The 270,753-nt window shown below is 45.0% G+C and overlaps 9 protein-coding genes and 2 long non-coding RNA genes across 23 annotated transcripts; 4 read left to right on the forward strand and 7 right to left on the reverse strand.

The window, feature by feature from the left end:
• The first annotated feature begins 335 nt into the window (after positions 1–335).
• On the forward strand, positions 336–7,650 carry TCF15 (transcription factor 15). Its single transcript, XM_006192526.3, has 2 exons — positions 336–946; positions 5,439–7,650. The coding sequence occupies exons 1-2, from the start codon at positions 428–430 to the stop codon at positions 5,511–5,513; spliced, it is 594 nt and encodes a 197-aa protein (XP_006192588.2). The 5' UTR covers positions 336–427; the 3' UTR covers positions 5,514–7,650.
• A 269-nt stretch (positions 7,651–7,919) lies between these two features.
• LOC116657991 lies at positions 7,920–54,594 on the reverse strand. The gene is made up of 6 exons (XR_004313196.1): positions 54,563–54,594; positions 54,361–54,428; positions 47,675–48,021; positions 12,413–12,519; positions 8,881–8,984; positions 7,920–8,671 (listed from the first exon to the last, which is right to left on the reverse strand). It is a non-coding gene; the product is annotated as an uncharacterized LOC116657991 (long non-coding RNA).
• Positions 54,595–54,635: 41 nt separating this feature from the next.
• Positions 54,636–105,592, forward strand: CSNK2A1 (casein kinase 2 alpha 1). The gene is given in 15 exon segments (XM_032462032.1): positions 54,636–54,768; positions 61,625–61,696; positions 83,327–83,536; positions 85,561–85,672; positions 89,722–89,823; positions 90,330–90,380; positions 91,625–91,684; positions 93,173–93,256; positions 96,572–96,682; positions 97,476–97,577; positions 98,674–98,774; positions 99,584–99,732; positions 100,768–100,854; positions 102,655–102,725; positions 102,727–105,592. Coding segments are annotated over 13 exon segments (1,287 nt in total). The 5' UTR covers positions 54,636–54,768; positions 61,625–61,696; positions 83,327–83,435; the 3' UTR covers positions 102,883–105,592.
• A 6,266-nt stretch (positions 105,593–111,858) lies between these two features.
• Positions 111,859–129,085, forward strand: TBC1D20 (TBC1 domain family member 20). The gene is made up of 8 exons (XM_032462037.1): positions 111,859–112,076; positions 119,355–119,540; positions 121,564–121,644; positions 124,001–124,187; positions 124,358–124,459; positions 125,371–125,512; positions 126,322–126,509; positions 126,770–129,085. Exons 1-8 carry the CDS (start codon positions 112,007–112,009, stop codon positions 127,023–127,025), a joined length of 1,212 nt encoding a protein of 403 aa, XP_032317928.1. The 5' UTR covers positions 111,859–112,006; the 3' UTR covers positions 127,026–129,085.
• A 2,200-nt stretch (positions 129,086–131,285) lies between these two features.
• RBCK1 (RANBP2-type and C3HC4-type zinc finger containing 1) lies at positions 131,286–149,499 on the reverse strand. 5 transcript variants are annotated; one of them, XM_032462033.1, is made up of 13 exons: positions 149,398–149,499; positions 148,707–148,931; positions 147,439–147,583; positions 141,750–141,843; positions 141,443–141,641; positions 140,286–140,407; positions 140,021–140,194; positions 138,707–138,867; positions 137,564–137,675; positions 134,856–135,035; positions 133,938–134,054; positions 133,444–133,587; positions 131,286–132,499 (listed from the first exon to the last, which is right to left on the reverse strand). In XM_032462033.1, exons 2-13 carry the CDS (start codon positions 148,726–148,728, stop codon positions 132,419–132,421), a joined length of 1,551 nt encoding a protein of 516 aa, XP_032317924.1. In that variant the 5' UTR covers positions 148,729–148,931; positions 149,398–149,499; the 3' UTR covers positions 131,286–132,418. The 5 variants fall into 5 exon arrangements, with proteins under 5 accessions (XP_032317924.1, XP_032317925.1, XP_032317926.1 ...); XM_032462034.1 differs by lacking the exon at positions 149,398–149,499 and having other exon boundaries at positions 134,889–135,035; positions 148,707–149,351; XM_032462035.1 differs by lacking the exon at positions 149,398–149,499 and having other exon boundaries at positions 133,938–134,036; positions 134,889–135,035; positions 148,707–149,350.
• Positions 149,500–157,553: 8,054 nt separating this feature from the next.
• TRIB3 (tribbles pseudokinase 3) lies at positions 157,554–167,643 on the reverse strand. Its single transcript, XM_032462038.1, has 5 exons — positions 167,404–167,643; positions 165,057–165,142; positions 163,849–164,139; positions 160,537–160,829; positions 157,554–158,887 (listed from the first exon to the last, which is right to left on the reverse strand). Exons 3-5 carry the CDS (start codon positions 164,137–164,139, stop codon positions 158,398–158,400), a joined length of 1,074 nt encoding a protein of 357 aa, XP_032317929.1. The 5' UTR covers positions 165,057–165,142; positions 167,404–167,643; the 3' UTR covers positions 157,554–158,397.
• Positions 167,644–183,166: 15,523 nt separating this feature from the next.
• Positions 183,167–189,322, reverse strand: NRSN2 (neurensin 2). The gene is made up of 3 exons (XM_032461175.1): positions 189,272–189,322; positions 186,457–186,651; positions 183,167–184,795 (listed from the first exon to the last, which is right to left on the reverse strand). Exons 2-3 carry the CDS (start codon positions 186,643–186,645, stop codon positions 184,400–184,402), a joined length of 585 nt encoding a protein of 194 aa, XP_032317066.1. The 5' UTR covers positions 186,646–186,651; positions 189,272–189,322; the 3' UTR covers positions 183,167–184,399.
• A 3,972-nt stretch (positions 189,323–193,294) lies between these two features.
• On the reverse strand, positions 193,295–198,140 carry SOX12 (SRY-box transcription factor 12). Its single transcript, XM_032462039.1, has one exon. The coding sequence runs from the start codon at positions 197,676–197,678 to the stop codon at positions 196,725–196,727; it is 954 nt and encodes a 317-aa protein (XP_032317930.1). The 5' UTR covers positions 197,679–198,140; the 3' UTR covers positions 193,295–196,724.
• A 17,857-nt stretch (positions 198,141–215,997) lies between these two features.
• ZCCHC3 (zinc finger CCHC-type containing 3) lies at positions 215,998–218,996 on the reverse strand. The gene has a single exon (XM_006192544.3). It carries the CDS (start codon positions 218,713–218,715, stop codon positions 217,489–217,491), a length of 1,227 nt encoding a protein of 408 aa, XP_006192606.2. The 5' UTR covers positions 218,716–218,996; the 3' UTR covers positions 215,998–217,488.
• A 2,779-nt stretch (positions 218,997–221,775) lies between these two features.
• Positions 221,776–238,334, forward strand: C19H20orf96 (chromosome 19 C20orf96 homolog). Of its 9 annotated transcripts, none has more exons than XM_032462040.1 (11): positions 221,784–222,594; positions 222,879–222,927; positions 223,505–223,622; positions 227,440–227,552; positions 231,484–231,642; positions 233,861–233,960; positions 234,842–234,999; positions 235,080–235,181; positions 235,322–235,408; positions 236,066–236,219; positions 238,066–238,334. In XM_032462040.1, exons 1-11 carry the CDS (start codon positions 222,575–222,577, stop codon positions 238,326–238,328), a joined length of 1,323 nt encoding a protein of 440 aa, XP_032317931.1. In that variant the 5' UTR covers positions 221,784–222,574; the 3' UTR covers positions 238,329–238,334. The 9 variants fall into 9 exon arrangements, with proteins under 9 accessions (XP_032317938.1, XP_032317931.1, XP_032317935.1 ...); XM_014565905.2 differs by having other exon boundaries at positions 221,788–222,594; positions 236,101–236,219; positions 238,066–238,276; XM_032462043.1 differs by lacking the exon at positions 221,784–222,594 and adding an exon at positions 225,231–225,360 and having other exon boundaries at positions 222,609–222,927.
• LOC116657994 lies at positions 228,425–251,564 on the reverse strand. Its single transcript, XR_004313197.1, has 2 exons — positions 251,461–251,564; positions 228,425–228,454 (listed from the first exon to the last, which is right to left on the reverse strand). It is a non-coding gene; the product is annotated as an uncharacterized LOC116657994 (long non-coding RNA).
• Between the last annotated feature and the right edge of the window lie 19,189 nt (positions 251,565–270,753).

The raw sequence follows: 270,753 nt of genomic DNA on the forward strand, positions 1-270,753 counted from the left end.
TTTGAGGGCCGAAAAACCCGAGCTAGTTTCTCCGTAACCCGAAGCCAAGAGAGGAGAAAGGACCTGTGGTACGGCTGAGGAAAAGGAGTCCGGATCTGGGCACAGCCCACCCCACCCACCGCGACTCCCGGTGTTTGCCCCGCTGACCCGCGGGAACCCGGAGCCTTCGGGGAGGGCCACCAGCTCGCGGGCCGCTTTCAACCTAAGGAACGGGGGCGGCGGGCGAGTCGCCATTGGCCGAGGCGCGGCGGGCGCCTCCCCATTGGCCAGGGCGGAGCCCCCCGCCCCGACCGGGGCGGCCTCGGGACTGGCCCCTCCCTCGGCTATAAGGCGGCTGGCCGGCGGGGCCGTGGGAGCGCGCGGGAGCGCACGGCGGGGCGCGGCCAACGCTGGGACGCAGCGCACGGAGGGACGCGGCCCGGCGCCCATGGCGTTCGCGCTGCTGCGCCCCGTCGGCGCGCACGTGCTGTACCCGGACGTGCGGCTGCTGAGCGAGGACGAAGAGAACCGCAGCGAGAGCGACGCCTCTGACCAGTCGTTCGGCTGCTGCGAGGGCCTGGAGGCGGCGCGGCGCGGTCCCGGCCCCGGGGGCGGGCGACGGGCTAGCGGCAGTGCGGGCCCGGTGGTGGTGGTGCGACAACGACAGGCGGCCAACGCGCGGGAGCGGGACCGCACACAGAGCGTGAACACGGCCTTCACGGCGCTGCGCACGCTCATCCCCACCGAGCCGGTGGACCGCAAGCTGTCCAAGATCGAGACGCTGCGCCTGGCGTCCAGCTACATCGCGCACCTGGCCAACGTGCTACTTCTGGGCGACGCGGCCGACGACGGGCAGCCGTGCTTCCGTGCAGCTGGCAGTGCCAAGAGCGCGGTCCCCGCCACCCCCGACGGCGGTCGTCAGCCGCGCTCCATCTGCACCTTCTGCCTCAGCAATCAGCGCAAGGGGGTGAGTGCGTAGCTCTCCAGTACCGAGTCCTCTAGGTCAAGGGACGGGGCCTATTAGAGAGCAAAAGAGGGTCCGAGACCCCAGTGAAGAGAGGAGGAAGCGACGTGGAGTCGTTGGAGGAGTGGCCTTCCAAGCCCAGGGTTCTGTGCGGAACAGAACTGCTACTTAACGTCCCCCAGACAAGGGAGGTAGGGAAGCCCAGAGCTCAGGCGTGATTTAAAGGATGGAGATTGCTCGGGGGGACTAAAGGTGTGAGAGGAACAGCGCGTGAGGAAATCATAACAAAGGTTTTTATAGAGCTCTTCCTATGTGCCGGCGCGTTCCTCGCCCTCTTTCTTTGCACGTTTACAAGAACCCTGTCAGGCAGGTAATTCTGCCTATTTGCTCACTGGTGAGGATCTGGGGCCAGAGGAGTGCCCACACTTACTCAGCTGGGAGGCCAGAGAATGCATGCTCTGGCTTCGTTGGGCGTGTGTTGCCCTGAGCTGCCCTTTCCATAGTATAATTGCCCCACATCCTGAGACTGACCTAAAGGCAGGAGACTGAGAAGAAAAGGGGATGCCCACCCCAACCAAGAGCCAGGGGTACCCAGCTGATGAGCAGTAGGAGTGAGGGAGGGGGTCCCCTGAGGACACCCAGAACACCCAGTCCCAAAAGGGATGCAGTGTCTGGAAAGGGCACCGTTGAGTCAGAGGGCAGAGCTGGAGGTAAGCTCCTGTGGTCTGTCCTGAGTAGGGAGGAGACCCAGGCTTGTAGAGGGTAGATGGGACTGGGTTGCTGGTGGGGGGAGGCGCCTCTGGCTGAAAACTGGTTTTCTCCTGCTTGGGCCCTAAGGAGCCTGCTTCACCTCCAGCCTTTCCCTCTTCTGGCCTGAGCTTTTCTTAGAGTAAGGAGGCTTGCCTGCATGAAAGCTTTGGATTACAGCAGCTACCATTTACAGTTGGTGAAACTGAGGCTGAGAGTCCCTGACTGGCCCATGGCCTTCTTGAAAATGAAGGGGCCTGGGGGATTGGAGTCAGGCCTCTGGGGCTCCAGGTCTTTGATTCTCACAGCTGCCCTAGCTCCCCCAGTTCACTCTGTTCTGGGAAGTCTCTGTGTCCTGGCCTCAGACCACCCGCTTCTGGCTCATCAGACTTATGTTCTGGTCTCTCACCCCCACGGCCACCTCAGTTTCTCTGAGTCTGTCTTTTTAATTCAGATTTGAACTCTCTTGAGGGTCCCTGATGCTCCCAGGTGTGGGCCCTGGTCTATGCTCCAGGTTGGGCTGGGAAACCAGGGTGGGCCTTCAGGCACCCAGCCTGGGGTATGAGGGCTGACTGGGCCTCAGTAACAGTCCTTGACTGCCTTTCACCCATTCATTCAGCTTAGCACACCTCAACTACCCAACAGCCCCTTTTTGTAGACTCTGAGAATGTCCCCAGAGAAGCAGGTCGTGGTTGCCCATCCACCACAGTCAGGAACTCCCAGTGCAGGGCCAGGGTCTGGACCAGGAGGTGAAGACCGGGATAGTGCCGTCTGATGGAGAGGGAGGGGGCACAAAGGGACTGTCAGGGTCAGAAGAAGCCCCTGACTCAGGGGCTAAATTCTGACAGATGCTCGGGGATGCAAGCAGACAGATGAGGGGGTAGGGCACAGAGAGCCCTGGGGTCAGAAAACATGACCTAGAAAAGGAAAAGGGAAGACGCTGAAGGTGGCAGCACACAGAGGGGAGGCAAAGACTGGCCAGTCACAGCAGCGTCTGCACTGTGCTAAGTGCTCTCCACATGTTACCATTAAAACCCACCTAACTGGGGAAGGAGGTGCTCTGGTTATCCCCACCTGCTCAGAGATGCTGTCACTGGTTCAGAGACACTGTCCATGATGGAGGCAGGATTCAAACTCAGGCCTGCCTGATTGGGAAGTGAGAAAAGTTAGTGAGGGAGGGCCCTGTAAGGGCAGGCCTGGGGGAAGGGATGTGTCGATCACGTGCCCGCCCCCACAGCAGATAGGCTGCGGGACTTAGCTGGTCTTGAGATCTTAGGGCCTTGCCTGGGTTTGGCTGCTTCCCTGGAATCTGTCTGTGAGACCTAGAACTCAGCCAAATTTGGCCACAGAAGCCACACTTTCACCCCACAGGCTCCTGTGGGACTAGGCAAAAGGGGCCATCCTGGCCGGCTCTGGCCCCTCAAAGACTCGACTGGAAGAAAACTGGCAGTCTTGGGGAGCCTGTGGGGGGCTTTCTTCTGAGCTTTGGGGGTCGGAGAGCTCCAAGGCCCCAGACCCTACCCTTTCACTCTAAGCCACCACCTCCTTCCCAGCCAGCTGGTCTGGGGTTAGGGTCACCATGGAAACAGCTGCCTGTGGCATCTTCCTATTCAAGGACGGGTTAGGTGTGGCCCTCTGTGGTAGACATAGCACGGGGGTTGGGAATGGGGTTCTTGTCTCTGCCCTGTTTTCCCTTTTGTCGCTTTTGAGTTGGGGTGGGCGTTGAATAGGCTCATCTTGTAAGGCCCTCCCCACTTGGTATACCCAGCTGTGGGGCAGAAGTGGCACAGAGTGCGGTAGGGTAAGGAGGCGCCATCAGCAGACGATGCTGATGCTAATACTTGTGAACATTTATTGAATGCTTACTGTGTTCCTGACACTGTGCTAAGGGCTTTACCTGTGTTAACATGTGTAATCCTGACAGTAACTCCAGTTTACACACAAGGAAACCGAGGCTCAGCGAGCTGAAGTCACTTGCCCTCGCCCAAGGTCCAACAGGTAGTCCAAGGCAGAACAGGGACTGAAACCCAGATCTCTCTCACTCTAGCCACCTAACCACAGTGCTTCCCAGAGCCCTTGGTGCGGAGTTTCGAAGGGACAAAGAAACCAAGGCCTAATCTGGGCCTCTTCTAAGCACTTTTGGCAGTTTACAGGCCTCTTTCACAGCTGCATTTGCATTCGACTGCACCCTGGGGTAGCGAGTAGAATCATTTCATCCCCATTTCACAGATGAAGAAAGTGAGGTTCAGGGAGGTGAACAGTCCCAGTGTTCTCAGGGGATCCAGGTCTTGCGATGACTGCCAGACTTGAGGTGGAGGTGGCTCTCCCTGACCCCTGACCCCGAAGACTTTGAATGAGAAGGTGGGAGGCCAGTTTTCTATCCTCTAACCTCGATGCTGCACCCCCCCACCCCCATCCGCCCTTCTCAGCCACTGTTGCCAGAGTTTGTCTGAGAAGCCCAGGCTCCAGGCTCTGCTGGGACTGTGGCCTCAGCCCTCAAAATAGCCCTGCCTGTGAATGAACACACTGTCCCTGGGCCCAGAGAGCCTCAAGGGAGGCTGGGCTCGCATCTGGATGGATCTGCCCCAACCTGGGCCCAGGAGTGGAGGGGGGCAGGGACCAGAGCTCCCAGATGGTCAGCTATTTCTCTAGATGGCTGAGAAAGATGCCTGTTCCGTCATCTCCTAGCCAGACTCGGGGGGTGAGCATTTACAGTGAGATTTCAGACACCATTGTGTCCTGGGGAAACAGGACAGACTGTTGGACACCTTGGATGTCTAGCCCAGCCTTTTCCCCACTCTGTGGGTACCTCTGAGCCAGCCGCGCAGTGCTGGAAGACCTCAAAAGAGAGGTTACTCTAATGTCTGTGACCTTGCTGGCTTCAGTGAGGATGAAACCCATGTGTCAGACCTCAGAACAGTGAGTAGAGATGGTCCCTGCAGCGTGAGGGACAGGTGGCTTCAGTGGCTTCCACCATTAGCTTGTCTTCCAGTGGACACCCCGGATCCAAGCAGCATTGGTTGGCACCTGCCCCATGCCAGTCCCGGGACTGGAACTGGGGCCACAGAGTGAGATACTTTCGCGACCACTCCCTGAGGTCCCAGCCTGATGCAGGAACATGAGAGAGACCCCCATCTGGGTTTTATCCTGGTGGAACGTCCCCAGAAAGGCAAGAAATGCTAGGCAATTGTAGGAATAGAGAAGTCATCCCAGGACACGGCCAGAGAGCAGATTAGATTTCTGGCTGAGTGGACACCCTGAATGAAGGCAGGGAGGCCAGAATTCCAGAATGTATGCACTCTACCACTGAGCTATACCCACCCCCCTAAAATAGTATGATTTAAACTGTATTGGATTTTTTTTAAAGCAGCCAATTACATGGGGAAGAAATGAAAAAGGTAAAAAAGTATACAGAGTAAAAAAAAGCCCCCCTCATATCCTGTCTCCTCATCACATTCCTCTCCCACAAGGAAACCCATTAGCAGTTTCCCATGTGCCCTTCTCTCTGGACTTCTCAGCACACAGGAAGGTGCACTCAGTCCTTGCTTTTGTCCTTAAATGATGTTATCTCAACATCATCCCCTATCAGTCCATAAAGTTTCTTCTGCCTTCTGTTGCAAGAACTTGATTGTGTGACTAAATGTGACTTGTTTATCAAGTTCCCTATTGCTGGACACAGAGGTTAGTAGTTCCGGTGTTCATAGTGACCTGATCGAACCCCCTAATACCTCTCTCTCCCTTCCTGCAGGGTAGCCGTCGTGACCTAGGGGGCAGCTGCTTGAAGGTGAGGGGGGTGGCCCCACTTCGAGTGCCACGGAGATGAGCCTGGAACCCTGTGTCATTTGCTCCAAGCAGGACCCTGAGAAGGAGGCCAGAGGCCAGCCACTGGGTGAACAGGCGAGAAGACCCCAGGAGCCGAACCCAGGTCCCTTCTTTGTGCAGGGATCAGAGGACAATGGCCTGGGCCCATGACCCTCTGAGCAGGCCCCCTGGGACATCTCCACCCCACCCTGGAGAGCTGTGAGGACACGTCCAGCCAGCCCCAGCCCTGGCTGGTCAGAGACAAGGCAGAACTTTTGGAAAAACAAAGACAGTTGATGACAGAGGATGTGTGCTTGTCTGTGCATGAGTGTTGGGGTGTGTGTGTGAGAGAGAATTGATGGGTTTAAAATAAAAGGTATTTTTAAGTAAAAGATGTTCCCAACTGAAGACGGGAGGGGCCTGGGAACATCAGAGGTCAGAGGTCGCCCCTCTCCTGGACCTTGGAAGAGACGGATGTCACAGGTGCTGCCCTGTGTTCTGGAGGGAGTGAGGCGGCAGGGAGGTCGGGGACCCCTGCTCCAGAAGTCAGGATAACCAAACTTTCCTCACCATCTTCTTGAACAACTGTTGGGTGTCTGGTGTAGTTGATTTTAAAAACAAAATCTTAATTTTATTTATTTTTGAATAAGGAATATATTCATCCACATGGTCCAGAATTCAAAAGGTACAAGCAGATATGTGGTAAAAAGTCACCGTCCCCCCTGTTCTCTTGGCACAGTTCTCCCACTACAGGCAGGCTTAGCATTAGTTTTTTTTGTTTTGTTTTGACATCCCCGTTCCCTGTGAATAATCAAGCAAATACAGAAATATATGTATCTGTTTTCTTACACTCTTTACACAAACAGTAGCACATCATACCCGTTTTCTGCTTCTTGTATTTTTTTTTTCCTTAATCTAGCTTGGCTGTCATCCAAGTCATAACGGGAAAGGGTACCTTCATTCCTTTAGTAGCTGTTTATTCCATTTGGGAATGTACCGTACTTTAACCCACCCATTATCCATGTCTTTACAAACAGGGCTGGGCAGGCACGTGGTTTTCCACATGTGCAAATGAGTGTGTGCTAATGGGATGCTCTTACCCCTGTTGTAGCTGAGATGATTTGAAGAAACAACGATACCCAAAGCCTCCTGGCTGGCACGTGGCAGGGTGACAACGTGAAGTCTGTCCAGATTTAAAGCCCAAAGTGAGCTCCTTCCTCTGCCCTGGAGATGCCCCAGATGGGGTGCCAGTTTTGTGACCCCAATCATTCTCCCAGTGGCCCTGGGAGTTGGGGGGAGGTGTCTCCCCATCTCACAGATCCAGCCTAGAGTGTAACAGGGACAGCTGGTCAGTGCAGCCAGGAGTTCTTGGCTCTCTGTGGGGCCAGGATCAGAGACGCTCAGGAGGCTGGAGGCAGGGAGAGGAGCCAGGAGAGGCAGCAGAGCCAGGCAGCCACCCTTTCCTCCAGGGACATTCATGTGCCTGTTTTTTAATTTATTTTTTTAACACTTTTATTTAGCGTTTGCCAACTGAAGCCTGGCTCCAGAGTCCGCGCTTCTATCCGCTCTGCTCTGTCACCCCCTGCGTTTGATACCCAGACTCAGCTATGTGGGGCTGCCCATTTTGCAGATCAACAGACAGTTGCCTTTCAGGAACTAATTAGGAAAGCACATTGCACTCCCTGCATCTACCCAGGGCCAGGTCTAGGCAGCCCCTGGCAAAGCCACAGGAAAAGGACTGTGACATTGTCAATGGCAGGAAACCTGGGAGTGGGGACAGAGCAGACACTTGGGTGCTCTGGGCTGGAGGCCCACTTCTGCCACCAGATTTCCTGGGTGACCCCCAAGAAGTTGTGTGACCCCTCTGGGCTTCCCTGACCCAATCCCTAACCAGCAGGAACAGCTGGAGTAGAATAATAATTAATTTGTTTTGCATTGGTATGTAGTCGTTCATAGATCATTTGCTCTTGGTAGATAATATAAGTTGTATCCAATAGTATGCAGGGAAAAGTCGTACCTCCCTCAGGCTCCGCCTCAAAGCCGACTGCTGTTAGCAGTTACCCGTGTGTCCTTCCAGAAATGCTCTATACTGATTACTGGTTCTAAAAAAGTATTTCTAGGTTTCTCTGCTTATGTTTTCATAGTAAAAAAAAAAAATTGAAACACTACAAGACCCTAGAAATATCACCCATCCCAAAGACAACCACAGTTAACACTGTTATCCTGCAGAGATTTTTAGAAAACATACACATGCACTTAATCTTTTACAGCATAGCAATTCACATAGGTCTTGTTTTTCTGCATAAGAGGTAGCATTTTACCCACTGTTATATACTTGGATTTTTTTTTTCCTTAACAATGCATCTTGGAGACCCTTCAGTGTTCAAAGAGCTGCTTCGTGCTTTTTCACAGCTGCATGGTGCTCCATTCTGCACATTTTGCTGCTTGCTGTCTTCCCTGAGCCTGGTTCCTGAGTAGGGGATAGTTAATGTCTCAGACCCCTTGTGAGCTACAAGGCCAGCCCAATACACATGACCTGGCACAGCTGTGGACCAGGACCTCTGGGGCCATTTGCCTAACATCCCTGCCCCCAACACACACACCTTCCACCTTCAGGATGGGCCAGCCCAGCCAGGCTTCTGCAGGCTGCCTGAGCAGGAGCCGACTTAGGGCCAGAGGAGTAAAATTGCTCAGGCAGAAGAAACCCAGGGCTGAGGAGGGTAGAATGAGCAGCTTCAGCCAAGCCACCTGGGACCCTGAAGGGGGGAGGCTTAAATACCAGGTCACACCTTCCACCCAAACCCTTAGACACAAGGAGCATCAGCACAAGAAGGATCTCAGGCTCAGTCATTTCACAGTGAGAAGCTGAGCCAATACAGATGAAGCAAACTGCCCAAGGTTCCCCAGCAAGGCTCTCCTGGGCCACTGGGAGCCCAGGTCTCCCTGATCGCCACTCAGGGCTCTCTTCCCTAATTCCACAATTGCAAGTGGGAAGGCCTTAGAGGTCGTCCATGGCAATGGGGAAACCAAAGCCCAGATAGGGACAGCAATGGGCCAGAATTGCACAGCATTTGGAGCTGAGCAGGGCTGAGAATGCAGGGCCCCTGCCTCCAGCCTCGGGCTCCTCTACCACATGAAGTTCCCCTCAGTGGCCCAGGCCTCTTCCATTTTATGAAGCTCCTATTAGATTAAAAACAATAAAAACATCAGAATAGAATTCCAAAAACTGACACATTTAGCAAGTTAACTCTTAAGCGTCCATATACAATCACTAGTATGATGCAGTATCATGAGAACATTAGAGGATTTACAAAAACATCAGCCCATACCTATAAAGTTAAACACCTTTGTTCAACCCCATCTGAATTTCCTGCTACTGTGTGTTTTACCTCCTGTAGACGTGATATCAAAAGTCTTGACCTGGACAGCAAAATGTAGCACACCTCTGGGCTGGATCCTGTCCGGCAGGGGCGTAATGGTATAGAGGACGTTACTGTGCAGTTGACAAAGTTGGAATAAGAACAACGAAGTATCAACGTTACACTTACTGAATTTGCTAACAGTATGGTTATGTTAGAGGATATCCTTGTGCTTCAGAATACCCCCTGAAGTATTAAGGGGCAGAGGAATGTGATGGAGGGGACATCCCTTCAAATGGTTCAGAAAAAAATAATTTGTGTGTGCGAGAGAAGGAGAAAGCAAATGTGGCAAATTGTTAAAACTTGTGAATCCAAGTCAAGGGTATATGGGAGTTCTCTGCACTACTTTCATCACTTCTCTGTATGTTTGTAAATGATTGCAGAGTGAAAGTTAAAACAAAGTTGAGCTCTTGGCCCGCTAGGATGTGAGGCCTGCCAAATGGTCTACTGGCCCCCTGTGACCTGCCCTACTTCAGCTGCCCTCACTGGGGATGGAAAACATCCCTGGTGGACCCAGGCATCCCTGCCCATGACTCTCAGGCCCCTGCGCCCTTTAGGAGGTTAAGGTGGTCCCAGCCCCGGAGCCTCCTGCCACCATGATTTATGTCCCTGTGAGCCTCAGCAGCTGTGAACACGGGTCCCGCCAGGCGACCTGCTTGGGGTTGGGGGGAGCAGCGTTTGCTTCTCAGCGTGTCTAATCCAGACCAGACTTGTAGACCCCACCGGCCTGGGATCAGCTCCCAGGGGGCCAGGGTCAGAGGGCAGGCCAGCAGGGCCTGGAAACTGAGGGTGAACTGGCTGGAAGGCAGAAGCCTGGCCTGGTCTAGCTTGGCCACTGCTCCTGTGTGACCTGGGGTGGGTGTCTGCCTTTCTCTGGGCCTCAGTTTTCCTCATCTCAGCACAACCTGCACATAGTAGACCAGAAGGCAATCTGGCCTTGTGGGAGGGAGGGCTGGTAAGATTTAGGAGTTGGTGTTTTCTGGATGCCCAGATTCTCTAAGCTTGGAAAAGTGCCTGACTTTTTTGAGGGCCCTCTATAGTCAGGCCTTGGCCTATCCACTTTACTTAAGTTACTTAATATAGCCTGCTCCATTTTATAGATAAGGACACTGAGGCACAGGGAGGTTAGAGAACTTGCCCGCATTCATATGGCTCCTGGTAAGTGAGTGGATTGAACTAAGTGTTTTGGCTACAAGACCCACTGGACTCTCAAGGTACGGCCTCACGAGGTATGTGCCCAGTCCTGTAAGGGCCCAACTGAACCTTGGCTTCCATCATAAGACAGAAAAGGTCATTCCCCGAGCCTGAGTCTTCACCCCTGCCCAGAGCCCAGCCTGCACCGAGGGAATTGGTATGGGTTTGGGTCCAGGAAGCTGCATCTCCCACAGGCTTCCCCAGCATTGCCAGAATTCCCAGAATTGGAGGGGCCCAAATACAGGCTGTTGGAGGGTTTTAAATGGACAATCCTGGAGTTCATCTCCTCAGAACCCCTCAGATCAACAGTGGGGACACTGAGGCCCAGAGCAGACAAGATACATCCTCAACATCACATAGCAAGTCAGAGATGAGCCAGAATCAGTTTTCATGTGTCCTAGTCCTTGTTTTCATTGCTTAGTGACCCTGCCCAGAGCAGCAACAAGCATGAGAGTTGGAGGCACCGTTCTAGGTCACTTACAAGAAAGGCCTCACTTGACATAACATTGTAAACTGACTATACGTCAATTTAAAAAATAAATAAATAAAATTACAGTAAGAAAAAAAATGGCCTCACTATCTTGCAACAACCTGCGTAGGTAGGTACTGTTGTCATCACCATTTCACAAACTAGAAAACCAAGCCTAAGGTCACTCAGCTTGGCAACAGCATAGCCTTGATTCCAACCCAGGGCAGGTCTGGCTCCAGGTCCCATGGCCTGTGCCACAGCAAGGAGGTAAAATTCATCAGGAGGCATAAGATAGAGTTTAATATCATAGACCAACTTAAGGCAGGCGGCTCAGTCAGTCAGTCAGTCAGTCAGTCAACAAACATGTATTGAACTGCTCCATGGACCATGCAAGGTTCTAGGGATGGACAGAGAATAAGACAGATGTGGTGCCTGCTCTCACAGAGGCTGCTATCTATCAGATCAGCAGGCTCTGAGCAAATTATAAATTGTGAGGAGGGGATGTGTGAGTGGGAGAGACTAGAACAAACGTAAGGATGATGATTCTGAGGCAAGAAAAGGCTTTGCCAAGTGTGAAAGGTTCTGCAAAGTTGTCTGGGCCACCCCTGCATGAGATAAATAATGGAGCACCTGCAGGTCCCTGGATCTCCCCTGAACCTAACCTGATAATCCCTGATACATCTCTTCTGAGAGCCCAGATCTGTGCTGCGAAGTAGTCAAAGTCAGGTGAACCTCTGCAGGCAGAAGAGAAAGTGATGGCGAAGGCTCACGGAGCACCGCCTCTGGGCAGGGCACGGGGTGAGCCCTGTAGCTCACCTACACCTCCCCAGCTCCGTGAGGCAGGAGCTCTTAGCATCCTCATGGCTCCCCAGGGTCATGCAGTCACTGAATGACAGGCCAGGATTTGGACCCAGGTGCACAGGGTCCAGAGCCCACCCCCTTAACCTCCCTCCTCTGCTGCCCACATGCTCAACGCCAAGGTTCTGAGGCAGGAGGCAACTCCCCCCAGGTCACAGAGCCAGGCCACAGTCCCTGCTCACAACACCTCCGGCTGCCACCACACGGCAGCATCCCAGGGCCTCCCACAGTGCCAGCACATAGTGGGTGCTTAGCAGACACCTGCTGAAGGACTGAGAGGCTGGGGTCATCCCCACAACCTGCCCAGAGACAAGTCTGCCCTGCAGGAATGTGAACCTGCATCACATCGTGCTGTCTCATAATCACCCTACAAGGTGGATTTTACCCATTTCACAGATGGAGCTCAAAAAAGAGCAGTGGCTGGCCTGAGATCACACAGCCAGGAGTGCAGTTAGACCTCAAACCCAGCTCTGCGGTTCAGCCCATCTGTAGAAACCCACGTCCGGAAGCTCAGAAGATACTGACAGACGGCCTTTAGCCATAGAGGAGAGAGGGATGGGTCCAGAACTTAGGGAAGAGAAAAGGCGCTGACCAGCTGGGAACTCCGTGGGAACATCTTTTGCCCCCAACCCTACCCCACCCCAGTGTGTCCCCCCCGGCAGCAGCCGGGGCAGGGCGAGGAAGGGGTCAAGGAAGCGGGCCTCGGATTCCCAAGGAGCACCGTCCTCCTGTCCCCTGTGGCATGGTTAAGAAGTCATCCCGGAGCTGAGCCTGTCTGCAGCTCCCCGACCCTCTTCTCCCTGACACAGCCGCCCCCTCCTGCCCACCCCTCACCCACCTTCCCCTGCCTCCTGTCTCCTCAGCCCAGGCCCACCACCTCCCCCGCCCCTGGCTCTCAGAAAGCCCTGGAAAGGCTGCTTTCTTTGAGACAGGAAGGTGTCCTCAAGTCTCAGGAAGGAAAAACAGTCAAGCTGAACCCACCAAGACCGTCTCCAAGGGGCCGGGGCTGGCACTGGGCCAGGACTGACATCACCTGGGAACTGCCACGGCCGCAGCTGCAACACGCCTCCTGGGGGGACGAGCTTTTGCTATTTAAAAAAATAATAATAATAATAAAAAAAACGTTTCCAGTCTGGTGTTTTCAAATGTGCTTTTTATAGTGGGCCCTGGGGCGTGGGTGTTTTGGTGTCCCCCCTCCCCTTTTTCCACACGTCCTGATTTTCACACCACACAATGTAGCCTTTGACCAATTCCAGCTAATTCCCGGGGATTCAGGGTGGGACCTCCTTCCAGTCTCTGATCCCCTCAGATTATGTTTTATCTATCTAGATATATTTAATTTTAACTTTAAAAATATCAAAGGGGGAGTATATAGCTCAGTGGTAAAGCATGTGTTTAGCATGCACAAGGTCCTGGGTTCAATCCCCAGTACCTCCTCTAAAAATAAATAAACCTAATTATCTCCCCACCCCACCAAAATAAAATAATATAATAATAAATTTAAAAATTTTAATAACAAGGGGGAAGTATATAGCTTAGTGGTAGAGCATGTGCTTAGCATGCACAAGGTTATGGGTTCAATCCCCAGTACCTCCATTAAAAGAAAAAAAACTAATAATAAAATAAATAGACCTAATTATCAACCCCCCAAAAAACAAAAAAGACTAAAAAAATTAAAATATCCAAGAAAAAATATCAGGTGAGAATAAGCCTTTCACCAATCCCCCGTCACTTCCTTCCTGTCTCCTGAGGCAACCCCTCTTTTATTTTATTCAACAAAATCTCCTCTAGTGCGTACTATGTTCCAGGCACTATTCTAAGCTATTATCTAATATTAACATGTTTCATCTTCATAAAAACTGTCTGAGGTAAAGTTTCCATTGGCCATTTTCTTGTGAATATTGTCAAAGATATTCTATGCATATAGAAGCAAATCTAGATTTATAATCTTAACCCCTCCCTTTTAAAAAAAATGAAAGCTTTTTTTTTTTTAATGGAGGTACTGGAGATTGAATCCAGGACTTCGTGCATGCTAAGTATGTGCTCTACCATTGAGCTATACCCCCACCCTCCCCTCAAAAGTGGAAGCTTCTTATACACCCTGGTCAGAACTTCACATCATTGACTTAAAAAAATATATCTTGGAATCATTCCATATTGGTGCCTAAAGAGATTCCTCATTCATCTTTACAGCTGCATGGTATTCCCTTCAATGGAAGGATGTACCACAATATAATTAATGTGTCCACTCTTGGTGGACATTAAGGATATTTCTAATTTTTTTCCTTTATGAATAATACTGCTGTGAATTGCCAAAATGATCTTTCCAAAGTATAGCTTGGACCTCATCTGTCCAATACTCAAAAGCTTTCCACCTTTCTCTTCTATGCAGAAGGGCATCTTAAATGTAGGGACTATCAAGAACCCATCTGACACTGATGAAAGCAATGAAGCTGCTCTTGAAAAACAGCTCATGGACAACTGAGCTTCATATGAAGTTCAGAGACTCCTGGAAACCCTACCAATGCACACAATAACACAAAGACACCTCCCCTGTCTGTATGATGTGCCTGTGGCTTTGAACTGGGCACTCTGCCCTGCCAGCTCTGCTGCTTTTGAGTTCCAGGGCCGTGGGGAAATTGATGAATCTCACCAAGCCTTGGTTTTCTCATCTCTAAAATGGAGCTAATTACAGTGGCTTCCTCCTAGGATTGTGAAAAATAGATCAGATCCAGACTCTGAAATGTTTAGCATGGTACATAGCAAATCCTTCACCCAGGTTAGCTGTTGCTATTTCTGCAAGATATACTCCAAATTCATGCATTTAGTCAACAAATAGTATTGAGAACATACTATGGGCAGGGAACTGGGGGTTTCATGGAGATGAGGAGAGGTTTTTAAAAAAAAAATCAAACTAAATCAAGCAGCCATGCATGACTGTGCTGTGGGCTCTGAAGGTGGAAGAGGCAGGGAGGGGAACACAGGAAAGGAGGCAGCTAAGGCAGCCTGGGGCAGGGAGAGGAGGGTTATCTGGGAAGTCTTTGCCAAGAGTGGTGCTGGGGTGACTCTTGAAGGGGAGATTCTCTAGGTAAAAAGGACCCTGTGTAGAAGAGAGTACATATAACAGCCTTGAGGAGAGAGAGGGCCTGAGGCAGCAGGGGGACTTCATGGGAGGCTCAGAGTGGCTGAAGTGTTGAGGGGTTAGGAGAGAGGAGACTGGAGAGCTGGACAGGGTGGGACTGGGAAGTGGGGAGCCATGGTTCTCACCAAGGGAAGGACTAGTCATTGGCACAGGTAGAAAAAGCCCCTGGTGACCACGGTGGAGACCCAGTCAGCAGGAGGCATGAAGGCCAACTGGAGGCCACTTGGGTCATCCATGTAAAAATGATAATCTCAACTAGGGGGTGGTCATGGAGGTAGGCAGAAGAGGGCAGCAGCCCAGAAAGCAGAGTCAGGAAGCAAAGAGATAACCGCCCAATTAAGAGACTGATGGAGTGTTGGAGAGAGGGAAAAGTTGAGTAGAAAGGGCCAACTCCTGACCCTCCCCTGCCCAAACCTGCAAGAGTTCCTATCACTCTTAAAACCAAATCCAAAATTCTCTTCCAGCACACTAGTTCCTGCTCCCCAACCCCCACCCCACCCACTCTGGCCTCATCTCCCTCCCTCCTGCCCCTTTGATCTCTGGGCCCCAGGCACATCAGCCTCCTGACAGTTCTTAGAACACACCAGGCACACCCCAGCCTCACGGCCTTGGCCTTTGCAGTTCCCTCTGCGTGGACTGCTCTTCCCTGTGTATCTTCAAGTCTCACTAATTCCCTTCGTTCAGATCTTTGCTTAAATGTCACCTCCTCAAGGACGCCTGCCCTGACAACACTCGCTAAAATAACACCCCTCCACTCATCTATTTTTCCTTATGGTAAAATGAACATAACGTAAAATTCACCATTTTAACCATTTTAAGCGTACAATTCAGGGGCATTAAGTCATTGACAATGTTGCAGACCATCACCACCATCAGTTGTCAGAACGCTGCATCATCCCAAACAGCTCTCCACCAATCTTTATCCACACTTGTCTTAGTTTTCCTTCACAAGTTCTTACTACCTGAGACTATGAGACTTAATTATTTATCATGTTTGGTACCCATCTCCTTTGACTCGAATGGAAGCTACAAGAGGGCATGCACTTGGCCTGTGGTGTCCACTGTGACCTCTCCAGCCCTTCGAGAGTGCCTGGCATATAGTAGGTGCTTACTAAATGATTGTGGCTAAATTAACTGAGGAAGGGCGTTCTTTCAGAGAAGGAGGACACGGGCAGAGGAAAAGATGAAATTTCTGCACAATCCCTCCTTGCCAGCCCCTCCCCCACCACTTCTCCAGCTCCCTCCTCTCTCCAGCCACTCTGACTGTGCTGTTTCCAGCACTCTTCCACTGCCCAAGCAGCTCGCCTCACTGGAAAGATCACTTCTTCTTTATGCATCAATATACGTATGTATACGTATGACTGAACTATTACGCTATACACCAGAAATTGATACAATGTTGTAAACTGACTATACTTCAATAAAAAAAACTCATCAAAAGGTACACTTAACAGCTATATATTCCACTTTATGTAAATTACACCTCAGTTTAAATAAGGAGCAAAACTTCTAAATGTATAACATGATCTCGACTTCATAATGAAAACAATGATTGTATATGTACCTGCAGAAAAGGATTTGGAGAGGATTTTTGGGTGATGGGATTTGGGTGGTTTTTTTTAACTTTCTTTTTTTTCAACTTGTCAACCAGCATTATAATAGTTAAAATAAACACAAATGTACAACTGTAAAACAAAAAACAAAAAAAAACCCCTGTGACTATTAAAAAAAATCATCTTCATTTTTCAAAACTCTGCTCAATCTCACCTCCACAAGAAAGGATTCCCAGAAGAAACGTCATCACCCCAACCACTCTCCCTTTCCTACCTTCCCATGACACTGTACTTCTGCCTGGAATTGGCCAGGTCTCTTTTAGTTGTAAGTGACAGAAATCCAATTCAAAGTAGCTAATGAAGGGTGAGAGGAGTGGGAAGGTAAGTTATGGTTTCCAGAACTGAGTTCAGGGCACTGATTTCATAGCTGAATCCAGGTGATGTTATGATATCATTAGAAATGTCTCTCCACCTCTCATCCCTGCTTTCCTGGATGTCAGCTTCATTCTCAGAGAGCCTCTCCTCTTTTGGTGGCAAAGATGACTGCCAGCAGCTCTGGATCATGACTCATCCTTTTAGAAACCCCTTTGGAGTGGGCCCTTTTACTAGTAATTGCAGCAAAAGTTCAAGGGAAGGCTCCTATGGGCCCGCCTTGGATGACATGACCAACCTTGTGCCAATCCCTATGGCGAGAGGGACAAAGTGTTCTGATTGGCCAGGCCTGGTCCTGTGCCCATCTCTGAAGTCGGTGTGGGTTTGCCTGAGCTACAAGCACCGAGAATGGGGAAGGGAGTAAATTTCCAAAAGAAAATGGGAAAATGGGGAAATGGCCTCTCAGCAGGCAAAAGCCTCAGATGTCACTAGCTGTAGATGTGAGAGCTATGCCTCTGTTGGAGCACTCGCCATGCTGCCATCAGAAACTTGAGTTATTTTTGTAGGCTGTGTCTTCCCCCTGAATCTCTGAGTTCCCTTGAGGCAAAGTCTCAGCACGGGGTCTAGCACATGGACTGCTTGATGAACACCAGCATGTCTTCTCTCCTCTTCTTCAGGACCCGGGCATTCTTTGCACTCAGCCTGTGACTTGGTCAGCTCTGGAAAGACCCTGACCCCCGCCAGGGCAGTGGCCAGGCCCATGGGAGTGCACACGATCCCTGACCTCTGCTCTACCCCACTGGCACAGAATGTCCCCACCACAGGGGGATCAGGAGGTCCAGTTCTCAGTCCATGTCATCCACGTGACCTTGAGAAAGTCCCTTCCCCTCACTAAGCCTCAGTGGTCCTTTCTGTTCAACAGGGGCTGGGAGAGGCCTTTGACCTGAGAGGCATTTCCTCCTTTTCAGCCCATCATGGCCTCCTTTACAATTTTTTCCATGTCTGGGTACCACCTGTGCTCCCAGTTACATAATATTTTTTTCTTTAAATGAACTGTCTTTTAAAAACATAAATATATTCATTTCAAAAGGGAACTTTAAATCCCTCCATAAATGGAAAACCAGTATCTCGTGCCATAAATAGAAGGTAACCATAAAAATAAGTACAATGAAAACAAAACAATGTCATTAAATTCCCGCCAGATCCGGCTGCCTGCTGAAGGCTCAGAGGCCGGCTCTCTGTTAAAAAGGGAAGTAAGTGTTAAGAGAGGTGTTAAAAACACACCAGCATTCAACAGAGACTTTCTCCTTTGTAACAAGTTGAAGGAAAATGGGAAAGGGAGGAAAATTCCACTCTGGGCTCTGTTGTTCTTAACATTAAGGTGGGCGTGGCTCCCCCTGGTAGCAGCTCAGGTGGGACCTGTCCCACTCAGCCCACGCTTAGGAAGCTGTGGACCTGGCTGTCCCGTCCATGGAGGGGCTGCGCCTCCCCTGCACACAGGCCAGGTTGGGGTGTGGGGGTCAGAGCCCCAGTCAGGATGGAGCCCGAGCTTGGGGCTCTGGTTCATATTTCAGGGTCAGTGAGGGATGGTCAGAAGAATCTCTGCCTGCTCAGTCCCAACTACCCTCACCAAACATGGCCCCGGGGGATAACAACACAGCTCTCATTTGCGTATGTTTGCATGAAGAAACTCTGGAAAGATCAGAAACTAACAAAAGTGGTAAGAACCAGACAGTTGAGAAACAAAGTGGAAATGAGCCTCTTCACAGTATCCCTTTTTATATTTTTGAACTGTATGAAAATATTACTGACTCAAATTTTAAACAATAAAGACAAATATTTATCAGCACCTGTTCTGTAAGCAGACTTCAAGTTAGGCACTGAGTTCATTCATTCACTCATTTACTCTCTTATAAATTAATCAATTCAAGGAACATTAGCACAAACCTTGGATGGAGCCCTCTGCTATAGGAGTCTGTTCATTTATTCAGTCAGCTAATGTTTACCAGGACTCCGTGGCTTTGTTCACTCCCATGGGGAGGGATCATCAGTAAGTCCTGCCCTCAAAGAGCTTGTGGTCTAGAGGGGAAAACAGTGGCCAGAGAGAAAAGTGAGATGCCAGGAGCCAGACAGTAAACACACCTTATGTAAGGGCAGGAGAGGTGGGGGCTCTGCGGTAGAACCTTGCATGTTCTCCTGGGGAGGAAGGGGAGTGAGGCAAAAGGCAGGAGTAGAAAGGATGAGGCCAGAAGGTCATGGGGGCCACATCATGAGGCCTGGTCCCCAGGGAGAGGAGTTCAGGCACATGCAGCAGGAAATGGGAGGAGGGGATGGTCTTGCTGAGATGAATCCCACATCGCCCCTGCCCACTCCACAAGTCCAAAAATTCCCTTCATTTCCAAAGCCATTCTGCCATGTCTCTTGTCACCTTTTGCCCAAGTGACTACTATTATCCTCCTGGCTGGTCTCACCCACCTATTTTGTCCCCCTCCAATTCACAGCAGCCACAGTTATCTTTTCAAACTTAAAATCTGATAAAGTCACTCCACAACTTACAGCCCTACAATAGCTTCCTGATGCTCTTAGAATAAAATCCAAATTCCTTACTGCGGCCCACAAGTCACATGAATGACACAGCCCTGGCCAACATGGCTGACCTCATCTCCTACCACACTCCCCTCAGTCACTGCACTTTCAACACTGGCCCCTCTACTGTTCCTCAAATACACTGAACTTTTTTCTACCACAGGGCCTTTGTACATCCTGTCCACGCTGCTTGGAATGCCAGCTTTTTCTCATTCTTCAGGCTTCATCTTACATAGCATCTTCTCAGGAGGGTCTTGCAAGACCTCATTATTTAAAGTAGGGATTAGCAATGGCCCATATTCCAAATCTTGCCCACTGCCTGTTTTTGCAAATAAAGATTTATTGGAACACAGCCATGCACATTGATTTACATATTACATATTGTCTATGGTTGCTGAGAGCTGTGACAGAGACCGCATGCCCTCAAAGCCTAAAATAGTTACTATCTGGTCCCTGAGAGAAAAAGTTTGCTGACCCTTGATCTAAAGCAATCCTTCTCTCTTCCCAAGTTCATCTTGATTGTATCACTACACTTCTTTATTTCATGGCACTTACAACAATCTATATCCTGGTTATTTGGTGTGTGTGTGTAACAGCTTGTCTCAAAGAAAATTTAGAGACAAAAGCAGTTAGAATCCAAAAAAAAAAAAAAAAGTACCTGAAAAGAAGTTTTACAAGAGGGTCCAGGTTTTAGAATGTTAAATCACCAAATAAAAAATACAACAGCTATTTCAAGGGAAAAAATTACCAAGGATTAGTCTGTCCATGGCAGAAAAAGCAACACTTTTCTCATTTGATTATTATATCTGCAAAGGTAATCACGTATTTTCAGATAGAGTTTTGCAGAAGTAAGAAATAAAGTTGTTTTTGTTAGAGAGTCAGTAATTCACAGGGAAGGCTCAAGGCTTTGCTTATTTGGGGATTTCAAACTAGACAGAGGAGCCCTGGTCCTTCTCAAGGTACAAAGTGCTTTTGTAATCTCTTAGACAAAAATGGGAAAGGCTTAGTTTGGCTTCCAGAAATTATCTTTCCCCAGCCCTCTGCCCCACTATTAGAACACAAGGGAACTTAAAACATTCTCCCTGAGGGAGATACTGTGTCTGTGTGGTTTACCTCTCTATTACCAGTACCTCGTACAGGTCTGACACATCAGGGAAAATTGTGAAAGGCTTTGAAATGGCAAAAAACAACAACAAAAAAACCTGACAAAGATTACTGACTGTCCAATGCCATGCACTGTCTTCACCTCTTTTCAGGTTAACTGATTCTACGGTGGTCGATGCCTTTCCTTACCTCTGAGTGATTGTACATCTCCGTAAGTCATAACGAGATGGAGAATGACACAAATAATTCTTGTTCATAGAGATGCAGATAAGTTTTATCTGCTCTGGGTACAACTGATCCTCCCGCCCCAGCTCTCTTAGAAGAAAATAGTTTTGCATCTTTAGCAAATTAATTTAATTAATTCAGCATTCATATAGATATAAATATAAATATCTTCTCTTTGGATTCTCTTTCCAACTAGTTTTTAACACCTTATTGGTTCCCTCACAAATTAATAACTTAAATACAAACTTTCACACATGTTCACTTTATATTTGAACAAAAGGCATGATTTTATTCTTTTGTAAAAATTATTTTAACATACATAATCTCTCTTGTTAAATCTTTGGATAATGAATGCTGGAATGAATAGTGAGTATGCTCTCAGAGCTATCTGTACTTCCTGTAGCACTGACTTAATAATGTAATAATGATAGTTATTTGTGCCTTTATTTGTCTATTGTCTGTCTCTCCTGACCATAAGCTCCGTGAGGGCAAGGATCTTGTCTGACTTGCTCATCACTGTGTTCCCCAGAGACTAGCAGGGTGGCTAGCACTGCCACATAGTAGGTGATTTTATATAGCTATATATGTATGCCTGTGTGCATATATATGTACATATACATGTATATATGTCTTGAATATGTATATATACATATATATAGAGAGAGAGAAAAAATGGGTTATGTGCTGCCCAGTTTAGAACAGAACTGAATACCTCTTTAAAGTTCCCAGTAAAAGATAGTATTCTTTTTGGAAGAAGGATTCAAATTTCTGGGACAAACTGAATAAACAGAGAGGGAAAGAAAGCAAGCAAGAAAGAAAGCAAGAGAAAGAAAGAAAGGAAGGCAGGAGGGAGGGAGGAAACTAGGGTTGATTTTCTCTGGCAGGAACAGGACGGGCTGGTGGCATTCAAGACGCACCCCACATCCCCTGCTCAACTTCAGGCGCCATCTGTCCTCACTGATGAGGTGACAGAGGCCAAGATGCTGCGTGGGCTGCTGAGCATTCTACTGAGTAAGAGCTGTGATTACTACACTGTCCCTTCCTCCCCCCAGGCTGCCTCCTCCTCCGCAGACTCTTCTCTGCCCCTTCACCCCATCCAGCCCTCTCACAGATCACCTTCCTGCGTCCCTCCACTGTTGCTGGCGCCTCCCGGACGCCCAGCCTGACCTTGAGTCCTCTCCATTGTGACCATCACCAGGCAAAAACCCTCTAACTCACTTGTTCTGATTCCACCAAAGCATCAGATCGCTATCCGAGGTCTGAGAGGTCCTCCTTCTTCAGTCTGAGCTAGAAGCCTCCAGGGATATCAGGGCGGTTATGTGTAGCCCCCTGCCCAGGGAGCTTGCAGTCTACTGGGAGAGAGGACATCTGTCCCTTTGGAGTCTTCATACCATGAAGACTACCGGTGCCCACACATCTGCTCCTCATCTGTGGCAGAGACCACCAATTGCCCCTCATACATGCTCTTCCCTTCTCGTATAGAAATAAAACTTCAGACTTTTAGCGGGACACTTAGCAACACAAAATAAAACTCGATTTCCCAGCTTCCTCCCCACAGTTAGTTCTAGCCACGTGACTAAATTCTAACCAGTGAGAGTGCCATGTACATCTCCTAAGTCATGGCTGCCCCTTGCCTTTCCCCCAGCCCACTGGCTATGGTATTGATGTGAGGGAGCCATCTGAGACCACTGGGACCAGGCAATGCCCCAGGGATGGCAGAGCTACAAGACAGAACCCTGGGACCTCAACTCCACCGAGCTAGTCCTGGATTCTTTACACCCAGACCTGAGAGAAGTAAAATTCGGCTTTGTTTATGCTACTGTTACTGAAGATTTGTGTTAGAACAAATGAGCCTATATGGTTTATATTCTAGTTGGTCATCTATTTTCTTTGCAATAGAATTCAAACAAGAACAAATATTTATTGTCTACTATGTGCCAGGCACTGTTAAAAAGTCTCAGGATACAGATTCTCCAATATGATAGAGCATACATTTTAGTATGTGAGTAATTTTGTCTAAATCATGTATGATTCTCCTCTTCCTATGGCCCCTCCTCCTTCCCTACTCATCCCTCATGCTGAGTGGCTAATGTAAACATATACCACAGCCAAAGAACCATGAGAGAGGGGCAGCAAAGAGAAATGGGAAAGACATGGAATTTGGAGCCACATGAACTAGATTTAAATCCTAGTTTTACCTCTCAGAGACTGTTTCTTCATCTATAAAATGGGAATAAAAGTAATAACTACCTCTCAGAGTTTCTGGGGGTAGGGGACAAAATGAAATAATGCATGGAAAGCTCAGAGCACAGTGTTTAACACATAGTCTGTGCTCAATAAAACCTGGCTGCGAGAGTATAACAATATTATTATTGATTACCTGAGTAAAGGCAACAAGGAAATACTAGGGGTCTCTTTTCTGATCCAACTTCACCTAAGAAGCTAACACCTAAGTGTTTCTCACCTCACCCTTCCTCCCAAGCCACTCTTTTCTTCCCTTTGTGAAATCCGTGCCAGTTCCTGGAGCTTCTGCTGTTGCCTCTCCCTGAATGGAGAGGTGCTGAGGCTGAGGTCTAAGGAAATCTTCTTCACCACCCCAACTACAGCCAGCTCCTGAAACAGCAGCCTCTTCCCTGCTTTGAGGCGGGTTTTCCTCACTCACGTGTCTTCCCAGATTTGGGAAGTGGAAACGACTCAACTAGGAGGCTGCAGACCTGGTTACAAGTGTCTGCCCTGTTGCTCTCAATACAGTTGTACACTCACTTCCCTGCTTTAAGTGTTCCCCTCCTCAAAAACAGCAGTTGTACTTCTACTCATCCCTCAAGACCCAGTTCAACCACCACCCCCTTTGTAACCCTTCTTTTGTTTCCTCAAACAGAGTTTGTGTTTCTCTCCTCTGTGTTCCCCCCAACCCCCCACAGTGCTTGGTACAATCATTCCAATATTATAGCAGCCATCACCTTATGTCTAACTACATCCTGACTTGTCTGTCTTTCTCTACTAGACTCTGAACTACTTGAAGACAAATTGTAGTTTACTTAGTCTGTATCCCTAATGCAGATTACCTGGCAGATGACATGGAAAATGAAACATAAATGGATAGACAACGCGATAGATGGATACAAATGGATGATGAATTGTTTAGATTAATTGTATGTAGTTTTATAGATGTCAGTTGTATAGATGATGACAGATATGGCTAATAAATGATATTTAGTAAAAGAGTGAATGAAAGCTGGCTAGCAGATGGATGAGGAATGGATAAAGAATGGTTTGGTGAGTTGATGACTGGCTTCTGAATGAAAGATATGAAGAAATGAATGAGGAATATATGTTGGATGGATACTTAATGCATGAGAAATAGTGAAAGATAAATGACAAGTGGAATAATGGATGGATGGATGAGGAATAAATAGATGCATAAAGAATGGATGGATGAGGAACTAATGAATGCATGAAAGATGGTGGGTGGCTATTAACGGCTGGTGAATGATGGCCAGATGAATGATGGATGGAGAATAAATGGGCAGATGGAATTATGATGGCTGGGTGGCTGGCTGGATGGATTTATGGATGATAAATAGATTGATGAAGGATGGATAATGGATGATAGGTAGATGGATAGTGGGCTGGTGGTGAATGCATGATGATGGATAAGGAATAGATGGTGGGTGAAGGATGAATAGACATTTGGCTAGATGGATGGTGAAGGGGTGATAAATGAATTGTTGGTGTTTGAATGGATGTATAAAGATGGATAAATGATAGCTGGATAGATTGATGGATGATGTGTGAACAGTTCACGAATACGCATATGTGTCACCATGAATATTTTTGAGGGTCCTTCCAGCGCCGCTATTTTGTGACTCCCTCTCTCCTGAGAGAGGAATGAAACTGATATCTGATAAGCTTCCATGAGCCAGGCCTCTTCATGGGCACTTGACTTATGTCATCTCTAGTAATCATTCCAACAACGCTGCAAGGCAGATACTGTTATGCTCACTTTACAAATGAGGAAAATAAGGCCCAGGAGGAGGAGATTTTCTCAAGCCTGGCTCCGCCTTGCTTGTGTCTCTTTTTCTCCTTCTCCCTCCTGTGGTACCTCACCCCTCTGCTAACCATTTTACACCTGCACCATCCTTGCACCATTCGTGGCTTGATCCTTCAAGAGCCTGCCCACACCCTGGCCCTCCAGGATCTCTCCATTCCATATTTAAGACTTCCTTGCTCCGCCCTTTCCTACATTTCACTTGGTTCCTACCATGATTCACAATTCTCAACAACACAACCACGTGTTGACTGCCCACCATGTGCTTGGCATTGAGCTCAGTGCTCTATATCTATTACCTCATCTTATTTCCTTGAGTGCCCTAAAGGTAGGTATCATTATCCCCATCTTAAACGTGAGGAAGTCAAGGCTCAGAGAAGTACAGTGACTTGCCCAGGGTTACCAGCTAGCTAGTGACAAAGATGGGGGTAAGTAAAACTCTGGTCTGTTCAGTTCCAAAGCTTGCATCTTAAATCTTGATGTTACATTTCCTCTTGGATATTGTGATGTTTGATTATGCATATTTGTTTAAGTGTGTATGCCCATGTGTTTGTGTCTTGTCTCTTGGAACAGAGTGCCTTGGAACAGAGACACTTTATCATGCTTCTCCTGAATCCCGTTCAGTATCAGACACAGAGAAGAACCACAGAACTTTGGTGCAGAAAGAGCCACCTTGGACATCCTGGAGTTCAATGCCTTTATGTTCTCAGGGAGATCACCCCGGGTCAGAGAAGTTATACAACATTCTCGAGGCCACACAGCAAGGTGATGGCTAGGTTTGGACCTGAACTTGAGCCTTGGTGCTCAGCAAGAATGCAGTGATGAAACTCAGCCTCCTGGATCTGCTGGGCCAAGTTAGAAGAAGGAGGAGAAGGAGGAGAAGTGAAGCAGATGTAACTCTCAGCCCACCCTCCAAATAAATAGCCTCCATTCCACTGAGTGGCAGAAACTGAATCTCAGTCAACTCTGGGTGTCTTCTTTCACTTTCCCCTTTTAGGTCACCCATGACCCCACCTCCATGTATCTGCAGAAACCAAGTCCAGGGGGCCTGCACACTTACTCAGGCATCTAGGTTCATGGCTTCCTTAGGTTTAACCCAGGAGTGAAACCATAAGTGCTGTTCTATGAGCCCTTAAGATGACCTGAGGTTTCTGTATTCATCTTTCAGGGTCACACATCAGTATTTACACACTCCACCATTTCCTATATCTGACCCTCTGCATCACTTGGGATGCTTATTCAGCTATTGTAGCATAAACTATGTCCTAAATAAGACAGAAGTTTATTTCTCTCTCGCTAACCAATAGAGGGTAAGAAGTGCAGCTGATCTGGTGTCCCATGGTGTCAGAGACCCTGGCTCCTCCCATTCTGTTGCTCTTGGTTGAGTCCCTATTTGGGGGGGGGGGTGCATTAGATTTATTTATTTATTTAACTAGAGGTACTAGGGATTGAACCCAGGATCCTGTGCATGCTAAGCATGCACTCTACCATCGACCTATACCCTCCCCCTCAATTTTGTTGCTCTGAGATCCTTCACATGCAGCTTCCATCTTGTGGTCTAAGATGGCCTCTCCAGCTTCTCCTGTCATGTCTAACTCCACCTGGCAGGAATAGAAGAGGAATGGTGACAGAATGGCCCTTTTTTCTTTAAATACACAACCTAAAAGTTCCACACATCATTGGTTTCACATATCCTTTGTCAGAACCTGATCATGGGCCACATCTAAGGGCCCACTGCAAAGGACACTGGGAAATGTAGTCTTCAGCCACGTGGCCATCTGCAGCCGCATAACAAGGGGAAGTCAGATAATTGCATGACGACTAAATATCTCTGCTACGCTTCCTTTCTGCCCACCTCCCGGATAATCTTTATCTCATTTCCTAAAGAGGAAAACCAATTTTGACTCATCTATTCTTCTCACTCTATTAGTTACGGCATGAATTGTGTGCCCTCAAATTCCTCAGGGCTTTGACTCAATTTCCATGACTCTTCCAAACCAAAAGCTTTGGCCTTTGAGACAAAGAAAAGAATTTCTTCCATTTCTGCCTCACCTTCTCTAAGGTGATAGAGGCCACTAACCAGCAGGGGAAAGGTAAAGTGCAAAAGAAATAGAGGAGATGCCTTCAACACTACAAAATATTTACAGCTACAGCTACAATTCAGACTTCTCCTTTTCCTGATAAGTCTTTTGGTGGCTTCTCCTGACCTAAGACTCTTAGCCTTGGCTTAAATGATAACTCCTCAAAGAGACGTTCTCTGCCCACCCTGTTTGTTTCCTTCATGACAGACATCACAATATATAAGGTATAAATATATACACTTTATTTGGCTTGTGAATGACATGAGGGAAGAGACCATGTCTGTCTTTTCATTTGCCTAAGGCCTGGCAAAATGCCCAATACACACTGGATGCTCAGCAAATACATTAGACTGAATGGTAACTTTACGTACCAGGTCCCTGTAAGGTACAAAAAAAAGTTCAAATCTTTTCCCCAGGTGACTGAAAGTGGAGTGTATGTGACTCTATTTACAGTTATTGGCCCAAGAGGAACCATGATTCTTTGATTCTAGAGGTCAAAGCATCAACATGGCTGGGAGTTTTCCCAATGGATGCCAAGGGTGGAGGCATGCTGGAGGGTCAGATGGGCTTCTCCATCTTGAGAAAGACCAGTCACAGACCCCAGCTTGACCCCCAACCAATATCAAGATGCTTCCACCCATCCAGGACTTAAATAAACCCAGGAAAAAAAGGAGGAAGGGGAAAGCTTGCCTCACTCAATTTCATTCAAATCTCAAATGACAATTTTTTGGTCCAGATTTGATTGAAGTTTGCATTTTTTGGCACCAGAGAAAACAGGAGCAGCAAAATCCACATAGAAAATGGAATGTTATATTTCTTGCATGTCTGAGTACATGGCTGAGAGGTGTGTTTTGGCCACATAAAATGATGCCATTCTGGGTTAACTCATGAAAATTTGTAATCATGGAGTTAAAGTCATTCAGTCTCAGAATCACATAAGGTTAGAATCATCAACTGTATTCAGAAAGAACGTTAGAGATTGTCTTCGTTTGTATTCCCCTGAAAGCAGAACCTAAGACAAGGATATGGGTGCCAAGGAGCCCAGGAAGCAAGAAGGATCTGGGAGAGTGAGACAAGAAAGAGAAGAAAAGAGGAGTGAGACTGACTGAGCCAGTTTCCAACATGGGCGGCAGATGCCCTATCCCACTGCTGGCCTTCTGAACGGCCACGGGGAATCATCTCCAGTGGATAAGAGGCTGACACATTTATACACCAACACCCATCCCCTGTGACGGATGGCTGCCCCTGGGCAGGTCAACTCCTCCCAAGTCCTGGCTGAGAGTTCCCAAGGCTTCAAAGAAACCAAATGACTGACAGGCACTTGAAATCGGATGCCACCCAGTATGCTGGGAAGCGCCCACCACAGCTCCAGCTAAACTCGGTGGTAGGCTGAGGGGACGAGGTGTGAGACACCAATAATAACTAACAACCCAAATTCACCCCTGAACAAGAATTCCTCTCTAAAGGTCTAGACTGGAAGTCTGCAGACTACAAGCAGTCTGGGGGATCCATTTTGTTTCATTAGCACCTTGTTAAAATGAAATTAGAATCCAAAGGCCATTAGGAGAAGCCCGCAGTCTTCATTTTGCTATATACCCCATCACTCCCCATTGCACATCTGCCTTCAGCTTTCTGTTACCTGTCTGGCCCGCAGGGGCATCTGAGTCTGAGGCACAGCACCTCTCATCAGCACAGGGTCCTTAAGAAGATCTTTGTCTCCCATCTGTATCTCCAGTTCCCTGACACATAGCCTGGCCCATGACAGGACCCAATAAATGTCTACCAGGGAATGGAGCCTCTGCTTACATTTTTCCTCTGCCTGGGAGCTCACTCCTTTCAAGGCTGCCTGTTGTTATTGTCTACTACCTGCCCCCACCCCTCCTGCCTGGCCCCCAGGCATTCCCAGTGGGGACTAGGGGTGAAACTCCCTGCTAGGGGTGAGCAGCAGGTTAATTTCCTCCTGGAGCTTCCCTCGGCAAACAATGAGACAATGGCGAGCCGGAGGTGGCCTGCGTAAGACAGCCGTGAAGGGGAAGTTGTAATCTGTGCGTGAAGCCAGCGGGGCGGGCAAAGGGGCGAGAAAAGCAAGCCGGGCCAGACTGAGCTCTCCACCCAGCCGACCCCTGGGACCAACCTGAAGGTCACCTGAGTCGCCCTTGAGGAAAACAGCCACGAAACACCATAGCCAGGAGAAAACACGGATGGGCAGGGCTCGCCACCACACCCCTTCCCTGTCCAGATGGTCCTAGTTCCTCTCTGCATAACCCCATCTGCCTACCTTCTGAGCCCTGCTGGCAGGAACACATCCCCAGACAGACACCATCTGATTCTGGCTGTGTTTTGGCGGTCTGACCTTTGGGAGTGTTACTTAACCTCTCTGTGCCAAGGGTTCCTTATCTGTAAAAAGGGAATGATACCACCTCCTTCCTCTGGGTGTCGAGAGGATTCCATTCCTCCATCATCCAGCAGGCATTTATTGAGCGTCTGCTGTATGCAGGCACTGTGTTGAAGGTTGGGGATACAGTTGTGAATGAGTCAGCTTCCCTGCCCTCATGGAATACACAGTCCTCACATGGAGACAGTCAATAACCAGGTAATCACACCATGAAATTACAACAGTCATGGGTGTCATCAGGAGGGGAAGTGGCACCATTAGGTCCTTGCAACATAAGACCCAATCTAGTCTGCAGGTCAGGGTGGGCTTCCCCTAGGAAGAGGCGGTTAAAGTGAGCTGAACAGGACATGCAAGTTTACTAGGCCAAGGGGGAAGGGTGCAGGGACCAATACCAAGGGCCAGATGCTGGAACACAGTTGGCATTAATGAGGAAGAGCCAGGAGGTCTGTGCACCTGCGACAGGAGTTCATTCTTCATCTGGAGAGCAAAGGGAGGTCACTGAAGGTTCCGGTGGAATGACACAATCCCACTGGCTTAGGACAGTACCCAGGCAGGTGAGTTCCCTCCTCCTTCATGAGGGATCCTGTCCAAGCACCTCATGCACGACAAACCACTGCTTCCCAACCTTCTCATCACCGCCAGGGCTGGGATTTGCTGTGCTAACCTCATAGATGAGAAAACTGAGGCTGAGAGCAGGCAGGAGAGGGAGGTGGACCCAGCACACCAGATGAGTCCCAGTCCTCTCTGCAGAGAGGAAGAGTCAGAAGGTGTCCTGAGACAGCAGAGACACTCAGGAGGACCCCTAGCTTCCTTCCCCCATGCATCTCAAGGTGGCTCCTTGACCCTCTTCCTTCACCCCAGAGGCTCCCCTAAATCCAGCTCTGTACCCAGAAGGGGAAAAGGGCCACAGACAATTTAGCAGGATCCCATCCCAGGTGACGACCCCACATGTCCCCAGGAGCTGAGTAGCCTTGTTCAAAGCCACACTTGAGACATGAGGTATCCTGAGATGGGCACCATCATTAAAAGAATGACACATCAGTTGAGGATAAGACATAAATTGGTTAAAAACCGACTAGGTCCAAGATGGCAGAAAATTCAACTTCCACCTTGAGGCCCAAGATGGCAGTACAGTTGACTTCCAGTAGACCTTGAGCTTCATTATACACTCATTGTAATACATTAGCATGCTAAGTGGCACTCCCACAGGTGCCATAAGAGTTCTGAGGCTGGCCATAAAAGGCCAAAAAGTGGGTGGTGGCCCAAATCCTGGGACTCCCCACCCCTTCTCCAACATAGTCGGAATAATCTTTCCACTTGTTAGCGTATGGAATTACCCAGCCTATAAAAACTAACTACCTCTACACCTGTGGCTGCTCTCCCTTCTGAGTGAGACCAACTGCATTCTGCCCAAGGAATGTGTATCTACTAGGGCCTCTCGCCTCTCTCTCTCTCTCTCTCTGTCTCTCTCAATCTCTCTCGCCCTCAGAGACTGCCTGCACTCTGTCAATGGAGTGTGTATCTCTCTGAATAAATCTACTTTCACTCTACTATGACTCACTTTTTAATTCTTTCCCGCACAAAGCCAAGGATCCTTACTTGGCAGGGCACGTCCCAGGGACTTGCCTGGGACCCGGGACATGGCCATCCTCTCCCACCCAGTTTTCCTGCAACACACCCACACCTGGGTTCAAAGCCAGTCTTCAGCTCTGCCCAAGCAAGTGGCTTCGGATTCATAGAAAGAACAGCTCCCACCATTGAAAGCTATAGCTTCGCCTTTCACATTCCTTTCTCTTAGCCATCCGAGTGCTATGAGCCCCACTTTACTGAGGAGGAAACTGAGGCTTGAGGGAGAGAGTGTCCCCCTGGCCACGCTTGCAGAGCCAGGAAGGAGCTGTGCTGGGTCTCAAAGCTCAAGCTCCAGGGATGCAGCTCCTGCACCTCCCAACCCCCACCCCTGTGGGCCATTTTTTTTGGTGTGTCACTGCACATGTCAGAGCCCTTGGTGGCATCCTATGAATGGAGCCGAAACCCTTGCTGGGCTACAAGCCCCCAGCCTCCCTCTGCCCATCTCCCCACCCCACATAGGCCTCTCTCGCCCTCCCTCCCTGCTCCCACCTCGGGGCCTCTGCTTCATTGGTGCCTCCACTCGCTTGTCCCCCAGCAGAGGCCTTCTCCTGACCCTTGCACCCAACCCAAAGCACTCATCTCCTGACCCTGTGGGGGCATTTGTCTGTTTATCTTCTGTGAGCCCTGGTCTCCTGTGTTCACTGCTGAGCCCCAATGCTTGGCACAACGGTAAGTGATCAACAAGTAATTGTCTCATGAGCTGAATGAAGGACAGAGGGTATCCAGTCCCACCCCTCTCCCAGTGTACCCCCACACCTGCACCCCCAACTTCCCTCAAACACCTCGTGTACTGGAGCAGGGCTTTCGGGTTTGGGAAGGGCTCATGCATAGCTGTCGCCTAACTGGACCGTCCACCAGCCTTGGCAGGTCCTGATCACAGGCCCTGCACTGAAGAGCCAGAAGACCAGAGCTCAGCCAGATCATGTGGCTTGTCCAAGGTCACAGAGTCACAAAGGTCCCAGAGCTGTGATTCCCTGGGGAGGTTGTCTCACCACCCCGCCTGCAGCGGCCCATTCCTGCAGCAGTAGGCGCCTCTGCTCAGAGGGCCCAGTGGAATGGGAATACTGAGGCTCCAGTTCACCCATCTCTCCAGAGAACCCACTTATGTTTGGGGGAGGGGTGTGGCTCTGCTGCCAGCAGCTTCCCTCCTCCCTGTGCTGGGACTCCAGCTCCGCATGTTCCAGGAAATCCAGGCCACATTTCCCTCCAGGAGCCGCCGCCCAAAGGGACCCTCTGGGGAGAGACAGAGCATTTTTGAGGAAAAGGGGGGTGAAGGTTGGGGGTGTGGGAGAAAGAGTCACAAAAAAAAAAAAATAGTGGCTGGGCCAGGAATGTGCCTGGGTGAATCAGAGCCAAGCCTCCTGTCACATCCACAGCTGTGCCGGCCAGGGCGGGGAGCAGGGCGCAGGCGGGGCCGGGTCACTCTCAGGACAGGACACCAGCTGCCAACCTGCTCCTGGCTGACTCCCTGCCATCAGCCTGGTGGGGGAGGAACTGGGCATGTGCCTGGGCCTGGAGTCGCGACCTGGTGTCCTGCCACCCCAGTCCATTCGCCAGCCCGGGGCCTTGGTTTCCCCAGCTGCGCAACAACAGGATTTGGAGAAATACTGAGACAGGGTGACTCTTCAAGAAGAGACGGGTTGAATAAAGTGAGGGATGGCTACACTTTTTAGCAAGGGTTCTGAACCTGGGGTTCAGAACTCAGGGGCTCCATGAACTTGGATGGGAACAAAATAACAACTATATATTCACTAACTTCTAACTGAAATGCAACATTTCCTTCAAGTACAAATATGGACCATGAGCCACGGCAGGGTCCGCAGTGCCTTTGTCACAGTAGAAGTCAAAGACCCTTAGGTCTGACATCACAGTGCTTACAGACCCCTCCACATATTATTTAAGCTCATCGAGACCCCAAACCTGCATGCACATCTTTTATTTAATGTACAGATAAAGAAGCCCACCTATTACTGCATCACAAACTCTTGCTGCTGCTGCAGTAGTAGCATTTCCGAATGATTGGCTTCCTTTGCAATCCTATGCACTTTACTTTATGTGCTTAAAAAATATGATTACGAGAAGGGGTCCATCTCATCACCGGATGCTAAAGGGGTCGAAGGTACAACAAGCTAAAAATCCCTGCTTTATATGCAGCCATTTTTATTTTCAAATGGGGAAGTACTCTGTATGCTGACTTAGAACAATGTCAAAACATAGTGCTAAGTGCAGTACAAAAAGCAGAATACACCAGTGTCTGTGCAAGAACCAGCCTGGGTACCTACGTTTGCTTGATGTGCATAAAATACCTGGAAGAAGCCCCAAACTGGGAACAGTGGTCATCTTCAGGGTCCAAGAAAGACCTATCACTCAACACCTTGTGTACTGATTCTTTTTCCATATACATAAATTATTCAGAAAGAGTCAGGATTCTTGGAAGATGGCTGTGACAGGGGTAAAAACATGTTTGAATCTTCCCAAATCCCTACTTTAAAATAGGTACAGCAACTAGCAAACCAAAACCTCACAGACAAGGTTTACAACAAAACCAGATGACAAAAGCATCCCCACAAATCCCCAAATACAAGTGGGTGGAAACAAATCTGCACAGGATCAGGGTCTGAATGGGAGATACACTGTACTTGTCTTGGGGAGGATACATGAACTAACCAGTAACGGTTAGTGGAGGACACAGATAATCACAAAAACACATAGAAAATTCCAACTCTGACAACAGTAATTCTAAGAGTTCCAGACTTTTAAGTATATAACAGAATCCATGTCTAAAATATTTCATTGTGAAAAAAAAAAGAGAACAAAGGAAGGAAGGAAGGATGAATGAATGAACGAATGAACGAAAGGGCCCAGAAGACAGACAGATATGCTGATAATTCCTCCTTTGCTGGCCCAGCTCAGTGGCCATGGATGGCATCTGAGGGCAGCTGTTCACCCATGTGGGCTCCGGGGGAGGTACCCAGCCCCCAGCTCAGGCCACAACGCCCACTGCCCAACGTCTTCCTTCACGATGAATCATGTGTTTGTGGACTCAAAGACAAGGTGATCCCAGCCAGGAAGTCTGTAGAGTCATCAGCATGAAGGCAGCCCCTCAAAGCGGAAAAAACACAGCCCTCAGAGGCTGGAGACATGGGTATGAGTCCTATCCTGGCTACATAATTCACAATGTGAGCTCACACAGGTCTCAGAGGCAACTGCCAGGTCTCACACGACACACCTGAGGATGCCTCTGGATTCCCAGGCAGACTCTTCAGCCTCTCAGCATCTCTGTTTGGGGGAAATCAGGCCACTTGGCGGCCACTGAAGACGGGGATGAGGATGAAGGCATGTTATGTGCTCTCTCCTCAGGCTCTGCAGATTCTCAAGCAGCACCAACCCCAGAGCTGGCCAAGAACAGAGCCCTGGGGACCCAGCCACACTTCCATCCACTCTCAAGAGCAACCTCAGCAGGCAAGTGTCCTGATCCTCATTTGACAGATGAGAAAACCCAGGCTCAGAGAGGGGAAGAAGGTGACCTGAGGTCACACAGCTCTATTGTGCTTTGACCTAGGTCACTTGATGGGAGCACCTCACTGCCCCCTCCCACCAGGGACAGCTCTGTCTTGGCAACCCCGACCCCACGCCCAGCCTGGAAGCCTGCTTGGGGTGGGGCCGTCTCCCTGTGAGCAAGACTATTTTTAGTGTCAGCAGCAGGGGCTGGGGGCCGAAGCCAGGAGTGACAATGGGGGGAAGGGGGTGGGGCCGCTGGCGGCCACCCCCGCACCCAGCAGCCGCCCCATTTCCTCGAGGAACCAGCCTGTGCACAATACAAGGAAAGCCGAGTGGGGAGCGGCTGGGGGCTCCCGGGGCGGGAGGGTGACCTGGCCCATCAGGGCAGCTGGGGGCCTGGAGGAGGCCTCCAGACCAGGGGGAAATGGACCGTTAGTCCAGCTGCCTGGACTGAGCAGCAGGGATCATTCATGCTCTATACTCAGCACATGCGGGGACATACACACACACACACACACACACACACACACACACACACACACACACACACACACACACACTCCTAGGCCAATCTCAGAGGCAGAGAACTAGGCGCTGGGGTCTCAATGAGGTGAGATTCCCACAGAAGCCAACCAGGAGTCGACTTGGGAAACCAGGTGGGAAATGGCATCACAAGCATCCCAGACACTCTGCCGGGTCCTGGCCTCTTGGGGAGAGGTGTCTCTGCTGGGAAGGGTCCTAGCCTGGGGCTCCCAGTCAAGGGGGCTCATGAGACAGGAGCACGAAGGTGGCTCCTCACATCCTGGCAGCGAGGGTTCCTTGCCTGACCACTACAAAGGGGTTCCAGTTTTGCTGGGTAAGGGCTCTGAACTGAATTTGATGTCTGAGGTTTCCATGGGTTCTCCTATGGCTCAGGGCGGGAGACTGCTTCTCCCTCTCCCCATCCCTGCTCCGCCAGCTACCTCAGACTGGACCATGGGTGATGCCTGCTATCCCACCTCCACACCCTGGCTTACACCATGCCCCTGCCAGGGACACCCTCCTCTGCCTCCCCATTCTCCTACCACCATTACAGCTCTGAGAGCAAAGACAGCGACATACTTGTCTGCCATCACATCCCCAGAACCAAGAACAGTACCTGACACATAGCAGGTGCACAACAAATACCTGTGGACTAAAATCCTTGTCTCCTGCTGGAGGCCTCTCCTCACCTCACCATGGACAATGTTAGCTCACTGGATCCCCACTTAAGGGAGGAGGCCCGGCCATCAGCTCTCAAGTCTGAAATTATGTTGTCTACGTGGCTGGGTGGCATTCCTGCCACAGCAGTCCAGCTGACAGATGAAGGTGACAGTGGGGTTGGGAAATGGGATGGGATTCCAGATATAGGTTAGAGATGGGACCAACAGGACCAGCTGATGGATAAGAAGCAGGGGATGAGATGACAAGGAGAAAGCAAGGAGGTCCCTCCTTGGTGTTAGGCCTGAGCAGTGGCTGAGCAGTGACTCAGCCCTCCACTGAGTCAGAGAGAATTGTAGGAGGAGGAGATGTAGGCATGACAGACAGCTGGATGTCAGCATCTGGAGCTCAGGGGAGAGGCTGGAGCTACATCTTAGGTCTACGTTTAAGAGTCATCAGGACTTAAGTCACAGGGCTGGGTGACATCACCTGGGAGTGAGTCTGCAGAGGAGAGAAGACAGTAGAGTTTTACTAAGAGAGTAATCAATGCTGGCAAGAGTGAGGTTTGTTTGCCCCAAGAATGAGATCTTCTTCTGCCCTCTCAGGACCTACCCAGAGCTTAGGTCTCTTTCACATGGGATGGAATTTCACCCAAAGATCAGGAAGGGAAAGCAGAGGATTTCTGGATATGCTTTGGAGGCAGGCTCTACACAAAATGAAAAATGACCCACTGGAAACGTTTAAGTAATATTTGATGGAATACTACTCAGCAATAAAAAGAAACAGGTTGCTGAACATGCAACAACATGGATGAATCTCAAGACATGAAGATGAGGAAAGAAGCCAGGCACAAAAGAGTCCATGCTGTCTGATTTCACGTACATGAATTCTAGAAGAGGCAAAACCAAGCAACAGTGACAGATCGGATCAGTGGTGGCCTGGGGCCAGGAGGTGGGAGTGAAAGGTGAGGGGCACAAGGGGGCTTTTGGGGGCTGTGGAAGTGTTCTGCATCTTGATTAGGTAGGTGGTTATACAGGGTTTCCATGTTTGTCCAAACTCATGGAAAGACACACTTTAAAATGGACACCATGGGTGCCTGTGATTTTACATTAATTACATCTTGATACAGTTAATGTGAAAAAATGGCACCATCCTTTCATCCTTGAGAATTTATGATTGCTTATGAGACAGACTGCATTCTTTCTGGTAACGGAGGGTCCCTCCTCCCAGATGGTTCACAGGGCCCAACGCTAAGGTTGCATTTAGGTACCTGCTTAACTTATTTCCAGGACTGGAAAGTGCTGAGAAGAGAAGGCCCGTTGCTGTTTCCTGAGCATATCTTATGGACAGTACTGAGCTCTAGTCCTAGGTAACTCAATTCTACCAACATCAGGTCCTTCAGCTGAGCTCAGAGTGTGTGACCCTGGGTTCACCTCGGTGGCCCCAGCACTGCCTAGCACAGGAGTGAAGGTGGCATCTATTAAGGGAAAACCTCTGCCCGGTCCGGGATCCTGCCGCCTGTGGAGTCAGGAATGGCAGTGGTCCGGAACCCTGGGCCCAGTGCCTGTCCTGTCCCCATTCTACCCCCAGCCCCCTCCCCTGGGACTCCAGACTCTGCTTCCTCCACTTGCAGCTGTTCCTTCCGCTTCCCAGTCCTCTTCCTTTCCTCCTCATCTGGGCCCTGGCTACGTCTCCTTGTCTCCTTGGGCCTTTATCTTCCCTTCAGCTGCTCTGGAGGGACCAAGGCCCTCCCTCCATCCTCTCCTTCCCTGCTTCCCTGGCTGGGCTCTAAAGCTTCCCCCTTGGGCTCAGGACCCCACCCTGGCCTCTCCCCTCACTGCCAGCCACTTCCAGGGGGCACATAGGGAACACAGGCCAGGCAGGAGTGGCCAGAGGAGTCTCAGGTCCCTCCAAAAGCCTCTGAGACTCCGATTTGCTGTGTGAGGCTGTCTGTGCTCCAGTTCCCACTCTGTCACTTGCCAGCTGTGTAGTTTTAATCAAGTCACTGTGCCTCAGTTTCCTCAGCTGAAAAATGGGGGTCAAGACACCAACAACTTCAAATGTTCTGGAAGAATAAAGCATGTCAAGCACTTAACAGAGTGCTCTACACAGAGAATTTGTCTTAACACAAGGATGCAATGCAACAAAATGGAAGGGTTCTCTAAATTGCAGAGCCCTAAATGACCCTTGGTTGTATATTTGTGCTATGTTTCTGACCCAGTGAGCCTAGAACTCCAAGGAAAAACCTCCCAGTGGCCCCTAATCTATCCCAGATGTCACCTACCATCTTCTCCTTATCATTACATGATCGATAACCCCCTCAGGTTTCAGAAAGGCTAAGTCAAGGGTCTGTCTCCTTTATACAGAACAGCACACCTCCAGCTAAGCTCACTGTCCCCAGGGGCCTCCCAATAATCCAAAACAGGGAAGAGTCATTATTGTTCCCTTTTGCAGATCCAGAAGCTACAGCCCAGAGAGTTTCAGGCTGCCTGACCCCACAGCCCAGGCTCCATCACAGCCTGGCAGACTGAACGGAGTCCCTGTCCAGCCTTCCACCCGTGCCCAGCTGAGCTCCTCGGGGACTCTTTGAGCTTCCCCCACACTCCTGCTCAGCAGCTTCTCCCTCCAGTTCTCCCAGGCCCCTGCCTACCCTTCCAGGATCCTCTGATGCCTGTCAGCCTGGGAGCAGCCAATGCCAGATTAACTGCTCTTTCCCTCCTGATTCCAGAACAAAAGATGCTGGTGTCACTGAGAGCCTGGGGGCCCCGGGTCTAGTTTTATTTGCAAATATTCCCAACAGCCACCATGTGAAATGGGCTTATTCCCACCTTAAACTGTGGTTCAGAGAAATTCGGTGAGAAACGCTTGAGGTCTCCTACCTAGAAAGCGTGTGAGCCAGAGCTGAAACTCACACCTGTCTGACTCTGAAACTCTTGATGCCGACCTTCAAAGAGTTCAGTGCCACTAGCGGCTTCTTTCTCAGCTCCAGCCGTCAGTTTCCTCATCTCTCAAATGATAGTAACACTTCATTTGTTGAGTTGTGAGAATTAAATGTGAAGAAGTTTACAAAGCACCCAGAACAGCACTGGGCACATGGGGGTGGCATCACTGAAGGATGAGGGGCGCTGAGGTCAGGCCGGCCTAAGGTCAAGTCCTAGCTTCATCACTTTTGCTCATGGAGACAAATACTCTAACTCTCTGAGCCTCACTAGATCCATCCAGAAAGCAAGGACGATCAGCCCCTCTAACAAAGATGGTGCTGGTCCCCAAAGCTTAATTTTTTTTAAGTTAAACACACAGCTCTCATACAAATAAAAAGTAAGCATGTGCCAAAATTATATGTAATTCATTAGCATTGAAATGATCAGCAGGACTGTGAAACTGGTTCAAAGAGTGTAAGAGAGTCTGAAATGTTTATAATCAACGAAAGACAAATGCTGACGTATGATTGCAAAGTGAAACTGGCTAATGTTCTACAGGGCAAAACAATTGTAACCTTTGGGGTGATCTTTTCTGCTGGACAAAAATCATTTGCAACTTAAATCTAGACGTGAATACATAACTTCCTGAGTCTGGACCCTAACAAATAAGTAAATGACAAGTCAAAGATCTCTTCCATAGAGCATTAGATAACCCTTGGGTGGGCCTGTTGACAGTGTTCCAGCATGTTCCCGAAAGGACATGCAGTCCTCCTTCTGCATTACTACCAAGTCTGGGATACTTTTTTTAAAACCTGAGGATGCCGTGCAGTCATGGAGGTAGAATGGATTAATTATTAGCATTATTAGTGCAATGTCTCTGCCCACCAAGCCCAGAACTCCAGGGAGTCCCTCCCAGCAGCCCCTCTGCTAATCAAATGAGGTAGACAGCAAGCTACACTACTCAAAAGACTGTAAACTATTTATAAACATTATGTTATTCATCTTTATTTCCTTTCAGAATATTCTGAATGTCAGTGCTGGGACTAGGACAAAGTGATTCTGAACATTACACAATCACACAACCCACGTGTAACCTAAAGGATACTTACATGGAGTCCCCGCTCACCCACTGGCTCTCTGGTAAAGCCTGGGAAAGTCTTTAGGTTTATTTACTCAACAACTACTTCCTGGGGGCCTACTTGCTGCCAAGCACAGTCCTGGGAACTTAAGGCAAAACAGAAAGCAAGACAGACCCAGTCCCTGCCTTCAAGGGCCTAGAATCTAGTCAGGAGACAATTAACCAAGACAGAGGCTAAATAATTACACACCACCACAAACACACAAAAGGAAGAGAACAGGGATGAACACCAGCAGGGCTGTCAGCTTCCTAGCCAGCAGAGGGAAGCCTCCCTGAATGATGACATTCACATAGAGGTATGAGGAATGAGAGGATGCCAGCCAGTGAGGAGGTTGCAGGAAAGCCATCCCAGGTGAGAGGCTCAGCCTGTGCAAAGGCCCTGATGTGGGAACTAGCTTTAAGGAATGGAGAGAAAGAGAGTGGTCACTGTTTAGAAAGTGCGGGAAATGAGGTGAGGGAAGAAACCAGGACCTTAATCATGGAGGTGGTGGAGGGAGGATGTGGTAAGAGACCGAGATTTAATTCTAAATATGATGGGAAGATACTGGAGTGTTTTGGTCAGAACCTCGGTCACTCCACCTGTGAGATGAAGAAATTGGTCCTGGTTTCTATCTCAGGGCTCCATCTAGGGGTTTTCACAGGGAGGTCCCTGAACCAGCAGCATCAGCATCACCTGGAACTTGTTAGAAATGTAGATTCCTGGGACCCACCCCAAACCTACAGATCAAACCCTCTGAGAGTGGGACTCAGCAATCTGGGGTTTAACAAGCCCCCCAGGCGATTCTGATGAGGCACAAGATTGGGAACCAGCGCTCTGTAATCAATAATCCGCAAGTTATAAACACGACCCAGAGTCGCCACCTGGTGTTATTTTTGGGAACTACAGCCTGCCTTCACTACCCCTTTTTGATGCCAGCAGGAAGGACTCTTTCCACGGTAACGACACAGACCACAGTCATAGACAGGAGGGTGGCTTTAGAGTGTGCTTACCCACTTTTCCCACGTGCAAGGACACACACAAAGGAGAGCTTCCCCAGTGAAAAACTTCAAATTTTCTCCCTGCTACATTTGGGATTAAAGCCAGACTTCTTACAGTCTTCTCTCTCCTTTCACTCACGCACTCCCTGCTAGTTTGATCTCTGTTTCTCCAACTCACCAAGCATATTCTTACTTCAGGGCTTTGGTATTTGCTATTCCCTTTGCCTGGAATGCTCCTCCCCCCAGATCTGGCTCTCTCCTTCACTTCAGTCAGACATCTGTCCAAATGCCTCCTCCTCTGGGGAGTCTTCCATGACTATAGTCACCAGGGAGCTCTGGCCCTACTTTCTGTCTATGTCTGGCCCTACTTTCTGTCTATGTCTTCTTTTTCTTCATCCCCTACATAATCGCATATATTTATTTGATTTTAGTCTCTCCTCTTTTTGAGACCATGAGTTCCAGTAAGGCAGGATGTTTGTTCTGTTCACTGTTATAGCTCAGTACAAACAGTAGATATTTACTGAAAGAATGAATATACTCTGTGAGGCTGGTCTCATCACCCTCTTTCCCACAAATGAGGAGATTGAGGCTCAGGAAATTGATGCAACTCACTCAGGCTCACACAATGAGTAAGTGGCTGGGATCCAGATTCAAAGTAGGAGTTCTGGAAGCTGAGTGTGAGCTGTGTCCATGGTGGCACCTTGGTGTTCCTCAGGCTGGGGAGACTTTTCAATCTGGCCACCATGCCTCCATCTCCCAAGATCAGCAAGCAAGCGATTGTGAGTTCTAAAGGGTGTTTTTCAAAATAAAGGGACTGAGGGCAATGGTCCAGTACTGAGATCTGAAGTGGGGCAGCACCACCAGAAGCACTAGGCAACCCCCAGTGATTGAGGGGTGCCCAGAGCACAGAGCAGGAGGGGAGCAGGAGTGCAGACATCTGGCAAAAGACCCCGAGTCCTATGTGGTATTCAAATGTTTCTTTGGTAATCAGCATAGGGGAAAACCCTGTTTTTAATTATCTGAGTCTGGGACCAAATTCTATTTCACAGCAAACACAATATGTGAGGGGCTTGTTTTGTTTTGTTAATTTTTAATAGGCTTTACTTTTTAGAGAAGTTTTAAGGTTTACAGAAAAATTGTGCAGAAATTACACCAAGTACCCTTATTACTTCCTCTCCCCAACACGCTCAGTTTTTCCTAATATTAACACTTTGTATTAGTGTGATACATTTGTTACAATTGATAAATCAATACTGATATGTTATTTTTTTATTGAAGTATAGTCAGTTTACAATGTGTTAATTTCTGGTGTACAGCATAGTGATTCAGTTACACATATATATTCCTTTTCATATTCTTTTTCATTGTAGACTATTAGAAGATACTGAATATCATTCCCTGTGCTATACAGTAGTACCTTGTTGTTTATCTATTTTATATATAGTTGTTAGTATCTGCAAATCCCAAACTCCCAATTTATCTCTTTCCCCCATTCCCTCTATAAGTTTTTTTTCTATGTCTGTGAGTCTGTTTCCATTTTGTAAATAAGTTTATATGTGTCCTTTTTTTTTAGATTGCACATATAAGTGATATCATACGGTATTTTTCTTTCTCTTTCTGGCTTACTTAGCTTGGTATAACAATCTCCAGGTCCATCCATGTTGCTGCAAATGGTATTATTCTTTTTTATGGCTGAGTAGTACTCCATTGTATATACATACCACCACTTCTTTATCCAGTCATCTGTCGATGGACATTTAGGTTGCTTCCATGTCTTGGCTATTGTAAATAGTTCTGCTATGAACATTGGGGTGTATGTGTCTTTTCGAATTAGAGTTTCCTCCAGACATACTCCCAGGAATGGGATTGATGGATGGTATGGTAACTCTATTTTTAATTTTTAAAGGAATCTCCAAACTCTTTTTCTTAATGGCTGCACCAGACTACATCCTTACCAACAGTGTAGGAGGGTTCCCTTTTCTCCACACCCTCTCCAGCATTTATTGTTTATTTATGGACTTTTTAATGATGGCCATCCTGACTGGCGTGAGGTGATACCTCACTGTAGTTTTGATTTGCATTTCTCTAATAATTAGCAATACTGAGCATTTTTTCTCTTGTGCCTATTGGCCATTTTGTATGTCTTCACTGGAGAAATGTTTATTTAGGTCTTTTGCCCATTTTTTTGCTGATACATTATTGTTAACTGAAGTCCACAGTTTCCTTTAAAGTTCACTCTCTATGCTATAAGGTTTTGTGGGTTTTGACAAATGCACAATGTCCTGTATCCACCACAACAGTATCATACAGAAGTATGTCACTGCCCTAAAAATACCCTGTGCGCCAGCTATTCATCACTCCCTCTCCCCAAATCCTTGGCAAGACAGATCTTTTCATTGTCTATAATTTTGCCTTTTCCAGCATACTATTTGCTTGGTTTTCATATATAGTGGATCTACCAGGAAAGCAACCTCCATATAAGTTGGGAACAAACCAGGTTGTGTTTGGTTCAGAACTTTACCTAGGACCACTCACATTTTGGACTATCACAGCCGTGAGTTGCCAGAGCTCCTGATTCAGTCCACAGGTTCACAGCAATTCCATCCATAGCCATGCCCTCCCAACTACAGTTGTCCTCTAGTATCCTCAGGGGACTGGTTCCAGGACTCCCCTCAGATACCAAAATCCTCAGATACACAAGCTTCTTATGTAAAATGGTATAATATTTGCATATAACCTACGACATCCTCCCATATACTTTAAATCATCTCTAGATTACTAATAATATCTAATAGAATGTAAATGCTATGTAAATAGTTGCCAGTGTTTGGCAAATTCAAGTTTTGCTTTTTGGAACTTTCTGAAAAAAGTTTTTTTCAAGTATTTTCAGTCTAGGGTCGGTTGAATCCTCAGGTATGGAACACACAGAGATGGGGTGGGGGTGGGGGCTTCAACTGTACTTTGTGATGTTTTCTATGAATTGTGCCCAAATATTTGTGTATCGATTTATTCTTAATTACTTTCATTTTATTTTCTTTTATATTACAATTAAGGTATTATTTACGTTATAAATTATGTGTGTCAGTAGGTTATGTTATTTATCAACTTCATTTTAGAAAAGAAAAGAAGCATTAATTACAACTGTGTCAAAAGGAACACTGGGTCCCATAGTTTCCATGTACTGTTACACTGCATGACAATCACAGCAGCAGCAAGCACTGCGGAGTGCCCACCTCTCAAAGGGCACCATGCTAGGAAGCGACTTGTACCAATGTATCATTATGTCTACACAGTTCCCCTACCAGGTGCTACACAGTGTGCATTGCCCCATTTTACAGAGGGGAAAATTGAGGCTCCAGTCCCTCCGCCTAGGCGGGACTGGAAATTGAATCCAAACCCACGCTCCTAACCCCCCATCATTCAGCCTTGAATTTCCTGGGCCTCCTGGAAAGACTATGCTGGGTAAGCTGAGCATCCTCAGGCCTGAAGGCCCCAGAAGAAGATGGAGGTATATGGGGAAGCAGAGAGGTCATGAGCACAGGTTCTGGCCTGAGTTCCATTCTCGGCTGTATCACTTACTCATATGTGACCCTGGGACAGTCACTCCCACTCTCTGAGGCTCAGTGGTCTCACCTATAAAAATAGGGGAATATCACCAAAGTGTGATAGGTGCTGTCCCTTTCCATGTCTGTGGAAACTATGGCTCATGGAGGGGAAGTGACCCACTCAAGGGGTGATGGGATGGCCCTCTAATGACATACTCCATTGTCCCATAAGGTCCCCATGGTTCCTTCAAAGTCCAATCCAGGACTCACAGGTCACCAGGCAAAGGTCAGAGGTCACCTGCCCTAGCCATCTATTCTCCAATTCAACCACCTACACATGACTTCCACAGGGCAGAAGTATCTGAAAGCCCCTAACAGGCTGGGAGAGTTGAGGGGCTGTCCCTGGAAGCACTGAGCCTCAGTTTCTCTGTGCTGGACTTCACTTCCAAAAAGGATCCCAAATCACTCCATTCCTCTCCATCCCCCCTTACTGCTTCTGCCCCAGTCTATGCCACCATCACTTCTCACATGGTCTACCTCCTGCTCCCTTGCTCCCTGCTCCCCATACAGCAGCGAAGGAGACCTTTTATACATGTAAAATCAAATAAAGTCACTCCCTTGCTTAAACCTTCCATGGCTCCCTATTATTCTTAAGCCAAAGGCCTCTGCATGTTGTGAAGGACCCTGCCCACCTCCCTCATCTCATTTCCCCCAATGTTCCCTCCACTCTCCCACCCTCCCCATATATGTTCAGGCCCCTTTGGCCTCCTCCACATGCTTTTAATACACCAGCATGCCCCTATCTTAGGACCTATGGTCAAGCTCTTCCTCCTCCTTGGTCAGCACATTCACAGCCCCCTCCTTGCCTTCACTGGGCAAACTCTTCTTCCCTCCCTCCCTCCATTAGGACAGCTTTTCCTGCTATGCACTCTCATACCCAACTCGCTCACCTCCTAGCAATAATCCCAGTTGGTGATGATAGATTTGTCGGGTTATCTTCCCCTCCACTTGACTGAGGTCTACCCAGTCAGGGACACTGAGTTGCTTCCCCCGTGTGCTGAGGACCTAGAAGTGTCTGCCCAGAGTTGATGCTCAGGAAAATCTGCTGAATGGCAGGCTACAGGTATGAATGCCCACCCAAAGGATAGGGTTGTTCATCTCCTCTGCTATGTGGACTAAGACATTCAAAACAACCAGAGGACGAAAGTGGAGGCGGGGAGGAGGGAATGGAAGGCAGAGGAAATCCCAGGCTAGTTCAGTTCACTGTTCAGCAGAAGCCTACAGGTGCCAGATGCCATGCTGTGCACTGGGGACAGTGTGTGCACTGGGGACAGTGTTTACACTGGGCTAGAGGGAGAACTAGCTCTGAGCTGCACTGCCTGGGCTCAGAGCCCTACTCAATACTCACTAGCTACGCAAGTTTGGGCAAATTGCTAAACCTCTCTGAAACTTAATGTCTCTAAGTACCAAATGGGAGATGTGGGGAAGTTACTTGATTACAGAAACCCCATGTCATAATTAGGGCCTTAGGACTTAACATGCCCTTGAAACCCCAGTGGGCACAGCAGTTCTGTTTGGTTACTATTGCTGCATCACTATCCACTCCAATATTTAGTGGCTTAAAACAGCCATTTTTCCCCTCACTATTGTGTGACTCAGGAATTTGAAAGGATCAGCTGGACAGTTCCTGCTTGGTTGCAGTCAGATGCTGGCAGGGGCTGTGCTGATCCGAGGGCTCAACGGCAGGCTGTCAGCTGGGCACACCAACATGTGGCCTTCCTACTACAGTAGCCCAGGGCAGTCGACTTGTCATGTTTGTTACCTGCACCCCCCAACTCAATTTCAGGCAGCCAGCTTGATGACAGTCACCTCCTATCTCTCCAGCTCACTCTCTCCAGTACCGCAGTGCCAACAGCCCTTCAGCCCACTGGGACCTCTGATGCGTGGAGCCTACCTCCTTTTCCCTTGTGTCTTCACTTCTCCCTTCGCTGATTAAAGCCCACTGGGCATCATTATCCCCACATACTGCACACTCCTGAGATGGCCCTGCCCTTCCCTGACTAAACACCCACTGGTTGACAGTGCCTCTGTCCCTCAGTGCCTGTCTCCCTGCAGTGGACTATGGCAGGGGAACAACACACCACCATGCGGACTGGTCTGACTTCACTCACTCGATGGCTAGTCTCAGTGAGGTCTTCAGCCCTGCCTGACAATTACACTATAGTTCCCCATAGGCCATTCATTCTCCCCAGGCAATTCCTTCCTGTCTTTGTCTCAAACCTCCATCACCTTCTCCCCTGTTCTCACTCTTAGCTGAGGACCTTCCTTCCTATCCCACAGGAAAAACTGTAGTAATCAGAGAACTCTTCAACAAGTTTCCACTTCACAGCTATCCATCTACCTTCACTGGTACCCATTTATACTCTGCGTTCTCCTCTGTGACCACACGAGGACCAACTACCTGAGGTCCAAACCACAGTCAGCCCTCCACTGGGTATAGATCCCCTCCTTCTCTTTCTTCAGTGATGTCATTCTAGCCACTCTCTTCTTCCTCTTGCATCATCATTATTTGCAATCTACTGAATCATCCTCATCCACATAAAAACAGGCTAGTGAGTACTAGCTGCATTAAGTAACTTCTCTTGACCCCACTTTGCTTTCCACCTACCACCCCATCCTCAGTCCTACAGCAAAACTCCTAAGAAACTTGTCCATACCCACTGCCTCCATGTCTCTCCTTCCATTACAGAAAAGGTACAAAAATAGTACAAAGAATAACCAAATATCACCCAGATTTTACCACCTTTGCTTTATCATTCTCTCTTCCCTTCTCCTCCTGAACTCTTTTACAGTAAGTTGCAGACATGCTTCCCTTTATCCCTAAAAACAAGTGTGTGTTTTCTAAAAGCAAGGACATTCTCTCACAATAACCAAAATCAGAAATTTTTACATCGATACAGTACTATTATCTAGGCTACAGACCTTATTTTCCACCAGTTGTTCCACTAATATCTTTTACAGTAAGTGAAAACATTTATTTTCCTGGTCCAGGATCTCACCTCACATTTAGTTCCTTTGTCTCTTCTGCCTCCTTAATCTGGAACCATTCCTTAGTCTGTCTTTGCCTTTTATCACCTCAGCAGTTTCTAGCGAAGAATACAGCCAGTCATTCTGCAGAAACAGCCTTCAGTCTGGGTTTGTCTAATGTTTCCTTGTGAGTCAGTTATGCATTTTTGGCAGAAACACCACTGAACAGCTGCTGTGTCCCCCTCAGTGTGTCGTATCAGGAGGGACACAATGTCAGTTTGCCCCATTATTGGCAATGCTCACTTTGATCATTCAGTTAATGTGGTGTCTGCTGGGTTTCTCCACTGTAAAGTGACTATTTTACCCTTTGTAATTAATAAGGATCTTGTGAGGACATACTCAAAGACTATGCAAATATCCTGTTTCTTGTCAAACTTTAATCCACTGTTACAGCATCTGTTAATGATTCTCTTCTGAAACAATTATTACTAGGGTGGTTGCCAAATGGTAAATTTCTAATTCCTCTTTCTCCACATTTTACAGGCTACAGGCTTTCTGCTGTTAAGAGCTGTCATTTCTCTTTATGCATGTACATATGTGTGTATGTTTATCTTCTCCTACTCTCTCTTACTACCACTCTAGTCAGGCTTTTGCCCCCACCATTCTACCTAAACTCTTTGTGTCACAGTGACAATGCCCTCCACTGGGCTGAATCACTTCTAGGTTCCCATCTTCCTGAGCTCTCAGAAGCCTCTAACACAGATCATCCATTCTCTCCCCATTGAAATGTTGGCCTAACTTGGTTCCCAGAACACTTACCTCACTGGCTGTTCCTTCTCAGGCTCCTTTGTTGGTTCCTTGTCTGTAAATGTTGGATCCGGGGTCTCTGTCCTTGCCCTGCCCTCTTCTTTGTCAGTTCTCACTCTGTTGGAGATCTCACTCAGCCTCAGGGCTTAGCATTTCTACAATGACTCCCATATTAATCTACTTGGGCTGCCGTAACAAGATACCACAGACTTGATGGCATAAAACAGAAATTTGTTTCTTATTTCTTACAATTCCAGAGGTTGAAAGTCCAAGATCAAGGTGCCAGCAGGGTTGGTTGCTGGTGAGAACTGTCTTCCTGGTTTGCCACCTTGTTCCTATATTCTCACAGGGCCTTTCTTCTGTACACCCACAAACACACACATACAGAAAGAGAAGGGAAGAGAGGGAAAGAGAATTCAGATTTCTCTTCTTAGGATTCTCAGATTATAGCCCCACCCTTATGACCTCACTTGATCTTTCTTTCTTTCTTTCAAGGAGGTACTAGGGATAGAACCCAGGACCTCATGCATGCTGAGCACACACTCTACGACTGAGCTATACCTTCCTCACCTTGACCCCATTTAATCTTAATTACCTCCTTAAAGGCCCTATCTCCAAATACAGTCACATTCAGGGGTTAGAGTTTCAACATTCAAATTTTGGGGAGACATAATTCAGTCCGTAACAACTCCCAAAATTGTATCTCCAGCCTGGGCTGGGATTTATACATGCAAGTTCTAACTAGGCATCTCCACTTGGAAGTCTGACAGGTGCCTGAAATTTAGCAAGTTCCAAATGGAACTGTTCGTTCTCCCCTCTTTTTCCCTGTAAAAAGGCTCTCCTCCTGAAGCCTTCCTCATCTCAGTTAATAGCAAATTCCTTCTTTCAGCTCTTCTGGGCAAAAACCTTGGAGTCATCCTCAATTCCTTTCTTTTTCAAACACCCCATACCCAATCTGTCCTTTTGGCTTTGCTTTCAAAATAATCCCAGAGTCTAACTTTGGTTCAAACCATCACCATCTTTTGTCTGGATTGTGGCCTCTTAGCTGGTCTCCCTGCTTCAGCCCTCATTTACATTCCATTTACTCTACACCCTGAAGTTACAGAGATCCTGTAAAAATGCAAAGCAGGTCCTGTCCTCTCTGGTCAAAACCCTCCAATATGGCCCACCTCCCTCCCTCATAGCAGAGGCCAAGTCCTCACAATGATCCACAAAGGTGTGCATGCACTGGCCCCTTCATATCATGTTTCCTCGCTGACTCAGCTCAGCCACCCCTATATACTGGCTGTTCCTTAAACTCACAAAGCATGAGTCTACTTCACGGTCTTTGCCCATCATCCACTTGGAACAATCTCCTATATACACTCATCGCTCCCTACCTCATCTCTTCCAAGAGTTTCCTCAAGAATCACATTCCCAGTGAGGCTTCCATTGATTACCACAGCACTCCCTTCTCCATTCCCTGCTTTATTTTCCTCCATAGCACTTATCACCATCTGACACACCATACACCTCTCCACCAAACATGAGTTCCATGAGAACAAGGACCCCAATAATCATTGCTCACATTGACTGTACCCTTGCTATATGCCAGAATATTTTTAAGAGCTTTACTGTATTACTCATTTAATCCTAACAAGAGCACTATGAGGTGGGTCTGTCAGTTAACTATTACTTTAATAATGTTATGTAACAAACCACCCCAGAAGTCTGTGGCTTACGAGCAGCAAATATTGATTTCTCCTTTTCCCATCTGTAGCCATTTGGGGTTTGGCTCACCCCGACTGAGCTCTGCTGGGCTTGGCTACTACATGTGTCTTTTCATTCTTCTGGACCAGCTTGTTTGATGCTGAGGATTTGGATAGAAGCTACTGCTTCCCTAAATTGGCACAGAGAAAATTTCTCCCTGTCTGTTTAGCTTTCTGACATTCAAAAGAGATGGAGTTCAAGAAAAAAAAACACAATCTAAAATTTAATACAAGCTAAACACTAAACTACAAAACTATTCTTATTCCAGACTTTCCTACAGCAATTTTGACCGGAACTCTGTTTCAAAAGATGGGGTGCACTAATGATAGCCCCATCCTTATGGCAGAGGTGGAAATTCCAAGGGGGCAATTGAAAACAGGAGAGATCCCTTAAGGCCTTGGCTGAACTGCCACACTGTCACTTTCATCTACATTCCACTGGCCAAAGCAAATTGCATGGCCACATCTAGTATTGAAGGAGTTGGGAGTATCAACCAGCCCTGATAGGGTAGAGAGGAACAGTCACTGAACAGTAATCTACTTTGCTGCAAGGTATGTCACACTATATCCTCTCCCCTTTCTTTCTTCCTTTTCTTATTCTTCCTTTCTTCCTTCCTTCCTCCCTCCCCCTCCCTCTCTACCCTCCTTTTCTTTCTTTCTTTGTTTCCTTTTCTCTTTCTTTTTTATTAACAGATAAGGAAACTAAGGCTCAGAGAGATCAAATAACTTGTCCAAGATTATACTGCTAGTAAATGACAGAGCTGGAATCCAACCAACTTGGAGTCAAGTTTACACATGCCACGTACACAGGGCCAAGAGGTTTGGACTTTCCCTGAAGGTGATACAGTGCCACTGAAAACTCTTGAGCAAGAAAGGTACATGGTGGTTAATAAACTTTCCTCCAGTAGCAGTGAGCAGAGCACATGGGAGTGGTAGAGAGAAGGAGCCCCTTAAGGTAGTCACAAAACTTTAGGCCAGAATTGATAAGGGGCTGCGCTGAGATAGTGTCAAAAAAAGAAAAGAAAACACAAAGCAAAATGGTAAATGTAAAACCCAAACAGAAAAAGACAGAAGTGAGAGACAAGTTGAAGAACATTTTAAAAACTCTTTTTCCTTTGTTGAGTGTTGAAATAAAACACTCATGTTTGCTGTTAAAAAAAAAAAAACAAACAAAAAATTCACACAATGCAGACAGAAGTGTTTAAAGTTCCCTCCTCTTCTCTCTTCTGACATAAGCTCCACTAATAGTTTGTGGTAAATCCTTCCTGAACTTTATCTAAAACTATATAATACATATACATATATCCATTTTATGTGTGTTTTTAAAATGTGTTCTCATCAAACTTTTGTTTGGTCTCATGCTTTTTATCATATAATAGTATGACAAGGCCAGCTTTCCATGTCTGGAAATTAAATGGTCCTCATCCTTTTTAACAGCTTTGCCACTTACTAGTCATATGACGTCGCACACACGGTTTAACCTCTCTGAGACTTGGTGTGCTTAATCTCTAAATGGGGATAAACATGTACCTGCCACACAGGGCTGATGTGAGGATGAAATGAGTTACTACATGTAAGCCATCTTACATAGTGTCTGACACATACTAAGGGCTCAAAAAATATTAGCTCTCCTTGTTAATAGCTCTATGTTTAGCTGTACCATAATTTACTTAACCAATTCTGTACCTTAGTCAGTTAGTGCGTTATGTTGTTTGCAAAGATGACCACAATGATCCCACTCATCCCTACACACGTGACTCTTTCCAATATGACTTTGATGTTTTTTCCAACAAGAGATGGTGTCTATTTCTACTCTCCTTGAATCTGAGCTGGCCATGTGACAGGCTTGGATCAATCAAATGCAGTGAAAGTGATGCTACAGCACTCCCAAGCCTAGGCCTTAAGAGGTCTTGCTGCTTTGGTTCTTTTCCTTTTGGAGGCTATCACGAGGAAGCCTGAGCTAGGCTGCCAAAGAAGCCACATGGAGAAGAACCTAGACACTCAAGCCAACTTCTAGACATATGAATGAGGCCATACAGGACCAGTGAGTATGCCAACTTCCTAACGGACTGTAAATACAGGAGGAAGCCCAGGAAAGACCACGTACAGCAGAAGAGTGGTCCCAGCTGAGACATGTCCAAACTGCCAATCCACACAAATATAAGCAAATAATTTATTGTTGTTTTAAGTCACTTCATTTTTGGGTCATTTGTTAAGCAACAATAGAAAGCTGATATGCTTAGGTGCTTAGTGCAGTGTCTATGGCCCAGGTTGGAATACAAACTCCATCTCTTGTATGTGAACTTGGGCATGTTCTGTATTCTCCCTGAATCTGTTTCCTCATCTGTACAGTGGGATACTTTTAGTTTCTACCCCATCAGGCTGATGTGAGGATTAAATGAGATGATAAATATTCAGTGTGTGACACAGGGCAAGTACTATGAACATTTCAACTGTGGTTGTGTTATTGTTCTTTGAAGGAAGTCTAGCCTGAGAGTTGTGCTATGGGAAGGGGACAGGAAGAGTAAGTATTAAAGATAACTGAGCTGGTATCTGGAGGCTCCATAACTAGTGAACATAGGAGACTGAGAGCTTTTTGGAACCAGAGACCTATACCAGGCTGGCCTGTGAGATGTCAGGGGTTGGGTCTCAACTGTGTCCTGCAGAGTAGAAAAGGTTGTATACGAAAAAAAAGAAAAGAAAAAAAGAAAAGATTGTATATGTGTGCCTAGGGGAGCCTTCTGAATGATGTCATGCATGGAGGCTGGAATTGGGTGGCAGAATGAAGAACTGAGGCTGTAGGAGGGGCTGCGATCACTAGGAAAGGTGTGAGGACTGAGTCTTGGGACTTATCCCCACTCTTTTTAGATAAAATCCCAGACTCCTTACCATGGCCTGAATGCCTTGCCCACCTTTCTTACCATATTTCCTACCCTTCTTCTCCTCACTCAAAGTGCTTTAGCCACCCTGGCCTCTTTCCTCAAACTTATCAAGCTCTTTCCTGCCTCAGGACCTTTGCACTTACTGTTTTTTTCCTCAGAGGGACCTTCCTTCTGAACCACTCAAGCTAAAGTTCTCCCCTCTTTTATTCCTTTTCACAGCTCCTTATCTTTTTCCTTTATAGCACTCATTGCTACCTGAAGTTACTTTGTTATCCACTTGTTTACCTGTGCATTATTTATCAGTTTAGAAGGTGTTTTGAGGGAGGGTATAACTCAGTAATAGAGTGCCTGCTTAGCATGTACAAGGTCCTGGGTTCAACCCCAGAACCTCCATAATAAATAAATAACTAACTAAATAAATAAACCTAATTATCCCCACCACGCAAAAAATTAAAAAAAAAATTTTTTAAAGGTGAGTTTCATTAGGAACTAACTGGTATCTGTCTTGCTCATGCCACTTTCCCAGCACCTAGCACACTGTGTGGCTCATGCAAGTGATTAACAGGTATAAACTGAATAAATGTGAATAAAGATAGTGTGAAAGGAGCCACGAGAGCTAAAAAGACATGGTCCAAAAGCTAAGGGAAGGCATCATTTCCTGGAAGAGGGCTTCACAGAAACCTTGGAATCACCTTGTCTAACCTCCTCAGTCCACAAGTGGGGAAGCCAAGACCCAAAAAGGAGGAATGACCAGCCTGAGGGCAGCCAGAAAGCCATTTCTGTGGACCTCCAGCCCGCTGGGGCCAATACTACAGACCTGTCTGACAGATGAGGCCCAGGGAAGGTCATGGTCACCTTCCTGAGGCCATCACTGTATGTTTGCAGCTGCCACCACCCCCATCTCACAGGGGAGAAGATTGTCTCTTTGGGAGCAGAGGTGCCAGTCAGCCGACAACTGTGAAAGGAGGGCTAGAGAGGGTGGGCAGGCCCATCCCTGGGCCAGGCAGCTATTCTGAGGCAGCTCAAGGATAATAGCTGGTACCAAAATAACCCAGCCTCCTCAACCTTGTTCAAGACCTCACACCTCTGCCCCACCAGAGGTGAGGCTAACACTTGAATTCCTCTCAGTAACACACACAGCAGCTCTTAGTAGGGCCTGCAGGGAATAGGGTGATCATCAGACTCAGCTCTGCCCACTGGGGGCTCACAGTCTGATGGAGGAGGCAGGCTAGGGACCAGTCACGTTGCTGAGTGACGGTGCCAAGATCTGGGAGAACTAAAGGGAGGGAAGATCCCCAGTGGAAAGGATCCCTGAATTAGTTCGATGGACGTACAGAAGTTAGCCACTCCAGGAGGTGCAGTCCCATAAGTAACTGCCAAGGCAAAGGGAGGGAGGCGACACAGATAAGCTCCAGGAACAGTCTGCAGCTTTAGCGAGTGGGAGCATCAGGAAATTGAAATGAGAGGGGCCGAAGAGGCCAGAAAAGGAGCGGCGAGGGATATCCAAATTATGCAGGAACTTAGATGTCAAGAGAAGAGCTTGGGATACCTTGGGTGCACAAAGGAAAAGTCTTGGGAGATCTTTGACCAAGAGGACGTCATAGTAAGTTTTGCAAGGTATAAAGTGCCCTTTAGCTGCCCTGGGGTTGTTGCCGGGGCAAGCGGGTGTGGGGGTGGGGGCAGATCGAAGGGAGAAAAAACACTTTATTCTGGATGGGCAGCTCTAGATAGAACTCCTGCAGGAGGCAGGAATTAGGTCTCAGTCTCTAGAAGGCTAGTACTATCACGTTCTCGACTCCTGCGCCACACCACTCCCGGGTCCAAGTTTCGGTCACTTGTTCTGGAACTCGAAGTTTGAGCCAAAAAAAAAAAAAAAAAAAAATGTGCTGCTGGCACCCTAACCCTAGACGAGGGGCGCAACCAGGAGACTTCAACTCCCAAAATGCTTCGCTCTGCAGCCCTGCAGGTCGCGCATGCTACTTTTCAAGAAAGGCGGGCCCCCGGCTCGCAGACTGGTAGGACTCACCAGCTGGGTGAAGTGCGGGAAACCTAGGGACCGCCATCTTACCTTGGGTCGAACCAATTGTACACTTAGTGGGAGGTTCGTGTTCTCGCTCTCGTCAGTTCGTACAGGTACTGAAATAAAATGCGCTTAATTACTACAAGTCTCCTTATTATGCTTTACGTTGAGACCTCCTTCCATTTTGTGCCCCAGTCCAGAACTAACCCCCTAGGGATACAATAGGACGTCCCAGCATGGCCGCACTCACCTAGATTCCGCTAGGGGCGGAGTCGGAAGCGGTTCCGCCCCGCCTCCCGGTCGGAGGGGGGTTTCCGCTTCCGGCAGCGGCGGCTGCAGCCTCGCTCTGGTCCCTGCGGCTGGCGGCCGAGCCGTGTGTCTCCTCCTCCGCCGCCGCCATATTGTCTGTGTGAGGAGAGGGGAGAGCGGCTGCCGCCGCTGCCGCTTCCACCACAGGTACCGTGGGAGCTGCCAGGCGAGGTCGTTGTGGGGTGGAGGTGGACCCAGGAGGGGGCAGCGGGGCGCGGCCGCCTCTCAAGCGTCCAGCAGACTCCCTAGAGGCCCTTCACCTTCCCCTTCCCCCCGTCTACACACACACCAGCCGAGGCCCCTGCAGCCCGTCGGGGAGGCCCAGGGCCACCCTCCCAGGGCGGGGAGCGAGGCTTGAGGCAGAGGCTGATGCGAGGATGGAAACTGGCTCTCGGGAGTCCAGCTTATTGCGGGGGAGAGGGCTGGGCTGGGGCGGGGACTAGGGGGCAAGTTGGAGGAGGGGGTCGCCAGAAGGGGAAGGGGACTTGAGGGGTGGGGCCGCTGTGGAGGATGCTGGGGGAGGGTGCCTAGGGGAGTGATGCCTGCTATGTAGACTGGAGTGGACCCTCGCGCGTAGCAGAGCAGCTGGAGTAGGGGCCTTCCTAAGGTCCCTCTGGGCGAGGCTGGACTTCCCACCTGCACACTGGGGTGCAAGGTGGAGGGAACCCGGGGCGAGGTCGCTGGGGTAGAGCGGAAGGGGACCACGAAGTGGGGCAGAATGGGTGGAGTTGGAGTCAAGGGTTAGTTGGGAGCCTGGGTGGAAGAGAAGTATGCAGAATGAAAGATTGGCTACGAGTATACATGTTAGTTTGTGACCTTTTGAAGAGTAGGACTTTTATTTTGTTTTTGTTCTTCTGTTGTTGTTTGGTTTTTTGCAGCGTTGGAACATTTCTAGCCTAGGCAGGTGATGGGTGGAGCTTTATGTAGATTGTTTTTGGGAAGCAAAGTCAGTATCAGGAGAAGTTGTTTCTTGGCCTTGCTATTGTGGGAAGGAAAGAGTTCTGGAAAGGAGGTGGCACGTTAATTGGAGAAGAGTTGATTACCTTTCAACTGCTAAATTCTATGAGAAAAGGGCTTGAGGAGAGGCAGTGAAAAGAAAACTAGAAAGGGAAGATTTTTCTAAGAGTTGGAAGACCTCGTTCAGTCTAAGGATTGACAGTAAATATCTGGATTCTCAAAAATAAGTGTCACTGTTACTTAGCTTCGTAACCTAACTTCTGTAAACCTCAGTTTTCCTATCTGTAAAATGAGGGTGATAATATTTCCTAGATGATAAGTTTATGATGAGTAAGTAAGATAATGTGTCGAGTGCTCACCTCAGTGCCTGGCAAGTAGTAAGTGCTCGATAGACCGTATCTGCCACTTTTATTAAAGGGGCTAGCTGGTGTCTTTGGGGTTCCTCCATTATAGGTAAAATTTATGGTCAATAATCTGACAGTAGGCAGAGCTTAAGAATATTATATTTATAGTTGTTGCAGTGTTTTTCTTTTGTTGTAAGTCACTTGGTTTAACTGGCTTGGTGGACCTTGGGCTGAAAAACCAGGACCAATACTAATTCTCCCTCATGTCACTTAAAAAGTTCACCTGCAGTTTTACCTGGGCAGGTTTGTCCTTCTGTGACTTTGAAATTCTTGATTTTCATTTGCTATTAGGGAAGGATGTATGACTTGAAGAGAGAATGAATGTATTTGAAGTTTGTTTAGATTGTTTTGTCAACTGATTACAAAATTAGGTCACCCTGGGGCAACTTTTGTTTAAAAAAAAAAAAAAAAAGAACCAGATATGCCTAGTTATACCCTCTTGTGTGAAATACAGTAGAGAAAAGAAGCACACATTTAAGGGGGAGCAGTTGGTTAGTTTCTGCCTAATGGGTTAGTTGTCTAGCTGGGGAAGAAACAAGTATCAGCTTCTTTTTTTACAATGTATTTTTAGTTCTCCTGTTGCCTAGCCACTCTCTTCCAGGTTGAGTCTTTGATTTTACCATTGTCTCTTATCTCTGAACATACACCTTTACTTCACATACTCTTTTGGAGAAAGGAAAAATTTTCTTTGGGAACTGAGTTTAAAGTCTTACATAGGGTTTGGGTTCATAGTAGGCAGAATGACACCCCGCCCCCAAGATGTCCATACTCTAATCCCCTGTAAATATGTTACATGGTAAAAAAGACATTGCGGTAATTAGGGTTAAGCATCTTGAAATAGGAAGATTATCCTGGATTTTGTGGGTAGGCCCAATCTAATCACATGAGCCCTTAAAAGCAGAGAACTTTCTCCACCTGGGAGTCTAGAGAGATGGGACAGAAGGGGAAATCGGAGAGAATCGAATCATGAAAGGGACTCCATTTGCTGTTGCTAGAGGGGGCCACATGGAAAGCATGAGAAGGAATGCGGGGAGCCTCTAGTAACAAAGACCAGCCCCGACTGACAACCAGCAAGGAAATGGAGACCTCAGTCCTACAACCACCGGAAACTGAATTTGGCCAGCAACCTGAGTGAGCTTGAAAGTGGATTCTTCCCCAGTTTCCAGCAATGAAAACACCTTGATTCTGACCTTGTGAGATCCTAAGCAGAAGACCTAGCCAAGCCCACCCAACTACTGACCTACAGAAACTGTGAGATAATAAATTTCTATTGTTTTAAGCCACTGTGTTTGTGGTTTTATTATGGCAGCAATAGAATGCTAGTATAGATTTTGGTACCAGGAATGGGGAACTAGTACCTAATAATGTGTTAAGTGGCAGTTAAAGAGGCCAGCAAATTTTTGAGGAGCATGATAGAAAAGGCTTAGAACAGATTGTTAATAGAAATAGTGAGTGCTCAGATGGAAGTGAGGTATGTATTGGAAACTGGAGGAAAGAGGATCTTGGTTACATATTGGCAAATAAGCTTAGAATTATGTCCTGTGGTCATGTGGAAAACAGAACTTATAAATGATGAACTTGGGTATTTAGCTGAGGAGATTTCCAAGTAGAATGTTGAAAGTACAGCTTGGTTTATTTGTGAGCATGAGTCTGCAGTGAGCTGTGAAATTCATGTAAAGCCTGCTAGGTTCTTGAGGATTTTATACTAGCAGAAACATTGCCAGCTTGGATTGAAAAAGACAGAGTAGGAAGTTAAAGAGGGCTATTGAAGCCTCCCAAATTCTACTGGTAGGATGCAGGCTAATAAAACTACTCATATGTGGATGTGCTGCATTTTCGTTAAAAAAGAAGAGTGACTCAGAGGGTGGAACCAAGAGCCCAGAGAGATGGAGCTGAAGGCCACAGAAGAGTTTTCCCTGGCTTTGAAATGGAATGGAGTTTGCCTAGATTTTGAAACTGCTTTGGACCGATGGATCTGCTTTCTCTTAAATTTTCCCCATTTGAACTGGAATGTCTATAAGTATTGCCCTATGCCTATCCCACCATTGTATGTTGGGAGCAGATAACTTGTTTTTTTAGGAATTGTGCCCCAGGATTCTGAATGTATTCTTCCCAGAACCTCACCCACACCTGATGTAGGTGGTGAAATTTGAGACTTTTGAATTGATGAGTTATAGGTGAGATTTTGGACTTGGGAGTTGATGCTGTAATGGAATGAGACCTTAGGATGGAATGGATGTATTTTGCATTTGGGAGAGATAGCAGTCTTTGGAACCCATAGGGTGGGCTATGTTAGGTGGAATGAACACCCCTAAAGGTGTCTGTACCCTAATCTCTGGAACCTGAATTTGTTACTGTTATGTGGCAAAAGGGACTTTGAAGATGTAACTGTGGTATCCTAAGATAGGAAGATTATCTTGGATTTCCTAGTAGATCCAGTCTATTCACCTGAAAGCAGAGAACTTTATCCAGCTGGAGCTAGAGAAATCTGAAGCACAAGAAGGACTCAACCTGCCATTACTGGAGGGGGCCACATGGAAAGCACAAGAAGGAATGTGGACAGCCCCAGCTGACTGTCAGCAAGGAAATGGGGACCTCAGTCCTGCATCCACAAGGATCTACATTTAGCCAACAATCTGAGCTTGAAGTCAGATACCCCACCCTGCCACTGAATTCCCATCAGTGAACATAGCCCTATGGACACCTTGATTTTTGGCCTTGCGACCCTAAGCAGAGGATCCAGCCAAGTCTACCTCACTTCTGGCCTATAGAAACTGTGAGATAATATATTGTTTTATGTTTGTGATAGTTTGTTACAGCAACAATAGAAAACTAATTAGAAGGGTTTTGCTCATTTTATTTAAGAATCTTTGGGGGTTTCTTTTCTAGAGAACAAAGGGAGCCAAGATTATTCTGTAAAGTAATTTGGTCCTGGAAGACTTCACAGAATAATAGTGTTGAGTGGAACCTACACTTCTTCTTAGATGTATAAACATCCTGTTAGTGTCATTAGATGCAATTTGAAGGGGCTAGATGGCCAGCTTGGTAAAATGTAGATTCTAGAGTGCTAGGCCATTTTGGTAGAACTTCTATAAATTGGTGATTCTTCCATGCCTATAATAAACATCTTGGATAATTTCTTTATTTATTTTTATTGGCTGAATAAAACATTGAATTTGTGACAACTCTTAAAACTCTTTAAAGACTTTTTTTTCCTGTTTTTTAGAAGAGATGGAAGTGATTATTTTATAAATTTATAGCCACCTATATTTAGTAGCCTGTCTTTTTACACCTCCCACCCCAACCCAAAGTTGTTCTAAGGTCTTTTCCCTATGTCTTTGTCATTTGAGGTTAATAATAAGATTTGGGAATCATAACTGCAGAGTGGAGCTTTTTGTTGTTCAACAACATGCTGTTGATTAGAATTCGTAAAATATGGACTCTTAACTTTAGTGAAGGGGGCTAAAGAGGATGGAGGAAATAAAGACAGTTTCTTTTTGAGTTAGTTACCTGAATACAAAATTAGAGCATTTCAGGATGTGAAGGACTTTTGTGATTATCTGTTTGACTTCTAGGTTTAGAGTAAAGGAAATTGGGCCACATGAAGTTTAAGTGGCTAAACCAAGTATCTCAGCCCTACAGCTGGCCTAGAATCCTGGCTCAGGCAATGGAGATTCATGGCTTTTGAAATGTATTCCCTATGTACCCGTGCCTTGTCCTTTTCCTAGGTTGTACCTTGGATAGGTCATCTCTCTGTGCCTCAGTTTCCTCATGGGGTCATTGTGAGGATTAATCGAGATAATGCATGAAACACATTTAGCATAGTACCTAACACAGTAAGTACCCAAAAGTTGTTAACTATTATGATAATTGTTTTGACAACTGTATGACAACTTTTGCATTAATATTGTAGTACAATTTGCACAAGTTCAGAAACTGAGAATGGTATGATTTGACATTGGATTAGGTAAGGAATTGACATTTTAAGGTAATAATAATGCTTGGGATACTTGATTTAAAATGAGAAACTGAATTTGATCCTTGGTCTGTCACAATTCATTGGGTGACCTGGGCCAAATTTGTTTCTCAAGAGTGTTAGTGTGTTCATATACCTAAATTTCTTTGAACTCATAAGACGGATAATTTCAAAAGTAGTACTGTTATCATTTAGTTGTTTCTTAATAGAAATCTAGGCCAGCTAGCTTTTCAAATGAAGAAAGTCCTCTAGGATTATTAAGAGAAGGAACTGCTGTCATTTTAATGAAAGATATATTTACATTGGGTTATAGACAACTGATAGTTTTTCTTAAATATTTGGTATGCTCCAGAGTAGATTTCAGGTGATATAGTTGTTGACCAAACACACTTTTTTCCTTCACATTACAGAAATCAAGGATTGAGTCTTTTTTAAGTTTAAGGTAAAAGAATTTACAGTATCATGCTAGGAGTGATGTTTCACTGGTTTCTACAAAGTGTGTATCTTTCAGCCTTAGACATAAGAAACCTGCTAAGCAACAGTTACTATGGTGGGTATAAGCTTTTTTTACATTAGTAATAATAGTGTTTTCTTATATAGAAAATACTTTGTTATCTAAAGTGAAGGTTTTAGTATTAAATACAAGGTACACTTCAAATAATTTTTTATAATTTTATATGTGTCACATCGTAAATGCCCTTATATTGGGCACTTTGTTCTTTTTACACTTTCTGGTCTTGTGGATTTTTCTGACAAGTTTTTATTAGCTGAAACATTTTAATCTGCTTGGAAAAGTGAACACTTGAAATTTTTCTAAAGTTATGACTAATGCACTAACGGGCATTTCTCAGTTTAGCTACCTTACTAATGTTCTGTAAATTTTAAGAAAGCAACCTTGTTAAAAATAAATGGGTAGATTATTTTCCTAAAAATTTAATTATGTCATATCAGAGAGTACAAAATAGCCATTTTGGGCTATTGAATTTATAAACAGTGTTACTCATTCAATAAGCCCTTTGAGTGCCTGCTACGTTTCAGGTAGATGCTGTGCTAAAGATCTCTAGATTGTCCCTGACCTCAAGCTTACAGTTGAGTGATACTTTGTAATAATGCATATATCATTCCACAACTTAGTAGCTTTCTGAGGTGTTTTCTTACAAAAACTCCCATTGGCTTTGTACCTTACGTATAGTTTCTGAAACAGCTACAGAAATGTAGTAGGGGATGAATTGAGAATTTCTCATTCCTAATGGAATTCTTGAACTGAGATTGCTGGTGGCGGGGATGGTTGGGGAAAGAAGGCAGCAGGAGAGTTGGAAAGAGCTCTCTACCTTTGGAATGAGAGACCAAGTTTGAGGAAGTTTACTTAACTTCTCCCAAGCCTGGATTTTGTCATCTCTCCAATTGGGATAACTACCTTGGGCAACTTACTTATTAGCCTTTTGTGTGTTCGTTCATCTGTAAAATGGGAATCAGTACTTACCTTAGAACGTTCTTGTAAGGATTAATGACTAAAACATCACATAATGTTATCTAAGGGTTACTGTGAGGATTAAAGGAGATAATTTATAAAATGCCAAGTGCTTTTCCCTTCCCTTTTAGTGAAGACTGTGTTCATTGCCAATGCTGTTAGTCTTTACTCTATTTTCTTTTTTTCTGCTACCAGGAGTTCTTATTTTTTAATGAGGCCTTCTGACCTGTACTTCCTGTTTCTGGTGTGGCCTGCTGAGTTGGTAAGGTACTGAATTGCTGCCACTTAGGGTTGGGTCAGTATGTAACTTGTGCCCAGTGTAGATTGCCTCAGTTATTCATCTATGGTGTACATTGCCAGAGTGATTATCTAGCCTTAGTGAATCTAGGGTTCTCTTGCTTCTGAATAGAGAAGTGAATCTTCCCATCTCTGACTCTGGGAAAGTTCAAGGTTTGTTCACCTATAGACTTGTGACCTGGGATCAGAGTTCTTATTCCCAGTGGTTCTTTGATCACAGCTTGGGGATTAACTTGTGTATTGTGTGTTAGGAATAAGTTTGGAGGAGAACTTCCTGTATTAACATCTTCTCTGTGTCCTGTTGTCTCAAGTAATCCACTAACTTTCTTAGCTTTCTTTCCCCTGTATTCTTAAATCATACACTCCTTAAGCAGAACAGGAACCTGTCTTTATCAGTATTTCACAGTGCTCTGTGTATTTATGACTCTCTGTAGAATGACTTCATATAGCCATCTGCCTTGGACTCTTCCATCTTTTCAAACCTGATTTTGTATACCATTTTGGCCTCGTGGCCACCCCATTCAGATAAGAGAATAATGACAACTCCAGATTGTTGAAACTTGCAACACTCACCCCTTACCTAGCCTCTAGATTTAAAGCAACCCATTTCATTGTAGTATTTATGGTAGGCTATTGTTGAATCAGTGTGCAGAATTGGAGAAACAGTGTTGAATTAGTGAAAATAATCTACTTAGGCTTTGAAACCCAAACAGACTTAGGTTCAAACCTGGACTGTGCCACTTAGTAATCCTATGACTTTTGGCAGGTCATTTAACCTCTGAACCTATGTTTATTTCTAAAATGAATATAAATCTCATACTATGGTTTATAAGAAGCATTCAAATAATAGTTATTACATACATAGATGCTGGATTGTACTTTAGATTACTCTAGGTCTCAAATGAAATTTCCTGTCTTATGGTTCCAGAGAGTTGTGGCTAATGGAATGAAGTTTCAGATTGTGACTTCATTTTGTTTGTGTTGCCTGATAAAAAGATACACAGATGATAATTTCTTTGCCCATAATTTATTTTATTTTGTATTACTGGAGGCAATACTGTACTTCAAACTTCTGTCAAGTATTTGAGATAAAACTGTGTTAATCCAAATCAAACTGCTTGGGTTTTCTTATAATACTTACCTTCATTGAAACACTTCGCACTGTTGCTATGTTATTTATGTAACACTGACACTTTGATTCCTTTTCTGGCTTAAAGGTGGAGAAATGAAATTCACACAGAGGGCCCAAATGCTAATGTTTTTTGTTATTCCATACTTGCTAGTTTGTTTTATCGAAATGCTTGAGTGTACTGCCTGTTAAACAAGAATCTTGTAAATTTTGTACATGGAAATAAAAATAGAAGGCCCAGTGATACATTAGAATTATAATGTCTTAAAAATCCTGTGGGTTTGTGCAGGCAGTAACTTGATAACTTCATGAGTTATCAGGTATTATTATGAATATTTATATTCTGAATTTAGACCCTTAACAGGACCAGAAAAAACTTATATTATTGGTTTTGAACAGATAGTTTTCTTGCTTCTTCAGTGTGTACTTGGAATGTTGGGTTTTGAAGGTTGGATTGGGTATGGGGGACTATCAAGGAGCTAATTGTTAACCTTTTTGACCTGTATATTTTTCCCCAATTAAAAAAACAAAAACAAAAACAAAAACACCATTACTATATGGCATTAATTTGATAGATGAGAGAGAGTATTGCTGGCCGTGATTACCACCTGAAGTTGAGACCAGAAGGGAGAATCATTGTAAAGTGGACGAAAAAAGATAACTTCATTTAATCTTACATTCATTTACACCATTAACTTGTTTTCTCTTAGCTTATTCTTTTAAGCTAGGGTTAGGAGGTTTAGTTTGTGTTTGTTTGTTTGTTTGTTTGTTTGTTTTTGTGCCAGTGACCTCCAAATAGATGATCTCCCAGGAGAAATGGTTGCTTATTAATGGTGTATCTGTACTATACTTGAAAGCTGTAAAAGGTGATTGCCTGTCTAATGCGAGTTATGAAATAGTTTTCTCAGCCTACTGCATGGATTTTGACTGTTCAACTCAAGTTTTCTTTAGGTTATTTAAATCAGAATTTTCCAGCCATTGTATTATATCAGGGGGAGTTACAGAGCAACTGAGAAACTGGTCCTCTAAGCCAATGACCTTAGTTCCAAAAGTCTTGATCATTCACTTCCGTGTGCCATACAAATGCTGTTTTCTCTTTGGTTTTGACTTTTTAAAAGGCTGTAAGCACTAATTTAGAAAGTTCAGTAATTGAGTATCTTTTTAACAGTTTTAAGATTCAAGAGACTGCCAATTTTAAAATAATCTTGACTTTAGAAAAGACCATTTTTAAATTTATCTCTTTTGACTGTCAAGTAATTCTCTTTCCACATATAATTCAAGGGATATACTTTAAAATGTTTAGATTCTAAATGATTAAAGTTTGGACACTTGTAAAGAAATTTGAGTTGTTATATTTTTAAGCAGTATTGTGAAGCAAAAATAAAGTTCCCTTGTATAAAACTGCTGTCGTTACCCAACTGATTCTGAATGCCACTGTATCTTTTCTGAAGCTGACATTTTGTTAATCATTCATCAAGCGTGGGTCTCATGCTGGAACATAAATGGAAGCCTAGGATACATTTTCTTCCTCTCTTCCTTCAGGAAAGAATGGGATATACTTAACTTGAGAAATTTTAATTGTTTAATATTTACGTAAATTATCAAGTTAACCTTTTAAAATTGATATTTTGCAATGTTGAAAGTGTACCTTTCCTTTTGTCTCACTTGGAGATTCTTAATTCTTCAGGGGTTTACAGATTACCCCAAGCCTGTAATGAAAGCTACAGACCTGTTCTTCAAAAAATGTACCTGCACATGTTACTTTGTATATACTTTAGGGGGTTCATGGACCTCTAATCTTATTGATGAACTCCATTTTGAAATAATTTGTATAATCCAAATAATAGTTTTCCCTTTTTATTATTTTTAATACAGTAATATTTGCATGATTTATCATTTGTCACAGTATTCTTTCAACAAGTATTTCTGAACCACCTTCTATATACTAGCTTCTGTGATAGACTCCTGAGGATGCAAAGCCACTATTCTCTGCCCTTGGAGCTTTGTTTAGTTAGGGCAACAAATACGTAAACAACACAGTGACAGTACTTGAAGGAGGAGGTAAGCAAAGTGTGCTGTTGAAGTACAGGGGAGAGGTCTTGACCATTAGAAATTTTTGGTAAATCTGTCGTAGGTTCTGTATTTCTTAATTGGCAAAAATTACCTTGTGAAACTCTAAGGTTTGTTTTTTTTTTTAAGTTCTGATTGGGCTAGTAATGGAAACTAAATCAAGGAGCAAATGGTCTTAAATTGATAGCTTTAATGTACTTGCTGTTGTATCTGATAATGCTGAACATTTTCTTTGCCCATATTTTTCCCTAGTTACCTTTTTAAAATACGTAGTTTTTAATTTGTATATTTATACATTTATATATTTAGTATAGAACAGGAATTGCTAACTGAAATTACTGCAGGAGTTGGGCCGGTAAAATAAATGCATAGAGCTGTCTGGGTTTACCTGTGTCATCTCCACTGGGTTGATCAGCAGATCCAAGTGAATTTGTCAGTGCAGGAATGCAGAATCATTGTTACCAGAAAGGCAGACCTATTTACCTTTTCTCTTTCTTATGAGACACTGACAGTTAAATTTTTTTTAAACACTATGTGGAAAAGTTGTATAAGAATGTTCATAGCATCATTATTCATAATGGCCATAAAGTGGAAACTACCCAAATGTCCATCAGTTGATGAATGGATGAACAAAATGTGATATATCCCTATAGTGGATTCAGCCATAAAAAGGAATGAACTACTGTAAAGCTGCATCATGGATGCACCTTGAAAATTTAAACGAAAGAAGCCAGACATTGCAAAATTACATACTGTGTGATTCCGTTTTTATCAAACGTAGGATAGGCAAATCCATAGATACAGAAAGCAGATTGCTGGTTCCTGGGAGGTAGAGGGATATTAGGAATGACTGCTATGGGGTATTTGGTTTCTTTTGGGGCTGAAGATAATGATCTGGAATCAGATGGTGCTGATGGTCACACATTATAAACATGCTAAAAAACCACTGACTTACACACTTTAAAATGATGAGTGTGATGTTATGTGGATTTTACCTCAATTTTAAAAATTGAAAAAAAAATTACTCTTTCAGACAATTAGGACATGTATGTCTGCTGTACAGCAGGATAGACAGGCTGTAAATCTAGACAGGGTTTTTTTTTTAATCACTACCTCTCTGTGACATTATAGAAATTACTCAGGTTCACCTGTAAAATGGGAAAAAGGATTACCTAGGTCTTGGACTTGTTAGATTTAGGTGTTAAATATAAATCCCAAGGAGCAGTATAGGCATAGGCATTCACATTTCTTTAGAATCCAGGCATTAGGCAGATAATGTTTGCTGCCCTCAGTTCCAGCCTATTTTCTATTGTTGGCAAGTCTTGGGCAACCTACCATATTAATTGTTGCTCACCTGCCGGGAGTATGGTTGTCTCCTGGGTAACTTACCTCCATGACAGTGAAGGAGAGAGTGGGAGAGGGTATTAATCCTTATATTCTGCAGTTTCCTCAGTGTAATCAGATAGGTTAAATGACAGATCCAAGGTCATATTTGGTCTTAGTGGCTTCGTTGGTCTTTCTACAACCTCATGATGCATTATAAAGCCAAGTTCATGTTTTTCAGTAATGGACTACTGAGCTGTTTCTGTAGCTCTGTCAAGGATTGTCTGGCACTGTGCTCATCACATGGGTAGATCACGTGGCCTCGTAAAAGCTTATGGCTCCAAAGAAACGTCTCTCACACATATTGACTAGCTTCTCATTTCATTGGGAAGTGATAGTATGACTGTTCTACCTCTGTTGTTAGTGATGGGAGTGATAACATTTACATGCAAGACCAAAGAGCATCTTTGAGATCAGCTACAGATCAAATATCCGTAATACAGCCAGGCTGCTCTTCTCAATTTTGAAGAGGAACGGGTCCATATGTAAGCAAGTTTGATTTTTGCCAAAATACTGTCTATTACTGTCTTGATATTCAATTCATCAAATATTTATGGAACATACCAACAAGCCTAGGCACTGTGTTAAATACAGGGCAATACCAAGAGAAACAAATCATGGTCTAAGTCCTTGAATTAATAATCTAATTTTAAAAAATCTAATGAGTGAGAAGTGTATAAACAAAATATGAGATAACATAATCAGTATATTTGAATGCTTTGGCCCCAGAGAGGAAGTACTTTGGTTCATTTTGGACAGGTGTGGAAAGGCTTCATAAAGAAACAAGACATGAAACTTGCTGCTTCTTGAAGGGTGAGTAGGATTTCCCCTAGAAAGCAGTACTGGAGGGTGTAAAGTATAAAGGCACAGAAAAGAGGGGAAACAACGTGTTCAGTAATCATTTGCTTAACATTTTTAGTTTTTAACTTTTAAAAAAATGTTCTAGAAATCTTAAGCTATGCAGTGGGAAGACATTAGGATAGAATGGAGGTTGTAAACTGATAGCCAGTTACAATACTGACTGAAATGGAAATGGTTATGGGACTATTCAGGATTTTCATTTCTTGTATCTGTTTGGGTAAGACTTTTTCCTCTAGGAATTTCAAATTTCCTGCCAAAAAGTTGTTCTCTCATGTTATTCTGTGTTTTAGGATACAGCATGTGATAGAATTTTTTTCCCTTTTTAATTTTATTTTTTAGATTAATATATTCCTTTTTGTATGTACAGTTCTATGAATTATAAGACACAGATTCAAGTAACCACTATCACAACCAGGATACAGAACAATTATATCATCTCCCTTATGTTACCTTTGGTAGTCATACCCAGCCTCCCACCCCTATACTCTGGCAACCAGTATTCTCAGTTACTGTAGTTTTATATTTTTCATGAATGTTATGTAAATAGAATCAATATGTAATGTTTTGAAACTGACTTCTTTCACTTAGCATATTGCTTTTGAGATTCATTGAAATTGTATCAATGGTTAGTTCCTTTTTATTGTTGAATAGAATTCCATTGTATGGATGGATCACAGTATGCTTATGTAGTTAAGACTCTTTGGTGATTATGGATAGAGCTCCTTTAAATGTACGTGTATAGGTTTTTATGGACATAGTGAGTGGGATTGCTGGGTTATAAGAAAAATTTTAACTTTTGCCAGACTTTTCCAGAAGGGCTTAGCTGTACCATTTTGCATTCCTACCAGCAATGTAAGAGTATTCAGTTGTTCCACATCTTCTCTATCACCTAGTTTTGTCAGTATTTAACATTTAATTTTGAAATAATTTTAGACTTACAGAAGAGTTGCAAAGATAGACTCTTCATATACTTTTACCCAGCTTCTCCTAATGTTAACATATCACATAACCATGATACTTAATTAAAACTAAGAAATTAACATTGGTACAATGCTCTAAACTATGGACTCTATTTGGATTTTACCAGTTTTATCCTTTGTCTGTTCCAGAGTACCACATTACATTTAGTCATATGTCTCCTTAGTCTCCTCCAGTCTATGATAGCTTCTCAGTCTTTCCTTGATTTTTTGAACATTGACACTTTTACAGAAGACTGGTGAGATTTGTAGGATGTCCTTCAATTTAGGTTTGACTCTTATCATAATTAGATTATGATTATGGATTTTTGAGAATGCCATGGCGATGGCATGCTCTTCTCATTACATAGTTAGGGTATATGATATTAGCATAACCCATCTTTAGTGGTGTTTAGATAGTGTCTGCCAGGTTTCTGGCTTCTCCACTAGAGTTACTATTTCTGTGTTTCCATACTTATTCATTAGAAGGGCTTTCCTTAGTCCAAACCACCTTCAGGAGAAGGAACATTGAGCTCCACCTCCTTGTGAAAAATCATATCAAATAATTTGTGGATGGATGTTAAAACCATCATAGTAATTAATGAATATCCTGGAGGAGATACTTAGAGGTTATGCAAATATCCTGTTCTCCTAAAAGTTTTAATAACCAATTTTAGCATTTGTCAGTGAATCTTGCCTGCGGCAATTACTGTACTGATCTAATGGTAAATTCTATTTCCTTTTTTCATTCTACATATGTAAGTTAAATTCTTGTGTAAGGAAAATTCTTTAAATTTATTTAATCATTTATTTACTATTTAATCATCATTTATATATTCTGGACTCATGGATGTTTATTTTATTTGGGGGGGCTACAATCTAGTATTATCATTACATTTTATTGTTCAGATTCTCCAAGCTTTTGCAATTGGAGCTCTTTCAGGTTGGCTCCCATGTCCCTTTGACTACAAGATTTGCCAAGCTATAATGTATTTTTTCTGCCCTGATCCTAGACTCAGCCATTTCTCCCAAGAGCCCTTGTTCCTTTTGTTGGAGAAAGGTATTAAGAAATCAAGATTTGGGCACTAGTTATTTTTGTTGCTACTTACTGGCACTGATTCTAGGTGCTCGCAGTGCTCAGAGCTAGAAATTTGCTTCCAGTGATGTCTTTGTGTTGTATGGTTTTATGGGTTTTGACAATACTTAGAGTGATAAATCCACCTCTACAGTATTAGAACAGTTGCGTTACCATGGGTCAACCACTCATGTTCTCTGTCTTTATAGTTCCGCCTTTTTCAGTCTGTCATATAAATGGAAGCATATAGCAGCTAGCTTTTTGGATTTGGCTTCTTAACAAATAGGTTTAAGATTCATTCATGTTGTGCAATAGTTTGTTTTCTGTTGTGTGATTATATTGTGTATCCATTCACCTATTCAATATCTTGGTTGTTTCCAGCTTTTTTGCAATTATGAATAAAACTGCTATTAACATTTCCATACAGGTTTTTGTGTAAACAGATTTTCAGTGCACTTGAGTAAATAACTAGGAATGGGAATGCTGAGTTATGTAAGTGTTTAACTTTATAGTCAGCGGCCAAACTTTTCCAAGATTGTTATACTGTGTTGCATTCCTATCAGAAATGAATTAGTTTATGTTACTCTGCATCCTCACCAGCTTTTGGTTTCTTAATTTTAGCCATTTTAACAGTTGATTGCCACATCACCCAAATCTGGGTGACAGTTGTATTCCTCAGGGTCACCTGATCCACAGTGGATGATCAATGTGTTAATAGCTGCGTAGTATATCTCATTTCAGTTTGACTTTCCCTAAGGGGAAGAATATAGCTCAAGTGGTAGAGTGCATGCTCTAGGTTCAATCCCCAGCACTTTTCTAAAAATAAAGTAAACCTAATTACCTCCCCAGCCAAAAAAATTAATCATTCATTCATCCATTCATTCATTTGACTTTCCCTAATGACTAATAATATTTGTTCTTTATATGCTTATCCACGTATCTTTTGTGAAGTGTCCAGATCTTTTGCCTGTTTTAATTGGGTTGTTTTCTTATTGTTGAGTTCTTTATATATGATACATGCAAGTCCTTTATCAGATACATGATTTACAAATATATTCTATCTGTGGCATTTCTTTTTATTCTGTTTACAGAGTCTTTCACAGAGCAGAAATGTTTTAATGTTGAAATCCAGTTTTTCAATTTTTGCTTTTATGGATTGTGCTTTTGGAGTTATGTAAAATACTCTGCCTAATACCATGTCACAAGATTTTCTTATGAAGGTTTGATAATCTTAGGTTTAGATCCACAATCCATTATGAGTTATTAGGTGTGAGGTTTAGATTGAAGCTCAGATTTTGCATATGGATGTCCGAGTGTCCCAAAACCATTTACAGAAAAGATGATCCTTTCTTCATTGAATTGCTTTTTAACTTTGTCAAAAATCAATTGGCCATATTTGTGTGGGTCTATTTCTGTACTCCATTCTGTTCTGTTGATTTATGTTTTATCCCTTTGCTAATAATACAGTTTTAATAACTGTAAGCTATGAATAAATAACTTAAAATTAGATAGTATGATTCCTCCAGCTTTATTTTTCTTTTTCAAAACTGGTTTGATTATTCTAGTTCATTTGGATTTTTAAATCCAGTCTGACAGTCTTTTGTCTTTTACCTGAATGATTTATTTCATTTATATTTAATATAATTAGTCATTTTTCCTCTCTGTTTCTAATATTCTGGGTTTTTTTCCTTTTGTTTTCTTACCATTTTTTGGATTCTTCCTATCATTCCATTTTCCCCCTTTGGTATTTTTGTTCCATAAGTAGATACCACCATAAATGTTATAACTTGGAGCCCTAACTTGTCAAATTCTAATGTTAATCATTATTCAATATTTGAACTTTTCCATAAATTTTGCTCTTTATTTTCCCTTTCAACTCATGCCTTCCAAGTAGAATTATTGTTCTTTATTTTCTTTCTTTAGAGATATTTACTGGATATAGAGTTTTAATTTGGCAGGTTTTTTTTTTTTTCCTTAGCACACTGTTGGTATTAAACTGTCTTGGCCTCATTGTTGCCTTTGGAGAAGAAACAACTTCTAATATTGCTTTGAATGCAATTCATCTTCTCTGCTTGCTTTTCAGATTTCTCTCTCTTTGGCTTTACTTCTGTTTTATTGTATGTTTAGTTGTGAATTTCTTTTTTATTGATCTTGTTTGGAATTTGTTGGCTTCTGGAATGTGAGTGTGTAGTTACTTCTGGGAAATTCTCAGCTGTTAACCATTTCAGCTATTGCCTCTGCCATGTCCCATTTTCTCCTTTTCTTCCAATACCAATTAAAAGTATATCAAACCACTTCACAGTATTATTATTCTCTTATTTTTTCATAGTTTTGACTTTTCTGCTACACTGTGGATAATTTCTAGCCTATTTTCCAGTTCCTTAGTTCCTTTTCTCTTCATCTTTGTTGAATCTACTCTTAAATCGATCCATTTCAGTTATTTTTTATTTCTGAAACTTCATTCTTCTATGTTTTGGAATCTGCTCTTTTTTTTTAATTTTTTTTATTGAGTAATAGTCATTTTACAATGTTGTGTCAAATTCCAGTATAGAGCACAATTTTTCAGTTATACATGAACATACATATATTCATTGTCACATTTTCTTTTTTCACTGTGAGCTACCACAAGATCTTGTATGTATTTCCCTGTGCTATACAGTATAATCTTGTTTATCTATTCTACATTTTGAAATCCCAGTCTGTCCCTTCCCACCCCCCACCCCCTTGGCAACCACAAGTTTCTATTCTATGTCTATGAGTCTGTTTCTGTTTTGTATGTATGTATGTATGTATGTATGTATGTATGTATGTATTTATTTATTTATTTTTAGATTCCACGTATGAGTGATCTCATATGGTATTTTTCTTTCTCTTTCTGGCCTACTTCACTTAGAATGACATTCTCCAGGAACATCCATGTTGCTGCAAATGGTGTTACGTTGTCGGCTTTTATGGCTGAATAGTATTCCATTGTATAAATATACCACATCTTTATCCAGTCATCTGCTGATGGACATTTAGGCTGTTTCCATGTCTTGGCTATTGTAAATAGTGCTGCTATGAACATTGAGGTGCAGGTGTCATTTTGAAGTAGGGTTCCTTCTGGATATATGCCCAGGAGCGGGATTCCTGGGTCATATGGTAAGTCTATTCCTAGTCTTTCGAGGAATCTCCATACTGTTTTCCACAGTGGCTGCACCAAACTGCATTCCCACCAGCAGTGTAGGAGAGTTCCCTTTTCTCCACAGCCTTTCCAGTATTTGTCATTTGTGGACTTTTGAATGATGGCCATTCTGACTGGTGTGAGATGATACCTCATTGTAGTTTTGATTTGCATTCCTCAATATCATTAGTGATATTGAGCATTTTTTCATGTGTCTATTGATCATTTGTATGTCTTCCTTGGAGAATTGCTTGTTTAGGTCTTTTGCCCATTTTTGGATTGGGTTGTTTGTTTTTTTCTTATTAAGTTGTATGAGCTGCTTATATATTGTGGATATCAAGCCTTTGTTGGTTTCATTTGCAAAAATTTTTTCCCATTCTGTAGGTTGTTTTGTTTTATTTATGGTTTCCTTTGCTGTGCAGAAGCTTGTAAGTTTAATTAGGTCCCATTTGCTTATTCTTGCTTTTATTTCTATTGCTTGGGTAGACTGTCTTAGGAGAACATTTTTGAGATGTATGTCAGGTAATGTTTTGCCTATATTTTCTTCTAGGAGGTTTATTGTATCTTGTCTAATATTTAAGTCTTTGATCCATTTTGAGTTGATTTTTGTATATGGGGTAAGGGAGTGTTCTAGCTTCATTGATTTACATGCTGCTGTCCAGTTTTCCCAACACTATTGGCTGAAGAGACTGTCTTTATTCCATTGTATATTCTTGCCTCCTTTGTCGAAGATTAGTTGCCCAAAAGTTTGTGGGTTCATTTCTGGGCTCTCTATTCTGTTCCATTGGTCTATATGTCTGTTTTTGTACCAATTCCATGCTGTCTTGATGACTGTAGCTCTATAGTATTGTCTGAAGTCTGGGAGAGTTATTCCTCCAGCCTCTTTCTTTTTCTTCAGTAATGCTTTGGCAATTCTAGGTCGTTTGTGGTTCCATATAAATTTTATTATGATTTGTTCTAGTTCTGTGAAATATGTCCTGGGCAATTTGATAGGGATTGCATTAAACCTGTAGATTGCCTTGGGCAGTGTGACCATTTTAACAACATTGACTCTTCCAATCCAGGAGCATGGGATATCTTTCCATTTTTTAAAAATCTTCTTTAATTTCCTTCATCAATGGTTTATAGTTTTCTGTGTATAATTCTTTCACCTCCTTGCTTAGATTTACTCCTAAGTATTTTATTACTTTGGGTGCTATTTTAAAGGGGATTGTTTCTTTACTTTCTTTTTCTGTTGATTCATCATTAGTGTAAAGAAATGCAACTGATTTTTGAACGTTAATCTTGTAACCTGCTACCTTGCTGAATTCTTCCATCAGCTTTAGTAGTTTTTGTGTGGACCTTTTAGGGTTTTCTATATATAGTAACATGTCATCAGCATATAGTGACACTCTTACCTCTTTTTTTCCAATTTGAATCCCTTTGATTTCTCTCTCTTGCCTGATTGCTGTGGCTAGGACTTCCAAGACTATGTTGAATAGGAGTGGTGATAGTGGGCAGCCTTGTCCCAGATTTTAGTGGGAAGCTTTTGAGTTTTTCACCGTTGAGTACTATGCTGGCTGTAGATTTGTCATATATAGCTTTTATTATGTTGAGATATGTTCCCTCTACACCCACTTCGGTGAGAGTTTTTATCATAAATGGGTGTAGAATTTTATCAAATGCTTTTTCTGCATCTGTTGAGATGATCATGTGATTTTTGTCCTTTCTCTTGTTGATGTGATGTATTACATTGATTTGCGTATGTTGAACCACTCTTGTGTCCCTGGGATGGACCCACTTGATCAGGATTTTTATGTGCTGTTGGATTCTATTTGCTAATATTTTGGTAAGGATTTTTGCATCTGTGTTCATCAGTGATAGTGGTCTCTTTTTTGGTAGTGTCTTTGCCTGGTTTTGGTATCAGGGTGATGGTGGCTTCATAGAATGAGTTTGGGAGTATTCCCTCCTTTTCAGTCTTCTGGAATAGTTTGAGAAGGACTGGTATGAGTTCTTCTTTGTATGTTTGGTAGAATTCCCTGGTGAAGCCGTCCAGTCCTGGACTTTTATTTGTAGGGAGGTTTTTTGTTGCTAATTCAATTTCATTTCTAGTGATCGGTTTGTTCAAGTGTGCTATTACTTTTTAAAGTACCCTGTTCCCTGCAGATATTTTGAAGCTTCTCTCATTTCTGTAAGTATAGTCAACATAGTTGTTTCATAGTTCGAGTCTAAGATCAGAAGTCTCTGGATTTTTTCTGTTGTCTGTTCTTTTTCTTCCAGTTCTTATTCTTGGAGTCATTTCCTTCAACACCTAGTTGTCTTTTATTACAAGCTGGATGTTGTATTAATACAACAAAATTATTTGTAGGAATCATTTGAGGCCCATAGCAAGGTATTTTTCTCTGCAGAGCGCTTGCTCATGTCAGGTGTCTATGGACATCACTGATCCAGGGACCACCTTAAAACAAGCTTCAGATCAAATATTCCCTCTGTAGGGCTATAATTCTTCCGTGAATCTTCCACTCTCCCATTCACTCCTTCCATAAGGTTTTAGCTCTCTGAAGTCTCAGCTTATTATGGAGAAGGTCTCTTTGTCCTTCCGTCCTCCCTCCCTCCCCCCTCTCTCCTCACCTTGTGAGAACCCCAGACTTTAGTTTCTGTCAGAAACAAAATTCTAATTTTCAGTAATCAACAAAGACTGTTTGGGCTTCCTTGCTTGCTTATCTTCTCTGGGTTCTCATTTTCTTTTCACTTTTGACTGTGTACTTGTCTGTCTTGTTTAAGAATATGAGAGAGAGATGGGGGAGAGGGGAGTGTGTGTGTGTCTGTGTTTAATTTTCTCTTTGATTCTCAGTGGGAGAGTTGACCTGAATATAAATAACCTAGCCTGCCATTACTGAAAACAGGAAAATTACCTGGAAAGTCCTGATTTCTTACTTTGAAATCTGAAAAGCACTCACACTTTCAGGAATTGTCTACACTCAATAGCTGCTTATCCTTTCTAGGTATTTTGCTTTGCACCTCAGCAGTAGAAACTAATTTGTTTGAGGAGTGGAGAAAGGAAGAGAATGAGATCTAAATTGCAATGATTGTGAATTAATAATTGTTTGGGGGAAGGGCACACACACTAACAGTCAAGTAGAGTACACTAGTGTTTTCCAAATCAGATATAGAGGTTGCTGCTCTGATTTGCTTCTTACAGAGGATAACAAGGTGTGCTAGCCTTTGGTCATTTTGGGGTACAAAATTATAGGTCTTTAAAATTCCTATGCTTTAAGTATTGTGCTCTATAGTTTCTTGTTTTAGTGTTTTTCATCTGAATAATTCCTATGCATCCTTTAAAACTGAGCTTAGATGTTATTTCTTCACTGACTGCCTTTCCCCAAACATTGAGGTACTCCATAAGTATTTGTTGAATGAATAATAGGTTGGTTGGTGACTTAAATTCCCTTCAATGCCTGCAGAGCACCCTGACTCAATTCTTTCAAGCACTGATCACTTGAGATTTTAATGGTCTGATTTTTTGGTTGTTATTGTTGGAGGGCAGAGTTACTTTCTTTATTCTCCAGGGTCTAGAGAAAGGATCCTTTCCTGGCAATCAAGCACAGATTTCCTGGTACATAATAAGTATTCAATAAATGCTTAATGAATGAACATTGTGCTCTTGATTTGAAAGGAGGAGATAATTGGAAATTAAGGGCAACTGTGGACAGTTAAAACAAGTAATTCAGATAGTATTAACTACTTATGCTTTTTTTGTGTTCATTTGGCCTTTTAAGCAGTGCCACTTTAAAAAGAGAAAGGGCAAGTTTGTATGACTGAATGTTTGTCTTTGCTTCTACGACTAGGCAAAAACATACATAGTTATACTCTCCTTGAGTTTGTTCCACAAATTCGGCATCTCTCTTACCAGTTTATGCTGCCTGATTGCTAAGAAGAGTTAATTCTCTGCAGCAGTACTTCAGAGGTTTTTTTTCCTCATACAACTGCTTTTCCTCTAAACAAGTGGTCCTAAATCATGTACTCAATGCAGTATAAGCACATTCCTCATTTTTTACTGTAGAACTCTTTGTCCTTTCTGGATGAATATGAGATCTTGTTTATTTACTGTGGTTGATCTAGGGATGGTAGGGGGATTTCTTTTCTTTTCTTTTCTTTCTTTCTTTTTTTTTTTTTTTTTTTAAAGATCAAGGCCTTAATAAACTTTACGGTTGAAAGACCTAATAAACATTAGGGTTAAAAAACTATCACAGCTTGAAAATAAACTTAACTTTTTTAAGTTCCAGAATAATCTTTTCCAGTTCTAATACTGGAGAGTTGATCTATAAAAATGCATTAGTACAAATGATGGTTAGACTTGTGCAGTTTCTGATATTGGACCATTTACTAAGCCTCTGATTTTCTTTTTAGTTGCCAGATTGAAAAACAGAAATCATACGGAGTAGAAGAGATTAGAGGGAGAAACCGGCTGAAGAGGGCAAGAGGAGTTTTTATTGAAATTAATTAGTTCTGTTACATTCATGTCAAAAAATTTGATTTTGACAGCACGTATTTTAGCCTGATGATTTAATGAAGTTTTTGTTTCCTTGCATTTTATTAAAGGATGGGTCACACAGAGCCATGTAATTGGCTTTGGTTGTGTGATCTGACTTTAGTAGGAAAAATTTTTTTGAGAAGATAATTTTTCATAGTTGATTAGTTGGCTTCTGTTATGCTAAGCATTGAACAAGCCCTAGCCATGTCTTTCTTCATAGTCAGTCTGAGGGCTTTTCAGATAGACTTAGTGATCTGAAATTGCTAGCCACTGAAGTTACATCTCCTTTTATGCACTACATGGGGACAGTAAGGACTAATTAGTTCATTTAAAATGAAAATTATTAGGAAAGGTAATCCTTTTTCTGTAAGTCATTTTCTGTAAGTTTTCTTAAGATATACTTGTATTATGAATGATGGATAGGAGAATTGACCTTCAGGATATCCAGGACTCAAGCACTTTTCCCAAGTTTCAGATAAGCTGTTGTAAAAATTGCTTAGCTAAAGTTTCTCCAGTATTCTCTTAATTTTAATTGTTTTGGGGGGAAAGGACAAATCTTAACTGTGGCCCTGTTATTTAATAGAAGAAGCTATATAATATTGTGGGGGCTAGTTGAAAGAGAGTGAAGGGGAAACTACTCAAGAACCCTTCAGTTGGTCTTTCAATTTTCCTAGCTATGTACCAGATGACCTGAAGTGTTTTGCTTGTATTGTATGTTTTATGACGGGGAGATAATTAGATTTATTCATTGATTTCTGCTTGGAGGAGGTACTGGGGATTGAACCCAGGACCTCTTGCATGCTGAGCATGTGCTCTACCACTTGAGCTATACCCTTCCCCCAACCTGAAGTGTTTGGGGGCACCCTGCCTTTTGGAGGCAACTTCGTTTTCATAACATTGATTTGATCGATGAATAATATTTACTGAACATCTTGCAAAACACAAAACCTTGAGCTGGGTACTGTAAAGTGAAAAGATAAATCAGATAATGGATCTTGACTTCAAAAGCTAAGGGTCTAATAAGGAAATTTAAGGTTTGAAGTCCACTGTATATGAGGTAGAAAGTGATAAGTTTTATAGAAATGAGAAGACTTGTACCTTGAAAGCCAGCCAGCTTGGCTTTGAATCGTAGCTCCATCTTTACCAGATATTCTTGATAAAGCTTCTGAATTTACTGTTTTCTTATGTGTAGATTAGGGAATGAAATACCTGCCACATAGAATTTGGGAAGAGGTGGGTAGATTATTTAAAACTGAAAAGCTCTTTTGGCTCATGCTTCTCATATCCAATTGCCTATTCAGTGTCCAGTACGTCAAAGAGCCGTTTTAACCTTATATTCAATACCTGACTTGTGAGTTCTCTTCCAGAATGTTTTCTGTCTCCATGAATGGCATTGACAGTCTCCCTAGCCAGAAATCTGAAAGTCACTTCCACTTTTTACCCCATTATCCATTCCATCCAGAGCTATTGATTTTATACCATAAATTTTGCCTGTCAGATTAGTTCACTCATTAGTTCTCCATTGCTACCGCCATAGGCCAGATCTTCACAATTTCTCACATACACTACTGTTGATAGCTTTCTGTTTCCCTGAATCTGTTCTTTCTGCCTGTCCCGCACCTACCAGAATAAATTTATTTAAAATAAATTTTATTTATTTAAAATGTATATATGGGTCATTTTCCTGTTTAAAACTCTTCAGTGAGTTTTCATTATCCTTAATCTGCAGATAAAATCTTAAAAGCATATTCGTCTCATCCGTGTTCTGCCTTGCTCGTTTTTATATCCCCAAGGCCTATCATAGTACTTTTTCATAGTAGATGCTCATATATTTAAGGGGTGACCGAAGGAAGGAATTTCTGAAAGAACCAAATCTATAACTGGGAAAATTAGGCTGTCCTTTTGTTTCCTTCCTGTTTGGTTTCATGTGAATATGCATACACATTTACAGCGGTACAGGTAAAATACTATTTCTGAATAAAATAAATGTTTATCTTTTTTTTCTATTTTTTTACATCTTCTTTTTACCCTGTCCTGTCACCCTCCTTCATCTGTCCTTGCACCATTTAATTTATCTGAAATTGCTTAGCTGTAGTTCAAGAACCCCCTATTTTCTTCTCTCCACATAATTAATGAAGGTCAACCATTTGGAATTCGTGTGAATTACTCTCTTACTGTAAGCAGACTATTTGGTGTGCATGACAGTAAAGTAAAGCACCTCTTTGGGGTACTGCAAAACAGCTAGTTGTCCTCCCAGTGAAGACTCAAGTTCACCAGTTCATAAATTAGGTCCCAGCTGATGAGGCACAAAGCTGCAAAGGTCAATCAAACAAGTACTTGAGAATCTCAAGAGTTTCATTAGTGAATAGTCTTGCTCTGCTCTTAGAGAATGCCAAGGCCTTAAGAGAGCAGAGGAAGGCTGGGTGATAAGAGTATGATAGATACATGAGCTAGTAAATGGGAGTTGGGGAATATTTTCCATATGAGTCAGATGATTTCCAGGGAGAAATGAGGTCTCATTTTGTAATGACATGTCCACCCATGAGTTGGCCCTTAAAGGCTAGGCACTTTCTTATTTCATATTCATAGCTTGTTGCATTTAATCCCAGTTGTTAAATTTGTGCTGATTTTACAAACTTATTGAGCTCTAGGGGAAGGGCTTTGAGATCCACAGTTAAATGGTATCTTATAGAATATCAACAAAGAATAAAATACATATAAAGGAATATAGAGACTGAAGAGAAAGATACTGTTTCAGAGAAGAAGGGAAGAATTTAAAAGTTTATTGTCATTAAAAGTCATAAATTTCTGGGGACAGTATTTCTACTGGTTTAATGCTGTCGTATATACTCTTTTGGCTGTTTGTGCACATGTGCCTTTATGCATCTCCTTAATGTCTTTTGCTGTTGTCAGTGCAGGGAAAATAGTCACCAAAAAAGTCCTACAATACAAATGACCTTACATCTTTGGAAAGAAGAAAAGTTACAGTAAAAGTGTCTGTTTTTTTTGCTTGTTTGGGGTGTGTGTATTTTTAAATAATTAATCGATATTAGGTAAAGATAAATTAGGTTTTTATCACCTATGTTGTTTTTATAAAACCAAAGATAAATATTTGGAAATAATTTGAAAGAGTCTTGATTCACTTTTTATTAAGTATTTGAATAATTTTGTTGTTTTCTGGCCATCTAAATTGTATATGTATGAGACCCCAGAGTTGAACAGAGGCAGGTTGCAGGGGTTTTATGAAAGGGAGAATTCTAAGTAGACACATGGATCTTTTGATCTCATGTATTGTGTGAGGATTGAGTGTCACTGTCTGTCACAATTCTGGAGTATAGCATTAACCCTCATCCCAGTCTCTTACTCTTTCTCTGAAAGCTTTAAGCCACTGGAACCATGGACATAAGGAGACATCACTTCTGGCTTATCTTTCAGTATGGTAGCTAAGCTCCAACTTAAATGCAGCATTGGAAAGAACATGCAGATTCTTGTAAATGGGTCTCTCAGAGCTCTCAAATAGGCACAGTTCTAAACACTTTATACTTACTAACTCATTGAATCTTCACCACAAACCTGTAAGGTAAATATAGTTGTCTCTATTTTTATAGTCTGGTTGAATGTCAGCTCCTTCTAGCTATGTCCTTTGGCAAGTTACTTAACCTTTCTTGAGTTTCCTCATCTGTAAAATGGGGATAATGGTAACTTCCTTACCATTTCCTTGTGTGGTAAGGATTAAACGCTTGTAGATGTTAACTATTGTTATCTAACTAGTTTATGATTACATGGAAAAGAAAGATTACTGTCAGAAGAATCAGAAATTTGGTTTCTGGTCATTATTCTGCTCTTAGTAGCTATGTGATTGTAGGTAAATTTTCCTCGTCTTGAGCCTCACTTTCTTATACCCATTTTTTAACTTTTTATTTGGAAGTAACTTCATATTTATATGAGACAAAAATAGTACAGATATGACACCAAAAGCAAGATAAGACAAAATAGAAAAATTGGGCTTCATCAAGATTAAATAATCTTGTGCATCAAAGGACACCATCAACAGAATAAAAAGGCAACCCACAGAATGGGAGAAAAATATTTGCAAATAATATATCTGGTAAAATACTAATATCCGGAATATATAAGGAACTTCTACAATTGAATAACCAAAAAAACCCACAATTAAAAAATAGACAAAGGACTGAAATAGTCATCTCTCCAAAGAAGACATATAAATGACTGAAAAACACAAAAAAATGCTCAGCATCACTAATCATTAGGGAAATACAAATCAAAACCACAGTGAGATACCACTTTATAACCATTAAGAAGGCTGCTATTTAAAAAAACATATAAATGCTGGGGAGGACGTGGAGAAGTTGGAACCTTGCTGCATAGCTGATGGAAATAGAAAATGATGCAGTCACTGTGGAAAAGTGTGTGTTGGTTTCTCAAAAACTTAAACACAGAATTAACATACGATCCACAATTCCACTCCTGGATGTATACCCAAAAGAATTGAAAGCAGAAACTCCAAAGATATTTGTACACTAATGTTCATAGCAGCATTATTCACAAAAGCCTGAAGGTGGAAACAACTCAAGTGTGTATTGATAGGTAGACAAAATGTGGTATATACACGCAGTGGAAATATTTAGCCTTTAGGAAGAAGGAAATTCTGGCACATGAAGACATGCTAAATGAAATGAACCAAATGTAATATGACAGATAGTCTTCAGTTCCACTTATGTGCAGTACCTAGAGTAGACAAACTCAGACAAAAAATAGCACAGTGGTTATAAGGAGCTGGGAGGAAGGAATTGGTATTTAATGACTCAAGAGTTCCAGTTTGAGATGATGAAAAACCTCTAGAGATAGAGGGTGTGATGGTTGTACAACCATGTCAGTGTACTTTCAGTACCACTGAACTGTACACTTAAACATGGTTAAATTGGTAACTTTTACGTATATTTTATAATTTTTAAAAATACATGTTTCATCACAAATAAAAATAGTACAAAGAACAACTGTATCCCCCTTTACCCAGATTTACCTGTTGTAATATTTTACCCCATTTGCTTTATCATGTGTGAGTGTACTCTTGCATACACCTAATCTACTATCTGAATTCCAGTTTTGTCATTTGATCTGATAGTATTGTTCTTTATAGTGTTTTCCCCCCTTCTAGTACAGAATACAGTCTAGGGTGGGACATTGTACTTAGTTGTCATGTCTCATAAGCCTTCCCTTAGCTTTTATAATATTGACATTTTTGAAGAGCAGTGTATTACTCCCCATCCCCACCCTTTTTTTAATAGAAGCATCCTTATTTTCTGTTTGTCTTTTCCTTGTCATTAGATTGAGGTTCCACAGTCTTGGCCAGAAAATGTGTAAGTGATGTGTCTTCCTCAGGTTATGACATCTGGAGACTTAATACATTTTTAAAAATCTAATTGACTTTATTCAGTGTTTATGCTTTGGGCAGCATGGATGCCTAACAAACAGAAGGGTGTTCCCTCAATGCATTTTTAATTAAAAGGAGAGTAAAGAGAACCAACAAATGCTATAGGAACCTCAGAGAACAGATGAATAGGTTGGAATGGTTGGGGAAGACATAATAAGGGAAACTTAGTTTACTGATTTGGTAGAAAGCATATTTCTAAAATTTTACCAGCCTTTCCTTGGTATCAAATTTTGCTTTATTTCAGTCAATTTATATTGCTGTCTTCTACCAGCCTCTATTAAATGTCAGGAAGAAATTACTGGCTTTTTTTTTTTTTAGCGAAATCAAGTGTATCTTTCAAATGGTGCTCATGAGTCTACCGATTATTATGTAAGGTTCCCCAAATAATAAAATGACATTGGACCTTTGTTTTTTTAATGGAAGTAATGGGGATTAAACTCAGGACCTCGTGCATGCTAAACATGCACTCTACTGCTAGGCTATACCCAGCCCCCCAACATTGAACTTTAATGAATGAGAACATTATTCCTTTCCTGCTTTCATCAAATATTAGAGTCAGACTGAGGGTTTGTACTCTTGGCTTTGCCACCATTCTAGAGCCTTTTAGCACCGATACCTGAGTTGCTGAAAGGAAAGTGCTGTTCTTGCCAATACTTCTTGTAAAATGTATATAAATAGTAGTAATGCTGATAGGTTTAGCCTTTCTTCTCTTTCAGGCTGTCTTATAAAGAGCATCCAAACTTTAGATAAGGAGGTAACAGGCTACTTCATAGAATAAGATTAGGGTCAATATAGGTTTAAGTATGTTTCTTGGGTGTTTTGTTTTTTCCCCATGTTATAGGAAACAATGTGATTGGCACAGTTGGGATATATTCATTGATAAACAGGGAGAAGAGACAGAGGTATATTTGAGGCCAGTATGTAAGATGAATTTTTTTCTTCCCATGTACTTTTTAAAAACAACTCCTTGGCCTTTGTGCATTTTGTTTCTGCAGTTTGAAGAAAACAGGTCTGAAACAAGGTCTTAACCCCAGCTGCCTCTCAACACGGTGACTGCCAGGTCTCCAAACATCAAGTCCAGCTTTGTCCGCCAACCTGTCTGACATGTCGGGACCCGTGCCAAGCAGGGCCAGAGTTTACACAGATGTTAATACGCACAGACCCCGAGAGTACTGGGATTATGAGTCACATGTGGTGGAATGGGGGTAATTATTTCCATTTACTTCACTGTACTCACCCAAAGGGCTGACTCTTACGGATTTGTTGAGTAATTTATGTCAGGAAACCTCCCTGACTGTGCACTTATAAACCTCAAGATTGAACCCGATCTGTGTTTTCTTCTGCAGTAAAACAGGGTATTGCTTTGGCAAATTAATAGTTTTGGTGGGTTTATCAGTTAAAAAATCATTTCAGTCTCTTCTTAATTCTTTTCTCCAATGTATGTATTCTGTGTATAAAGCTTGTAACAAAGAGTTACCTGTTAGGTTGCTCAGCCAAGGGCTTTGTAGTTAGATCAGAATTAATACTTGGGAGGCTTTGAACTTTGAAAACACCAGACTCTTACATAAAATATTTTTGAGGTCAGAGAATGTTGTCCCATGATGATACTGAAGGATGAAACAGTTCTCCAGAAAGGTGTCCTCCTTCTGATAAGAAGCAAAATTAAACCTGTAAAATATTAGCCCTTATCATAGGCTAGCCATGTGTAACATGGAATTCAGCCCAAATTCCATCCTGAACAGTTGCAGTCTGCCTGAACAGCTGTGTTTGCCCTCCTAATTCTCTGTGCAGTCTCATTTGGATGTCCCAGCATGGTATGTATTTAATTGATCAGATCATACCTTTTGTGATAAAATTATTTTGACATTCAAATGCAAAAGAAAGCAATTTGAAAACTCAAAGCTGCAGCTCCCATATGCTACATTTTATATCTGTCCACATGTGATGTTCATATCCTGTAAGTGGTTAAAAATAAGTCTCCTAAAATTGTCATGGGGTGTTTTTTAATCCTGATCAGACCATGGTTCTTAACAGTAAGTACATTGCCTCTGCACAAGAAGGCATAGTGTGCTTCAAAGATACCATCAAGAACCATGGTACAGTGCCAATAGATGTTATCATTATTGATACCCTAACAGTTTTCCTCTTATGTCACATGCTTTGGACTCTAGGAATACTCTAGGAGTTTTACTACAGAAATTTCAACCAGTCTCTTCAAATTAAGTGTTTTGCACATAGTTCTGCTTAAATGGCACTAAACAGCCCTTTTGAGTTTTTGCCATGGTGCTATTTGCTTGCTTGAATTTGTTTTCTATGCCCTCCCACAAGAGAACTGGACCAGATCTAAGAGCTTCCTTCCCTAGACCTGCCATGGTTATTGTATTGTCCATTGTCTTGAGTATCTTTCTCCTTCTCTGTTCATTCACTTTCTTTTTAGCTGCTTGAGGAAAATGAACGGCTGATTTGTTACATATTGGATTCTCAGTGTCTCCAGCAGGAATAAATAACTTGTAGGTCTTATTAAAAAGATTGTATTTGTCATTCTTTAGAGCAGACCCCTCTAAGTTGTAAGCAGAGGCAGGGAGCAAATGTTGACATTTTCCTTATTCATTTCACCTCTAATGTTGCTTACTGGCCTTGGAATATGGGTAAAAGTAGGGAAAGAGACACCTAACTATGGTTAATGAGCTATAGTGTGGTTTCCAAACTCCATTACATGAACTGTCCTCAGATCCTTGGAGGGCAAGTAGGAGGTCAAACCTATATATTTGAAAATCACTTAAATGCAAAGAGGCCCATTAAAAATCAGCTGCTCCCAAAGTGTGGCTGAATTGAAATATTCTTACAGCATATATTGACTTCTTGCTAAATGCTAGCTCTGGACCAGGCACTGGGGGACAGGAATATGTAAAAATTATTCTCCAAGGGAAAGCTGTCTGTTATTGGAGACAAATGTACATAACAGACCCTAATACAAGCTAGTGATGTATGGTATGCCAGTAGAGATGTAAACCATTTGGGATTTGAAAGAATAATTTAAAGGCTTAAATTTTTTAATTGTAGGATAGGGAACACAACATTTTTAACTGGCCAAATTTAAAAAAAAAAATCAATTTGGGAATTATTTGAAATACCTCTTACTTATTTTTCTCCTACTGGTTTTAGTTTTATAAATTGAATTAGTGCTTGATAATACGAACTTTTTAAATCATTGTGACTTTGTTCACAGAAATCAAGATGACTACCAGCTGGTTCGAAAATTAGGCCGGGGTAAATACAGTGAAGTATTTGAAGCCATCAACATCACAAATAATGAAAAAGTTGTTGTTAAAATTCTCAAAGTAAGTATAAGAAGAAAAAGATTATAATTTCAAAGGTTTGGGGGGGTTCGTTTTTTATTTTATTTTATTTTGTTTTTTTAAGTAATAGTGATACCTTTTTTAAAGTAGCATTTGAAAGCGTTCTTGGAGTGCTTTAACACCTTTATTGTTTCTCTGAAGTCAATAGAAGAGGTTATCTTCATTTGACAAATCAGGAAACTGAAGCAACAAGTGATTAGACTCAAGTGGTATAGCTAGTTATGGCAGAGGAAGGGAGTAAAGATTCAGTCTTCTCTCTCCTTGGTCTTGCCTAACACTGATTTCCTGTATTTTTAGTTATGTTATGCTTTTGTTTTCAATAAATTATTACCTCTACTGTGTAAGGATGAGGAGTCACAAATGTAAGCTTTTAGAGGGCAGGCAGATGACATTAATGCAGCTAGTTGGATTTAAGTGCACATGATTAGAGTATGTGAGTGATGGATACTTTGGAATGTACTCCAGCTCCAGCTGATTATTGCCTTACATTAATGCAAGTCCAGTGTTGCTTGATACTGTTTTATAAAGAGAAACTAGACACTTATATTTGCATACTAACTCTTTCGGTTTTTAAGTGTTGGCTCGAAAATTTTTTAAAACACTCCAGATTTGACCAGTGGGCTACCAGTATGTAAATTGTGATTTAGTTATAACTGTACTGTGTACTGTCATATACCAGAAACTTAGCATATGGTTCCTTGCCACAGGAACTTCTCCATATTTGATATGAGAAGCAGAGGGTCCCAGACTTTCTCAGTTTATAGCAGCCATATCGCCTCAGTAACTTTCACAGTACCCCTAAGCCAAAAGAAATACAGTTTTGTATATTAAGTAGTTAAGTCCAATTAACTTTAAAAAAAAGTTTTTACGTTTCAACTTGGTTAACCATTTTAAAAGTTATACACATGAAAGAGAAAAGTAATTTTATTTTATTCTTATATAACCATAATTAATTATTATTGGGATACATATACCTGTTAGTCTTTGCACAGCTTCTCAAATGTTGGCATCAGATTGAACACCAGCAGTCTCATTTCCTGTTCCACATTAATTTTTGCACAATACCTTTTGTCACAGCAACTGCTGAAAACCCAGCTTCACAAAAATATGCCATCAGAGAGAATGTAGTGCAATCTAATATTGAAACTATGAACTACCTCAAGCTCGTAGTGCACTCAGTGTCTAGCAGATAGCAAGTATTAATTGGTGTTTACCTCAAAAATTAGAAATTCACAGAGCGCCTGTGAATTTTCTGAGGTGCTTTGGCATACTTTTTGAGAACCAGGGAGTTCAAGTATTTGTATCTAATAGTGTAGAAAGAGAACTAGGCTGGAAATCAGGATTTGGATTATAATCCAAACTCTAAAAGTAATTAGCTATGATAGTCCTTTTAATTTATCTAAGACAAGTGTTCATCTGTGAAAATGAGATAATCTTGTTCTACCTATCTTTCTCAGAATTACTAGGATGAAATACAAAATTGTATATAGAAATATACTTTGGAGACTGAAGTTCTGTGCAATTGTAGGATGATATTCCTGTGGAAAAGTATATTATAGAATGAAGTTGTATATCACTTAAGAGTCATATGAAAGGCACAAATAGTGAGTCTTACAGTTTAGAAGAGAATGGTGGTTAGACAAAGCTCCCTGGAGCTGTTTTCAGGCCCTGAGTGAGAGGAGGATTTGGATTGGTGGGCATGGGAGCATGGAAGGGAAGCATAATCTAGAATGCACAAGATAAGAGAAGAGGAAGAAATAAGTGAGAGAAGTATTTTGTATGGAAGCTGTCATGTGACCATATGGGAGGTAAACTTAGAAAGGGAGATTTAATTGATGATGGCCTGGAAAAGATAATCTCTGCGTTTCCTTCCAGTCTTAAAAAATATATTTTTATCTCTTCTAGGTCATTGGGAGCCATTGATGGTCTTGAGTGAAGGGTGGTTTGGAAAGTTTTTTTTAGTTCAGTCTTTTCCTAACTGTACTGTATATGTTACCGTAACTGTGTAGCTAGATGGTATAATTATAGATGAAGTTCATTTATAAACTATATTTAAATTTTTAAATCTCTCCCCCCTATTTAAAAAGACAAAATTTGCATTGATCACATTAAAATAGGGTTTAAGTCACCTTTCTGGTCTATCACAAACTAGCTTTTGTAAGTTTATGGATTTCAAGGATTTTGTAAAGTTTTGTAAACCGGTAGTTTTTTGCCATTGGCCAGCAGTTGGGAAATAGTGACTTAGTAGAAAACAGGAGAGAGATTGATGGGTTAGTCCCAGGAGAGTAGAGACATCTCCTAGATACTCTTAATAGATCAGAAACATTCAACAGTTGAAGCAAAAAGAAGCTTGGGAATCAGCTTGTTTCCCAGCCAATATACTGAGTTCCAATAGAAGCAAAGCTACGAGGCCATGAATTGAACTAAATGTGTGATTCACTGTTAGTAGTAAAACAGTTCCCATTTATTGAATATCTACTTTGCTTTGGGCTTTTCTAACTGCAGTATTTACATCACAATCCTGCAAGGCAAGTGGAAGCTTCAGAAACACTTAAGTGCTTTTCCCAACGCTGCACAGCTACAAAGCCAGGTTTTGAGGACAGTCTGTTTCCAAAACCTGCTAGCTTTCTGCTGTACCATATGCTTAGGACTTAAGATGAAGTTAAAAGAGTCTACGGTATTGTTTGGTAGTCCTCGATCTGGGTCATCAACCTGGGAGATGCCTAAAAATAGATCTCCAGCTCCATTCTCAAGATTCTGATTCAGCAGGTCTATACAATCTGTATATTGAAAAATACAGGCTGATAATCAAAGTTTAGTAGCCTCCAGTCTTGTTAATGAAGAGATAATACATACTTACAGCAATTTCTAAGAAGTATATGCAGTGTGTCAGTAGTCTGAGGTGACCAGCACCATAGGAAAAGACTTGCATGGTCCAGTGCAGTATACATGGGTCACATATGGCTATTGGGTGTTTGAAATGTGTCTGGCCCAAATTGAGATATGCTAGAAGAATAAAATACACCAGATTTCAAAGACTTAGTACCAAAAAAGAATATAAAATTGCTCATTAGTAATTTTTTAATATTGATTCACATGTTGAAATGATAGGATTTTGAATAATTTTTATTGACTAAAATATATTATTAAAATTTGTTTATACTTTTTAAATGTGGGTACTATAACATTTAAAACACACGTGTGACTTGCATTATATTTCTTTTGGACCAACACTGCTTTAGACTATTTAGAAAGAGGATTTTGTAGAGGAGGTACATTCAGACCAAAGCTCTTCTCAGAAAAATGAAAGGTATTTCTATACCAGAACAGATGTGGAAATGATGGGTGAAGACAAAGGAATATGGACGCTCTATTGGTATAAGGCTAGACAGACATTATGTGTTATGTCTCAGCCATATTATAATTAATTATAATTATTGATTAAGGTAACTCTTATTGATTATTTTACCCATAATGAAAGGTTTACAGAGGTTATATAACTTGCTCATAGGCACACAGCTAGCAGGATGAAAATGGAATTCACATTAGTCAGTCTGACTCCCAGGCCCACATTTAACCCAGAAGGTTATACTGCACAAAGACAGTTTGGCCATCTTTGCTGTTGATCCTGACTTTACTTGTAGAGACTGTTAAGACTTAGAGGAAGAAATGGAAAGAGCGCCATATTTCATCCTAAGTAATAAATAGATTTTTCAAGATATATCTTAGTATTACCATTTACATTCCTAGTTTGTGCAGTTTTAAAAAATTAACATATTAAGACTGATGATTGGAATTAAATGCTAATTCTGCAGAGTTCTGGGTTTTGGAGTAGAAATCTTTTTCTTTCAATTCAACATTTGCTAAGTACCTGCAGAGTACCTGGCACAGGGCTAGGAGAAGGGGATTCAGAAATGTCTGACACATTTCCTTCCTTCAAGGAGCTCATAAGTAAGCCATTTATGTATTTACATTACCTGTTGAAATATCCTGAAATAATTTGTTTTAATGATGCATTTTTACTCTTTCAGCCAGTAAAGAAGAAGAAAATCAAGCGTGAAATAAAGATTTTGGAGAATTTGCGAGGTGGTCCCAACATCATCACACTGGCAGACATTGTAAAAGACCCTGTGGTGAGTATAGAAGGCACTAGTAAGGCCCATTAGGGCTGAGGTGGTTGACACTGAGCACAACTGGCCTCTTTCTGTTCCTCCCTCTACCATTAAGTCCTTTAAAAGTGCTTAATCAGTTATACCATTTAACTAGCTTGGGTCTTTCTTTCAAAGAGACCTCCACCCACAGACTATTTCTTATTCTTCTAGGCTAAGAGACTGATAGCACTGGAAACTGAAATGTGTTAATCCATTTTGCAAACTCAGGTCCGATGCCGATGGGCGATGGGCGCATTGTCGGGCTGCCTAGAGCCTGGTGAGACTTCAGCTCCATGTCTTCTGTTTGAAATCCATCCCCAAAATGACCTAAGTGTGGTGATGATCAGAGTGGGGAGGGCTTGTAGCAATAGAGGGTTTCCTACTTCTGAGGCGAGGACTGCCAAATTCACCACGTAGCATCCACAAACATTGTGCCCACTAAAGCTGCCAGGGCTTTTGCTAATGTGTTTTCTTTTTCTTTCCCCTAGTCACGAACTCCTGCCTTGGTTTTTGAACACGTAAACAACACAGACTTCAAGGTATAATGTATAACCAACCATTTCAAGCTTTTGGATTTTTAGACCACGTGGAAAGTCTTTAAGGATGTTACTGTTAGAAGAGCTTCCTTCTAACTTGTTTAAAAAGAGCTTTTTATCCTTACAGTGCTAGGTTTAAAAATAGACATACCCCTGTACAAGCAGTGCCCACTTTCCACATCTTGGTATTTTGCCCTTTTGTTTAGTGCTCTTTTTAATGACCAATATGTTTACTACTTATTACCTTTATCATTCATTTGACAGTTTTCACTAATGTCAGACTTAGTGAAAACAACAACTCGTGTTCAGTCAGGATCTGGCTTTAGGGCATTTTGCTGTAAAATGACAAATTTCAGTAACGAATGTATTCTGTATGTAAAAACTTATACCTTAGGATTCCTCAGAAACTGGGCTCTAGATCTTAAAAAGAGATGGGTGGGGAAGGGTGGTGTAAATTCTGCTTTGACACAATTCTCAACTCCAGTACAACAGAAGAATGTGGACACTCCTTTGGGTTTTAACTTGTAAAGGTATTTGTCTTGCCTTTGCACCAGTCCAGTATCAAGAATATTAGGTATCAGTAAGTGGGTGAATTCTTTTGCTGAGAGGAAGGGGAAAAAGAATATTTTTAGAATGATAACTTCAAGGAAAATGTTGTCAGAGGACATCACTAACCATTTAATGATATGTACTTTTTTAAGTCTGAACTCTTCAGAAACTGGAAAGGATACATAAAAGATGTTCAGAGTTACTTTCAAATTGGGACAAGAATAGTTCTGTTAAATTGGCTCAACAGATTTGGCAGCAAGCCATCTGCATACCATCACTGGTGATCTGCGGGGCCTGTAACTGTGTAGGCCAATGATGGGTTAATTCCCTACTAAGGAGGCTATGTATTTGCCCAAATGCCTTTTATGAGAAAATCTGGAGGTAAATGAAAAGCAAACTAAATTGCAAATGTATATAATTGCATGTTACATGTATAAACTGATATGTTCCCAACAGTGGATTATAGCTTCAGCAATGTGAGTTTAAGTAATTCTTCACTTATGCACATAGAATTAAAGACTCAAAGTATCTCTTTAAAGTGAATGTTATGTTGGAAAAGTAGAGACTGGTGAACAGCAGATCTTGGAACAATGGTAAATGAGCCAAGTCTTGATTTAAATTACTACAAATGAGAGATGAGAAATTGCCTTCCTGTCAGTACTGTTTCATGGCTCAGATGTTGCATTTGTCTTTAACAGCAATTGTACCAGACGTTAACAGACTATGATATTCGATTTTACATGTATGAGATTCTGAAGGTAAGGAAACCTTGAATACTGTGTATCTTTAAATTGATCTCCCCATTGTTAAACCAAACGACTATAGAAAAGCCAGTGAATTAACTTTGTGAAATATGTTGAAGGAGAGGGTTGTCTCTTTATATAAAATTTTAATAAGTTAATAGCATCAGAACTCTTATGCTGATGTAAGGGTTATAGAGTAGGGCCTCGTACAAATATAATTTAGAATGCTTTGGAAAGGATATTTAGAAGATAGCTGGGACTCCTTAACAAATATTTGTAATCTCTGTTTTGCCCATGTGAAAGTTACAGTTAGATTGTAAAAACTTGTAAAAATAACTTGTGGTGTACTGTATACTCAATTTCACTTAAAATTGAACAAGTAAAACAGTAAACTTTAACTCAGCCCTCAAAGGGCCGTTGTCCTAAGGATAATGTATAACTCTGCATAGAGACTGCTGATTTAAAGTGGACTTTGATTTCTAAAGTGGGGAATCACCAAATATATTGCTCCCAGTGGTCACAAGGTCAGCATTATAGATGAGAAAATTGCTAAGAGTTGGCTGAAGTATCTTACTAAATGAGGGTTGTTGTAAAGCCTGCATTTGAACCTTAGAAGTGCCCTAAAGAGACTATGCCAGCAGAGATATTTGGTCTTTCCATTGGCTTGTGCAGTCTGGTGGCAAGTAGGACTCCAGAAAGTTAAGGATATGCTTGCCTAAGCCTGGGAACCCTAGGAACCCAAGTTGCCCTTCAGGAAGGGCAAAAACTTGGCTAGTGCCATCTGCTGGCTTAATGGCCTGGATTAGCAAACCCCAGAGGTTATGCCACTCACTAGTTTGAGAATGGACATGGTTTTGAAATTTGATTTGATGTCATAAATTAGGAGTTGGCAAACTTCTTTACAAGGACAAACAGTAAAATTTTTGGCTTTACGGGCTATAGGGTCTTTCTCACACTACTCAGCTCTGATGTTGTAGCACAAAAGCAGACACCAGCAACATGCAAACAAATAGATGTGGCTTTGTTCCAATAAAACATTCACAGAAGCAAGCAGCAAGCTACATTTGACCCATGGTTGTGGTTTGCCAACTTCTGTTGTAGACTCTTAGCTGCTGAAGAATTATTGTTCTTTGAATAAGAGATTTGTAGGGCAGATCAATTTTCTTCTTTTGAGGGGACGCATATTTGTGAAAGTAATCCAGGTTTTGGATGAGGAGAAATTGGAGATAATGCAATTGGTGTACACTTTTAGTCTTTTTTAACAAAAAGGATGTTGAAACCACTGTGCAAGATCAGAACTTGAAGTTCAGAGGCCATTGGTTTATTTGACCATGGGACCTTGAATAAGTCTGAAAAGTAGCTGTGGAAGTGATTACCCTAATCTTGACTCTTGGGGGTATTATGAGGCTAGAAGAAAAACTGTAGGAAGAAGTAAAGGACTTTAACTAAAGATTAGTTACTATGCAAACTAACTCTTTCCTTTCTTTCCTATTCCTCCCGTAGGCCCTGGATTATTGTCACAGTATGGGAATTATGCACAGAGATGTGAAGCCCCATAATGTCATGATTGATCATGAGCACAGAAAGGTAAAGTTATTGATAAGCCTTATTTATCAGCATAATAGAGTTAACAACCCATCTTCAACATTTTATCCTAGCATCTGTCACAGTCCCTGGTATCTGTTAAGCACTTGATAAATATTTGGTGAATGAATGAATTAACAAATCAGAATGTTTAAACCATTCATTCGTTCGTATCCCTAAGAATACTATCAAAAAGAAAACAGATTAGTGTAGTAGGTAAAACATTAGTTTGGGGCAGGGAACCTGGCTCTAGTCTTATTTATTGGAAAACTACTCTCTTGGAAAATGTCTTTCTCCTCATCTGCCTCTTTTTTTCTTACCTATACAGTGAGTATACAAGTAATGATTGCATGCTACTAGGTTATTGAGAGAGTTAAATGTATACTGTTGTGAAATGAATAAAATGTTCAGAAAATGCTGCTGCTCGTTAGTATGTCATAAGGCCTCTGAGCTCTGCAAGTGCTTTTATGAAAGCTGCACTGACCACATACTTTATAACATTTCTATTTTTTAAGATGACCCAAACCCACCTTTTGTATGCAGCGATGACTTTCTGTTTTAAGCTTCAGGGATATAGGTGATTTGTTCATTTAATTAATATTTTTTGTAGATATACACTATGTAATAGGTATTGTTCCAGAGGCTGGGGATATATGCATGAGACAAAAATAGACAAAAAAAATATTCTTGTCCATAGGAGTTTGCATTTGGGGGGGAGGCTGGTAGGATAGAAAATTTAAGTGATGTGAAAGAAAAATAAAACAGGAATAGGAAGTGGCAGAGAGTGTTGCAGTTTTAAACAAAGTGGTAAAAAGAAGGTTTCATTAGGAAGGTGACGTTTTAAAGAACACTTGAAGGGAATCAGCCATGCAGTCTCAGGAAGAGGTTTTTCCCAGCTGGAGGATATAGCAGATGCAAAAGCCTGAGACAAGAATGTGCTTGGCATGTTGGAACAGCACAAGAATAGAGCTGGGATAGAATGAACGTGGGAGAGAGGGGAAGGAAATGATCAGAGAGATAAAGAGAACTAGATCACGTAAAAACCTGGAAGATAATTGTCAGGCCGTTTCTCTGAAGAGGTTTCACAGGGTTCAAGCAGAGGGTGAGTTCTCGCTTGCGTATTTAAAAGTTCATTACACATCTATTAGAACAGCAGAAATAAAAAATAGTGACAATTCTAAACACTGGCAAGGATAGAAGGTAACTCAGTCTGTCATACATTGCTGATGGGCATGTAAAGTGGCACACTTGTTTTGGGAAATGCCAGACTATTGTTTTTATAGTTTATCAGTTTCTTTGAAAACTAAACGTATGCTTACCAAACAATCTCTGGCATTTATCACAGAGAAACAAAAGCTTAGGTCCACATAAGAATATACGTGAATGCAGCTTTATTTGTAACAGCTCCAAATTGGAAAAAACCCGAAATGTCCTTCAGTGGGTAAATGGTTCATCAAACTCTGGTGTATCTATATCATGTAGTATTATTACTGATAGTAAGAACTATTGATAATGCAACAACTTGGATGGGTCTCATGCTGAGTGAAAAAAAGCAGTCTCAAAATACTGATGGTTCCATTTATGTAATATTCTCAAAATGACAGAAAACAGAGGGGTTACCAGAGGTTAAAAGGTGAGAGGAAGGAACAAGGGACATCTGTGGTAGTCTCCTGTATCTTGTGGTAGAAGCTATATGAATCCATACACACAATAAAATTGTATAGAACCACACACGCATACACACAAAGTTGGATATAAAACTGAAAACCAAAGTCTGTGTTAATTGTGCCATCATCAGTTTTCCTGATTTCAGTATTGTACTGTAGTTATGTAAGATGTTGCCATCAGGGGAAACTGGGTGAAGGGTACACAGAACGTCTTCAAGTTCCTATGAATTTATAATCATTTTTAAATAAAAATCTTTTTTTAAAGGATTATTCTAGTTCCTGTATAGAGAATTGGGCCAAGAGTGTGAAAGGTAGACAAATAAAGAGAAGCAGCTATTACAGGAAATCAGAGATCGGGGATAGCATAGGCCAGGGCAGTGGCAGTGGACATGATGATATAGTCAGATTGTGGGAGAGCCAGCAGGATTTGTTGACAGATTAGATGTGGAGTAGAAGAGAAACAAGAGTCCAGACTGAAAATTTTTTGACCTAAATGATTGGATAAATGGCATTAACTTTAATGAAGGAGGAGGAGTCTGGGAAAAACAGGTGTTTAAGGAAATAATCAGAAGTTTAGTTTTGATGTGTCTGTTAGGTGATCGTAGAATGATGGTTGGTAAGAGGCTGGGCTAAGTAGAGTATATAGGTGGGAAAAGCTGAGATGCTGTGTGTGAAGCCACCAGACCATAAATAATCAGCTGGGAATACTTACTGATATGACAAGATGTGCGGGAACAGCTCTGGAGCTCTGATAATTAAGGAGTTGAAAAGAAAGGCTGTAAAAAAAGTTATACTTTCTTTCATACCTTTTGTTAAATTTTCCCCTTTGTTTACTAAAACAAGACACTATACCGAATTAACAGTGAACTTTTATAGAGACAATGCTGAAGCAGTCAGGAATTCCTCAAGCCCTTCTGCTTACACTTCACATCATGATCATACTTTGCAAGATGGGCAAATTAGGTTGCCTCTTGTCCTTACTACCACTGTTTCTACTCTCAAGATGCATTTTGGTGAGAGCTGTTTTGTATGACTTTTCTTTCACTCAACAAATATTTTTAATTTTTCCTCCTGTGTACTGGACATTGCATTGAATTCTGAAAATTAACAAAAATGAGTAAAACAGTCCCTATCCTCAAGGATCTTACGGTCCATATTGAAAAAGAAAGGTAGAATCAACTGTACAGTAAAGAGTTGTAGGTTCTATTATAGAAATTTATCTGAAGTTTGATGGTGAGGGCTAAAGACAGTGGTTGGTTCTATTTGCATAAACAGAAAAGACTTCAGTAAAGGAGCTAACTTAAAAATAACTCAAAAGATGAGGTGTTTGCCACAGTAGGAGGCTAGGTTGTATAGTGGAGACATTCTGTAGTCAGATGAGCAGTTTAAGAAATATGCAGATGCACAAAATGAGATTGTATCTTCGAGGAACTGTAAGTCTCCCTGGAGCAAAGGACCTAAGATTATGGAGAGAAACCTGTATGTCAAGCTAGGAAGTGTGATTTTCATCCTAAATGGAATACGTGGTCACTGAAGGGATTTTGGTAGAGTGACATGGCTGGTATTTTTAAAGGAGTACTCTAATGGCAGTGTGGAGGGGTAACTTGAAAGATAAACTCACTCATGATTTGTTATCTTTTTTTTCTTTCAGCTACGGCTAATAGACTGGGGTTTGGCTGAGTTTTACCATCCTGGTCAAGAATATAACGTCCGAGTTGCTTCCCGATATTTCAAAGGTCCTGAGCTTCTTGTAGACTATCAGGTGAGAAGAGAAGGCCAGATAAAATTTTGTTCCTATGTTTATTTATGATTTTCCTAAATTGTATTCTAGATATAAAGACTTTTCCTCTACCAAAAAAGAAAAAAAGCGCTCTTCTTATAGAAACAAAGTCCTTGGGAGTACTTTTCATGCCCAATCCTCCTAAGTGTTGTTTATCAGATACCTTAGAAAATTCAGACTCTGTCCTAGAAATTCCTCTTCTGGGTTCTTGAGGTTACAACCCTGAGTTCAAAAAACATTTTATATTTTTCATATATAAGAATATAAAAATATTCTTTACAGCATTATTTATAATGGTGAAAAGCAAAACACTGTCCTATTACAGGGGAAATTAAAGGTCAAATTCTGAAACATTTATGCAATAAAATAATGGCACACATTAAAAAGTTTTCCTTGGCTAACAATTGAGGTGTTCTTTATGTAAATGAAAGAAGTAACTCAAAATAATATGTACGAGAGGGCAGGGTATATCTCAAGTGGTAGAGTGGAGGTCCTGGGTTCAGTCCCCAGCACCTCCATTTAAAAAAAATAATAATCAATCAATAAACCTAATTACCTCCCCCTGTCAGAAGTTAAAATAAGAAATAAAATAGTATGTATGGATTATTTTAAAATTGGGGGGAAAATACATAGAAGAAAAGGCTGAAAAGTACATGAAGATGTTACTGGTGTTTGGGCTTCAAGTCAATGGAGTAATTTTTTTCTTTTTTAATGAAGAGCAATTTTTTTTATTTTAAAATGTTCATGTGTGATAACAATGTTTTCTTTAATGCAGATGTATGATTATAGTTTGGATATGTGGAGTTTGGGTTGTATGCTGGCAAGCATGATCTTTCGGAAGGAGCCATTTTTCCATGGACATGACAATTATGATCAGGTGTGATATATGTTGTTCCTGTTAGGAAATTTACTGATTTAACCTAGTGATGGCCAGATCTGCCTCCCCATTAGAAACTGCAATGGATCTTGCTAAAATACAGATGCCCAGCCCCAGCCTGAGAGCTATTAATTTAGAATCTCTATGGGATCCTAGAGTAATTTTCAGTGCATGGCTTGTTCAACCAACCTGACATCAATCCTCAGATTGGTGTTTTGGGAGCTGTCAGTTTAGCTTTTGAAATTAGAGTTTTTCCCTGGCCTTTAATATGCATTGCTTGTTTAATTGTGAAATATACGTGTAAAATATTTTATAAAACATGTATGTACAATTCAAAGAATAATAGTTTAAAAAATGGGATATTACCTTAGAATCTACTAATGTGAGCTTTCTTTAGGGTTGGGAGTGTTTTCTCCAACATGTTGGTTTCTATGTGGTATTTCTATGATCATATGTATCTCATTATATGGATTGAGCTGATGTATGTCAGTAGAAATATAGATGGTATTTTTTATTAGCTGCACTTCCTCTTGAAGATCAAGGGGCCATTTCATTCAAGAGAACCTGGAATGATTTTAGGGTCTTATGGAAGGTATTATTGTCTTGTTTGAGCACGGTGACGATTTTTCATGTGAGTCAAAGAATGCCACCTGAATTCAGTTAAAATCATCAACTCTATATCAAGTGCCATGCAGGATTGAAATAAAGTTCTTCATTGTCTGTCTACTAAGGGAACCAAACATATAAGAAAATAAGTTACAGTTGTAAATGTCAGAATAGAAGTGCAGACAAAGTACAAAAGGCAGTTGTAGTGGGAGTGAGTAGTCTGTGTAAATAAGGGGAACTTCCCAAAAGAAATACCATCTTCAGCTGATTTTTGGGGTAGGGAGAGACTTCACCGGGAGGAAGGAACAAGGTTATAAAGTGGTTTGCTTTTTCTTTTGGATTCCTTCACGTTAGTAATAATTTAGGGAATGTTATGTGGAAATCTGTGCTGGGCAAAAAAAATTTGAAGTAAATTGAGGTGTAACATTCATACCTAATTTAATCATGTGGTATGCTTTTGGTGTGGGTTTTTGTCTGTCTTCTATCCTAGTTGGTGAGGATAGCCAAGGTTCTGGGGACAGAAGATTTATATGACTATATTGACAAATACAACATTGAATTAGATCCACGTTTCAATGATATCTTGGGCAGGTAAGTCATAAAATCTATGCATCTATGCCTTAAGCACTTTGGGTATAAACTGTTACTTTGGGTCTTTAAAATAGTTACTTTCTCTTTGCCAACACTGCTGAGGTGTTAGTGGGCTGCTGCTGGAGGATGCTGCATAGGCAGGTCTGTGATAAAAGCATTGGTTGAATGGTTGTTTTTCCCAGATTCACTTAACAGGAGTCTGAATGTGGAGATTATATTCAGAGGATTCCTGACTATCTCTATTCTAATAGAAGGGTTACAGTTGGGTCAGAAATCAAAATCTCTTGATTTAGCTTGCTTCTCCAAATGACAAAACCCTCTCTGAGAGAAAAAAAATAGTAATAGAAAGTGTATTTTTCAAGACTGGTGTGCAGACAACAGACTCTTAAAAATAGTGACTAGGCACAATACTAATTCATTCACCACCTAACAGGACGAGGTGGACTTTCTTGATGCAAAGACTTCTGCTGGCCAAGTCGCAGGCCTGCCAGCAATGTGAAGGCGGGTAGGAGACCTGGTTAGCCCAGCCACCTTCTTGTGCAGGAGCATTCAGTCCTGTAAAGTAACCTGAATTATGTTTCATAAAATTGTGGGGACCTAGATTTCTCTTTTCAGCAACACTGCTATTTCCAGTCTCTCCAATTAGCTTTGTTGTCTCTCCAGTGGCAGAGTGGTATAAGACTAGTCTCTTGAGTTTTTCTCTCTCTTTGTGATTGGCTGGGCTCCTAGCCACTAAGGAAAATGTAGCAGGGAAATGTTGGGCTTTTGTGCCCGTTGGTCCATTTCTCATTCCCCTTTTGGCTCTGCAGACACTCCCGTAAGCGATGGGAACGCTTTGTCCACAGTGAAAACCAGCACCTTGTCAGCCCTGAGGCCTTGGATTTCCTGGACAAGCTGCTGCGATACGACCACCAGTCACGGCTCACTGCAAGAGAGGCCATGGAGCACCCCTATTTTTGTGAGTCCAACTGCCCAGTCCACAGAGCCTGTGCAGGCCTGCCCAGCAAACTCTACCAGGCAGGGGGAAATAGATGCTGTGAAGAAAGCTCTGAGCCCAGATCCCTACTGAACAGAATTGAAATCCCAACCTCCCTTACTTAGCTTTTTGCAGAGTTACTTCACCCCTGATGAGCCTGTTTCTTCAATGAGGATAGTAATGGCAACTGTCTTAACAGAATTGTTGGCAGGATTCTTGTCTAACAGAGTACCTGGCACATGATCACCCCTAAATAAACTTCTTTTCTTACCATGTGGGTGACACTTCTCAGTAGCTAATCTAGAGTTGTTGGATTAGAGCATACAGCTCTATATCTGTCTTGTCTCTGTTAATTCACAGAGAGAGCCATGGAGGCTTAAAAATCTTTATGTGTGAACACCTTGACCTAGGTTTGTGGGTATAGCTAATTGTGCTGTCCTGAGTGAAAATGCCACTTAGACCCACCCCATCCTCATTGTGATGGTAGCTTCAGTGCTGGATTGTTCTTGGGGAGTGGTGGGATAGTTTTTTAGTGAATCGGTTATACTCTTGCCCAATCTCTCGTACCTGAAACACAGACAGGCTGATTGGGATGGAGAGTGAAGTCTGTGATTTTAGCACTAACTTGCACAAACCTATGGTTTGGGCCCATTTGGCAAGATGTTTGACCAAGTGAGCTGTGAAGTGTAGTATAAATCAGTTCAACTCTGATAATATATTTCTGTCTAGGTCAGGGTAGACTGTGTTATTAAACCCTGACAGGATCGGTTTTGTTTTAAATTAGCTCTACTATGGATAATAACCTCGTCTTGTACCATTTAGTTTAATAGTTGGCCTTTACCATAGTTTGACGGGAGAACAGTTCTATTGTATATTACTCGTTCAGTTCACAGTGAAGGCAGTTGGCATCTTAAGGGAATAATATGGACTATAAATAAAATACAAAGAGTGAGGATAACTACTTTAAAGCCCCAGACCATTATATAACAGAACCTAACATTTTCATCTCTTTTCTAGACACTGTTGTGAAGGACCAGGCTCGAATGGGCTCATCTAGCATGCCAGGGGGCAGTACGCCTGTCAGCAGCGCCAATATGATGTCAGGTCAGTTAGTTGGTAAATTTCTTCAAAAAAAAAAATCAAAGACATCAATTATTGTTCTTAATTTTGTTCCCTCTTTGTGGCCTGATTTCTGTGGCCTTCCTTTTCTCTATAATAATTACCTTATTGACATACTAACCTGTGTGGCTCTCCCCACCAATTTTCAGGATGCTTTTGACACCTGGTATATCTTAGTGACTCTGCCTTGAGTAGGATATTAACAGTCTCTTCTAGGCCAGAATTGTTTGGGACTTGAAAGTCTCGCTAAGCCATGAAGAGTAAGAAGATCCTTTCAGCTCACAGGCTAGAGTGACATTAGTCGACTTGGTCCTCAGAAACAAGATTAAGAAAATGAGGGAGAGAAGAGCTGGTGTTTGTACATGGTTATATATGTGTATAAGAGTGTTTCTCTGCATTTTTTAAGGCAACTACAGTGTGCCTAGTAAATTATAATGATTCTATGAAATAACTTTTATTGTTTTGGGTCATTGTGATTTAGAGTGAGTTTTTATAGAGTACTCAGTTACCATATGCCTATCCCATAAAAATTATATATGTGGATAGCATCCACGTGGGTTCTTGTGGTAGAGAGGACTCAGACACCCTCAAAGAATTGTTATTGTCTCCATTCTCCTTTAAAGAACTTAGCTGCTTTCTAGAATTTCCTCTGGGTATCATGCCAATGTGCAAAATGATATATATCCAAGATTATTCATTGTAGTCCTACTTGTGATCACAGAACATTAAAAACAGCTCTCAGAGTAGGGAACTGATACTGTGGATTATGGAACATTCATTTGGTGGAATGCCTATGCCTGGAAAAAAATGAATAAGTGTTTTGTATTGTTTTCTAGTATCAACTCCAAGATAGTAATGTGAAATGAAAAAAAACAAGATGCAGAACCATGTCCACAACCAGGAATGGGCAAGAATATATAATCATGTTCCAATATGTGATTCTTACATGTATATTCTAATAAAATTATATTTAGGTATATGCATAAAATATTTCTGGAAGGATACACCCCAAAAATGGTGCCAAACGTTGGCCAGCTGACAGGGCAAGGGAGAATTTTTCACTGTATACTCTTTTCAGCTGTTTTTGAGTCATGTAAATATATTACCTGTTCAAATATATGTATATATAAAACATTTTGAAAATTAAAGAACTAGCTGATTGAGGACTATCTAACAGGTAATCTGGTCATTAGATGGGTGGGAGAAACCAAATGGAAATAATTCTAAAACACTATTTTAGCTTAGAGATTTCCACACTGAAAATGCCAAATAACGCTAAGCAGTTTGGTCATTAAGACCAAACTTTGACTTCAGCCCTCAGCTGTTCAGTTTGTAGTGACTAGCCACATCTTAGCTATTTAAATTAACTAAAATCAAATAAAAATTTAAAATCAGTTGCGTAGTAACACTAGCCACATTGCAGGTGCTCAGTAGTCACGTGTGGCCGCCATGTTACTACAGATAACAGAGCAGAAGTTTTGGCTGGACAGTGGCTTGGGTTAGAATCCAAGCATAGCTACCACTTACTAGCCTTGTACCTTGGACAGACTGCTTAAACTCTGCAAACTTAGATTTGTTTGCATGTCTACTAAATTTATTAGAATTTGCCATTTTAATTCGTGAGGATTTAATTTGAAATTAGATTTAATTTGTCAAAATCTAAGGAGAGGCCTTCAATAAAATGAGAATTATTGTGTCACTTTTGAGATAAAAGTGCTCTGAAAAACTGGTGACAGTATTTCTATGGTTGGTGTCTCTGGCTCACTGTCACCTGTTTTCTTTCAGGGATTTCTTCAGTGCCAACCCCTTCACCCCTTGGACCTCTGGCAGGCTCACCAGTGATTGCTGCTGCCAACCCCCTTGGGATGCCTGTTCCAGCTGCTGCTGGCGCTCAGCAGTAATGGCCTCTTCTGTCTCCTGATGCCTGAGCAGAGGTTGGGGAGTCCACTCTCTCCCTTGATGCAGCTTGCGCCCGGCGGGAGGGGTGAAATACTTCAGAAGCACCGTGTCTGAACCGTTGCTTGTGGATTTATAGTAGTTCAGTCATAAAAAAAAAATTATAATAGGCTGATTTTCTTTTTTTTCTTTTTTTCTTTCTTTTTTTTTAACTCGAACTTTTCATAACTCAGGGGATTCCCTGAAAAATTATCTGCAGGTGGAATATTTCACGGACAAATTTTTTTCTCCCCTTCCAAATTCAGTTCCTCATCACTAAAGAACAAAGATAAGCCAGCCTCAATCCCGGCTGCTGCATTTGGGTGGAGATTTCTTCCCATGCCCACCATCGCTCCCCTACCATCCCACACTTTGAGGGGTTTGTCTCTCATGCTCTTCTCCAGAGATTACATAAATGTAGCTTCTTCAAGGGAGGCGAGAAGGAAGGAGGAAGGGAGGTCCCAGCCTGTAAGAGCAATGTACTGCTAGTCACTTATATCACTTTACTCCAAAAGTGCTTCAGTGGGGATATCCTGGTGAATCTAGTGGAAATGTGTCTTGTTACATTGAGATGCTGAAAATCTACCCAAAGTGCAAACAGGTCCTGAAAACTTCTGTTTGGTATGAATCATGTCTTATTGACCTAACTTTAAGTCCAGCTCACTTATATAATTTAGTTTCAGTTTAGTTTACAACTTTAATACCATCCCTCCCAGGCTTCTTACCTTTGGCCTCTCCCCTTTCATCTCCCAACATGCTCTGTAGCAGGTAGGAGGAGGAAGGCAAAATCTTTCTCAGTTTTCTTTGACTTGGCCCTTTTGAATTCAGTTAGTTACTGGGCATAACTTAATTGCTTTCTACAAAAGAAAAAAAATTGTCTATGTAGGTTTCATGCTAGCAACTCTTTAAGACCTAATGAGAGATGTGGCCACACTGAGTTTTATTTTAAGCTTTCTGTCCTCTTTTCCTCCTACCTTCCCCTTCCCTCACATGCCATCCAGTGAGAAGACCTGCCCCTCAGTCTTGTAAATGTATCTGAGAGGCAGGATCAGAGCCACTATCTCCAGTGAAACTGAAATGGTAGACCTGTAATTGTGGGAAAACGAAAACTCTCTTGTTACAGCCCTGCCACCCCTTGCTGTGTGTATATATATAATACTTTGTCCTTCATATGTGAAAGATCCAGTGTTGGAATTCTTTGGTGTAAATAAACGTTTGGTTTTATTTATCAAGGTTAGATTTAAGTTCCCTGTGTAAAGGTCTCGCTGGGTGGGTGTCTCACGTTCACATCTGAGGGGCCTGCAGCCCTGTACCATGGAGGCCTTCCAAGGCTCCCATTTTTATACACCCTTCGTTTGACCCATGGTACTGGGCAGGGCAGAGAGGCCTTAAAAAAGCACCACAAGCCAAAGCGTCTCTGGGGATTAAGGATCCTTTGCCATAAAATTCATTTTGTGTCTCAGCAGTGCAGGGATTGGGGATGGAAAAAGTCGCCAGTTTTCGTGTGTTTGTGTGTGTGTGTAAAGTGGATTTTCCACTGTAATCCAACCACCTAAGTTTATCAGGTGCTTCACTGAAGAAGCCTAGTTTTTTAAGCACAATAGCAAAACCATCAGCTCTGTATTTTCTCCTGTTACTTCATTACAGTAGCTGCTTGTGGGGACTAGGAAAAATTCTTCCAACGTATTTTAAGGCCTGAAGTCTTAGTTCCCCATTCTCCTACCTTTATAGATTCACAAGCCTTTCTCACCTGGGCGTCATAGATAAACATAATTGAGGAGTTGAATTTAATGAACTTAATCTAACTTTGTAACCCATCTTGGCTCTAGTAACTTTATCAAGGTGGTGGCTTTAGTGAATATAATGATAAACTTTAAAGGAAGCTAAAGCCTCCTTTTATAACGCTTCTCAACCATAGGGAAAACATTCTGACTGTGTGGCAGGGTGATTTTCTTCTCTGTGGCCACTTACAGTGGATATTTATTGTTCTTGACCCTTTTATGCCCTAGAATGCTGTGGGGGGTTACCATGTTGAATTCGTGCAGAAGCTCAAAGCACCGGATGTGCCAGAGATGCAGTTTGTGATTATGTTTGCACTGGATTGTGATTTGAACAGGACACTTACGACTAATGAATTCTTTCCTTTGAGGTGGAGGAGGGTTGTAAATCAAGACTTCACATCCCACCCATGTAGCTCAGAGAATCTAGGTGTAGCTGAGGCTGATGTGAGGAGCTGCAAACAGCTGGACCTCCTAACATGCATCAGACCTTACAAGAAACTGAAGGTGAAAGCAGAGGACTCTGAAATGCTACCCAAGAGCCTTTTAAAATAAATAGAAGTTTTAAAATTGCTACTTAAGGAGTCACTGCAGAAGCATGAAAAAAAAAAAGAAAAACCAATGGGGTAGGGGGGTGGGGGCAAGGGTTTACAGAATAACAACTTCTGTGTTGTTGTAAATTACCTCATCTGTATACCTTGTATTGGGACACTTCATTTCTCAGCACTACCTGTGTCTGCATTGATTAGATGGCAGGAAACGGAATGCCAGTCTAAGAGAGTTGTGTTGGCCATTACTCTGAAAGGTTTTTTAAGTATTTTTTAACTTTGTTTGAAGTGCCCCCCTCCTCCTTTTTTTAAGTTTGAAGTCATAAATTCCCCCTCCCCACCTTGATTTATTGGTTGTAATTGTATTGTAATTGGTATAACTAAAACATAACTGTGCTGGGAAGAAGTTGTGCCATGAAGGTCTTTAATTTTTTTTTAATAAAAACATTTAAACAAATGAAATGTCCCTGCAGCCTGAGCAATATGCTTCTCCAACCGACACCGAGTGTGATAGATGGCTTAGTTCTCATGTTCTTTCAATTTAATACTGGGTTGATGGAGATGTGAAGTGGGGTGGATTAAGATTGCTTGAGGAGCACTAAAGTCTAGGAGTTTTTGACATTGAGATACAGTGCAGAGAGCATGGTGTTGTTGCTAAACACGACTGGTTTTCATTCCTGCCCTTGTCACATACTTGGCTACTTGACTACTTAGCTTCTGAGTCTGTTTCATCATCTATAAAATGGAGACACTGCTTCTTTGGGATTGAATGAAAGTAAATGTCAAGGGTCTGGTACCTATTATGCCTTTGATAAATCTAATTCCCCTGGCCTCCGGTATGGAGGATTATTAGTTGTTGGCCCTGACTTTGCAAATAATTCACAGTATGATCTCTCCTCTGGATCTCTCGGGACCTCTGTGTGTGTTTGGTCAGGGGGAGACTGGATGAAGTATCTCCTGAGTTCCTTTTCAGCTTTGACAACTGATATTAGAAAGTTTGAGTGGTGTGTAAATAGAAGGGTCCATAGAGACAGCTTGTTTCTTAGCAGAAAAGCAGTGTTCAGTGCATGGCAGTAAGCCCTGTGGAAGGTCAGCCTTGGAGATATCTCCTAGGGCAGGAGGCAACTTTCAGTCTTGGGGCCTGGAATGAAGGTATGCTGGTGAGCTTATGGAAACATATTTGGAGCCTAAATAAAAACTATCAAGAGGGCTGCTAAAAGATGAAACCGTTTACTTGCTTATTAATGCCAAATGAGTAAATTCTACAACAATATATAATCAAATTGCCATTTATTTCTCATTTAACCACAGATGAAAAGTTGAAACCAGGAAATGCTGTTATCCTAAATTTCTAGTTTTTTTTAAATATTCAGTGCATACTATTTTATGGCATCCATGTGTTGTTGATATTCGGAGTTTATTAATACTGGAAGTTGAGAAGTGTGGTTTAGATAAAAGGAACCATCGTGTAATACCTTGTATCTGAAATGCCAAACTTACATGAACTTTAATTTCTTATGTTTACTTTTATTTTATACATGAGACAGGAAGATTAAATTGTTATAGTGAGCCTATTAGAGACAAAGGAATATATTTTGTAAAATTAGATCTTCAGGATATGGATAATAAAGTACTAGAGAAAATTGGAGATTGGTTGACAGATTTGAAAATTTTTATATCTCACTCTTTAAATTTCATCTTGGTTCACTTGTTGTCAAGTGTGGTTACAATTAGAACCGATCATTTGAGTATCTCTTGAAAAAAATCTAGTTTTGTCACCACTCCCACCAGCAGACTTCTCTCCTGAGATTAGAATTGGGTTTGAGTAGTTGTTTAATGTCACCAGTCCTTGCCACCTCCCTGCCGGTAACTTCGTCCTCCCTTGTGCCTCAGCTTTAGGGACTGTGGCTGACAGTGGTGTGCTTGCTAGAGAGGCTGTCTTCCCAGGGCCTTTTCCTGCTTGAAAAAGTTAACCAGAGGCTTTGAAGGAAAGTTGTCCCCGGTTCCCTTCTCAAAAAATGGGTCTAAAAACTTTGATCTACTGATGCTCCACCCTATCTCAAGTCATCTCTCCTTACTTCCCTCACAACCATCACTACCCCCATGCCCTTTTTCCTTATAACACCTGAACTTACATTATTTGTTTGTCTCTTCCCCTCACCTGCACGTAAACTCCCTGATGACCTTGTTTGTGTGTCTTACTACATATATCCTCATAAAAACGTCGTGTGTGTGTGTCACTATCCCTCAGATTGAAGAGGATGGAATGGAGTAGCACAAGGAAAAAGGCTTACCACCTATGCCAGGCTCATCATAGGTGTTCAGTAATGGTAATTCCATCCTCCACTCCCAGTTCCACCTCCCCTCCACACAATAAGTTAATGGAAGTGGTGTGGAATAAAGAGCACCTCAAGATCTGAAGAGCCTTGTTCATAGGTTTGCAACTGTAATTATAAGCCACAGGTCAGACTTGATTAACATGACAAAATGTTTATTTCATGAGCCCTTGGTGAAATCTTAAGTGGCCGAAGGCTGAGGAATGATCCTGACCAATTTAGTAGATTTAGATGCTACAGTATCCCTGCTCCCCACTGTTTGTATGTAATAATACAAAGTTCAGGCTGTTCTCTAAGTAGAATAGACACTGAGGGTGTCACAAGGCAGTCTGTTTCTGGAGTCAATCTTAATGTAGACAAGTGCTGTCTAGATTTTATAACCCTATTATGATTCTGTGCTAAATTTAACTACTTTAGAGACGCAACCTAGTAGAACTACAAATGCCCCAGTTCTGACAAGAGTTCGTCTGGCTAGGTAGTTTTGGATCAGTTATTTAACCTCTCTGAATCTTCACAAGTGATGTAAAATTAGTATTGTAAAACATCTTAGACATGAGCCAAGTTGTAAAGAAGCCCTAACACACCTATGAACCGAACGCCCAAGTTAAGTCCACGTTACCAATACAGATGAAGCCCCTTTTTGCCCCTCTTCTCTACCTTCTTGCTCCAGAGGTCCTAATATCTTCTTTATCTGTAAAATTAGAGTGTAAATACCTGTTCAGATTAGATGATAAATATTTAGAAAGTGCCTGGCACAGTGTCTGGCGTATAGTAGAGTTGGGCTAAATATTCATTTCCACTCTGAATAGTACAGTTTTGCAGGTTATGTGCAGAAAAAGATGCCACATCTATAGGAATGCCATTCATTTGTGCATTTATTTCTACAATTTTACAGTAGATGGCAGTAAATTATCTTGTTCTAAAAGGAAAAAACCCATTCATAAAATAAAAGTTTTCAACAGATGCAAGTTAAGTTTCTAATTTGCGTGAAGAACAGCATTGCTGTGTTCCCACCCCCTTTAACTCTTCCCCTGTAAGATTCTATCACTCTATCTCTGAATTTTTAACTTCTCTACTGAAAGCCGAATATTTTTACACGGTAGCAAATTACAGTCTGGATTTGCCTCCCTGTGGCCATAATCACCAGGGATTCTCAGTGGCCTCAGTGTAAGCAGCTCTTCCCCAGGTACCTCCAGATGGGAGTTTATTGGATGGCCAGTCCCTTTCTTGGAGTTCTTGAGAGCATTGGGTATTTCTGAGTCGGCTTCATTCTTGCATCACCTGCTTTGACAGAATTTTCTTGGCTCCTCTAATGAGGAAAAGAAAAAGCAGCAGCAGCAGCTGGCAAGTGGTTTCCTCACTCCACCCTGTGAGTCAGAGTCTCAGCTATAGATAAATGTTCATAGACTTATCTAGAAAGGAAGGACTTCTCTGTGTTGAACAGTTCTGGAAACTCCATGGTGAACCGCCTATGAAGAAGTCTAAATACTCACAGCTCTCCACGCTCTGAAATACATCTCGTTGTGTTCTCTGCTCACCCACTTAGCTCCATCCCCTCAGCCCAGAGACAGAGTTCCCTGTGCACTCATCTTGACTGGTCTTTCCAGAATTCATTTGTTTGCAAAATATGCCCCTCAACAAAGATTTGTTGGTGTCTGTGAACCTGGCCCTAATGCCAAACACTGGAGATTGAGAGAGATGAGACGCAAGCCCATGGGGAAATGTGTTATTGTCAAATAGAAAAGCAAGAAACAAAATTGTTCCCCAGGAAAAAATCACTGCTAGTCAACGTGGTAGACTGAGCTAACTCAGGTAGGTACCTACCTCCTGCTCTAAATACGTGAGGATGCTAACGTAATTTACTTTCAAATAAACAACCAGTATCAAAGAAAGAAATGGAAATTCCCAGGTGGTAGAAAAGAAGACAGAATTCATCCTTAAGGTAAGTGGGTATTGAAGTCATAGTGCCCTCCTAGGACACCAGGCTTGGATATGAATGGGACTCAGAGGCTAGGGGCGAAGGTTTGAATCCCCCAGGGAGATAGGAGACAGCCTTTGAAGTAACTTTGGAGGTAAAAAACAATCACCTGGCACTTGAAAAGGCTGCCTCCAGAATAAAAGAAAACAAAACAGTAGCTGTAGTATTAGGGTTATGGTAAGATGCCAAAGAAAAACTTCTTGGGGAGAAAGGGGTCCTGAACTCTTGGGGAAGGAGGGATGGTCAGGGAAACCTTCCCAGAGGAGGGGCTGCTGAAGCTGGCTTGGTAAAGGCCCAGCCTTAGCAAATTAGAGCTGCCAGGACCCACACCTGCCATCAGAACCCATGTCTCCCAGGAGGGTATAGCTCAAGTGGTAGAGCATATGTTTAGCATGCATGAGATCCTGGGTTCAATCCCTAGTACCGCCTCTATAAGTAAATAAATAAAGCTAATTACCTCACCCTACTAAATAAATTTCTTTTAATTAAAAAAAAAAACATGTCTCTTGCTTAGTTCTGCTTCCTGGACTACCTTTGCGTAGCTGTGCTGCCAGGTCTCCAGTTTCTAAACCAGTCGTTATAGACAAACTCTCTTGCTTTTTGCTCTCTGATCCTTTCGACAAAAACCTTTATCCTCACAGATCTCTAGGTCAGCTATAGTCAGCTGATCTAAACTGGGTTCAGCCAAGCAAAATTGCTTCAAGTTGAGGATTGGCTGGGCTGGACTGGGCTCCTGTGTTGACTGGACTTGGGTTTGCTACAGATAGTTCCTTCTGGGTCCCAAGTTGAAGCTGCAGCAGCTACCCAGGGCATGTTCTTGTGGAGTACTGGGGCATGAGAGGCCGAAGGACAGACACCAAGCCACAGAGACGTCCAAGAGATCATATGATTTTTATGTGCCACAAATTATTCTACTTTGATTTTTTTCCCAGTAATTTAAAATTATAAAAGCCATTCTTAGCTCATGGGCCATACAAAACCAGGCAGTGAGCTGGTTTTAGCTTGCAAATGGTCATCCTTTGTTAACCCCAGGTCTAAAGCAAAAATATTAGCAGTGAATTATGTATTTATAGCATATATATAGTCATGTAATAAAATACTAAGCAATAAAAAGTAAGTTGAATTAATTTTAAAATAATTATGCTGAGTGAGTACCAGACAAAAAAAATACATACTATATGATTCCATCCATATACTATTTTAGAAAACATAATCTAGTGACAAAATGTAGTTAAGTGGTTGTCTGCAAATGTGGGGTGGAGCAGGGTTGGGGTAGAAGGTGAAGAGAAGGAAGGGATTTAAGAAGCAAAGCAGTGTGTGACAACAGCATGAAGAACAGAAGGGGGCAAAGGGAATCTACTTAATTAACCAAGTTTATTAATGGTACCAAAGAAGTGATTGTTAAAATTTACTAGATGTATGAATGAAATTGTAAAATTTGTCAGTTGATATTAAGGAAGAACTAGGTTTGGTGATTTCTAATTTAAATAAATAGAGTATTAGTTTTAAAAATCAAATTAACTTCAGCGTAATCTTTTCTGTTCATGAAAGCTAACCAGACGACCTTTTTAAAAAGGACTTACCATGTGATGGTAGATCATGAATCCTGGATTGAACATGATGAGCATGAAACCAAAAGGGACCAGTAGTAATGGGTTCCACGGGCTGGACGTCTCAGAAGAATAAATAATTGTTATGGTAGGGGTCATCCAGCAACCAGAATCATGAGAATTTCAGTGACAGTGGCCTAGCACTGGAGATTGAAGAGGTGGATCAGTTTCTGGCCACAATGATACGGGGGTATGATAGAAGGAATGCGTCGCCTATTGGAAGAGAAAGGACTGTCACTGGAGACGATGGGGAGGAGGAGAAGGCAGTCAAATCCCTGATAAGACAGATGCTCATTTTGGATGAATGGCCAGTTTTGTACAACTCAAAGAGGGTACTGCCATATAATCATCTATGTGAACTGCACTTTCTGGCGTTGTGCAGAGCACAAACTGCAGAACCATATGAGAAGATTATGCTAAACCCTGAAGTCGCCAAGCATAATACAGGAATACCTGTGGGGAAGTGAGACAGGAGGTAAAATCTTTGATAAGCAAAAATAACAGCCCCAACTGTGGAGTACCTACTACCACGACATGGTAGTGTTCTAGGCACTTTCCCAAGAACTCTTGTGAGTTCAGGAACTTTATTATCATCAGTATCATTTTACATACAGATAAGGAAAACAAAAGAAATGATAAAATCTGGTCTTAAACACATTTGTTCAACCGCGCCACGCTCTGCAAATTCAGTTGGAACTAACTGGGGCGCGCTTCCCGTACTCTTCCTCTCGCCGCTTAGAGCGCCTGCGCGCGGGCCCCGGCGACCCGGCCCGGCGTAGCGGATGGTCACGTGCCGCACGGGGCGGGACCCGCGCAGGGACGCCTGCGCGCCGCGGGCTGACCAAGCCGAGCTTGCCCGGCGGAGCCGGCGCTTGGTCCCGCGGCCGTAGCCGCGTCTTCTCTTGGCTCCGCTACCAGCCGGGGCTCGGGCCCGGGCCCGGGCCCCCGGGACATGGCCCTCCGGAGTGCGCAGGGTGACGGCCCCACCTCCAGCTGCTGGGACGGCGGCGCGGAGAAGGCAGGTACGGAAGCCGGCCGGGGCGCGGAGGAGCGGCCTGAGAGGACGGCCTGAGGGGTAGGGGCGGCCCCACTGGCAGGGCACAGCTGCCGGAGGAGCTGGCCGGCGCCCGGGGGGCCGCGGGCTGGGGGCCCGAGGAGACTGCGCGGGGTGCTTCCAGGGCAGCGGTCGGGACAGCGAGAGAGGAAAAGGCGGAAGGCCCTAGTCGGTCTGAAGGGGAGGAGAACCTGGATTGGGGGGTCAGTGATGCTGAAGAGACCGGAGGAACCCTGGTGGCAGACTCGCGTCCCCATTGGGAAGGGCGGGACGGGACTCCCGGGGTCTGGAGAGGAGAACTGGGTCTCTGAGAACTGAAGCCAAGCCTCACCCCTGACCGAGACTGTCCGGCCACGTCCGCAGGCTCCGGGCCCGCCTCCCTAGTGGTCAGGCCGGTTTCCCAAACTTCATTCATCGGTCGTCCTCTGGATGGACGCGGTGTACGGGGACCACGTATCTCTTTTAATTGCCACGAAATTCACCCTTTAAAGTGTATACAGTTGAGTGGTTCCTAGTGCATTCACAAGGTTGTGCAGGCATCGCAGTGTCTTAATTCCAGAGCATTTCTAATTCCAAATAGAAAGGCCATCACTCCCCATTTCCCATTCTCCGCAGCTCCTGGCACCCTCCAGTCTACTTTGTGCCTCAATCCTGTGGCACCCACTTATTTTAATGTTATTTCATTATGTAAAAAGCAATTCTATTGTAAAAACTGCTTTATACTAAGCAATAACTTCCATGAAATCATGGTTTACTTGTGCACTATGTTTTCATATATGTGTTACATACAGTTAATACGTGACAGTTAAAATTATCGTTTACTCTGTACCAAGTAAAATAAATTTGCCCCCCCCCCCCCCGGCGAAGACTAAGGTAACTTTCCCACTTTTCCATCCTCTTGTGGGTGGTGCCCGTAATAGAACCAGCCACATACTCAACCCACATTTTGGTGAAGCACCTGGTATTCACATTTTGTTTCTCTGGATTCATTTTCTGTTACCCCCTTTCCTCCTATTCTAACCCTGCCTGGAAACAGAGCTCATTCCTCGTATTACTTCCCTGGGCCCTTTGGCCTTGTAACCCTTTGCTGGTGTTTGTATGCAATCTGTCCCCATGGCATAATAGTCATTAACCCAAGTTGGTATGGGTCTTGTGACCTGTTGCAGTGCAGCTGTGCCCAAGTTGCAAGACTTAATCCCCTAGTTTCCTTGATTTTGCTTCTCTGGATGAATGGGAGGAATTTAGAGATGTGAGGGTTTGGGGTTTTTTTCTTGTTTGTTTCTGTTTTGTTTTTAATCATCTGAGAATTGGCAAAGTTACTAATACTATAAACCCTCCTTTATGATCCAATTGATTTACTCTCTAGAATGTTTTTCTCCATTTAGGGGGTAAAGCAGCCTTTCTTCTACATGCTTATCTTTATGTTTCAGGTAGTTAATGAATCTGCTCATTTGGGTACTGTTTGTTGAAACTAATTAGGACCTCCAAAAAAAGAGTTTGTTTTATTTTGTTTTTAATAAGAATCTTACTCAGAATAAGGTAAGATTTTCCCTTCCCACTGTCTTTCTCTGGTACAGATATGAAGTTCAAGCATAAACTTTTTTTCCAAGCATAATTTTTTTAATTGAAGTATAGTTTATTTACAATATTGTGTTAGTTTCTGGTGTACAGCATAGTGATTCAGTTATACATATATGTATTCTTTATCATTATAGGTTATTACAAGCTGTTGAATATAGTTCCTTGTGCTATGTAGTAGGACCTTGTTGTTTACCTATTCTATATATAGTAGTTTGTATCTGCTAATCCCAAATTCCTAATTTATCCCTTCCCCCCACTTTCCCCTTTGGTAACCAGAAGTTTGTTTTCTATGTCTGTCAGTCTGTTTTGTAAAAAGTTCATTTCTGTTGTTTTTTTGGATTGCACATATAAGTGACATCATGTGATATTTGTCTTTGATTTCATTTGGTATAATAATCTCTAGGTCCATCCATGTTGCTGCAAATGGCATTGTTTCATTCTTTTTTATGACTGAGTAGTATTCCAGTGTGTGTGTGTGTGTGTGTGTGTGTGTGTGTACCAAACTTCTTTACCCAATCATCTGTCGATAGACATTTAGATTGCTTCCATCTCTTGGCTATTATAAACAGTGCTGCTATGAACATTGGGGTACATGTGTCTTTTCAAATTGGAGTTTTCTCTGGATATATGCCCAGGAGTGGGATTGCTAGATTGTATGGTAACTCTGATTTTAGTTTTTTAAGGATCTCCATACTGTTTTCCATAGTGGCTGTACCAAATTACATTCCCACCAACAGTATAAGAGGGTTCCCTTTACTCCACACCCTCTCCAGCCTTTATTGTTTGTGGACTTTTTCTTTAATCGTTGGTTTTTAAAAATATTTTATTTACTTATTATTGTATTCTTTTAATTATTTTCTTATTTTGAAGGGAGGAGGTAATTAGGTGTATTTATTTTTAGAGGAGGTACTGGGGACTGAACCCAGGACCTCGTGCATGTTAAGCATGTGCTCTCACTTGAGCTATACCCTCCTTGCCCTGTTTGTGGACTTCTTAATGATGGCCGTTCTGACCAGTGTGGGGTGATACCTCATTGTAGTTTTGTTCAAGCATAAATTTTCAAGTTAATTCCCAATGTCAGTGTCAGGAGTTCAGCAGGTGGAACAGGGGGTGTCTGTCTGGGAGGATCTCCCTCTGACTGGCTCTTCCATTGTTTTAAGGCTAGCATTGCTTATTTAAGCTTAACTCCTGTTTAAAAATTGTAAAGCTTCCTTGATATGCATGCTTAAACCAAATAATAATTATTGAATTTTGTACTGTCTCGTAAGATTCACTTACTAAGTGTGTAGGTCGTTTACGTGATCTAAGTCATTAGTATATATTTTGCTGACATAGAAAAACTTTTAGAGGAGCATAGCTAGTGCTCATTTTTAGTCATTGTCCTTTCCTGTATATTAAGTTCACCAAGCCAGATGCTCTTGAAGATACCTGTTGCTCTGAGGAAGCAGAAATCTTTACCTGGGTCTGTAGCCAGAATTGGGAGAGGTTTGAGACAGCAAGAGACTCAGCCATCTTTATCTGAACTGTTAAGAACTGCTGTTCCATTTAAGTGATCATTCTAATGGAGGGCAAGCCAAGTTAGTGCCTGTGTCATTCCTTTTTCCTTTGTTGAGTGAATTACTTTTCAGGCAGCAGGGATTTATTTATAGCAGTGTCTTATATTTTACAGTGAGCTGTAAGATAGTCATTTCATTCTGTCATGGTTATAAAAGCCAAGACCTTTTACTATAAAGGAATTTGGAAGATACCAGCTTTGGAATATATAATACATCTCTCTTGTAAGTGGAGCAGTTAAAAAATTGGAGAAGAAAAAAGACAAATGAAGTTATTTACAAAACAGAAACAGAGTCACAGACACATAAAATAAACTTATGGTTACCAGGGGAGGAAGTGGGTGGGAAGGGACAAATTGGGAGTGTGATATTTGCAGATACTAACTATTATATATAAAATAGATAAACAACAAGTTTAATACTATATAGCACAGAGAACTATTTCAATATCTTGTAGTAACCTATAATGAAAAAGACTATGAAAATGAATATATGTATGTATATGTGTGACTGAACTATTATGCTGTATACCAGAAATTGACACAACATTGTAAACTGACTATACTTCAATTTAAAAAATAATTGGAGAAGAAAAGATTCAGGGGGATTTGAATTACATAGATGCTATCTCCAGATGAAATGTGGACTTTTATCCCAAGCCCCAAAATAGCATTTTCAAGTCTAGAAATGTGTTCTACCCCAAAATCCATACATAAAATTTATCTTAAAATAGAATTAATAGTTAAACATTGATTTTAATCTTTTTTCCAAGCATTTCTTCTTTCTGAGGTAGAGAGAATAAGTGGAAATTAGTTGTTCAGTTGAGACTCTGCTGACCTTTTCTCCTTCATTGTGCAGTCTAATATTTGCCCTTATCACCATGTAATTTATCCATCTGTGGTTTGCTTGAGTTTTCTGTTTCTCCTCCCTTTTTATGTCACAATGAAAGCCAGTATATTAGGTGCAATAAAGTATTTGTGTGGGGGGGGCACACGTAGGAGTGCCTTCATCTGCCACTAACATTTAATCACTTAACTATGGGATTGAGGAAGGTGATATTGGGGTCTGAACAGACGGCAGCTAAAATCCACAACTGAGCAGCATTCTCCTCTGGGAATCAACAGTAGCTTTAGAAAAAGGCCAAAGAGCCTACAAATCTATTTAGAGTTGTACAGTGAGGATATTCTTAACAATAGTACGGGGAAGATAACGTCATGTACTAGAGGCCAATTTTTCCAGAGGAACAATAGCTAAGCTAAATTATTTATTCTATTCTGCATTTATGTATTGAGTTACCACAGAGCATCAGAATCAAGGTGATAGTAAATTTTGAAATGCAGGACTTAAATAGAATCCAAACAGAATATTTAGAGAAATAAGTGTTGGAGCTGTGGTTTTGGATTCAGAATTAGTTAAAATTCTAGCATGTTTACCGAAACCTACTGGAAATCCAGCAGATTGCAAATAGTGTTATTTCCCCTAAGATACAACCAATGGTTTCCCTTTCCCTAGATTATTGAATAGCTTAAATGGAAAGAGGAGCAGGGTGAGTATATGTCTAAACAAATTGAGGAAAATTTTCCATACTCTTGGCAAATAGGTTAACAAGGTTTCTAAATGTCCCCTTACTGCAAATATTTTATACTACCACCAAAGTGTTCTTAATTTATGATGTGTAGAAAGTATAAGAACACTCTAAGATAAAAAAAAAAAATTTAATATCGGATTTTCTTCTTTGTTGGAAATCAATTCAATTCCTACTCATATTTTGCCTCAGCCTGTGTTAATTATATAAAGTCTTTTGTGTCTCCTGTGTGTCTACAATCCTTCCTTGTTGGACACATACAGCCTTCTCTTCCGCAGGATGTCCCTTTGACCCAAAGTAAGATCCCTCCCTGTCTTCCTCTTGAGTGCCGGATAAAAATCCAGACTCCTTAACCGGTAAATCCAGCCCAGGCTCTCCTACCAGCTGCATTCACTGCAGTCCTTCTGGCCTCTGTTCTCTTCCTTTACCTAGCACTTCAGCCTCACAGAATTGTTCTGCGTTTTCACAACATGATATTTCTTTCATGTGACAAGGTCTTTGCACATACTCCTTCCTCTGGAAGGCTCTCCTTTCAACACACTCTTCCATGTGCAAACTTTTCCTTCAGGAGGTACCAGAATATATTCTTGGTGAAGCCTTTCCTGATTGCCTCAGAAGTAGTTGTTTTTTCCTCTGGATTTTCATAATTATTCATGATTCTATTATATCATTTATAATACTTGTGTTCCTCCCTACTGTGAGCCTCTCAAGGGCTGGGAGGGAGTCACCTTCATGTCTTTATCCCCAGTACAGTGCTTACCACAAGGAGATGCTTACTAATGATGGACTGATAAATGAATGGATAGATTAATGGCAGGTAGATGAATGGCAAGACACGCCCAAGCCAAGAGCTTGAAGCACCTTGTGAATAAACATTTAACTAGTTATGTGCTTTGCTGATGGAGGGAATTGGGACTTGATTTTTCATGATTTCTGGGTAGAGTAACCATTTAATTTAGCATCTAACCTGGGATGTTCTTGAGAGTACAGATAGTAGGAGGGATTTGCTATGAAGCTACGCCAGGACTATGGGTGTAAACCAGAAATCTCTCAGACATACTGGGACACATTGTCACCTACCACGTCACCAGGAAAAATAACAGTCTAGCCAGGACAACAGGTTTACCTGGGTGAAAAAGCACCTGTGTTATTTTCCTGCCTACACCTCCAATTACTTGTAACTCCAACCAGTTGGTACCTTTGTTTTTATGGTTTTTATGTCACAGCTCTCATAGATCAGTAACCAGGGCCATTAGTACCAACTTTCATTTGTATTAATAATGTGCAGCTTTGTCATGGAAGCAGTCTGTAGACTGTTGCCTCAGAACAACATAACTGAGGAAAGTTGCTTAGTGTCTGTTCTAAAACCTAATCTACCTCCCAATGTTAGTCCCTTCTGAAGTCTAACCTACTTCCAAAGTTAGTCCTCTCTAAAGCCTAACCTGCCTTCCAATGTTACCTACCTTACATTAACTCTAGCGCTCTGCATCTAGTATGTGCTTCATAAATATTTTTAATGAGTCCATTTACTGTTAAATGAAAGGGCCTGTATTTCCCATCTCCAAGCCTTTCTTTTGCTCTCCTCCCAGCCTCTTGCACTCTTCAGTAATGCCTTCTCAGATTAGCCTGACCCACAGCAGTCTCTTTGAGCTCCTGATATCTGCACATACCTTTTTTAGGCAGTTACAGTGCACTTCTTTGTGACATCTCTTTGGTGTTGTCTTGTTTAACTTTTCTTGTGTTTGTTCTTCCTAAAATTAGACATTCTGCATGAAAACTCTGAGAGCCTATTACCCCATTATTTTAAATAGAAGATTTATAATATGACCCACGGTAATCACAGACTCTCAACCAATCTCCTAAAAAAGTAAACACAGTATAAGCCTGTGTATAAATAACAAACTGCCACATAAGGATGTAAGATGCCTAAAATGTTATTTCCTGATCATCAGTAATTAATATGGTTGTTAAGAAATACTTGCTTTGTGTGCAGTATCTTGCGTCTCTACCACCAGCCACACTGGAGACCTAAGTATACACCCTTTGACATTCTGCTTTTGAAAATATCTCCATGTGATTCTGATGTTTACTAGTTATATTACCCTGTAACTGGAGACTTCTTCCACATGTGGTTTTGTTTAAAAAATGTAGTATTGAATCTTGGTGACATGCATATACATTTTTCCTCTATAAAGAACAGGAAAAAACTATTATATTAAGAGATATGTATGCTCTGTAAAGTTTACTATTAAGAAAGCACAAGCATTCTATTAGGAAAATATGAGCAGTAACTGTTAGATATGCCTGAATATACTGAGCACTTTTATAACTGTAATTCCTTACAGTTACTATATTAATTAATTGTAATTCCCTAGTGTTTTGCACATTATGTGCTAATTAAATATCGATAGATTGACTTTAAATATACCTACTTATACCTCGAACCAAATAAGGAGATTGAGCCCTGAGCAGAAAATGCACACATGCTGAGTATGTGTCTAATGCCCTTTTCTCTTCTGTTTTGCAGACTTTAATGCCAAAAGGAAAAAGAAAGTGGCAGAGATATACCAGGCTCTGAACAGTGATCCAGCTGATGTGGCTGCCCTTAGACGCATGGCTATCAGTGAAGGGGGGCTCCTGACTGACGAGATCAGGCGGAAAGTGTGGCCCAAGCTTCTCAATGTCAATACCAATGATCCACCTCCTATATCAGGTAATTGGCGGGGAAGGGGGGGGTTGTTGAAAGGGGATCGTGTCTAGGAGACAAGGAAAAAGAATTCTAGGGCCTTTGATTTTTATGCTCCGTTTAAACCAAGAGTATGTGAGTAAATCTAAAGCATTTTAGGAAATGCTTGGGCCTACTCTGAAAATAAGACCAAACTAATAAGTAGAATTTTATTTAGAAATGGAATGGGCTTTTATTAGGTTAATAGGTAGGAGCTTTTACTGGCTAGGTAGGGGAGTTTATTAAAAATGCATATTACAGTTTACATTCACTAAGAAGTGGGTTGTAGGAATTTGTATTTTAACAAGCACCCTAATTCTGTTGCAGAAAGACTACATTTTGAGAAACGTGGGCAATGGAGAGAGATAATACCTCTACAGCCCTTAAAAAAGCAAAAAAGCCTTTTTAATGGGGAAATACTAAGACCATTTTGAATTCTAAAATTATGTAATTCTATGGAAAGCTGTTACAGTTGGTCCTCCTAGTCCGAGGATTTAACCAACCATGGATCAAAAATATTCTAGGGAAAAAAAACTCCAGATAGTCCCAAAAAACAAAACTTTTTTTTTTAAAGGAGGTACTGGGGATTGAACCCAGGACCTTGTACATGCTAATAAGCACATGCTCTACCACTGAGCTATTACCCACCCCACCCCCCAAAAAAAAGCAAAACTTGAATTTGCTGCCATCTGGCACCTATTTACAAAGCATTTACATTGTACTAAGTTTTACAAGTGATCTAGAGGTGATTTAAAGCATACAAGAGGATGTGCATGGGTTATGTGTGAATGCTACACCATTTAATACAAGGGACCTGAGCATCTGGATTTTGGTATCCTTAGGTCCTGGAACCAATCTCCCTTGGATATCAAAGGAAATCTGTACTTAACTTATTTGCAAGACCTGCATAGTAAAAAAGAGTTCCTTAGAATATAGTGCAAAATACAAAAAGAAAGTACTGCAAAACAATGAATCCACTTTGTCATTCATTCACTCTACAAACATTTATTGCTTTCCTACTGTGTATGGCAAAAGTCCAGGTGCTGGGAATTGTTTCATTCATTTGGCAAGTACCAATTGTGCTCCTAATGTGTGCCAGGCACTAGAAATGATTAAAACAGCCTCTGCCGATAGAAAGGTCACAGTGTCATGGTGCAGCCGAGTAGATGTTTTAAGCTGCCACTTGCTATTATCTTTGGAACCAGGCTGCCTGAGAGCAGTCAGCTTCTTGTTGGAAGGAAAAGGGATTGCCATATTCACACTGAATCCTGAGATGATGCTCTGTAGATTCCAAATTGCCTGTAACTTTATAAGATGAAGTCTGTGTGGGGAAGTACTGTACAGGCTTCTCTGGTAAGTTTTTATTTCGGTTATGGAGGACATGTCCACTTGTTCTGTATACAACAGCTAGAGACTGCCTCCTTCCGTTCCCACTATATTGGGCTTATCAACTGAACACAAGTACTATATCCTGTTTGCAGTGTCTTAGTTTTAGAATTTCAGGGTCAAGAGAGGTTAGATTCTTCTGTATATGAATTTACCGTAGTAATCCTTTCTGAACAGCTCAATGCTCCCTAGACTTTACAGATGTTTGAGTTTTTCCAGTGGTCCTGTGGTTTCCACTTTCATGCTCTTATTTGATCCTATGGAAGAGAATAATTCCCATTTTACAGTTGTGGACTTTGAAATTTAGAGCAGTTCCCGTGAGCACAGTGGCAGCCTGCCCTGGGCTCCTGGCCTCGTGACTTCTCCTCTGCTCCTCTTTCCACCTCATCTGTCGCCTCTTGGATAATCTGTGTTCCCTCCTCACAAGTCACCATGACTTGCATGAAACAGTATGTTTGGAAGTAACTAGGGATTCCTCTCCCAGTGTTGTATCTTGAGTCATGTTGCATCTTCAAGAAAAAGCTGAAGTATGTCTTCCAGGCCTTTTGTGTCATACCAGAGTGTTCTGCTCCTGTTCTGGCTTTGCAGATATTCCTGCAGTAACATGTTCCTTTTCCTCCAATAGGGAAGGACCTACGACAGATAAGCAAGGACTACCAACAAGTGCTGCTGGATGTCAGGCGGTCTTTACGGCGGTTCCCTCCTGGTAAGACGTGCTTTCAGTCTTCCATGGGGGTCTTCTGTCCCAGTTGCACTTACTTTCCTGTGTTGGTGCTTGCTAGTATCAGGAAGTTTCCATCCCAGCACACAGTGTGACTACATGCGGGACCCTGCCCCCTCAGGGACCCATTGTGCTCCCAGTCTGCTGAGTCATTCTTTCATTGACTCAGTCCACTCAGACCCCAACTGTGAAAGCCGGAGCCAAAAATAATTTGGCCCAGAGGTGGTAAATGAGAGAACAGGGTCTTCCCACCTTCACAGCCACAGAAGAGATTTTGTAGGGATTGCTAGAGCCATCAATCTGGCTTTGAAGAATAGATTGGCTTGGAACTGGTCAATAACAAGATCTATTAATATTTTCATTTGTTTAGAATTATAAATAGTAGTATCTTGCATGTGCATATATTGGAGCCCTTGCACTATAAGGAGTGGCAGTCACTACATGTTTAAAGGGTCTGTTCCTAAAATCACCTCCCCATTCCCAGGAATAATGAGTAGAATGACCACTGTCTCCACTTTCACAGCGAAGGAAACTGGGCAGCAAACCTCATGCTGAGGATCTACTTTTCTTTCTTGGGCAACTCCACCTTTAGGTCCATGAGGAGAGGAGAATTACTAGAGCCTCTAAATCCGTTGCTTGACTCTTCTGAACCCATGCCCTGGTAGTGGATTTTGTCTGTTAAAGGGCCTTCTTTCCTGCTTGCACCCTTGGTCCCTGGAAAGGCTCTTGTGATTGGCAGAAGCCTGCCATTTTGGTTTTGATAAAAACATATGCCTGTGCTCCAATGCCCTTTTCCTATCCTGCTGGTCTTGATGAGACCACATAGGACAGATGTGTCCCATATTTTTCCCTCGGTAACCTGTTTTCCTTCTGAAACCTTTATCCCTCTTCCATATATGTGACATCTGTCTCTCATATTCTTTCTGTAGGCTGAACATCCTGTGCGGTTTCATATTTTTTCTACATCAATGTTCTTCTGAGCTTAGCTGATCACTTTTATACTGATCACTATACTTTTATATAGAATTCAAAGTTTAATTTTTTTTCTCATTACTCTCATTACTTTATCTATCCATAGTGCTTGGTTTACTTCATTTTCTCTTTTATCTTTCAGAGTATGCCTTTATGAGAAGGGGTGGGGTAAATATGGGCAAGAGATGGGCTTTGCTCTCACATAAAAACCTTTGTTCAATTTGGTCTGGCCCCTTACAGTAGCTGTTTTCTCTCACAAGATCTGTTTTTGACTGGAAAACCTAAGGTGTAGGAAGGCTGTGCTGTGTACTGTTCTTCTAAAACAGGTCATGAGGCCAGGCGCTGGCATTTTTATACTAAAAGCGGATGAGGAGCCACACTTGACCACCGCCAGAACCAGCTGCATCCTCTGACAGAGCTTCCAGGACAGGCTTCCTGTTTCCAGCTGCGCCTTTGGATCAAGGAGATCAGTACTTCCTGTGATACTTAGTCTGGTTCTGAGGGGAACATGCATCTCTTAAACTTTTTGTTTTTACATAATTTTATACCTACAGAAAAGTTGCAAAAATAGAACATAGAATTCGCCAGGTACCTTTTACCCAGATTTCCTTATGTGTTAGCATTTTACCATATTTGCTTTCTCTCTCCTTCTCTTTCTACACACACATAAATTTTTCTCTGAAATGTTTAAGAATAAATTACACACACAGTACTCATTTACCTCTAAATATTTCAGGGTGTATTTTTTAAAAACCAGGTTTATCACACTTATCAAAATCAGTAGCAACACTGAAAAATACTGCTGTCTAAGCTACAGATTTTAGATTTCACCATTTATCCCAATAATATCCTTTATAGGAAAAAGAAATACAAATTCATGCTTTTCCCATTCAGTCTTCATATCTCTTTAGCCTCCTTTATTTCTAGAATAGTTCCTTTGTATTTTATGACAGGTGAGTTATTTTATAAAATTTCCCTCAGTTTGGGTTTCTCTGGTATTTCTTCATTATAAGATTCAGTTTATGCACTCTTGATAGGAATTCCACTGAAGTGATGCTGAGTTCTTTCCACTGTGTCATATCAGGAGGTATATGCTGTTGAATAGTCACACTACTGGTGTGAACTGTGGTGACTTGGTTAAGATGGTGTTGGCTGGGTTCCCCCACTGTAAGGTTGCCAGTCTGTGGCTCTTTCCTATATTCCAGGTGGTGTCAGCAGTGTATAGATCTTGAGTGTGTTGCCAAATCGTTTGTAATTAATTTTTATTAAACACTTTCTCTGCAAATCCACTGCTGACCATCTTCCTAACCTCCATGTTACTAGGTTGCTTGTCATGTTCAAGTGCATTTCCCTTGCCCTCCCCTCCCAGGCATGCCAGAAGAACAGAGAGAAGGGCTCCAGGAAGAACTGATTGACATCATCCTCCTCATCTTGGAGCGCAACCCTCAGCTGCACTATTACCAGGGCTACCATGACATCGTGGTCACATTTCTGCTGGTGGTAGGCGAGAGGCTGGCGACATCCCTGGTAGAAAAATTATCTACCCACCACCTCAGGTACCAGTGCAAAGGATGGGTATCATTCCTCAAGCCCCGCCTGGGGATAACTCCTCAGCCCATTTTCTCGTCAGTGTTTTTAGTGGTTTGAGCCCCACTCCACCCTACTGCCCCTCAACCCTGGTCTGAGTGTTTGGTCTGACCAAGCTCATTGAATTGTCTCCCTTTAGGGATTTCATGGATCCAACAATGGACAACACCAAGCATATATTAAACTATCTGATGCCCATCATTGACCAGGTGAATCCAGAACTCCATGACTTCATGCAGAGGTATATATGTGTCTACATTTATGTGTGTTTACACACCCCTCTTCAGCTTTCTCCTAGCCTTTGTTTATTCCTCACAAGTCTAGCTCAATTGCATCATCATCTTATGTTGATTAGTGTTAAGTTCTTTTGAGTTGTCCTTTCCAGTTACCAGCAATTTGGATAATTCAGTTCTGTACACAGTCTTTCATACTATCTGTGTGCTGTGCTCTTTTGGGGATACAAGAGATGTTACAGCCCATGCCCTTGAGGAGCGTACATCTAATGGGGAGAGGTGGACAAGGTAAGTATGTCAGCGTAGACTCTGAGGTTATTGCTGCAAGAGAAGTACAGAGTCTTATAGGATCCAGAGGCGAGAAAGACAGGGCCATCTGTGGGTTGTTTTATTCATCACATACCAAGGAGAAGAAATACTTCTTTGCAATTCTCTTATGACTTTTCTCTTCTCTTTAGATGGAAGTGTGTTCTTGGCCAATGCCTGCCCCTCTCTCTCTCTTTTTTTTTTTAATAATGGCTGTGTCTTAAGGTGTTTCAGTCATCTCATGTTAACTATAAAATTAATACCGTTGTGTTTTCAAACCTGAGAATATGTGCCTGAGCCCCTCAAAAGGCTGTGGCTTTCTCAAAAGGAAAAGCACGGTATAGTTCTCTGAAGACAGTTGATTCTTGTCCCTGTAATTGACATTTGTTGGCCATCAGGAGAGCATCCAGGGAGATAAGGCAACCAGGGCCCTATTGTGATATTAGCATCATGGTGGTGGGTACAAAGATGCTGAATTTGTAGGTGACTGACTTTTCTAGAAATCGTGTTTCCCAAATGCTTTCTTCTCACAGCACAGAGGACAGAGAAGGCCCAGGAAGCAGGAAGGGATGGCTCAGTAGGGAACCTAACACCTAGCTTTCCTTGCCCCTAGTGCCGAGGTGGGGACCATCTTTGCCCTCAGCTGGCTCATCACCTGGTTTGGACACGTCCTGTCTGACTTCAGGCATGTTGTGCGGTTATATGACTTCTTCCTGGCCTGCCACCCGCTGATGCCCATTTACTTTGCAGCTGTGGTAAGTACAGACCATGAGCCAGCAGCTAGGTGCACATCATCCAGTCCAGCTTGATCATTTTCCCTAAAAGGAAACCTAATGATTGAAGATGCAAAAGACAGTACTTCCCAGGCTGGCATCCCAGGACACTATTCTGCAGAATGTTAATGGGAGCGCCATGGGAGAAAAAATTGTTCCATGTAAAAACAAGTTTTGAGAAATGCTGGTTAAAGTTAAACAGATTTGATTTGTTTACTGCTTAATTCTTCTGAACCTTTAAAATGCTCACATACATTGTGAATTATCAGGGTTTCTATTGACACTTCTTGGAGCTAGTATAGATGGCCAACTCTGGGTTTAAGACAAGAAGAGGCGTGGCATTATGATAGAAAAATTGACCTGGCTTTCAGTTGGGGTTGGGGGCTCCAGTTATTAGAAGGGCATGAGGGTGGAGGTGGGGACTCGTGGCACTCTTTGTTGTTCTTTAAAGAACATTCTTTCTACTGTCCTGAAGCATTTCTTCTATGCTGGAGCTCCAGGAATGTCTAGTAATTCCCCTCCTTTCCTTCCTCCTAAAAGAATCTCCTTCATGTAATTGGTCAGCCTTCCACATCGCGAGGTGAAAGTTTGCCTCCAGCAGGAAGGGCTAGCCCAGGGGTAAAAGCACTCAGATATGTACATCATTGCTTCCTAGATGGATACAAGAATGTGATGAACGTTGGGGGTGAGCCCGTTTGTTACCAATTTAAATTCATCTCTAAGGAGAATGAAATGAAGTGGCCAAGGTCCTGGATGTTCTGGTCTCTGATGCAAGGCCTTGCTCCCCACAGATCGTGTTGTATCGAGAGCAGGAAGTCCTGGATTGTGACTGTGACATGGCCTCGGTCCACCACCTGCTGTCCCAGATCCCTCAGGACCTGCCCTATGAGACGCTGATCAGCAGAGCAGGGGACCTCTTTGTTCAGTTTCCCCCGTCCGAACTTGCTCGGGAGGCAGCTGCCCAGCAGCGAGCAGAGAAGTGAGTGAAGCCAAGGCCCTGGTTGAACAAGGGTGTTTGTTAGTGAGCAGAAATGCTGGAAGGTTGTGTCTGGTGGGGACAGGGCTGGGGAGGTATTTCCAGAAACCTGTGCTTATGCCAGTGGAATCCTCACTTGAGACTTCCTGGGTCTTTATGAAGAAGAGTTTTCTGAATGGATGGCTCTGCCCTCAGCCTGTTTAGCCTAGTTTTTTCCCCTTCTTTCATCCCATTTCCTCCTTCTGTCTCCTTCCCCTCTACAGAACGGCAGCCTCTACCTTCAAAGACTTTGAGCTGGCATCAGCCCAGCAGAGGCCTGACATGGTGCTGCGGCAGCGGTTTCGGGGACTTCTGCGGACTGAGGATCGAACAAAAGATGTCCTGACCAAACCAAGGACCAACCGTTTTGTGAAGCTGGCGGTGATGGGGCTGACAGTGGCACTTGGAGCGGCCGCTCTGGCTGTAGTGAAAAGTGCCCTGGAGTGGGCCCCGAAGTTTCAACTGCAGCTGTTTCCATAAAAGCCAGAGAAGACACTTCCTCTTACGTGAAATCAAGGTCTCACCCTTCCATGGATGGATTGGGAGGGGGTGGAATTTCCTTTATTAAAAGGGTTTCTGTCAAGGGTTTTCTATTCCTGCCACCCTTCCCTCCCGTCCATGGTTGCCTTTGCTTCAGAGGCCAGTAGCAGAGCCTGCCTGACACCGGGCACATGGGGGCCTGAGCATGGAACTCTTTCTCCCTCACAGTGGGCTTCTGAGTGGGCTCTCCACTGCCTCCTCTCGTGTTGGAGGAAGTGGGTTTCTGGAGCTCCCAGCTGCTTTTGGACTGGAACTGGTCACTGGGGGATGTCTTGGCTGCTCAATAGTAAATAAGCTGGACCTCTGAATGCCTCCTGGTGGCTCCTCCCATTCTGTCTGCTTTACCCGGACAAAGAAGGATGGAGCTGCTGCTAAAGAAGTCAGAGGTTGGAATGAAGGTGAAGGGGCAGAGGAGGCTAGCCCGGAGGCAAGGTTGGCCCCTTTTAAGAATAGCTCCAGTAGTTGGTCAGAAATCTGAGAGACACATGTGAACTAGGTTACCAGGTAAATCCTACCTATTTTCAGCCTAGAAGTCACTTGGGCATTTCCAGACAAATAGGAAGGAATGTTAAGTTTTAGGGTTCAGACAGACTGGGTTTTGCCTGCTTTTTTTTTCCCTCCCTATTCTCTCCCACAAGCCACATGAGATGCTTATTAAAAAGACACTTTTACTACTATTTTTAGAATTACATACATCCAACATGTAAAGTACGCTCATTTTAAAATAAGAGTTCCTTCATGGGAAAAAAAAATAGTTCTCATCAGAAGGATGAGTTTCTAAAACGCTGACGTTTCCTTTTTACTCAATTATTTAACATTTTACTTTAGCCAGAGTTGCTATTTGTACACGTCCAAAGTGCCCACTTCTTGTCCAGCTTCCCTTCCTTCCTTCCTTCCTATTTTCTTCACATCACCCTTCTCCTCCCAAATTGGCCCCCACTCACCACCTTGGCTTTGTTTTTTGGGTTGGATTTCTCTCCTCAACTGCTGGTCTCTCCTTCCTGGTTGGAAATGTCACTGGGAACTTGTCAGCACCAAGAAAGGGACAAACTGAGGAGTGGTAGGAGCGTGGGACGGTAAGCTCCCTGTCCCAGGCTTCCTGAGGACTCTCTAGGCCTTAGGGAACAAGATGGATCATTCAGTTCTTCTGGTACAGCTTTCCTGTAAGTGAAGCCAGGTTTGTTTTAGATTAACTGTGGCTTGAGAAAAAAGTGCCTTTTGCTGCTTTGAAGAATTGGAGTGTATAATATGAAGCAGCCATGTACTTTTATTTTCCTGGTCTGTCGCGGGCACTGTTCTCTCTTGGCAGGTCTTTTCTTAAAGTAAACATGCCAGAAGCACTCCACCACACCCAGAACCCACATCCTTTCCAAATGCCCACGGTGTGCCCAGTGCAGGGCATTTGACGTGCCAAGTGCCCGCAAGCCCAGAGCAGTTAGGAGAGGCATCTGTCTACGCTGAGTTACACGAAGCACTTTACAGCCAAGAAAAGCTCAAAGTGGTGGGTCAGACTCCATAGCAGGAGTCTCACCCGGGGTGAGTGTGATGTGGTTGGATTAATCTAGAAAGTGGTAGATTCATCAAGACAAAGGAAATTCTTCCAGGATCCCGATGATGTGACAGATCTTCCCAGTCTTCCCCCACAACAAGTTTGTCCTCTTGTCATCTTCACAAATGGACAGCAAAGGCCCCTCCTGCCACAGGCAATCAGGCCTTTCTGTAAATAGTGAAGGAATTGATGGGGAAGAGGAAAGGAGGTGCATGTGATCAGGGTCCCCAGGCCATGGCTTTTTGGATCCCAGGAAGCAGGTGGCACTTGCTTCTGTTGTGGCCTAGGAAGGAGAAAGTTCATTTCTTTTACCGCTTTGCTGACGTCAGGATTCTCGCCAGTGAGAAGAAAGCATTATCTTTTTACCTTCAGGTGGTTTACTATTCTGTAAAGAATATGTGTAAATATTTTGTACAGAGCCCTGTATGAAATAAACAGCCATATGTGGTTACTGGTCTCCTCATCAGTCATTCTTTCCTTGTTGGGAGTGGCTCTGGTCTTAGACATCTGGCTGTGACGTTCCCTGGCCTCCACCCCGGACCCGGAGCTGCGCTGTAGTCTGTGGACTCCTGGTTGACCTCAACCTGCCTGGAGATCTTGCTTAGACAACACCTGCAGTTCTGTTTCTGTTTCACCTGAGACAAGAATCCATGTTGTCTGGGACATTTACCATTTCCTTGGCCTTGAGTGGAGATGTCAGGCGGCCCAGGGCTGAGCAGGCATCACTCAGCTGCTTGACTGTGTCCCACCACTGCAGGCCGGCTACCCATGCTCTCCTTTGACCTGACTCGTGGAGGACACGGCTGGCCAGGACACTGCCCTGCTTCTGGGAGCTCACACCGGAGAGTTGTGTGGAAGGAGCTGTTTGTTTTCAGTGGCAGTTTCATAGGAGTCGGTCATTGAATGTTAACGAGAATTTTGATAAATGGAAAATTGGAGGAAGGGGAAGTCCAGTGTAGTAAACATTTGCATTTTGTCCCTAGTTCCCCTAAAATCCTTAGAATTTCCTGAGTGATAATAGGAGTGTCTTTTGTTCATAATGATTTCCTTTTGATCCCGCCTGAAGAAGAGACCAGAGGCTTTTGCCAAATCCAGGTAAGAGATGTTGAGACCCGAGGCTCAGCCTGGCTTTTTCTTCTTTCCTTCGCCTTACTGTCCCCTCCAAGTTTGCTGCTGGTGCCTCCTGCTGCCTTTTTTCCTATCCTCACAAAGGCCCTTGACTTGCTAGTATTCTTTTCTCCGGACTTCCATATGGTTGGAATTTGCCCAGCAGCCTTTGTGAGCCAGCAAGGCCGTGGGCTCGCCTCCAGCTTCCTGCTCTTGAAATGAGTGATTCGTGGCAGCCCCAGACTCTAGAAGCCACGTGGAGCTCTGGCACAGGCCATGGGGCCCATATGCCACTTCCTGCCCCCGCCAGCAGCTCTTTATCTGAGCAATGTGCTTCCCCTCGCCTTTCCCTGCTCCCGGAGAGAAAGATTGTGTCACACAAGTACACTTGGTGCTTCCTCAGGTACGTGGACGGAGCCCAAAGCCTCTGGGGTTTGGTTTCAGGTCTTCCCTGGAGAGTTGGCGCTGGGGCCTGGCATGGGGTGACACCTTGGGTTGGGGAGGCACCTCCACTTGACCCTGTGGTTGGAGCATTCGTGAGCCTGCCCATTTTAGATCCTTCGCCCACTGGCATGTGAAGTCTGGTGCCAGAGGCTTGAACCCTGGGACAGCCCTGCACCGCTCCATTTGCTCTCCTGACCCCCCGCCAACTTGGCTGCAGCAAAAATAAACTCGCTGCCCAAATTGGTATAGATGGAGTGGGCCAACTGAAAGACATGGCCCGTGCAGCCCTGCCCCCCACCCTGCCACCTGTCTTGTCCTCACTTTTCACACAGCCAGGGGTGAAGAAATGCTTCATTAATACCTCTTAATACTCGTTGGAAATAGAATGGTGCCAGGGCACTGGAAAGCCTTGGTGTGAGGAGCGCTGGGAGTGACAAGGACTGTGGTGAAGGAGCCATCACACAACTCTGGACCCATGATTACCAAGCTTCGACTTTTTCAAGAAAAGCTGGGCATCTGGACTTTAATGCAGTACCTCCAATTTAAAAATACTGGCAACCAATTCAAATTTCTAAAATACTGGGTAGACTGGTTACAGCCTAGGGTGTACCAGTTTGCACCTGTACACCAAGAGAATGGTCTCCGTTTTCCTCTTGTGCACAGGCCCCTGAGGTGATGCCAAGATAGGCCCCAACAGGAAAGAGAGGAGGGAGGAGCTGGTAAAGGCAAGCAGTCGGCCCCATGCTCTCCCAGTGCAGGGGGTGCCCTTCACCAGACCCACAGGGGCAGAGCAGGAAGGCACTCATGTCCTTTGATCTCTCTGCGTACAGTGCCTGGGGTCTCTTTTGAGCCCTGATTCCCGAGGACAAGATGGCAATGCCTTTCCAGGGTCTAGAATAAGCCCTTCCCTACACACCCAATCCACATGCCCCAACTCCTGGAGCCTAGAGTCCAGACTTTGGACAGCAGAGATGCCCTCCACCTGCTGTAATGATGATCCACATCCCGGCTCAGTGTGCTGGCCTCAAACATCAGATCTCAGAGGGGGAGGGGTAGCGTGGAGGAGGAGGGGTCAGAGAATGAGGTAAAAACTTACAAAATGGACACCCAGAACCATGTTTTATTAATCTCTGACCAGCACAGAGTGGGTATTAATGAACAGTACTGGACCAATACTGTGCCATCTTGCCTGAGATGTAAAATCTAGGATGGACAGCTTCACCCCACAACTGCTGCAACTTCGCCTTTTCCTGAAATATCTCTTCCCCAACCCTGGACGCCCACTGAGAGGCCAGAAGTTTGCAGCCAACCTTTCCTGCCAGCCTGAAGCCCCTGACCCAGCCCTTCCCTCCCCCTCAAGCCCATGCTGACCTGCAGACCCTGCCTTGAGGACTCTAAACACACTGCAAGCCGATGTTGACCCAAAGCATCCGGCCCCTCAAGTGGGCATGAGATGCCAAGTCCGGCGCAAGGATCCCAGTGTTCAGCTGCGCCCTCAGTCTACACTGACAGGGCCAACATAGCAACCTCTGGCTACCATTCCTGGAGAGCCTGGTGGCCTGCCTGTGCGCAGAGTCTCAGCCCATGACCCTTTCACTCCCTCTCACAACATGACACTCATCCCTTCCTGGAAAACCATTTTAATTAGCTTACACAGGTGGCAAAGAGGGAGACACCGAAGCTGGACCAGCTGGGCTGTACTTTAGAAACTGCCAGGTCTCCCTCCTGGCTCTGAACAGGATTAGCAGCAATTCTAGGAGGCCCCAGGCCCCCAACAGCAAAGCCAGAGAAAATCACTCCCAGAAAGCTGACAGGGGAGGTGGTGGGTTGTGAGTGCTCAGCGTTCAGCAGATGAGGGTGGTGGATGAGGGAGTGTGGACTCTCACAGGGCTCTCAGAGGCTCCATCCAGCAAGGCCTCTGGCCAGGGCTGTGTTTAAGGCTGGGTTTGGCAGAGATGGGAGAGGTCTGGCTGGCAAGTCCCAGGGGAAGGGCAAAGGCACTGGGGCAGATGCAGCCATGGACAACAGCCAGCTCGGGAGAGGCCCCTGCAATGCCCATAGCTAATGCAGAGGCCATCCATGCAGCTCAGGGGCCTTAGCCTTTTCAGGGCCCCTTATCTCAGCCAAGCGCAAAGGCATCTCCCAGGTCAGAAATCACCGAAGTACCTGCCCTGTCCCACAGCAGCTTGCTGATGTGGGGCGGGGCCAGCATGGGGACCAGGCCACCCTTGGCTCAGTGGCAATTCTGACAGCTGGGGTGGCAGGGAATCCCATTCACCCGGCAGCGGCAGCCCCCACTGGTGTCTCCTGGCCCCTAGAGGATGGCGGGGAAGAGAAGAGAAGGTCAGGACAGTGAACCCAGGGCCCCAGCTCCGTATACCCCATCACACCCTCGAAGCGCACACTCCCACCCCCAGCCCTTGCTCAGGCATGTCCCCTGCTGAGAATGGCCTTCTCAGCCTCAGCCACTGGATGGAGGCAGCCCTCAAGGCCTTTCTGGGCTCCCATAGCTCCACGGACGTGGTCTCTGTCTACCCACCCCTCGACCCAAAGCCGGAAAGGACCTGATGGGTCTCTGCATATTCGGGTGGGGCAGCACACGTGGCATGAGAGAAGGTGGCTCCTTCTGCCTTTACCTGTCTCACTGTCCGCCTGTATCTAACAATGACGAGACCCAGTTCTGGGAACTCCCCTCGATGACAGTGACCGTGCTTTGAGCTCACCAGGCACCAGAGGCACTGCGCTAAGATTGCTCTTGCATTCTTTTCATTTCATTCTGATGATAAGACTGAGACAGGCCCTGCTATCCCTTCCATTTTACAGATGAAGAAACTGAAGCTCAGAGAAGGCAGTAACCACACAACATGTGCCAGAGCAGGGAGCCACCACCACCTCTGTGGCCTTAGCCACTGTCCTCTGGGGCAGGGGTGGGCAAATATTTCTGTAAAGGGCCGGATGGTTCTTGCTTTTGTAGCACAAAAGCAGCCAGACAGCACGTAAACAAATGAGCGGGGCTCCCATAAAAATTTACTTCTGGACACTAAAATTTGGGCTTCGTAAATTTTTTACATGTCACAAAATATTCTTCTTTGGATATTTGCAACCATTTTTAAAAATGTAAAGATGTTCTTACTTCATGAGCTGTCCAACTGCAGGCAATGGGGTGGACGTGGCCCAGGGGCTGACTTGTCCAATCCCTGCTCTCAGGCCCCCTCCCCACCACACTCCCCTTCACCCTCTGCTCCCCAGGAGACTCACCCCGGGGCCCCAGCGGGGGCCCTTGGTGACCCAGCAGATCTCAGTGTGGCAGACAGTGCAGCGGATCCAGTCACAGCCATCCTTCTTCTGCACCACGATCTGGCACTGCGGGCAGTGCATGGCCTCGCCCTGCTGCAGCATGGTCTGGAGCGGAGCAGGTGCTGACCTCGGGCCCAGCCCCATACCCAGCCCAGTGCCCTGGCCCCACCCCACCGCAGAGAGAAACCCACCACCATCAGAGTTGCTGTGAATCACTCTCCTATGCTGCTCCGCCCAGGCCCTGCTGCATCCAGCCTCCTCCCATGACCCAGACACTTCCTGCTGCTCACTACTTGACCACTCGTCCTGAGTCCCATCTCTGGATAGGAGTGATACCAGCCGGAGCTCAGAGCCCCCTGGGCTGTAGGGACCACAGACCTTCCTGAGAAGCCTCCATCCCTCCCAGTAGCTCCTAGAACTCAGATTCCCAACCTTCAGCCCTGCCTCAGCCTCACCTTCAGCATCTCCGTTGTCTGCCGGGCGGCCACATCATTCTGAGCCCGCAGGGCCAGGTCGTCCTGGTACTCCTTGCAGTTCATCTGCTCGTGGATGGCCTGCCGCGGAGCGAGGGGCTTGAGGTGAGAAAGTTACCCGGGGGTTAAGAAACCAAGGAGGCGAAGGGCAGAGCAGGCATCCACACAAGCACTTAATGCCTTTAGATGCTGTCAGTGACAGAGCCCTCCTTTGTAGACCACATACCCATTTTACAGAAAAGGACACTGAGGCCAGGGAAATAAAGCCAAGGTCATCACATACAGTGATAATCATATGTGCCTGTTAGTCCTGATGAGCACAGAAATCCCTAAACCACCTCTCCCCGAGACTGAAGCCCCTGTTCCTGGCTAGGTTCTGCCCAAGTTGCAAGTCTATTGCTCTGAGACTGAGCTCACTTAGGCTGTGACCAGGCTCAGCCCATCTACTTGCTCAGGACCAGTCTCTGCAGCAATCACCTGTCGAGAGGATGAGGGTAGGGATGGCCTGAGCTAAGGGTCAGGCGGGGTTCAATTCGGGTCTGGGGTTGGGGCTCAGTTCAGGACAGGGACTGACACTTAATCTGGGACCACCATTGGGGCTGTCCTGTGACTGGGATCAGGGTTCAGTCAGAGGCCAGGATTGGGGCTCAGTCCAGGGTCAGGGTTCTTCAGAGGCTCAGTCTGGGCTCATGGCTCAGTTTAGTTTGAGGTTCTTCAGAGGCCAGGTCTGGGCCGGGGTCAGGGTTCAGTCTAAGGCTTTGATTCAGGTCAGGGCCTAAGGCAGGCCTGACCACAGGGCATGAAGCTCTAAGTCATGACAACCAGGTGAGTATCCCAGCTCCCTTCCCAGGAGAGTAAGCAGGACCAGAGTGACCAGGCAGCGTGGGTCCCCATCCCCACCTTGCAAAGCAGGCAGTTGACGTGGAAACACACCGGGCAGATGAACTCGTTGACATCATCCTCAAAGAAGCACCATCCCTTGCAGTCTGGGGTCTTGCAGTGGTAGCTGAAGGCACTGCGGTTTTCCGCGATGGAGACACCGAGGTCCAGAAATCGCTGGTAATCCTCGGGGCTCAGGAGCTGCAAGTGGACCACAATCTTGGTGCTCAGGGTCCAGAACACCTGGTATGTGTCCTCCTTGCCACCAAATATTCCCTAGGAAGCCCTCAACCCATAGAGTTCAACACAGCAATGTTTAAAAACTCCACTCAAAAAGTGGATGAACAGTTCTGGAGATGGATGGTGGGGATGACTGCACAGTAATGACTATACTTAATGTCACAGAACTGTGCACTTAAAAAATGGTTAAAATGATAAATTTTTTATCTGTATTTTACCACAATTTTTTAGAAAGGGAAAAAATAGACCAAAAAAACAAACAAAAACAAGCAAGGCTAGGAAGATGTGGTCAAACTAGTATCCTGGTACCTCACACTCTGAGAAAGCCATGTGGCAAAAATATTTTAACCCTTCCACACTTTTCTGACCCTTTGAGATTTATTCCACTTCTACAAGTCTATCCTAAGAAAATAATATATAAGAGGGAAAAGATACCATGTAAAATGTTCCTTGAAACATTACTTACAAACCAAGAAACTGGAATTATTAAGAGATGAGGTCTAAACAGGATGCATGACAGTGAGACTTATAATGATCTTTAGAAAGATTTTAAGGCAAAATAGCAAAAGCTATTGTATGTGTGCCGGTTACAGTGAGGTAAAAGTCCTATCTAAACCCTATCTTGATTGGGTGGTAGTCACAAGAGGTGTAGCTGTCAAAACTCATCTAACCGCATGATTAAAACGGATGAATTTTCTTGTGTGCAAAATATGCCTTAATAATTTAAAAAGGAAATATAAAACCATGTCTGCCCAGAGATACCAAAGGAAACAGGAGAAAATGCAATCAAGGATTTCCTGGGATGGCAGGGCTGTGGGTGATTTTTCTCTTTGATTTTTTGTTCTGGTTCTTCGTGGTTTAGGCATGTTTTTGCAGAAAAAAAAAAAAAGCACAAAAACAAAAAAAAACCTCCACTGCGTTCCTTTGCTGAGCCCTGCCCCTTTCTCCCTCTGCCACACTGGATCATGCTTCTCAGAGGCATAGGTCAGCTCCCAGGGTCTCCAGGGAAGCACTGGCCCTGCAGCCCCTTGGCATGGACGCTGTCCCCATCACAATGCCCCTTGGCAGGGGTGGACTTTACAGGGAAGACTTCTGGGCAGCGACTATGGGCGCCAGGACGTATGGAATGATCTACGTCTTCGGGCCTCTCCAGGCCAGAGTGAGGAAGCTTCCAGAAAACAAGTTAAAAATGGGGCTGCTCTTTGTGTAAGAGCTGGGAGCTCCTAAAGGTCTGATCTTCCGTTTGCTCCTTTCCCTCTGAGGCAGAACCCTTTGGGCTCCAGGAAATACCTGGTAAAGTTTGGAGGGTTCTGAGAAGAAGCAACGTCATAGGAGAGAGCTGGGGTGACATGTATGTGGCCATGGTGTGTCTCCCATTTGGACTTCAGCCACCTTTGGCCCTACCACCACGTTTTGGCCTGGGAATCCCAAAATGCCCAATTCTGGGAAAGCAATTCCCCAGAAGTTTAAAAACCACTGATCAAGCCCAACAGCCCACTTTCCAGATGGGAAACGGAGGCCCAGAGAAGGGAGAGCTCTTGCTCAAGATTAGCAGCAGGCAGGGCAAAACTTAACACCAACATTATAAATAGTAAACAGCAAACACACACGTGCAGACACAGCACTATAAAAGGCTGCTGGAGGGGTAGCCCCAATTCGTTCATCTCCCAAATTCATTCGGTCTCCCCATTTCCACACTCTTGGGAGGTCCCCTACCACACAGACTCTGGGCTTAAGCACGTGACTTGCTTTGGCCAATGGGACAGCAGCAAGTGAGCAGCCTTGGAAATGCTCCTGCACTGGCTGTTCTTAGCATCTTGAGAGCACATAAGCAGGCCCTGGCCAGCCTGAGGTGGATGAGACCAAAGTGGAATGAGGCCCTGACATCCCAGCTATCGCACATAAGACTGTCGTGAACCAGCCAGGACAGATGATCTCAGCCAGCCCCAACCTGGACCAGATCAGCCAGGTGAATCACCCAGTTCAGCCCAACCCAAACTGCTAACTTGCAGAGTCATAATCTAAATAAATGATGGTTGTTTTAAGTCTGGAGTGATTTGTTACACAGCAAAAGCTAACTGATACTAGGGCTTACCACGTATCAAGTACTACTCTGAATCCTTTACACAAGTCTTCTGCTATAATCTTCACAACCCTTGAAATAGAAACAAATAATTCTCTGACCCCGACCAAGATGAGAAAACCAAGGCACGGAGAGGCTGAGTTTCTGACCTCAAGTTACCCAGGCCATCCGGTCCCAGAATTCCCCTCTCTTAACTGCTCTGCTGTTTGTTTATAAGGGTGGTATCTTTACTAGTTGTTTCTCCCAATTCCTGTCCTGCCCACAGCTTGGGCCTCCAGCATCCCACAGAGGAGGCCCTTGATAAGCATCTGGTGCCTGAGACCGGGACTCCCAAACCAGTTTCCACCTGCCAGCTCAGCACAGGGAACACTCTCCCCACAACACTCCCGCCACCCCCAGGACTTACCGCCCGGATCTCCCTCTCCAGCAGCTTGCCCGAGCACGAGTAGGTGTTGTCAATGAACGGGCAGGCAACCTCAGCCTCCTGGCTGTTGCGGATGGTGCCCTGTAGACACTCCCTGGGAGAGGGTTGGGGAAGAGGGTGGAGGTTAGGGTCATCTGAACTGCATCCCCCATGATTCTACCCCTCACATGGTAAGGCCTGACCCCAGGTGGGCATCTCCTCAATACCTCCCTTGCTTCCTGTCCCTCCCACCAACCAGTCACCAAATCCTCCACTTCTATCCCCCCACTGCCACCCTTATCACTCTGGTCCAGTCCCATCATCCTTCACCTGGAGGAGCCACCTCACTGGGCTCCTTGGGTCTACGGTGTCCCTCCCTGCAGCCTCCTACCCTATCCCACCCAGAGCAAACCGTGGTGACACACCCTAATACCTCTCTGTCCCCATCCCCTTACCCCCTCCATCCCTCGGCTCCAGCCACACTGACGGGAGCGGCTGCAGGCAGGCCAGGCACACATCCCATCTCAGACTCCCTGATCTGTTCAAATGCGGCCTCCCCAGGGCCTTCCCTGAACCCTCCTGGGTCAGGGCCTCTGTTGTTTTTATCATAATCCACTGGTACTTAGCATTTGACAAAATTTACAATTGTATCAGTGATGCTTTGATCAACATCAGCCTGCCCATAGGAATGTAAGCTTCGGGAGGTATGAACTGAGCTTTTTTGTTCACTCCTGGATCCCCAGTCCAGGATGCCTAGCCCCTGGCACCCAGGGTAGCTCATCAAATGTGTTCTGTGGTGAAGGGGAACACGTTCTCCACTGCCCAGGCCAGAAGTGGAGCCTCAAAGGGCAGACTGCCCACCAGGGGGCACAGGCTGCCAGCTAAGGCCTCACTGCCCATGGGTGGGCCTGGGCAGTTATGCGGGTGGGCACAGGCTCTGGCGCCAGAACACATGAGTTGTGTGGCCTTGAGCATCTCTGTACCTCATTCCTCCTCTGCAAAATAGGGAGAGCACGCAGACCTTGACCTCGTGGGCTTTTGGCGGCTTCCAAAGAGAAGTAAGAGCACAGGGCCCCACCCCCTTCCAGCCCTGGGTGATGGGCACTGTGAGGAACTACATCAGCAGGGTTGGGGCTGGGGGCGCACCTGCAGAAGGTGTGCAGACACTCACGCAGCACCACGGCCTCGCCGGGAGCCAGCACCGAGTAGCACACGGGGCACTCGGCGGGCTCGGTGTTCAGCACCAGGCTCCGCTGATCCAGCTGCACGTGCTGCAGGTAATTCCCCTCCTGCTGCTGCTGCTTCCGCTGGGCACACGGGGGTGGGGCCGCGGGGCGGGTCAGGGTCCCAGGGGTGGGCCAGACCAGGAAGGGGGCAGGACCAGGGGATGGGTCAGACCAGCAGGAAGGAGGACGGGGGAGGGGGCAAAACTGGGGGAGAGGTGGGACCCTGGGGTCGGGGTGGGGGTTGGGAGGTAGCGGGCAGGCAAGGGAGATTCTGGGAAGCATGGGGCCGGCAGCAGGGAGGCGAGGAAACCGGGAACAGGTGGTCAGGCAGGGCAGGTTAGGGCTCAATATGGGGTCAAACCAGGCGAGGGAGTGATGGCGGTTGGGAAAGGAAGGGACCAGGGTCTCAGCGGAGTCAGGGATAGCAGGGCTCCCATCTCTGCCAAGAAGCAAGACAGGGCTGGGTCCAGGGGGTGGAGATGGAGCCGAGTCAAGGTCACGAATAGGTCACAAGCATGAAGGTGGTGATAAAGCTAGGGAGCAGGGCTAGGCGGGAGAGAGGACAGAGTCTGGGCCAAGATTGTAGATGAGACCAGGAGTGAGGTCACAGCCAGAGTCCAAGAGGAATACAAGTTGGGGGTGGGGGCAACCGATCAGAATTGGGGAACGATCTCGGTTAGGTATCTGGGTCATCAGTGCCTGCCTATGTCACGATGGGGACCGGACTATGGGAGAGGCAGGACAGAGGGTGGGGCCAATCTCCCAGGGAGCATTGAAGGGGTAGGCCCAGGGCCCTAGAAGTCTGGGACACAGCCAGGCAGGAAGGGGAGGCCAGGAGAAGCAGGATTCAGGGTCAAAGGCGGTTGAAGGAGCTGCGAATGGGGGCGTGGTCAGGGTCTCAGCTAGGATGTTGCGGTCAGAGCCAAGTACTCTTGTGTGCACAATGGGAGTGTAAATCAAAGCCAGAGGCGGGACCACAGCCCACGTGGGGGTGGCGGGACATACAAGCCTGGACGTGTGGCACAGCCAGGAGCAGGGTCTCAGCGACAGAATGACCCCAGGGAAAGGGCCGGTCACAGTAAAATGCAGGGTCACCACCGGCAGTGTGGTGTGATTAGGAGGGGGCAGCAACCGGGGAGGAGCGGCAGTGCAGCAATGCGGGGGTGCCTCCCTTCCCGGCCTACGCCTCCCCCGTCCAGTCTGCAGGTGTCTGTCCGGGGACTTCCGCGCCCACCTGCTGGTACTGGCGCAGAGCCTCCTCCTCGCCAGCCAGCCGCGCTCGCTCCTCCTCATCTGGCTGGTACGAGGCGGGGACCTGGTAGGCCTCGGGCCGCGCCCGGCAGCACATTTCGCAGCCAGGCCTCGTGGGCTTATTGATGAAGGTGCAACCCGGGCACTGCCAGCCCACCTGGGGGCAGAGGGGCAGTGAGCGCCCAGAGACCAGAGATGGAGACGGGCGAGACAGGGGCGCGCGCGCACGCACGCACAGGGCGGCTTACCGGTGGAGGCTCGGGTGGGGCGTCGGGCTGCCCCGGCCCCGGCTCTTGGGGGGCCCCGGGCTTCAAGGGGGCTGGCTCCAGGGGACCCCGTGGCTGCAGCGTGAGGTCCTTGAAGCCCAGATCTGGAGAGGAGGGTTCAGGGGATGGCGGATCCTTGCAGCCCACTTCATCCACACCCTGAGCCAGCCAGAAACCCCACGCCCTGCACTGACCCCAGTTCTATCCTCCCCTTCCTCCCCCAGGAGTCTCCAAGTCGGTCCTGCCAGGTAGGCCCAGACCTGGCTAAGCGGCCTGGCTCCCACGGGGTCAGAGTCCCTCCTCCACCCACTGATGTGCCCAGGTCCTCCAAGTTTAAAAACCAACCTCCTGTGCTCCTAAGCATTGCATCTATAGGGACAAACACTTCCAAGGTGGTCCTGCCAGAATACTGAATCTGAATCCATTCAAGAGGACACATCAGACAGAAAAACAAAATAAAACTGGCCTGGACTCTTCAAATATCAGGAGAGTCGAGGGAGGGAAGACAGAAAGACTGAGAGACACCAAGGCCTGCGGCCAGGTCTTTTGCTATGAAGGACATTAGTGAGACAACTGGTAAAGTTTGAGCAAGACCTGTATGTCAGATAGTAATACTGCATCCATGTTCATTTCCAAAACTGGATAGTTGTATGTGGCTATGTAAGAAAAGGATCCTTTTTAAAAGGAAATCCACACTGAAGTATTTAGGGGAAAGAGACAGCGTGTCTGCAACTCATTCTCAAGACAGTTCAAAAAAACTGTTTATGCATATATAAATAATTTTATACAGAGAGAATGATAAAGCAAAACAAACGCGGTCAAATGAAAAAAATTAGAATAAAAACTAGCTATTATCATCATATCCAATTTACAGATTTTAGAAAACTGAGTAGCAGAGACAGGAAAGGACTTGCCCAGGGTCACACAGCTGATAAACGCCAGGGCCAGGTCTGAACTCTGGGCCCCTCTCCCCCAAGGCAGGCTGTTCTCCAAATGGCTCCCTCCTGGGGTGTCCTTTGTCCTCTCTTCCTCATGAAGAATAAGGTGCTCCAGGCAAGTTCCTGTTGGGCTCTGCTCCCTGTTCCCCCTCACCTTGTGACCTCAGGTGAGTCACCTGGACCCGAGTCCGCGCCACTTACCTTCCAGCATCCGCAACTGCCGCTCCCGCTGCAGCTCCTGCGGGTTGAGCGAGGTGTTGCAGGCTGACAGCAGGTAGAGGTAGGCACTGTCCCCGTTTCGCCGCACACCGTGGGAGTGCAGCGTCTCCTGGTCCCGGGCCAACCGCTGCCCAATCACCCACTGCTGCAGGGTTGGCGGGAAGCCATAGTCCAGGAACACCTGGCAGGGGGACGGAGAGGGAGTGTGGATGGGAGGACCAGAGCAGGGCAAAGTGAAGCAAAAGTGGACCCTCTGCCCTGATGCCTCCTGTTAGCCCCCCTCACTCACCATGTCCTTGAGGGAGGCCACCGTCATGTCCGGGCGCACCGTGAGCCAGATGGTGACAGTGTGCATCTGAGCATCCTCCACGCTCACCCACAGCCTGCGGAGAGCGAGGCCGAGGGCTGCAAGTCCAGCCTCAGCTACCGGCCACCTCCTGGACTCCCCCAGCCCTGTGCTCACTCCTTGTGTCAGAACCCACTGCTAAGGCCCCTGCCAGGGCTCCACACTGCTCTTAGAATAAAATCCAACTCGCTGTGGCATACAAGGGTCTCCATGATCTGGCCTCTCTGGACTTTTCCAGCCTCTTATTCTCTCCCTTGCCCCTTAGTCAAACCACAACAGTTATTATTAATAACTCTATGCCAGGACTCTTCAAAGCACCTAACATGTACCAACTCATTTAATCCCCTCAGTGAACGCATGAAGCAGGTACTACTGTTACCCCTATTCTACAGATAAAAACAGGAGGCACAGATGAGTTAGGGTGACTCTGCCAAGTGCACAATTAATAACTGTTAGAGGCAGGACGTCAACCCAAACAATGTTATTCCAGAGACAATGGTTTTAAACACCAACCTTCTTAAAGATGTGCAAACATTTTTGAAAGATCAAAAGCATGAAGAGGGAGGGCGAGGATGAAAAAACAGAACTGATTCCAGGAAAGAGAAAAATTAGGGAGTAGAATAATAAAAGGAAAATCCACTTAGAACCTCCAGAGAGATTTGGGAAAACGGTGCATCCATAAAACAAGAATAACCAGAAGCAATCAGAAAATGAGGAAGAGTTCCTGGAAATTTAACAGTGACTCCTGACTAACCTAACCTTTAGATCCAACTACAAGTTCACAAGGAAAACAAGAGCAAATGACAGGAGGCAATTAATAAACTCAGAATGTGGGAAAATTCTGGAGGACAAAGACCAGGTTTCTTTGAAAAATTAATGGCATGAAAACAGAGAAGAATAAAAGACTCAGGCAATATTAAGAAATGCTATGTGGAGATCTCATCTGGCTCCTGACTGGAACAAACCAAGGATAAAAAACATTAATGAGATAATCAGGGAAAGCGGGCTATCAACAGAGTATTCAGAGATTTTAAGGAATTATTGTTAATTTTGTAGGTGTAATAATGGTACTGAGGTTACTTTTAAGTCCTTATTTTTTAAAGACATCAAATTACTTACGAATGGACTCAAATCTGAGATTTGCTTTAAAATACTCCAGGAAATACCCTCGGAATTCTTCAGGATAGTGATTATCAGTACCATGGTGATGAGTTAGTCAGAACTTTTGTTAGAGCAGAGAACTGCAGAAACACCTGCCAGTAAACCTTTAACACTTCATTTTACCTTACAAGTCATACAAATGCATATTCAATGGCCAAGGGCTTTTTTTTTTTTTCAAGTACAAATTTGCTACTGGAGTTTCCATGGTTTTTTTTTTTAATTTGTATGAACTACATTCATTATATATGGTCTATGATTTCTAGTATGTTTCTTTTGTTTTTTAATTCTTATTTTTTATTGGCATGTAGTCAATTTACAAAGCTAGTTTCAGATGTACAGCAAAGCGATCCAATTATACACTTTTTTTTTCAGATTCTTTTCCATTACAGCTCACTACAAGAAACTGAATAAAGTTCCCTGTGCTACAGTACCAGCTTCTTTAAAGTGAAGCAAGAACTTACAGATGCTCTCAAAGCATCTGAGTACAGAGCCCTTGTGGATTTTTACCATATGTTTTTAACTGTCCCCCCGCTAAAGTCATAACAGGTTTTTTGGTCCTTTGTCTCTGTCTTGTCTTTCTAAAGCAATCAATTTAGTTCTCATAGAAACAATTCTGTTTTAGCACTCATGTTTTATTGATTGATGTGACAGCTAATTAAAGTGTGCTATTGTCAACAACAAGTACAACGGATACAAACGAGCCAGTGCAGGGGTATGTTTTACAGCAGAAACTACAGTGCCACTTAACTGGAGGAATCAAATGGAGGTCACCTGGGAGGGCTCCCACTACAATACTAATAAAAACCAGGAAGTCAGGAAAAGAAAAGGTGAGATGAGCACATCAAATTCCTCATTTTTCGTAACAAGGAGTGCACAGGTACTGTCCTGAGTGGCTATATCAAGAAGTGCATATATATAAGTATTTTATTTAAAATCAAAAGGCAATTGATCTACAGATTCAATGCAATCTCTGTCAAAATCCCAGCTGAGGTTTTTTTGGTTTTTTTTGCAGAAAATGACACACTGATCCTAAAATTCATATGGAGATTCAAGCGACCCAGAATAGCCAAAAAAAAAAAAAATCTTGAAAGAGAACAGAAGGAGGACTCACACTTCCTGTTTTAAAAACTTACTGTGAAGCTATGATAATCAAAACTGTGTGGTACCACGTAAGGACAGACATATAGGTCAATGGAACCGAAATTAGAACCTAGAAATAAATCTCATATTTATTGTCAACTAATTTTCAACAAAGGTACCAGGACATTTAATGAAGACAAAATAGTCTTTTAACAAATGATGCTGTGACAACCAGATATCTGCATGCAAAAGAATGAAGTTGGACCTCTACCTCATACCATACACCAAAATTAACTCAAAATGGGTCAAAGATCAAAAGGTAAGAGCTAAAATTATAAAACTCTTAGAAAAACACATGGATAAACCTTTATGACCTTGGATGACACCAAAAGCAAAAACAACAAAAGAAAACACAGACATACTGGACTTGATCAAAATTAAAACTTGGGCTTCAAAGGGCACTATCAATAAAGTGAAAGGACAACCCACAGAATAAGAAATGAAAATTTCTGTCCATTGTATACATCTACACCACATTTTCTTTATCCTTTCATGGACACTTAAATTGTTTTCATGTACAATATAGATACACAATGAAATATTATTCAGCCACAAAAAAGGAAATTCTGCCATTTGCAACAAAATGGACCTTGAGGGCATCATGCTAAGTGAAATAAGTCAGACAGAGAAAGCAAACAGTGTATGATCTCACTTATATGTGGAATCTGAAAAAAAATTGAAGTCAGAGAAACAGAACAGACTGATGGGGGGATGGGGGTGAAAAGGTACAAACTTCCAGTTATAAGATAAATAAGGTCTGGGGGAAGTGATGAACAGCATGGTGACTACAGTTAACAATACTGTATCACATATTTGAAAATTGCTAAGAGAGTAAATCTTAAAAGTTCTCATCACAAGAAAAAATAATTTGTCACTATGTGAGGCAATGGAATTTAACTAAACTTACTGTGGTAATCATTTCCCAATATACATATATTTGATCATTGTGTTATACATTGTACACCTAAAATGGTTCTGAGGCTCAATTTCCAACATGTGGGGAGAGGGGAGGGAATGGGAGGTCTTCCCACACAACACCAAGCACCAGCAGGGCATCCTACACTTCAGCTGAATTCCGGCACTACCTACTCAGGGATAGCATCAGCTTCCACAGGTGGAGGGCTCCATCCCACAGGAATGCCCCCCACCGCTGCAGACACCAATCGAAAGCCCAAGCTGTCACCAGTGCTCTGACTGACTAGATATACGTTAGGGATTCCAACAACCCTCTCCTTGGACTTTAGACGTCAGTTGCAAGTCCAGGTTGTCACCTGTGCTTCTGACCTACTGGCTATAAATCAGAGGTTCCCCCAGTCCCCTCCTTGGGTTTGATTACTGTGCTAGAGCAGCTCACAGAGCTCAGAGAAATATTTTACTCACTACATCACCAGTTGATTATAAAAGGATGTAACAGCCAGATGGAAGATGCGGAGGGTAAGGCATGTGAGAAGGGGCGCCATTCTCTCCAAACCTCCACGTGTTCACCAACCTGGAAGTTCTCCAAATGAACCCTGTCTTTTTGAGTGTTTATGGAGGCCTCATTACACGGGCATGATTGCTTAAACTATCAGCCACTGGTGATTGATTCGACCTCCAGCCCTTTTCCCCTCCCCTGAGGTCAGCGTGATGGGACTGAAACTTCTAACCCTCTTTCTTTCTGTCTTTTAATTTTTTTTTTTAATTGAAGTACCATCAGTTACAACCATCTAATTACAGGTTTCGTTCCTCTGGTAACCAGCTCCTATACTTAGGTGATTTAGGGCAGTCCAAGAGCCGCCTCATTAGCATAACAAAAGGCACCTTTATCATTCTCATCACTTAAGAAATTCCAAGGGTTTGACAAGCTCTGTGCCAAGAATAGGAAAAAGACCAATACATACTTTTTACTATAAGTCACAATACCTTAAACTAACTCAGTGTTATATGTCAATTCTATTTCAATAAAACTAGGAGGAAAAAATATGTCCATATAAAAACTTGAACACAAATGTTCAGAGCAGCATTACATGTTGTAGCCAAAAAGTGGAAACAACCCAAATGACCATCAACTGATTAATAAAGAAAATACAGTATATCCATACAATGGGTTACTATTCAGTCATAGAAAGGAATGAAGTTCTGATACACGCTACAACATGGATGAATCTAGAAAACATGATGCTAAGTGGAAGAAACCAAACCCAAAAACCCATATAATGTATGATTCTATTTATATGAAATTTCCAGAATAGGCAAATCCCTAGAGAAAGTAAATTAGTGGTTACCTAAGGTTGGGGGGGGTGGTATGGAAAGAAAGGTAGGGAGATGAGGAGTGGCTTCTAATATATATAGGGTTTCTTAATGGGATGCTGGAAATGTTCTGTAATTGGTTGTGGTGATGGTTGCACAACTGTGAATATATTAAAAGCCTTGAACTATACACTTTAAGTTGGTGAATTGAATTGTTTAAATTGTTGAATATGGTCTGCCAATAATATCTCAATAAAACTGTTTTTTTTTTAAATCTAATGGGATCCACCACTGAAAATCACTGAAACTGTAGAACTATTGTCTTACTACACAGCAAAAAAGAACACACCAATGTTCACCGAGTGATTAACAGGTGCCAGGCACTGTGCTAAACTTTTCAGCATCAAGTTTACATGACCTGGGGAAAAGACTAACAGTACCCATTTTGCCTTGCTGCTCTTCACAAGGGAATCCCTGAATTCTAGTTGAATACCTGGCTGTATTTCACTGCCTCCCTTCAAGCTGAGCGTGGCTGTGAGAATAAGTTCTGGCCCTGGGAATTGAGTGGAAGAAGTGCATGCAACTTTCTAAGCTGTGTTCTTAACAGGAATGTGTTCTTAAGAGGAGGTGCCCCTCTTCCCTACTTCCTTCCTGCTGACAAGAATGCTGATGTGATGGCTGGAACTGGAACAGCAATTTTGGACCATGGAGGCTATGAATGACAGAATAATGAGACAAAAGATGCATGAGTCTCTGAGGACTGTAGGGAGCAGAGCCTCCACATCTGGACTGCTTGCCATCAAACTTATATATACCACTGTTAATATGTTTTCTTCTGTTATATGAAGCCTGACATCATAATACACCTCCTAACAAGCCTATGAACCACTACTACCATCACCCCGTTTTTTAAATGAAAAAAAACAGAGAGGTGAAGTGACCTGCCCAAATCTCACAGTTGATTTGTGACAGAGATGGGGTTTGAAGCTAGGTCTCCTGACACCAGAACTTGCCATTAATAACTGTTCTATATGCAAGACTGTACTGCAGCCCACTGGGTTCCAGGAAGACCTTAGTCCCTGGTCGGCCATGCACTCCTCACCTGATGTCCTGTGTCAGGGAGACTGCAGGCTTCACTTGCACATTCAGAGGTACCCGTTGCTCTGCCAGCCAGATGGCACACTGCATAGCCACCTGCTCATCCCCACCAGCCACTGCTCGGGTGAGTCTCTGGGCCATCTCCTCGGCTGAAATCCACAGTGGAAGCAGATTAGCACAGGGTTTATTATTCAGAAGCTGGGGATAAGGGGGTGAAGAAGGTGGTGATCCTTTATACATGCTGCTTCCTCTCTGTCTGTTTGGTGAACTCCTACATATCCTTCAGCACCCAACTTAAAAGTCCCTTTTCTCTGGGAGAACTTCTCTGACACTCCCCACTCCTCCTCCCTGCTCATTTGGTTCTATTTTTCTTTCATATTCCCAGGTCCCCCATACTTCCACTCATTTATCCAACAAAACATTTATTGAGCTCTTACTGTATACCAATCACTGTGTCAGAAACTGAGATTCAGCAGTGAATAAGTTAATGAGTGTCCCTCTCCTCATGGACCTCACAGCCCAGGAAGAAGACAGACAATTAATGAGTTTAAGAAGAGAAAAAGAGTCAGACTGTGATCCATTCTGGTGGAAAAAAAAAAAAATGAACAGGGCAAGGAGATCAGGGAAGGCCTCTAGGAGGGGTGACACTGAAGCTGAGATCTAAAGGAGAAGCTGGAGATGTCAAGACCCAGTTGGGGTAAAGCGTTCCAGGTGGAGAGAAAGGGAAAGGGAAAGGCCTTGGGTAAGAAATGGTTGGATCAGAACAGAAGCTGGTGGAACTCCAGCAGAATGAGCAAGGGGACAAAGCGGGGAAGACTGACGTCAGCGATGCCAGCAGGCCCGTGGGCTACCCAGACGCTCTGGGCTTTGTTCTAAGAACACAGGAGCACAGGAGGGTGTGAGCAGGTTGGTGACATGACCTAACTTAAGTTCTGCAATGCTGGGTGGAGGGGGCCAGAAGGGAGGCAAAGACCCCAGGTTGATTAAAGTCTGTTCCCCCACCAGCCTAGGAGGTCTCCTGTGTCCTCTGTAAGCTCCCCACTCGCTTCTCAGCAGAGCTGACCCATGGAGGCCTCAGGGGCATCAAATAAATGAATGACAAGGTATCTCTGGAAGCAATCAGGCCCCAAAGGAGGAAACTTGAGGGGCAGGTGGGCAGAGGGAAGGCAGGGTTAATGCGGCTCTCCCAGGCCCTTCTGGGCAGGGGAAGCCTCATCTGGCAGCGTCCACCTCCCACTCGAAGTTTCTCAGTCGCCTCCAGTCGGTGCCCACCTTTCTTGATTTTCTCGTCCATCTCGCGTTGTTGTGCCCATCCCCCCAGGCGGGGGCTACCGCTCCGGGGAAATGCTACCTTCGGTTCACCTGATGGAGGACGAACGCCCACGAGCAACTCAGCCCCAGCCTGTGGCTTCTGGCGCGGCCCGAGCCTCCTTGGTGCTTGGTTGTCCCCGCTGGCAGTCGGGCAGCATCACACTACCCGAGGACCGGGGATGGGGCCTGTAAGAGGGAAAAGGCCGGCCCCGGCGTGGGAGGTGAAAGGGCAGGGGACACCAAGCCAAGCTCGCACAGGGCGACAAAGCAAACGGGGCAGGCCTGGCGCAGGAGTGGGGGCGGTGCGCACAGCCGGGACGCTAGGAGTCCCCGGGGACCGCCCCCACTTCTCCCTGCTGGGACCAGGAGCGCCCACCCGGCGGCCAGGATTTCCACCCAACTCCCTCCCCTCCCGGGCGGCCCCTGTCAGTCAGGAAAGGGAGCGGAGCAGCCTCGGCGGAAAAGAAAGTGAAAGTGGCGGCCCCGGAAGTGCGGCGGAAGATTGTCGCGGGATCCGGGCCACCCCCTCCCGCCCGGTTCACCCGGCGGCGGCCCCCTCCCGGGTCACGGCGGTCCAGGGGGCTCAGCGCCACTGTCCAGGGCGTCCCCACCCCACCTCCCCGCGCACCGGGACTCGGTGACCCTCACTCACCCTCGCGGCCGCGCCGGCAGCGCTGAGGGAGGGGGAGGGGCGGGGTCAGGGGGACGGGGGCGGGGATTGGGCCGCGGGCGGGCGGGGCTCAGCGCGGAGACCGCCCCTGCTCAGCCCCGCAGCCCACCCCGTCGAGGGCCGGCAGGTCGTTGCTCATTTTGCAGAAGAAGAAAGAGAGGTTCTGCTGTTAATGAGCTGCCGGAGGCCACGCAGCTGGATGTGAATCCCGGCCGGAAGGCCTCAGGAACCCACCCTTAAGCCAGCGGGACGCTGCCTCTCGGCAGTCACTCTCCACCTTTTGACTGGGCTGCTAATGAAGTTGGCATTCGCCTGGCATTGGCTGGAAGTTCTTTGCAAAGAACTTCTCCCATTCCTCATCCCAGAGGTCAGCAGATTCTGTAGGCTTCAGAATAGATCCAGAGTCTGTCACCTCGTCCTTCCTCTACGCCCCATTCTACTCCACCGCCAACCTTTCTGGTCTAGCGTCCTGCACCAGCCTCCTCACTGGGCTCCTTGCTTCCCGTTTTGGCCACTATAGCCCACTTTCCATCTAGCTGCCAGAGGGTCCCGTTAGAATGTAAATCAAACCATACCGCTCAAAGCACTCCCAGTAGCTCCCAACTCACTTAAGGTAAAAGCCGATGTCCTTCCCAGCGCTTGCAAACTGCTTCCACTCCTTTTCTGATTACCCTCCCCTTGGCTTGCCCTACTGGCCTCTGGGTCCTGGAACAAGGCAGGCACACTCCCACTTCAGGGCCTTTGCCCTTGCGGTAACCAAATATCTTCACGGCTTGCTTTCACTTTTTATTTTGGTCTTTACCCAAAAGTCTTCCCTGTGCACTCTTACCTGAAATTTCAGACACATACACATACATGCAATATTTTCTATTCTCCTTCCTGGCTTCATTTTCTTCCCCAAAGCGTATATTACTATCTAACAGTGTATTTTACTTATTTATCTTGGTTTTGTTTTTTTGCCTGTTTCCCTCTTCTAGAAGGTGGGGACTTTTGTCTGTTTTGCTCGTTGTTATGTTCTATGGTGTCTAGAACAGTTCCTAACACATAATAGGTGTTCAAGGAATCTATGTTATGTGACGGAAGGAATCTCAGACTTTCATCTGGGAACACCTTCCTTTTGCCTGAAATATCTCCAATAAGACAGATATGTAGGTTTCTCAGCCTGGGCTGTACATTTGAATCGCCTGAGGAACTTTTAAAACTCCTGCCCAGGCCACATCTCAGATCACTTGATTCAGAGTATCTGTAGTGGGCCTAGGCATCAGGGGTTTCTAATGCTTTCTGGTGAGTGTAATGGGAAGCCAAGTTTGAGAACCGCTATTTGAGAATTCCCTGTAGGGTACGTCTTCTGGTGACAGACTTTCTTGGGTTTTGTTTGAAGAGTCTTTCTTTAGACCTCATTCTTCTCTTTCTTTTTACTTCTTTTTTTTTTTTTTTTTTTTTTTTTGGTGGGAAGGGAGTGGGGTAAATTAGGTTTACTTATTTTATTTCTTTCATGGAGGTACTGGGGATTGAACCCAGGACCTCCGTGCGTGCTAGGCATGCACTCTACCACTTGCGCTATACCCTCCCCCAGTAGACCTCATTCTTGATAGGGATTTTTGCCGGATATGGAATTCTAGCTCGCATTTCATCACCTTGAAGACAGCATTCCATTGTCTTCTGGTTTCCATGGTTGCTGTTGAGACATCCTTATCTGTCAGTCTAACTGCTGTTCTTTCTTTAAATAGCTTTACTGAGATATAAATTATATACTGTAAGATCCACCCATTTAAAAGTGTACATTTAATGGCTTCTAGTATAGAATTGTGCAACTATCACCACAATCTAACTTTTTTAAATTAATTTTGTTTGTTTGTCGGGGGAATTAGGTTTGTTTATTTATTTTTTATTTATTCATTTATTTTAACAGAGGTACTGGACACTGAACCCAAGACCTTGTGCATGCCAAGCACACAATCTACCACTGAGCTATGCCCTCCTCGGCACCATAACCTAACTTTAGAACATTTCTATCACCCCTGGAGAAGAAATCCTGTACCCATTAGCAGACACTCCCAGTCTCCTACTCTTCAACTCCCCAGAGCTAGTCTACTTTTGGCCTCTATAGATTTTCCTAATCTGGACATTTCATATAAATTAAATCTTACAATATGTGTTTCTTTGCAACTGGTTTCTTCCACTTAGCATAACGTTTTTGAGGTTCATCATGTACTGCTGTTCTTTTGAAAGTAATCTCGGTTTTTTCCCCCCTCTGAGTGCTTTTAAGATTTTTTTCTTTGTTTTTGGTGTTTTGCATTTTTACTATGATGTTGTCTATGTATGAAAATTTATGGAGTCTCTTGAATCTGAGGTTGACATTACTTTTTGTCTCACTTGTTCCCTTTTAGCCACATCTAATCTGTGGTTTAATCCATCTGTGGAATTTTTTAGTTATTTTATTTTTCATTTGAGAAGTTCTACTAGATTTTCAAATCCATTATGTTACTTGACATAATTTTCTATACTTTGGCCATAGTTTCAAGTTTGTTATTTATTTAGTTATTTAAGTCCACTAAACATTTCTGTCTTATAGTCTGTGTCTGATAATATTGCTGTCTGAACTCTGAGTGTCTGTTTCTGCTGGTTTTCACCCCTATTACCTTGTTTTCTTCTGCTGAGCCTGCCAGTTTATGATGGTCACTTCTCTTCAGCCCTGAGGTTGCCTGCACAAATTTATATTAGAGGCAGATATATTCTTTCAGGTGTTCTGGCTTAGCTTTGTTCCTTTAAGGGCAAAGCCTGGCATTGCTTTGGACATCCTTCATCCCAGTGGGTAGACTCTGTAGTCACTCAGACCTGGCTTCAGTCCCACAGTTCACTATCTGTGTGACCTTGGACAAGAGATTTCCCTTCTCTGGGCTCAATTTCCCCCTCTGTACAACAGCCTTCATGATTGCCCCTCCCTCATAGGGCTGTTTTGAGAATCTGCATCAGTTATTGGTTATTGGTTATTGATACATAGCAAATTGTCCTCAAACTTAGCAGATTCAAACAATAATAAACATGAAGACACAGGGAACTATATTAGATTCCTTGTAGTAACCTATAATGGAAAAGAATCTGAAAAAGAATATATTATATATATATATATATATATATTTTTTTTTATATATTTTATTTATATATATATAAAATTAAATCACTTTGCTCTACACCCAAAACTAACACAATATTGTCAATCAGCCGTACTTCAATTAGAAAAAAAGAAGGTGGCCTTCTATGAACCAAGAAGCCAGCCCTCTTCAGACACTGAATCTGCCAATACCCTGACCTTAGACTTCCTAGCCTCTGGTACAATGAAAAATAAATTTCTGTTATTTATAAATAATAATAATAATAGCAGTAGTAATAACAATAAACATGTAGAGCTTACAGAGTTTCTATGGATTAGGAATTCAGAAACAGCTTCTTAGGTAGTTTTGGCTCAAGGTCTCTCAGAGCTGTAATTAAGATGGTGGCTGGGGCTTTAGTTATCTGAAGGCCTGATTGGGGCTGGAGGGTTGACTTTCGAGAACTCTCACTCATATCCCTGGCTGGTGCTGGTTTTCTGCAGGATACTTAAATTCCTCACCATATGTATGTCTCCATAGGGTACCCAAGTGTCCTAGCAACATGACAGCTGGCTTTCCCTAGAACAGACGATCCAGAAGAGCAAGGCAGAAACCATAATATTCTATGGCCTAGTCCTAAAGTCATACTCCTTTATTTTCACAGTATCCTACTACACTGTCAACCCAGCTCAGGGTAGGAGGGAACTACACAAAAGCACAGAAACCAAGTGTTGAGGATCATTGAGGGCCATCTTAGAAGCTGGCTCTCACATGTCAAAGGAGGCAATGCATATAAAGCACTTAGAACCATGCCTGGCATATAGTATGTGCTCAGGAAACATTAACCATCCCTAGTAAGTGTCCTGACTCTGCTCTAGGTATGTAGGATCTGCCTGGCAACCACTTTCATTCAGTCATTCAACAAACAGTCAGGGATGGGATAGCTCAGTGCTGGAGTGCATGCCTAGCATGAAGGAGGTCCTGGGTTCAATTCCCAGTACCTGTGTTACACAAAAGTAACAAATAAACCTAAAATTACCTCTCCCATTAAAAAATTTTAGTGGGGAGGTTATAACTCAAGCAGTAGAGCCCATGATTAGCCTGGACAAGGTCCTGGGTTCAATTCCCAGTACATTCTCCGAAAATAAATAAATAAACCTAATTACCTCCCCTCACCCCCCCATCAAAAATTATTTTTTAATTTAAAAAAAGAAACAAAAAGAAAAAAATTTAAGGGAAACAAACAAACAAAAAACCATTTATTGAGCAGCTCTATGTGGCAGGCATCATTCTTGGAGCCAGGGAGACAGCTATAAACAAAACATGGTCCCTGGATTTATGAAACTCACACAAACAAACGGATAGAGTGTCCTGCCAGGTGGGGCTAATTGCTGTGAAGAACCACAAAGCCAGGCAAGAAGAGAGGGAATGAGGAAGGAATGAAGGCTTCCCCAGGAAGCTGGTCCAGCGGTGGTGGCGGCTTAGATTTTGACCTCTGACAAAACCCTCCCACATCTAGGAGCTTGTCCTAACAGCACAGGCAGATAGAATTCATGCCCAGTATACACCCATTTTACAAACAGACCCAGAGAGGAGCTAACGTGATCTCCAAGTCCCCAAGGTGGCAGGATTTCTCCAAACAGAGAGTTTCTCCAATTTGGATGCTCAACAGCATGGCCCAGGGAGATGGTTAAGATGCAGAACATCAGGGCTTCTGCCTCACCAGGTTTGGGGAGTATCCAGGGATCTGCATTTCAAACAAGCACCCTAGGAGACTGACCAATGACCTCTGAGAACCCTGTTCTGAGGGCTTCAGTGTGCAGGGGAGGGCAGGCCGGCTCTGACAGGGTCAGAAGAGGCTCCTGGTTGTGCCTCAAGGGATGGGCAGGGCGTAGCCTCAAAAGAAAAGGGGAACAGGCTGAGGCCCAGAGACACCAAGCATTTGGCCCACAGACACACAACCTGCAGAGTAGTTTTAGGTATACAGGGGTCAGTTGATTTAATCAAGTATATCTCCTGCTGTATATTGAAGGGGGAAAAAAGGCCAAAAATTATTTTCAGTTCCTCCCATCAAGAGAGGGAGTTTACTAAACAAAAGAGAGAGAGAGAATTTATTTCCCCATCTCCTGGATCTGTCCATGTCATGCTGATATGAATCTTCTTTTTTCCCTTTTTTCAAGGAGAGGGTAGCTAGGCTTATTTATTTATATACATATATTTATTTTTAGAGGAGGTACTAGGGATTGAACCCAGGACCTTTTACATGCAAAGCCTATACTCCTATCACTTGAGCTACACCCTGCATTCCTTTGTTCCTTTTTGAAACTCCAAAGACCACCAGTGAAGGAGCTGACCTCAGCCTATTGGAGGCTGAGACCACGTGGAGCAGAGATGAGCCATCCCAGCCAAGGCTCCCTAAGCCTGCCAATCTGCAGATGGCAGATGGCAGATGGCAGACGGCAGACAGACGAGTGGATAAGGTGGCAGCTGCCCTGTTGAGCCGCCCCCTGCCTGCAACCCCATGAGTGACCTAGCTGAGCCCAGCCCAAACTGCTGACCCAGAGAATCCAAAACCACTACGTTTTGGGTTGTGTAATACAACAAATTCTGATTCAGCCTCGTTAGTAGGGGAGAGAACTGTCCTTCCTTCTGTCGTGGCAAGTTTTCCGTTGTCAATGTAATTAACACTAACTGCCCAACAGACACACTCCAAATTGCGCAGACTTAACACAGGAAGCTTCGTTTCTTGCTCAGTAAAATCCAGGGTGGATTTGGTGGTCCTTCCCTCTCTTGTAGCTTAGGGAATGCAGGGCCTCAGGTATCAGTGGAAGGGAAAACAAGATGGGGGCCCACCAGCTCTCCATCGCTTCACCCCAGAAGTGGCAACCTCTTTGTTACTTCTACACACACACACCATTGGTCAGAACTAGTCATGTGACTGTAAGGGAGGCTAGGACAGGTAGGGGATCATAGGACAGGTTGGTGACGCCCATCTTTGCCAGAAAGCACATACACAGGTATAATTAATTTCCTCATTCATGTGCTTGTCTTTTTAACATCTCTCTCCTCTATGAGACTGAATCCTTGAGGGTAAGGGACCACATTGCCTCTATGTAGCATGGAGCCTGCCCTACAGTTGCATTTGTAATCGTTGTTGAATTGCTAAGTGAACGAATACACTAACAGGTCACAGTGCGATCGGTTGTATTTAATCCCAGTTTCAGAGAAAATCCCCAATTAAATTTCTAACTCCCTCTCACTCAGTAATGTATATTACTTCTGATATTGTAAAGCTCTTATATGGTGATCATTCAATGACTACAAATAAAGCATGAAAGTCCCCACTAATTGTAGCCAGGGGTGTGGCTACATGCATTGCTTGGTGAGAGTGGACTCAAATTTTTATGAGACAGTTTTCATGTGGCGGCTTTGCAGTGGCCCCATAAAAAGTTCCTGCTTCAAGATAAAACCAGGTGAGTTTTTCTCTCTACTGTGTGATTTTGGACTAATCTGCTGTCTCCAAATCTTATTTTTCTTATCTGTGAAATGACAAGACCATCTGCCTCATGGGATTGTTGTAAGGCATGGATGAATCTCTGTGTGTAATGTAGATAAAGACTTGCCACTTGGCAGCTCCCATTTTATATGGGCTGATCCCCCTTGCCCTTGCTCCACAGGCACTGGAGAGGACACAGCTTGCAAGCAAGCTGGGGCAGGGTCTGTTGGAGGCTGGGGAGGAAGGGTAAGAACTTGGGGGCTTCTCCATAAGATCCTAGATACAGCTGGTCCCTGTTCTGGGTGATGCACAGGGGGTTGGGGGTAGTGGGGGAATGATACTGGGTGCATAGAGATGAAGCTGACTTGTCCTTGTCTGTATTAGTTAGCATTTGCTGTGTAACAAAACACCCCCAAATTTAATGGCTTAGAACAATGATCATTTTATTTAGCCCATGATTCTGTGGGTAATTTGGGGAATTCTGGTCTGGGTCAGCCTTTGTAGTAAGCTGGGAGGTCAACTGGTGGCTGGGTGATCTAGGATGGCCTCCCTCACCTTTCTGCAGTTAGCAGGCTGTTGACTGGGTTACCTCAGTTGTCTTCCTTCTGCCTTCTCCCACTGCATCCTTCCTCTCAGAATTTGATTCTGTTCAGGTATCTCTCTCCCACCACTCCCAAACCCCCTACATGAGCCTCAGGGAGGCTGCCCCCACCTACAGCTGGAGAATTGGCATGATTAATTAATGTAACTGCATTTCCCTTGTTGGTGATTGGTCAGGAAAGGGCATGGGGCCCAGTTCTGGCCAATGAGGTATGTGGGAAAGTCTGTTAGGAGTGCTCCTGGGAAAGCTTTCCCCATCCCGGGAAAGAGCTATGGAGGGAACAACAGCAACCACCTCTGATGGAGGGCTTGTTATGCCAGGCACTGCTTATTCTAAGTGCTTTAGGTAAAACAACTCATTCAATGCTCATGAGTTAGCTCTCACTTTACAGATGAAGATTCTGAGGCATACAGTGATTAAGAAACACACCAAATCAAATGCTAGTGAATGTTGGAGCCAGGATTTCATTCCAGGCAGCCTGACTCCACAGCTCTGCATTCCGAAGGACTAGCATGCCACCTCCTTCTTCCTCTGGTCATGGATCTCTTTAAAGCAGCACCTGGGACTGCTGTAGCCACTGTGCCAGCAGTTACCTGGGACAACAGCGCAAAGAGACAGAATGAGCCTAGGGCCAGGGTCCTTGCTAACAGCTCTGAGTGCTGAATCAACCAACCCTGCAACTCCACCCTGCTGTTAATGTCTTGCTTTGTGTGAAATACATTTTCTTCTTTTTCAGGCCACTATGACTCAGGGTTTCAGTTACTTACAGCCAAAAAGTACCCTGAGACACCAAGATATCCAGAAGAACAGAGGGAAGAGGGTTCTTATGAACCACTCATTTGAGGTTGAGAAATAAGGCTTCCAACTTTCACCCTGGGGCTCGTTTTTGGAGGCAGAGAAAACTGATAAGAGATGGGGAGGAGAAACTGCATGAAACATCCAGGAGAGATGAAAGTATTTCAGAATTCCTTTATTAGGCACAAGGTAAAAATATATACTCTTAACATCTAAAACCCGTAGTGTTGATGTAGGGTCCTGGACCCCAAGTGTGCCCAGGACAGGGCCTGGAACTATCCAGGAGGCCAAGGGACAGACCCTGCCTAATCCCATCCCCCAACTCTGGTGCTTGGGTCAGGGGGTCACTGGCCCCTCATTCCAAACCACTCTGAGTTAGATGAGGACCAGCCTCACAGTCTACTCTCTTGATCTTCCAGCCCAAGTCCTTGGCTCGGGCCTGGATAGGCATCCCTTGAACAGGAGGACAGAGCTAGTGGGAGCACAGTTCCCAGCACAGTCTGGGTGCTGGGGTCCTGAGTTACAAGAAAGAGGCCTGGAGCCTTTGGCACAGGGATGCTTCCATTTCTCTGAAAAGGTGCAAGATACAAAGGCAGCTGGATTGTTTGTGAAAGGGACTGTCCCATGTCGGACGTGCCCAGGCTCCTGCAAGAATGGATGCCAACACCTGCACCGCCTGTGCCTGGGGTGGACATGGACCTGTGTGCGTGGAAAGGGGTTGTCAACCTGTGAGCAGGAGTTTTGTCTCTGTCATTCACTGTGGTGTTCCCAGCACCCGGCACGGGGGTTGGCCCAGTGAGCACCTGATAAGGACTTGGCAAAGCATGAGTTCACGTGCACGGGTGGGCAGAACCACCAGGTGTGCATCCAGTGTGCTCCACACATGCCTCCTCTTTTCTCCCTCCCAGAAGGCACTTAAGGTTCAAAGAGGCAGGAGAGAGCTTGGAGATACCCCAAACTCAACCCACTATTTGCAGTTGAAACTCTAGCAGGGCGGGTTAGCCATAGAGACCTACGTCTCTTTCTCCCTCCTCCTCCACCTCCTCCAGTCCTGGCCCCTCCGGGACCACCTGGTCAGCCTCCCAGAGGTGGGATCGCGTTGGGGCTGGGGGGATCACATTCTCCCGCAGCCAGGGGTGCAGCAGGATGCCCGAGGCCGTGAGCCGCTCAGTGGGCTCCCGTCGGAGGAGGCAGCGGACCAGGCAGCGGGCAGGGGCCGAGAGGCCCTCAGGCAGGGCAAAGGCCCCTCGGCGGATCTTGCCAAAGAGCAAGATGGGCTCAGAGTCCTGGAAGGGGTAGTGGCCAGCCAGCATGGTGAAGAGCGCCACGCCCAGGCTCCAGACATCCGCCGCCTTGCCGGAGTAGGAAGCCCGGGAGCTGAGGATCTCAGGGCCCACGTAGGCTGGGCACGCGTGCTTGTCGCACAGGGAGTCGTCAGACCCGGTCAGCACACAGGCGTCCTCCAGGTTCTCCAGCACCACCTTTGTCCTGCAGCACGGGAAGGGACAGAGGGGTCAGCTAGTGGTGACCCCAACACCACCACCCCACACTGTTGCCCTTCATGGCACCCAGTTCCCAAGAGGCTGCTGGTATTTGGCAGACATGAGCCAGCCCTATGAGGCTGGATGATTGAGCCCATTTTACAGATGAGGAAGTCTAGCTCAGAAAGGTTAAGTCATTTCTCAAGGACACAGAGCCATTCAGTTTGAACTAGGACTCTGAGAGGAATACATTTCCCAACAATCTCTGGGGCAGGGAAGGGGGTTGCTGAGGGGGCTGAGGGCATCAAGCCTCTTTTAAACTCGATGCAAACTTAGAGTCTAGGCAGGCAACAAAATGAGAGAAATTCCTAAGAAGTGGGGACTGTCCCAAACATCCCAGCACAAATCCTGCCTTAAAAGGGCACCACTAACTACATTACAGTCAATACTTGGAGCATCCACTGTGTACCTGACCCTGAGCTAAGCTGTACCTAGGGCATCTCATTTCATTCTCACACAACTTATGAGGAGGAAGACTGTGTAGCCAGGGCACAGGGCTGGGATGTGCACCCTGGCTCTCCCCCGCCCAGAGCCAGCGCTGTGAACCACTCATGTACTTCCCATTCTTCCACAGGAGAAGCCATAAATCATGTTTTAATGAAAAAAAATCCCAGTTTAAAAAAAGTTGGCAACTGATTTCAATTAAAAACAAATGAACAGGTATGTGAGGGGGAAAAAAAGGGTAGAGACCACCACCTGCAACATCTGCTTTAAATAATTGCCAGGGCGCTCTGGATCACCTTACCTTCCCATTGCTAGTAATCTTATTTATTCCAATGGCACCACTTCCTGGGTGCCTGTCTGAAAACTCTGACCAGTCTTGAGAATCACAGCGCAGGGAGTGGGTGGAGGTGTCAGCATTAATGGCCCATTTCCCAGATAAAAAAATCAAGGCTCAGGCAGGTGAAGCCATTGCTCGAGGCCAAAGAGCAAGTTAAAAGGTAGAATCAGAATTTGAACTCAGGTCTGCCTGACTCCACCCTCCCTCCTCTACCGATGGTGCTTCTCAAATCACAGCCTTGAAAAGAGAAGCATGCACTTTTCTCACTTCTGGGAGGTCTGGAGGTGTTGGACTCACCCAAAGTTCAAAATGATTTGAAGCTGTGTATTAGCTTAAAAATCATTGTAAAATTTATATTCTACTTACTGAAAGGGTATTCGTTTTGGTATAAACTGTAGAAGGAAAGAGAAAACCACCCTCAGGCAAACATCACTGGAATAACTGCTACAGGCAAAATGGATGGTGGCTGAAATTAGTGGGTAAAAGTTTGAGGAGAAACAGGATATTAACATGCATAGCCTCAAAGCACCTCATGGTACTTACTAATTACAAAGTATTGCTCAAGGTAATTATTCATTACAAAGGGTAAATTAGGAAACTTCCAGTGGAGAAACTTGGCCCAGGCCACCTTTACCAAAGACTGAGGTTAACTTCACAATAGCAGGTATCAGTATCCTGTATCTCCTGATAGGATGCGCTGAGAAGGCCCTATCGCTTCTAAGGTTTTTCGGCCCAAAATGCGTAACCGCAATCTAACCGGGACAAAGACATCCATTGGGTCCAAATCAAGGGGACTTCCCGGCTGCCACGCTCACCTCTCACGGTCAGTAAAGACGAAGCGCTGGAGCTTGAGGTCCCGCAGGACGAGCCCGTGCTGGTGGCAGTGCGCCAGGGTGGCGGCCATCTGGCGGAAGAGCGCGGCTGCCTCGAGCTCGGGCAGGTGGCGGCGCCGGCGCACCAGGCTGTGCATGTCCCCGTGCGGCCGCGGGAAGAAGGCGTACAGGTGCTGCGGGCCCACCAGGACCTCCGCCGGCCGGGCCACGTGCCCGTGGCGGGGCAGCCGCGAGTAGGGCTCCAGCACCGCCAGGGCCTCGCAGGCTGGGTACACCTGTGGGCAGAACACGGTGTGAGCTGGGGGAGGAGGGGGGTACCCCGTGGGGCCCAGGCCGGCCTTGGAGACGGTCACGGCCAATCCTGCACACACTCCTGTGTGCCGCACCCTGGGCCAAGCGCTTCAGTCCCATGTCTCAATGCTGAGGAAGCTGGAGGACCATGCCGCGAACATGTGGCAGAGCTGGGACCTGAATCCGTGCTCTCCATCATCTGTGCTCTTAACTGTTACCTTATATGGCCTTAAACTTCAGCTGATTCAAAAATAGCAGGTAACCCAAGCCCAGCATCTTTCCTGACAACCTCACCACTCTCACCATGGGACCCACCTTCCTTCCTCCCCCACCTCCCATTCCAGCCATACTGAACTTTAGCTGCGTTTCCATAGCATCTCGGGTTCTTTCCCGCCTCAGGGCCTTTGCACTGCCTGTGCCTCCCACCTGGAAAACTTATCCCTTGGCCATCTCAATCATTCAGGTCACTTCCCTGGAGTCCCTTCTGGGCTACACTTCCTAAAATGGGTGCCCCCTTCCAAAATATTCTATATTTCAGCATCCTTCTTAATTTCTTTGCAATGCTTATCAGAATTTGTAAATATCTAGTTTTTTGGCCTTTTACTGTCTCATGCATTTGACTGTGGGCACCAGGAGGGCAGGGACCATGGCTGTCAGTCAAGTTAGTTCCCCAGTGGCTGGCATAGGCCAGCATTCAATGCCTGCTTGAGGAATGAAGGAAAGGGTGGGTGGGCAGTAAGTCCTTTAGAATGAATGGTGCTGGGGCTTTACTGACATTAGATGGAAACTTCACCATAGTCCTGAAAGGATGTTCAGAGGAAGGTGACTTGGAAGCCACATAGCTCATCAGTGGCAGAGCTGGTCTACTCTCTTTGGTTTATCTGCCTTTAAACCCTTTGCGCACAAAGAATAAAAACAAATCTCAATCATACAGAAAATAAAAACAGATAAATAAAGCATATACATATTTAATCCTTGAAAAAAAAAATAAGCATATGTCTTAAAACAAAACAACAGTTGGGGTGGCTTGGAGGAAATAATCCAAAAACAGAGACTTTCAAAAAAGTCAGGGCAAGCACGTTCCTGCCTCTGAGAATCTGCACTTGCTTTTCCTGCCACCTTCATGCTCTCCTCTAGGTACCCACAGGGCTGGCTCCCCTGATTCAAGTCACTTTTCAAAGTCACCTTCTCACAAAGTTCTTTCTGGACCTCCAACTAAGATCACCTGCACCACCTCCCCTCCCCAATCCCCTCGCTCCCAGCTTCTAGGTTTTTCTCCATAGCAGTTAGGATCACCTGACATATATTTGGCTTATTCACGCCCAGAGTGAACTGTGGGGGCAGAACTTGGTCTACTTTTGAGGCACAGCATGGTGCATGGCACGTACAGGGGCTTGCTGAAGATTGGTTGAGTTAATGAATAAGACAATAGTCTATAAAGACAGGATGCTGATCTTTCTATGCACTGAGAAGCCTAGACAATGTGGAAATGGCAGGTCAACCCCCACAGTTCATTCTGGGCGGAGGCACAAGCACATCCCAGTAGATTTTCCTAAATGATCCTGAATAACTGGGGCCATGTGGAAGCGTGGCGTTTCTGGCCCCACTTGCTTCCGTCATTCCTCTCAGCATGGACTTCCTTCCCCAGGGGAAACAGAGAAAACCTGTGATGCTATAGGAAGGGGACCCAGAGTTTGGGGTTTCCTTTGAGCACCTGGAGTAGCCCTGGGGACCTGTGTCAGGCAGCCCGGGGCCAGGTAAATCTGGTGTCCAGAGCTGTCCCCCTGCCCACTGCTCCCCCATCAGAAGGGGCTGATGCATTTCCAAGGGGACCCAGCCCCACTTCTGCTCCTCCCTATGTACCTGGGTCTCCCCCATCTGCCTTCCCCCTGCCCACCAGAGCCAGCCTGCCCTGCCTGTGTCTGAACCACCTGTCATAGCACGTGGCATGTGGCTCTGGGCCCAACCTGCCCAAGCGCAGTCTCAGCTCTGACACCTCCTGGCTCTGTGACGCGGAGAGTAGCCACAGCTTTCGGAGCCTCAGAGCCTCAGCGCCTGTCCTCTAGCTAAAAAATGGGCCCAATGAGAATCACTGCCTCAAAGATTGTGTGAAAATTAGAGGAGATTATGCAGACCAAACAATCAATGCAATGGTACTACATGCAAATACCAACTATTACGCTTTCTCATCTCTGTCCTTGTGGGCTGTGACCTGGTGGTGTCCTGAATGGGTCACTTGGCCTTTCCTGTTTCCTGGATTTGGCCAAGAACCCTGATTTCTGTCAGGAACACTGGACCTTGCCCTAGGATCCAGGCCCAGTGCCATGCGGCTTCATGCCTGGCCCTTCTCCTCTCCCTCAGTCTTCCCATCTGTAAAATGGCCACCAGTGGGCCAATGACCTCCGGGGTCCTAGGAGTTCTGATGTCTACCATATCGCATCCTTCCCTTGTGCAAATATCTTCAGGGGCTCCCCTAGCCCAGCGAGGGGCTCCTTCCTAACGCTTTCACCACCAGTGGCTGCCAGCACTCATCTTCTGGCCCTGTCTGCACACTCTGTCCACTCCGGCCATGATGAAGTCCTTTTAATTCTCTGAAGGGTTGCATTCTCACTCCTCTAGGCCTCTGCGCAGCTGCTTCGCCTGCTGGAACTCCCTTCTCCCCCTTCTTCCTGGCTAACTCCTACTCAGCCTTTTCCGACTCTGCCTTCCAATATAATAGAGGCTTCTCTGTGCTCTCATGGCCCCTAAAATCAACCCTAGCAACATCTCTCACACTGTGGGCCTAAGCTGTGGATTCTCCCAGGGTTGGGACCATCTGGTTTATCTCTCTGGTTTCAGCCTGGCCTGGGGCTTGACAGAGAGCTGGGGACTCATTGGCCACTTGCCCAATAAAAACAGAACTGAATTAATATAAGGACCCTTCAGCCCTGGCAATCCTATGGAGCCAAGGCCCTTCCCCAGCTCCCTGTGGTGCTTGGGGACAGTGGCCCCTGGGGCACGTACCTTGCAAATGTACTCAGTGCTGGTGGGGCAGTGCAGGGCCCGGTAGGTCCGGCTGCCCTCCTCAGGCTCCAGAAGAACATAGGGTCCAAGCCTAGAGGCAGCAGTCACAGCAGGGGCACAGACTGGAGCACGGGGTGGGCTCGGGGGCAGGGGGCAGGGCGGCAGCCTGGGCTGGGGCCCACTTAGGGCTTGCTTCCGGGTGGGACGCTCAGTGTCTAGGTCATCATCCGAGTCCAGCTGCTTCTTCCGGGAGGGGACACCCTTAGGAACAGCCAGAGGGGTGGCTCGCATCTAGAAAGAAGGGGAGAGAGGCACTAAAGTCAAGCTGCTTGGTGACCCCTCTCTTCCTCTGCTGGTGGGAAGATACACTGCACAGCCTTTATGAAGGGTGAGTTCGTGGTGTGCATTGAATGGACAAACACACATACCCTTGACTGGGTTTCCCATTTCAACTAAAATGCTCGTCAAAAAATTAAATACGTGAAAGGCTGTTTATCAAAGCCTTCTGTCTAACAGTAAAAAGCAGGAAATACCCCCAAATGTCCAGCAGTAAGAGGCTGCTTAAAACACCATGGTAGAGGGGGGAGGGTATATAGCTCAGTGGTAGAGTGTGTACTTAGCATGCACGAGGTCCTGGGTTCAATCCCCAGTGCCTCCGTTAAAATAAATAAATAAACCTAATTACCCCCCCCCAAAAAAACAAAACAAAACAAACAAAAAAACCTATCACAGTGAGCCACACAGTGGAATACTATGCATCTCTGAAAAAAGACCAGGAAACTCTCTACGTACTGATGCAATGATGTAGATTACAAGGTTATCCCTGCAGCCCGTATGATAGAAACAGTTGAAGGTCCATCATGAGTGAACTGGTTAGATACACTCTATTTCATCTATACATAGAACAGTTGTAGCCATTTGAAAGATTAAAAGAGAAAATTCTTTATGTGCTAATTGGAAAGATCTCCAGAGTGAACTGTTAAATGACCAAAAAAAAAAGTAAAGTGCAGAAAGGGACTTGATGATTGGTGAGAGGGAGGAGGAGTGATTTTGCACTATATCTGCTGAGTGCTGTAGTATCAGCAGCTATTACCTATGAAAAAAGAAATACACTTTATCTGTTTTGAAATACTCAATACATGAATGTAGAATCTTTATTTTAAATTATTGAAATTGAAAATTCCCTTGCCTCCCTGCCAAATGCCTACCTTCTTGGAGTGTCCCAGGAGGCCAGAAGCTACTGTGGACAATTTAGTCTGGGTCCTTCCAGACCTCTTCCTGTGCACTTACACACCTATAGATACAGACGTGGAGATAACATCATATTACACGTTGGTGGGGTTTTTTACATAAAAGAGATCATCTTGGGTATATTGTTCAGTAGCTTGCTTTGTTCACTTGACAGTACATATATTCATTCCAGAACATACATTTGTGTGTACATTCAATATACACTTCATTCACTCATCATCCTTCATCATCCGTACTCCTCTCCCTCCTTCCCTCCCTTTCATAGGTCTCTCTGGGACCCATCTGCCCACCCATCCAGGCTCCAGATGAGGGACAAGGAGGCTCAGGTATGAGGTGTTAAGAGGGAGACAGACTTCAGCATAATTAAAGAACTTCCTGACAGTCCCTGGCAGGATTAAGGGGAAATATCACTCAGAATCAGTTCTCAGACTAAGGCCCACCTCCCCAATCACGCTGCTTTCAAATGCATGGGCTGCCTTAGGAGGGAGGGAGCCCCCACTGAGAGTGAAAGGCCATAGCCCCATCTTGGTAAGAATGCAGTAGAGGGGGGCTGTAGTCAGATATTCCCGGGATCTAATCCTGGCTCAGACCTTCCTGGCTGGATAGTCCTAGGCAAGTTCTTCAAAATTCCTGAGCCTCAATTCCCTCATCTGTAAATGATGCAAAGCCCATAGGATTTTTTGGGATAATGAAATTAAAATACAAATGAAGTAACATGGCCCTGTTGCAGGGTAGGTGTCAGGAAATAGTCACTGCTGTTGGTCCGTTACTCCTCCTCCTCCTCCTCTTTCTTCTTCTTCTTCACAGCTGAAGTCTCAGAAACCTCCCAGGGATGAAGCTAGGATGATACTCCTTACGGCACTGGCTGTTCTGAGAGTACAGCAAGACGATCCCTGGCTGTATGGGTGCTTTGTACCCTGCAAAGTCCCGAGACTCGCTGGACCACATGGCCACATCAGCACCCCAGGATGCTTTGGCCCTATCCAGAGCTCAGAGTCTGGTGGGGCCTGGGATAAGCTCCACTGGACGGATGGGGTAATGGAGTCTATAGATTAGCAAGGGAATTTGCAGGCCACACTGCAGAACTAGTCACTGTGGTAGGATGGAGGCAGCCCCTAATATCCGTTCCCTGACACTCCCCGAGGAATAAGGGCGGGTCATACCAAACACACCTACTCTCACAACCCAGGGCAGACAGGTGTACACACGCCCCTCAGATACACTCTGTCCAAGATAGCCAGCCAAGGCACACAGGCAGGGCAGAGAGGGGCACACATATTATTAAGCGACACACACCTCTGCCTTCCGCTAGCAAGCGTGCACGCACACGCACACACACACAGAGCTCTCCCAACGGTTATACTCAGAACTGCAGGACGGATAGCAACAAAGCCACACGCTACGTCTGACCCCGCAACCCGCAACCGCGAAGGCAGTGGGCGGCCCCGCCCCGCCCTCAGTAACAGCAAGACAGCTTCTCCCGTGGGCGCGGAATCCCCGGGCAGAAGGTTTAGTGGAAACCTAGGGAAGGCGGGGGCGAGGGGCGGGTACTGGGAAGGGGCTGACCTGGGACCTCGGCCCCACACCCCAGAGTCAGCAGGTACCACGCACATAGTCTGCAGGAACAGAAGATGCGAGCCCCCTATAGCGTGGGAACCGGTGGCCGACGGGCCCAGCATACACCTGCCAGCGGCCTCGCTCCGGCTTCCCAGCTGCCCCTGACCCCGCACCTGCCGGGCCCGCGGGCACCCAGCCTGTCCCTGCCGCGTCCCCGCACGGCCAGCACCTGCCGCCCTGGTGCCCAGTCCTCCGCACAGCTCGCACGGTACCCGGAGACATAGCTCCATCCGGACCCCAGTGATCCACGCAGGTCCCCGAAGATCCGCACAGACAAAGCCCCAAGCCCTCAGTTCCCCCTCAGACCTCCCCGCACCCAGCTAAACTACTCCCCGGCCCGCCCCACACTCACACCAACGCGGACACCGCACACCCTGTCCAGGCAGTCCCCGCTTCCTCTGCCCCAGGGACACGCTGCTACGCCCCGCTGGTGGGCACCCTCGCGCCCGCCAGAGTCGGCCACACTCGGCTACCCCATGCCCTGCCTGGCCGCGTCACCTGGACACGTCGGGAGGGAACACTCAACCCAGGTCGCTCCCCAGACGGCGAGTTTTGTTAAAAGGGGTGTGTGTGTGTGTGAGAGAGAGAGAGGGTGGTGGCGGGGGGGGTGGGGGAGAGAGATACGCAGCAACCACAGCCGCCCGGAGGCTCCCGGCCGCCCAGCCGCCTCCCGCCCCCGCCGGATACCTTGCCCCGCGCACGGCGGGCTCCTGACGCCGCCCGAGTTCAGAGTCGCTGGTCACCCTCAGGTGGCCCGGGCCGCTCCGCCGCGGCTGAACGCGGCTCCGGGGGTAGCTCTGGCCCAGGATCCCAGCAGCCGGACGCGCGCGGAGCCGTCGCCGCTTCCGCCACGAGTGTCTCGGGAATGCCGGGCGCCGGGCTCCAGCTCCGGCCCGGGTGATGTAAACCTGAGCTAATCAGCCGCCGCCTGATGCCCTCAGGCAGGGGATTGCACCATCCCTGCGCCCCGCCCCTCGGGGGTCACCGCCCGAGCGCGCCCCGCCCCTCCTGTGCGGTCCGCGCGCTGCTCCGGCACCCCTTGCCTCACCCGCCCTCTAGGTGTGTCTGGTCCCCCTCCCGCCTCGCGCCCGAAGATTGAATGCAGACACCAGCCACTGGCTTTCACTATCACCTTAGAAAAAGCATTTTGCTTTTCTGAGCCTCAGTTTTCCCATCTGTGAAACAGAAGAACGTTAATTCTTTCTCAGGAGGGCGCTAGGGAGAAAAAGCGAACCGTGACAGTTTCCTGGGTGCTTCCCCGTTTATAAAGCACTTTCTCCTACTATTACTTTATTAAACCTTTAGGAGAACCCTGGGCAGGCAGGAAGCTCCATTCTGCCTATTGTACAAAGGGGCAGCCCGAGGCCCAGCTGTGGGAAAGTAACCAGGAGCTTTTCAAAGACCACAGACCTAGGAGATGACTCTGGGCTCAATAGAACCATTGTGGTGCCCTGGGGAGGCCTGGGGTCTGGTGGGCTTCACAGCATTCATTAGATAGAGGCAGTGCAGCCTGGTAGTTAAGAGCAATCACCTAGGAACCAGCCTACCTAAAAGTGCCCTGACCCTAACTCTGCCCAGACCCACGGTGTCCAGACCCACTGTGCTACTTCAGGAAATAAATTAAATAAGCTAACACACCTTAAATACTTAGGACTGTGTGGCACATCATAGATACTCAGTAAATAGAGTGGAAACAATGGAGGCTCAGAGAGCGACTGTAACACGACTTGCGGCCCCAGGCCTGGGAGGCCCTGGTGAAGCATCCCTGTGCAGTTCCAGGGGTCCAATCCCTTTTAGGCCTTGGTGTTTGAATTCACCAGTGTCAAAAAATAACTCCTCCAGGCAGAGGTTGATGGGAGGGAGGTGGTGTCACCTTTGTTTCCCCGGTTGCAGAACCTCAGGGACTAGATCACCTGCATCTCAGAGCCTTCAGGGCACACCAGGGGATTCTAGGATCTTATTTAACCCTGGAGACTTCCCTTCTGGGGAGGGATGAATGAACTCATTTACTACACCAGGACCTAGATAGACTGTAAGGGGCAAGGAAAGTCAGGGATGCTGTTTTCTCAGCACTGCTCTGAAGCCAGACTGTGCTGGGTTTGCTCATACATTCCTAACTTTGTTCCATGCTGTGTCAGACCCTGTTCTAAATGCTGGGTACTCCGTGGTTACAAGAGTGACTCATTCTGGCCCTCATGGACTTTATGAATCAGTGGAAAGACAAACCATTATCAAGAAAATAAAATCAAAAAAAAAAAAAAAAAAAGAAACTCAGAGGGACAGTAGAGCTCAGTGGTAGAGCACATGCTTAGCATGCATGACGTCCTGGGTTTGATTCCCAGTACCTCCGTCAAATAAATAAATAAATAAACCTAATAACCCCCCCCAAAAAAAAACAAAAAAAATCTTTTTAAAGAAAAGAAAATCAATAAGCCAGGATCATTTAAAACAGATTATAAGTGTCATGTATTTTCTTTTTTTTAAACCATAGATCAAAATTTTTTATTTTATTTTTTTAAATCTTTTTTATTGAGTTACAGTCATTTTACAATGTTGTGTCAAATTCCAGTGTACAGCACAATTTTTCAGTTATACATGAACATACATATATTCATAGTCACTTTTTTTTCCGCTGTGAGCTACCAAAAGATCTTGTATATATTTCTCTGTGCTATATCGTACAATCTGGTTTATCTATTCTACATATGCCTGTCAGTATCTACACATTTTGAACTCCCAGTCTATCCCTTCCCACCTCCTCCCTGGCAACCACAAGTTTGTATTCTATGTCTATGAGTCTGTTTATGTATTCTCTTGAATACATAGCATAGACTTGTTCTCTATTAGATATGACTGAAGGGTGGCTATTTTCAGCAGGGCATATCAGGAAGGTGATATTTAAAATAAGAACTTAAGGAAGAGGAGGGTTGAGAAGGACAAAGTTGTGAGGGGAGACAGAGGGGAAAGTAAGTGCAAAGGTGTTGGGGCACTTAAGGGACTGTGAAATTGGCAATGTCACTTCTATTCTATAGATGAGTCAAGGTGAGGGGCTTACCTAAGACCACTCGGCTTGTTACAAGAGGCAGATTTCAGATATGAGCCTGGGACAGCAGACTCCAGCACCCACATTGTACATTTCACAATTTTTGCAACCCAGCAGCCTCTTCCAGGACTCTTGTGGGTACAGTCACTGGAAATTCATCTGAGGCATGTACCCCAGGTTTTGGGACATTATCGCAGTTAGGGGTATCAAATCCCAATTCTCCAGGCCAGCACTTTTCAGTAGAACATGGCGTGAGCCAAATATGTAGTTTAAAACTTCCAGTTATGCATTAAAGAAAAATAAAAAGAAACAGGTGAAATTAATTTTAATAATATATTCTATTTAATCCAATGTATCTAGCATATTATCATTTCAACAGAGAGTAAAAAAATTGTTAACGAGATAACCTAAATTGTTTCTCATACTAATGTCTGCAAAATCTGGCATATATTTTACACTTAATCTGGACACAAAATAGCATGAAGGCTAAATTGTCAGTGGTTGAAGTAAAATGTCCTAACAAAACAATGAAGTTGCGATTAATGGAGAAAATGTTTCCCCTGCTAAAATTAAAATTCGATAAAGTGAAAATTCACTTCTTCAGTCACCCTATCAAGTGGTCAGTAGCCCCCTGCAGAAATGGCTACCATACTGAGCAGCCCTGCCTCAGACCAAGAATCCCTGGCACAGGGTCCTGGGATTATAGCAAAGAAGGGAAGAGCCTGTTGGGTCTACAACATTTTTAAAAATGAGCTAATTGAAAGAAAAACACTATGGAATATAATAATACAGATGGGTAAATGGATCTGGGCCAATCAATTTGGGAAAGGCGATGAGTGATTCAAGAGTTGCAACTCCGGGCCTGTGCTCTTCTTGGGGAGCGTTTATTAGACACTGGGCACCTCCCCCTTCTTTGGGGTTTCCCGGAGGCTTTGCAGAAATCCCTCAGCATCCCAACGTGGCTCAGGCTGGGCCCTAGGACAGGGAGGAAGGCCAATGCCTGGCCACAGCATCAGCCCATTGGTGGCCCAGTGGCAGCCATGACCATGCTGGGTGATCCAGTTCTGCCCTGTGGGCCTGGGTTTTCTTCACAAAGAATGTGATCTTGTGCCCATGGACCCAGCAGGGACCTGTGTGGGTGCTTCTCTTACATCATCTTACTGCCTCCACAAACTTCCCCACCAAGTTGCTGTTTTCATCCCTGGAGGCAGATGAGGAAATTGGGGCTTAGAAAGGTGACATCACTGGTCTAAGGCGGGGCAGAGGAGCAGTGAGATTTGAGCCAAGTCTGGCTGGAAGCCCGGATGGTCTTTGTCCACTGCCTTACATGGCCTCCCTAGACTGTCCTCGTTGGATGACACTTAGCTACTCTGAGACCCCGAGCCCTCATCTATAAATGGAATTGAGAATAGTATCCTCCTGATAGGGCTATTGAACTGCTTATTGTTATTGGCATAATCGTTAAATGAGAGGTTCCATGAGTTAATTACAAGTAAAGAGCTGAGAAGATTCCCTGGCACATGGTAAGCACTTGATGATAAGTGACTAATATTATTCCCATGGGGCCCAGGCTGCCACTCCTGCCTCTTAACACCCATCCCAAGAGTTGTAGGGACATTTTCTCAGAAAATGTGGGGACATTTTCTGAGCATCATCCATGTGCCGTGCCTGGGCCATGCCCTCCATCTGTTTTCCCATGTAATCCTGACCTCAACCATGTAAGCTAAGAGTGAATTTATGCTCATTTTATAAGTGAGAGAAGCAAGTGTCAGAGAGGGAAGTAACCGGCCCAGGATCATACAGTGAGCCAGGTGGGGTTGAACCCAGGTCTGTATGGCTTCCCAAGCCCATGTCTGTTCACTATTTCAGGAGCCTCAGCAAGACTGATCCAAAGTTCCTGGGGAAACCCCATGCCTTGCTCAAGTGTAAGGGGTCCCAACCCTAACCTGTGGTGGGAGGAGCTGGAGACCCAGTAAAAAAGCTGATTTCTGGCTCTAACCTTGCCTCTGACAGTTGTATGACCTTGGGCAGCCACCAGTTCCCGTCCTGGCTCAGCCGGACAATTGCTGTTCTGTGTGTGTTGGGGGTGGGGCCTCTGAACTTCCAGGGATCCCGAGCCTCTCCTTCACCTTCCAGTGGAGGGCAGTAAGGAGGGAGCTCCAGACCTTCCCTCTTAATACCCGACTCACAGCTGAGTTGCTGAGTCATCTGGTCCCTGCCCGCCTTCCTTCTGGCCTGCCTCCTGCCGGTCCTGAAGCCACCAGGGCCTAGGAAGGAAAGGGATTATGTGTGTTCAATCCAGGCCACTGCCTGGCCCTTCCCTTTCTGAGAAAAACTTGCAGGGTGTGGGATGGAGGGTGCCGAGGTATTCAGCCAGCAACCAGTTGCATCAGAAGGCCTTGCGCAAGGCATCCTCCTGGGTCGGGCTCAGAGCTCTGCCCCGTGGCCCTACCCCCATCGCACTCCACTCCCACCCTGAGTCCTAGGGTGCCAGAGTGAGGATGTTTAGGCCTTGTTGGGGCCAGGCGCGGCCCCAGGGGCGTGACCTGGGCAGGGCCAGAGGATGGAGGGGAGGATTTGGGGCAGGCACTGCTCATCTGTCTGGGTGATAGAACTGATAGCATGTTAGGCTGGAAGATGCTCCTGAACCAGTTCAGGCCAACACACCCACCCTCTCCCTGGAGAAAGCAGAGGCTAAGCCGGTGCCCAGGACAGTGACTGAGCCTATTCCCTGACTCTGGACTCTACTGAACCTTGACCTGAAACCTTAGATGTAGCCTGAGCCCTGATCGCTGCCCCCCAGCCATGGCCAAATTCTGACCATTGTCCCACGCTGAGCGACTTGGTCACTGACTGGGCTCCCGCTTTCTCCAATCCTGACTCCTGACCTAAATTCCAATTCCAGCTCCCGACTGAGTTTAGTCCTGCAGACAGACTTAGCTCTAATCCATTACCCTTGACCCCAACACCCAGAGAAGCCTCAACTCTCAACTCAAGCCTGGTCAGAGACACTCTTCTGAGAATCAAGAGACTCGTGCCCAGGCCCAGGCATCAAGAGCTGGCACCTGCTGGCCTCCCTTCTGGTCGTTCCCCACTCCCAGGTTGAGGATGGTTAAAGGAGCTACATTGAACTGGGGGCCCTGTGGAACTGCCCTCTGATTAGCCCAAGACTGTGACTCAGCAGGATGGGGCTGGATGTGGAGTCAGGCCAGAGCCACTGGTGATGGGCCGGGGCAGGTGCTGAGTCAGTGTGGGGAGAGAGGACAGTGTCTCTGAAGTTAGAGATATGGATGGGGTAGGGAGGCCCTGAGTCTGGCCATGGATGGTGCATGTGGCCGGCCAGGACCATTAAGATAAAGCAGCCCAGCTCAAGTCCTGTCTGCCTTCATTCTCCCCATTTATTGCCTATTTTTCCATCACTCATTCATATTATTCTCTCTCAGAGCATCCTGTCCTTTCCTCCATAATGTGTATTATAATTTGGAATTACATATGCATTTAATTACATATAATTATTACATAGTGATAATATAAAATATTAATTATTAATACTGATATATAATTAATTATTACTATTAATATATAATTATGTATCTATCCCCCACTAAGCTGTAAGCTCCCTTAGGGCAGGCATCTGCTGGTTTGACTCACCAGAGTATCTTCAGCACCTGGTATAGTGCCTGGCACAGAGTAAATGCTCAGGAAATAGTAGCTGAATGAATTAAATCCCTCCACCTATTTATTCATCCCTTATCCATCCGTTTACCATTCACTTGTAACCCATTCCCCACCATCTCTCCATTCAACTTTCTCCTGCCATCTCTATGTTCTTCCATCTGCCCCCTATTCAACCATCATCCATCCCTCCATCCAGCACATATCTATCTTTCTAAGCATCAATCAAACCATTTATGTATTTATTCATTCCTTCAACAAATATTTACTGAGTAGCTATTACTTGCCAGGCACAGTTCTAAAGGCTGGCCCTCTGATGTGAAAATAACACATATATATCTGCTGTAGCAGATGATGTCATGACAAAAGCAGTGCTTACAGCCTAGTAGAAAGAAAATATGTGAGAAATAATTAACATAAGAAATACTTAAAGTATAGGGCATGGTCAAGGGTGAAAAGTAAAAGAGTGGGGCAAGAGGATAAGGAGGGCAGGGTGGAGGCAGGCGGTGGGTAGGGTGGTCCAGTGGATGCCAGGAGACCCTCTGGAGGGCACATTGTTCAGCCCAGGGGAACGACTTGTACAGAGGCTCCTAGGGGAAACCTGACTGGTGTGCTGGCAAAGGAGGTGGGCTGGAGGGGAGCAAGGGAGGGAAGGAGGTGGTTTATGAGTTTAGAGAGGTAAATAGGGGTTCAGACCATCTAGAGCTTTGGAGGCCTTTGAGAAGACTGAGGAGAAAGCAGCCGATGTTGAAATAATTCTGTTGAGAAACTCCAGTGGCTCAGAGCAGGGCAGTGGCTCTGCAGGTGGTGAGATGTGATTGGACTTTGAGTTTATTTTAAAGGTGGAACCAACAGGCTTGCTGATGGTTCAGATGTGGAGTGTGAGGGGAAGAGGGATTCAAGGATGCCTCCAAGCTTTCTTGACCTTGACAACTACCAGTATGGAGCTGCCATCCAGTGAGATGAGCAAGGTGTTTGAGGGAAGACCAGAGGTCCGCTTTGGTTGTGATGACTCTGAGGTATCTTTTAGACATTGTAGAAGAGACACTGGGTTGACAATTGGATGGATGCACTGGAGTTCAAGTGGAGTGGGCTGGGCTGAAGGTATAGATCTGGAGTCCTGGCTTGAGACTGGATGAGAGCAGCAGGGACTGGGTCTTGGATCACTCCAACAGGGAGAAGCAAAGGAGTGACCCCTGAGGAGGAGGACAGCCAGGAGAGCATCGAGGCCTGGATGCCAAGTGAAGAGAGAAGGTGTATCAAGAGCAGAGAGTGTTCAACTGTGTCAAAAGCTGTTGATCAGTTAAGAAGATGAAGACTGAGAATTGAGCATTGGATTTGGCAACTTGGTGACCCTGACCAGAGCGGTTTCAATGGGAGTGTAGTGAGGTGGGCAGGTAGAAGAATGATCAAAATAGTAAGAGAGGAGAGGAATTAGAGACAGTGAATAAGACAGTTTTTTCAAAGAGGAGTAAAAAAAAAAAAAAAAAGGATGGTAACTGGGAGGCTTGAAGGATTCAATGAAGGCTTTTGTCTTAAAGATCCATCCATCTACCTTTCATCTATGAATCCATCCAACCACCACCTACCATCTACCTGTCCATCCACCATTACTGTGCATCTGCCCAAACATCTGTTTCTTTTTTAATTAAAAAATATTTAAATTGAAGTATAGTTGGTTTACGGTGTTGTGTTAATCTCTGGTGCATAGCATAGTGATTCAGTTACACATATATGCATATATTCCTTTTCATATTCTTCTTCATTATAGGCTACCCAAGCATCCATTCTTCATTCACAAGCTGAATGCCTACAGGGTACCAACTCCCATGCCAGGCACTGGGCTGCGGAGTGGAGGGAAAGAAACGGAGAACCCAGAATCTGGCACTTGGTAGCTACTCAGTTTAAGTGAATTGAATGAATTGAGAGCAGGAAGGCATGATGCCTAGCATCCAGGTGCTGGGTCTAGCAGGAGGACCTGGAATGCCAGAGCTGTGGGCATTGTCTGGGTGACACCTAGTACAAACCAGAGAGGGTAAGTGTCTTGCCTGAGGTCACCCAGTGGGTCAGCAATGGAGCCAGGATTCATACCTGGACCTCTTATCTTGGCAGGCAGGTTTTTTTCTCTTCCAGGATGTTCTGTCCAGGGGGACAGAATTTAAGCAGGAGCAGGAGATGTGTGAGAACATGGCATTTTCTAGAAGGCAGATTTGAAAATATTTTTATTTATTTATATTTTGGCTCAAAATTCAAAAGGTGCAGGGAGTCATACTTGAAAAGTCTCCCTCCCATTCCTGTTTCCAGGCCCCTAGTTCGTCTTTAAGGAGGCAACCAATTTTCTTATGTTTCCTTTAAGATGTAAGTTGTAACTATTTTCCCCTTTTACTCAGATGGGGCAGACACTCACGTGGCTTTTTTCCTTCCCATTTAACAATTTGTTTTGAGGATTATTCCACGTCAGTTCAGAGAGATCTTCCTGATTTTTTTTTTACAGCTTTGTAATATTCCATTGTGGGGATGGACTGGCTTATTGAAACCATCCTTTGTGGATGAACATTTTATTACTTCCAGTCTTTTGCTGTAACAAACAATGCTGTGATGTTCGTACACAGGGAAGTGGAGAGAAACTCTGAGCTAATTTCCTAGAAGCAGAATTGCTAAGTCAAAAGTTGGTGCATTTGCGCTTTTAATGGAAATTTCTGGACGATCCTCCACCAAGATTGTACCAAGCTACCTCTGGCTGCAGAGCATGTGAGAGCCTGTTTCCCCAGAACTTGGACACCCCAGGGTGTTATCGAAGCTTTTGATCTTTACCAGTCCGATTTGGAAAAACAAAAGTGTCTTCATGCAGCTTTCATGTTTCTCTTCTTCTGAGGGATGACTTGCCACGTTTTCACAGCCAAGGAGGCAGCAGATGTGGAAGAAGAACTTCTCAAGGTTGGTGTGACCCTGGCTGTCTTGGTGGGCAGTGAGCGCCCCTTCACAGGAGTTGACTCAGGGGAAGCAAGAGGAAGCCAGCTGGTTGGTCTGGCAGGGGCTGTGCTTCTGAGAACAGTTTCAACTTCCTCTGCTTCCTCTGGTCTCAGCTCCCTGCCTCCTCCCACATGTGCCCCTTGGGGTCTCTCATCCCTCCCATCTTTGCACCCCCACAGGCCACGCCAGAGTTTCCACCCTCTTCCTTAGGGAGCCATTTCCCTCTGCCTGCCATTTAAGCTTTCCTTGGCCCAGAGCTTCTGGAGGGCTGGGCTACGGTGACATCCAGTCCTCCGACCTGGCCCCTCATGACACCAGGGAAAATGGTAGAATCTTAGGCTATCTCCATCAGTCTGGCACTTACTGACGGTCAAGCCCATACCCGTCCTGGTGGTTAAGAGCGCAGAGCGAGTGTGTGCCGATGGGCACACGTTGGCATACATGGCATGCATGTGTCTCTGTGGTAGCCCGGACAGACCTGGGCTGGAATCCCTGCTTAGCCTCTGAGGAGCTGTGTGATGTCGGGCGAGTCACTTGCCCTCTGCGAGCACAGGGTCTCGGGCCCCCCTCTGCTCCAGCCCCAATCCCTTTTTCCTAGTCCTTGAACAAACCAAAATTTTTCCTGCCTCAGGGCCTTCACCTTGGCTGTTCCATCTGCCACAAACTTTACCAACATTTTCCCCAGGCTACTCCTCCTCCTTCCGTCTCAGATCAAATGTCACCTCCTCAGTGAGGCCCTCCCTCACTACTCATGAAGCATGGTGCCCCTCCCTTGCCCCTGCAGTCTACCTCTAAGCCATGACTCTGTCTTGCTTTATTCATAGCACTTGTCAAGGTTTGAAATGATCTCTGTGTATTAAATTGCTATTGTCTGTCCTTCCTGCCCCTATTGGAAAGGAAGAACCTGAGAGTGGGGATGCTGCACCCTCATGTCTAGCACACAGCCGGGCACCTACTAGGTGTTCAGTTAATAATTGCTGGATGATGAATGCAAAGCGCTCAGCATAATGCCTGGCATGAAATAAAAGCTCAAAATTGCTTGTTATTTTATTATATAAATGCTAGGTAGGGCCTGTCATTATTATTTATAAAGAATAAATAACTCTGCTCAGCAATTCTTACATCGAGTATTTATTTGAGTTCCGTGTGATGCAGGGATGTGAGACCCAGTGGATGGTGCTGAGGAATGGACGACTTGCTGGGAAGACAAGGACCAAGGAAAAATAGTCACGTATTAAGATCATGATGCATTAAGTTATTCTAACAACAAGACTAGAAGTGGTTATTATCACCCTTGTTTTTAGGTTAGAAATGGAGGCTCAGAGATGCTGACATGCCTAAGGCCACCTAAGCACTTGGCATAGTGCCTGTGCCCAGAGTGGGGCCTCAGTGCCCAAGGATCATTTGCACACCTGTCCAGGCCTCCCTGGTGTGTTTCTAGTGCCTGGGATGCAGGGCACGTGCCTGGGCTCACCTCTCACACAGGGCACTGGGGAGGTGGCTCTGGGCTGCATGTGTTCCTCCAGGGCTCCTGGTGGAGAGGTCCGCGCTGAGGGCCACCAGGAGGTCTCTCTGCTGGGAGGTCTTTAGCCCTGGGGTCCAGGATGCGGGCTGATTGGAAGGAGCAGCTTTGATGTCAGGCAGGACAGGGCTAGGTGGAGGCCTGGGAAGGGAAGAAGGAGTAGGCTGTGCCACGTTGATGTGTGCGTGCACGGACACGGACACACACACACACACACACACACACCCTTCTTACTCCCCCAGCATGTTGAGGACTGCTCACACTGGCTGAGCCACTCTGCACGTCAAGGGTCCTCCCAGTTCCCTGGCCTGACTGACCTCATGTGAGTGCTCAGCTGTGCAAAGCAGGACTGTGTCCACCCTGTTCACCAGGCATCCCCAGTACCCAGCCCAGGGCAAGCCCAGAGGAGGCACTCAAGTTTTATGGGGATGATAAATTCACTCCCTTCCTCTTTCCATCTTTAATTTATTACTCTTTACTTCTATTTTAAATTGGAGTATAGTTGATTTACGATGTTGTGTTAATTTCTGGTGTACAGCACAGTGGTTCAGTTACATATATATATGTATATATATATAGTCTTTTTCATATTATTTTTCATTATAAGCTATTACAAGGTATTGAATATAGTTTCCTGTGCTATATAGTGGGACCTTGTTTATCTATTTTACGTATAGTAGTTAGGATCTGCCAATCCCGAACTCCCAATTTATCCCTCTACCCTTCCCTTTCCTCCTTCACTCACTCATTCACTCACTCACTCAGGGCCTCCAGGATGGGGCAGTGCTGCTCCTGCCCTCTCCCCTCCAACACACACAGCATGCATCTGCAAAGTACCCAAGAGATTCTAAGTCCTGGCAGCTCTTCTCCTGCCAAACCCAGTCCTGGACCCTGCCTGGTGCACACCCAGTGGACATCCTGTTTTCCTCCCTCTTCCTCCCTGCCCTGACCACATGTCCTAGGCCAGATGCTTATGAAACCCCGAGTTCTTCCATCACCAGGCTCCTGATGGCCTAATGCCCAGAGTTTGGCTTTCAGTCATGTGCTCTGGGGCTTGGCGAGGCGGAGACAGGAAGCTCACAGCCCTCAGTTGATACCAACCCAGGCTGGGACTTGGCGCTGGACTGGAGTCACTGTCGCATCACTGCACACACTCATGGAGCACACCTGTGAACAGACATGTGAGGACGTGGCCCGGAACAGAATGTGATGTGTCCAAGGTCACAGGGAATGTCAGTGTGGGAATCTGTTCACTCCTGAACACAACTGCACAACAGTAGAAATAGACTCACTGCCTAGTATCACAAGACCAGGGTGTGAATCCCAGCTATTTACTAGTTGTGTGACTTTAGACAAGCCACATCACTTCTCTGAGCCTTATCTTTACTTACTTACACATAGTAGATGCTCGATAGATGTGGCAGCTAAAAACATCATTGGCAGAGTCAATGCAAGTACACACTGAGTGTGTCAGTATGTCTGCAGAATGTCATCACAGTAACCTACATGCCTGTAAACATCAGCGTGCACCCACTCACGTAACGTGCTTATTCACGGGTTTGTGTGTGGGTCCACCAGTATGGATGCATGTGTCTGTGAGGTCACTTGGGCTGACTGTTTTCTCCAACAATGCACGCCGTTCTAGGGGTGGTTTTCCAGAGGATTTTCTGAGTGCTCGTCATGCCAGGAATTGGCATTGATCTGGGTAGACGTGCAGATGCTTACCTGTGTCTGTGTGGACCTGTGAGGGGTTATGAGTACAACCTCTTCCCTTATCAGGTTGATTAGCTGGTAGAATCTGTGGGATTGGGTCATTTCTGCATCTGCAGATGCCAGTGTTACGGGGCATTCTGAAGCTGGGTTCAAATCTCACCCATGCAACCTTGGGGCAAGATGCTGCAACTTTCTGGGCCTAGGTTCCTTTTCTGGGAATTGGAGATAATGGCAACCACCTTATGGCGGTCTGAGGACCAAAGGAGCTAGTTTATGTGAGGTGGTGAGTGCAGAGCCGGGCACAGACGGGTGCGATGTGTGCTGCTCTCTGAAATATGACATGACCCTTTCCTTCACTTACAGCACTGGCTCCATTATTCTGCCATTGTCTGTCTACAGGATTATCCTGTCCTCTAGAGTGTGGGTCCCCGGAGGGCAGGACTATGTCGCAGTCCTCCCTAATTAGAACCTGCACATTGCTCCTCTTTCCTGACAACAGCTAGAATTTCTTGGGTGCCAGGTACAGCAGTGAGCTCCTTAAGTCTTCAAACGATCTTGAGAGATTGGTCTCCTTGTTGTCTCCAGTTTACAGACAAAGAAACTGAGCCTCGAGGTTAAGAAAATGCCCTGGATCACACAGTGAGCAGAACTGACCAAGGGTTTAGGGCACAAATGTTGCTGAACCCTCGGCTCATGGGCTCCCCACAGTGGACTCTCTCTGGCTCCACCTCCACTGACATGCCGCGTCGATATGAATATCCTTTTGTTACTCTCTCTCATCCTGGGCGTCTCAGCTCCCTGCCCTGGCACAGCGCCCCCAGAGGTAGGCCGGGTCCCCAGGTCACCCCTTCTTCGATCCAGCTGGGGGCGAAGTGGAGGGGCTCATCTAAAACTGGGCTTGAGGATAACCTAGACCCGAGGTCAGCGGAGATGGGGGAGGGGATGCAAGACAGCAGGAGGGAGGGACAGCCTCTGGGTGGTGATGGGTTGGGCGCTCAGGCTCTGGGATAAAAAGGGGTGGACCTTGCCCATTAGCCCCCCTCCCTTTCCCAGGTCTCCCTGCCTCTGGTAGGAAAGGGAATGCAGGTTGGTGGAAACGGCTTCCCTCTACCCGAGTTTGAGCTGCCATCACCTTGGAGGAACACCTGAGGGCACCCTTGAGGCAGCTATGGGCTCTGTGTCTATTTAGTGCCGCCCTGTGCCCCTCGGGTCTCCAGGAGCCACTAAGACCTTGTATATTCCGGTGTTGTTGGGTGGAATGCCTTATAAATTTCAGTTAGGTCAACTTGGTTGATAGTGTTGTTCAAACCTTCCATACCGTTACTGATTTTCTGTCTACCTGTTTCATCACTTTTAAAACAGAGTATAGACATCTATGCCATGGCCTGGAAACTCTCTCAGGGCAGTCAACTAAGGCAATTGTAGGACTCTGCTCATTGATTTATTTCCCAGTCCATTCTTTGGTTCTTCCAGGTGGGAGGATAACCTGATTCCTGTTACTTCATCTTGACCAAAACGATTGTATTTTTTTAACTTAAAAACAAATAGTTGTAGAATAATAGAAGAGTTGCAGAGACAGTACAGAGAGTTTCTACATAGCCTTTAGCTCTATTTCCTCACTCTCCTGCAATCGGTGACACTGTCTTTGTCTTTCTTGTCTTTTAGGACCTTGGCATTTTTGAAGAGTGCTTGTCAGATGTTTTGTAGCATGTCCTTCAATTTGGCTTTTCCCGTAATTGGGCTGAAGTTATGGATCTGGGGAAGAATACCATGCAGGCGAAGTGCACTTCTCAGCACATCTTTTCAGGGGTCCAAAAAGCAGCAAAACTTGTTCCTGGCAATGTTCATCTTGAGCATTTACTAAAGCTGGTGCCTGACCGATTTCTCCACTGTGAAACTGCTATTTTTCCCTATCCACATTCTATTTGTCAGAAAGCAAGTTGCCAAATCCAGCTCACACTCAAGGAAAGGGGAATTAAGCTTCCCTCTCTGGAGGGTGAAACAGCCAGGAACCTGTGGACACATGTTAACCCCCAACAGAAGGTAATCAACATTTGGAGAGGAGATACTTTGAGACTATGCAAATCCAGTTTCACCTTAAAGTTTCAGCCACTCATTTTTGCATTCATAGGTGGGTTTCGCCTGCAGCAATTATTATTCTAGTGGGCTCAGGGCCATTTTTCTAAGTCTCTCAATCCTTCTGTATTTATTAATTAAAAATTCTTCTGCAAGGACAATTTGTCCCTTCTCCCACATTTATTTAAGTATATTCCATCAATTATTATATAATTATATTATACCTATTATTATTATTACAACAATTTTTTGTTAATTATTTTTAAAAATGTAATACATTCACATGGTTCAAAATTTAAAATAGGCAAAAGAGCATGAGGTGCCAGAGGCCCTCGCACCCCTATCCAGCCAGCCAGTCCCCAGTGCCTCCCCCAAAGGCAACCAAAGCCAAGATTTTACACCTATACCAGCGACGTCCATAACTATTCTTCTTTTTGCACAAACGATTTAAAAGTCATCATAGTGTTTTGCTCCTTGCACCTTTTCACCTAACAATATAACTTAGAGATCAGTTCAGATGAACATGAAAAGCACTTTCTTGTTCTTTTACACAGTGTCCCACGGTGTAAAATTTCCATGATTTATTAACTGATCCCCTAGCAATAAGCACTTGGGTTGTTTCCAAATGTTCTCTGTTACAAGGCTGCAGTGTTCCAACATGTAGAATTTAACCTACAGATATACCCACACAAGACAGAAGGGTCAAAAGGCACGTACTTCTGTTTTTAATATTGCCAAGCTGCCTCCCTTGTAGGCTGCACCAGTTTACACCCCATATTAGTTTCCTAGGGCTTCTGGACAAGGTACTGCAAACTAGGTAGCTTAAAATAACAAAAACTTATTGTCTCACGGTTCAGGAGGCTAGAAGTCTGAAGGTGACAGGACTTGCCCATGGATTGAATTCAGGCTGTGAGGAAAGAGAGGCATCAAGTATGACCCCAAGGCTTTGGCTGGAGCCACCATGCTCTGAGAGGTGGGCAACAGAGTTGAGGCAGAGTCTGGTGGGGGCTGGCGGGGGAGAGTTTGGGACAGTTGAGTGAGGTTTGGGAATAATTGTTCTCCCATCCGTAGGCTGTTGTTAATGAAGGTTAAATGACATCCTGTCTATAAGGCCCTGAGAACAGGGCCTGGCCTCTAGTGAGTGCGGCGGGGGTGGGGGGAGGTTACCTGTTCTTATTGTCCTGGAAAATATCCCACCTTTGGCTCCAGCTCTGGTTCTCAGAGCCCCCTCCTCACATCCCTCTTGGGGATGCGGCAGAAGTCTGTCAAAATGGCTGAGATATTTCTCATCTCATCGGTAAAATGAAGAGAATCATCCTTTTTCTCAAAACAAAACAAAAAACGGAGCAATGTGCCGGGCACACAGTACCTGCCTGCTCTTTCCTCCCTCCCCCACCCCAGCGATCAGGGAGAAGAAAAGCGAAGTCAGTACCCATCCTAGCTGTTTATTGAAGGGGAAGGTGGGATGGAAAGGTGCAGGTTGGGGAGGGGTCGTGGGGGCACAAAGGCAGTAGGGCCTGTCTAGTAGGGGAGGATTGAGGACCCTCCCAGGAGGCCCCTCTACGCTGGTGGTGAGATTGAGGCGGGAGGGTAGAAGCTGTGTCCCGGGCGCCTCTTTCCAGCTGTCTTGGCGCTCCCCCTAGTGGTAGAATAGAGATGCTGCATCTGGCCGGGAAGACTGCAGGATGGAAGGACCCGTGCTTCCAGGAGAGCACATTTGTTACCAGGTGAGGTCAGGATCTGTGGATGATGGTTTCTAGGTGGGTGGACTTTGAGGGACAAAGGCATCCCACTTCTCCTGCCCCTTGGTTCTTAGAGACCATTTACGTACATGTCCAAAGTATCTTCTGAGTCACCTGGGACCATTAGACATCAGTTAGTCTCTCTGTGCCAAACATGTCCCATCCCTGGGGGTCCTCTGGAAGCCAGGAAGGTGTGGGGTTCTGCTCCAGCTGATGAGCTGGCTCAGGAGGAATCTGAAGATGTGGGTCGAAGTTCCTGCAGGCTGACCGCCTCCCTCCTCCACTCATCTGTAACCTGGGGCCTGTAATAGCTCATGATGGGGTGGACTGACGCCCAAATGCATGTAGAAAACATGCTGGAGAGGGTAAATGTGTTCACATCATCCTGGTCCAAGAGAGTATCAATGATGCATCCTAAGGCATCCTGACACAGCTGACAGAGGGAGGGGGCAGTGAATGAGAATGACCCTTCTCCCCCTCCCCCTCTTTGCCTGTGGAGGGTAATACTTATATTCTGGGGAGAAAAAGAAAGCCCTGGAACTCTAGAATCTGGTCCAAACCCTTCAGAGTACAGAGGCAGGAACCAGTGGTCTGAGAGGGTAAGGAGCTTGCCCAAGGTCACACAGAGGAAAGAGTGGGGATAGGTTGAGAGAGATGTTTTCTGCCTCTGAATGGCCTTGGGAGGGAGGTGGGGGTAGGAGGTTTTGGGAGGACTCTGGTAAGGTTGGCATCTTAGATGAGTTAGTGCCCCGCCCCTGGGAAGGGACACAGGGATGTGAGCTCCAGACTTTCTTACCTGGAATGGGGCCTTCTGGGGACTTAGATGGAAAGGGTCCACTAAAAGGGAGAAGTTAGGGAGACAGTGGGAGGGTGGGGTGTGGTGGGAGAAGGAAGAGTCCAGATCCCAGATCTGGCTCTTCCTCTGGCTGTGTGGGCAGCTCAGAAGTCCCTCTTGGGCTGGATGGTCTGCGCAGAGGATTGCCCAAAGTGGCTGGCATCACAGAAGATGGGGGACAAATGCTGCTCTTGTTCATCCCCGAAGACTTCCACGTGGCCATCGGCATCAGTGTCCAAGGGTTCTGCCTTGGTGTCCGGGCTCAGCCATCCGGTCATGGCCCAGAACAGGCAGATGGCCAGCAGGATCCCAGCCGCCATGCAGAGCGCTGTGCCTGCCAGGCGGCAGGTGCTCAAGGCCTGGTTGTAATCGGCTGCCCGCTGATCCAACACCAGGAACTCACCCCCTCCAATGCCCTCCAGCTTGGGGGGCACTGCATAGCCAGTGGTCAGGGCTGCCACACCCAGCAGCAGAAGCAGGGTCCCTAAGGACAAGCTGATCTGGAGAGAGGCAGACAGATTTGGAGGCAGTCAGGGTCTGCTGGGGTCCCAGGAGAAGGATCTCAACTGGACTTGAAGGGAATCCCTTAGTCCAGCCTGTAGAGATGGGATCACAGACACACCTGCTGGGCTCTGACAAGGGGCAAAAACTCATGTTCTGTTTGGATTCTTGAGGTCTCCAGAGTAATTTCCTTCTCACCTCCCACCTAGAAGTTGGTTTCTGCCAACCTTGATTCTCCTTCCATCATTATTTGGATCCTATCTTACATCCTGCTCCATCTACCTTCCATCTCTATCCCTCTGTCGGGTTAACTCCTACACATCCCTTAGATTGCATATCAAACCTCACCTCCTCCGGGAAGCCTTCCAGGACACCCCTGGACTCGGTCAAGTCCCCTGCTCTGCACGTATGCAAACACTGCACCCATTCATTCTTCAGTTCATTCACCTTGGTGCACATTTGAACATGTACTTTGGTTACTGTATAAGTCTTGTCTGCCTGCTCCACTGGATTGAGAGCCAGGGATGCCATGAGAGCAGAGACTATGTCTTTTGGGCTCACTAGGTATCTTCCATGCCTAGCACGGTGCTGGGACAGAGCAGTAGCTGAGTGTTTGCAGAATGACTAAGTGAATCACAGCTAGGAGCTCCTCCAGGACAAGAAACACATTGTCTTAAATTCTATGTCCCCAAGAGCCTAGCACACACAATACCTGGCAATAAGAAGATGCTCAGAAACTTATAATACACACTGACTTTCTCTTGGAAGTCTTCCCTGATCACCCCAGCACTGACAGCCTTTCCCCTCCAGACATCTTCTGTACACCTGGCCTGAGATTCTGCCTTCACCGCACAGGCTGGCACCTCATCTCCCCACTAGACTGAAGCCTTTTGAAAGCAGAGGTGAGGGGCCCTCTGCTTCAGTCTTCCCACAGTATTCACCAAAAAGCATTGTTGGGACCCAGCTCACTGCCACCTCCATACCTTTCTTTACCCACATTGTGCTTCCTTAGTGACCAGTCTCCGTGGCTGGTACGGACATCGACTGTTTCTCTCATGCCTTCTGCTGCCCTGGCAACAGTCCCCCAGTATATCACTGGGAAGCCACAGGAAGATTTAAGCGGGGTGAACCCCCTTCCTGCCAGTCAGCATATACCATCTACCATTCCCCCTGGCCATAGTAACTAGCTCAGGGCTGGGCAAGTGACCCAACCAGAGCCAAAGCAATACTAGTCAGGACTTCTGGAAATGAAGGGTGTTGCTTCTTTTCTGAAGGAAATACTGGAGGAAATTCTGATATTCCTCGTTGGTGGGGAGTGAAAGACTGAGGGTCAGCATGGGAGCAATCATTTGGAGAACATATGCGGAGAGTCTGAAGCTAATAGACTGCATGGGTGGAGGTATTATGGGGAGACTGAAGGAAATCTCGAGTCCTCAGTGTGATGAACTGCTGGATCAAACTCTGCCTGAAGGCACCCAACCTCTAATTCTATAAAATGAGCAATATTTTCCTTTTATTGTTGAAATTCATTTAAGTTGGGTTTTCTGTTCTTTGAATATGCAAGACTCCTTGCTGCTTCTCAGCCCCTTTCTCTCCACTGATCCCACCTCCTCCCTGAAACCACAGGAAATCACAGGAATTGCTCCTCCTCCCACTTTACCTTCCAGCACAGTGAGGGCCAGTGTCGGCGAGGGCATAGGACGGGACGCCCCTCAGGGTCATCACTGAGGGCGGTCCCTGCACAGTCCTCATAGAAGAGGTGCAGATAGGAGCGGACCCCATACCACTTGCCGTCTTCCACACTGGGGCCTCGGCTACAGCCGCAGGGATGGTCGCAGCTAGGCATCATGGGTCTCTGTCGGGTAGGCAAGGTTCATGGACAGAGGGAGGGGTCAGTGAGAGTTGCCCACGGTGACTCTTCAGGCCCCATGAATCTCTGTGCCTCACTCATCTCTCCACCCATTTCAGGCACCCAACACTCATAGCACACACAACCTGGCCTTCTGGAATCTCGGCCTGTCTTTCCCTAGGTACACTGAGATTGAGCCCATGCACTGAGTGCTTAGCGCAGGGCCTGGCAATTTATAGGTGGCAATAAATGTGCATGTTTACTCTGGAGGCCACCCAGCGCCTGGGACTGTGGGTCTGGAGCCTGACTGCCTGGTCTGGAATCCAGGATACCCCCCTTCCTGGCTACGGGATGTTAGACACGTGCTTTGAATGCTCTAGGCCTCAGTTTCCTCACATGTAAAACAGAGCCAATAATCATATGGGCTTCATACAGTTATTGTGTCGCATGCCAAAAAATGGTAGCTTTTGTGATAATTATTACTTTAACTTCTTCATTATTATTTTTATCATGAACTTTTTGAGCCCTGTGTCTGGAGTGAGAGATCCTCACCCCCATCTCCTAACATATCTCCTTAATCTCCCTGCCTTTCAAGGTACTCTGGGGGGTAACTGCCATGGCTGTTGGACACATGGCTATTGGACACTAACTTATCCAATCAGATAGAGCTCCCCAAGCTGCAAGGCCCTGTAAGACCCCTCAGAAGGGCTGCCCTCAGGAGGCAACAGTCTCCAAGTCCCAGAGAATCTTGACTCCACAGGAGGTGAAAGTCAGGGGCCCTCGGGCTGCAGGGCTCTTAGTCTCAAGGGCTGTTAGATTTCTAGAGAAAGCTGTCTAAGGACCTTTCTATTTTGTCACAAATGGAAGCACTGAGGCCTAGGGAGTGGCAGGTACCTGTATACCCACACACCCTTAGGACTAAAACTGTTGGGGGTCAGGGAAGCTGGGGAAGGGCTGGACTCACCCCCACCCCATGGTGGCCCTCAGCCCCTCTGAGCAGCTTCAAACCAAATGAAGTAATGTGTCTACACTGAAGGGTGAGACAAATTTCTAGCCACCTCTAGTTTCCAATCAGATGTGGCCTTCCAATCCCGGTGTGAAGAGACTCGCCAGCATACGTACACACACGGCACAGAGAAACACACAAACCAGACACATACACAGATCGATGCACAGACACACAAGTCAACACAGACACACAAACACCACAAAGAGACACAGACAGGCACACGTGTACCACGTAGAGACACATACATCCAGACACACCACACACACACACACACACACACACACACACACACACACACACAGAGGCACAGCCACAGTATGTACTGAGGTAATTCTTGGAGCCCCCATGGATCAGCACAAGTGCTCAGAATTGCTGCTGTTAAAGGCAGTCTATAAATCGCCGCTCTCCACAGCCCTCACCCAAAACGCAGGGGGGAAAAGGGAAAGGCTGTTGAAGACTCCTCCTCCCCTCTAAGATTTCCTTCAGAACTGACAGACAATGGGAAAAGGCAGAGACCAAAAGAGAAAGAGAAAGAAGAGGCCAGAGGTCTGGGGAGAGAGAGGCTCTACCCAGGGGGCGGGGCTTTGCAGAGGGTGTGACCAGAGCGGGAACCACCCCAGGAGGAGGCCCGGGTGAGGAGAATGAAAGGGGGTGAGCGGGGCGGTCAGCGTCTGGGTATCGACCATTAGGGGAGGGGGAGGACAGGGTGCTCAGGGATAGTAGGCCTAGGTTAGCTTCTCCCTTGTAATTTAACATTTCCCTTCTCCAAATATACAGAATCACTCAATACTGCTGGCGATGGAGCTGGAAGGTGAACTTGACACTGCCTCCCCCTCGGCCTGGCTCGTACGCCTCCCTTAGGGTTGCAGGGAGGCGGTCTGGCGGTTAGGGCGAGGGAGGGAGATGATGCTGAGGACCGGGGACCAGGGTTGCCATAGGAACCTCTGGGGAGCTGTCCTTAGGCGGGATGAGGGAGGAGCTCGGTGAGAAGGGAGCAGGAAGAGGAGGGGGCTACAGGGTCTAAGGGGTGGAGGCTGCGGCGAGGAGGCGAGTGGAGGGAGGCGCACAGGAAGATGACAGGCGCGAGGGCCAGAAGATGGATGCCTTTATGGAGCCTCCCTGATTTTTCCTTCCCAGACCCCTAGACCCTCCCACTCCAGCGCCTGGCGTTGCTCAGGCCGGGGGAAGGGGCGCCGTTCTGGGAGGCTAGGCCAGGGAAATCAGGCCAATTCCTCCCGCCCTGCACCGCACACAGTTTCTGACCCGACCGCCGGTTCCCTGGTCGAGATTAAGTGCATCCTTTCCCCTCGAGGGAAACCTAGGCAGAGAGGAATGGGGATGGGTTTTCAGCAGAGAGGTGGGTGGGGTCTCGTCCTCTGAGAACTCTGTCCAGCCTATCAACCCTGAGGTGTCTCTTGGCGTTGGGACTGGTGAGACCTCCACCCTCTGCTACTTCCCTGGGACCCCCTGCCCTTCCCAAAGCCGGAGGCACGCCCGGGCTGGGGCGCTGCCGTCCTGCCCCAGACCGGACACGGCCTGGGCTGGGGGTGCGGCAGGAGGAGGCGGGGGGAGGCTAGGGGGAGGGTCGGGCCGCGCCTGAAACAGGGCTGAGCTCACCTCTCCGTCTGCCGTCTCCGCTGATGGGAGCCGGAACGCTAGCAGAGCCAAAGCGGGTTGGGTCGGCGCCTGCGCCGCAGCTGGGGGGCGGGGGGGGGTGACACGGGGTGTTGGGGGGGCAGCCCGCCCCAAGGGCTGGCTCTGCAGATTACGGACCCCTGCAGGATCGCGAGCCCCTATCCCCTTCCAAGAGTTCTTTCCTCTCCCTGAGATCCCAGGCCCCTCACGGGGACCCCACACCTTCATACAGTCCCTGTAACTCCTCTCCTGACTGTCCCACCACTTCCTTAATCTCCCTACCCTCTGACTGAAGACACTTGCCTTCACTGAGCTTTCATTTCCTCGCAGTATCCTCAAGTCTCCTCTCTGGGCCTCCATCTTCAATCTCCAGTACCTCCTCTAAGAATAGTGAATAAATCTAATTACCCAACCCCCCATCAAAAAAAAGTCTACAGAGTCTGGGCCTCCATCCCCCTCATGGAGCCCTTACCCAAGTATACAAACGCTCATCTCCTGGCTGAGCCCCATCCTCTTCACAGACGCCCGCCGTCTCTCTCTCTGAGCCCCCACCTCTCCCACTGCATCCCTACCAGGAAGTCTCCTCCTGCTTGAATCCAGAGCCCCTAATCATACTGAAGTCCTCACCTTCTCACTGAGCCCCTCCATTCTCTCGATTCTCTCCCTCCTTGAGCCCATATCCCTTGCTAAGGATCGGTGCCCTCCCCGATCTTGAGAACAGAGCTGGGGTTGGGGAGGAGGTGAGGGGAGAGACACGTCCTTTCCCTTCTGCAAGGAACCTCCCTTCTCTCTCCCAACCTAGTTCTTCCCTGGGCGATGCGTCCCATGGCCCAGCTCCCTGGAGAGCCAGCCCTTGCCAGGCAGCCGAGTTGACTTCATTCCTTGTCCCACATTTGCTATGTGGTCTCGGGTGTCACCGCACCTCTCTGAGCTTCTTCTGGCACCATTGCACCCACATGCTTTCATGCCTTGTGTCCATTCTGTCTCTCCTTGGGCTGGGGGCTGGGGACACTGGGATGAATGAACACTGCAAGGTGGAGCCACATCCTTTTCATTCACTATTTTATCCCCATGCCTCACATGGCGCTTGGCACTGAGTAGGCAGCTCAGTAAACACTTACTGAACACAGACTAATAATAGCAAATATGTGATGATACTCGTTGTGTGCAAAGGGCTCTCTAAGTGCTTTGTGTGTAATGCTTACCCATTTAATTCTCTGTGTGTGTGTGTGTGTGTGTGTGTGTGTGTGTGTGTGTGTGTGTATGTGTGTGTGAGTGACAGACAGAGAGAGGGAGAGAGAGAGAGAGAGAGAAGGAGAAAAGGAAGTCCTGGAGCTGAATAAATTTAGCAGTTGAATCAAACACACAGTAGAGAATAGGGAAAGCCCTAAGGAGCACCTGACAGGTATTTATAATCTGAAATAAAAGTCAGTGAGGTCATTAACATCTTTAAGTCTCACAGCAAATCCTCCACTGACCTCAAACCTAGGCCTCTTTCTATTCGGGGTTTGTATCCAAGTCTCCAAAAAAGATCCTTGGTCTTAGAATTTTGGGGAGGAGAAAAAGCAGAACTTGAAATTCATTTAGTCAAACCCTGAAAACCACTGAGGGTGAGAAACTGGGTTGCTAAGAAACCTCTGAAGATGGGGGAGAGAGTTGGTGTCCATTGCTAGGCAACCTGGAGGAAGCTAGGCAGACAGGTTTCGTAGGCTCCTGGGATGCCAGGCTGGATATGCCTTAAAGACTCCTAGTTCAACCACTTAACTGTACAGATGGCAGAACTGAGGCCTCAAAAGGCAAGGCAATGAACCCAAAGTTCCTCCAGTTTCTCAAGGAGAGGAAAGACAAATGGCCTGGGAGGGCACTGTCACTGGGGAGTGGCCTGTCATGACTGAGGCAGAGTTTTAGGGGAGGGCTGGTCACTGAAGAAAACTTTGTAAAAGGAGTAAAGAAGTCAACTGCAAAGGGCCTTGAATGCCAGGCCAAGAGCTTTCGCCTTTATCCTGAAGGTGATGGGGAACCACTGAAAGGTTTTCAGCTGTGATTAGATTTGTATTTTCAAAGGATCCCCGGGGCTGCAATTTGAATGAGATGGAGGCCATTGGAGAGTTTTGAACAAAGGCGGGACATGGTCTGATTTATAGTTTAAACAGATCCCTTTGGCTGCTATGTGGACCACAAGATTGATTGGGGCAAAGGAAAAGGCAAATATTTCAGTGAGGTGGCTGGTACAGGGTACCAGGCAAGAGATGATGGGGTCCAGGACCAGGGGGGTGGCCATGGAAAAGGTGTGAGCTGATAGGACACAGGACGCATTTTGAAGTTAGAACCAAGAGGAGATAAGGACTATGAAGCTATGAGGAAAAAAGGAGTCAAAGATGACCCCGAGGTTGTTGGCCTTTGAGTAACCTGAGATGCGAAGATGAAGGTCGGGGAGCAGGCTTGGGAGGACTGTGGAAACCAGACTTCATTTTTAGACATGCCAAGTTTCAGGTGCAAGTTAGTTATCCCAGTGGAGATGACAAGAAGACAGCTAGACATAACGGGTCTGGCAATGTCAAGATGGAGGTATCAGTTCGAGAATCCACAGCTACAATAAGCAAATTCTAAGATGGCCCCCAAGATTCCCACTCCCTGGCAAGTTTACCCAACATAACTTTCTCCTCTGCATGTGGGTGAGACCGGGGAGTCCATGGACTTCACTCTTGTGATTATACGACACTATTGGCAAAGGTGAAGGGATTCTGTAAACATGATCAAGGTAAATGTGATTAGATTAGTTGGTTTTTAGTTCATCGATAGGGAGATTTCCCTGGATGAGCCCTTTAAAAGAGAGCCTTCTTTGAGCCAAGTGACTTGAAGCTGCTGAGTCCCCCTGCCGGCCTTGACACAAGACGTGCCACGCTGAGAGAGGGCCTGTGAAGAAAGAAACCGCAGGCGGCTTTTAGGAACCAAGAGTGGCACCAGCTGACAGCCAGGAAGAAAACAGGGGCCTCCGTCCTTTAACCACAGGGAACTGGGTTCTGCCCGCCATCACGTGATTATGGCAGCGGACACTGAGCTCCAGAAAGGAACACGGCCCAGCCAACACCTTGACTGTAGCGTTGAGAGACCCTGGGCGGAGAACCCAGGTGAGGCACACTTGGACTCCGGGCCCAGGGAGACTGTGAAATCGTAAATGCATGTTTTCAGCCATTAAGTGGGCGGCAGTATGTTACAAAGGAATAGACAACCAATACATGAGCGTATAGGTGTTTTTAAAACCCTGGAACCAAGATGGCTCAAATAGCGCAGACCAGGGGCCTGACCCAGAGATGAATCACAGCGCACGAATGGAGGGGGATTGGAGTGGGACACACCCTGCACCCCCGTGCCACCACCCTAGACCCCGCCCGCTCTGCCATACTTCCTACCCCTTTCAGCCGCTAGGGGTCCCCAGAGTCCACTTAAGCAGGTCTCTCCCCACCTTTCGCAGGTCAGAATCCATTTCCTTCTGAGATGGGAGGAACCAAAGTAACAGTAAACGGTCTTTCGAGTCCCATTTCCCCTCCCCCACGTCACCTGGGGGAAACTAAGGCCTGCAAAGGGGAGGAGCTTTGCCCAAGACCTGCAGTGCTCTAGCACCGTCTCCGGCCAGGCCTTTTACCCCGCCTTACCCCCTCCGAGGGCATTCTGAAGGACACGGGCCTTGAGCCTCCTTCTCTCCAGCTGAGGCCCGGGGAGCGACTGCGAATGAGAATGACAATGGCAGAGAGCTCGGGCGTGACTCATGGGCTAAGGCTGGAGTTTCTGATTGATGCCGACTGGAAAGGGTGGAAAGGGTGGAAAGGGCGCAGCCCGGAGGTTGGGGCTGACCGTATGGATGGAGAAGAGACCCCTCCTGAAGGCGAGGGATTCAGAGGTGCTTCGCTGTGGCTGCTTGGCCAGTGACCCCCTGCCCTTTGTCCAGCCCCTTCCACCCTCCGCCGCCGACTAGGTTCTCCACAAGCAGACACTGAGACTGAGTTTGGGGTGCAAGATATTTATTAGGGATAAACACCTGTGAAAAGAAGAGGGGCGCAGCAGGACTGGGTACAGAAGTCAAACTGCGCTGCTGGCCTGGCAAAGCCTCAGCCACCCTGGGAGGGCCCTGGTGTATTGGGGGGGGGGGTGCCCCTACTGCCCCTGACTGTGTAATGCAACCTTGAACTAAAGCGGCAGGCTTTTCTGCCTGTTCTCACTCAGACTCCAGATGCAGGGTGCCCTGGGAGAAGCAGCTCTCTTCCACACTTTCTCAACTCTTTCTTACAGGTTTCATTTTGTTTGTGGCCATCTTGCTTCCAATCACAGAGGCTAAGAGGAAGCACTCACAGTCATTCCTGCAGCCCCAGGGCCTCTTTCTATAGGTGCCCAGTCCTCCCAAACCTGCTCTGGTCCTCTTTTAAAGCATCTATGGGTGTCCCAGTCCCCTAAACCCTCTTTGAATGAGGTCTTCACACTTGGCCTTGATTCTTACTGGGGAAACAGGCTTTGTCCAACCTTAGGAATTCACCAGATCTGTCTGGTAGAAAAATTAGGGGTACAGGGGTCAGGGGTTAAGAAGTTTGGAAATGCCTTGGCCTCAAATTTCCAAAATACAGTGGTAAGAATCTCAAGGACAGGAATCGCTGTGGCTTCTGCTGCTCCACACCATCTATACCGGGGGTAGTTATGTGCCAGGCACTGGGACTAACCCCATTACGCCAGACTCTGAGCAGACAGCCTAGCATGATCTGTAGACCCAAACAGGGAGGGAGAGGCAGCACCCTGAAGTCACACTTCACCAGGAGACACAACCAAACTTTAGGGCCCTATCTCTGACCTTGGTTCTTTGGAGGCCCTTTACAAGTTTCCTCCTCTGAAAAAAAATGAAGCAATACAATTTATGAAGCACATGTTAGGTACTTCTCATCTCACACATCATTTTACTCTGTGAAGCAGATATTATCATCCCCATGTTAACACATATGGAAAGAAGAGTCAGGGTCAAGTTAACTTGCTCACGGTCACACAGGTGCTCAGTGGTGAAGCCAGGCTTTGAGCCCAGATATTGTGGCCTAACCCTGCTTCTTAATCCTCCTTTAGGGCAGGGTCAAACTGGCCCCCTTGTACCAGGTGTGCCTGCACAATTGTTTCATTTGGTCCACAAGGATGTAACAATATTTGAGTCAGCTTTCATTTTGAAATTGAGACGTTCACAGAAACATCCAGGTTTCCACCTTCTCTTGAAAAATCTAGCCCCCTGGCCTCAGTGTCACATTCCCACAGGGTCACAACTGGCAGGTGAGCAGCTGCTCCCCTGTAAGTGGCTCATGAAGACAATGTCTACCCAGGCTCTCTCATTCATTTCTGTTACCTGCCTGGCCTCTGTGGGGATGAGTCAGCCAACCTTAGCGAAGGCCAGGGAATCCTAAGATAGAGGGTACAGAGAGGCCTAGAGGGGCGGGTGCCTTCTTGCCCTGGAACCCCCAGCTCTTTCTGCATGATTTTAAATCACACGGACTTGAATCTGCCAAACTGTCTGGGGAGGGTTGAGGAAAGGCACAGACATGTAGAACCACAGGGCGAGATGGGGCAAATACACTTTATTCAGTCCTGGCAGAAGTCCTGCTGTGGGGCCAGTGCCCCAGATCAGAGGGACCCCTCCCCTCAGCTACAAGACTAGTTCTCCAAGACCACAGACAGTGACATCTTTTCACTCACATGACGTTTTCTGGGATTTTTCATTGTCTTTTTTGTTTTTCTTAAAAAAAAAAAAAGAGAGAGAGAGAGAGAAAAAGAGAGCGCGCGCGCGTGCGCGCGAAAAGGCCCAGAGCCGGAGCACCAAGCTTAAAGGAGGCAGCTGGTGGCTTTGTCAGCGACGGGAACGCGTGGGGCAGAGACCTGCAGAGACCCTGGGCAGGGGTCCCGGAGGACTCTGGGACCGTTTGTTCCTGAGATTTGTGTGTGTGTGAATGAGAGTGTGTGCACACCCGGGAGGGTGGACACACGCCGGTGAGATACAGGTAGTGAGGGCAAAGGGGGCGTGGGGAGGCCGGAGGGGCAGGGCTTTAACAGGGAGCTGGAGTATGAGGGGTAACAGCATCAGGGGCAGGGTTTCGGAGAGCACCCCGAACTGGACATATCTTCCTCCTATAGCAGCGCTAGGCGCAAATGGCCCACCACTACTCTGACACTCCCTTCAGTCTCACTGGCCCAGTCGATGGTCTCTCTCAAGCCGGGTGCTTTAAAGTGGGGCTCGTCTTGTTACTCCATCGGCTATCATACCTCAGTCTCAACCCCACAGTACCATTGTGTCTCAGATTCTCCCACTGAATACTGTCACTGGAGGCAGAGGGACCTGGGTGAAAGTAAGGGGCTTGGGGAAGAAGCCCAAGTGGGGAATGTGCCCTGATACGATACGGCACTTCCGGGGGGTGGGGAGCAAAAGGACCCTGTCCCCAAACGAACTGCTACATGTCCCAGTTCTGAGTTTTCTTTTCCTCTCGTGAAGGGTTTTCCCAAGAAAGACCCCAATTCCCAGGTGAGGGAAAGAAAGGGACGTTTCTGGGAACCAAGATAGGCTGTAGAGGCAGTCAAGCAGTCGGTGTGTGGGGGTGGGGGTGCACGTGGGTCTGGGAGACCCCGTAAGGTAAAAGGGGCTATGCCACTTGGGAGAGTTCCAAGCTCCAAACCAACCCTTTCGGGCCGGCTTGTCTCTTTCTCCCCCTTCCGAGTGCTCCTCCCATTAAGGCAGTGACGCCCCGTCGGGCTGAAAGGAAGCCGTGGCTCCTGGATCAAAAGATTTCTCAGGATCGCTCTATATCCGCCCCTCTTCTTCCCGGAGCGACTGACAGAGGCGTGCGGTTCGTCCCGGACTAGCCCCCTCCTCCCAAGAAGCATTAAGCATGCGCGAGAAGGGGGCGGGTCCCAGCGCTCCAGGGGGAAAAAGGAGCGTGCCCCTCCCCCTCCCCGAGAGGGAGGGGCATGGGAGGAGGGCGCGGGGCCGCCCAGCTGCAGCGCCCCTCTAAACAAGGGAAGAGGCCGGCTAGGCGAAGGCGGAGGCGGAGGGAGTCCGGAGCAAGGGCAGGGGCGTGTCCTCCGGCCACGAGGAGGGGCGTGTGCAAAATGGGGGAGGGGGACAGGTCTCTAGAAGAGGACATGAGGTGTATCGGAGGGGGGCTGGCTGCTGGTGGCTGTGCGGGAGGGGGCAAGATGGGGAGGAGCTTGGATGTCGGGGAAAGGATGGGGGTTGGGCTGCCTTGGGGTGTGTCTGCGGGGGAGGGGCATGTCTGCATTTGGGGGGATGGGCACGTCTAGGAGGGGGGAGGCTGCGCGGGAGATGGGGTGCCAGCCTCGGCCTCCGAGGGGCCCCAATACCTGATTCCTGTATGTAAACAGCTGGTTTGGGGGCGTGCGCGCCCCGCTGACGGTGGGCTCAGTAGGTGAAAACCAGGTCGGCGATGCTAGACGGGCGCCAGTCCCCTGCGATCATCTCGGTAACCTCAGGGGTGCAGTAGTCCGGGAACTCGAAGTGCGAAGTGCCCGAGGCGGGTGGCAGGTCCGGGTCGCGGTCCAGGGCGCTGCAGTCCAGGCCGGCGGGGCCAGGGGGCATTCTGGACAGAAAGCCCAGCGACTCCTCCCCCGACGCCACCGTCTCCTCTTCGCCTTCCTCCGCTGCCGCTACCTCCTCCTCCTCTTCCTCCAGCTCCTCGTCCTCCGACGGAGTCGGGGAGGCGGCTGTGACAGCCGGCCCCTCGCCCGACGGCCCCTGGGCACGCTCCGCTGGTCCCCTGGCGGCCCGCCCTGCCGGGACCATCCTCCACAGCTCTCGCCCGGGGGTCTCGACCAGGCGCACTTCCAGCAGCTCCTCCTCGTCGTCCTCGTCGTCGTCCTCTGGCGCCGCCGCGCCGCCCCCCAAAGGCCCTCCCGCCGCTCGGCGGCCCCCGCGACCAGGCAGCTGCGGCCCGGGCTTGAGCCGGCTGCCGCCACTGCCACTGCTGCCGCTGCCGGGGGGGCGGGGCCGCGCCTTGGCGGGCGCCCCCTTGCTCTTTTTGCGCGGCCGGTACTTGTAGTCCGGGTAATCCGCCATGTGCTTGAGGCGCAGCCGCTCCGCCTCCCGCACGAACGGGATCTTCTCCGAGTCCTGCAGCAGCTGCCAGCGGCGGCCCAGGCGCTTGGAGATCTCGGCGTTGTGCATGTCGGGCCACTGGTCCATGATCTTCCGCCGTTCGTGCTGCGACCACACCATGAACGCGTTCATCGGTCTCTTAATGTGGCCGCTCGGGGTCTTGCACCAGCCGGGCTCACGCGCCCCCTCCTCAGCCGGCCCGGGCCCCGGGGGCGGCGGCCCGCCGTCCCGCTTGGCCCTCGCGCCCCGCTGCTGCACCATCGTGCCTGGGCCCGGGGCCGCTAGACGCCGCCGGGGGCCGTCCGCATCCTCCGCGGCTGGGGGTGGGGGAGGAGGCAGCAGCGACGGAGGGGCGGCCCCGCCCCGCAGCTCGGCCCGGCCCCCGCGAGATGGGGAGCGAGGAGCTGGGTGCTTGGGCCCAACGGACGGCGGGGGGAGAAGGTCAGCGGCGCGGTCTCAGGCGGGCTCGGCGCGCCCCCGCCGCCTCCGGCAAGTTGCGCCCTGCTGCACGCCACACATTGTTTTGCGGGGGCAGAGGAATTGCACCCCCGGGCCCCCGCGGGCTCTTCTCGCAGCCTTCTGCTCGGCCGCGGCCGGCGCGCGCCGCTCCCCGCCCCGCCGTCTTCCAGTCTCTTTCTCCCCGCGCGGCCCCGCCGGCGCGCGCGCCACCCCTCCCCCTCGCCGTCTGCGGGCCGCTGCGGCGCGCGCGGGGCCGCCCCGTGTAAACACCGAGGTGCCCGCTAGGGCTGCGGCCGGGCCACGCCTCGCGCTCGGGCCGCGCGTCACCCGTTGCTGGGCAGAGAACCTGGTATTTGCATCTCCCAATCGCTGCCTGCCGAAGCGGGGCGGGGCTCGGGCTGCGGGGCTGGGCGGTCTCGCGGCTGGGATTGGGGGTGTCGGATGAGGTCGGTTTCTTTTCTTAGGCTTAGGAAGAGCGGCAGGGTGGGGAGACGCCGAGCGTGCTTCCCTATCTGGCTCCGAAAGCTTGTCTCCGCCCCGCGCAGCCTTTGAAATTTTAGCTTACTCAGTGACACCTGCAGCCAGGTAGGACCTCCGCTTTCTTCTCTTTCGGGGGCGTCTTTTTGGACAGCCCCAGAACAGAAAGTGGGGGGCGCAGGCTCAGGAAAGCTCCTCAAGGAGACAGATTTATCGTGTCATCGATGAAGCCCCTGCCTAGTACACACAGGGTCTAGCCACGTAGGGTCTCAAGAAATGCTTTTGAGCCCAACGAACCGAATCTCTTAAATATTTTTTTTTCTCGTTTGAGGCTCCACGAAAGTCCTGAGAAAGAAGGGAATATGACGCCCACTTCCAGGTACGAAAAACCAAAGATTTGTAGACTAGGGCTCAAATCCTAGGCTAGTGGTCCCAGCTCTTTCTTCTCTCAGCGCACCAAGGGACCGGGCCAAGGGTCTGGAGCAGGGCGGACTTCCCGCCTTCAACAGTACTCGTGAGAGGCTCGAGGATGAATGGGTGCCCCTTTCCCAGGTCCCACCCCACACCGCAGCCAGCCTGGTGCCAGGTTAGGGCGCGATGCCCCTCCCGAGTCTGGAGAAGCAAGCGCGGGCACGGGGGCGGAGCCAGGCCCAGGGGCGTGTCTGGGACGCACGCTCGAGGCGCGTGGCGGGGAGGGGCTGCGCGCTCCCAGCTCACCACGTGTGAGCCCGCTCAGGCACTGCGGGGCGGGTGCTGCCCCTTGGGGAGGTCACCTTCACCGCGTCTTGAGCCTGGGCGATGGGAGGGGGCGCTGAAGCATCCCACCGAGGAATCAGGAGCTGGGAGAGGTCGGGATGAGGGTCTCTAAGGTAGCATTCCGTTGGGGCATAGTGGGCAGTGACCGGGTCGGGAGGTACTTGTCTCAAGCCGTCGACCTTACCCACCTCTGGGCGAGCCGAAGGTGAGAGCCTAGCCCGAGGGTATGGGATGGGGGAGGAAGGGCCGAGGTGTAGCTCCGCAGAAGCGGGGGGCGGGCTGATGCTTTGAGGGTCCGGGAGGGAAATTGGAGCTTAGCCTGCTGGAGGGGACGATTCTTAAAGGCACAGGGCGCTCGTAAGGAGAGGGCCCTGCTCCCCTGACTACATGGTTCCTCCGGCGACTTATTGGACGCTGAGATCTGGAGATCCACGGGTTTGAACCCTCACAACGGTATCCTGGACGATTCCATCTCGATAGAGTCAGAATTTCTGTGTTCATATCCTGGTGCCTCCTTTTGCTTATCGTTAAAATAGTTTGAAAAAGCAGTTTCTTCCTCATATGGTTGTTTTATAAATTAAATGGGATAATGGATGTAAACCCATCCCTGACACCTAGTAAGTGCTCAGTAAATATTACTTATTCAAGGACTCAGGCCACCACCAGCCTAGAGACATCAACTTAATAAGAAGAAAAATAGGCAGGGGCGGGGATGGATTTAACGTTTCAGAAAAGGTATCAAAGTAGTGATCCTGGGGAAAATAAAAGCTTTTTTTGAATTTTCTAACATTCTTACACTTCTCTCACTTAATATTTATTTATTTGTTTACCCTCCCCGCCTAATACTTATCTTGAATGGCATAGGGTGGGCACTGCCATCTTTTCAGTGCTTAGGGCCTCCGAAAGGTCTTGCTCTGGCCCTGCAGCTGCTGCGTTGTTGTTGTTGTTGTTGTTGTTGTTGCTGCTGCTGTTGTTGCTGTTGTTTTTGCTGCTGTTAAAATTTCAAGTCCTGGCCTCCTGGATATTCCTCAAACACTGAAGGCTTGGGCCCACCTCAGGGCCTTTGCACATGCTGTCTCCTCAGCCAGGAAAACTCTTCAACCCCCATTCCCGCATCGCTAGTCCATCTCATTCTAGCCCCAGCTCACTCTCCAGAGAGGCCTGCCCTGACGACCACTCTCTGCTGTTCCCCACCCATTCCCATGCATCTCAGGTACACAGAATTGCTGCTCTGTGACTTTTTTTTTAAATCATTGTCCATGATTGGCTCACTTTATGTTTATATGTATTTATTTACATATAATAAAAACCAGTGAAATCAGCAACATTGATAATAACCTACCTTCCCCTGTCCCCATCCCATTCCCTGCTTTCCTTCATCTGATGTAATGTCTATCCTGAGTTTTCCCTTACATTTTTTAAAAATGTTAAACTTTTTTTTTAGCTTAGCAGCTTTATTGAAATATAATTCACATACCATACTATCCACTCATTTAAAGTATACAATTCAATGGCAAATTAATGGAGTTGCACATCCAACAGTATGATCGATTTTAGGATATTTTCATCATCCCCCAAAGAAACTCTGTGCTCATTAACTCCTTCAGCTCCTCTACCTCCATCTCCAGCTCTACTGCCTTTGCTGTAACCCCTAGATCTAGACAACCATAAATCTACTTTCTGTCTCAATAGATTTGCTGCAGCCATTTGACTTTCCCATCAGCAGTGTATGAGGGTTCCAATTTCTCCTTTCTCTTATTTTTAAAAATATGTTTTCTTAAAATATATTCTCTTGCTTTTAGCTTTATCAAAAGGCTAGCAAGCTGTATGTAATACTCTGGTATTTACTTTCTTACTCAATATTACAGTGCTAAGATTTATCTAAATTATTGCACCTATATGGAGTTTGTCCACTTTCCACTGCAAGAATATACCACAGTTTTTCTACCTGGTGTCATGTCCATGGACACTGTGGTTATTGCCAGGTTTTTGCTCTTATGAACAGTGTTCCTGTTAACAATCCTAAATGTATTCCTGGTGCTTAAGTGCAGGAAGCTCTCCCAGGTGTCTTATGGAACGTGTGGTGGCTGCATATGAGGATGTGTAAATGCTATCTTTGACAAAGTGATGTCAAACTCCTGAGTTTACTTTTCCATCAGCAAAATAGAAGAGATTGCCCTCATCCACATCCTGTCCAAAGTTTGGTACTGTTAGACAACTTAATTTTTCCTTGCATTGTTCTAACTCATCACTCTTTCTATTTTCTTCATAGCACTTACCACATTCTGGAATTATTTTATTTGTTCACTTGTTTTTTGCCCGTGTCCTCTCCACTGGAATGTCAGCTCCAACAGGGCAGAGATTTTTGTCTGTTTTGTTTACTGCTTCATCCCTTGGAGAGTGCCTGGCACACAGTAGGTGCTCAATTAATACTTGTTAAATGAATCGAAGTCAGTGCTCTATCATGAGTACATTCAAATTCCTGTGGGAGCCCAGCGAAGGGAGTAAAATTTTGGAAACCCCCAAAACTCCAGTCTGCCACTGAGATGTGGTTATCACCACACACAGACTGCCCTGAGTCCTTTTAAATGGGTGCCTCAGAGTCTACCTTGCAGGCCACAGGAGTTCAAGGCTGGGCTTATCACCAAGTTGTTCAGTTCAAACTACGGTAATTAAGATGGTGAGGTTCTTGGAGCGAAGCTAACCACCGATGCCCCCACTGTCCAGGCCACCATCTTCTCTTATCTGGGTACCTGCCCAGCCTCCTTTCTGGTCCCTGTACCCACCAGGTCTCCTTCCATTCCATTCTCCTCCCTGAAGCCAGAGTTATACGGTGTTTTTCTCAGGCACAAGTCTGATTATGTCTCTTCCCCTTTTAAAAACCCTTGAGTGGTTTCCCCAGTACTCTCAAGAGAAACACCAGACTTTCTCCTGACCCGTGAGTCCTGCTCACCTATCTGACCTCCTCTCCTGATTTCGCAGGCTCGAGCCAGTTTCTAGTCACGTAGGTCTTGTTTCAGTTTGTGGAACAAGCCAAGCTGCCTCCCCAAGCGGGGTGTTCCCTCACCCTTTCCAGCTCTCCCGCCTCCGTTGCTTCCTTATAGCTCAACTAACTACGTGTTCCCTTTCTTCAGAGCACCAGTGGCCTCCCTAGCTTATTTGACACTTGGGACAGAAAAGTTTTTAACACCCACCTCCTTTAAGTAACATTATTTTCTATAACAATCATGAAATACAATGGATAAATACTAATGATCACAGCCGGAAAGGAAATGCAGATGGTGAACATATTCTTTTATTGAACTTTGTATATGTAATGTCAGTAAAAAGAAATATTACAGTCCAAAAAAAGGAAAAGAGTACTGGATCAATACTTTTCAATTAATATATTTCTCTGAAAACAAAAAGAAAAAAAAAACCTACATAGTGGTCCATTGCAATAATAATTATGTTACATTGCATTAATTCCATTACAGTTTAAAAACAACAAAACACTTCAGAAATAAGAATCAATTTTAATAATAAATGTGATTCAAATTCGGTAAAATATAATTGGGCAATAATACTAATATGATATACTGTTTTACTAAATAAGAAAATTTGTAGTAACCACACTCTGTGCAGTTCACTCTTTGTTTCACTGTTTTAAATTTTAAATACAAAAGCTTCAAAAAAGAAAGCTTCAAGTGGTCACATAGAATGACAGAATTGAAGCAAATCAAGTTCTTGTGCTTCAGCTTCTTAATCACTGTGCTGTCATTGTTTATTTTGAATCTATTGTTTAAACACAGCCATATGTTGTACCAAAGGGGCCAGAGACACAAGTACTCCGGAAGTGAGCTTGAACAATTCCGGACTGTTATAAACTTATTCTCAAAACTAACGCGTACAGCTATGTCTGACTTGGTGTGCGTTAGGGGCTGAATGTGTAATTGGGAGTAACTGAATTACCTTCCTTGTAGGCTATGATTTTTTTTAGTGTGCAAGTAATTCAAATATGCTGATTTGAAGTTTACAGATAGATCATTAAGACTCAAGGGAGACCAACAACTTGATTTTCAGGGAGGTGGTTTTATCCCTGACATAGTTTAGAATTGAGGGCACGTGGTAATAATAAAATGCAGACTGACTTTCAACGAGTTTTATTGTTTTCAAATTCTCTGCAGACAGTACACCCTCTCATTGCCTGCAGAGCTTCACTTGGAACACCAGGGCAGAGCAGCAGTTCCATGAGATCAGAGGACCCACCTGATCGCCACTCTCCCCAGCACCTAGCAGATCTTGGTGCAACACATCTCAGTATCTGTTCAATGAGGAAGGAGCCAGCTCAGGTTTGGGCGTGGCTGTCCAGACACCATCATGCAACTCTACCCACCCCAGCTGTACCTAGCTCCAAAACATCAGACTCTGAACTGGCATGGTCCTCAAAGATGTTCATAATAGAGAAAACAATATGAACAAGGTAATTTGGTTTTTGATTCATCTAAGTGTCTTTAAAAAATACAGAGATTATGATCATGTGTATGATCATACACATTAGTGTATGTGTATATACATTGAGTGCATATGTGTATATACATTATAGGGCTCTTACTGAGTAACAATATAGAACTGCACATGTGGCTCTGGAGCACTTAAGTATGGCTAGTGCAAATTGAAATGTGCTGTAGTGCAAAATTCTCACTGGTTTTCAAATACTTAGCATAAAAAATGTAAAATATTGCAGTAATATTTTTCTATCGATTATATGTTGAAATTGTAACATTTTGGACATATTGGGTTAAATAAAGCAAGTTAAAATCAATTTCCTTTGTTTCTTTTATTTATTTATTTTGTACCTTTTGGCTTCTGGAAAATTTAAAATAACACACATGGCTTGCATTATATTTCTAATGGATGTTACTAATATAGAAGATGGAGGGCTTTCTCATCTTTACTTGGCAAAATTAAAAGCTGGCAATCTTTTTCCCACCTCCAACTTTTTAAATGCATGGTTTTTTTAGAGGAGGGAGGATTTTTTTTTTAACTTCTCTGTGAAATCCCAAAGTCTTAAAGATCTTGATGGAATTCCGGGTTGCCAATCCATGAGATGCAGTTTGAGACTCAGAGAAACACAAGGCAGAGAGGAGAGACCAACTGGGACATGTTCACGGGGAGAAGACTGGACAGCGTCAGTCATTTTAGCAGCACCAGCAGAACTGATGGAATTGGGGAATAATCAGATTGGGAGAGGGAAGGGGAAGGTGACTAGATGGAAGAGGGGATTTTATCTGGATAGTAGGTTCCATCTGGTGACTCAGATCACACCCCACTGGTACATCGCCACATTTCCTCCTGGAGTATAATCCTTACCCCCACAACCTGACTCTAAAATTCACTAGACTTTTTCCTTTGGGGATGATCATATAATTTATCATGAAAGGGGACACTATTAATAATTATGCTGGAAGAACAGAAATAAACTGAGACTGCCTGGGTAAACTGGGAAGGAAGTCATCCTCATCTTATTGGCTAAATATAGTGGACTCCCATAGATGACTGAGAAGTCAAGCATAGAAATACTGGGGCTTTAAGCAATAAGCAATCAAAGTGTCTGGGATTTGAAGTCAAACTTTGTTCAATGTTAGTCTTTAGGGAGTTACTTTGACTTATTTGCCTCAGTTTCCTCATCTGCAACATGGGAGAGTAATTAGTTCAGGACATGGGACATGGTAAAGTTTCAATGAATGGTAGCTATAACAAAAGCATCAACAAAAATACTCTATTATGTATCTTCTCTTTTTTTAAAAAAAAAAAGGCACAAAAACTATAGAGACAGCAAAAGGATCTATGATTGCCAGGGTTTAGGGGGAGTGCGTTGAATAGGTGAAGCAAAGGGGACTTTTTAGGGTGGTGAAACTCTTCTGTATGATACTATAATAGTGGATACAGGACCTTATTTATACATTTGTCAAAATCCATAAAACTGTACAACAGAAAAAGTGAACCTTAATGCACGAAAATTTTAAAAAATCATTTAGAACACTGGGAGAATCCAAAAATGAAATGTGGGATGTGACAAACCAATCAAATTGTGTTACAAATATATGAAACAACCTCACTGAAGGGGGTGGGGGAAAGGGTGTTGACTTAAGTAACTTTAGAAATGAGTGGAGTCTGTAAAACTAAAAACAAAAGAAAGTATACAGAACTACTGCTCCAGTTGATAGTTTCCCACAGGGGTTTGGGTGAACAATGCTGATTCTGATTTATATATACTGGAATTCAACAATTAAGTGGGTGGATGGTGGATGGTGGGAGCCAGGTTTCTCACTGCTGGAGTGGGAATTTACAGATAAGCAAGGGGAGGAGGCTAGAATGAGTCATGTGGTAATGGATTAGAGTTGAAAATATAAATAGGATCTTATGTTTAGATTAACATAGATACAGATGGTTACACATAGAAATATTCATAGATATGCCTATATGCATAGGTTAGTATACACATCTACATTTCTCTATTCTGTTAGTTGAGAAGGCTTAAAAGAAACAACACCCCAGTAGCAATGAGCACAGTTAGCACCAAGATCTTGGTTTTTAATACCATTCTCCAGTAGGAGGAATCAGGGCTTTTGAGAAACAGCTGATTCTAGGACTGATGCAGGGAATATACAAGATGAGTCTGGGACATCATAAAGTAAGGAAGGCTCCAGAACAGCAACAAAAAGGTATGTCAAAGGGACAGAGGAGCCAACTAAATAAAAGAGCTCCCACGAGCCAAATCTGGAGCAATTTGAGCAACAAAATTAAGTACTACTGGATTATAACCTAAACTATGAATAGGTATTTATGAGTCCACTGATGTAAATAAATAGAGGAAAAGAAACATATCCTCAGTACAGAAAAATTCCAAATAACTTACGCAGATACCACACCTTCAAGGGGATAGAACATGTCTCCCCACTCAAGTGTGGGCTAAGCACAGCCACTCCCTTCCAAAGAGGAAACCATGAAAGGGAGTGAAAGAAGAGTAACTTTACAGTGGAGAAATATGACAAACAGTACCTCAGCCAGTTGATCAAGATCAACATTAATAATGAAAAGTCCTGTTGATGTCTGAGAAACTGCCCCAGCCACGAAGAACCTAAGGAGACATGAAATAAATGCAACGTGGCATCCTGGATGGGATCCTGGGATGGAAAAGGGGTATTAGGTAAAAACTGAGGGAATATGAATAAACTATGAACTTTTAGTTAATAATAATGTATCAATATTCATTTATTAATTGTAACAAATGCACCATATTACTGTAAAATATTGATAATAGAGAAAACAGAGTGGGTAGGGAATGTAGGAACTCTGTATTATCTCTGCAATTTTTCTGTAAATCTAAAACTGTTTTAAAAAATAAAGTTTATTTTTAAAAAGACGGCACAGGGTTTTAAGAACACATTTAGTTTATTTAGATTTTAGAGTGTTAAACACAACCTGCCTTAAAAATGGAATTTCTTCAATGAAGTAAGAAATATTCATTTATCCTACAGCTTTAAAATGTTTTGAATCTGGGAATTAAATTGTCTAATAAAAGTAGGCTACCAATTACTTAGGTCAATGTCTCATGAACTCAGCATCAAAAATTTAGCGTCTTTAACTTGTATTTATTTGAAATACAAACAAGTAAAGATACTAGTTCCTCGATAATTTTAAATTAGATGAAAATACCTATAATGAAAGAAATCCACATAGAGCAGATATCAACCCCACTGCCTAAAGTTTCATTGCCTAAAGTTGTTTTAGTATAAAATGACATATATTTTATTGTGTAATTGGAGCAGTTTTGTTCTCCTTAAATAAAATACCAGCCAAAGATTATTCAGGCTGCAACTGACAGAGGCGTTACTGCTAGTTCCTTCTAATTTGGAGAATTCCTTTTTTTGAAAAATCGAATCTTGTTGCTACATTGAATCTAGAAGAAGAGCAGGGTCGAAGCTCATTGGTGGTATCTCAGGACGGAGGGCAGGACTCAAAGACAAGGGACTTGCCCATTGGTGGGCTGCCGGGCAGCTGGGATGGAGCTGGCAGCCCATTGGCTGCGTCGCTGGAGGATGGTGTAATGGACCGCCAAGGCCTGTGCAGCTGGTTTCTACGGCAACCGAGGCTTGAAAGAGCCACTCAGATTTCGGCATTCGCTCCTAACTCCCCCCTTCCGGAGGGGGATGGGCGGCCTGGATTTGCAGGCTGGTGGAGGAGGCGTGGGGGCTGGGAGTTAAGGGGACAGGGCTTTCTTCTGACCAAACCAACCCAGCAAAGCAACACTTGAACCGGGTTCGAGGAATCTGGCCTGTGTGCGCACTGGAAAAAAATCAGACAAACAGAAAGCCGTAAAGAAGATAGAAAAATGCCCTATAATTTCATCCTCCCTTGACTTCTCCATTGGTAACATTTTGCCTGTGAACGAACACAAAGTCTGGCACAGAGTAGGAACGCGATGCTTAGTGGGAGGGAGAAAGAGAGGAAGGGAAGAAGGAAGAGAAGGAGAGAGGGAGGGAGGATCCATGATGTGGACAACGTGGCGTGAGACAAAGTGCCCGCCATGTGGGGCCAGAAGTCCACAGACGGCCCTGAGGGGGGATGACAGACTTGGGTATGGGGTCTTGAAGGAGAGATGGGTCGCAGGCGCACTGGAAGGAAGGAGGGGGCGGCATTTGGGAGACCTGTCTCTGCAGTAGGACCCCCGGGTTCATAGCCCCGCGATCTCTGCTGCTTACCAGAAGCCAGTGCTTCAACTCTCCAGTTCCCAGCGTCTTTGTGTGTGGGGACTGATAAACAAACAGTACCCATTTCAATGAGTTGGTGTCAGAACTGAGTTGAGATCATGCATGTCAAGTTCTTAATACAATGCCTGAAACAGTCAACTGCAGTCACTAGCTGCTATTATCATAACTGAAGGAGTAGGATTTGATGAGATGGAGAGAGTAGGGGATTATCGTTATGGGTTTGGGTAAGGAGGGAGGAGGGAGGAGCAGGCTGGAACTCCTACAAAAGAGACCAGTTTGGATGTCATATAGATCATGGGAGGTGAGAGCCAGAGGGCAAAAAGGAAAAGATAATGAGAACAGCTACTGTTTACTGAGGGCCTGGCACTCTGCCAAGTCCTCCACATGAATTTTTATTTCATTTTCTCACCAGCCTTGATCAGACAGTTATCCTTAAACCCATTTTTCTAACAAGGAAACAGGCCCAGAGAGATTATATGGCTTGTCTGAGCTAAGAAATGACACAACCAAACAGGGGCATTTGTGGTATCCAGGACAAGAGTGCAATTGGAGGTCCAGATAACATGTCTCTCCAGTTAGAAGTGATTCATCAGTCTAATGTGTTAAATAAAATATGTCCTATTCTCCTTCATGGGTCTACCTTTCAATAACCTCAAAAGCCAGGTTCAAATTAGAATTCCAGGGCCCTTGAAATTCTGTGTCAGAATGTGTTGGCCCAAGGAGGGCAACCCCCTGGGTCCTTCATCCAATCCTTGTCCAGCTACCTCCCATCCCATCAGCGAGGGACGTGGAATGCATGAGTGGACACCCCAGCCCCCACACCGAGCTGTCTCTTTCAGAGACCTACTTTGAGACCTAAGTCTCAGGTCTGTAAGGTGTGCATCAGGCCCGTAGCTGAGATGGACCCAGGGTTGAGGCCCACAAAGGCTCTAAATGAACTTTGGGATATTTTGGAAGGGAATTTTGGGGTTTCAGAGAATGTTCTAGAACAGGAGGGCAACAGACTCTGGGTGGGCAGTTCCTCTAGTGCCTACAGAGTCCCACTCCACCTCCTGGGGAGGGGCAGGGCTCAGGGCTGGAGCTACTCTTGGCAGGGATAAGGGAGTGTGTTGAAGCCAGGCCTTCACAATCCAGGAGCCTGGCACTCTCTCTGTATGCTTACAGTGCCAGGGGACAGGCAGGCTAAGTTTCAGTGATATGCCCCCAGAGAAGTGCAGGAAGATGGGCCTGACCTCCAGGCTGAAGTAAATCTTTATCAAAGGTGAGAAGACCAAAGGAGTGAATTTACTTTTTGAAGATGAATAAATAAGCCCTTATTCAATAGAGAGTCAGTGACAGGTGTGCTAAGGAATACTTTGTGTATCATTTTAAAAGGACAGGTAGGCACATATCCTGATACGTAACTTCAGCCAAATAATTTCTAGATCATTCATGCAATAAATATTTATTGCGATTTTACTATATGCCAAGCTGAATGTTGGAGCTACAACAAAGGGCAAAACAGTCATGTCTCTGCCCTCTGGGGGCTCAAAATTGAGACAAAGAGGCAAATGTTAATCAAACCATGGCGTACACAGTACATAAACACATCATTATACCTGCAGTGGCTGCTAAAAGGAGGGAAGAGTGTAAGAGATGTCTGGTCTAGAAGATTAGGGAAGGCTGCTGTCAGGAAATGACATTAGAGCTGAGCACCAGGGGAGGTAAGGGTTAACCACGGGTCTGGGAGGGTGAATTCCTGGAATGACTAGCAGGAGCCCAGCAGGGGTGAGGGGGTGAGGCCCAGAGGAGGCTGGGCCAGGCCGGCCTGGAGGGCTCCAGGGAGGACACAAAGTCTTTGAAGGTCTTTAAGCTGGGGCTTAATGTGATCAAATTTCATTTTGGGGACAATTTTCCTGGGTTGAAGGAGGCCAAGTTTGGAAGCAGGGAGATCAGTGAGTCGGCTGCTCTGGAGTCTTGAACTTTCCCATCAAAATTTCTTATTTTTAAAGAGGGAGGAAATGGACTCCTGTTTCTGCAGAGTCCACAGGAATTTCTTTGAAGTCTTGTGTTTTGCACTTATTTTTATTGTTAAAAACATTTCTTGGGGGGTCAGAGATAATACATGAAATGGTTAAAAACAAAAGCCTCCCTGCTCCACCCTGCCCCAGGGGTACACCCTGGAAAATAAGTTTTCTTTCCATCCCAAATCCCAAAGAGCTAGTTCTTCTCAGAAGCTACAGCAGTGACCAATTTCACTAATATCCTTTCAGAGTTATTCTATACATAAATGAACATACGGATATATTTATTTCATCATTTTAAAATGTAATATGTATGTCAAATCATCACATTGTACATTTTAAATATCTTATAATATTATTTGTCAGTTTTACTCAATAAAGCTGAAAAAAAAATAAAATTAAAATGTAAAGAGTAGCATACCATTTCCTGCTTTGTTCACTTTAAAATATCTTAACCTTAAATGTAAGACATGATACCATAAAACTCCTAAAAGAGAACATAGGCAAAATATTCTCTGACATAAATTGTAGCAATGTTTTCTTAGGTCAGCCTCCCAAGGCAAAAAAAATAAAAGCAAAAATAAACAAATGGGACATGATCAAACTTACAAGCTTTTGCACAGCAAAGGAAACCATAAGCAAAACGAAAAGACAACCAATGGAATGGGAGAAAATTTTGCAAACAATGCAACTGACTGGGACTTAATTTCCAAAATATACAAACAGCTCAATATCAAAAGAACAACCAACCCAATCAAAAAGTGGGCAGAAGACCTAAATAGACATTCTCCAAAGACATACAGATAGCCAATAGGCACATGAAAAGATGCTCAACATTGCTAATTATTAGAGAAATGCAAATCAAAACTACAATGAAGTATCATCTCACACCAGTCAGAATGGCCATCATCAAGAAGTCTACCAAAAATAAATGCTGGAGAGGGTGTGGAGAAAGGGAACCCTCCTACACTGTTGGTGGGAATGTAAATTGGTGCAGCCATTATGAAAAACAGTATGGCAGCTCCTTAAAAAACTAAAAATAGAGTTACCACATGATTGAGCAAGACAAAAACTCTAATTTGAAAAGATACATGCATCCCAATATTCACAGCAGCGCTATTTACAATAGCCCAAACATGGAAGCAACCTAAGGGTCCATCAACAAATGATTGGATAAAGAAGATGTGGTATATATATATAATGGAATACTACTCAGCCATAAAAAATAATGAAATAATGCCATTTACAGCAACATGGATGGATGTAGAGATTATCATACTAAGTGAAGTAAGTCAGAGATAGACAAATATATGATATCCCTTATATGTGGGAATCTAAAAAAAAGTATACAAATGAACTTATTTACAAAACAGAAACAGACTCACAGACATAGAAAATAAACTTATGAGTACAAAAGGGGAAGGGGGGAAGGATAAATTAGGAATTTGGGATTAACAGATACAAACCACTATATACAAAATACATAAACAACAAGGACCTACCATATAACACAGGGAACTATATTTAATATCTTATAATAATCTATAATGGAAAAAGATCTGAAAAAGAATATGTTAATCACTTTGCTGTACACCTGAAACTAATACAATGTTGTAAATCAACCATACCTCAATAAAAAATTAATAAATAAATATAATGTCTTAAAGATTGTTTCATATTAATACACATATTCTTTTAATAGCTGTTCTTTTTAACAGATGCATATAAATAGTTACACTATTTACAGCCTATATAACTATTATTGATAGATAATTGATAGATAACCAGGTTGTTTCCAGTCCTTGGTGCTGCAAGTAATGCTACAGTGAACATCTTGAAACATACATCTTTGTGCATGTGTCCAACTTCAGCTATAGATTCATTTCCTATAAATGATTGCTGTGTTAAAGATTATGTGAATTTAAAATTTGAAGAGAAAGTGCCAAACAAACTGCTTTCCAAAGATGTTGGTCCATGTTTTAAGTCTGCAAAGTTTGCATTCTCCTCCATAATGTATCTGTTTATTTTCATGAAACACGTCCTTCCCCAAATATTCTTTGCCATATTGACTAGCCAGCAAGTCATGCTGTATGGAGCCACTGGCTTTGTCCAGGTCTGGTAACACTCTTGTGGGATTCCACCTTAAACTTGGTATGATCTGACTCCTGCTCTCCCTCAGCTTCCTCCTGTACCACCCCAGCCTCCACCATACTGACTTCCTCCTGGTTGCTCTTTGTTGGCCATATCTGGAGTTGACTTGAAGCGATGTAATGGGCACTCTGGTGGAAAATAAGGTCCCAAAGGATCCCTGAAGCCTCTTGTAAAAGTTGTACACTAGGCTGTCTCTCCAGAGCAATTAGGGAGCCCTAGAGGGAGTAAAAGAGTCAGAGTGCTAGGTGGCATTTTAGGAAGATTATTTGTTCCTTAGTCTGCTTCTTTCTTCCAACACTCAAAACAGCCTTCACCAATGACCTCCACATTATTCAATCCAGTGGGCAGTCTTCAATCCTGACTTCCAAATCTTGACATTTGTGAAGGCCAATTTTCCTTGACCTCTTGCATCACTTGAGAGTTGTTAATCCCTGCCGCTTGTAGCTAGTCTCCCTTGGTTCATGTGTCTCTACGCTCCTGTTTTCCTTTTCCCTTTCTGGCTGTCCTTTATTAGTTTGTCACGATCTCCTTTTCCATCAGGGAAAACTGTCCCATGTCAGAGTTGTGTAAGATATGATCTAAGCTGATATAATCTTTCTCTCCTACTCTTTTTCTCATGACCTATTAGGAGATTGTAAAATCAATTTAGTGGGTCATATAAGCATTTATAAAAGAATGAAGCAATAGAATAAAAAATATCAGAGCATACCATCCACAGGGATAATTCTATTTCTTTATGTATATAAACTTACTGCTTTATATATAAGTATACACATGTATGTGTCTGATGGCTGCAATGTAAAATGTATATCTTACTTGTGCGATGCAGTTAAACAGTTTGAAAACCATTGCTATAAGACATCCATGTTTATTTCTCAAGCCCAGAACCCTCCTTAGAACCTAAGACCTATGGATATTGAAACATCCATTCCACACCTTCTCTTAGACATCCTCTATAGATACCTCAAACTCAACACAGCCAAAATTAAACTCAAGACCTTTGTTCCAAACTTGGATTTTCTCCTTTGTTTTGCAACTTAGGGAATGGCCCCACCATCTACCCAATTGCAGAAGCTGGAAACCTGGGTGTCATCCTTGGTACTTAACCTTTCCTCCAGCCTGTGTCTGAATCTTATTGATTTAAACTCCTAAAAATCTCTTGACCCTGCCTGCTTTTCTTAATCTCCATCATCCAGGTCCAAGTTACCCTCATCTGTCACCTTGGTAAACTGGACTGCTTCCTACTTGGGCTTCCCTCCGACCCATTCTCTACAAAGTATTATGAATGGGCTTTTAAGAATATTATCCTGATCTATCACTTCCTTGCTTAAAAATCTTTCAGTGGCACCTCGTCATTCTTAGACTCAAATTCTAAACCAGGCTGCCTAGCACCCTCAAGATCTCCAGCCTTACTTTGTAGCATTATCTCCCTCCCCGTCTCTGCACTGTAGCCACAGTGGCTGTATCAGATGTGATCAGTTGGCGGATTGCTTCCAGTCCCACTTTTTATGTGTCTTCTGTGCCTCACATGCTGAAAAGCAAAAATAATTCCTGACTCCCTTGCAGCTAAGGTTCCAGCAATTAGGTGTACTTGCATGAGGTTTGAAAGGTGGAAGTAGGCAGAAGTCAAACAATTTTAGTTGTTTTTGCTTGTAGGTAAGATTGTGGAGACACTAGAATATGGTCTGTGACTTCAAGGAATTGGCATTTCACTGTTCTAGCAGTAACACTGGCAGTGGCATCCTGTCCTTGGTGGCAGTTTCCGCAGTATGTCCTCAAACTCAGCCTTTCCAGTGATGGCCTCCTGGCTCCTTTCTGACTATGAAAGCGGTGGTATCTCCACTGGTAGGTCAGTTCTGTGGTGTTCTGGGAGTCATTCCAGCCTAGAGACCATCACTTTCTTCAATACCTAGAATGGTTTCTGTTTCTGAGCACTGGACTACTTTTGTTTTCTAGAATTGGCCATGCCTCCTCCCACTATAGGGTTGTTATATTTGTTACCCCGTAGGCAAATGTAGGCTAATACCATGGCCACCACTAAACCCCCACCTCATCTCTCAATTAACTCTTTATATACTCTTGATCTCAGTTCAAACATTTTGTCTGGGAAGTTATCCCCGATCCCCCAAGACCAGATCAGTTTTCCTTGTTAAACGTATCACTCCATCTGTTTCTTTCAATGTATTATCATAGATTATAACTATGTATTTGTGTGACTCTAGACTTTGAGACACAGGGGACTTGACTATTTTGCTGTATTCCATTGCCTTAAAAGAGATGGTGCATTTAAAACACAGTGTGTTAAATGAATGAATGGAATGGAGGCGGCTAGAGAGGAGGGTGTTAGGACAAAATCAAGCCTCTTGTAACACTGATAAGCCCTGTGTCACCTTCTCTTGGACTTTTCCCAAACATATCTTCCTGTGACTCTCTAGCCAGCCTGAACATGCCCTGTGCTTTAGCCTCCAGGTCTTTGCACAGGCTGCTATCTGTTGCTTGGATATGTCTTCCCTCTTCTCTTGACTCGTCTTCATCTTGCAGGTTTCAGTCAAGACATCACCATCTCTTCTAGGAGACCTATGCTTGAGACAATTCTATAGTCTTCTTCCAGAACATTTAAACATACTTAATATTATTTGAAAAACTGCTTATTACTTATCTGTATCTCACTCTGCAAGAGCACACCATCTTATTCATGGGTGAATGCAGAGAATCTTGCATGGGGCCTGGCTCTCATAGCCTTCAGGATTGTTGAAAGCTGAATGAATGAATGTCAGCTAAATCAGCCAAACTCAGTCTGGGGAATCTTGACACTTCCCCCACTAGGGGCCCATGAACAGTGGGAGACTGTAATTTGGGGGCTGTGAGATCAGGAGAGGAAGCTGGGGGAGGTTTGTTCCGCTCCAGCCAGTGGCTCAATCCCCAGAGCAGGCAGGAGGCCCTGGAGCAGATCCTGGGGGGGGGGGGGGAGGATGGGTAGGGAAACCATTTCTTCCTCTGCACTCTCCAGTTGGTTGGGGGGAGGGGCAGAGAGAGGGAAGATTCCTTCCAAGGAGGCTCACTGGCACAGTGCCTGCTCAGAGGAAGGGGGCAGGGACGATGATGAATGCAGGCTTTCTCCCAGCCTCCAGCCCTGTGAGGGAGGGTAACCTGTGGCAGAGACGGGAAAGATGAGGGGGAGAGAGAGGACAGGAGGGGGAATTGGGAAGGAAAGAGCGTGTTTGCCTTGGGAAACAGGAAGAAGGGCTGAGCTGGCTCTGAAAGGCAGGATTTCCAAGAGCCAACCAGACCTCAACCACACCAGGTCAACTCTGGAAACATCCTCAAATCACTGGGTCATAGAATCAATACACTGAGGACACTAATTCTTACGATCAGATCATCCTATCATCTCAGAGCTAGAAAATCTGTCAGACGGTTGTGTCTGCGGTTTCTAGCGCTAGCTTGGAGGAGGGACTCAGCTCTATTGGAAGTTTCCTGGACTCTTTCTTTCTTCCTCCCTTATAGCAGGAAGAGATGGCATTTTTTTTAAGCCTGTGAATACTGTGTATCCAATTCCAGAACACAATAATTTTAAGATGCTGAAGTGACATCTTACCTGGGGTCTTTCTCACTGGTTTGTAATCTCCAGGGCACAGTTCCTCTCACTCATGTTAGTACCATGCAGAACTGTGGTCTCAAACCTGGCTGCCCATCAGAATTGCTTGGGGGTGCTTACTAGAAATATTTTCACTCACTCCGGTGATTCTGATTCCTGGGAGCTGAGTTAGGGCTTAGCAGTGTGCTAAGTGACTGTGATGCACAGGGCTAGATAACAACTTCCTAGGGCCTGGGACAACATAGTAGGTGTTAAGTGTTGCCTGCAGGGGCTGGGTACGTATTTGCAGGGTAAACAAATGGTGTGTAGGAAGCCTGGGTTGAAACCAGAGTCTGTGTACCTATGCATCTAACAATGGGAAAAGAAATAGTGCAGCAGTGTTAGTAATACAAAAGATAAATATTTATTCAGAACAAAACTTTTAACAATCGATTTTACATTCTAAGCCACAAGGAAATAGCAAAACATAAAGCAGAGGAAAGACAAAAAACTAAAAGAAAAAGCAGCATACTGTCTTTTCTACTTTAACTTGTAACACTTAGTTGGCCCAATGCCCTTTTGCTTGCCTAGTTCACAAGTACATTTTAGAGTTAACAGCTCACTTGTAATAATTCCGGTTAAAACTGCCTTTCTCTTTAGAGTCAGGAGGTTGCAGATGAGCTCCAGTGAGCTGCTTCTCTGGGGTTTATAGCTACTGAGGCTAAGGTGCAAATGTAAACCTTTGGTAGGTTTCCTTACTCAGAAGCACCTCTATTTCTCATTGATGCCAATGAGTGGGGAAGGGTTAGGCCACAGAGGACCTGGCCCACCTTAATCCAGATATGGTACCCCAAGGAGCAAGGAGCACATCCTGTATTATGTTCCTTTGTCCCTTCCGTATCTCCTAAGAATTCAAAAGCCCCAGCTAAATCTTCTGCTTTCTCCCCCAGTTGATTTCTTAGCATTCTTCTGGGCTCATTATTCTGGAGAACAGACTTTCTGGACCCTCAAGTGTTGAGGAAAATGTTGTGAAGTGTGAGAGGTAGTGAAATGAGCACCAGGCTTGGGGGCAGGGAACTCTACTCTAGGCTAGCTCTGGCACCAGACAGCGGTGTGATTTTGACATATTCATTTAACCTCTCTGGATCTGTTTCATCGGTTGGAAAACCAGAGATTGGTCAAAATCAATTTTTCCATCTTTTTCAGCAGGAAAATTCTAGATTCCATGATTCTGTGAAGAATGGCTTCTGAGCCACAAAAAGCGCTGTCACAAAATCCAAGCATTTTAATGCCGTAAGAGAGGCCCTTGGCCACCATTCAGAGCTTATTGACTCAGATTACATACACTTCTAACAACACTGGTTTCACAAATTCTCAGACCACATAGATTAGAAGCAGCAAATTAAAAGGGGAAGGGACGAGTTGCAAAAGATAGACACCCTGACAGAAGCCACAGTCAACAATGTTCTCAATTCAACAAACAATGGTGGCGTGCCTACCATGTGCTGGGCCCTAATGCAGCGCACTAGCGCTGGGGCGTAAGGGCGAACATGGCAGCCCACAAGGTGAAAATATGGGAAGACGACAAGGCGTGGGGAGTAAAAGGTACCAGAAAAAAAATCCCCCAATACAAATATAAAAACAAAATATAAAAAAGGAAGGGGTGACATATCTGCACACGACAGTTCTCGGTAGTGTTACTGATGACAGAGTCACCAAATTCAGGAAAGGCTGACGTGGAGTAAACTCGGTTTAGGAAGGCAGAGCGAGATGTCTCTTGTAGGTTTAGGAAAATCTCCTTCAAAAACGATTAAAAAATGGTTTTAAAAAAGTTTTGGCACTTAAGAAGGGGTAAGCTGGCTCTGTGTTCACCGTGGCAGGCAAGCGGGTGTTCAGTGCCCGGCCACGCCGGTTAGCTGAGCTGCCACGGAATTGTGAACTGCTTTGGGACACTGGGCAAAGGCGTGTCCTCGTTTGCCACAGAGGTTGCACACGATGCCCTTCCGGCAGTAAGGGCTGAGGTGCCCCTCTTCCCCGCACCTGAAGCACCTGTCCTGTGTGCAGCTGCCGCTCATGTGGGTCCGGGAACCACATTTAAAGCACGTCTTGGGCTGCCCCTTGTACCAGCTGTAGCCCCTCTCGGCCCCCAGGAAGAAGGCCCCGGGCAGGTGCCTGACCCCGCCCTCCCCCTGGCGCAGCTCGATCTCGCACTTGTACTCCCCGGTCCAGATCCCAAACCTGTCGGTCACTTTCACCGGCACGGCCAGGACATCGCAGTGGCGCTTGAGCCAGGTCACGATGTCCTCCACGTCCACCGTCTCGTTCCGGAAGAGGATGAAGAGCGTCTTCAAGCTGGACTTGCTCCGCCCCAGCACCACAAAGTTCTCCCAGCAGTCCTCCTGTTCGCGCTTCTCCTCGTAGACGCGTAGGAACAGGGCCAGCTTCTCCGCCGAGCGGAAGCTCACGTCGAACTCGCGGCTGCCAGGGATCTGGATGACCGCGTAGATGTCGCTCGGGTCCATGCCTATGGAGCGCAGGATGAGCGCGCCCACCACGAAGTCCCGGGTCGGGCAGGCGCCCTCGTCTCCCTGGAAACAGATGCGCACGAGAAAGCGGCCCTTGCCCGGGCCCACCGCGGGGCCCGTTGCCGCCGCCTGCTCGTCCTGGGGGAGCCGCTCGGTCGCGTCCTCGGCCGCGCCGGGCCTGGCGGGGGCCGCCATGGCCGCCCCCTCCGCCTTCTTCCTCCTACCCGTCTCTGCTGAGCCCTTCTTCTTACGGACGTCCGCCGCCTCGCCGGGCGGGTCTCTCCGGCGGCCCTTCGTGTCCCCGCGGCCGGCCGGGGGGAAGTCACCGAGGCCCGGCGGCGCCAGGCCCGCGGAGGCGCCGAGCCCGCTGCCCGCGCCGCTGCCTGCGCCGCTGCCGCTTTCTTCCTCCCGCCGCGGCGGCCGGGACTCGCGGAACTCGCCCTTTTTCTCGGCCAGGTTCTTCACCACCTGGGCCCAGCCCATCTTCTCGCGGCCGCCCTCGGCCTCCTCGGCCCGGGCTGCTGGGCGCGCGGGGGGCAGGAGCTGCGGCCGCCCCCTCTTCCTCTCCTCCTCCGCGCCGCCGCCGGTGGCCATTTTACCTCCTTCCCAGCATCCTCCACTCGCTCCCGCAGCCAAAGGGCGCCCATCGCGCGCGCCCGCCCGCCCGGAGCTGTGGGGGTTTGGGCTTTTTTTTTTTTTTTTTTTTTGAAATTCGATGCTTCTCTCCCCCGCCCCGCCGAAGGTATTTACTTGAGGCCAGCGCCGGCCGGGAGCCCCCGGACAACGGCCCGGCTGCGTTTCCGCCAGTGCTCGCTCCAGCCACACCTACGCACCGAAGCTGGACGGGGAGCTTGGAGCGGGTCCCTGTCCCTTGCGAGGGTTTGGCAGCCTTGGGCCTCGCTCTCGAGGATTTGGTATTTCGCAAGCGGTCTTCGATGATTTCATTCAAGCAGCTTTACTAACGGCCCACAGCCCGAAGGCGGGACAGAACTGAGGAAGATTTCGCCCATTTTGTTTTCATTTTTGTAGTTTTTCAATTAAAAAAAAGAAAGACAAACCTGGCTTTCCCTCCTTCCAAAGCAGATCACAATGCATTATTTTAACAACGTTGGATTATGGGCATGTTCAAACATACAGGAAGTTGAAAGAATTTTGCAGTGAATATTTTACCTTTAACTTTTTAACTTTTAATTTTCTATCATTAACATTTTACTATACTTTATCATACTACACTTCTATCCATCAGTCCTTAGTTTTTGATACGTTTCCAAGTTTCCAAGTGAGTCATATGGCGTTATTTTTAAACAAGACCTCCATCATATTCATGATGACAATTCTGTTGAGCGCTATGTGCCCAGTACGGTTCTAAGCATGTTGCAAGCTTTATAACGTGGAATCTTCCAAAACAATGCTGTAATTATACCCATTTCACGGGAAGCAGGGGCTTGGAGATAGGGCTTAAATCACTTGGCCAAGTGGCGGAGTTAATAGGCAGCCCTATGTGTAGGTGGCTTGTATTTATTCTCCATCTTTGCTTCTGACATTGTGGATCAAGGACTGTTTTGATCAGACTTTACAGGAAACCTCATAAAGACACAGGTTCCCGAACTAAAGTTAGCACTGGACTCTCTGCTCCTCCCTCATCTGTCTGAACTGGTGCTTCAGCAAGACAGATAAAACTTGGGTGATTGAGGGGATGGGGTTAACATCACCTTTTGTCATCCTGCTTTCTTTACCATTCCTGCGTGGATTTCAGGATGCTCCAGTGAGCTTTAGTGAAAGAAAAGATGGATTGTGGAGTCAGGGAGACCCTAGTTTTAATCTGACTGCTTCAGATCTCAGCTTGATAACAGGTGGTGGGGGAGGCAATGACCTCAGTTTTCATAGCTCAATTTGCTCATCCATAACAAAGGGATATTAAAATCTACTTGCAGAGGACTAATGTGGGTATTCAAGGAGATAACATGTGTCAAAGATCTTGGTCCACAATGGATTTCTAGAAAAGGTTATTCTTCCTTTCTGCCTGTGTTGGATTCCTTCCTATTTCTTTTGCAGTTCTACTTAGTTTGGGAGTCCCTGTGACTTCTTAAGATGTTTCCCTTTACCCCAATTCCAGTTTTGGTCTCAGCATCTCCAATTCTTGTGCTGCTTGAACCTTCCAGTTCCCTCACTTCATAACCCCTCAGGGGCTTTCCTCCATCACTTCTCTACCACACATGCCCACGATAGATCGATAGTACTCAGATCGTTAACCAGAAACAAGGTCAGATTCACACATTCCACTCTTTCATTGAGGAGGATATTTACATAACAAAACAACCTGTCCGTTTTAAATAATCTCTTTTATTCCTCTTACCCTAACTCTCCACCTCAGCTAACCAGCACACAATCAAATATCTACAAGGGTCAGGGAAGTGCCTTAAATAAGGAAATGTGCTGGGGGAACTTATCTCAAGGGGCAGTTACTAGTCAACTCCAGCTGATTACTGCTCCCACTGTGGCCAGATCTTCCTGTTTTTAAAGAGAAGTCTGAACTCTGGTTTCTTTTTTTTAATGGGAAACATTCTTCCTTCTCCTTCTTCTTCAAGATTGTCTCAGCTATATTTGGATCCTCCGTATAAATTTTAGAACCAGCCTGCTGAGTTCCAGGAAACCACTTTTGGGGATTTTAATTAGACTTGCATTGCATTTATACAGCATTGCCATGTTATAATAATGAGTCTCCCCACTTATGACCCTAGCATTAAAAGGCTAGTTAGGAGCCTGTGGAGGAGGTATGATTTGATATGGACTTTGAAAGGAGAAGCAGGTTTTGGAGACCTAGACATTACCACTTTTTTTTGTGGGGGATAGGGGAGGCAATTAAGTTTATTTCTTTACTTACTTATTTTTGGAGGAGATTCTGGGGGCTGAACCTAGGACCTTGTGCATAAGCGCTCTACCACTTGAGCTACACCCTCCCCCCTGGAATGCACTTTTAAATCTATGCTCTATCTGGCAAATGTGGGGTGTGGAGAGAGAACTGGAGTGGGGCAAGGATGGCAGCAGGGACTATAGTCCAGGGGTGAAAGGAAAGTGGGGTGTATGTTTGTACTGGTGGTGGTAGTGATAAGTCGTCTGATTCCAGACATACTTTGAAGGTATTGCTGACAGATTTGGAGGTGGGATGTGAGATGAGTCAAAAGATGAGTTAATGGTCACTCCAGGAAGAGAGTTGCCATTATGAGTTAGGAGAAAATGTTTCTGGGGAAAGGTCGAGTGTCAGAGTTGCCTATTAGGTGTCCAGGTGGAGATGTTGAGTAGGCAGCTGGTTGTATGTGGCTGGAATTCAGTGGAAAGGCTGGAGATGTGACTCTGGGAGGCACCTGGGTAGAGGTGGCATCTGAAGTCACAAGACTGCAAGGGAGCATGAGTGGACTGATAAAGTATGGATAGAGACACAGAGAGGGCTGGGTCTCAGTCCTAGGGCAACCCAGGAATAAAGGGAGACCAGGAGGAACCAGTAAAGGAAAAGCGAAGGAGGTAGAAAGCAATCCAAGAGAGTGGTTTCCTGGACACCACGTTTAGAAAGTGTGTCAAGAAGGGAGTGATTTGTTATGTCAAATGCTGCAGGCGGACCAAGAAAGATGAACGTTGAGAGGTGACCACGGGGTCTAGCAAAGTGGAGGCCACTGGCATCCCTGACAAGGGCAGTTTAGGTGGAGAGGTGGAGAGTGAAATCCTGGTTGGAGAGGTGGAAAGGAATGGGAAACAAACCTTTCTAGAAGTTTTGCTGTGAAGTGAAATAGAAATGAGAGGGTAGCTGGATGGGAACTGGTCACTTTAAAAAAACAGAACAAATTAAAATATGTTGCTAAAGCGTTGAGGATAATACAGAGGAGAGGATGATGGAGAAGTGGGGAGAATTGTTGGGGGGATATTTTAGAGAATATGCGAGAGGACAGGATTCAGTCCACAACTGTAGGACTCGGTGTCAGTAGGTAGTTTATACATAGTTACAGGAGGGAGGTGTGTAGGTGGGTAAATGAAGTGATGTGAACTTGTGAGTTTACTGAGCTCCACGATTTTCCTAGTGAAATAGGAAGCAACGTTATCAGGCAAGAGTAACGATGGAGAAGGAAATGATGGTGGTTTGATGACAGGAGAAATATGGCATAATTCTTCAGCATGACAGGCGGGGCCAGCTGAAGGGAATTTGAAACCGCGTTGAAAAGAACGCGGAGACGGCTACATTTTGTCTTGCGATGTTAGTCCCTCAAGGCGCTCAGTAGTCTGCGTCCGTTTCCTTGGAGACGGAGACGGGAGAGGGAGCGTCAGGTCTCCCTGCAATGTTTGAGTGGCCCTGGTTGCCGCGCGACCCACGTTGAGACAAGAAAGTTGGTGAAGCCGAATAAATAGGCATCCCCAAAGATCAAGGCCCCAAGGATTGAGGACTCTTCTTCCATTTTCCTCAATGGCGCGCGTCTTCCCAAAGTAGGTGAAAGGAGTAGCGCGGGCTGTTGGCGTGCGCATGCGTGTCCCCAACCTTGCCCCGGCTGGTCCTCGCCAGGTGGCCTCCCGCGGTCTTGGCCCCGCCCTCTCCCTGCCCATTTCTCTCTAGACTGCTTTTTCCTCGCGTTCTTCCGCTCCGGGTAGGCTTGTGTCCATAGTAACTGCGCTTTCGGATTCGAGACCCATCGCCTGTTTCCGCTGCAAACGTTTGCCGCTTGCAGCCCCATGGGCTGGGAATGATGGGAGTTCTTTCCAACTCTTTCCAGACAGAGCCACGCTGGGATTTACTCCACAGCCCACCAGTTCCAGGTTCTGGTAAGTCCAGGAGGGCTAGGGCAGGTGTGGGGGGCTCGCTGACCATGGGCTTGCAGTCCGCCTGCCCTCAACCCCCACGGCGTGACTGTCCCGGGCGATAGAATCCAGAGACCTGAATTCCAGGCCAGGCTCTGTCACACATTTGCTGTGGGACCCGGAGTGTGCCTCTGACCTCACTTTTCTCACCACCTTATCAGGATGTAAGGGTATATTCTGTTGCTCTCTTATTTATCTCTGATTGCTATTCTGCTTTCCTATTGGGTCTTTTCCATGCCTCCTGTTTCTCACAGTTCTTTGTACCTCCTAGCCTGGATGTGCTTTGTAAATTCTGGCTGGCTGATAAAAAAGTGATAGCTAACATTTATGGAGCACTTACCACATACTTCACAAATGTCGTCTCTTGGAATTTTCATACTAACCTATGGAGGTAGGTTTTATAATTAGGTCCAGTTTACAGATGAGAAAATTGAGGCTCAGAGAGATAAAACCACCTAGTCAAGGTTGCAGATATCTATAAGGGGTGAAGCTGGGATCTGAACCCACCAGGCTGTGTGACTGATTGTGTTATGTCTGGTAGGATTATGTTCCACGGCAGCGGTCCAAGCAGAAATCCAAGCCATCTACTCTGCCTCCAATCCTACAAACGGTTGACACTAAGAAAAGCAAAATGAAGACTTTGCCAACCGTCCAGCCAGGTGGGCAGAGGCACTTGGGCGCTGGAGTGGGAGTTGGGGACAGGATAGAGTGGATGCTCTTGGCCCTTGGTGGCAACATTTATATCAGGGTAGGCCAACTACTACAGCAAACAATCCCAGATTTCAAGTATTAATACAGAAGCTTATTTCTCATTTATGTCAAAGTACTTTTGTGGATCTTGTGGGGAGGAGGTAATCTTTCTCACAGATGACATGACTGTCTCTGTACAAAAGCTTAAGGAATCTACTAAATCTAAAAGAAAGTAGAAGTAATAAGTGAGTTTATCAAGGTTAATGGATACAAGCACAACACACAAAAATCAATCACATTTCTATATGCTAACAATAAATATGTGGAAACCAAAATTAAAAACACATTTACAGTCACTTCAAAGAAAATGAAATATTTAGGCATTAACTTTAAAAAACATGTACAGGATCTGTACACTGAAATTTATATAATGCTGATATAAGAAATCAAAGAAGACCTAAATCCATGGAGAAACTGTACTATATGTTCATGGATTGAAAGACTCAACATAGTAAAGGTGTCAGTTCTCAAATTGATCCATGTTTTTAATGCAACTCCTATCAAAATCCCCGCAAGGCTTTTTGTAGACATGGACAGGTTTATTCTAAAATTCATATAGAAAAGCAAGGCCCTAGAATAGATGACAACTTAAAAAGAAGAATAACATGGGAAGAATCATCTTACCTGATACTAATGTGTGCCATATAGTTATAGTAATCAAGACAGCATAGTATTGGCAGAGGGATTGGCATATAGATCAATGGAACAGAACAGAGAAACCAGAAATAGAGCCACACAAACATACCCAGGTGATTTTGACACAGGTGCAGAAACAATTGAGTTGAGGAAAGAAAGCCTCTTCCACAAGTGGTACTGGAGCAAGTGGACATCCATAGGTGAAAAAAAGAATGTCAGTTTAAGTCACACAATTTACACAAAAATTGACTCAAAATGTGGATTTAAACTGAAATCAAAATCAAATGTAAAACAGTAAAACTTACAGAAAAAACATAGGTGAGAAAAATCTTTGGGACTGGTGGCCAGATGAAGAGTTCACACCAGCAGCTGGATCTGTAAAAGAAAAATGAAATAAATGGATAACTTGGACTTCATCAAAATTTAAGACTTTCGTTCTGCGAAAGACTGTTAAAAGTATGAAAGGGCAAGCTACAGACATGGAGAAAATATTTGCAAACCATATCTGATAAAGGACTGCTTTGTAGAACATACTGGGAACCCTCAAAACTCAACAGAAAAACAATTCACTTAGAAAATGGGCAAAAGACACAAAGAGACACTTGACTGAAGAAGACGTACAGGTGCTAAATAAGCACGTGAGAAGGTGTTCAACATCCTTATCCATTAGGGTGATGCAAGTTAAACCACAATGAGTGTCACTGCACACCCATCAGAATGGCTAAAATGGAAAATAGTAATAACACCAAATGTTGGTGAAGAGGAGAAACTGGGTCCTGCGTACACTGCTTAGGGGAATGTGAAATGGTGTAGCCCCGCTGGAAAAGAATATGACCATTTCTAATGAAACTAAACACACATTTCCTATAACAATCCAACAGTTGCACTCTTGGGCATTTATTCCAGAGAAGTGAAAACTTACGGTCACTTCAGAACCAGTGCATGAATGTTTCATAGCAGCCTTGTTCATCATACCCCCAAACTGGAAACAAGCCATATGTCCTTTAACAGGTGAGTGAGTTAAACAGACAATGGTACATCCATTCCATCCTGTGCAATTCCTTTCAGCGATAAAAAGGAAATAACTTTCGATATATTCAATGACTTGGATGAATCTCCAGAGATGCTGAGTGAAAAAAGTCAATCTCAGAAGTTACATACTGTATGATTCCATTTGCATACCATTCTGGAAATGATGGAATTGTAGAAATGGAGAATTAGTGATTGTCAGGGATTAGGGACAGAGGTTGGGGGAGGATGGTAGGGTGAGGGAGTGACAATAAAAGACAACAGAAGCGATCCTTGTGGTTGTGGAGATGTCCTCTATCTTGCCCATCTTAACGTCAGTGTCCTGGTTGTGGTATTGTACTTCGTTTTCCAAGATGCCACCATTGGGAGAAACTGAATTAAGGGAACATAGGATTTTTCTGTATTATTTCTTGAAACTGCATGTAACCTGAACTTATCTCAAAATAAAAAGTTTAATTAAAAAAAAAGATAAACCAGGGCTACCACCACTAATGAAAAGAAATACTCATTATTAAAGCTACAAATCTTCCTAAGTATTTAAGTTCCATTTACAAATCTTATAATTTTATAAACACTTGTAAAGAGGGTTTTGGAACGTGGTTAATTAAATTCCCCTAAATTGTTTAAGCCACGTTTAAAAATTTAATATATTCACTTTCATTTTCACATATTTCACTTGTTCTAATTAACAAAACCTGGCATTTAAGTAATTCTTTGTACATCTAATAAATAAACATCTAAATATGGGTACTCTTATGTTCTCTTAAAAGTTTTGGTAATTTATACACATTTAATAAGGGTGTTTAAACCTTCCAGCTTCAAACAAATCTAAATCAAAATCTCACTGACACATTTTAAATTAGAATTGTAAAATTAATCTATTTTTTTGGGGGGTAATAAGGTTTATTTATTTATTCATTTTTAATGGAAGTACTGGGGATTGAACCCAGGACCTTGTGCATGCTGGGTACGCACCTTGCCACTGAGCTATACCCTTCTCCCACAAATTAGTCTATTAGTCACTCCATCTCTCAAGCAATACCATTCAATGCCAGATATGTACAGACAATTCATAATTTTAATACAAAATTATTTAAATTTACTTCATCACTTCAATTCATAATACAAAAATTTTCCAGGGTTAAGGGAATTGATCTATAAAGGAAATAATATTTTTCAGAAATGAACTGGCTTGCACCTCCAACAGGGATTTTGGTGGGGGCTGAGAAGGCAGTGGCAGCCCTTGTGATGCTTTGGGGGATTTATATCATGCTGGTGCCGGGCATGCCGAGAGAAGCAGGGATTCTAAGAATGTGCCCTCCAAATGCCTTATTCTGATCTGAATTATCTTTGTATACTTCGTATCTGGCAGGACCACAGCTTTTACACATATTTCAGGGACAGCGAGTTGGCATGTTGCATGGCTCCTGGGCCTTTATCTGATGCTGTGGTCCTGATCCCAGTTCTCAGGTCATTAGTAGTAACAGTGACAATAGTAATTTATATTTAGCACTGGATATGTGTAAGGCACTATTCCAAAGACTTAAAGTGTAGTAACTTCTTATTTAATCTTCACGACCACCCTCTGAAGTAGGCATGATGATTATTCCTATACAGACGGAGAAGCTGAGGGACAGAAGGTCGTGTGATCTGCCCAAGGCCGCATAGCTAGGAGACTGCAGAACCCAGATTCAAACCCAGGCTTTCTGGCTCATTAGTTATTGCTCTTAACCCCTGCACCTTCTGACCTTGCCACCGGCCAGCTTGGTGGGAGAGACTGGGGGTGTCTGTTGTACCCCTCTCCTCCCCTCTGTTCATACCCACAGACACTGTGGTACATGAAAGTCCCGTGGCTTCTCCATCCCTTAACCAGGCCCACAGTGGGGCTGGGGAGCTTATGGATGGATGTGAGTTTCATCCTCTGTCTGACTGTCATGCATTATAAGGCTGGGAGTGGATGGGGCTGGGGCCGGGCTATCTGTCATGGCTGGTGCATTTCCTGGGACCTAATCCCAGACCTGCTCTACCCTCACTCTCTCTCTGCCCTTTCCCATGCCCTAGGCTTGCAGTCCAAGCCCACCTTGTGGATGACAAGCCAGCTGAGGACTCCACTAGGACCGTGCAGAGGGAAGTTGGACCCTGGAAAGACACAGACCAAAATCCAGCTAATTAGAGTATGGGGAACATCCTCCCACAGGCAACAGGGCCTGGCAGCCGGCAGCTGGGAGGGGGGGGAAATGTGATAACAAACATGCACTGAGTTGCTCATGGGTGCCCGACTTGACTCTTTTTTTTAAAATTATTATTATTTTTAAATGGAGGTACTGGGGATTGAACTCTGCCACTGAGCTATACTCCTCCCCCTGACTTGACTCTTTTTTTCCTCACAGCAACTCCGTGGGCATGCATCATCCCTATTTTACAGATGGGGAAACCAAGGTGCAGGGAGCTAAATGACTTGCACCAGATCACACAGCTAGAAAATGCAGTACCAGGAGTCACAGCCAGTTAACCGAAGTGTTGGCTGTTGTGTTTAAGACTCAGGAAAACGATCAGAATCACTTCTGATCGTACTGTATGAGGAGCACAGTCCTGGTGGCTTGTTCATTTAAAAAATTTCCAGGAAATTAACCTTTTATGGAATACAGTGCACCTTGAAGCAAGGCTTAGGAGCTTCCTGTTCAATTTGTGACAGTGACTGACAGAACTTTTGATAATTGATTTTTCTCACCATTCATTGTTTTTAATGGCTTCTGAACATTGTTTGGAAGTATTTGAAAAGAAGAGGGGTCTTTAATGTCCATAGCAGAAAGTAAAATAATAAAAACAATAAATACTACAAAATACTATAGAAGAATACTTTTTAAAAAATTTATTGTAGTATAGTCAGCTTACACTATTGTGTCAATTCCTGGTGTACAGCATGTTTGTCATACATATATATATATACATATATTCTATAGAAGAATTCTTCTGCAAGAAAGTTTTTTTAATTTTTTTTTGGGGGGAGGTAATTTGTCTTTTATTTATGTACTTATTTATTTTTAATGGAGGTACTGGGGATTGAACCCAGGACCTTGTTGCTAGGTACAAACTCTACCACTGAGCTATACCCTCCCCCCAAGCAAGTTTTTAATAGCTCAATGAACAATGATTACTATATAAAGAACTAGGAAAAAATGTATTTGCTTTGAAACCTTTTTTCCCGTTAAGCTTCAATTTTTCAAAAATGGTTTAGAGGCAGCTCAGCCTTCTTAAAGGAGTAACTCAAATTTCCAATGTTATTTTTATCCTGACTTTAGCCAGGTTGATGTGTTTTTGTTTGATACACAGTGTGAACTGGGACAATTGACTCTAAAACCTGTGCTCCTTACCAGTTCCTAACACTGTCTCTTGTAATCATTCATTTGCTGAGTCAACAAATATTTATTGAGCACCTACTATGTGCCAGGCCCTGTTCTGAGTGTGAGGATTCACCTGCAGTGTGACCTGTGACCTTGGGGAGCTCACATTCTGTTGGGGGGGACAGACAATAAACAAGGCGAATAAAAATATAATATGTGTAGTGAGGATAAGAGCTATGAAGAAGTAGAAGGGTTAAGGTTAGGGAACTAGGGAGGCACAGAGGAGGGAGTAACTATGACTTTTAGGAGAGTGATCAAAGGAGGCCACTAAGGTGGGGACATCTGAGGGAGGAGTGGTATAGGTAGAGGAACTGGAAATGCAAAGGCCCTGAGGTTGGCAAAGTCAGTGTGGTGGAGCTGGTGATGAGGAGGAAAGATAGTGGGTTGTGGCGGGAAAGGGTTAGCTTGTATACAGCCCTGTAGTCCATGATGTGGCTTTGTGTTTTTATACTGAGTAAGGCAGGAAGACCCTGGAGGGTTCTGAGTAGAGCAGGGCTGTGATCTGACTTAGGTTTTCACAGGAGTCTTGGTTGCTGCTCAGGCCAGACTGGACTGCGGGAATGAGGGGGAGACAGAGCAAGGAAGTAGAAACTACCCAGCTGGTTTGTCCTCTTGGAGATGGAGTAGAATCCTGACTCTGCCCCTTAGCCTCAGGTCAGTTATTTAGTCGATCAACAACTCCTGAGAGCGTACCCATGACGTCCAAGGCACTGTGCTCGATGCTGGGGACACGGCCATGAACACGGCATTCAGAATCTGTGCTGTGATGGAGCTTATACTTTAGTGGGAAGACACATAACCAATGAATTTTAAAAACTCCAAAGAATAGTTACCCAGCAGTTTATACAGCCCATACTTACGGAGCTCCAGGCATTGTCCTGTGTGCTGGAGATGCAGCTGTGACCAAACAGCCAAAGCCCAGAGAATTTCAGAGCCCTCCTGGCTGTGAAATTCGAGTTCGGGGACAGATAAGAAACAAGGTAATAAGAAAATAGGTTATGTTGGGTGGTGATAAGTCCTAGGAGAAAAAGAAATTGGGAAAGGGGGAGATAATTTCAAACTGTAATTCTGTAATTACAAATTGGGGTAAGGGTTGGGGGGGACACAAAGCAGGCTTCTACACTAGATTCTAGGAGTCAGGGAAGAGCCATTTCTCCAGCCGAGGTCTACACTTTATCAGAATCACCTGGGAGTAGGGCTCATTGGGCCCAAGGCTTGGAGACTGGTGTTTTTCACAAGATGCTTCTGTTCCCAGTGGGCCATATTTGGAGATGTTTTGGTCTGGAGATGTGAAGGCAAGATAGTGGAGTGGCCAGGAGCCCAGACTTCCAGGACAACAGCCGTGCTATGTGTGACCTTGGAAAGGTCCCAAATCTCTCTGACCCTCAAGTTCTGCCTCTCTAAAGTGGGGCTAATGGTAGCTCCAAATGAGGGAGCGCGCGCTAAGTGCTTAGCACAGTTTCCAGCTCATAAGTCCTCTGTGCGTTCATCCTCTTACTCTCTTTATTGTGTGAGGAATATGGGAGCTGAGGGCTAGAAAGGGGTAGTTTCTAGCAAAGGGCAGACAAGTGAGGAAGAACGGAAGGAATAAAGAAGAATGGTGACAGGTGACTGCATGTGTGCCGGGTGTGCGACGCACTGCCACTAAGCGGCTTAATCGTGAACCTAACCTCATTTATTTTTTATGGCAGCTCTCTGAAGTGGGTTTTGGTTTCCTAACCTACAGAATGAGGATAATGGGGTTCTGGGAGGTGAACTAACTTGCCCAGGTTCCCTCAGCTAGCTGGTAAGTGGCAGAGCTGGGATTTGAAGCAAGGTGTGTAGAGGCCTAAAGTCCAAGTCTTGATCATGGTGAGGTCTGGCCACGCCTTATAGCCTTAGGCCCACTCAATTCCTTGTCTTAGTGTAGCAGAAAGACAGGCAGTGGGAGTCAGCAGTCTGCCTTTTGAATTTCAGTGCCACTGCTTTCTGGCTGTGTGACTTTAGGGCAGTCATCTAACCTAGCTGAACTTCCCCTTGTTAGTACAATAGAGTTTGTAAGCAAAGGGTTGTTGGAGGGTGAACTGATACTGTGTGCCATGGGCTGAGTGAGGCCACTCTCAACCATTGTTACTGTTATTGTAGGTTATGTGTACCTGCTGGGGGTGACCTTGGGCAAGTCACTTAATCCCTTAGATGCTTATCCCCAGCGGTGTTGTATGAAATGCAAGTCCTCCCTCAGCTCAGCTGCCTGATGAGAAATGGTAGTGATTATCATCCATTCTGCCTCTCCTGCTTCTTCTCCAGACATGGCTCATCTCCTGGGCCACCTTCTTTTCCCACTTGGGCATTTTCTATAACTGTTACCACTGCTATATTTCATTGATTATAAGAAGCCATAGACAATAAGGCAGACCTTTATCTTAATTACCCGCTAATGAAATATTTATCGATTACATTGTGACACACCACCAACTGTAAGACATATCCCCATTGTAGAGATGTAAAATTATGGGGAAATTGGCGTTTCAGAATGGATGAAATAGTTAAAGGTGCTCTGACCTGCAGACAATGGGGAACCGCCGCCCAACTTGGGTGGCATTTACTAGTTGAGGCCACAAGGCGGCGGATGTCCGTCGGGAGGGAACTGGTCCCTAGGCTCCGGGAGGCTCCCGCCAGCCCCGCGCAGCACAGCCTCCCTTCTCTGTCCTTCTGCCCGCAGACGATGCTCAGGAACCGGCGAATCTCACACCAGGAGCTCTGCAACCACGAAGACTTCCTCTCCAAGCTCACTGTGGAGCTGATGAAGGCCATCCAGGACATGGAGGAGAGCTCGGCCATGAAAGTGCGGGTGATGCTGCAGCAGCAGGACGTCTTCTCGGTGAGACCCTCCATCGTGGCCCGGCAGCCCCGCCTCTGCCCTCTGCGCCGCCGCCCTCCTGAGCGCTCGGGCGCCCTCTCCTGCCTTCTCCCCGCCTCTCCCGGCCTGTAGCATAAGCTGCTTCCTGCTTCCTCCATCTGGAACATAAATCTTAACACCTTGCCCCCAACCCCCGCCCCAACCTACCTGGGCTTTGGAATCAGACTGGGATGCGGGGGGGTGGGGAGCTCATCCCAACCAACACTTATTAGCTGGAAGACTTTGAGTTAACCTCTGAGCTCTGTAAAGTGGGGCACAGTAGCACCCACTCCAAAGAGGCATTGTACTTGGCACACAGTAGGGGTGTAAGAGAAATTAGCTGCTACCACCAGCACCGTTAGCAGATACTAACACGGAGTAATACTATGTGTGTATTCACACAACCCTTACAACAGCCGTGTGGGGTGGGCATGATTGTTATCAGAACCAAGGCAGTCTGACACCCGGATCTGTGCTCCTTCCACAATGCTGGGATTATCACCCTCACCCAGTGGTGGCGCTCGTGGCCTGTGGGTAAGAGTGATTTGCAGAGAGCCCAGTATCCACAGCCTTCTCTGGGAGAGGTTGGTGAGACTTCCATGGGAGGGCTGAAAGTTCACAGGGGATCAGGGATTCTGGCTGGAGAAGAGTCAGAGAAAATGGTTTAATGGAGAAGCAGTTACCCTCTGACTGCAGTCTGCCTGGCGGGGAGAGGAGTTGAATTTACCTGGAGCCTCTGAGACGAAGAGAAATTCCGACATCTTGGGGTCTTCATTGGTTTGCTTGGGCTGCCGCAACAAAATGCCACAGACCGGGTGGCTTAAATGATAGAAGCTTATTTTTTCACAGTTCTGGAGGCTGGAAGTCCAAGGTAGAGGTGCTGGCGGGGTTGGTGTCTGGTGTCCTTCCTTGGGGTGCAGATGGCTTCCTTATTGCTCTGTCCCCATCTGGCCTTTCCTCTGTATGTGTGTGTGTGTTGGGGGGGAGAGGGCGAGAGAGAGCAAGAGCCCTGGGTGCCTCATCCTCTTCTTAGAAAGACACTAGTTTCCGGAGTAGAGCCCCACCCTTTTGACCTAATTACCTCTCTAAAGGTCCTCTCTTCAAATACCGGACTGTGGGGGAAGGGATTGGCCCTTTAACACATGAATTTGGGGAGGGACACAATTCTATCTATAACAGAGACCAAACATGTTCTCCAAACCTCGACAAAGTTATTGTCTGATATTCCTCCATTGTTTTATGTCTTGCTCATCTGGATTGATTCTTGTGGGCCCTTGGGAAACAGGACCCAGTGAGACACCTGGTCCACATCAAGCTTTCATTCAAGTGGGGTGACAGGCAGTTAGAAAGCCTTTTGTGTGGACTGTGATGGGGATGGGGACCTGGGGAGGTAGGAGAGGCCTTGTAACACAGACATGGAGGATCAGGAAGTGATGATTGAGTTAAAACTTGCAGAAGTCAGTGTTGACTGGTGGAGAGCAGCGCTGGTCCCAGGCAGAGGCTGGGGGTCCACGAGGCCTGAGGGGAGAGGCACATGGCTGGCTCAAGGAGCCACGTGGCGCTTCGTGTGGCTGGACAGTCAGGTGTGAGGAAGGGGTCAGAGAGAGGGGAGGTCAGCCTGGGCTGGGTCGGGGGGCTCCTTGTCAGCCAGGGTAAGTAATTTGGACCTTATTTACAGGGCAGAGGGGGGCCCTTGGAGGGCTTTAAATAGGGGAAGGATGTGGCCGGCTGTTTGTTTTTTCAAGAAAGAGCACTCTGACTGCCATGTGGGGAAGAGGTCAGAGGAGGACAAGTTAGGAGAAGCCGTTGTGCTGTTTCAGACAGAAGGTGAAGAGAACTTGAATGAGACAGTGGCGCTGGGGGTGGAGAGAGGGTCATGGCTGCGCGGGCTGTTTGGGGAGTAAACCTGTTCTACTTGGCACGTTTTGGGTGAGAAGAGGGAGGAGGGACCAATGCCTGGTGCTTGAGTGTATGGTGGGGCCGTCTGCTGAGGCGGGTGGCAGGAAGCGGGAGAGTTTGGGGTGCAGGGGGGGCAGCAGATGAAGGCTTTCTGACCTCTAGTCAGGTTCCTGGGCCTGGGAGTGGGGTTGGGTTTGGGGACTCCCCTGAGGAAGTGCTGAGTCCCCGGACAGCCCATGCTCTGGCAATGCCAGCAGAGGCTCAGGGTGAGCTGACCACCCCCCCCACCCCCTGCCCACAGACCATCATCAACATCTTGGAGTGCTCCAACCAGAAGAAGCTGCAGCAGATGAAGTGTGAGCTTCAGGAGTGGGAGGAGAAGGAGGAATCCAAAATACACAGTAAGAATCCCTGGGGCCAGCACCTTGATGCTCCCCTAGTCCTCTTGGGAGGTCAGTGGCTGGGCATTCTGGAGGCACCTCCTTTTCGGGAACCATCAGGCCCGTCACCTCCCTTCTGAGGCAGGTGGAATTGTGAAGGTGCAGGGCTACCGGCTTACTTATCCAGCACTTAACACTCGCAGGCCCTCTGTGCCTTGTCTCTATGGGCCTGCTCTCCATCATTACAACTACCTGTGAGACTTGGACCCTTCTCCCATTTTACAGATGAAGAAACTGAGGCTAAGGGAAGTGAAGTAGTCCATGGAAGGTTAGACAGCTAGGACCCAGAATCCAACCCCAGTCCACCTCTTTCTTGCCAAGGTCCCTCTGGGAGTCAGTGGCTGGGACAGGTCACTGGCCTCAGACCTGCTGAACCTGTGGTCTCTTTCTCCCAAGCAGACCAGAAGCCTCCTGAGGGGAGGGGCAGTGTGTCAGGCTGCCTCAGACACTGGGGATCCCTTCCATGGAGGACAGCAGGATAGACTTGTCTTAATCCTGCCCTGGTCATGTCTCAGGAGCCAGTGTCGCGCCATCTCCCTGGGCTTGTTGACTTGGGAGCATTTGTATGAGGAGACGGAGGCCCAGAGAGGGAGGGTCATGTGGTGAGTCAGTGGCAGAGCTGGGGCTGGTCTAGGGATCCTGCACTGGGATACTTTCTTTCCAACCCAGTGTTGCCTCTTCTGCGAAGGTAAAGAGCTTAACTGTTCACCACCTCCTAGCCTTGCGTGAGCTCACTTCAGCCCAGACCCCAGTCTGTTGGTCAAGGAGAGCTCTGCCTCTCGGGTCTCCCTTGAGTGGTCCTTGAGGGGCGCACCTGCCTTCTGTCCCTCCTGACCTTGCAGACCTGGAGCAGCAGGTGGAGCAGCTGAATGCCAAGATCGAGAAGACCCACGAGGAGCTGAGCTTCGTGAGCACTTACAAGGACCGTGAGTATCCCATCAAGTCGGTCCAGGTTGCCGACCTTGGGCACCAGCTGCAGCAGATGAAGGAGAGCCAGCAGGTAGGTCGGCCCCTGGCCTGGCCTCGCCCAATCATGTGGGAGACAGGGCTGGTGCCCAATACTCCCTTGCTGACCCCCAGGATGAGCTGGAGGACCTGAGAGAGGTGTGCAGGATGGTCTTGGCGTCCATGTCCAACCAGATTCAGAAGAAGAAGAAAAAACTGCTGAGGTCTCTGGTGGTGGTGGGTAGCCAGCTACTGTGGTCGGTCCTGCTCCCAGCCCTGCTTTTTTCCTTGGCCTCTGCCTTCAGGCCCCCCACACCCTCACCTTGGCACCCAGTGCATGGTAGAGACTGGGGGCCAGACCTCTCCTTCCTCCACAGAAAATCCAGCATGCTAACCAGGAGGCTCTCCTGTACAAGACTTGGAACAGCCAGGCCATACTGAAGTGCATGGGCAAGTTCAGAGAAGTGAGTGAGCATGAAGGTGGTGGTCCCCTCTGGGAGAGAGCAGGAGGGTGGGGGGTCCCCAGGACCCCTGGATCAGGCTGGTTCTGATCTGGCACCCACGAGGTCTCTAACTCTGGTGTTAGCCTTCCATCTTGGCAGTGCCATTAATGTCCCTTGTCATTCATCTGAGAGGGGGATTAGTGCTGGCCTAGGCCTTGGCTCATTCACCACCACCACTGGTCATGACCCATCAGCAACATCACCAAGCATCACTCACACGACCATCACTACTGTCACCGCATCCCCTGTTTTCACCTCTGAATTCTTTTCATTGACCATCACTCATGACCAGTGCTAGCATACTCCGCCATCACCACCCTCTCGCCATCATTTTCGTTGTCTTGCACCTTCATCTGTCTTCTGAGTGAATGGCCTCTGTCATCTCCACCAGCCCCATTCATTCTCATTAGGAAGCACTGCCACCCCTTTACAACCTGTCTCTGTGCTCCACGGTCCCCTCACCCTTTCCAGCACCATCGAACATAGTCAGTAATCATGAGCCGGCCTTGCCCTGCACAGAGGGGCCCGTCCCTGGAGTCCAGGAGTCCCAGTGCCAAAGCCCAGGACATTTCCTTCGACGTCTTTATTGCTCATCTAATTTGCACTTTTCTCCCTTTGGCTGGGGACTTCTCACCCTCCCCTGCTCTCCTCAGTTTATGGACCAGTTTGAGAAGGAAATACCCATCTTACGGGCCGAGATGGAACAGCTCCAGGCTCAGATTTGGGAACCCCGAGAGATCGTATTTGCGGACGTTCTGCTTCGGAGAGCCAAGTACGTGATCCTTTTGCAGCTGCCTCTTAAACCAGCCAGGCTCTGGGCTTGAAGAAGCTCGTTGTTCTCAGGGAAGGCAGCACCCTGTGCAGGGAGGCAGGAGACCTGGGATTGTGCCTCAGCCCTGCCACTGACCGTGTGGCGGATGTGCCCTTTTCCATCTCTGGGCTGCGGGTGTCCCATCTGTGCCCAGAAGGCTGAGTTAGGGAATCTCTCTGAACCCTTCCAGTTCCTAGATTCCATGTTTCAACCAAGTGGGTGCACCCCTAAGCTCCTGGGTTGTTCAGGAAGATGGAGTTGAGTAGGGTGGTTGGCTCCAGGGAAGAACAGTCTGGAAGACACATTGCAAGGTGAAAAAGATGTTTTCTTTGTGGGGCAGAATCCAGGGCCCCAAAGAAGAACTTCCTTCCTTCCAGAACCAGTTCTCTGCTCTCTGGGTCTGAGCTGGGGGTCCCCCCAGGCCACGCCTCTCCAGATGGCCTGCCATTTGCAGATTATTTTTCTTCTTCTTAGCTTCTGTGTCTGTCTCTTCTTCTTCCTTTCCTTCCTCCTCCGCTGCCTCCTTCTCTTCATTCTCCTCTTCTTTTCCTTAAAAAGTACTGTGTAATTTATGATGTGCCTACAGAGTCAGGCACTGTGAGTGCAAATGACCCTTGGCTCTGCCACTGTGGAGCCAAGGAGGGGACCAGACATTAACTGATAACGAGCCACAGACATATCACGTCGCAGCTGAGCCCAGAGCCACTGAGGGAGAGGGATGGATATGGCCCTGGGAGAGCATATCTGGATGGTGAGGTGCCATCAAAGAAGGTGTCCCTGAGAATGGGACATTTCTGAATTGAGGTCTGAAGATGTGTAGGAGTTCACTAGGCAAAGGGGGCTCAGTGGGGAACTGAAGGAATAGCATTTTGAGGCTGGTGTCTCAGGGGTGTGGTAAGTAGGCAGCCAGGGTCCCTGTCTGAGCTCTGAACACTTTGGAATAAGACTGAAAGGGATGGGGGAGGGTCTAGCTCAGGAGTGGAGTGCGTGCTTAGCATGCATGAGGTCCTGGGTTCAATCCCCAGTACTTCTGTTAAAATAAATAAATATAAATAAACCTAATTACCCCCCCAAAGTAATAAAGTAAAAAAATGATTTCTCCCCCAAATGAAAAGATTGAGAGAGAGAGAGAGGAGAGAGAGGATGTCCTGGAGCCTCATAAATGTTCATGCTGATCACTGAGATGGGAAAATAGCGCAGATGGGGACCCATTGCTCTTGCTACTTTGATGGACAGACTAACACCTGTCATTTACTGAGTCCATGTTACCTGCCAGCACCATCTCCTTTAATCCTTTTATTGAGGACAGAGGTTGAAATTACTCCCTCATTTGACAGATGAGGACACAGAGGCTGGCTTGGGGTCTGTCACATAGTGAATGCTTGTTACATAGGTGCCAGTGGGAGGAGGGAGGCTCAGAGAGGAGGAGCTGTGATTCTGACTCCAGAGAGTGCTTGTCCTGAGGGGCCCCTCGTATTTCAGAGCTGACTTCCTGCTCCCTCTTGACCTCAGACCTCTGTCGGGGAACACGGGTCCTGCTGAACCAATTCCTTTTTCATTTTGGTGTGTGTGTGTGTTGGCGCTGCATGGTCACAGGTTCTGCTTTGGAATGGGGCTCCCCAGTTGAGTATATGTTCTACTTTTTTTTTTCCCTTAACAGAGGCACTGGGGATTGAACCCAGGACCTGGTGCACGCCAAGCATGCGCTCCACCCCTGAGCTGTACCCCTCCCTCCCAGCACCAATGTTCTAAAAAGCAGGGCTCCCCTGCGTGGCCTCTCACACCCCTCTTTGCTCTTTGCCACCAGGTGCACCCCGGACATGGACGTTATCCTCAACATCCCTGTGGAAGAGCCGCTGCCCTTCTAGATGCTGGGGCCTTGGGCCACCCTTTCCCCCGGTTTCTTCCCCAGCCTGGAGTCTTGAGTTCTCTCCTTCCAAGACCACGCCCCCATTCAGCTCCTGGTCTGCAGTTCTTCCTTCCCTCCCTCCCTCCCTCCTTTCTGGTTGGTGCTGCTACTTGGGCGAGGTAGGAATTCTTAGTCAAGTCCTATTTACCAATAAACCTTGATTTGCATTTGTTCTCTGCCAGTGCTTGGGGGGTTCCCAGCGAGGCCTTGAGAAGCAGAGGTAGGAATGGACTTTGTCTTAAGATCAGGGGTGGGCAACTGTGCTGATGGCATCTGGGGCTCCACACTTCTCGGGAAACGCTGGAGTGACCCCCCTGCCTGAGTCTCCTGAGTCCCCAGCCGCCCCCATCCCTGGTGCAGTGGGGCCCAGCTTTCCCTTCTGATTGGTGCCCAGACCCATTGAGGCTGGTGCTGGGATGGTGGGGAGATTCCTTGGGTTTGATCCCCCTGGGAACTTGCTGGGCCTTCATTGCTGCTGGCCATCTCTCTTCCAGTCCAGCTGTCTGCCTGTCTTTCCACAGCTTCATGGCCTTTACCCACACTGTGTGTGGACGTGAGCACAAACTCATCCTCAGGGCCTAGCTGACCCCATCCCCTGCCACGTACTCTTCTGTGGGGGACTTAGAGGTGTGCCTCCTGGGACCCCTTCACACAGGGGCTCGTGGCTTCAGTTACAGGGTCGGAGGGCCATTGGCAGGTGTCCTCCCATGGTCAGTCCCTTCTGGGTGTGCCTGAGCTGCGGAGAGCCACCTTCTCCAAAGCCAGACCCCTTCCCTCCTCCAAGGACTGCTTGGCGTGCAAACCCCAGAGGCCACTCTGGCTGCAGAAGTCCCTGTGGGGTTGGCTGAAGCTGCCCCTGGGCCTGCCCGGCCCTGCCTGCTTGCTTCTCCTCCTTCCTCCGTCGACCCCAGGGGCAATCATTAGTAAATGTCCTGCACCCTACAGTCTGTCTCCGAGTGGGCTTCCCTGGGGACCCCGGCTGCCACCCAGAGCTTTTGGTCCCTCTCAGATCCACTCTGTGTGTTAGGAGACTGGTGACAGGTAACAAAACACCCAACTGAAATTGGCCTACACAATAAAGGGCTCAGGTAAATAAATATTCTAGGCGGGGTAAGGCTTCGTCCAGAATCAAGTGATGACACCAAGGACCTAGTTTCTGTTTCTCTACTTTGTTCTCCAAAGTGTTTTTTCTTGCTCCTTGTGGTCCCAGTGTGACTGCCAGCATCTCCTGTGCTGTTTGGATTCCTTGTTCATGTCTTGCTGGAAAGAATGTGTCTCTGCCCCAGAATTTTCAGCCAAAGTCTTAACATTCACTGTGACTGGACTAGCATATATATATATATATTTCATGATACTATTAATACTATTAGTGATACTGTTTAATGATATATAAATATATATAATGATACTATTACTTTAACCAAATATAATTAAAAAAAATCAGATAAATCCCATTAACCCTTTTACTATGTGTGCCTTTCCCCCACCCCGTGCTATACAGTAGATCCTTGTTGTTTATCTATTTTATATATAGTAATGTGTACATATTAACGCCAACTTCTTAATCTATCTCTCTCTACCTGTTTCCCCCTGGTAACCACAGTTTGTTTTCTATGTCCGTGTGCCTGTTTCTGGTTTGTAAGTAAAATTTGTAAGTTCACTCTTAACCACTGTCCCGTCAGGAGCTCAGCTGGGCTGGAGAGAGGGCGGAGCCACCAGGTGTCAGAGGAGCCAGTTAAGAGAAGTCCAAATTGCAGTAACAGTCAAGCTTGGATAGTAGAAGCAAGAGGCTAAACTGAAGAAGGACTGACATCTACCCCTTGGATTTTCCCCCTGGAACAGCACCATAGGGCAGGTGGATCAGCACCTGGGATGGTCTCAGCGCTGGGGGAGCCCCCAACAGAAGGCTCCTGCAGTTTATGAACTTGGGGTCCGGGTGGGGTGGGGAATGGAGTAGCGGGTTAGGATCATCAGGAATCCAAATCAGCACACTTGGGGCGGTGGCGGGAAGGAGAAGCATTCGATAACGAAAGAATCCCACCCTATTATCTGTCTTCTGTCCACCATCTTGATTGGAGTACTGGAAGGCGGCAGGAGTGAGAGGGAATAGGTGTAGGGGGGTCCGGAGGAGGGGAAATCAGGACTAGGTGTTACTTTTGATGGCAAGAACAGGCAACAGGAGTGTCTCCAGAGCGTTTTGCTAAGGTGCAGGTGCCCGGAAGGGGGAGAACTGAGCATGGGAGGGATTGTGGGCAGGCATGACCCAGGCGCTATTCGACGACCAGGCACTATTTTTTAAATTTTAGTAGGGGCTGTAAGAAAAGCCTGTTCTGGCATTCAGTGAGGCCAGCCCGTCGGATAAATGGAAGTGTCCTGTTCTAAGGCCCATCTCTCTGTGTATCTTGTAAAGTGCATTGTGAGCCTTGATCTGAATCTGGTTTAGGTCACCAGTAGGAATTCGGAGGGCTTTGGTAAGGCCTTGAACTGCGGCGTCCCACCCGGAGTGTCCGGTATATGCCTGCATTAAGGCGGGGTGTTGACCACGGCGTGGGATACCGAATATCTCCAACAGATGGCGGTAAAGGGCCAATAAAATGAACCTGTCAACGGCCTGAAGGACGGGCCCCAAGGGAAGCGATACCAGCTTCTAAATCGCCCATGGCGCGTTTTATTGTAGCCTTCTCAGTTGGAGATTTTGGTCGTTAGTGTGGCGAGTGGGAGGCTTTTGTTATGCGCCCATTGCTATTGTCTGCTCCCTGCTGACGGGAGCGGGCCTCCAGCCTCATCTCTCACCATTTGTTCTCCCGTCCCTGTTTCCCATCCCGAGCCTTTCTTCTTCCTGTCAAACAAGCTCGTTTCCTGCTCAGCCTTTGCACTGGCTGGTGCAGTGCTCTGAATGCTGTTCCCAGGGTCGGTCTTGCCTGACGACCATTTTTCTAAGGTAGTTCTTTCCATCACATCACTGTGTTTTGGTTTTTTTTCTAAAAAAATTTTTTTTGAAGTGTAGTTGATTTACAATATTAGTTTCAGGTGTACAACAAAGTGATTCAGTTACACCTATACATACACATATATATTTTCTTTTCCATTGTATGGTATTATAAGAAATTGAATATAGTTCCCTGTGTATACAGTAGGTCCTTGTTTTTTATCTATCTTATTTATAGTAAAGTGTCTGTTAATCCCCAGCTCCTAATTTAATCCATGTTGCTGCAAATGGCATTATTTCATTCTTTTTTTTTTATGGCTGAACAATATATATATATATATATATCACATCTTTATGCAGTCATCTGTCACACAACACTTTCTAAGGTTTGCATTCTTAGCAAAAAAAGATGCATAAGCTGAAAGAAGCATTCTTACTCGTCAGAACACATGAGTGAATTCTGGAAGTGCAGCTTCACGGCTACGACATTCTGTGAGTAATCCCACCAATGCTGCATGCCTGCTCTATTACGGGGCTAGGTTCCCATTCCAGCAAGGTCAGGGCGGCTCAGCCATGGGAGATAAATGGAGTCCCTAAATGTTTCCATTTGCTTAATTGACATGCCTAGCTCAGTGGCAATGTCGGCACTCCTGTGAAGAAATGAACAGTTCTCACCTGTCCAGCAGCGTCAAGTTCAGATTATTCTGATGTTTTGTCACATCAGTAAAAATAATTACCTTGTTCTCCATGGGAGCCAGGGCTGGCTTCATAGGTGTGTGACCTGTGCTGTCACACAGGTCCCCATGCTCAAAAGAACTCTCTGCTTGGTTTAATAGTCTACTATAGCTGTCTTGAAATTCTTCATAATTTTAGAAAAAAGGCCCCACATTTTTTCTTTTGTGCAGGCCCTGTGAATTATGTGTCTTGTACTGACTGGAATCCAAGAAGTTGAATCTCATTTTCTTGAAATCCCCTCATGTTTTGATTTGCAGAAGCAGCTCAATGCATTCTTCATCAGATTTATGCCACCAGCCTGCACGTCTCCCATCTGATCCTATGAAAATGAATGCATTTCTGTGTTGTGTTTCATAGCCTCTGAACACCCTGGATGATGATTAAGGGCTGGACCATCGAGCAAGGCCATCTTTCACTTCTTTCATCATCTTGTTTGACTGATAAATGATCCTGTGGAAGAAGAGCTTGGATGACTGCTGGAGCATTCGCTTTTGGTTTGCATTGCTCTAGTGGACTCAGCTTTTCACATTCATGCTAAATTTTAAAAATTATTTACTGGCATGCCCAAAGAGTTTTAGATGCAAAAATCAGGCCCAAAGCTTTTGCTAAAAATATCAAGAGGGAGATGCTTTGTTCAGAGGTCACAGTTGGATGCTTCTTAGAGGGACCCTTGTCTAAGGAAAAATGGCATCAATGATAGAACCTGGAGGAGTTTGAATGCCAGGTGGGGAAACAGTTCTTTCCAGCTATAAGATACATGAGGGGCCCCCCCAAGCATCCTCTCCTCCTTCACAGTGTTGTTTTCGGAACCCATGACATCTTCAAATTAAACAAGGTTCTGTAGGGGGCAGTGATCAAAGACGCCTGCCCAGGAGGCAGAAGGAAAGAACTGTAAGTGTCTTAGGAGACCTTCAAACTCCTTTTGACCTGAAAGGAAAATATACCCATGAGTGAAAAAACCTCACAAGTGGTTAGCCTATTCAAAGCCATTATTTAATACCAGAATCATTTCCTCCAACATTTTCTTATTGTAATAGGGAAGAGCAAACCTGACTCCATGTTAGATCTGTTCCTTTAGCTCTAATCCTGTGCTCTGTTTTCTGTGCTTAGTCATCCTGGTTCTGCACTTTTTGTAAAAGGATGTTGCCTATAGCCTGAAATATATAGGCTAGCCCATTCTGAAGACTCTGACCTTTAAGAGTATGATACTTTCCCATTCATACAGAGTTTTCACTCATATAGAGTTTCCATTCTGTTCATAAAAAGTTGCAGAACAGAGAATAACACTTGTCTTATTGGAAGTTTGCAGGAACATCGTGATCTGACCTATGTGGACAGCTACAAGAACAAAAGATTCTGACACTAAGAAGTTTACAACAACTAACTACATCCTGGGTCCTAAGGACAGTGAGGAGCAGAGCACCCTGTTGACATGTGTTGGACATTATAACCTGAGCAAGAAAGAAACCTTTTTCTTTAATACCATTGAGATTTCAAGGTTGTTGTTACTGCAGCATATGCTTTCCTAGCTGTCCTCAAAGTGTGGGCAGTAGACTCCTGAGGACCCGCCAAACCCCTTAAGGTGGTCCTCAGAGGGACCAAACTATTTTCATAATGACACAAAGGCATGATTTGCCTTTTTTGCAGTGTTGACATTTGTACTCGTGGTGCAGAAGCAATAGTGAATTTAAAACTGCAGGGGAGGGTATAGCTCAAGTGGTAGAGCGCATGCTTAGCATGCACAAGGTCCTGGGTTCAATCCCAGTACCTCCATTTAAAAAGTAATTAAATAAATAGACCTAATTATCTCCCCTCCAAAAAAGGAAAAAACAAAACAAACAAACAAACAAAAAACTGCCGGCACCATCGCATGAATCAAGGTGGTGGTACTCATTTGTATTCTCATCACCTTCCTTCCCAATAAAAACAAATGAGCAAGCAAAACACCCGAACAAACCCCCGAAACTAGTTTTACTTAAGAATGTCTTTGATGAAACTGATAATTTTTCTCAATTCATCCCTCGAGTACACATCTTTTTAGTATTCTGTATGATGACATGGGAGGTACATCAAAAGCAATTTTGAAATATAATGGTTGTCTCACTTGTGCTATTGGTGAGCTGGCCTAGACACTCTGTCCATGAAACATCGTTTTCACGCGGATGAAGGACTTGCAGACAAACTCTGGCTATCTGGACTTCGGTATTTGCTAGATTTTTTTTTTTTTTAAACAGATGATTCAAGTGAGCCAGTCACTTCAGGGACAATGACTGATAGTGTTTGTTGGCTTTGACAAAATTCAAACTATATCCACTATTATGAGCCTGAAGTTTCTCAGGTCTTAACGACTTCTCTATAAGTGCTGATATTAACCAATATATCATGATATTGTATAATGAAACATGTCAAATGTGGAAGAGCTGCATAACTCATTGAACCAGTCTTTTCCAAATGACCAATGCATGAAGTGACCAAATCTTGCATGGGTAACAGATACATTTAAAGAACAAAACAGACCAATACATTTAATGCAACAGAGTACAAGAAATTTCTTTGATATGATTTCAGGCTCCATGTGGCAACTAACCTTTAAGAAACTACCAGTTGTTTGGGTTTGGATGTAATAGCAAAGAAGACTAGCCACAAATATCTTAAAAAGCTATTAAAATACTCTTCCCTTTTCCAACTACATGTATTTCAACCAGATTGACATAGGCAGCAGAATGAATACAGAAACAAATATGAAAATACTGGTGTCTTCTATTAAATCTCAGAAAGAAATTTGTAGAAATGAAAAGAAGTCATTTTCTCCTTCAAATATTTCAAAATATGCTTATTTTTTCATGCTATATTTATGTTAGCATGTGATGAGTTTGTAATAGCTATTTAAAAATCAATCAATACAGAAATGTTAAAAATTTTAGTTTAACTTCAAATGTGGTCATTATTGATAGACATAACCCACATAAACAAAAGCTCTAGCTGTATCTCAGAAATTAACACAACATTGTAAACTGACTATACTTCAATTAAAAAAAATAGAGAATTGTAGGGGGAGAGGGTATAGCTCAGTGGTAACAGTGTGTGCTTAGGATGCACAAGGTCTTGGATTCAATCCCCAGTCCCTCCATTAAAAAATAAATAAATAAGCCTAATTACCTCCTCCCTGTCCAGAACAAAAAGACAAAAGAAAAAAAAGACTTGTAATTTTTAGCTACATAATTTAAATTTTTTTTATTTGATCATTTATCTGTTCATTCAACAAATACTCTTTGAGCACTACTATGTGCCAGTTATTTTTCTAGGCCCTGAGATTTCAGCAGTTAATAGAAGAGATAAAACGATCCACCCTTACATGCAACCCAATGTTCATAGCAGCACTATATACAATAGCCAAGACATGGAAGCAACCTAGATGACCATTGACAGATGACTGGATAAAGAAATTGTGGCATATTTATACAATGGGCTACTACTCAGGCATAAAAAAGAATAAAATAATGCCATTTGCAGCAGCATGAATGGACCTAGAGATTGTCATTCTAAGTGAAGTAAGCCAGAAAGAGATAGAAAAATACCATGTATCACTCATACGTGGAATCTAAAAAAAAAAAAAAAAGGGAAAAAGGACACTATGAACTCATCTATAAAACAGAAACAGACTCGCAGACATAGTAAACAATCTTAAAGGGGGTGGGAAGTGATAAATTTGGGAGTTTGAGATTTGCAAATGTTAGCCACTATATATAAAAATAGATTGTAAAAAGTCAACCTTTATGAGGTTTACATTCTAGTGTGGAGGGGGAATGAAAAATAGACAAAACAAATATGTAAAATCTTTAACATGTTAGAGGGTTATGGAGGAAAATATGACAGGAAAAGGAAATAGGGAATTCCTAGGGTGAGGGTATTCGATTGTAAATAGGGCAGTCAGGGAAGGCCTCACCATGTGACATTTGATCAATGACCTAAAGGAAGAGAGATGAGGAGCCACGTGGATCCTTGGAAAGGTCACCTCAGTCACAGGAACTGCAAGTGCAGGAGCGTGTCTGGGTACCTTCCAGGAGCATCCAGGAGACCAGCTTGGTTGGACTGGTTTATTGCGAGCAGCATTATTGGATAGTTTATTACCATTATTAATAATATATTTTATGTAATTTTTCCTTGTCTTCCTGATTATCTACTGGCCCTAGATATGGATCCTAACTTTTCCCTGGTGTATTTGGATGGATGTAAGCTATTTTGCTGGAGAATTTTGGTTGGTATCATCTTCAGAATGTCCCCTATAATGTGTATCTCTGACTGTTTAATTATTCCTATTATCTCAGATAGCAGGTACTGTCATTCTGAGGATGTATCCCTCAGTTTTATGAGGCAAGTGAGAGAAGATCCAATATTTAGAAACGTTAAGGCTTTTGTATATAGATGCTACAGGTGGAAGAAGGTATTCATTCACTCAGCAAACATTTACTATTTGCAAGGCCTTGTTCTAGGCTCTTAAGCTGTATCTGTAAAGAAAACAGACAAAGATTCCTGCCCTTGTGAAGCCTGATTATTCAGTAAGGGGAGGTAGAGAATCAATGACAAACATCACAAGGAAGTAAATTCTGTGCCATATTGGAAGGTAATGCGATGGAGAAACCTGCGGCCTTGATTGTGGTGATGGTTTCACAGGTGTACACTTAATTCATCAAGTTGTATACACACTAAACAGCTACAGCTTTCTGTATGTCAGTTATACCTCAATAAAGTGATCTTTGAAAAAAGAAGGTGACAGCCGGCGAACTGCGCCGCCGCGCGTGGCAGGAGGGCCTGGGCGGGGCGCGGGCGGCGACCTGGGCGGAGCCCCGCGTGGACGTCTCGTGGGCGCTTCCCCCAGCGGCCGAAGTTTCACGAAACCTGGGCGAAGAGGCGCCCCTGGGGTACTTTTCTTTCCAAGATGGCAGCCTGTGGCCGCACACAGCTGCGGGACGTGTACGGGTTGATGCTGAGGGAGAGCAAGACTTCAGCGCCTACAGCTATAGACGGAGGAGGAGCAGTTTCCGCGCTGGCGTGGACCCAAGCTTGTGGAGACGCTGAAGCGACCTTACGCCATCAGGAGGATGAGAGATGCCTTCAGAGAAACACAAGCCCTAGTGAATAAAGCCAGAGGAGACCTTGGAGTAATACGCCGACAGGTCCACATTGACCAATGAATTCGACTGACAACTTGCCGCTGAGAATCAAGAGAAGCCAGGACCCCGGGAGCCGGGACCGGCCACCGGCAGCAGCGTGGACCTCCTTCAGCAGGGCCTGGGGGCTCCCCGCAGACCCCGGGGCTCTTACTCTGCCTGCCCTTTAGGAGCTGAGCTACTGGGCGAGGCTTCCATCCTTCCGCAGCCTGGGTGAAAAGGGATGGCTGTCTCTCCGTGGTTCAAGTGTTAGAATGAAGAGCTGGGGCGCCTCAGAAGAACGCAGTGTATTATGTGTCTCCTCCCGCCCCTCTCCTGTCTCCTCAGCCCTTGTAGGGAGCATTTGCAGACTTTGTTTCTTGGTCCTTGACTATAAATAGAAATGTCTCCCTAAAAAAAAAAGAAAAAGAAAAAGAAAAAAAAGATGACAAATGGCATGGAAAAAAAAGAGTAAGGAGTTCTGACTTAAGTCTTCGTAATTTTTGCAAGTAAGTACATCATTAAATAAAAATCCCTTCTTTTTGTAGTGATCAAAAATTTAAAAAAAACTTCCGTGGCCAGTACTCTTTTGCCTTCAAGTTTAGACCCACAGAATCTACCTAGATAATAACCTAGGAAGATTAAACTGGTGATTATCAGGGTAACTTTTTTTCTAATGTCAGGATCTTAGTAATTTATTTGAAGGCTTTCTTCTTTTCTTTTTTCCTAGATGAACCATTTTTTTTTAAAAATTGAAGTATAGTCATTTATAATGTGTTAATTTCTAGTGTACAATATAATGTTTCAGTCATACATATACATACATTAGTTTTCATATTCTTTTTCATTGTAAGTTACTATAAGATACTGAATATAGTTCCCTGTGTGAAGGCTTTCTTCTTTGACAGAAGAGAGATTAGTACTGTAAGTATTTTGTCTCTATTTCTTGTCTTATTTTTTGGTATTGGTTGTAGTAACATCAGATCATATAACAAACAAATTTGGAAATCCAGCATCTTAACCTAATAACTTACTCCCCACATATATCCTCATTCGCAAGGTGAAGGGTGGTTTGTTCCTCTATGCAGTTATTCTTCCACTTGGACCCGCAAGGATGGAGGCACTGCCATCTTTAGCAAGTGGTTACCGAGGTCACCCTGGGTATCACCATCCTTCTGAAGGATATTCCGTTAAAGAAAGTCAGATTTTACATAGGAGGACTTTCTAGGTCACCAAGTAGTGGGATAACTCCCTTCCACTTACATTCTCCTGGCCAGAACTCAGTCACATGACCCTCTTAACTGCAAAGTCCTTTGTGAGGTGTAGTCTAGGGGTGTACCCAGGAAGGAAAGAAAATAGTTTTGATGAACAGCTAGCCTTGTTTTGTCACTTCCTGTGGAAAAAGGTAATGGTCATTTCTTTAGCAGGGAAAGAGTCAGTGTGTTCTTTTTGCTCTAGGGGCTGTAATCCCACATTCGGTTTCCCTGGACCAAAGCGGTAACTGGAGAAACAGATATGGAGTTGGTATTTCATGTGGTCTGAGGCTGCAGGTGGCTGTAGTTACCCCATGCAAAAGGCTTGTCATCTTTTTCCTTGAAAAAAAATGACTACTGAGACCACTGTTTACAATTTGAAAAAGTCCAAATATTAAAGCTTTTCAGTTAGTTATTTTCCTCTTTTCTGATTTTTCTCATTCTTCCTCTCACTTACAACTCCTATTACTATTTTAAATCTTAGTTTAACATCCTATTAACATCTAATCTTAATATTATTTATTATTGTCATATCAAAGAATATGTTTAAGTTGTAACATTATTTAAAACTTAAAAACAATCTTAATTAAAAACAATTGAATCTAAAGTAAGTATATTATTAAGATAATACCTACAATGCACAATTTCACTTTGTATTTTAGAAAATGTGTTTATATTTAGACTATATGTACTGATAAAGCTTACCCAGAGACATGGGATGACAGCGTATCTTTTTCTTTTAACTTTTTATAATTTGATGACTTTGGAATTAAATTCCAATTTAAAAACATCTTTAGATATACGCAGGTACTTATTGTATTGCATTAAACCCTCAAAAGGCATTTAAAAATAGCAGAAAATATAACATCTCAATGCAAATAATATTAATTGGAAATCTGTTTTTGTTTGCTGTTGCTATAGAACAAATCACCATAGACTTGGCAACTCAAAGCACCGTGCATATTTATTAACTAACAGTTCTGTGGGTCAGAAGTCCAAGTGGGCTTGAATGAGTTCTGTGCTTAGGGTATCACAAGTCTGACATCAGAGTATCGGCTGGGCTGGCGTCTTGCCTGGGGGCTCTCAGAAAGAGTTGTTGAAGTTCCTTTCTCCTTGTTTCCTTTCTGGCTGCTACCTGGGGACTGTTTTCAGGTCCCCACCTTCCTTGTCATCCACCATTCAGGCAGGCAGGGATGTGTAATATTTGTCATGCTTCAAATCTCTCTGACTCCTGCTACCAGTCAGAGAAAAGTCCTTTTAAGGATTCACCTGATTAAATCAAACTGACGTGGCTAATCTGTATATTAAGGCCAACTTACTTGGGACTTTAATTATGCCTGCACAATCCCTCCATAACAGTACTTAGGTCAGTGTTTGATTGAATAATCAGGGGACAGGAATCTTGAGGGTGGGGGCAATGTTAGAATTTTGCCAACCGCAAAACCCATGTTTCCATTAACATTTACATATCCTTGAGTGTCATTTTAGGTAACGAAAAGTCTAATGCTTTATGGAAAGGCAAAGGGAATTAAAATGTTTATAGGCAGTTTTGCTTTAGTGTAAAAAGCTATTTAAAAAAAAACAGAATAAAATATGCCGTGTTTGTACTTTAAAAACTTTTTACATTAAGTAATCAATACACCATCGTAAACGAATTGAAGCATATCTGTGATCACTTTCTTAAAACAATTACATTTACAACTATTCAGCAATAGGTATTTTTCTTTTTGCCAATTGTAAAATTAAGTATTGAAATTCTAAAACTGAATGTTTTAGACTTTTGTGTCCCCTTAAAATTCATATGTGCTTGTTTGCAAATTTGGGGATTTCCTGGGTGAAATCTGAACCTGGCTCCCAACACGGAAGGCAGGGAGAGACCTAAGAATGAAGCAGCCACTCCAGATTGGTAGGTGACAGGTTTAATAAGCAAGGGAATTTACATAGAAGGCTTATCTTGGGTGGCTGCAAGATGAATAGATTTCCACACCCACCAAAATCTGAAGAATTTGGAGCGAGGCCCTTCTGGGGTTCACAGTCTAAGTGGTCTCCACAACCCATTGCTCTCTCAAGGCTGCATCCTTGAAATGGCAAAAAGAGGGGGAGAATCAGAGGTGGGTTGAGGGGGACTGAGTGGAGGAGTAGAGTGACTTTGAGACCCTGGGCCCTTGGGCTGAGGAATCAGTGGCTGCAAAGGAAATTGAAAAAAACCCCAGAAAGTTTAAATGGAATTGTTATGAAGATCTGCTGAATAGTGGTGGTGCAGAATGCCTCCCACAGCTCCCTGTGCAGTCTTCAGTAAAACATTTATTCCTCATGACTGCATTGTGGAGTGGAATCTATTTTGGGAGGCATTCTACTTCATCTTTGAGTAGAGTGTGGAGCAAAAAGTGTAGCTATTGATAAGACCCCAGCATTTTAAGTGCCTGTTTTTGTGTGTGTATTTTTGTTATAAATGGGGATCGACTTATATATATGATTTTTAAATTACTCTTTGAATTAACAACACGTTTGGATTCCTTCTCTACGACTGAAGAAAACTCTAAATTTATCCTTTTTAAGGGATGCATAGCATTCCACATTATGAATATAGAGCTACTTAATTTAACAAGTCCCTCATTCCTGGCTATTTAGGCAGCTTCCAGCTTTTCATTATTTTAAACTATGCTGCTAGGTTTATGCTTGTACATACATTATTATTTTAAAATATGAATTCTGGTTATTTCCTCAGAACATATTCCTGAAATTAGAATCTCTGAGCCAAAGAACATGAATGTTTGTAAGGTTTTGAATAGCTAAATGTCCTCCAGAATGTGACCATTTAGCCCTAAATAGGAATGTCTGATGATAAGACTTGTTTCTGTTTATACTTTGTTAGACTTGGGTTTGCAAATCTTTTGAATCTCTGACCAACTGATAAAAAAATGAGATCTCATTGTACTTTGAATTTGCATCTATTTGGTTACAAGTAAGATGGATTTTTTTTTCCTCCCATATTTTTGGGCTATTTTAGCAGTTAAGTTGCTTGTTCATGTTACTTACCCATTTTCTTTAAGGGATTTCATGTTTTCCATGTGACTTTATGTTAACTTGTTCTATTTTAAGGGTATCAACACTTCATCATATATGTCTCAGTTTGTCATTTATCTTTTTTTGGAGGGGGAGGTAATTTGGTTTGTTTATTATTAATTTAATTGTTTACTTATTTTTTAAATGGGGGACCCAGGACCTCATGCATGGTAAGCACGTGCTTTACCGCTGAGCTATTCCTGCTGCCCTGTCATTTATCTTTTTTTTTTTTTAATTTTTATTTTTTTTAACATTTTTTATTGATTTATAATCATTTTACAATGTTTCAAATTCCAGGGTTCAGCACAATTTTTCAGTCATTCATGGACATATACACACTCATTGTCACATTTTTTTCTCTGTGAGTTATCATAACATTTTGTGTATATTTCCCTGTGCTATACAGTGTAATCTTGTTTATCTATTCTACAATTTTGAAATCCCAGGCTATCCCTTCCCACCCCCCACCCTCATTTATCTTTTAACTATTTATGATACTTTAATTTTTCTCTTTCATTTTGAGATTTATTTTATTTTTATAGTTTTTTTTTGAGTTACAATTGACATACAATAAACTGCACACATAGGAAGTGTACTGTTTGGTAAGTTTTGACTCGTGTAGACATCGCTAAGCCATCACCACAACCAAGATAGTGAAATACTCATCACCCCTCCACGTGTCCCCATGCGCCTTTGTGATCTTTCCCTCCAGTCCTTCCCACCCATCCCTCATATCCCCAGGCAACCCCTGATCTGCTCTCTGTCCTTAGAGCTTTTCTTTGAATTTTCTAGAATTTTGTATACATAGAATCATACAGAATGCACTTTTTTGAGGTAATTAGTTATTAAAAGAAATACAAACTAAACCCACCCTGATATACCACTACACACCTGTTAGAATGATTAAATTTAAAAAGACTGACCATACCAGATGTTGGTGAGGATGAGGAATAACTGAAACTTTCATATGCTGCTGGTGGGAATGTAAAACCACATAACCATCTTGGGAAACAGTTTGGTATTTTCTGAAAAAGTTAAACATTCACCTACCATGGGACCCAGCCATTCCACTCCTAGGCATTTACCTAAGAGAAAAAAAAGCATAGATCTATGCAAAGACTTGTATATGGATGTTCACAGGTTTATTCGTCATAGCCCCAAGCTGGAAACAACCCAAGTGTTCACTGACAAATCAGTGGATGAATAAGCTGTGGTATAGTCACACAATGAAATAGTGTACATAAATAAAAAGAAATGAACTATTAATACATGCAACAATATAGATATATTTCAAAATGACATTTTTTGAAATCCAGGTTAATATTTTCTGCTATGTAATCAGTTTATTTTTACATGAATTTCACCTTTGTTGTCATACTTAGCGCTTCCTCACTCCCAAAATAAATATTTGACTATGATCTTTTAATACTTTTATTTTTTTACACCATCATTTTTAAACCATCTGAAATTAATTTTGGTCTAAGAGAGGAGATAGGGAATTGGTATTTACAGTTTTTTGGTAGGGTTAGTTAATTTCCAGGATGGCTTTGAATTGTTTTGGCCTGAGGATCCTGGCTTGTTCTTCTCAGATGGAATTAACAGACATCAAACTCTTAAGAGGAAATTTATGCAGGATCCTGCTTTCCAACCAAATAAAAAAGTTATTTTCATTGTATGACTTGAAGAGACAATTTTGATATAATGGCAACAAATGACAAGTGGCAAGAGTATAAACACTATTTTGAATACTATTATTAGTATATACTATTATTCTATAAACATTTCCATTTGTCCGTATGTATACATGTTATTAGTGTATAATATTTCATCATTTAGAATTTTCCTGTTTTCTTGCCATTTTTTTGTTTTTATTGCTTTTATTATGAAAAGTATCAAGTATGCACAAAAAGATAGAATAGGATAATGAGCCCCCAATTACCTAGCACTCAGAGTTGAATAAGACAATATTTTGCCAACATTGTTTCACCTACTACCCCCATCCTTACTGGCCCTGCACAAACATTTTTTTCTGGATTATTTTAAGCAAAGCCCACCATCACATTTTTTTCCTACCCATAAATTCTTGCCATTTGAAATAACTTTGCATTGAACACCTTTGTGCTCTAAGCTTTTTGCTTCTTTTGAATAACTTAACAGTGGCTAGATTCCCAGAAGTGGTGTTAACGGATTGAACAAATAGAAGTTCTCTTTCTTTGTTCTTGTTTCCACTCAGCTTCCCAACAGGGTTATGCCAGTTTTATACTACGGGTGGGCACATCTGAGTCACCAGTCTCATCGCAGCCTTGCTTTCAGAGAGTATTACCCATCTTATTACCCAAATGAGTAGATGAATACCTCATCAGTCGGTCTCCCTGGCAGACCAAACCCACCCGGTCAGCCCCTTTCTCCCTCTCCTTATGCTCTGTGGCAGCCCTGGGCACACCACTCAGCTCTCCCTTCAGGAGAACTGCTTTGAGGATGTAGTTGGCGGAGCGCCTCCAGCTGCCATACTCCCAGATCTACAGTAGTGTTCACCCCAATGTCATGTTCCTTGGAGGCTGCTCCCAGCCAATAACTGAACCCAGTGGGACCCGAGAGCCTGCCTGGCCGACCCTGCCCTGGGTGGGACTCCTCTGAGGAGCAGTTCTTGTTTTGGGTCTTTCCTTGGGCCTGGCTGAGACTTTCTTAGATCTGTAGCCTCAGGCTTCTCTTATCCAATTGTCTGTCTGTCTATCTCTCCTTTTACAGCACTGTGGTCTGAAGGCTCTCCCTGCCTCCTCCTGCCCCCTCTCACCTCCCTCCATCACCAGTGTTTCCCCTCAGTAACTCTTTGTGTCTAATTCTGTCTTGGCATTGGCTCTTGGAAGATCCAAGTTGAAGAACCACGAGTCCACATGGCAGTTGTTCTTGTAAGATAGATACAAACTCCAGACTATTTATTGAGTGGATGACAGAGTAATAGAGAAAACAGGAGCTTTCAGGCTGGTCATAAACTGAAGCCCCAGAGGAAGGAAGCCCCAGCGATTTATAGGAAAGTGATAGTACTTTGAATCCATGGAGCAATTATATTGTAGCGATTTCTTGCTGCTTGCTTTGGCTTCTTGAGTTTTCTGTGCATTGATTCTTAGCTTTATGGACAGGTGGTGGCACAATGGGCTCTGGTATTAAGTGGCCTTTGACACAGCACTGTTTGTACCTGTCACACATGAACATCGCTCTTTCCTGGGAGCCGCAGTGGAGCCTGCAGTGTCCTGGGACCTTACGCCCACAAATTGTCCCGCCCCCACTGGCTGCAAGGGAGAGGAAAAGATGGAGAATTCCAGGTTAGAAACAACAGAAGGACTGCCGAGGGTTGGGGGCTTTTTATTCTCAGATGTATGCTTGAGATATCATGCAAATGAGGCTTGAGAAGGACTCTGAAGAGGAGACAGACTCTCTCTTGCTTGATGGTCCCTGGCAACTCCGACAGCTCTTTGTCTTTGCTGGCATCTGCATCTTTGCAGCTAGTTCAGGCCTGTAGTTTTGCTACAGTTGGTAGCACAGACAGTATGAGTGAAAATAGGGGGTGGGGAGCCAGGTCTTCATTGACAAGGAGGAACTTGAACAATTGAAAGGGGAATTGGGGCTGTTCTTACTCAGCCCGTATCCTCTTCTTTTTTAAAAAAAATTTTTTAACTGTATTTCATTTCTCCCCCTTTAATATAGGCACTGGGGATTGAACCCAGGATCTCGTGCATGCCAAGCACACACTCTACCACTGAGCTATCTCCCCCGACCGTATCCACTCCTTTTAAGGGTGTTTCTGCTTTATTTGTTCTCAGGGAACATAAAATTGTAAATATCAGTCAACCTAGGGCAAAAAAAAGTCAAATCATTCTCTAAAAGCAGTAAAGGGAAAGTAACATTTGCTACTCACAAGGTATTTTTGCATTGTGCACTGTTGTTACCAAGGACCATCTTCTGGTCAAATCTGCAGGCTTTTTTTTTTTTAAATTTTGTGGGGGAGGTAATTAGCTTTATTTATTTATTTTAATGGAGGTACTGATTTAATGGAGGTGCTGATTAGGATTGAACCCAGGACCTCGTGCGTACTAAGCACACGCTATACCCCTCCCTCCCCCGGGAGGGCTTTGTCTCAGTGCTCAGTGTCGGCCACAGGCCCACAGCACAGGCATCTGAATAGACACCTCCTCTGGCTTTCTTCACACTCCCTGCCTGGTTATCTGATTTCTCTCTCTCTGTCTGGCTCTTTGTTCTCTCCTCACCCCAGAGTTTGAGCTGAGCACCTTATTGCCATCCTATGTGAACTTGCCCTCTAAGAGATCTCCTCATCCTCTCCGCCAGCCCTCTGGTGGGCATGAGGACAGGGTCCCTAAGTGTCTTCCCCCAGGGCTCAGCCTCTCCTCTGAGCACAGACCTGGACCTGATCCCAGAGGAGGAAGATGGTGAAGCGAGACCGCTTCTCAACATCTATGGAACTTAGACTTAGGGATCTCACTTGAAGTGAAAGGAGGCTATTTTGGACCAGGCTGGGGCTGACTCTTGTTTTAGAACAGGAAAAAAGTTTTTTGGGCTGGTTTTTGTACAGGGTTGTAGAGGCTAGGTGTGGGGTACTGAGGCCAGTGGTGGATGTTGGGAGGGCCTTACTTTAGGTTGAAACTCATTGGGGTGAGCCCTGCCTACTTCCCACCTGGCTTGTCTGTCACCAGAGCCACGAGGTCTGCAAGGGTTCGTGGTGCTCAGTCCCTTCTCTCTCCTCCTCCAACCAGTTTACCTGGAATCACCAGGAATCCGAGGGCTGAAAAGACCAGGAGCAGGAGCTTCATGGCTGAAGGGATAGCTTGGGGAGCAGGTGGTGATTTAATGGAGTCAGGGTCCTCTGTGTAATATGCTTGGAGCTACAGCTTTTATAGGATCTACATGATGCCAGGATCCTGGGCAGTGAACCAGAGGGAGAGTTCTCTGACATCCAGAACGGTCAGATTAGATCAGAATGTCTACTAGATTGTAGCCTGGATTGATTTGCTGAGCCCTTGGATTCTAGGCTGTCAGGAGGGAGAGAGGCAGAATGAAGAGAACATCACTCCACAGCACTGTCTTTGAAACTGTGCCTTCTAGCCAGTGTTGGTGAGGGTGTGGGAAACTACTGCTCTCTTGCACTGTTGCTGGGAATTTTGCTTTTGGAGAGCAATTTGGCATCAGAAGTCTTAAAAAGTCTGCCTTTTTGACTCAGAAACCCCATTCCTTGGACTTTTGTCTAATGGAAATAATTAAACAAGTATACAGAGGGGTTTATTTCAACATTGTTTGCCATAGCAGAAAACCAAAAGCAACCTGATGGTGAAACATGGGTGCAATAGACTGTAGAATATACTAGAACACTATGCAGTCAGTAAAAATGATCATAAAATGTAAAAATATAAGCTATAAAGTATACATCTCATATGATTTAATCTTTGTAAAGAAATGTCTGTTTATATGTCTTTATGTAATGTCTGAGTTTTGGGGGAAAGATTGTATGTACTTTCATGATTGGATAAAGAGAAGATATTTCTGTAGGAAAATCAATTTTGCTTGAGTTTCAATATGAATACTCTCATTGAAACCAAGCAGGACCCTGAGGGGCCCTCCCAGGGCCCTCTGTCCCTAATTTTTGGTTTGTTAAAAAAAAGACCTTCATCTCCTAGGCCTTTGCTGAGTTCCATAGAGCAGGTACAGGCAGTTACTAATTCGGGAGGTGAGGGAATGCAGAAACAAGGGAAAAGTAGTTAAGCAAGAAAGGTAATGACAATAGTTGAGTGATAAAAAGAGTCCTAGGTCCTTCTCAGGGGATATACAGAACAATTTGACACATGTCTTTGAGTTATTCTTCAGGATCTAAGACCCCTGTCTCCCCTCCCAGGTAGAGGATGGTGACTATACACTAAACACAAGCACTAGGCCCCAGACTGGTTGGAAGTAGAAGACTGAGACATGTGCAGTTCTTCTCAAACCACATGTTTCCATGAGCTAAGGCTATTCTCGCTACTAGCTAAAAAATGTCACTTGTCATCTGACCCTACAAGAATTAAGTCATTAGCCACTGTGGTTGCTAATCTTCAACACACTCTGAGAGGAGTTCAGGGTACAGATCAGAAATGAAACACTCTATCCTCCGGGAAAAGGGGTAGAACAGGTCTTCAGATAGTCACATCTTTTCAGGAGAAAACCTTATAAACCTGGATTCCTGTGTCTTCCCGTACTTGAAAAAGCATTAAAACCATTAACTAAAATATCTGTCCTTTGTGACTAACAGCAACCTTTTACTGAGCTGTGTGCTTGGTTGCATGTACCTCCTTTGCCAGAATCATATGTATACTGACTCTTACCTGTATACTGACCTTTTACATGTATACTGATCCTTACCTCTTTGGAGCAATTTCTCAGAGCTATCTGAGAGGCTGTCTCCCAGGCTATAGTCCTTAGTAAGACACTGAATAACTTGACTCACTGCTTTTATGTTGTGTTTTTTTTTTTTTTTTTTTTTACAGTCACTGTTGCAAATCCCCATTCTGACACCAGTCTAATGTGTGTCCCAGTACCACCAACAGATACAGCCAGATGGAAGAGATGCACAGGACAAGGTATGTGGGAGGAGGTGCAGAGTTCTGTGTTTCTCTGAGTACACAACCCTCCCTGAATCTTTGTGTATTCACCAACTTGGAAGCGCTCTCTCTCTTTTTTAAAACACATAAATTAATTTTCTCACAGTTCTGGAGGCTGAAAGTGTGAGTTTAAGGTATCATTATGGCCCCTTTGTGGGGAGAGCTCTCTTTCCAGCTTCAAACAGCTGTCTTCTCACTATGTCCTTGTATGGCCTTTCCTTGGTACTTGGCAAAGAAACAGAGCAAGCGAGCTCTCTGGTGTCTCTTCTCATGAGGACACTAATCCTATCAGATCAGGACCCCATCCTTATAACTTCATTTAACCTTACTTCCTTAGAGGCTCCCATCTCCAAATACAGTCACATTGGGGGTATATTTGCAGGATTTTGCGGGAACACAAATACTCAGTTTATGGCACTCAGTAAGACTTATTTCAGTTTGTCTTACCTCTTTAGCCTCTAATTTGGATACTTCTATGGTTTTCTTTGTCTTTTATAACTTTGTAATTTTTGAGTAATACAGTCCTTCTTATTTTCATTTTAGGAGAATATTCCTCATTTGTTTTTGTCTGATGTTTCCTTGTGATTGGATTGAGATTATGCATTCTTAGTCAGAATTCGACATCAGAGATACCATGTCCTTTTCAGGATATCACACCTGGAGGTGCACCATCTCCATCTGTCCCTCCTAGGTGATGCTAATTTTGAAGACTTGGTCAGGGTACAAGCCCAGTTTCCCACCACTTTATATGTACTGTCATGTAAGCAGTCTGTGCAACACATGTTAAGACCATGCAAATCTCTGCTTATCATCAAAATTTCAACCTAGATGTAGCAACCATTGATGACTCTTGCCTATACAGTCTTCATACAATGGCTGCACAATTACCCAGTCTGCTTTTGAATGTGCTCAGTCTTTATAGCTCATAATCAGTACCTCCATTTCCTTAGATTTCTTCACTCCCATGTGAACATGAGAAGTTAGATGTTTTTGAGGCTGTTTCATGAAATACAATTTTAGAATTTAAAAGAACTCACAAGAGTTACTGTGTCTGTGTCTGTGTCTCTAAGCAGAGAACAATAAAGCTACTATTAGCTGAGGGCATTGGCAGCTGTCATAAAGATATGTGCATCAGATACTGTTATTGTAGATACTTTAGAGGAACTAAAGCAGAGGGCATGGTGGGAGGGGGTCTGTCCTGGGAAGTCCTCATAGATGCTGCTTGGTTATGAGATGTGGTCTTATTCATGGGGAGTGGACAGTTAAGCCGAAAACAGTCGTATGCAATCTGTCAATCACGCTAGAAAAAATCACCAATGAAGTCACCTGGTCCTTAGATAAACAGTAGCCCAGCCTGGGCTTCTTGGCCTGGGTACCATTCTTCTGACTCTGTTGGCCAGCCAAGGGGGCATCTGTACATTGACCAAAACATCATATTGTGTTTTAGTCAACACCATCTGACTAACTGAGTTAGAATAATAAATTGCCTGCATACATTAATAGGTAGAATAGTTGACATTGGCATGCCATTTAGCACACTAGGAACCACTTTTTTTGGCTTAGTCTGGGCACCTGGTTTAGGAAAAAAAACTTTAAGTGCTACTTATTGTTCCAGTTATCTGTTGCTGCATAACAAACTAGCCTAGTGGCTTAAAACAACAACAGTCATTCACTTAGCTCATAAATCTGTGATTTAAAAAATTTTCCAGTTGAATAATAAAAGCAAGTCAAATCCTATGCTATACATAAGATACAACACCTAAAATTTTTTATTCAGAAAGAAGAGAAGTCTGTCTTACAGACAGGGGTCATAATGTCAATGCCAGTTAGATTCATGAGAAATCCATCAAAATTTAAACATAATCTTATAAGCAAAAATACCACCATCTAGGAGTAAAAGAGAATTGAGAGTTAAAAATTAAAGGATTCCTCTAGGAGTCCAACTAAATATAGGCAGGAAGCAGGATAAGCAAGTTACTTAGTTCAAACAGTCCACTTCTTTTATATACATACATACAAATATATATGTATATGTACATATATATATCTCAAATATATGTGAGACATATATTTATATGTGTCTCACAGTATGGAGTCAAGTGCCTAAAGGTAGAGCCAAGAGCAGAAGTGAAAAATGGATTAGGGAATCATTCCTAGGGCACAGAACTACTTAATAGTCAAGAACATTCCCTGTTCTCAGAGTGTAGGGAACTGTCAGTATGTGCCTGATTAATTTTAAAAATTGCTTTGGACCAGTCACTGCTTATATATATCTCATCCTACCACTCTCTTCCTTTTGACCAGGAATGTCAATTGTAGCTATCCCATCCTTGTGTCTCCATTGTACTTTGAGTTGGGTGTATGTGTAGAGTGCTCAGATAACTCATCTTTTTAGTTCATAGGTCTTCTGCACTTTTACCTATATTTGGACCTCTAAAGCTTAGATGTTGAGATCTTAGTCTTCATACCTAAGCTTGATGTCCTAATGTGATACAAGTTTGAGAGTACATTTTTTTTGCATGTAAGAAGGATATGAATTATTACAGCCTAGAAGACAGAGACAGTTACATTAACAGTCCCCGCTGAATCATGTCTCCCAGTGTTCCCATCCTTGTGTTGTCCCTCCAACATTGACTATGCTATGCTACTTGATTTGCTCTGGCCAATGAGAAACTGATTCAGAAAGAGGCTTGAGAAGCATTTGTGCACTGTACTTTGCCCTCTTGGAACTCAGTTTCCATGCAAATAAAGTGGCCTTTCCTACTGGTGGATGAGAGGCCTATTGGAAGCAGACTGTCCATCAGCCAAATCCAATGCTTCAGACCTATGGATGAAGCCATCTTGGACCTGTTAGCCCAGGACAATTGAATGTAGCTGTATGAGTAAGTACAGGTGAAATTCACTAAAGAATACACAGAATGTGAAAAATAATAGGTCATTGTTATTTTAAGCCACAAAGTTTTGAGATGGTTTGTTACGCAGCTCTAGATAATGGATATGTTCAAATTTCCTATTGCTATCCTCCATGACTTTTATTTCGTGTTATTAAAAAATGTGTCTTTCTGTTGGTAGGAATGTGAATTGGTGCAGTTACTATGGAAAACAGTATGGAAGTTCCAGAAAAAATTAAAAATAAAACCACCTTATGTTCCAACAGTACCACTTCTGGATATATATTCAAAGGAAGTGAAATCATTATCTCAAAGAGATATCTGCACTCCTGTGTTCATTGCAGTTACTTACAATAGCCAAAATATGGAAACCACCTAAGTGTTCATCAATAGATTGTTAAAAAACAAAATTCAGCTGAGTAAATTTTAAAGATCTTATTGGCTTTATTCAGTTCTTCTTGAATCTGGCAGCATCCCATCTAGCAGACAGAAAGGAACTCTGAAGAGCTGTGCAAAATGAAACACTTTTATAGGCAGAATCTAGTGGGAACAAGGAAGTTATACGAGCAATAAGTGAATTGATTGCGGCAAGATCACTTTCCTTTATGGGATGGCAGGAAGATATCAGGCAGATTACCTTGCTAGGTGACCAGGTGATTCCTGATTGCCTGGTTTAAGGTTTCATTTCTGGAGAAGTTGAAACTGTAATTAAATCAAGTCTTGGTTTAGTGGTATGTGGCTTAGCACAAGTGACTCCATTTTAAGTCTGTTGTCTTATTTTTTAACAAGATGAATGTATAAGGAAGATGTGATATATATATCAACTTTATATATATATATATATTCAACAATATCAACTACATATATTCAACTTTAATAATATAATAGCCAGTTATTTCACCAGCAAAAGCAAGTTTATTCAGGAATAGCCAAAGGAATTGCAGTTCAGGATATGCCAACTATGGTAGCCCATAAACAAACACAGAGAACAAGGAAGGGGAACTTGCTTTTATAGGGAAAAGGGAGGAGTTGGGAGGGACTGTAGTAACAAGAGTCCATTGGAAGGATCTGGGAGTCCAAAGTATGGAGGTTTCTCATTGGTTGGGCTGCTACTGTCTCTGATTAACTAGGCTGTCCATTGGGCCTGCTGGATAGCGAAGTAGGCAGCACCTTCCTGTTGGAGATGCAGGCATGTGTCTCTGTTTTGAGTAATTGATGATAACATGGCAGAATGTGAAAGCTCCTCCTGTGAACCTGTCCTGACTCTGATTTTAGCTGAGGATTCTTTAATTTATTCCACAATATATTCCAATTATATATTAAGTTTATTCCATGTTCATCCAAGCACTAATGGCTCTCAGGTGGTTGCTCTGGTTGCTCTTGAGTGGGTTCAGCCAATGCATGTGCACAGCGTTCCAGGCTCCCTCAGTGAAGGCGATTCTGGTAGGGCCCTTCCAAGCTCTGCCTCTCATTGAAACTACTGGCTTCCCTGCTGTTTCTTTGTTGCTACTAGTTTTCCAGAGCAATTACCCTTCTTTTTTATTGTTTGCCACTAGGATCTTTATTGTTCCCAATAACACCTTACGGCATGAATTCCCATACTCTCTTCCAAATAAAGACAGCCCCCTAAGCAGAGATGCAGAGCTGCCCGTACTCCTGTCTTTTCCCTCCCCTTAGGTGGAACCTGGAGTGAATCAGCTTCTCCTGGAGTGACACCACTGCCCTACCCAGAGCTTGGGTTGGGAGAATGGCAGCATTTGTCTTCTTGGCTTGCCCCTCTTGGAATCTCTGCCTATGATTGGGAGCTGGGGATGGAGGATGATCGCAGTTCAAGTGTTCAACCTGGCACTCCTGGGGTAGAACCTCCATCCTAGGGATGGGAGTTAGGTTGGGGAGGGGAGGCTTAGTCTTCTTGACTGGGCTTGCCTTGAACAGAGCTGGAGTAAAACCTGGGATGAGACCCTATGACTGTATGACCCTGTGACTGTGGCTTGGTGGGGTGCGGAAGGGGGTCACTGTCCTCTGAGCTGTCCCTGCCAGGAGTACTTGGACCTGCTGTGTGTGTGTGTGTGTGTGTGTGTGTGTGTGTGTGTGTGTGTGTTGAGAGTAAGTGCCGGCTCCAATGCCATAGACTCTATCACAGTGAGATTTAGTAGGTTTTCTTGAGTAAATGCTTTGTGATTTGCTGTATACCTTAGGTAAATTTCCAGAGACTGGTTTAAAAAATTTGCCCCCAGAGATTTTAAATGGTTGTTTTAAAGATTTCCACCAGCCATTCTGCTGTACTGTCTCTATAAGGAGTTTTTTATTTCGTATTTCAGACACTCTTGAGTGATCAGTTCAGTGCAGTAATTCCCTATCCACCTACTTCCACATGCTGTCACCTGTAAGGATCCTCCAGGTTTTACTGGTGGTTCTCAGATCTGTTTGCCTAGCCCAGTGGTTCTCAAACTCTGGCATGCATTGGAGTCATCCAGAAGGTCTGTTAAAATACAGACTGCTGAGCCCCTAACCCCAGGGTTGCTGATTCAGTGGGTCTTGGCCAAGCCTGAGAAGTTGCATTTCTAAAACATTCCCAGGTGCTGTTGATGCTGATGGTTCAGAGGTGTAAAAAGTTAATAAACAGAAACCTCAACTGAACAGAGTTGGGAGACCAGAAAGGGGAGCTCTCACACCCTGTGATGATAGCAGAGCCAGACAGGAAGAAGAAAGACTCCTCTTCTTTCCTGACAAGGACTCAGCCAATGACAAGCCATGGAGTCTTTGTTTACTAGAGCCCTCCCAACTTCCTTTCTCCTTCTGTAAAAGTGGTCTCCTTCCCTTGTTGTGGGGGGACTTGCATGTGACTCACCATAGTTACAGACCCTGATTTGCAATTCTCTGCTGATCTTGAATAAATCCCTCTTTGTGGAAGAAATATCTGATAGTCTCTTTGTTTCAGGTCAACAGAGGCTACATTAAATTTTTTTAATTGAGGTATAATTGAATACAACATTATGTTAGTTTCAGGAGTACAACATCATGATTTGGTTGCATTTTGAAATGATCACCACAATACTCTAGTTAACAACCATTGCCTACAGAGTTAAAGGATTGTTTTTCCTTGTGGTGAGAACTTTTAAGATTTACTCTCTTAGCAACTTTCAAATATGCACTACAGTATTATTAACTATAGTTGCCAAGTGGTACATTACACCCCTCTGGCTTATTTATTTTATAACTAGAATTCTGTAACTTTTGACTCCCTTTACCCGTTTCACCCAGCACCCCCACCCCACCTCTGACAACCACCAGTCTGTTCTCTCTGTATCTATGAGCTTGTTTTTTTGTTTGTTAGATTCCTTATATAAGTGAGCTAATGTGGTATTTGTCTTTCTCTATCTGACGTATTTCACTCAGCCCTGAAGTTCCATCCATGTTGTTGCAAATGGTAAGATTTCATTCTTTTTTAATGGATGAATAATATTCCATCTTAAATATACACACCACATTTTTTTATCCTTTCATTTGTCAGTGAATACTTAGGTTGTTTCCATATCTTGGCTATTGTAAATAATGCTGCAGTGGACATAGTGTTACAGATACCTTTTTGAGTTAGTATTTTTTTTCCTTCAAATGAATACCTGGAAGTGGAATTGCTGGATCATATGGTAGTTCTATTTTTAATTTTTTGAGGAACCTCCATACTGTTTTCCCATAGTGGCAGCACCCATTTACATTCCCACCAACAATGCACAGAGGGTACCCTTTTTGGAGACCACACTTTGAAAACAGCTGATTTTATCTGACATTCAAGGCAAGATGGTCTCCTTGTTGAGGCACGTGTTAGTGTTTTTATTGTACTTGTAGTCCCTTTTTATTTCTTTCTACTCTTTTTTTTTTCCTGTTTTTTTTTTTTTTCTGGTCTGGATCAGAGTAATTCCGTCACACCTAGTTATGTTGGTGATATTATCTGTGTGTGTGTGTGTGTGTGTGTGTGTGTGTGTGTTTGTGTGTGTGTGTGTGCGTTTGCTGTTGTTGGGGACAATATAATTAAAAATGAAACCTCCTCTCATCCCAGAAAACCTCTCCACAAAGGTAGAAGAGAAAGAAAACAGTTTTGTCACTAAGCATTAAGCCAGAATGTAATGTGTGGCAGACAGTCTGCTAAGATGGCAAAGATAGAAATCATACATATTTATGCAGTCAGGCAGATGCAGTCATTATGTACATGTTCTCAAGATAAACAGCAACTAGCCCTGAAGTTAGAGGACCTGAAAGCATCATTTGTCACACATAGTTTACCCTAGATTCACCGGGTAATTAGAGTGGCCATCTGTGTTTGCTAATTCTCTTCATCCAAAGGAAAAACAAAATTCTCATATCCTTGTTCCAGGAGGCACTTTTGCAATTTGGAGTGAGGAGCCCAAAGAACCTGCTGAAGTTGGGCTCCTACCTTCCTACAGAAAAGGGGAGTGAGAGGCGCCATCTTCTTGATAATTACATCTCAAGGGGGCAGCTCCCAGGTCTTGGAGAAAGACATTCCTGGGTTGTAAAGCTATCAAGATGACTACTTAAATTATAGAAAGATTTACATTCATTTTAAAGAGAGAGAGTAAGAGTTTAGAAGTTTTCTAAAGAAAATACTCTAAGAAAAAGGAGGAGGGGATAAGTCTCTTGCCTTATTTCCAACAGGGAGAATTAAAGATCTTATTTTAAATTTGTGTTTGATTTGCACTTACACTTTCCTGCTTGCTGTTTGCTTTAGGGAGGAATTTGAGGGTGTTGCAAACTATTCTTATTATGTATATGCCTCCTAAATTTAAAAAGTTCATTTTGATGTTCTTTTTATAGCTTCTTGAATTGCCTGCTTATTTTTATATTCCTTTAATGCATTTGTGCTTTGTTTTAATCACACAAATAGCACATAATATACTTTTAAAATTCTGTGAATTTTAAAAGCAATTGTATCACTGCACACTGATGAGAATTACTAAAATAAAGATTCCTTACCACACCAATTGCTGGCAAAGATGTGGAGCAAATGGAAATTTCATGCATTGCTTGGGTTGACCTAAGACAATAAAACAGTCAATTATTTTACCAGCAAAATGGGTTTGCTCGGTAACAGCAAATAATTGTAATTCAGGACATGTAAAACTATGACAAACCACAGACAGGTCCAGAAGACCAAGGAGAGGAAACGCTTTGTTATAGAGGAGAAGGGGAGGCTGAGAGGGCCTCCCACAAAGAGTTTGTGGGAGGAAACTGGAAGCTTGAAATGTAGTGACTTCTCATTGGCTGAGTTGTGATAGTCTTTCATTGGCTGGGTTATTGCTGGGTAAGGAGAAGTCCTTTCTTCCTCCTGCTGGGTAGTAAAGTATTAACCTTCTTCATGTTGGAGATGCAAAGGTACCGTCTCTTCCTGTTGGTAATACAGTATACGCTGAGGGGTAGAGTGTGAGATCTCCCCCTTCTGACCTCCCGACTCCATTTTACATGAAGTTCCCCAACCTTACACCTGTGTATTTACCCGAGTGAAATAAAAACTTAGGATCACACAAAAATCTGTAAACAAAGGTTTATAGCAACTTTATTTGTGTTAGCCAAAAAACTGAAAGCAAGCCAAAATTCCTTCAGTGAGTGAAAGAGTAAATCACTTGTACTATATCCCTAGACTACAATACTATTCAGCAGTAAAAAGGAATGTGTTCTTGATACCCATGGAAACTTGAATGAATCTCAAAGACATGTTGAATGAGAGAAGCCAGTCTCAAACATTCCATTTATGTGAAGTTTTTAGAAAAGGCAAAACTATAGTGATGAAAAATACATCATTTGTTGCCAAGAATTATGGTGGGATGAGAGTTGGAAAACAAAAGGGTATCTTTTTAGGGTGATGAAGCTATTTAATGTTCTGTTTGTGGTGGTGGTTACATGAATCTAAAGATGTTAAAATTCATAGAACTGTACACTGAAAGGAAAAAGCCAAATTTACTATATGATGTTAACAAATCATAAAAAATAAATAATTGTATCATTCTGTACTTATTGTTCTTTAGCTTCCTTTTAAAATTTAATGTCCAAGAGCTCTTTTCACATCTAAAACTGTAGAAATCCATTATTCTTTTCTAATTTTACATGGCTTTATATATATGAATATGCAGTGGTTTGGTTAAATCCTGTTGATGGCTGTGTATTTTATTTTCCCAATTTTTTCCTTTGGCAAACAAAATGGGAGTAATTATTTCCCATTACTTCAAACAGTTCTTTTATTTGTGGTTATGCCATCAATTTGATACACATTTTACCTACTTAGATTAGGTAAAATATTTAAATAATTCCAAAGTCGAATCTTCAAAACCAGGATATGGCTAGATTCAGAGAAATGTAGCTTTTTAAACCTCTTCTCTTTGCTTTCCTCCCCCTCCTATACATGTGCATTAAAATTTTTTTCTTTCCTTTTAAAACTAGTGCCTATGTTTCTGTCTCCCCTCCCCTCTCTCAGTCTCTTCTCAATATGGAGAATTCCAGATTACTTAAGATTACTGAAGCCAGGAACAAGATAGCAGCAAAAGCCAGAGGCAAGAACTTCACGCCTGAAGGGTGGGGACAGGCCTGGGGAGAGTGCAGTGGGGCAGATGGGACAGAGCTGCGTGTCACCTGCCTGGAGCTGAAACCTTAATTAGACTTCAGATGAAATCAGAAGTTGGGCAATGGGCCGGTGAGAAAGCAGAAATTTCTTACATCAGGGCAAACAGGTTTGGTTAGACTGTCTAAACAGGGGCCGCTGTGTACTGGTCCTGTGATTTTAAACTGATACAATATATTTCGGAGAGCAGTTTGTCAGTAAATATTCAATGTCTTAAACAAAATAAATCAAAACAAAACTAAAACTATGCTTGCCCTTTGACTCAGAATTAACACACATGGAATAAATGGATAAGTTCACAAAGGTGAAAGTACTGTATTTCTTTCTGAGCATTACTCATAATGAGTATGTGAAAATCTTAGAGACTTTGTCCAAGATAGAGAATGTCCATCAATAGGAAATTTGCTCATTTATGGCACATAACAAACATTAGAATTCTGTGCAATTTTAAACAATGGTGATAATTGAGGATTTGTACCGTAAAAAGTTGTCAGTGATATATCAGTGTAAAAGGAAAATTTTGAGAAAATATATATAGTATGATCTAGTCTGATATATAATCTGGAAGGATATATACCAAAATTTTTAAGAGTCTTTATCTTTGGGAAGATAATTTATTTGTAATTTTTATTTTTCATAATTTTATGTTTCATCTGAATGTTGTAAAATGACCATATGTAACATCACAATGAGGAAAAGTCAGTTAAGCTATTTCCATGTAGGAAAAACATCTTTTTTGAAAAGTTTTGCAATGAACATATTCACACAGAAATATTTGCTTTCTTTCCTGAGATTAACACAAGATTGATTAGATTCAAATCAGATTCACAGGAATCAGAGATCTTTCCCATATTACACTTAAGTAATCATTTCAAGGATACAAGCAATTATGAAGCACAGGTAAAACATGCACAAGTCTGGAGTGTCCACACCACTTCCCAGGGCCTTTCTTGCCAAACTAGAATGAGTTACGGATTGGATTTAATATTAGAGATCTCTAAATGATGTCTGAGAGTTGTGTGTGAGCACATTACTTACAAAAATGGGACTGTTTCTGCACTTCTCCAATTTATTCTCTGAAAATTACATAGCATGAAAAATACATGACATTTTTTTCAAGGAGCCATGCCTATAAATCCATAGATTCCAAGTTTTGTTTACCAGAAACAATTCTAGATGAAGCAGGTGCATGCTGCTAGATAAAGACTGTACTACTTAATATAGTTTAATGAGTTTGCTAGGAAGTCTGCCATGAGCATGTTTATAAGGGGACTCCAATGTAATGAACTTTGTTTTTCTTTTCCTTCCAGAAACAGCCCTGGTAAAGGGAGGAAACTGATTGTAGAACTGTTGTTTCTTTCACATTTCTTAAATAAAGCACCGAGAGGTATCATCACTGAATTTATGACTTACATCAAGAGTGTGTGTGTTTCTTTATGGGGATTTATAGCACTTTCATTATCATGACTCCTATTCTATACCCTAACTCCATCTCTCCTGAATTCCTTTTACGATGTGGTGGCTAGAAGTAATGGCAATAATCCAAGGGTGAACTAACCAGGTTACTTAAATTTGGCAATCGCAGGAGCTGTCAAGTCCTTTAGGATTGTGAAGTCCTTTAGAATAAAAGCATATTCACTCCTCCCCTCCTTGCATTGGGTCACCAGCATATGTAATAATTACGATTTCCTTAGCTTCTTCCAAGCCATTGCCAAAAGTATGATGTGAGGTTACCCATGTAGATGCCTTATTATAGAACTGTGACTGGGCACATGCTCCAAAGCTGTTGCCCCTGGGAGTCAAGGTAGCCTGGCAACTAAACATAAGGGCTCTGATATTAGAAAGACGTGATTCAAATCCTGGATCTACAACTGATCTGTGACCTTCAGCAGTTTAACTAAAACCTCAGTTGTGTTACGTGTATCATATGTATAGGGTTGTTGTGAGAACTGAATGAGATCATACATTCAAAGCCCTCAGTAATGTACCTGGCACTAGAAAACGCTCTACCACTCTTAAATGTTCTCATTATTAACAGTGCTTCTCTATAGTTCTTCCTCCAGGTTGCTATCCTTTCTTTCATGCCCTTTGGTATTGTTATAGAGCACTTACTAAGTTATTGGGTTGCCTTTGACTTGCGCTTCTGTTCATTGATCTTGTTCACCAGCATCAATTTTCAGTTCTTAGGTTCCCTGAGAGGTAGACTGCATCATTGATAACCCCTGGATATATGATATAGATGCAAAAAATTTCTAGAGCCATTAGCATCAAGTGGTACTATGTAATGATTATGTGTTAGTTTCTGGGATTGTGCTCAAAAACTCAAAAGCAAGAAAAGGTTTCTTTTCCCAGACTCACTTGAGAGAGGGAGCAGCAGCCAACAGTATCAGTGATTCCCAGTCATGTAGTTTTTAAGCTGTTTGTTTCCACCTAGTAGAGACTGCAATACACTCTCATTATCTTGTCTTAAATTTTTTCCATAATTTGGATCCACAGGAAGCTTGATAATCTTATTAGCTCACAGAAGATCACACAGGTCTGCAAAGTGAGGCTCAGACCTGGTGAAGAGAAAGTAGCTGGTACTCTAGTTGCCAGCTCGATATAAACCAAAGGATGCAGCAGAAACTCCATGAAAATGATGGAGTCTTCCGCTTTAGCATAGTTGCTACAGACTCATGATCCAGGGTCCAAAGAGAAAGACAATCTGTTCTTCCTGTACACGTATGTGCTGGCTAGCTGGGCCTTTTTGAATTTTTGAGGCATATTGAGAGTGTTCTCTGGCCTGTGTTGTCAAGATTTTACTGGGGCCAAGAGAGGGCAAAAGCTTTCCAACTGGTCTGGGCCACAGGGCCAGCTACTCTGTGCCTTGGTATCCATCCCTCTCCCTTCCACAATTTTTTTTTTAAATTTCAGCTATTGAATTAGTTACTTTCCTTCATTCATGACACAAAGTCATTATTGGTCAGTGCAAGATCCATCTCTTGTTTACCCATTCATTTCTCTTAAACTGTATACCCTATTCTATTTTCCCTCCCTTTTGATCTAATGAATTTAATAGATATCTTTTTTGAAATGTTCTTTTAAATATGTACTTTCTACATACATTTTTATTTTACACAAACAGTAATGTCTTTCTTCTTTTTTGTTTTTACTCAGAGCTATAATAGCTTTGTGTATGTTGAATCCGTTGCTCTTAACTTATGTGTAGTATTCTAAATTGTGCATCCATATAATCTTATGGATCCATTACTCCACAGTGGCTCCCCAGATTGCCTTAGAGTGCCAGC

Source organism: Camelus ferus, chromosome 19, assembly GCF_009834535.1.
Source record: "Camelus ferus isolate YT-003-E chromosome 19, BCGSAC_Cfer_1.0, whole genome shotgun sequence".
NCBI classification, from domain to species: domain Eukaryota; kingdom Metazoa; phylum Chordata; class Mammalia; order Artiodactyla; family Camelidae; genus Camelus; species Camelus ferus.

What these genes read in the sequence shown, in the direction of transcription:
- TCF15 (XM_006192526.3), top strand. Translation starts at nt 428, where the DNA reads ATGGCGTTCGCGCTGCTGCGCCCCGTCGGCGCGCACGTGCTGTACCCG. An exon ending in TCAGCAATCAGCGCAAGGGG is followed by an intron (nt 947 to 5,438) that starts GTGAGTGCGTAG and finishes CCCTTCCTGCAG; the next exon opens with GGTAGCCGTCGTGACCTAGG.
- TBC1D20 (XM_032462037.1), top strand. Translation starts at nt 112,007, where the DNA reads ATGGCCCTCCGGAGTGCGCAGGGTGACGGCCCCACCTCCAGCTGCTGG. An exon ending in CGGCGGCGCGGAGAAGGCAG is followed by an intron (nt 112,077 to 119,354) that starts GTACGGAAGCCG and finishes TCTGTTTTGCAG; the next exon opens with ACTTTAATGCCAAAAGGAAA. An exon ending in CTCCATGACTTCATGCAGAG is followed by an intron (nt 124,460 to 125,370) that starts GTATATATGTGT and finishes CCTTGCCCCTAG; the next exon opens with TGCCGAGGTGGGGACCATCT.
- RBCK1 (XM_032462033.1), bottom strand. Translation starts at nt 148,728, where the DNA reads ATGGACGAGAAAATCAAGAAAG. An exon ending in TGGCCTCCCTCAAGGACATG is followed by an intron (nt 141,642 to 141,749) that starts GTGAGTGAGGGG and finishes TCCCCCTGCCAG; the next exon opens with GTGTTCCTGGACTATGGCTT. An exon ending in TGGAGAGGGAGATCCGGGCG is followed by an intron (nt 135,036 to 137,563) that starts GTAAGTCCTGGG and finishes GTCCACTTGCAG; the next exon opens with CTCCTGAGCCCCGAGGATTA.
- TRIB3 (XM_032462038.1), bottom strand. Translation starts at nt 164,139, where the DNA reads ATGCGAGCCACCCCTCTGGCTGTTCCTAAGGGTGTCCCCTCCCGGAAG. An exon ending in GCACTGAGTACATTTGCAAG is followed by an intron (nt 160,830 to 163,848) that starts GTACGTGCCCCA and finishes TTCTGCCCACAG; the next exon opens with GTGTACCCAGCCTGCGAGGC. An exon ending in GTCTTTACTGACCGTGAGAG is followed by an intron (nt 158,888 to 160,536) that starts GTGAGCGTGGCA and finishes CCCGTGCTGCAG; the next exon opens with GACAAAGGTGGTGCTGGAGA.
- NRSN2 (XM_032461175.1), bottom strand. Translation starts at nt 186,645, where the DNA reads ATGATGCCTAGCTGCGACCATCCCTGCGGCTGTAGCCGAGGCCCCAGT. An exon ending in GGCCCTCACTGTGCTGGAAG is followed by an intron (nt 184,796 to 186,456) that starts GTAAAGTGGGAG and finishes GCCTCTCTCCAG; the next exon opens with ATCAGCTTGTCCTTAGGGAC.
- SOX12 (XM_032462039.1), bottom strand. Translation starts at nt 197,678, where the DNA reads ATGGTGCAGCAGCGGGGCGCGAGGGCCAAGCGGGACGGCGGGCCGCCG.
- ZCCHC3 (XM_006192544.3), bottom strand. Translation starts at nt 218,715, where the DNA reads ATGGCCACCGGCGGCGGCGCGGAGGAGGAGAGGAAGAGGGGGCGGCCG.
- C19H20orf96 (XM_032462040.1), top strand. Translation starts at nt 222,575, where the DNA reads ATGGCGCGCGTCTTCCCAAA. An exon ending in AGCAGCAGGACGTCTTCTCG is followed by an intron (nt 231,643 to 233,860) that starts GTGAGACCCTCC and finishes CCCTGCCCACAG; the next exon opens with ACCATCATCAACATCTTGGA. An exon ending in GTTCTGCTTCGGAGAGCCAA is followed by an intron (nt 236,220 to 238,065) that starts GTACGTGATCCT and finishes CTTTGCCACCAG; the next exon opens with GTGCACCCCGGACATGGACG.